The sequence below is a fragment of the Sorex fumeus genome, unplaced genomic scaffold, assembly GCF_029834395.1.
Source record: "Sorex fumeus unplaced genomic scaffold, SorFum_2.1 ptg000077l, whole genome shotgun sequence".
Taxonomy (NCBI): domain Eukaryota; kingdom Metazoa; phylum Chordata; class Mammalia; order Eulipotyphla; family Soricidae; genus Sorex; species Sorex fumeus.
Window position 1 is genome coordinate 1,846,154 of NW_026606134.1, and position 288,358 is coordinate 2,134,511.

Below are 288,358 nucleotides of genomic sequence, written 5' to 3' on the forward strand. Positions count from 1 at the left end.
ATTGAACTTGAGTCGGCCAAGTTGGCTGCGTGCAAGGCAAATGCCCTACTGCTGTGCTATCACTCCAGCCCCACATGAGCAAGTTATTTGGATATTTGTCCAATTCCACTATTACTTCCAGATGGTACTATTAGCCCAACCCTTAGTGGATCTTGAGCATTAGTTCACATACTCAAAACCCAGTGGTGTGACTCTCCCCTCACCTCAAGAACATGCACACCACGACATTGCTGTGTATGCTCAACTAACAAATTCTTTTGCATTCTATAAAACACTCCTTGGAGTTTTTTCTTGCTCTGTATGACAAAACTCCGGTGTCTGGTTTGACTGTTCACTTCCATCTCCAACACAAGATTAAAATCTTGTCCAACGGTGTTGAGTTCTGTGACTCAGTCCCTGGCTCCTGATGGCAGGGTCATGCAGGTATCAAGGGGCTCTGATGGCTGAGAATAAACGGAACCTGGGTTCTTTAGGTGTGTGTGTTGTGGGTGTTGGGGAAGAGAGAAAGAAGGCACACATGGCAGTGCTCAAGGCTGACTCCTGGCTCTGTGCATAGAAAATCACTTCTGGCAAGGCTTAGGGGACCATATGAGCTACTAAGGATTGAGCCCATAATGGCTGCATGCAAGGCAAGCACCCTAGCTGCTGTACTAATGCATACTTTATTTTTAAACACTCATTGTTCGATCAAAACTTTTATAGTGAGTGAAGAAATAAAAGGAATGCACAACTTAAGACTATGTAGCACTGTCCTTCTATTGTTCATCAATACTGCTTGAGCGGGCCCAGTGACGACTCCATTGTGAGACTTGTTACTGTGTTCGGCATATCGAATACATCATGGGTAGCTTGCCGGGCTTTCCAGAAAGAAAAAAAAAAAGAATACCAAGGTTTCTTTAAAGGTAATCTGAGAGACCTAAGGTTCTCTCTGGGGGGGAATAAAAACAAAATGGTATCATTTGCATAGACATAAATACCTTGGAATGACAGTAGCAACATTTTTTGAATCACAATTATATTAAATGTTGATACAATCACCTTGAATGCCATAAAGGTTGAAAAACAGCTTAATAGGTAACATGAGTATAGGACGTCTTGCATTGGCAGTTGTTTTCATCTTCCTGACTTAAAGAATGTTTTAGTGTTAACAAAAGTGTGAAACACAGGATTAAGGAGGATTTGCACCCATGAATAGAGAACTAAAGGTTCAGTTTATCCAGTACATAAAACATTTACCAACCAACTTGCAAAGTGCACTAGAGATTGCCTTTAGGATGAGACAGGAGGTGAATCCTGTAGCTTCTGGTCTTTTCCCCCTTTAGAGTTCAGAAGAAATAAAATGCTGCAAGTTACAAATAGAATTAAAGCTTTTTAATTCTCTTTATTACATAGCAAACTACTGTACACATAGTAGAAAGCCAAAAATACATCCCACTGAAGAAATGTTTTCACATCATATATTCAACAAGTAGTTAACGTATGAGAATAAAGAGTTTATACATTTCAAATAACCCAATCCAAAACTGGATAGAACTGAATAGATGTCTCCAAACATGCACAAATGACCAACAGGCACATGAAAAATATTTATCACCAATTATCAGGGAAATACAAATAAAAGACAATTAGATATCACCACACACCAGACTGGTTTAAATGTAAAAGACCAGAACAAGCTTTGGTGAAGATAAGGAGAAAAAGTGTGGGCAATATAAGAAGATGTGCAATTCTGAACTCTTAAAATGTGTACAATGTTTTAAATCAATTCTTGTTGGGAGGGCATTCTGTCAGAGGCCCCAGGAATTAAGTTGTGCACAAGCAACTACCTTGTGTTGGATTCACAGAGGCAACTGTCAAGTAGATTTGATCTTCATGACTGGAAGCTTCCACCCTTCCACCAGAAAACATGAACTTGATTTAGGATGCCTCCACTCTATTACACTGAGAGAGAGGAAAGGGAGAACTCTCAGTGCAAACGCCAAGTTGTCTTTGTCAGAGAATTGAGCTTAAATGGGAATCTAAAGAGAGCAAAAGAATCTTTGAATTCTGGGGCCACATGGTTTACTCCTGGTTCATTGCTTAGGGGCTCTCCTGGGGTGTGGAGATCAAACCTGGGTCAGCCTTGTACAAGGTAAGCATTGCTGTACTTACAGCTCCAGTCCTGTAAATGGATTTTTTAAAGCATAAACCTGAAACACAGGTGTGAAAATCTTAAACCCTGCTCCATCTCTCTGGCATCTAAATTGTAGTCTGGGTTTCTTCCTTGAGCGTGCACTGGTAACTGGCTGGAACTAGTTCTGAGCTGTAACTGCAAGAACAAGAATGCTGGCATTTCCATCCTTTAATTTTCTACCTCTCAGTAATTTTCTATACTGCTCTCCTACTTCAACATTATTTCAAGAAACCCCCACCCCCAAAATGTCAGTTGGAATAAGGATTCTTTAATGATGGCTCTATTTCATATTAAATTTGAAAGCTAAAATAATGGTGCTTAAAAACAACTACACAGAATCTTCATAGCCTTTAAGATGAGAAAGACTCATTAAAGCATTTAACCTTAAATAGTAAAATTAGAGATGGACAATAATCTGTTATGATAAAAAACAACTTTCATACATTTCAGTGGTGTATAAAATAATACAATAACTTTAAAAAGCATTTGACAGACATGTATCTATGACACAGTAATGACTCCTAGATGCACACCCAAGAGAAACAAACACCCTTAGCCACAAAAAATACATGTATGGGAATTTTTATTGGAGCTGGATAATATATGTATACAAGGACAAAGTGTAAAGAGAAAGAAATACATGCAAATGCCTGCATCAATCACAACACACGATAAAAGAAACCAAGTCTTAATATTGTTTATGTAATGCAATCTATAATCCCATTCACATATGAACCAGGTAAGCCCTATATTAGGTTCTTTTTCTGATACTAGGCGATCAGAAAAAAAAATTTGTATTTAAATCTGTGTAAATAGCTCTTTAAGTACATTTATGTGAAACACCAAGAAATAACAAGATACAAGATTAATGTATGGCTGGAGTAATACTCTAATGGACGGGGTATTTGGTTTGTATGTGACTTACCCGAGTCCCATCCCGGGCACAGAGCAAGTATGGTTCCCAAGTCCTTTCAGGAGCGATTCCTGAGTGCAGAACTAGAAGCAAGCCCCGAACACCATTAGGTATGGACCAAAACTCAAAAATAAACCAAAATATTGGCTGGGATAATTTTTTCAAGACATCTGGCGACAAGTGAAAAGACATCAGCATATGTAATCATTCGCAATTAAGTAAATTTATTCTGATTATGCAACATTGGTATAAACAAACTAATGTACAAAAAGCCTTCAACCTTAACCAAACTTGTCACGGATATAACCACATCTCAAGAGCAAAAAGCTTGAAGATAAAACCACATAAAACTTCAAAATGAAAAACTGAAAGTATAGCTGGAGCTATAGTACGGCAGGAAGGCTGTTTGCCGTACATGTGGCTGAGCTGGATTCAATCCCTGGCACTCCATATGGACCGTCCCCCTCCCCGCCTGCCAGGAGTAAACCCTAAGCACAGAGCCAGAAGTAACTCCTCAGCAACACCAGGTGTTGCCCCCCTGCAAACAAAACAAAAACAAAGAAAGTAAAAATTTTTTTTCTTCTTTTTGGGTCACACCCGGCGATGCACAGGGGTTACTCCTGGCCCTGCATTCAGAAATCTCTCCTGGCAGTGCTCAGGGGACCATATGGGATGCTGGGAATCGAACCTGGGTAGGCTGCGTGCAGGCAAATGCCCTACCCGCTGTGCTATCTCTCCAGCCCCGAAAGTAAAATTTTCAGTCCAAATGTAGAGGACAATTCCTTATGTTCGAGTCTAGGGAAATGAAAAGCTTGAAGTTAAATTATTAACTATAATTTCTGAAAACAAATTTTTGTCTCACTTTTCCAATCAAGGAAAAAAGTCCATTTTATTCCTGAATTATCTCCTCTTTAAAAAAATGTATAGGGGTTAGAGGGATAGCTAGTACAGATGTTAAGATGCTTGCACTGAATGTGGGAGGCACCAGATACTGTTCTCTGAACACTGGGTCAGGAGCAAGTCCTAAGCTGCTGGATGAACTACTCCCAATCTCCTCTGCCTGTCCTCCTTCTTCTCCACCCCTCCCCCTGCCATAATAACCTCTGCAGTACACATCTTACTTAAGTGTGCATCTACAGCAAGTGTCCACAGAATGATGGCTTAAGGAGCTGATACTACATCAACTTCTAAAATCTGAATGCTAAAATTGTCATCCCATATTAAGAGATAATTTCAAGTGTGAAATGAACCCCCAAAAATCTGTATTTGGGACCACATAATACAGAAGTTGAGAGGTAAGTCACGCAAATGGCCAACTCTGGCTCAAACCCTGGTTGGATCTTTGGCACCAACGCCCCGAACAATTATATCCTCAGGCCCTGTTATTGAAGCACAGGTCTGATTGGCCTAGAATTGCTGGGAGCTCCAACACCCCCATTCCACATGTGTATTTTATTTCTATTTGCCTCATTTCATCATTAGCTTCCCCCAATTAATATTCTGATACGTGTCACTCCTTACATTTCCCATGTACCCAACCTCTTTGTTCTAAATATCAGTGATAGCACAGTGGATAGGGGGTTTGCGTTGCACGAGACCGACATGGTCGATCCAAGTTTGATTCCTCCACCCCTCTTGGAGAGCCCGGCAAGCTACCCATGACGTACTCGATATGCCAAACACAGTAACAAGTCTCACAATGTTACTGGGCCTGCTTGAGCAAATCGATGAACAACGGGAGGACAATGATGGTGGCTGATCCTAGAGGCTTACTTCCTGAAGCCCCCACCATTCTACTCTGACATTGGTAGTCATCTTGCTACCACTGCTTCATTGCATTCCTCTGTGAAATCTCTTGCTTTCAGGATTTCAATACCATCTTACATAGATTATTCCTTTGTTTAGGTGAAGCACATCCTCCAGTAGCCTCGTGGTAAGACAAAATTTCAAGAAGCAGCTCTGAGTTTTATGTTGGTCTGGCCTTGGGAATGTCTCAATTCTAATTCTAGGCCGAAATAATTTTCCCTTAAATTTGAAGACCTTGCTTTCAGAGCCTTCCAGCATCCAGTGTTGCTACAGAGAAGTCCACATGCCATTCTGGAACCCCCCAACCCTGGTATTTCTCCTTTAAAATGGTTTAGACATTCTGAAATCTTGGTATTCTTGTGTTTCAAGAATTAGTATGTGAGAAACTAAGTTGGTCCTTTTACCTTAGGAGATTAAAATTTCATTAGAACGAAGACACTTGGTTTTCTCTCTTTCACTTCTTTCTCTGTCCTCTCATACTGGTTACTAATCAGGTGATGCAGCCCTTTGTGATCTCATTTTCTGGGTTTCTTTTTAATTTTCCATCTGGCCTTTTTGTTCTATTTTCTGATTTTTTTCCACCTTATCTTCTAGCACATCTATTGGCTAATTTTTAATTCTCCTGTTTTTTTTTTAATTTTTATTAGTGAGACACCATGAGATACAGTTGTAGACTTACAAATTTTTGTGCTTGGGTTTCAATTATACAATGATCAAATACCCATCCCTCCACCAGTGCCCATTTCCCACCAACATGGATCCCAGTATCCCTCACTCCCCCCCCCCCCCCCCGCCCCGCCTCGTGGCAGGGGATTTCCTTTTGTTCTCTCTCTCCTTTTGGGTCCTGTGGTTTGCAAGAAAGGCATTGAGAGGCAATCATGTTTGGTCTGTAGTCTACTTTCAGCATGCTTCTCCAATCCTGGGAGGATCCTCCCAACACCCTTTATTTGGTGCTCCCTTCTCTGAGCTCCCTTTCCCCCTAGCAAGTGTGGCTGGCCTCCAAGCCATGGAGCAAAATTCCTGGTACTAATCTCGGCCATTTTTGGTCTCCTACTGTTTTAAGACTCATTTTAAAAGCCATTTCAGGGGGTATGGTGCCGCCAGCAGGTCAATCTGTACCTGTGAGGAGAGTGCATCAGCAGCCTGATGGCACCGTCAGACTTTCAGATACCCCAAAATTGCTGCTGTGCCTTTGGCCAGATCCCAAAAACTTGGGGCAAAGTTTACCAACAAAGTAAACAGCCAAAAGTTAGGTATGTGGGAGACACACCCACAAACTACCTCCGGCTCAGCTATATAATTGGAGGCATGGCCTCTCTGGTTCCTGAACTGCTTAATGGCTTAATGGCCATGATCCCAGAGACTCAGAAACGAATCTCGGAACCCAAAGGCTTTCGGCAGAAATACATCATGTTCCTGCAGTAGGTTACTGGCGCTGAGTCACTCCAGGTGGGAATAGGTTTTGTGACATGGCCTGTTACCCTTGTTGGCCTAGTGACCACCATCCTCCAGAGGCCACTCGACAGTCAGGTTTGGGCCTCAGCAATGAGACACGCGGGGCCTCAACAGATGGCTCCAGAGGCAAAAGGACTTAATCCAGAGCCCGGCACCTTGTGGCAGAGAAGTGAATAGACCATGCGTTAAACTACGGCGCCATGCCTCCCCCGGGTGGGAAAGGGTGTTGCTCCCTTCTGCTTTTTTCCCGCCGGGCAGCAAGGTGACTGCCGCCTCATTGCTTATTGGAAAGCCAGGTATGAGCCAGTGGTGATGGGGCAACTGCAGTCTCATGGGAAGGGGGTGGTACCAGCTCGTCCTTCACACCCTACCAAGGTCACGAGTTCCCACCCACGAGCGGCTCTCCAGCATGGCCATGGCTCCAGAGGCAAAAGGACTTAACCCAGAGCCCGGCAGCTTGCAGCAGAAAAATGAATGAACTATGCGTCAAACTATGGTGCCATGCTTCCCCAGGAGGGAAAGGGTTTTGCTCCCTTCCGCCTCCCCCTCCCCCCAGCAGCAAGGTGGCTGCCGCCTCAGAGATTATAGGAAAGCCAGGCATGAGCTGGCGGTGACAGGGCTACTGCAGTCTCACGGGAAGGGGGACAGTACTGGCTCATCCTTCACGCCCTACCGAGGTCACCAGTTGCCCCCCACAAGTGGCTCTCTGGCACAGCCATAACACCAGACGCACAGAAACCAATCTCGTAATTATCTGCCTCTTTGCAGAAATCCAAAATCACGAGGCCGCTATTGTAGCCATGCGAGATTATATGATTCTCATAACCAGCTATAGAAACAAAGTATTTCACAATGCCTTTTCAGCAATTCTGATTGTTGGCGGGGGGGGGGGGGGGAATTCTAAACAATAATGGTGCATCTTTTGTTGAAATTATGAATGTAATCAATGTATAGAAGAGTTAAGTGGAAATTATCTCCCTCAACAGGCACTGGGAGGGGTGGGAGGGGGATATATTGGGGTTCTTGGTGGTGGAAAATGAGTACTGGTGAAGGGAGAGGTGTTTGATCATTATGTGACCCAATTCAATCAGCTAATCAGTGGCTGAATAAATAGCAGTACTCCTACATTAAAAAAAAAAGCCATTTCATAGTTATTTTCTTAAGTTCCTTCGGTTTCAGGAGTTCTAGTTCCCTGCTTTATTTCCAGTTTTTCTCCATTTTCTCTTGGTTTGGTCTTCATCTTTCATTACTGAAGTCTAATGATCTTTGGTTATCACTTTATCCTGATTTCAAGTGACTGAAAAGCCCTGTGGATTCGAATGACCAAGGTTTCACCGAAACAGTAACATAGAAGCTCCCCCCCCCCCGCCCCCGTTAATCTTTTTGTAGGTACAATCTTAGTGGCCAGATTAGGTTGCTGGGACTCACACTATTTAGAGAACTGACATTCTCTCCTGTCTTCAGAGCAGCAGGTACTACCCCAACAGTCACACTTACGTGGCTTGGAGAAAATTCTGAAATGTAAATTTTTCAAGGAAGCAGGTAGACAGACAAGACACAGAAGCACACACAGACATACACACACACACACAGCAACAGAACAAACTGCTAGTCTTTCACTAGAGATAAAAAAAAAGAGAGAGGAGTACAAAAATAAGCTCTTAAATAATCCTATTCAACTTCATTCCTTATGTCTAAACTTCAGGGCATCTTGTGCTTCAAATCCTTAAGGAAAAGACATGTATTCTATATTGAGTGACCTTTATTGTGATAATGAATGGTTACCAGACTGTTTTACCTATCAAATACCTTAAAAAAAAAAAAGGACCATTTCCCTTCATTGGGCAGGAAAGATGGAATAGGGCTTAAGGTACATGACTTGCATATGGCAGAACCCTGTCCGACCCCTGGCTCTGCCAGGCTGAGAGCAGCATCTTAGGGTCCCCTGGCAGCCTGAGAATCACTGAGGGGCTTGAATACTTCCCATTTTTATAGTCACACTATCAAAGGTTTTCAAGCATATAATCCCACTGCTGACACCAACTGAAAGCAAGAATTCGGAAAACTGTCTAAAAGGATCATACTTGCAAATGTAACCATTACATTTAAAAAGATTGGCAGGCATACACTGGTTTTTCCTTTTGTCAACATCAAGATGACACAGAAGACATGGTCAATTGGATGACCTCAATTTGCCTCTGATTTGCCTGTTGTTAGTTTATACACTGTCACTGTCCTCTCATTGTTCTTCGATTTGCTCGAGCGGGCCCAGTAACGTCTCCATTGTGAGACTTATTGTTACTGTGTTTGGCATATCAAATACGTCATGGGTAGCTTGCCAGACTTTGCCGTGTAGGTGAGATACTATTGGTAGCTTGCCGGGCTCTCTGAGATGTGGAGGAATCAAACTCTGGTTGGCCATGTCAGCCGTGTGCAAGGCAAACGCCCTACCGCTGTGCTATTGCTCCAGCCTGGCTTATATACAATTGTTTTAAAGTCTGAAAGTTGGGCATACGAGGTAGCAAAGGGGTTAACAAAGGCACTTGCCTTGCATGTAGCTTACAATGGCTCAATCCCCAGCTCTCTACACGCTCCCAAGCACCACTAGGAGTGATCTCTGAGCAGTCAGAAGCCCTGAGTACTGCTGATTGTAGTCACCAAACAGTAAAAACAAGAAAAAGAAACAAAACTTGAGAAGTTACCCAGACTTCCTGGACTAGACTTGTCAGCAAACTCCAGAAATACATGTAAAACATTTCTGGAAGTCACATACCAATCTTTATGTGTCATTCCTTAATTCAAACTACTTAAATATAATTTACCTGTTTTAGGTGTTTTACTGAGTATCTTTACTGACTTCCTCGGCAATTTCCACAGGTCTTAGGAACACCCTCCACCTTTTCCTTTTGTTGCTGATGACTGGGGTTTGCACACACTTGGCTAAATACTTGTTAGGAGCCATATACTTTATTTTTGGTGCATATGCGCTTGGTTATAGTGTGCCAGAAACTGTTGTCAGGAAACTGGAACTTCCAACCCCCGTGATAATGCTACAGGGATTCCACTTTGACGATATGTGGTGGAGGTGGTGATCTAACTCATGACATGATCTATCCCTTGGGATGAAATTAAGGATCAAATTGTGGGAGGGCTTCCCCCACATGAAATTCTACTACACTAAGCTACCCCATCACCTTCCTTTATGATTCATTATAAACCACTTTCAAATACTTAAGGATTAAGATTTAATACAATTTAATGTGACCTTAAAGAGCGAAGTTGTCAAAAACTTTGTAGTAATTCATATTGGTCAAATTATTTTAACACTATTCTTTATGTGTATTTGATTTTGTGTGGTCAGTGCCTGAACTACAATAACCATTCAATAATGTTATTGAATAAAGAGTTAAATTTTTAATAGCTAAATTTTAACGAGATATTAAAAATTAGTAGTCTGCCTCAAGGTGCATCTCTAACACTGGGGCCAAAAATAGATTAGGGATTTAAAAGAATCTATGGATTTAGGTATTAGTAAGAAAACTAACCTGAATGACCTTGAATGCTTTAACAATCTTTCCAATAACAAAACAGTCATCATCAATTTTTAGATGGATAGTTGTGCAGGGACCCTCAGGAGGATAATCCTCTAAAGGTAGCCTGATATTTACCCCCTTCTTACCATTATTTTCTCCTCTTAGAAAACAACTGAAATGTAATTATGGTCTTTTTGTGCTCAAAGAATCTGGGCTGCTTCAAAATAAGGGTTGCCTTTTAAACTAAACGGCACTATTGGTTTAGAAATTGTTTCCTTAACCCTTCAATCAATTTTTGTCCAGAAGATGGATTTGACTCTTTTCATCCTAATTATAGTGATGTGCTTAACCAAAAGCACATTAGGTAAAACAGGTAAAGTGTGGAAGTAGTAGATTCACTGGCCCATGATCTGTAACAAGTAAGCTTAAGGTTTTTCCAGGTTCCCTCTCTCCCCTGCTCTTTGGTTCGTGGGCAACAATCAGAGGTGCTCAGGGCTAAACTCTTGGTTCTATGCGCAAGGTCACTTTTAATAGGATTCAGGAAGATCAAATGGGGTGTCAGGCTGTTTGCAAGGCAAACGTGCTACCTGCTGTAAGGCCTACCTGCTGTATTACTAGTAGCTCTGGTTCCAAATTCCTTAGCATATGCAAACGAATGGGTTTAAATCTGGGCTGTGATCAAATGTTTGACACTTTCTTCAAGTATTTCCCTTTTAGGCTGCCAAGTCATCTCTATCAATAAACTATTGACACCACTATTCAGCACTTAGTGAATATGACTTAAGGAAAGCTGGATCTATTTTATTTGTTCAAAACAAATGAACCATACTCTGTTCAGCATGTATAAAGCTGTTGGTTTATTCAGCTGAAAAGCTGGGGAAGGCTTCTTTTCAGTGAGAATAGAAAAAATAAGTTTACTTTTTATACATGTTCTCTTTTGCACACAGGAACTTATATGGTCACAGAAACATTAAAATTTCAAAACATTTCAATTCCCGAATATCTGTACTTCCTCTCACCACTTCTGTAAAAAAAAAAAAAGCTTTTGTAAAACCATTTTTACTAAACATTACACGAGAAGTTTCTGATACAAGCAGTACATTAACAAAATGACAGGTTCCAATTCACAATTCTTTTTAGACAAGGCTCAGCAAAAATTCAACTCTCCTTTCTCTTTCAAGTTGCTACACATGAAAAGAATTTGTGACTCTTCTTTTCATGCTACATTGCACACAGCACTTTGATATGGCTAACAAGAAAAAAGCCAAACTAAAGTAGAAAAAAAAATGTCTTTAAAAACCCATTTTCTGATCACCTCAGATGTTCAATAATGTTTAGATTTCACTATTATCGGTGTTTGATAAGCTTTAATGATCCCATGTTTAAAAAAAATGTTGCTACGTTTTGGCTTATCTATCTATCTATCTACTTATGAATGACTCTTTCACATGGGCACATAACTCTTCCTTGTTTAGCTGAATAATCGAAATCCAACAGTAGAGAAATGCAGAGATGATAAAAATTCTTTAAGTCTTAGTATTAGGCTTAGGTTTTCTGGAGTAAGGTTATTTTAAGTTAGATTCCTAAGAAATTTACAGTGGGTAAAGTGCATAAAAATGCTGCTCCAGGAAACAAAAAAATACTTTAATCCATCAGGAGTCAATATCAAAAGCATAAATACACTAAGATAATCCTTTCCCATTAGTGTTTTGAAATGTTTTGTTTGCTCTTAACTGAAGCTTGGTTGTGCAAGATAAAGGAAACACATTCCCTACAGAGTAACTGTCAACTTAAAACAAATCTCAAGATATGATCTTATAGGTCAATTTAGCTAGAGATAAACTGGTGGGAGACGGATAGAAAATACTTACGCTGTAACTACAGATACTGAAATGATCTGTAGTGTAGGCCAGGTTTAAAGCTGCACTCCCCCTCCAAAAGAAAACGGAAACTATTAAATAAGGTGCAATATAAACACATATATTAAATAAGGTGCAATATAAACACATATATTAAATGCACAATATATACATTTATTTAGGAGATAAGTCCATAATATCTCTGTTATGGTGACTAGTCAAACTCATCTAAAATTTAATGTCTGTCAGGGATGCCCACTCTCTCCACTGCTGTTCAATATAGTACTGGAAGTACTTGCAACAGCGATTAGGCAGGAAAAAGATATTAAGGGCATTCAGGTAGGAAAGGAAGAAATCAAGCTCTCACTATTCGCAGATGATATGATACTCTACTTAGAGAACCCAATAACTTCCACCAAAAAACTCCTAGAAACAATAGACTCGTATAGTAAAGTTGCAGGTTATAAAATCAATACCCAAAAGTCCATGGCTTTTCTATACGCAAACAGTGAGAGAGAAGAAAGCAACATGAAAAAAACAATCCCGTTCACAACTGTGCCCCAGAAAATCAAGTACCTAGGAATCAGCTTAACTAAGGAAGTAAGCGACCTGTACAAAGAAAACTACAAAACGCTACTTCAGGAAATAAAAGAGGACATGAGGAAATGGAAAGATATCCCCTGCTCATGGGTCGGGAGACTTAACATTGTCAAAATGGCAATACTATCGAAAGCATTGTATAAATTCAATGCAATCCCTATAAGGATACCCATGACATTCTTCAAAGAAATGGAGCAAACACTCCTGAAATTTATATGGAACAATAAGCCCCCACGAATAGCTAAAGCAATTCTTGGGAAAAAGAAAATGGGAGGAATCAACCTCCCGAACTTCAAACTGTACTACAAAGCAGTAATAATTAAAACAGCATGGTACTGGAACAAAGGCAGAACTGCAGACCAATGGAACAGGGTTGAATACACTGACATCTCCCCTCAATCATATGCTCATCTAATCTTTGATAAAGGTGCAAGTAATGTGAAGTGGAGTAAGGAAAGCCTCTTTAATAAATTGTGTTGGCATCACTGGACGGCTACATGCAAAAAAATAGGCTCAGAACTCTGCCTAACACCATGTACAAAAGTAAGATCAAAATGGATTAAAGACCTCAACATCAGACCAGAAACCATAAGGTACATTGAAGATAAAGTTGGCAAAACCCTCCATGACATTGAAGCTAATGGTATCTTCAAAGATGCCACGCCACTGGCCGAGCAAGTGAAAACAGAGATAGATAAATGGGACTATCTTAAACTAAGAAGCTTCTGCATCTCCAAAGAAACAGTGACCAAAATACAAAGACAGTCTACAGAATGGGAAAGGATATTCACCGAATACACATCTGACAAGGGGTTGATATCCAGGATATACAAAATACTGGTTAAACTCCACAAGAAGAAAACATCCAACCCCATCCAAAAATGGGGCAATGAAATGAACAGAAACTTTCTCAAAGAAGAAATCCGAATGGCAAAAAAGCACATGAGAAAATGCTCTACATCATTAATCATCAGGGAGATGCAGATCAAAACCACAATGAGATACCATCTCACACCTCAGAGACTGGCCCACATTCAAAAGAACAAAAGCAACCGATGCTGGCGTGGATGTGGCGAGAAAGGGACATTCCTTCACTGTTGGTGGGAATGTCCACTGGTTCAGCCCTTCTGGAAAACAGTATGGACGATTCTCAAAAAATTAGAAATTGAGCTCCCATTTGACCCAGCAATACCACTCCTGGGAATATATCCCAGAGAGGCAAAAATGTATAGTCGAAGTGACATCTGCACTTGTTTGTTCATTGCAGCACTCTTTACAATAGCCAGAAACTGGAAGAAACCTGAATGCCCAAGAACAGATGACTGGTTAAAGAAACTTTGGTACATTTACACAATGGAGTACTATGTAGCTCTTAGAAAAGATGAAGTCATGAAATTTACATACAAGTGGTACAATATGGAAAGTATCATGCTAAGTGAAATGAGTCAGAAAGAGAGGGATAGACATAGAAAGATTGCATTCATCTGGGGGATATAAAGTAACAAAGTATGAGATTAATACCCAAGAATAGCTGAGATCAGCACCAGAACGATTACTCCATAACTTAGAGGCCAGCGGGTATCCTAGAGGAAAGGGCAGTTCAGATAGAGAAGGGAGTACCAAATAAAGGATGTTTGGAGGATCCTCCCAGGAGGGGAGATGCATGTTGAAAGTAGACTATGGACTGAACATGTTTGCCACTCAATGCCTCTTTTGCAGACCACAACACCCAAAAGGAGAGAGAGAACACAGGGGATTGCCCTGCCACAGAGACAGGGGGGATGGGGGGATGGGGGTGGGAGGGATATTATCCATGGTGGTGGAAAATGGGCACTGGTGGAGGGATGGGTATCTGATCATTGTATAATTGAAACCAAAGCACAAAAAATTGTAAATCTACAACTGTAAAAAAAATAAAATAAAATAAAATAAAGGGAAAAAAATAATAAAATTTAATGTCTGAGTGACTGGGAAGGTGTTACTGGGAGGATGGGTAGCAACCTGTTTAGGGGCAGTGGCCTACTTCTCCCTCTACAACAAACAAAATTAGGTTATTTTAGGACAGTCCACTTAAATAGAGTGGATGGGGTAGGGGCATAGAAGAGCTGAATGTGGAGAACACGAAACAGGAGTTCCTTATCCAGTACAGGAACTTTTGACTCATCCCCCATTTGAAGTCATCATCTTACTCATAGGGCCTATCAAAGTGAAATGTTCAAAATGCAAGTTTTCTATAGAGGGGGTATGTGATGGCTTATTTTTAATACTCAGTGGTACTTTGTGTTTTTTCTTTTTTCTTTCAGTGCTGGGAATTGAACATGGATGCTCACACATGCCAGTGCTCTACTGCCACCTAGATCTCTCCCCACCTGTCTTGCTAGTAATCCAGTTGGTTAGGATGGGGTATAGTTTGGCTGAGAAAAGCAATAGTTTCTTAACTGTAGACTTAATACTTCTTTCTAAATCAGGAACAGGAGAGGAACCAGAGCACTGGTGGATCTCTACAGTAATTTAGTAAGTAGTTTAACTGCCTCTTGGAAGTCAGTATGAGAGTAAGTAGTATTCATGGGTTCAATGCAAGTTGTTTCCTTAGCTGTTTTAGTTAACCAGTCACAGCAACAACCAGAAACACAATTACCTGGGATCTGTTTTAGAAATTCAGGTATGGGTCTTGCCCTGATCAATGTTTGACTTAACTGTCTGTGGCAAATTGTAGTGCAGTATTTAAAGATGCATGTACTCTAGAAAGCCCACTAGGACTGGTAAGGGGCTTTAGAAAAGGTGGGACACCACAAGAAGCCAAAGGGGGCCATTCTGGAGCTGATTCAAATTTGGGAAGACAACTGGAGCAATAGGAAAGTCTTAGACCTATCTCTCAAAGTATATGGACTGGTGTTCTTGGATCTAAGAGTTTACCATGATATAACCAAGAATTATGACTCAAAGGTCTCCATGTTGTAGAGTATTTTAAAAAAGCACTTAATTGCCAGGCAAGACTCTTAAGATGAATTAATAGCTCAGGCCCCCAAGGGTCCTCCTCTTCTTCAGAGGATTAACACCCTCGAAATTGGTAGAAATTTTCCTCTTCCTCACTATCTGATTCTGGCCAGGAGAGGAACCCATTATAACAAAAAAGAATAAACTACCAAAAAATGAACTAAGCTAGTAAAACACTGTTAAATAGAAACAAAAGAAAAAGCTTTATAAGATTAATTGCTCTGTTCCTTAGTTTCTAACACATGTAATATATGCCTTTGGCTCACATCACTGTTTGGTTCTTCAGATTATCATGCTGCTTCAGATTATCATGCTGCATATTCTTCACTCACAAAGAAAGCATTTCAGTTCAGTTCTTAGAACCAGCTCAGTGTGTTAAAGTGTTAAGTCAATTACCAGTGGTATAGATCGGTCTTTTCTTCAAATCCTGGCTATCCAAGAAGAGACTTTAGGAAGACAAGATGATTTTCTTGGCATGGTCTCAACTGGTCATGGTATTATGAAGAAACACTGTGTATTGTTTTACCAACAGGAAAATTTTACCTACTTGGTCACGAAAATAAACTCAGTGGCTGCTTTCATTGTCCACTGGGAGAACGGTGGGGTTGAGCTGTCAAGTATAGAGGAATCCAGTGTTCTCTGGAGGTTGTGCAGATATCTTGGAAGTCAGTGACTTAGTTGTCAGACTAATTGGAAAGGCAGCCTTAACCTGTGAATGAGTAGACTAAAGACATGATAATATGTCTTTAGGAAATGGGTAATAACACTGTCCAAGATACAGTACTCAAGAACACAGATGCTGAACAAGAAATCAAATGGGCTTTCTTAACTCTTTCTAATATCTTTAAGGCACATTTTTGTACTGGGAATGACTCTGACAATCACAAAATTGGAAAAAAGAGACTGGTAACATTTTATTTATTTATTTATTTTTATTAGTGAAACACCATGAGATACAGTTGTAGATTTACAAATTTTTGTGCTTGGGTTTCGATTATACAATGATCAAATACCCATCCCTCCACCAGTGCCCATTTTCCACCACCATGGATCCCAGTAACCCTCCACCCCCCTCCCCAACATCCCACCCTGCCTCTGTGGCAGGGCATTCCCTTTTGTTTTCTCTCTCCTTTTGGGTATTGTGGTCTGCAAACGAGGCACTGAGTGGCAATCATGTTGGGTCCATAGGCTACTTTCAACACGCATCTCCCATCCTGGGAGAATCCTCCAAACACCCTTTATTTGGCGCTCCCTTCTCTATCTGAGCTGCCCTTTCCCCTAGAATGCCCAGCTGGCCTCTAAGCCATGAAGTAATCCTCCTGGTACCGATCTCGGCTATTCTTGGGTATTAATCTTGAGCCTGGTAACATTTTAACATTTTAATCCTGCTCTTATACACCTGGGGAATTTTTGTTTGTTTGTTTTTGGTAAGCTGTTCTAGCCCAGGAAACTTCTAAAGTAAATCCCCTTTATAACCCAGAACTCTAGATAGAAATCTGTAAAAGAAAATCTTCTTACCTTTAGGTGATCACAGGGATTAGTTTTATGAGATAGGGGACCTGTCCTGATTGTAGAACTGCCAGATGCTAAAATTCTTGCTGGGTCACCAGTTTGTGGTCCTTTGACTACAGGGACAAAAAAAAAGTACTAATATGACAAGAATTATAATAAATCCAAGTAAATATAAAATTAAAAGCAAGCCTCATACTGGATTTTAAAAAAAGATTTAATAACATACTAAAAGGAAGGAGGGGCGGGGGAGAGAGAGAGAGAGAGAGAGAGAGAGAGAGAGAGAGAGAGAGAGAGAGAGAGAGAGAGAAAGTGCCTGCCATAAAGGCAGGCGGGAGGAGTGATGGGAGGGAACCTGGGGACACTGGTACTGGAAAATGTACACTGATGGAAGGTTGGGTGTTGGAATATCGTATGACTGAAATCCAATCATGAACAGTTTCGTAATCATCTATCTCACAGTGATTCAATAAAAAAGTTAAAAAAAAAAAGGACATAGGTGCAGAAGTGATAGTACAGCAGCTGGTAGGGTTCTTGCTTTCCAAGTGGGTTTGATCCTCGAGTACAGACAGCGCCAGAACTAAGCCCAGAGAAAAAACTGAGTGTGTCCCCAAAACAAGTAAAACAAAAACAAACCAAAAATGAGAAATAAAACAGTTTACTGGTGGCTCGGGGCCCACCATCTTCCAAAGGCCAATGGACAGCCAGGTAGGGGTCTGCAATGAGGAGACATGCGGGGCGTCTCATGGGATGGGGTGGGGCCGGCCCTTTCCTCCGGGCCCCAACGAGACCCCAAGTCACTGCCCACAAACGAGTCCTTTGGCTACTCAACAAGTGGCTTAAACCATGATCTCAGGGACTCAGAAATAAATCTCACAACCCAGCGACTTTTGGCAGAAATCCCTCCAGATTTAATCATTAAGATTTCAGAATTCCAAAATCTGCTGATAATGAATGACATTGTATACCATTCGTTATCAGCAATAGAAAACAAATTGTCTAATGTTGCCTTTACGGCAGATGTGAGTGTTGGGATAAAATCTCAAATAATAATGGTGGATCTGGTGTCAAAATATTGAATGTGATCAAAGTAGAGAGAATAATGTGCAAACCATCTCCCACACAGGTAGGGGAGGGGGGTGGGATGGGGGGGTATACTGGGGTTTTTGGTGGTGGGAAATGTGCACTGGTGAAGGGACGGGTGTTTCATCATTTTATGACCGAGAGTTAAACTGAAAGCTTTGTAACTGGTCTCACGGTGACTTAATAGATTTATAAAAACAAACAAACAAACAAACAAACAAAACAGTTTAAAAACAAAGGGCATATAAAGCTATGATAGCAATCTTAATATCCAATAAACAGTTTCTAGCCCACTCCCAAAGATGAATAATGGTAATACTGATAAAAGTAACAACACAATGGCATACTTACCATACACACGACTCTGAAAGCATTCTCACATTCTCAAAGTTTCTTAAAGAACACAACCAAGGAAAATATTTAAGTAAGCCTGAAAAGCAGTTAAAGGTCCATTTTATTTAGATTAAAGATCTGACCTTATTACAAACAAGTAAATTAAAAAACTAGTAAAAAGTAACCCTATGCTGAGAAACTAAACTACCCATGGGTTCAAAGAGAAATCATATAGTTATTAAATGTGGGACATGACTATACCAGTACTTAAGAGTTTTGAATATACTGATAAAGAACACCAAGAAAAACACTGGGGCCAGACAGTACTGCAGAGAATGTGCTTACCATGTAAACAGTTGACCGAGGTTGAATTCTGGGCAGCACATTACAACTCATATTTGTATTAAAGGTTAAAAATACTAGGTTCATATGATTTTGAGTTCCCCTAAATTTCCAAGGAACTGGCAGAATGTCCAGAATGTCCACGCCACGCTGTCTTCACTGGGGTACCGTGGAGCAGAGCGGGTTGAGCTTCCCTCCCCGCCCCAAGCAGAACCCCAGCAGCCAAAAAACTCCAGAAACCAACTGCCGCCATGCTCAAGGCCACTCTCCACACGCTCAGACGAGCCTCACCCAGGAAGGAACCGGCAGAGGAACCCAGATATGGGAACTCAAGACTGAGATCTCCAAGCCCGCTCGGATTGGGATGGGGCCTCCTCCCCATAGGTCCCCAGTTTTCCAGTAGCTTGGCAGCCCACCCACAAACTTCCCCTGGCCCCACGTAATCTCATCAAAGGCTAAGATCTAGAGACTATAACCCAAAGCTCCTGGAAGAGAGAGACACAGAATTTCCAGGAGCTTCTGGTGCATTCGAGGGTGGCTGTGCGACCTCTAGCCCACTTATGTACCAAAAGTAGCACACATTTGTTTGGTTTTTAACATACGTGCTTGTATTCTCTTATATAAGGGCTTAAATGGCTCCAGAATGAAATACAACAGCCTTCAAACACTTCCCTCTTATTGTGGTGGGAAGGTGCTCGGTGGTGGGATTGGTGTTGGAACATTATCTGCAATGAACTACTGAACTATTTTATGAAAATAAAATATAAAAAAAAATTCCAAGGAACTTAAGGCCTATTTTACTTACCTAAGTTGTATTAGGAAACACACACACACACACACACACACACACATACACACACACACACCAAATCATTACTTCTGTGAAAATGAAGTATTCATTAATTCCAAGTTCAGAGGCATACAAATTAGATAAGTAGGCTCTTTTAATACACCTAGGATAGTTGAAATTTCTTGCAAAAAATTTCAACTATCCTAGGTGTACTAAAAATAAGAAAATGTTAAATCATGTAGAACTGATTTTACAAAGAGATACGAGATACCTCAACCCCAGAAAATCTGTAAGTATATATCACCACACTGATCAAAAAATAGATCAGATTTTCATGTGGGGCAAAGGAAGTGTTTAAAAACTCAAGCAAACTGGGTGTCTGCCTTGTACCTTGTCAGAGGTAACAATGTTGGGGGAACACAACCCAACACCACAACAAAACTCTAAAAGAACAGGATGCTGATAGGCTGGAAACTCGGGTCTTTTCAGACTGGGGATAGGCAGAGACCCCTTCCTGCCCAAAGGCACAGCAGGCTAAAGCTGGACCCAGCACTCTCAGAACAGAAGCAGCCCAGCTCCTCAACTGAACTTCATTAAGTTGCCAAGTCACCAAATTGTGCCAGCTTCATTGTTCCTGCACAAAATGCTGCTGAATCTCCTCTGGTAGACACAGCTGGGCTGAAAACTTTGGGGTCTTTTCAGGCTAACCTTATAAAGTTCTCAGTCAATACCTATTTATGCTTACTTAAAAAAAAAATCCAGGCTGAATTCATTTCTCAGTTTGGTAGAAGTTGTGTGAGCCTCTAGGAGGACTGTGGTCTTTGGTGAGCTTCACATCTAAAAATGTGCAGTCATCAGAGTCAGACACATGTGCATCCCTTAAATGTGGCAATACCATCAATATTGGAACATAATGAGGGAAAGGAGAGGGAAGAAAAGCCACATATATTGCAAGTCTCAAATTGGATTAAAGACCTGAAACTGGTAAAAAATATCTTTGTGACTTAGAGATGAGAAAACTTAAGTTATGGAAATGTAATAAAAATGAATTCAGGCCCATCTCCCTTTTCCGCCATGTCGACTCATCCACCAGCCCTGCTCTACCAATTCCCAACTAAATCTTGGAGGAGATGCACATCAAGAGCTAAAATTAATGGAAACAATGGTCCCTGTGGCTAAGAACTCCCGGGTACCCTCAGGAGGCAGGCCAAGTAATTGCCCTACTGAAGCCCCGGCAGTCACAATATTCCCACTACTGCAGCCACGCCAAGAGCTAAAGCTTCAACACTTCATGAATATTTTCCGCAGAGATGCCAGAGATGCCAAACTTAAGACTAATTTCAGGTAGCCCAGTGCCCAGGCTGAGGACTCTGAAGTCTCCTGAAGTTGGGGTGGAAATCCTCTGGATTTCCAGAGGTCCCGGTAGCCACATACACATCCCACAGCCACTGCCACCTCTATTTACTGGTCCAGTTCTATAGATCCTGAAGTCTATGAACTACCAGTGAGACACTTCATAATTCCTCAATACTAAAAATAACAACAGAAGCACACCAAATTTGATGGAAAAGTAAAATAGAAGCCAATTAAACTCAACCAGTAACAAAGTTTAATAAATCTAGACAAGGACTTAACCCTCTGGTCAGAAATTACAATTTTCACATAAAAATAATTTTAAAAATATACTTCTGTCACTGTCGTCCCGTTGTTTATCGATTTTTTTTGAGCGGGCCCAGTAATGTCTCCATTGTGAGACTTGTTGGTACTGTATCTGGCATATTGAATACTTCACGGGTAGCTTGCCAGGCTTTGCCGTGTGGGCGAGATACTCTTCGGTAGCTTGCCAGGCTCTCCGAGAGGGGTGGAGGAATCGAACTTGGGTCAGTCATGTTGGCTGCATGCAAGGCAAACACCCTACCTGCTGTGCTATCGCTTACTGGAGTTTTGTTATCTAATCGATTTCAACTTTAGAACTGTATCAACAGCTGTGGCTTCTGTGTACTTAAAAAAAAAAATAGTGTCCAGAATGATAGTTCAGTGAGAGGGATGCTTTCCTTGCATGATGCCAACCCTAGATTTGATCTCTAGCATCCCATACAGTCTTCCAAACATCACCAAGAATAGTTTCTGATTGCAGAGCCAGAAGTGACCCCTGAGCATTGCCAAGTCTGACTGAAAAAAACCCCAAAACAAATAAAAAACAAAGATAAATGTAAAAAAAAAAATAATAAATTCACTTAATCACTTAACTTCCCGTTAGTCGTCGATTTGCTCGAGCGGGCGCCAGTAACGTCTCCATTTGTCCCTGTCGCGTGCTAGTGTAGCCCAATGGCATCTGTTCGCTCCGGGAACATGAAGAGCCTCAAACCGATCGTTCATGATCTTGACGCAGAAGTCTGACCATCTGGTAGGTGGGCGGCCACGCGGTCTTTTGACATCCCGTGGAATCCAGTTGGTAACAGCTCTAGTCCAGCGGTCGTCTTTAAATCTCATTACGTGACCAGCCCATCTGATTTTTGACACCTTGGCAAATGAGACAGCGTCCCTGATTCTTGATCGTCGACGGATGTCAGAACTCTGGATTCTTTCTCTCATTTGAGTGAAACGTGATATTCCAAGCATAGCTCTTTCTATTCTTCTTTGGGAGGCCTGAATAGCGTTCTCATCTTGTTTGCATAGGGTCCAGGTCTCTGAGGCATATGTTAATGCAGGAAGAACAGTGGAATCAAAGAGATGTGCCCAGAGCCGGAGGTTCTTCATCTTCTTAGCTATTTCTTCGACATTCTTGAAGGCGTTCCAAGCCGCTCTCATCCTCCTGCGCAGCTCGGGTGCCAGGTCATTTGTTATGTTGACCTCTCGACCTAGGTACACATAGCTGTTGCATTCGGAGATGGTCGTTCTGCTGAGAGCAAATGGGGCGTCAGGGACGAGGCTGTTTCTCATAAACATTGTCTTCGTAAGATTCAGCTGTAGTCCTACCTTTCCACACTCACGGTCAAAGTCGGTCAGCATTTGTGCAGCTTGGCTGATGTTTGGTGTTATTAAAACAATGTCATCAGCAAAGCGGAGGTGGTGTAGTTGCCGACCATCTATCTTCACTCCCATTCCTTCCCATTCCAGTCGTCGCATGATGTTCGAGGGTGGCACTGAAGAGTTTCGTTGAAATGGTATCACCCTGCCGCACCCCTCTCTTGACATCAACGATCACTTCTTTGTAGAATGGTGAGATCCTGGTAGTGAATCCGCAATACAGCTCATGGAGGATCCTGATGTATTGGGCTTGAATGCCCTGATTGGCTAGGGCTTCAATGACCGCTTCCATCTCAACAGAATCAAAGGCCTTCTTTAAATCAATGAACGTTAAACAGAGTGGCATCTTGAACTCCCGAGAAACATCAATGAGCTTGGTTACCGTGTGGATATGGTCGATGGTGCTGAATCCTTTGCGGAACCCGGCTTGCTCGCATGGTTGTCCTTCATCTAGTGTTCTGCCAATCCTATTTAGGATGACTCGAGTGAACAACTTGTAGATGACAGACAATAGGCAGATCGGGCGATAGTTGCCAATGTCATGGATGTCTTCCTTCTTGAACAGTAGTATGGTCCTGCTGGTTTTCCATTGGGACGGAACCTTGCATTCAGACAGGTAGCGAGTGAAGAGCCGAGCCAGTGTATTGGTGAGTACTGACGGCAGGTTCTTCAGGTGTTCAGGTCTGACCTTGTCTGGGCCGGGTGCTGTTTGTTTCTTTACTGACAAAATGGCGTGTCGGATTTCGGAAGGGAGAACATTGGGAACGACATATCCATCCTGTGGAATTTGGTATGTTGGCAAGTGGACATGGCTATCGAAGAGATTTGAGTAGAAGTCATGGATAATCTTCTCCATTGCCGTTCTGGAGGATGTGATGGATCCATCAGGACGTCGGAGGGCAGTCATCTTGGTCTTGTAGTTGGCGAAGGACAGGCGGGCATTACGAATACTTTTCCCGGCTTCTGCCGCATCTACCAGTACTTCTGCTCTTCTCTCTTTGAGGTCTTCCTTGATCGCATCTCTGCACTGCTTTGCGAGCTCGGACGTTAGCTTGCGGTTGCCTGAGGCATGTGCCAAACCACGCTGGCGAATTAGCTCAAGAGTTTTCGAAGACAGGCGTTTTTTTGTGGCTATCTCTCTCTTGGCGTTCCTCGCACATTCATGGAGGTGCTGAACCAGTCGATCGTATTCCTCGTCAATGTTGTCAACAATGGCATCTTCCCATGTTGCCGCAATAGTGCCAAAGAGTTCCCAGTTGGTGGTCGTTCTGGGAGTTCTCTTTTTGAACTTTGCAGCCCTTTCTCCCCGCTCTGTGAAGTAGAATTTTGCACGAAGGAGACGGTGGTCTGATCCCATTCGAAATTTTGGGACAACAGCGACATCAGTCAGGCAAAACCGTCGATTGAATATGATGTGGTCTATTTCACTGTGGAATCGTCCACCGGGAGACTCCCATGTCCATCGTTTAGATTCTGCCTTTTGGAACTGTGAGTTACCATGAATGGTCTTGGTCGACATGATGAACTCAGACAGTCTCTCACCCTGTTTGTTCCATTCTAGGCCATGGGTCCCGATGTGAAGTTCTTCAGCTGATCTTCTCGGTCCTATCTTGGCATTAAAATCACCCACAATGATCTTGTAGAAGGTGTGGTCTTCTTTATAGAACTTCTCTAGCTCCATGTAGAACTTCTCGATTTCTCTTTCATCATGAGATGTTGGTGCGTAGACAACGAAGATAGAAACTGCAGGCAGTGAGCCACATCTATTCAAATGTAAACGTCCGATTCGGGTTGTCAGGCATTCGAATGAATCAATGCTCTTGGCCAAGTTTGTGTTGACAAGGACACCGATGCCTCCGACACCTCTTTTATCGCATGTTCCGAGGAACAATTCTTCTCCAGTGTCGAAAACGGCATGGTGAGATTCGTGCCTTCTTGTCTCGGTCAGACCAATGATGTCGTACTTGATCATTCGTGCTTGTACCATCAGGTCCTCGATGGATGCATCTGATGCTAGCATACGTGCATTGAAAGTACAGACGATCATTTTTGTCTTCCTTCGTTGTGGCAGCCTAGGTTGGCCTTGAGATTTTGTCGGCCTCTCCTTTCTCATCCTTCTCAGTGCTGCCATGTCGGTGAAGCCTTCAGGGTCAGGTGAATGAGACCAGTTGTAGTTACTGGTTTTGGCATATCGAATACACAACGGATAGCTTGCCAGGCTCTTCTGTGCGGGCGGAATACTCTCGGTAGCTTGCCAGTCTTTCCGAGAGGGATAGAGGCTTTTGGGGCGACCTCTAATCACCCTTGTAGGTGTTACCATATTTGAACCCTATCAAATATGGTACGACAATTCCGGAAGATGGGTATTTAGTGTCTTATGATGTGTCTTCAGTCGTGCATGGGTCTCGGCCGGAGCTGCCGCGCGGGTCCAGAAAGCATCCTGGAGTGTGGCGACGGCTGGGTAGTGGAAGTAGTGTTGATAGTGGAAGTCTGCCAGTGGGGTATTTATCTGGGTAGGGTGGGTTTCCTGTGCGCAATTCGATCCCTGGGTGGTTGATGGAAGCAGACAGGGCAGGGTAGGGTGGGGCTCCTGATTAGAATCCCTTTGTCACCTGTGGTGGGTGGGAGCAAGCAGAGAAGCTCTGTCCCTGGGTCCGCCGAGCCTGGAGTCCAAGGTCTCAGAGAGTTCCGCTTATCTTGTTCTGTGGGGCTTCAGTTGTGCGTGGGTCTCGGCCGGACTCACCGAGACCCACCCTACCAAGATAAATACCCCACTGGCAGACTTCCACTATCAACACTACTTCCACTACCCAGCCGTCGCCACACTCCAGGACGCTTTCCGGACCTGCGTGGCAGCTCCGGCCGAGACTCACGCACGACTGAAGACCCACAGAACAATAAATTCAGGTTACATAAAAATTACTGACTTCTGGATTAAACTTCATTCCGCTGGAATGAAGCTAAGTGTTCTCTCTCTCTCTCTCTCTCTCTCTCTCTCACACACACACTCAAAGGGTAATAACCTCAATAAAGGGTTCCAAAGTAAAATATCCATTACAGAAGAAAAAAATCCATAGGCTATTAACCACAAGCTAAAGAGACATCCCATTGTTTTAATAATTTGGTAAATATTATAACGTTGGACATTGCTAAGTATTAGGAGACTGAAAACAGTTGTAGGCGTCAGCTCTACTGGTGGAACGAGGATCTAAAATAAACTTTCTGGAAGAACAATCTGGGATGGAACCCAGGTCAACTGCATGCAAGACAAAGGGACCTCCACTTCTTTTTATTTTTTTGGCAGTGCTAGGGATCAAGGGCTGGAGTGATAGCACAGCAGGTAGAGCATTTGCCTTGCCTGCAGCCGACCCAGGTTCAATTCCTCTAACCTGGGTTCAATTCCTTTGTCCTACTCGAGAGCCTGGCAAGCTCCCTATGGCGTATTTGATATGCCAAAAACAGTAAGAAGTCTCACAATGGGGACATTACTGGTGCCTGCTTGAGCAAATCGATGAACAACAGGAGGATAGTGCTACAGTGCTACCTACATAAACAACTACCATCCTTAAAAACACTTTGATGTATCTTGTAAAGGATGTCAAATGCATAGTACTGTGAACAAATTTTACTGAAACATTAGCCAGAAGCAATAAAATTCCGTATCATCTAGAAATATTTTATAGGATCACAGAGCGTTCAAAGGTAACTCTAGGTTTGATCATTGGTATAATCATTCAAGCACCAGTGGGAGTAAGAACCATGCTAGGAGTAACAGCTAACATTCTTGTGTACTGAGATATAGCAAACTTCCAGTATACATACTTATTCACTACACTGTAGCAACCATGTTGTATATAAGGTCCCCAGAACTTACAAACATATCACCATGTTCACCATCTACAGGGAACTACTGTACTCTTTGCAACTGAGCTTGACTCTTGGACTCCACATGTAAGTAAGATCACAAACATTTCTCTCTCTCTCTCTCTCTCTCTCTCTCTCTTTTTGCTTTTTGGGTCACACCTGGCAACACACAGGGGTTACTCCTGGCTTTGCACTCAGGAATTACTCCTGGCAGTGGTCAGGGGACCACATGGGATGCTGGGAATGGAACCTGGGTCTCCTTGTGCAAGGCAAATGTCCTACCTGCTGTACTATCGCTCCAGTCCCAGAGATAATAAACATTTCTATTTCTCTGAATGGCTTACTTCATTTGCAGAATTTCCTTCTTTCCATAAGACTGAATACTCAATCATATCCATATATGAGATACATACACACACCTTAATCTTTGACCCACACAGGCTTAGGTTGTTTCTCTATTGTGACTACCGTGAATTATGCTTGCAATAATCACAGAAGCACAACTATCAACTGTATCTTTGAAATAAAGTTTTAATTTTCTTTAAATATCTACCCCAAAATGGGATTGGTGGACCATACTTTAAGTTTACCTTCATTTTTTGTGGAACCTCCATACTTTTCACTATATAGTTCTATGAACTTAGTCTCATTAATACCTAAGACTTCCTTTCCTCTACATCTTTGCAAACACGTATCTTTTAACGTTTTTAACTCTTTGAATCAACTGAAAAATTTGATGAGTCATTTGAAAAACTGACTTATTTGCTAGTTTTGCTAATGTTGTCTAAGTTTCTTACGTATTTTGAACAATATCAACATTTTTGGTGTTCTGGTATTTGGCGTGCAACTATACCCTCCCATTCCAAAAAACTCTCCTTTAATTGGAAACTTTAACTTTAAAATTATTTGTAATAAAAAATATTTGTAATCTATTATCTTAAAATTTCCCCCAGTTTATTAAGTTTGGAAAAAAAATACTGAGCTAAACATACGATTAAGCCTAAACTAAGCTAATCAAAATAGTTATGGCGACCTCTGGTGGCCATATACAATTTCTTTCTGTATTTTATTTGGCTCAATTATTTATAAGATAAACCAGCCAAATAAAATACAAATAAATTCTTAGTAAAGGAAATAAAACAGACTTCACAATCCATCTAAGCAACAAAGGTAGCAAGCATTGAAAGCAAAGGGATGAGCAATTAATGTTTACAAAAGAGAACTTTGAAATATTAGCTAGCTTTATCTCTTAATTTAACATTTGACCAGCTGACATTACATGAAAACAAATGATATGTACAATGGCTTTCAAAAAACAATCGCTTTGCACTGTCCACACAAAGCTCATTGCTCGGCGTGTCACCCCAAAAGGCAAACACAGTTGAAACACAGTAGAAACACAGCTGAGTGCTACAGAGAAAGGGAAACGTCAGTGGGGGGAACAGGCTACTCAACCTGCGTGGCCAACAGGCATGGGGCGCCCCTTCATCTGCACACTCCACCCTACACCCTGGGAATGGTCTGCATCCTCCTGACTTCAGTCTTCTCCAGCTCTCGCCACGCTGACAGGGAAGCTTGTTCTGGCCACCAAGTCTGCGTGCCCCCGCACTTGTTTGCTTCAGACGTTTCTGGGGTCATACCCAGCTGTGCTCAGGGGGCTGTCTGTGGTGCTAGGGATTGGGAACCCAAACTTCATCTCCTGCTCCTGAAAGACGACGCCTCAGTTTATCCTTACCAGATGCTGTGAGCAGTCCGGTTTTTGTCTGGCCCATCTGGCAAATTCCTGCTTTTCTTTTCTTTCTTATAAACAGACTTAACAACTGTCCATCATGAAATCCTGCCCCAGCGCTCAGGCTCACAGGAAAACTAAGAAAACGGACAATACCTGAGGCCAATGAATAGCCAGAAAGACTCAGTTCAGCCAGACTACCAGGTAGATCCCCTGTAATACTTGTCAAAGGATAAGAAATGCAAAGGATCTTTACAAAGGCCTACACAAAACTGTCTTTTAACAGTCCTATACTAAGTTCCTCCCACATGGGGAGGTCCTTTTCTTTCTCTGATCCTTCCCAATAAACTTTTCTATTTTCCAGCTCGGAGTCTGAGCATCTTTATTAACTCAATATTTTCATTCTTAAAAAATACTGAAGAATTTGGACCAGAGTGATAATACAACGGGGAGGGCGTTTGCCTTGCACGTGGCCAAACACAGGTTTGATAACAGGCATCCCATATGGCCTCTGAGCAGCATCGCAAGGAGTAGCCCCGGAGCACTGCTGCGTATGACTCAAAAATGCAAAAAAGCAAAATAAACAAATAAAGCACTGAAGAACCTGGGAATGGGGAGAGAACAGAGAACCAACGCTGGCCTCTGTTCTGCATCTTCTGCATCACTCCACTTCCTGCCCCCCAGGCTCTCCCCAGCCTTCAAGCCGAGAGCTCCTCACCAGGGTCTCTGGGAGAGGCGGCAGAAGCTGGTGCCTGACTGAATCCCGGGCTCCACCACTTGAGCTTCACCCTTGGCGCCCCCCCCCACCTTTATTTTTCTTTTTGGGCCACAGCTGGCGATGCACAGGGGTTACTCCTGGCTCATGCACACAGGAACCAAATGGATGCTGGGGATCAAACCGGGGTCGGCTGTGTGCAAGGCAAACGCTCTACCCGCTGTGCTCTCGCCCCCCCCATTTCTTTTCTTTTTTTTTGCCCGCTGGGCAGAGTCTGGCAAGCTCCCTGTGTTGTATTCAATATGCCAAACACAGTAACAACAATTCTCACAATGGAGATGTTACTGGGCCCGCTCGAGCAAATCGATGAACTATGGGAGGACAGTGATACAGTGATAATTTTTATTAGTGAGACACCATGTGGTACAGTTGTAGACTTACACATTTTTGTGCTTGGGTTCGATTATACAATGATCAAACACCCATCCCTCCACCAGTGCCCATTTCCCCACCACCACAGATCCCAGTATCCCTCCCACCACCCATCCCCTCATCCCACACTGACTCGGTGGCAGGGCATTCCCTTTTGTTCTCTCTCTCCTTTTGGGTGTTGTGTTTTGCAAAAGAGGCAATGGGTGGCAATACTGTTTGGTCTATAGTCTACTTTCAGCATGCTTCTCCCACCCTGGGAGGGTCCTCCCAACACCCTTTATTTGGTGCTCTTTTCTCTATCTGAGCTTCCTTTTCACCGAGCACGTGTGGCTGGCCTTCAAGTCATGGAGCAAAATTCCTGGTACTAATCTCCGCCATTCCTGGGTGTTAGTCTCCCGTTTTGTTGCTTTATGTTCCCCACATGAATGCAATCTTTCTATGTCTGTACAGCTCTTTCTGACTCATTTCACTTAGCATGATACTCTCCATGTCTATCCATTTATAAGCAAAGTTTATGACTTCATCTCTCCTGACAGCTGCATAGTACTCCATTGTGTAGATGTACCAAAGTTTCTTCAACCGGTCATCTATTCTCGGGCACTCAGGGTTTTTCCAGACTCTGGTTATTGTGAAGAGTGCTGCAAGGAACAAACAAGTGCAGATGTCCCTTCGACTATACTTTTTTGCCTCTGGGATGTATTCCCAGGAGTGGGATTGCGGGGTCGCTTCATTTCTTAAACTCCACGCTGAACACTTTTGCAGGGGCCCCCAACAGTGCAGCCAAGAGCCTCACAGGGCTGATGCCGGCCTGACCCGTCATCACGTGGTGCCCCCACCCCCAGACTCCAGCGGGAACCAACCAAGCCCATCCGTTTCTTCTCCGCTCTCGCTTCTCTTTCGAGCAGTGGGGCTCGGTGGCAGCAGCAGGCGGAGATGGCGGAGACGGAGCCGCCGCTCTCCGCAGGGCCCCCCCACGTCTCCGACAGGAGGGACCCCCCACCAGCCCCCCCGTCGCCAGACGCGCAGACAACGCGCGCGAGAAACGCCCAGAACTGGGCACTCTGGCCCGTCCGGATCGACGCGCCGCCAGGCGGGCCCCCTGGAACAGGGCATTCTTCCCCTGGGCGGACACACAGGACTCACCGGACAGGAGGCGCCTCTGCTCGCGCGCGTGGGGCCCCCGCCAACGCCCCGGGCGTCCACGGGGCCCGGGGAGGCCATTCCGCGTCGCCGCGCCACACGCCTTTTCGCGCGCCTTTTCCGATGACCCCGCCCCTTCCGGTCGCGTCAAGGCCCGCCCCCACGCGGGGAACGCGCCTTCCGACCGGAAAACCGAGGGAGCTGCAGCGCGCATGCGCCGAGGTTGGGGGGGTGGGAAGAGCGGGGGGAGAGTGGGCGTTCCCTAGGCCCGCTCTCGCCTCGGGACGCGGTGGCGGCAGTCTCGCGGTGTTTGCTTTTCCCGCGGGAGTTTTTGAACGCGGCGGTGGTGGCGGTAGCCACGCCCCGAGCCAGCTCCACTCCGGGTTGCGGGGCGCTCGGCGGGGAACTGCGGAGACTTGGGCGCCGAGCGCTGACGGTCGCGGCCTCGCGGGCTCCCGGCGCCATGGGGGTGGAGAAGCGGCTGCTGACGATCCCCGAGGCCCTGCGGCTGGCGCAGCAGCCGCACCAGAACCAGGCGAAGCTGGTGGTGACGCTGAGCCGCACCTACGGCACGGTAAGCGCCGGCCCCCCAGGCGGCTCCTCCCGGGCTGCCCCCGGCTCCTCCTCGGCGCCCCTGCGAACCGTTCGAGCCTTCCGGACCCAGGTCGGAGAGCCCCAGGGACCCCCGCCTCACCCCGGGCTTGCCCGGCCTCCCCTCGCCCCAGGAGGTCGCGGGTGCGGACCGTTATCTGCGGTCGGCGGGGAGCCCGGGCGCGTCGGCTTCGCCAGGGGCCCCCCCGGCCCCGCCGCAACGGCCCTGCCCGCGCTCAGGTCGAAGCCGAACAACCCTTTCGAGGCTTGCTTGCAGCGCAGCTCGCCCAGGCACCCCCGAAGCGAGAGCTTGCCCCGAAGTCGATGCATGAACTTGGCCGTTCCGGAAGGCGTTGCCCTGAGGCGGGAGCTGGAGCAGGCGAGCTGCGGGGTCAGGTCAGGAGAAGACAAAAGGAGTCACGGTCGCTCTCCTGAAGGGGAGACTGACGAGGGACAATAAGAAGTTTCGCGTTTTTTTTTTTAGAAGGTTATTTTCCAGCTGGTTTTTCTGTCTGCATCCAAGCCCGCCGATAGGAACAACGGGCTGCGGTCCCAAAGGGGTGACTCGTTGCCTGCTCCAGGGGCTCCTGCTGTCCCCGCCCCCGCCCCCCCCTTCTGTGACAGTGCCACCTTCGCCGCACTTGCGAATTTGCCGAGCACCGGGATCGGGGCGCAGGTGGTGGAAACGGATTTTGCAGGTGCTTACGACAGTGCTTGGGGCATCAGGATGAGGTTGATCCTTAATGAGGGACCCGGGCGTCTGCTGTGAGGCGGTGCCTCTCGCCCAGCAGGACACCTGGCGGCAGCCAAGCCGCCTCCAAGTTCAGTGTTATTCTTTGTTTTGGTCTCCTGCGGTGAGTTGGTTGGGACCCCACAATAGTCTGGGTTTGTCAGAAAGAAGCTTGTTTTTAGCCACGCTGGTCCCAGGGGTCTTGGCAGTGACCGGAGCCCCTCTTCCACTCCCCAGACTGACTGTCGTGGAAGTGCGATTTCTCGTGCCCTTCGCTGCTGGGTGCTTTGCGCGAAAACGAGTTTGCTGCAGCCCGTTTGGGGTGATGACTTGCCAACGGCCGTCAGGTGTGGGGAAATCTGGACGCACATCTCGGACCGTGTGTTCGTGAAGGGTTTTTGTTTTTGTTGGCGTTTCAGGTGGAGAACAAGGCAGTGTTTCACGAGGAGTTCGTTCATTACCTGAAGTATGCCATGGTGGTCTATAGGCGGGAACCAGCTGTGGAGAGGGTGATGGATTTTGCAGCCAAGTTCGCTACTTCGTTTCACCAGGCTGGTGTGGAAGACGAGGAAGAGGAAGATGGAGACATTTTAAATTATTTGTTTAGCTTTCTCTTGAAGGTATTATGGAAACAAGAACTTTGTTCTGTTGTAGGAAATTTCACTGTGCACCAAGGGCCCTTGGAGTTTGTGTATTTTAGGGGAAAATATCGTTGAGAAAATTAGTGCATCAGTCTGCCTTTTAAAGGAGTTGCTACCACAGACATTTCTGGTTAAATTATTATTATTATTAATCTTAAATGTGTTTATTTACAAGTAATAAAGCATTGCATGTTAAATATTTTAAAAGCCAGTCTTTTAAAACGCATCTTTTAAAATATGTGAGTGATAGCACAGTGGTAGGGTGTTTGCCTGGCGCACAACTGGCCCAGCCGAGCCAGTTCGATTCCTCTGCTGCTCTCGGAAAGCCCAGCAAGCTACTGAGAGTATCTCATCCCCACGGCAGAGCCTGGCAAGCACCCTGTGGCATATTTGACATGCCAAACACAGTAACAAGTCTCACGAAGGAGACGTTACTGGGCCTGCTCGAGCAAATCGATGAATAACAGGAGGACAGTACTATTTTAAGTCACCTATGTAAAACATTTCTCATAGTTTTATTTATTTTTTTACTAAATTTCTTTATTAATGAATCACCGTGAGGTACAGTTACAGAATTACAATCTTTTGTGCTGCATTTCAGTCATACAATGGTCGAGTACCCATCCCTCCTCCAATGCTCATTTTCCACTACCAATGGACCCAGCATCCCTCCCAGATACATTTATTTTAAATGGATCTCTGTTTAGAATTCCTGCAAAGAGGAATATGTGTCTACAAATAATTATGTTTTGTTTTTTGGGGGCTATACCCTGTGATTCTCAGGCTCTGTACTCAGGAATCACTACTGGCACGGGGGCCACACCGGAAGCTGGGTATTGAACCTGGGTTGGCCTTGTGCAAGGCAAGCATCTTACCTGCTGTGCTATTGCTCCAGTCCCTGCACCTATAATTTAGTAATGTGTAGTTGTAGACTGTGATGTATGTTTAGTTTGTATATGGTCCAAGGTAGCATAGTTAAGTCGTGAGTTACTGTTAGAATCTCTTGAATCCTTTATTTTGGGGGGAGGGTGGCTGGTGATTTGGTCTATCCCTGGCAATGTTCAGGGCTTAATTCTGGTTCTGTGTCAGGGATCACTCCTGGTGAGGCTCTGGGCACCATATGTGGTATATTAGAGATCTAGACCACCCTACCCACAGTACTCAATCTCTTGAATCTTAAACAGAATAAATATTATCTGTGATTAGTTATTAATGGTATCTGCTGAATAAATTCTTATTTTGTTTCCTTATCAGTCACATGAAGCAAACAGCAATGCAGTTAGATTTAGAACGTGCCAGCTCATAAACAAGCTCTTGGGAAGTATGCCAGAAAATGCCCAGATTGATGATGACTTGTTTGATAAAATTAATGAAGCAATGCTTATTAGGCTGAAGGACAAAATTCCAAATGTGAGAATACAGGCAGTTCTGGCTCTTTCACGTCTTCAGGATCCCAAAGACGATGACTGCCCAGTGGCTAATGGTATGTGTAGCTTCCTAAATCTTTTTCAGTTTTGGTTATTTTGTTAAATTGTCATTAGACTAATATTTGGTTAGAAACCACATGCATTTGAAATTTTTCATGTAATTTTAAAGATATTCATTCAATTTAAAAAACAATACATTGTCAATACTTTTGAAGGCTTAGAGGGTTGTACTTTTTTTTCTTTTTTCATTTTTAGGCCACACCCAACTGAGTTCAGTGCTTACTCCTGGCTCTGTGCTAAGGCATCACTCTTGGCGGACTTGGGGAGCTACTTGGGGTGTTGGAAATTACACCTTGGTCGGCTGCCTACTAGCAAGTGCCCTACCCATTGCACTGTCTCTGGCTCCCATTTGAAGCCGTCTTATATCCCATATAACCCTCAAATTTATAATTATCCTGAATTAGGGGTTAATCTCTTGACTTTTTGTTTGCTTTTTGGGTATACCTGGTGCCCCTAGCAGTGTGCTGACCCCTTGTACAATGTTCAGGAGACCATGCAACGGCATTAGCAAAGGTCATTTGCATCCAGTGCATCTGCCAGTCCATTGAGCTGTGTCCCTTGGTCCTTTTGGAGGGATGTTGACGGAAAAAATGCTTTATTGTATTAGACTAAAAACATAGTGGCATCAGTTTAAAAGGTTTTATTTTTTTCTTTTTTTATGAATTTATTTATTGAATCACCATGAGAACAGTTACAAAGCTTTCAGGTTTAAGTCTTGGACATACAATGAAATACCTGTCCCTTCACCAGTGCCCGTTTTCCACCACCAAAAACCCCAGTATACCCCCATCACACAACCTCCCCCTACCTGTGGAACAGATGATTTCCACATTACTCTCTCTCTACTTCGATTACATTGAATATTTCAACACCAGACACACCATTATTATTTGGGATTTTACCCCAACACTCAGATCTGCCAAAAAGGTAACCGTATACAGTTTATTTTCTATTGCTGATTATGAATAACATGATGTCGTGTGGCCGCAGTAGTGGTTGCGTGATTTTGGAATTCCAAAATTTTAACAATTAAATCTGGAGGGATTCTGCCAAAACCTGCTGAGTTCCGAGCTTTGTTCCTGACTCTCTTGGATCATGGCCATTAAGCAGCTTGGTCAGGAGCCAGAGAGGCCATTTGTGGGCGGCGACTCAGAATCTCATAGGAGTGGGGAGAAAAGGGCCAGCTCCACCCCCATCCCGTGAGGCCCCTTGTGTCTTGTCACTGTGGACCCAATTCTGACTGTCCAATGACCTCAGGAGGATGGCGGCCACCGAGCCACCAAGGGGGAGCAGGTGGAGGGACAGCACCCCTTTCCCCCTGGGGTGGCCCAGTGCTGGTAACCTACTGCGGGGACCATACGCATTTCTGCCAAAAGCTGCTGGGTTCCAAGATTTGTTTGAGTCCCTGGGATCATGGCCTTTAAGCAGCTTGATCAGCAGCCAGAGAGGCCCTTTTTGGGCAGCGACTTGGGGTCTCGTTGGGGTGGGAAGGAAAACATAAAAGTATTTTAGAGTATCAAAATGTGTGCTCTCATGTGGCTTACTATATGTACATATATATATATTTATTTTTTTAAATTTTGGGCCATACCAGCTGTGCTCATGGCTTGGGGACCATATAGGAATCAGCCGTTAGTAAGGCAAGCACCCTACCTGCTGTATTACCACTTTAGTCCCTAAGAAGTGTTTCTTTAGTGTATTGATGTATTACTTTATTTTTAGCATATGCAGCTTTGATCGAAAATGATTTTAATCCAGAAGTTAGGCGGGCAGTATTATCATGTATTGCACCATCAGCAAAGACGTTGCAAAAAATTGTCGAACGCACCAAGGATGTGAAAGAGGCTGTGAGAAAGCTGGCTTACCAGGTAAATAAATAAATCTTTTAGGTAAATTTTTAAAAGATAACTCATATTTCGGACTAAGTGTATGGCTCAGTTGCCTTTGAAGCCCTGGACTTGATTCCCAGGACTGAAATAAAAAGGAAACAATGCAACAGAAGCCATATTCTTTAAAAAGCTTTTTACTTTTTGGTGGAGATGGAGGGGGAGCACCCAACTGTACTCAGGGTCACTCCTGAATCTGCACTAGGAATTAACTCCTGGTGGTGCTGGGGGACTCTATGGGATGCAAGTCAAGGCATGTTGTACTATCTTTCCAGGCCCTCCTTAAAATACCTTTTTTTTTTCTTTTTGGGTCACACCTGGCAATGCACAGGGGTTTCTCCTGGCTCTGCACTCAGGAATTACTCCTGGTGGTGCTCAGGGGACCATATGGGATGCCAGAGATTGAACCTGGGTCAGCCATGTGCAAGGCAAATGCCCTACTTGCTGTGCTATCGCTCCAGCCCCCCTCCTTAAAGCACTGTAGCAGTGTCTCCCGTTGCTCATTGATTTGCTCAGGCGGGCACCAGTAACGTCTCCATTGTGAGACTTGTTACTGTTTTTGGCATATTGAATACGTCATGGATAGCTTGCTAGGCTTTGCCATGCGGTTGGGATACTCTCAGTAGCTTGCCAGGCTCTCTGAGAGGGACAGAGGAATCGAACCTGGGTTGGCCATGTGCAAGGCAAACATCCTACCCACTGTGCTATTGCTTCAGCCCACCTTAAAATACTTACAAAAAGTTGATTTTTTTTTTTTTTAAATTTTTGGGTCACTCATGCTAGGATCAGGGACCATATGTGATGCTGGGATTGAACTCAGGCCGATTGTGTGCAAGGCAAGTGCCTTATCCACTGTACTATCACTCTGGCTGCTCTGAAAATACTTTTATTAACTTATTTAATTATAGATTTTTGTTGTTTTAGGGCCATACCTGGCAAATACTTTAAAGGTGCCAGAATGATAGTACAATGGGCCAGTCCAGGTTCAATCCCCAGTATCCATTATGGCTCCCCTGAGTCCTGCCAGGAGTGATTCCTGAGCATCACCAGGTGTGACCCAAACGCTTTAATAAAAAAAATCAAAACCCCAAAACCTTTTAAGAATACCTGGCACTAATATTTTCTTGAATTGGATCTTGTGGAGAGAATATAGGAAGTGTAAGTAAAGTCTTACTGCATTAAGTGTGCGGAGCTATTTGAGGGGCTTCTGGGTAATGATCTTCAGTGAAGGAGATACTATGAGTATGAACTGTATAGACTATGTTAAGTTTGATTACCGTCTTTATTTTTTCTTTTTAAGATTCTAGCTGAAAAGGTTCATATAAGAGCTCTGTCCATTGCTCAGAGAGTAATGCTTCTTCAGCAAGGTCTGAATGACAGATCAGGTAAAGGATGCATTTTTTAATTTTTTTAATAAGGGGCTAGCAGCAGTACTTGCTTAGGTCTCCAGCCCTGTGATGCTTGGAGCTGTACAATGAACTTGGCCTATGCAGAAGATTTTTTTGACTTTTCCTCTTTTATGGTTGGTTCTATAGCTTACGGTTATAGTTCTAATTTATGTCTAAAGTACAGTAGAATTTCTTTTTGGCCCTCTTTCCTCCATTAAATAAGATATTATGTGTTCTCTCTGAGTATATATTGATGTGGGTATGTTCTAGTCATCAGAAATAGCAGTTAGGAATGCTCAAACTAATATAATTTTTCTAGGGTCTGTTTTTATAAAAGAATATTTTTTTCCTTTTTTTTCCCTTTTTTTATAATTTAATTTATTGAATCACCATGAGAACAGTTACAAAACTTTCGGGTTTAAGTCTTGGACATACAATGAAACACCCGTCCCTTCACCAGTGCCCACCACCAAAACCCCCAGTATACCCCCCATCCCACAACCTCCCCCTACCTGTGGGACAGATGATTTCCACATTATTCTCGCTCTACTTTGATTACTGTCACTGGGCTGGAGCGATAGCACAGCGGGTAGGGCGCTCGCCTTACACGCGGCCAACATGGCCGACCCGAGTTCGATTCCTCCGCCCCTCTTGGAGAGCCCGGCAAGCTACCGAGAGTATTCGATATGCCAGACACAGTAACAACAAAGTCTCCGATGGAGACGTTACTGGGCCCGCTCGAGCAAATCGACGATCAACGGGAGGGCCTTTATCTTTATCTTTATTTACTTTGATTACATTGAATATTTCAACACCAGACCCACCATTATTTGGGATTTTACCCCAACACTCAGATCTGCCGAAAAGGCAACCATAGACAATTTGTTTTCTATTGCGGGTTATGAATAACATATGATGTCGTGTGGCTGCAGTAGTGGCCACCTGATTTTGGAATTCCGAAATTTTAACAATTAAATCTGGAGGGATTTTTGCCAAAACCTGCTGGGTTCCGAGATTTGTTCCTGACTCTCTTGGATCATGGCCATTAAGCAGCTTGGTCAGGAGCCAGAGAGGCCGTTCGTGGGCAGCGACTTGGGATCTCGTTGGGGTGGAGAGGGATGGGCCAGCTCCACCCCCATCCCATGAGGCCCCGCGTGTCTCGTCACTGTGGGCCCAATTCTGACTGTCCAATGACCTCAGGAGGATGGTGGCCACTAAGCCGCCAAGAGGGAGCAGATGGAGGGACGGCGCCCTTTACCCCTTGGTGTGGCCTGGTGACAGTAACCTACTTCAGGACCGGACGCATTTCTGCCAAAAGCTGCTGGGTTCCAAGATTTGTTTCTGAGTCTCTGGGATGATGGCCGTTAAGTAGCTTGATCAGCAGCCAGAGAGGCCGTTCGTGGGCGGCGACTCAGGATCTCGTTGGCGTGGGGAGGAAAGGGCCTTCTTCAGCCCCATTCGTAAAGTCCTGTGTGTCTCGTCACTGTGGGTCCAAACCTGACTGTCCAGTGGGCTCTGGAGGATGGCAGCCACCAAGCCACCAAGGGGGACCAGGTGGAGGGACAACCCCTTTCCCCCCTGGGGTGGTCCAGCACCAGTAACCCATTGCGGGGACCAGACACATCTCTGCCAAAAGCTGCTGGGTTCCGAGATTTGTCTCTGAGTCTCTGGGATCACAGCCATTAAGCAGTTCAATCAGGAAGCAGAGAGGCATTGCCTCCAGTTATATAGTTGAGCTGGAGGTGGTTTGTAGGTGTGTCTCCCACATACCTAACTTTTGGCCGTTTACTTTCTTGGTAAACTTTGCCCTAAGTTTTTGGGGTCTGGCCAAAGGCACAGCAGCAATTTTGGGGTATCTGGAAGTCTGATGGTGCCATCAGGCTGCTGATGCACTTGCCTCTCAGGTACAGATTGACTTGCTGGCAGCACCATAGCCCCATTAAAAGAATAATTTCTGTGATAAAATTAAAGAATGTACTTACTTGAATGATGAAGAGGTACATTCCACATTTTCAATTCTCATGAGAAGGCTAAGAAGAATCCATTTTGCTAGCATGAAAACTTGAGTTTAAAAACATTGTCAGGGGACTGGAGCAATAGCACAGCGGGTAGGGCATTTGCCTTGCACGTGGTCAACCTGGGTTTGATTCCCAGCATCTCATATGGTTCACTGAGCACCACCAGGGGTAATTCCTGAGTGCAGAGCCAGGAGTAACCCCTGGGTATCGCCAAGTGTGACCCCCCCCCAAAAAAAAATAAAAACATTGTCAGATGAGTACTCAGGATGACTTTAAGAACTAAAAATAAATTTGTTCACTGATAAAATTCACTGTTTGCAAATAGGAATCGTGTGTTATAGACAAACTCAGGAAACAAGTGCAATATTAAGTGTTATATAGTCTGGACTAGTACCTAAAGCCCATTAAACCTAAGGGAGAGGAGATGCAAAAATATTTTTGAAGTCCTGGATGGGTATTTAGTTCTTACCATTTACATTTTATTTGTAATTTGAGGATTACATTGACATTTGCAAAGTCATGATAATGTTTTTCTGCTTCTGCCCTTTAATCTCTTACCATATTTATATGGAAAATACAAAACTTTATGTTAACCTTGTTATGTTAGTGAAAAACAGATAAATTATAGGAAATGGAAGCTAGAGGGAGCCTCATGTTTCAAATGACTTACAGATACCGTGAAGCAAGCAACTCAAAAGCATCTTCTTCGAGGATGGCTAAATTTCACTGAAGGAAATATGTTGGAGTTGCTTCATCGGTTGGATGTAGAAAATTCTTCCGAAGTGGCAATTTCAGCTCTCCATGCATTATTTTCAGTGACGCCTCTTAATGAACTTGTAGAGATCTGTAAAAGTAATGATGGGAGGTATGTGAAAAGCATTTATAACAAATTTACTTTATATTGCTTATTCCAACAAAACTTTAAGAAAGGGCAAATAGAGTGATCAGAAAATATATCAGTAAGAGCTAATTTGTGATATGTTCAATATGTTTTTGGACCTATGTAAATAAAACTAAAACTACTTGATATAATAAGATGCGGATTCTCATTTACATATGTTTTCAACTCTGGAATCTAAAGTATATTACATTAAATTTTATACTTGAATTTCATTATGGTAATCATGTCTCACCTATCATTAATAAAACTTTTAAAGCAATTCTATATTGATAGAGAATTTTGGAATTTACATGGAATCGGTCACGGTCCTCCTGTTGTTCATCGATTTGCTCAAGCTGGCCCAGTAACGTCTCCTTCGTGAGACTTGTTACTGTGTTTGGCATATTGAATATGTCATGGGTAGCTTGCCAGGCTCTGCCGTGCGGGCGAGATACTCTCCGTAGCTTGCCGTGCTCTCCGAAAGGGATGGAATCGGTAAAAGTATGTAAATTTTTCCTGCACACTTTATATAAACGTTGTGGTTTATGAAGTTGTTCATGATGATTTGTAACAGGCTTTCAGTATTCCAACACCAATCCCACCACCATCACACCTTCCCTCCACCACTGATTCCGTTTTTCCCAATGGCACCTTAATCCTGCTCCCATAGCAGGCCCTCAGTAATTTATACCTAATAATTTTATACTGCTTGTTATCAATATTTTTTGCTAACAGAATGATCAAAAAATATTTACTTAGAAGAAAATTAGTGTAAGTTGTCTTCTATCTCACCATGGAGACATTAAATCCTTGTATTAGAGATTTTTAAGATGTTCTTACAGGTTAAGCCTTTTGTGTTTTTCTGTTTATGTTTTGTTAACTGAGACGGGTACTTTGTACGTTACATTCCATCTTATCTGCTGTGCTACTATTGGTTTATTAGTATTGTAGAGATTTAGATGTGGCACAGCAGCAGATGCAGTTGCATGCCCAGGAAGTCCAGAATTTTGAAGGGTGATATACCGATGGAGTTAAATTTGTAACTAGGTGGTGACTTTGGTGTGGGCGTAACTGTCAGGGCTTTCAGAGGTACTGGGAAGTTGGGGGTCAAGTAGCCCATCCCGACTCCGAGAAATACCTAGAGATTTCAGTCATAAAATCCGAATACCTGATTTTTTTTTCAACAGATTATTTTCTGGAGGGGGCTCAGTCCCCAAACAGTGGAGGGTGCCTAGGGGGCCAGGTTGGGATTGGGAGAGTAACTGGGGATGCTGGTAGAGGGAAGGTCACACTGGTGGTGTGGGAACACTGCTTGAAACAACTGCATAATGAATAACTTTTTTCACTAAATCACAGTGTTTTTAATAAAAATTAATTTTAAAAAAGGTATTTGTTTGTAATAGAATACCGTTGAATTGCTGCAATTATAATTAGTAGAGCCTTTGTTACTTCACTTCTCCTTTTGTCCGCCCCACCTTTGTTTTTCTTTAGTGGCTATCTTTTCACTTTCTCTGCTTTGTATAAGAATTCACAAATTTTCATCAACTCCTGTACCTGCAGTTGTTCTGTTTCATTTGTTTACTTTGATTTTTGCATTAGATTTGTGAAAATACATCTCATTTAACATGGATCCCTCATTTGACTATCTCAGTTTAAATATTTTCTTTTGTATGTGGATAAGTTAATGATTTTTGGTGTGGGGGGGGTCACACCCTGCAATGCTCAGGGGTTACTCCTGGCTCTGCACTCAGGAATTACTCCTGGTGCTACTCTGGGGACCATTTGGGATGCCGAGGATCGAACCTACGTTGACGCAAGCAAGGCAAACGCCCTACCTGCTGTACTATCACTCTGGCCCCAAGTTAATGATTTTTCAGTTGAAATTTGCTCAGTTGGAATTCCTGTGTATGCTAAGTTCGTACTTTCTCTTTTTCTCTCACATAAAAATGAAGGAAATTGATTTCACTGGAAGCATTAACTCCTGAAATTGCTTTGTATTGGCGTGTCCTATGTGAATATTTGAAATCAAAAGATGATGAAGGCGAAGAGTTTTTAGAGCAGATCTTGCCGGAGCCTGTTGTCTATGCGGAGTATTTGCTGAGGTAAAACTTTCTTTGCTCTGGACTACGCTCGCCTTGCTGCGTGTCCGCCCTTCAGCGCTCACCTTCTCCGTTAGACCTAACTGAGGTTAAGGAAAAAAACATTTGGGGGGACAGGTAGGATAAATGCACATCCGTTTTTAGTTTTTCTGAGGACTGCCCTGTGCTGGTTAGTATTCTGAGAGATCAAATGCCAGAGCATGTTTAAGGACAATTCCTTGAAGCTGTTAGGTAGGTGGAGGTGATGGCGATTTCTCCAGAAAGTTGACACTGGTAATGTGACGTTTGAAATGGAATTCAAACTCTCTGTAGGCCAGGAGAGATAGCCCGGGCTTCCGGCTCGGTGCCTCGGTCATGACTGATCCTGGTTTGATCCCCAATACCATGTGCATCATTGCCTCCCTGCATCACCGAATGCCACTCTGGAGGCCTTCGGCAGTGCCGGGGTGGTCTGGGACTCCCTGGCATTGCAGCGTCTGGCCAGGTCACCAGCGAGCTCACACAGGCTCCTGAGTGCCATCTGAGGCTCTTCTGTCCCACAGTAAATGTTTTCGTTTTGGGGCCATACTGTGTCAGAGTGGCTAATCTGCTGTGGCTGAACAAAAGCAGAGTCCATATATAATAACTGAAGTGTGACTGGTTTCTAATAAAATTTCATTGACTTTTATAAGTACTAAAATTTGACTTTTGATTTTTTTTTGACTTAATAAAGTTTTTTATTTTAAGGCAGCTCTGGCCAAGGACCCTCGAATCTTCAGCCTCTCAGACCCAACAGCAGGGGCGATGAGCTTACAGTTGGGGACTTCCTTGTGGAGCTTGTCGCAGATGGCTTTGTCAAACAAGACGAGGTTATTGAGCTTGTCCCGAACTTTGCCTTTGGACCACTTCTTCTTTTTCGCCTTGCCCCCACATTTGTTCACGGGGTCTTTGTCTTTCTTGGCCGACTTGCCGGCATCTTTCTTTTTCTTGTCGTCTTTGGGAGGCATTGTGAAGCTCGGAGGGCAGCAGCCGGTACCACAACCGCGCTACGATGTCGGACAAGAAGGATGACTTTTAATTTTTGAATTAAGTATGTTAACTAAGTTTTCAAATGTTCAAAACTTAGTTGTATAGCAACTGGCCGCAGACAGGAAATCATACACATGGACTCTTTTCCAATGGACTTGGTGGACTTCTGTGGCTAATTTTAGGGTTTTGTTTATTTTTATCTGGGGCCACACCCAGAGCTACCTAGCCTTACTCCCAGGTCTGCACTCAGGGATCACTCCTGGTGAGGATTGGCGGACCATATGGCAAGGTGCTGGTGATCGAATCAGGGTCGGCCATCCCCTATCTGCTATACTATCACTCTAGCTCTAATTTCAGTATTTTTAAAAATTGTTACTCTCTAGGTTTTTGCTTTAAAGAGTTAGTTTTTTAATATTTATTTTAATTAGAATGTTTATATAACTAATTTCTACTTAAAGTTAAATTAGACAAGTAAACATGAACATAGTTGTCATTTGAAATGTTTAAGTATATACTGAGGAGTGTATGAGACTTTCTTTTTGATGTCCTTGTTCCTCAATCCATTGGTTCCAGAATTCAAGTAAATTGTTTGGGGTGTAGACATTTAAACCTCTTTCTCTACAGTATACACACATCTACTAGTTAGAAAATGCAACTTCTTCTGGGGCCATAGAGATAGTATAGCAGGTAGGATGCTTGCCTTGCATGTGACTGACCCAGGTTTGATCCATGGCACCTCATGTGGTCCCCTGAGCCCACCAGGAGTGATTCTTGAATGTAGAAAGCATCACTAGCTGAGTCCACCAAACAAAAACAATCAAAAGGAAAATGTGACTCTTCAGTTACTGAAATTTGAGATAATTATGTTAGTGTATATAATTCTGGAACAGTATTAACAGCATGGCATTCCATGCTATCCTATACTGTTTGATTTATACCTCTGGATGAACATTTATTTCCCATCTTCACTGCTAATTATTTGTTAAATTCCTTGTACTCTTGAGATTTTATGGGATTTGCAAAAGTGGGGATTGTTAGGACAAAGGTTATATGTAGTTTAATAGATATCAGTGTTTAAATCTTTAATGTTACGCATTTGATACCTTTAAAAAATTCCATGTAATGTGGATTATGGGTTTAATTTTCTTTGAAAAATAAGAAGATCATTTGCTTCATAATAGACTCACATGTTAGGATGTAATGCTATGAGTGCATGTGAATTTTTCACACAAAATATTGAATGTAGGATTAAATATCTTAAGTGGCAATCAGTGTGAAAGTTATAATTTAGGTTTATAGTAAAACTATGAAAAACATGTTTATCTAACTAGTAATTGCTTTTTTAAAGTGGTGGTTCAGTGCAAGAGATTACACAGCCTATCTAGGTGGTACAGGGACCTCTAGACATGCATCTGGTGATGCTGGGAGAACCATGTGCCAGAGCTGGGCTCACCTGATCGGAGGTATGCTAGGACTGTGCGCTAACCACTGGACGTCCTGGCCCCTCTACTGTTTAAATAACATTTCATCCTTATTTGATTATTGATTTTAATGCTATTTAGACAATTGAGCTTGATGAACTATTTAATAATAGGTCATGGTCACGGTCCTCTGGTTATTCATTGATTTGCTCGAGCGGGCCCAGTAACGCCTCCATTGGAGACTTTTTTGTTACTGTGTCTGGCATATCGAATACGTCACGGGGAGCTTGCCAGGCTCTGCTGTGCGGGCGAGATACTCTCGGTAGCTTGCTGGGCTCTCCGAGAGGGGCGGAGGAATTGAACCCGGCTCGGCCGGGCCGGCTGCGCGCAAGGCAAACGCCCTACCACTGTGCTATCGCTCCATTAATACAAAAATAGTGCATTTTTATAAAAAGTAACCTACTGCAGTGGGTAGGGCATTTGCCTTATACACAGCAGACTTAGGTTTGATCCCTGGCACCACATGCGGCATGGTCCCTAGGAGCACAGAGCTAAGAGTAAACCCCAAGCACTCCCTGGTATGATCCAAACATTCTCCTCCACCTGTCCCCCCAAAAAAGATAAAAATTAAAATATGAGAAAATGTCAGGTTATTTTACAAAGAATGCATCTCCTCAACTACTGTTTCCTGGATTGGTAAATTCTTGGTTGCATCTAGAAGCTCATGATCTTTCTCTCCCGGGCAGTTCAGTGCTTGGGTTGGGTCCTTGCTGTGTGGGCCCGAGGCTGGGTTCTAGGCAGGCTTCCCTGGTGGTGCTTGGGGGAACAGGCAGTGCCTGGTGTTGAACTCTGCTAGCCTCATGGCCCTAAATAATTATGGAAGTAACAAATAGTAAATGACTTAAATCAGCATTTTTCCACTTATAAAGAGAAAAACTAAAAAATAAATCATAGTTACTGAAATAATGCAAGAGACAAGGTGATTTCTTCCCTTTTTTATGATATTTTGTTTCTTATCAGTTTCCACCCAGTGGTACTTTGCTAGTGTTGGTTTGTGCTGGGGGTCGCACGTGTTTCTCACGGACAGAGGTTGTGTACTTTGTCTCCCCAGCCCCTGATTTCCTCTTTGAAGCTGCATCAGTCAACAGAATTAGTTTGTTCAGGCCCAGAAACAAAATTAAATGGAAAAAAATATTTCCCGATGATTTCTGAACTACATTTTCAGACATTTTGTGGGAGAAAGAATTAGTGACCAGAAATCTGATATGAAACAATTCCTTGTCCACTGAGGTGTTCACATGAAGAGAGAAATAGACGATAAAAGAAACTTTTCAGATTTGAGTAAAAAAAAGGAACACCAACACAATTTGTAGAATACCTTATTATAAATTATTGGAAAAGGGCCAGCGATATATCGTGCAGGGGTTAAGACACTCGCCTTCCATCTTCTTCCTGGCTTTGAACCCCCTGCACTGCCTGTAGTCCCCTGAGCACCATCAGTGATCACTCCTGAACACAGAGCAGGAAGAGCCACTGAACACTGCAGGTCTCTCTTGACCCCAAACCAACAGAAACAAACAAGTTTTGGAGAGATTTTGTTTGATTTTCTTTTTGGCTTTCTGGATCACAGTTGGCGATGCTCAGGGGTTGCTCCTGGCTCTGCACTCAGGAATTACTCCTGGTGGTGCTCAGGGACCCAGGGATGGGATGCCAAGGGTCTAATCCCGGTTGGCCCCGTGCAAGGCAAATGCCCTCCCCTGTGCTATTGCTCTGGCCCCCTTTGGAGAGATGGAGAGACGAAAAGCTTTGTTAGAGGCTTTGATCATTATAATGAGCGTATATAAGTTATTGAAGATTAGCTGGTGTGAGGTTGTAGAAAACCTTAATTTGGGGAATAATAGAATAAAAGAGTAGTTGAGGGGCTAGAGTGATAGTACAGCAGGTAGGGCATTTGTCTTTCATGCAGCCCATCAGGTTCAATTCCTGGCATTCCAAATGGCCCCCCATTCCCCACCAGGACTAAGCCCTGAGCTGGGGTGGTCCCATAACAAACCCACCGGTCCACAAAAATAAAAAGTTGCAGTGCTTATGTTACTGTATGCATCTAAAGTAAAAACAGCACAAAAACTAATAGGGTCCCTAAGCAAGAATAATACAAATTTGTGAACCTGTTTATATTCTGATTTTTTAAAAAAGGTTTTTGTATTCATGGGTTACTTATGTAATTCTTATTCAATTTATTTGAAACAAAAGAATAGTGGGGAAGACTAGCTCTTTGAATAAATGGGTTTTGGATAAGGGGCTTACAACTTTGGTAATTGAAAATACCAGTGACTTGGAAATTAATCACTAATTGGAGGGGCATTAATATGTACATTTAAAATTTTTCCCTTAGGAAATTTGAATATTTAATGAAAAGACATTTTTTCAAATTCTTTTGATTCAATCCAATAAGTGAACTTCATTATAGTTGTAAGGGATTTGTTCTGTGTACCAAATTAGTATAACAGTGATAAACATCCATACATTTGGGCTACTACAAATTAAAAAGATTGTTGTCTGATTTAATAGGGAAACACTATGATATTACTTGGACAGATTTCACATTTAAAAAATTCTGCTTGTTTCAGTTATGTTCAGAGTATTCCGGTGGTTACTGATGAACAGAGAAGTGATTTTTCCTATATTGGAAATTTGATGACAAAAGAATTCATAGGTCAACAACTGATTCTAATTATCAAGTCTTTAGATACCAATGAGGAAGGAGGAAGGTATGTCTAAATATTCACTGTCACTGTCACTGTCCTTCGGTTGTTCATCAATTTGCTTGAGCGGGCCCAGTAACATTGTGAGACTTGTTACTGTGTTTGGCATATCGAATATGTCACGGGTAGCTTGCCAGGCTTTGCTGTGTGGGCGAGATACTCTCCGTAGCTTGTGGGGCTCTCCGAGAGGGGTGGAGGAATCAAACTCGGGTTGGCCATGTTGGCTGCGTGCAAGGCAGACGCCCTACCTGCTGTGCTATCGCTCCAACCCGTCTAAATATTAACTTTTTTAATTTACTTGTAGAATTTTCTGTATTGAAGTAATCTTGCTATAATATGATTAAAAGTTATATATTGTTGGTCAGTTTTCTAAAGTGCTGTAATTATTTTTCCTACATGTGTACAATATGCCTTTTGCATTTGTTTTTATAGTTTATATCTATATTACATAATATATGATTAGTCTTCAGAAGAGGTAAAATGATCAGATAACGTTTCTTTTTAAACTCACTAAATTTAAATTGAAATCATTCTTTTTGAATACAGAAAACGATTGCTGACTATTTTACAGGAGATTCTTACTCTACCCACAACCCCAATATCCCTGATTTCTTTTCTTGTTGAGAGGTTGCTCTGCATCGTTACAGATGATAGTAAGAGAACACAAATTGTAAGTAATTTTCCTTATCGTTGATAAATAGGAGGTTTTCATTACCGTGAGACTTTCTTTGGGGGACCTGTTTTTTAGTTGCCCTTTGTTTTAGTTTTGTGATTATCAAATCTTTGTTGTACCTTTCAACTCTCTCTTAGCACACTTACTGTGCTAAATCACATTGAAATGGAGTGGGTTTGGGAAAAGGTGATAGGTGGGCATTTGGGGTTAGGAACTGGCTCTAGTTTCAAACATACTTAGGCTTACATCTCCGCAGACATTTTATGGATTTTACTTTGGGTATGTCATTATTTTTCTTCGATGGCAGAATAAGAACAGTAAATAAGGCCCTCCCGTTGATTGTCGATTTGCTCGAGCGGGCCCAGTAACGTCTCCATTGGAGACTTTGTTGTTACTGTGTCTGGCATATCGAATACTCTCGGTAGCTTGCCGGGCTCTCCGAGAGGGGCGGAGGAATCGAACTCGGGTCGGCCATGTTGGCCGCTTGTAAGGCGAACGCCCTACCCGCTGTGCTATGTCATTCATAATTCAGTGAAGTAAATGTTTATAAAATGCTTGGCAATTGCTAAAATAAATGCTGTTATTAATATTATTTTAAATCTTGTTCTCAATAGTAGCCAAAAAAGGCAGGTTTTGTGTCATTACTTTTCATAAATTCTCAGAGTTACAAGTTAATTCAGACATTGCTTTGTTCAACTACTCTTTATATATCAATCTCTTCCCAGATTTTTAAAATCTTTACTAGGGTGCAACCTTTTCCGATATGCCCAACTCCAGTGTTCCAGCGGTCCTGAAGGAGTCTATTTCTGTTTTGTGTTTTGGGCCACACCTGGCGTACATAGAACTTACATCTAGCTCTGTGGTCAGGGATCGCTCCTGGCTGGTCTCAGGGAACCAAATGTGATGCCGGGGCTTATGCCTGAGTTAACTGTGGGCCCGACTTGAGCCCTACCGCTGTGCTTTCCCTCCAGCCTCTAATCTGTGTTTACTCTCTCATCATTTATTCATTCTGTTCCCAAAGGAAGAATAAAATTGTTATTTTCTTTTCTGCGCTTATTTTTTGTGGCAATCATGAGAGGGAATTGATGCTGCTAGTTTAGTGGTACCCAATCCCTACATTCAACTTCTCTGTTTTTAAGACATTCTAAGAGACGTCAGTTATCTTTTTTTCTGTTTTCCTGTTACCTTCCCGCAATTATATTAGTTAGATATGTTTTCTGGCCATTTTATTCTGATACTGTCTAGCGCAAAAAAAAAAAAAAGTGTTATTTTTCCTGGTAGATTTTTTTTTCAAGACATTTTGGAAACCTTGGAATTCTGTGTAGTAATTTGATGTCATTTTCTGATAAAGAACATATATTTTCTTGTACTCTGAAGTGTCTCTTCAATGATCTGAATAACTTCACTTACCAGATTACAGAAATTATCTCTGAGATTCGAGCTCCTATTGTTACTGTGGATGTGACTGATGTATGTGACACAAGAATGAATGAACTCAAGGTAAATATCTTGAATTAAATTCTCGTGTATGATGTTGTAGAAATCTGTTGCTACCTCTTGAGTAACATTTTCAAAACTCTTGTGAAGTAAAATCAGTAACTAGATATTAATTATATGTGTCTACTTATTGCTACCTACTTATGTCAGTCTGAAAGATTTGCCAGTTTTTGTTTTAGGAATACTAGTTTTATTTGCACAGTCATGCTTTGGTGAAATTGCAGGTTCATTTCTAGGCACTTCAGTGAAGATGGAATAAAATAAATCACACAAATTTTATAGTTTCCCAGTGCATATAAAAGTTCTCTCTGCAGTAAACTGCAGTTTAATGTGTCATAGTTATGTCTAAAGAAGCAATGTATATATCTTAATTAAAAGAATATTGCTGAAAGATGTCATCTTGGAACCTATAGCTGGTCATCATCTCTTTCTTTGCTTCCCTCCCTCCCTCCCTCCCTCCCTCCCTCCCTCCCTCCCTCCCTTCCTCTGCCCTTCCCTCCCTCCCTTCCTTCCTCTCTCCCTCCCTCCCTTCCTTCTTTCCTGAAGAGAGAGTAATGCATTTAAGAGAAAATGCAGATTTCCCTAGAGGGAGGAGAGCCATGGTCACAGTCTTTTCTGCCAAAAATCTTTCTAATTTATAAAAAAAAAAAGTGCTGTGAGTTTTAATAAAGCACAGTAAAAGGAGATATGCCTATATATTTTTTTTTTTATTAGTGAAACACCATGAGGTACAGTTGTAGATTTACAATTTTTTGTGCTTGGGTTTGATTATACAATGATCAGATACCCATCCCTCCACCAGTGCCCATTTTCCACCACCATGGATAATGTCCCCCCCCACCCCCATCCCCCCATCCCCCCCTGCCTCTGTGGCAGGGCAATCCCCTGTGTTCTCTCTCTCCTTTTGGGTGTTGTGGTCTGATATGCCTATATTTGTATGACTACATATTTACTGGTTGTTGAACTGTTAAGTCATGCTCATTAGTTAGCTACTGATACTAACATTTTTTTGGCTTGATATTTACATAATCATTTTGTAATTTTCCGTAGATGGCTGGACTAAAAGTTAAACTTATTGAGGCCAAAGAAGCTTTGGAAAGGTGTATCACCTTACAGGATTTTATTCGAGCATCAGAATTAAAAGAAGAAATAAAAGCTTTAGAAGATGCCAGAATAAATCTATTGAAAGAGACAGAGCAACCTGAAATTAAGGAAGTTCACATAGAGAAGGTCTATATAATTTTTTCATAATGTTTTAGCTGTTATTTTCTCACTTAAACCTTGTTTTCTTAACTCAGAAAGCTGCCAGATACGTTCCCTTTGGATAGAGTTATCAATAGTATCATGAATTAATAGGAAATGAAATTATTTACTCATTCTTTTCCTTTTGTTTTAGACTTTGAAAGTTTCACATTTTTTGGTTGCCAGGCATGGAACCTAGGGCATAATTAAGAGACACTTATGATCTATCACTGGGCTACATCTTACCTTCTTACTTAATTATGGTTAATGTGTTGACTTGAATTACTGTAATTAGAACTAGATTCGCTTTCTTGTTAGGCACATTCCTGGAATTGAAGTCTTTCTTCCTTGCCTTCCAGGGTATCTTTCGGGGGGCTGGTGTGTGTGTGCGCCTGTGGTGTGTTGTGTGTGTGTTTTTTTTTTCTTTTTTTCTTTTTTGGGGGCACATTCCTGGAATTGAAGTCTTTCTTCCTTGCCTTCCAGGGTTTCCTTAGGGTGTGTGTGTGTGTGTGTGTGTGTGTGTGTGTGTGTGTGTGTGTGTTTGTTTGTGTGTGTGGTGTGTTTAGTTTTGGTTTTTTGCTGTTTAATGATTTCAAAAAAGAAAATGCATCCTTTTTTTCTTATTTGTGAAAACTCTTCATCTTTCCACTATTAGGACAATAGTTTCTGTGGTAACCATATCATCACGCTTGTGTCTTTTAAAAGTTACTTTTGATTTTGGAAAACATGAACTAGCTTTGTTATTTGAAATACAATTTAGCAAATTTAAGCTTTGCTTCAGCATTCATCTTTAACTTAAATTTGGTGAACGTCTTATTTTAATGAAAGTGTTGTTAATTGGTCTAATCTTTAATTTAAGAGCTCTCTTACGAACTTGCTGTTTACAGTAAACCTTATTGTACTTTAGGTATGGTAAATGCTAAATTTGAACGTTGAGGGAATGTAGGAGCATTTTGTTGGTATGTCCTTGACATTTAGCTATTTACATTCCTACTCCTCGTCCCTCACATCTCATCGAGGATAGCTGAATTTTCTTTTCTTTTTTTGACAAAATCTATGCATTGTAGCTTATTTCTAGTAGTTTATTTCTTTTGTATCTGCTGTAGACTCTTGATTTAAAGTGGGCTGGAGCAATAGCATAGAGAGTAGGGCGTTTGCCTTGCACGCAGCCAACATGGCCGACCCGAGTTCGATTCCTCCGCCCCTCTTGGAGAGCCCGGCAAGCTACCGAGAGTATTCGATATGCCAAACACAGTAACAACAAAGTGAAAATACAAACTGAAAAGTGACAGTGGTTCTGAAATTGGGAAACTGGGGAAATATGAATACTGGTGGTATGTTATGATTAGTTTCTCTTTAACTTGTTTGACCATCTATATATTCATATTTTGTATTTTAGGGGTATGAATATATTGTAGTACAGTGTTAGCATAATGAGTGCTATAGTCAGGAAAATATAAGGGGCATAATAAAGCTACCTCTAGCTTTAGGAGGATTTTAATCTTCCCCAGACAAGAGAAATGTTTCAATTTGCAACTTAGCGTGGGGAGGGAGGCAGGAGGCTTAACTTCTAGTGGTTCCAATTTTGATGTCAGTGTCTTTTTTTTTATGGTAGTCATTGCTTCAAGTACTTCACAATCGTTATTTATTTTTTACTGTGACCCTATGAGGGTGGTGCTGTTAACCTTGTTTTTTTGTTGGCGCCCCCCCCCCCATCCCCCCAGCAGAGTTGAGGGCTTACTTCTGGCTTTTCACTCAGGGATCACTTCTGCCAGACTCGGGACCATATGTGGTGCTGGGGATCGAACCCAGGTTGACTGCATGCAAGGCATGTGCCCTACCTGCTATAATATCTCTTGCTCCTGTTGCCTTTGTTTTTTGAGGATAAACAACGTAACCGAAGTCAGACATATTTATATTTGAAACCTGCCTCTGTCATTGAAGGGGGCAGGTTTCACATTCAACTATCTTTACATTTATGCATTAAAGACTTCAATTCCATGAATTAATGATGCAGCTACATATGTGAAGGTCTAGAAGTTTGAGAGTGACTGGGTTTTTAAACATCAGGTTTATGGCCTGGAGAGAGCTCAGCAGATAATGTGCTTGTCTTGTCCTTGGTACCTGGATTTGATCCCTGGCCACCCCCAGATGGTCCTTAGAGCCCTGTCAGGAGTGATCCCTGAGTGAAGAGCGAGGAGTAAGCTTGGAGTACAGCTGGGTGTGGCCCCAAAATTAAAAAAGGAATCAGGTTCATGTTAGAGTTAGACTGGGGAGGTAGGAGGTACGTTAAGTATGAGGTTCTCTGAGGCCTTGTATTAGCATTTAAAATGTGTTCTGTACCCAGAAATCATGGTGAACTACTAAAGGGTTTTAAGTTGGAGGATCAGGTTCTTGTCATAGAACGATGACTATTAGGCGGGAAGTAGATGAACGCTCAGTCAGGTTTAGTTGTTAGAAGACTGTTAAAGTAATACAGGCCTAATGTGATGACAGCCCTGAGCAAGATGAAGGTGCCTGTGGGCATGGGAAGTGTTTGCAAACTAGCAACAAGGAGAAGTGGTGCCCTAGATCTTTATATTTGGCTACTAGGTAGATGGCAGATAAATTTCGATCACGATCACAACTATCCTGTTGTTCGTCGATTGCCTCGAGCAGGCCCCAGTAACGTCTCCTTCATCCGAGCCCTGAGATTTTTTAAAAAGTGCCACATTCAAGGCTCCTTCAGGGTTAGGAGAATGAGACCCATCATTGTTACTGGTATTTGGCATATTGGGTACGCCACGGGGAGTTTGCCAGACTCTGCCATGTGGGCAGGTTACATTCGGTAGCCTGCCAGGTTGTCCAAAGTAGGAATGAGATAATAGGATGTTGCACGGCCGCAAATGCGGCTGCATGCTTCTGGGAGCTAGGTTTTATAGTCTCTGAGTCTTGGCCATTGATGGGATTACATGGCGCCAGGGGGCCAGTTGGTAGGTGTGACCCCTGCTTATTGGAATTTGGAGGATCTGGGTGGAGGATGCTCAGCCCCAATCCGAGCAGGCTTGGCGATCTCAGCCCCAGGACCCGCATGCCTTTGTTCCTCTGCTGGTACCTTCATGCATGTGGAGAGTGGTCTCAGCATGGTGGTGGCTGGTTCTGGAGGTCTTCGGCTGCCAGAGCCCTGGTCGGGGCGGGAAGGGAAACTCAACCCGCTCCCCTCCAATGTATTGAGTTTGAACGCCCTGTTGGCTAGGACTTTGATGACCGCTTCAGTCTCAACAGAATCAAAGGCCTTCTTTAAATCAATGAACATTAGACAGAGCAGCATCTTGAACTCCCGAGAAACCTCAATGAGCTTGGTTATCGTGTGGATATGGTCGATGGTGCTGAATCCTTTGCGGAACCCGGCTTGCTCACATGGTTGTCCTTCATCTAGTGTTCTGCCAGTCCTATTCAGGATGACTCAAGGAAATAGCTTGTAGATGACAGACTACAGGCAGATCAGGTGATAGTTGCCAATGTCATGGATGTCTCCCTTCTTGAACAGTAGTACAGTCCTCCTGGTTTTCCATTTTGATGGAACCTTGCATTCAGACAGGTAGCGTGTGAAGAGCCGAGCCAGTGTATTGATGAGTATTGACGGCAGGTTCTTCAGGTGTTCGTGTCTGACCTTGTCTGGGCCGGTTGCTGTTTGCTTCTTTATCAACGAAATGGCATGTCGGATTTCAAAAGGTAGAACGTTGGGAACGACATATCCATCCTGTGCAATTTGGTATGTGGACAGGTGGAAGTGGCTATCGAAGAGATCTGAGTAGAAGTCACGCGTAATCTTCCCCATTGCCCTTCTGGAAGTTGTGATAGATCCATCAGGACGTCGGTTGGCAGTCATCTTGGTCTTGTAGTTGGCGAAGGACAGGCGGGTGTTGTGAATGCTTTTCCCGGCTTCTGCCACATCAGCCAGCACTGCTGCTCTTCTTTCTCTGAGGTCTTCCTTGATTGATTCTCTGCACTGTTTTGTGAGCTCGGAATTCGCTTTGCGGTTGCCTGAGACTCGCGCCAAGCCACGTTGGAGAATGAGCTCAAGAGTTTTTGAATCAGGCATCTTTTTGTGGCTATTTCTCGGCATTCCTTGCACAATCATGGAGGTGCTGAACCAGTCGATCATATTCTTCGTCAATGTTGTCAGCAATGGAATCTTCCCATTTTGCCGCAATAGTGCCAACAAGCTCCCAGTTGGTGGTGGTTCTAGGAGTTCTCTCCTAAACTTTGCAACCCTTTCTCCCTGCTCCGTGAAGTACAGTTTTGCACAAAGGAGATGGTGGTCCGATCTCGTTTGGAATTTTGGGACAACAGCGACATTGGTCAGGCAAAACCGTCGATTGAATATGATGAATTTTGTTGTGGAACCGTCCACTGGGAGACTCCCATGTCCAACGTTTATAATTATGTATAATAAATATGTTAAAATGTTATGCATTTAATATATATGGATGAATAGAACACATTTATAAATATATATGCTATCTATGAGTAAGGTCATCTGATTCTTGATTTTCTGCTTCTAAAATATGTGTTTTAGTATGAGACCTCCAATTTCTTACTCCTTGTAGCAAATAGACATCATCTTATAGTTGAGTAGTATTCTATCATTTTTATATACTACAACTCTATCTACTCATCTGTCGTTGGACTTCCATGGATTATTTCCATGTCTTGGGTATAGTAAACTGCTGCAGTGTACGTAGGTGTGTAATACTGAATATTTTGTGTTTGATTTTAGAATGATGCTGAAACACTACAGAAGTGCCTTATTTTGTGCTATGAACTCTTAAAGAAGATGTCTGCTTCAACAGGCATTGGTGCAACCATGAATGGCCTCATTGAATCTTTGGTATGCTGGTGACTTTGGAGCATTTATTTTTGCTCACTCCTTACTCCTTTGACTATGTTCTGTTCTGTAGGATTCAAAAGCATAAAAAGAAAATAATTTTTACATTTGCTAAATAAATGGCTAAAAAATATGTGTATGTAATACACATATAATGACTACATAGTATTGTGCGGACTAAATTAAGATAATGTACTTAAAAGGTAAAAGACTTGTTGGATATGATACTATGATTCCTTTAGAAAATTTTAAGATAATAAGCTGGGAAAAGATGGATTATTTTTAAGATGAATGTTTAGGTAATACAATTACAATAGTGTTTATGGGATTGTTATTGAAAACTTGCCCCTTTACCATCACCTAAGTGCTCAAAATCCTCCACCACTATCCTTTTGTCACTTCTAGCCTGCCTGAAAACATTTTTATTATGAGAATATTAAGAGAAAATACTAACGCACATCTGCTTTGTTTAATATAATAACACTAGTGCAGGTACCACCAGTGGCTCAACCTTGAATATGGGCTTAAAAAAAAAATACAGGCCAAATCAACGTGTTAAGGAATGTCCAGTAACCCTTCACATGCAGACACAATTGTACTGACCACAGGGGCATAAATATTGCAGAACTCTAGAGCAGTATTGTCTCATCCACAAGCCATATGTAATTTTGATATTGTGGTAGCTATGTTAAAAAATTTAAACGGAATTAATATAATTTTATTTTATTTTATTTAATAATTGATTGAATCACTGTGATTTACTCACAAATTTTTTAAATTTTATTTTCCTTTTTTTTATAATTTTTATTAGTGAAACACCATGAGGTACAGTTGTAGACTTACAAATTTTTGACTCAGAAAATTTTTAAGATTGATGTCCAAGGCTACAATGTTTGAGTACCAATTCTTCACTAGTGCCCACTTCCCTCCACTAGTGTTTCAGTTTCCTTCCTGTCCTCAGCCTACCTCTCTGGCAAGCACTTTTATTTTCCTTTTTTCCTTTTAGCACTGTGGTTTACAATACTGTTACTGAAAGTGTATCCTGCATTTCACTTTACCTCATTTCAGAATCCAGTCCTTCTCTAGAGTGGCCAGTTAGCTCTCTCATATCCCCCCACCCCACACAGTGCCAAACTTCCTACAAGGACCCATTTTCCTGTCCTTCATTTTTATTATCTTTGGGCATTAATTACGCCTTGTATTATGTTTCTTTATATCTTGCAGTTGAGCAAGATATTCTGTGTCTGTCTTTCTCCCTTTGACTCATTTTACTCAGCATGATACTTTATAGATCCATCCATTTAATAGCAAATTTCAAGATTTCATCTTGCTTAATGGCTGTGTAGTATTCCGTTGTATATGCACCATTGCTTCTTTATCCAGTCATCAGTTCTTGGGCACATGGTTTGCTTCCAGATTTTGGCTATTGTGAATAGTGTTGCAATAAACATAGGAGTGCAGATGTCTTTTCTACATTGTTTTTTTTGGGCCCATGGGATATATTTCCAGGAGTGCAATTGCTGGGTCCTATGGAAACTCAATTCCTAGTTCTTTGAGGAATGTCTTCCATAAAGGCTGTGTCAGTTGAAGTTCCCACTAGCTGTGTATGTGGGTCCCTTTTTTCCTGCATCCATGTAAACACTGCTTCTATTCTTTTTTGATAAGTGCTAGTCTCTGGTGTAAAGTTATATCTCATTGTTGTTTTGTTTTGCATTTCCTGTATTCTTGTTTTTTAAAAATTCAATTTTGTTATCCCCTTCACTTTATGTCAACACTATGATTTACAAAGTCGCTCATGATGATTTGTTATAGACATTCAATATGCCAACAGCAGTCCCACTACCACTGCACCTTCCCACCACCATTATCTCCAATTTTCCCAATCACCACTTACGCCCAGCCCTCATAGCAGGCTTCAATAATTTATACTACTTGTTACAAATAATTTGTTTAAAGAATGATCAAAAATGTTTCCTCAGAAGAAAGTTAGTGAAGATTGTTGTATCTCACTATGGAACCTTTAAGCCCTTATATTAGAGATTACTAAAATGTTGCTTCAGGTTAAGCCTTCTGTGTTTATGTTTTTTAATTGAGATTTGTTGCCTTCTACATTACATCCCATCCAATCTAGTGTGCTACTCCTGGTTTATCAGTGTTGTAGAGTTTGAGATGTTGCTCCAGGATATCCAAAAGTGTTTTTTCCTTTTGGGTCACACCCGGCAATGCACAGGGCCTACTCCTGGCTCATGCACTCAGGAATTACTCCTGGCGGCGCTCAGGGGACCATATGGGATGCTGGGGATTGAACCCAGGTCGGCCACATGCAAGGCTCTCCCCGCTGTGCTATTGCTCCAACCCCGATATCCAAAAGTTTTAAGGGGGTGATACAGCTGGAACTAAAATTTTAACTGGGTGGCGGCTTTGGGGCATGTGCATGACTGCCAGGGCTTCCAGAAGTACAGGGAGATGTGGGGAGGTAGTCCATTCCTGACTCCTTGAGAGTCCAGAGATTTCAGTCACAAGCCTGTATATCCGAGTTTTTCAACAGATGAATTTCTGCATCAGGCTTGTCTGAGCGGTGGAGCCGGGCCAGGAGCATTGTGGCGATTATGAAGTGTGGGAAGTTTTCAGGTGCCAGGGCTCTGGGCATACACTGGGCTCACAGCCCCCCGTCCTGGGTGCCTGGATGACTCAGCCTTGTGCAGGGTCCAAGAAGAAATTCTGCATCTTGTTGATCTCTTTTGAGATTTATTTATGAGTCTCTGCATCATGGCTGTTGAATGAGCTTACTTGGTGCAGAAAGTGGTTCCATTGTAATTCATTTTAATCTGTTTAACCCAATATGCCCCAAATTTTTAACCAGTAATTCATTACTCATTGGTCTTAGATTCCATCTTTTATGGGAAGTACTATAGTATAAGATAGATCAATCTGGACTATTTTCATTTCAAATGTTCAGTGATTACATGTAGTTGGTGGCTACCATATTATTGTGTCTTTTGGGTATTTTAATGGTCCCAGTCCTCCAAAGCAAGTTGTGAATGTATCCAAGCTCTTTCAGTTTTCTTCCAAAATTGTTTTTTCTTGGAATTAGTGAAAATCAACTGGTTAATGTAATCTAAAACCTAGTTCTTGGGGCCTGAGAGATATTACAGGGATTAAGGTGTTTGTCTTGAATGCACCAACCATGGCTTGGTGCCCAGCACTAGATATGAACCTGAGCACTATCAGGAATGATCCTTCAATATAGTCCTAGGAATAAGTCCTGAGCACTTCTAGGTGTGGTCCAAAAATCAGGGAGAAAAAACTAGTCTAGTCCTTGAATCATCAAAAGTTTCTACATATAGCAAAAGAGACCTATTTTGTTGACAATCTGGAACCGCCGACTAAACTATTTTCTAAACCACTAAAATTCAGTTTTATGGTAAGTTGGAAAGAGATTTTTAATAGATAATCTATTTATATACTTTATATTTGATCCTGTTGTAAGAGAATGGTAAATTATGATGTAATTATACAATTGTGTTAAATTTGAAGTATATATGTGTGTGTGTATGCATGTATATATATATATAGACAAAGATTGCCAGTGATTTTAACTATAAAAGGTAGTTTTTATCTAAAGATTGAGGTTATTGAGGAATTCAAATGAGTATTTGGATACAAGTATTAGAATATTTTTATGAAATTATGCTTGAGTAAAAATATTGAACAAATAATTTGGTGAACAAATATGGGATGCTAAGTGCCAGGAATAGATCGTAAAAATATATAAGTCCATAGGTCACCTTTAGGTCTGGCGAAGTGAGGATGTCAAGAAAATGAAAGCAAATGCCATTGGTTCTATGAAGAAGAGCTCTATGGTCATCTGTGAACCTGTAGTAGCAGGGTTTGCTATGTCAAAGGAGACCTGATATCGGATATCTGATATCAGGGATCTGATATCGGGGTAAACATTAGGTATGTGAAAAAGGGAGGGGACAGTGGTTGAACCCTGTCGTCTCCAGTGTGGCAGCTACCAGCCATACGTGACAGCTACAGACCAACCCTGAGGCTGGAAGCTCATGTGAGAGTTAACACACATGCTTGGCATGTGCAGGGTCCTAAGCTCTGTCCACAGGGTGGGGTCCCCGGAACACCCCCAGGCATGATTGAAACAAGACGAGTCCAGGCTGAGGTGTGCTTAACTCCCACCTGGGGGTTGACAAGTCAGTACAAACAACGGAATGCTAGTTGTCTCCAATTAGAAAAGACTGACTGCATGATGCAATGATATTTTGGTTATTGGGTAAAATGAAATCTATTGAAACGGTTTCACTAATTTAGTTACTAGAAAAATTTCACTTTTTTTTTCTGGGGCTTTTGCACATTTTCACTGGGGTCCCTGGCACAGATCTCTTTCCAGTTTACAGAGGTGAGATGCTCACAGATTCTTCAGCCACTCCAGGCTTTGGCCTTGAGGGTTCCGGGGGTGGCTGGACACTTCAGGCATGGGGTAGTTGTAGGGTGTGACTGGTTGATCATGGCAGCGTACTTGGTGGTAGGGCTGGGGAGGCCCGCTCTGGCGAAGGACACTGCCAGCACCGGCTTCTGGCCCATGCGTCCCCGAGGAAGGTGGAGCCCACGGCCTTCTTGGTGGCCACTGCTAGAAAATTGTCGGTGATCTATGTGGGTTGCCTGTGCTTTGAGCATTGAGGCAAGGTGTTGGAATAGAGCAGTGAACAGTGAGGGGGAGCGTGCGTTAGGAGCAGGCTGGGAAGGCTGTGCACTGAGGGTGTGCAGGGCGTGTGAAGGGTGCTAGCTTGCGTCTGTGAGCACTGGAAGCCTTCGGTCCGTTTCACTAGGCAGTCAAGTGTCTTGTGATTAGACCATGGGTCATGCTCTGCCTCTGTTCTACTGTCTCACTCAGCAGCCTGGTCTTCAGGCTTTTTTTTTTCCCCCAAATTGAAAATTGGCTTTTTGAGTAACTAGAAAATATGGAAATGAAGTAGATTTGCAAGTCACATAGACATGTTCACTTGACCTTATTTTTAAATATATTAATTGTCCTGCTCAAAATTATTTTAACTTCTAATTCATTTTAGATTCTTCCTGGGATAACAAATATTCATCCTGTCGTAAGAAATTTGGCTGTTTTATGTTTGGGATGCTGTGGACTACAGAACCAGGATTTTGCAAGTAAACACTTTGTATTACTATTACAGGTAGGTTTTACTTTATTTTATTTTTTAATTTTATTATTTTATTTTACTTTGTTTTTAACTTAAATAGACAAAAGATGAAATGTCAGTTATTTAAGTTACTTTACTATTTTCATTTTGAGGGGCCACACCTAGCTGTTTCAGTAGCTTCCTCCTGGCTCTGCTCATTGATAACCATGGGTCAGCAAACAGGGCTAGAAGGAACTTTCCTCACAGTACTCTGAGGTCAGACATGCAGCAAAGATGTTCACTTTCTTCACTACTATTCAAAAAAGCTTTCTATGAGACCATTACGTATTTCTTGCAGAGCTGATTTGGATTGGACAAATGTGTTAGATGATTCTTGTCTGGGAATATTTATATTCTTCCCTCAAATCTGAGGGAAAGTTCTCACCACAGGATCTAAACAAGGAAAAGAAATCAAAGGCATCGAAATAGGAAAATAAGTTCAACTGTCACTTATTTGCAGGTGACTTGATGTTCATAGGAGACCCTAAGAAGTAGAAACAAACCAATCATGTCAATCAGTGCATAAAAATTGCATTTCTAAATGGTGACCTAGAAGAGAAAGAATTAGAAAAGACAATCCCATATAAAAAAATGTTTTAGAACCTCAAATAACCTAGGAGTCAACTTAATAAAGACTTTGAGAAACGTTGTCATTAAAAGTTATATGTCACAGGGTTGGGATTATAGCACAGTGGGGAGAGTGTTTGCCTTGTACACAGCCAACCTGGGTTTGTTCCCCAGCATCCTGATCCCCCAAACACCACCAGGAATGACTCCTGAGCACAGATCCAGGAGTGACCCCTGAGCATTGCGGGGTGTGGCCCAGAAGCTTAAAAAAAAAAAGAAAGAAAATCATATGTCACGTTTGAAAGCAATGGGAGAAAATACCAGGAAATAATATTCTATGTGTACAAATTGGAGGAATTAATAAATCAAAGTGACCACACTACCCTAAAGCATTTTATCACTATCACAACCATCATCAACCGTTATTCATCGATTCGCTCAAGCGGGCGCCAGTAATGTCTCCATTCGTCCTAGCCCTGAGATTTTAGCAGCCTCTCTTTACTCATCCTTCCCAGTGGTGCCTCATTGGAAGCTCTTTTAGGATCAGGGGACTGAGACCCATTATTGTTACTGTATTTGGCATATCAAATATGCCACAGGGAGCTTGCCAGACTTTGTATAGTAGCATTGTATAGAAACAACGTAATTCGCATCAAAATTTTGATGAAATTCCTCAAGGACTTACATAAACGAATCAAATTTATATGGAATCATAATCCCCCCAAATTTCTAAAGGTATTCTGAGGGAAAATATGGGGTGGGAGGTATTGGATTTTCTGACTTTAAAATGTGCTGTGGCATTCAGTGATCAAAACAATATGGAACTGGAGTAAAAGAAAAGTTTATGATTGAACAGGACAATTTTTTTTAAAGGAATAAATAATACAGTTTAGTTTCCTATAGTTCTGGGGACATTTTTACTTTGGGGCCAGCCTGTTGTTCAGGGTCCTCAGGGGATCATAAACAGAACTGGGGTTGGCCATGTGCAGGACACTTAATGGGCTGTACACTTAAAGCTCAGGCTTTTTTTTTTTAACTCGGGAAATTTTTCTTTAAATGTTATGCTACAATTAAGTAAAAGTAATAACTTTAAAATGGGTGCTTTAATTATATTTCTGGAAAGTGTTTTATGTAGACTTGACAGTTGTTGACAATAGACAAAAAAATAGTGATTTTTTTTTTGTTTGTTTTTTTGTTTTTGGGCCATACTTGCCAGTACATAGGGTTTACTCTTGGCTCTGTGTTCAGAAATCACTCCTAGTGGTGCTTGGGGGATCATATGGGATGCCAGGGATCGAACCCTGGTCAGATGTGCACGGCAAATGCCCTAACTGCTGTACTATTGCTTTGTCCCCTAAAAAATTAACAATTTCATGTAACAAACAATTGAAAGTTTTGTTTGTTGGTTTTAGGTTTTGCAAATTGACGATGTGGCAGTGAAAATAAGTGCTTTAAAGGCAGTCTTTGACCAATTGATGACATATGGAATTGAACCGTTTAAAACTAAAAAAGTCAATACCCTTCAAAGTGAAGGTGAAGAAGTGAACAGTGACGAAGTAAAAGAATCAGAAGAAACCGAAGAAGAGAGTCTAACAGCCAAGAATGTGCTGAAGCTCCTTTGCGATTTCTTAGACAGTGAGGTAAGAAATTGCCTTTCATGAAATGTCATTTTCAGATTATATATGCTTATGCTTTTTATACTATCTACTTTAGTACTAAAGTTTAAGCTTGACCTTTTAAATATTTGCTTTTGAGTATCATAATTAAACTTTCACTTATGTGACTTTTTTCTTACCGAATTGCATATGAAGACAGCATAAAGAAATTAAAGGGGCTTAGCTGATGTTGCTGTTATTCTTCCATCGTTCTTGTTTTATGGATGTTCTTTCCCCAAAGGCGTTGCGAAGTAAAGAATAACTTTACGGTGGGTTGGCAAAACCCACTCATCTCATTCTTTTCATCTCATTCTTTTAAGGTGCCGTGGAACTACATATTTTGGAGGGAGGGACAGGGTGTGAGATCCAGCAGTGCTTAGGGCTTAACACCTGGCTCAGTGCTCAGAATCCGTCCTGGCAGAGCTCAGGGGACCATCCTGCGTGCCAGGGATTAAGCCGGGGTTGGCCACATGCAAGATAAATGCCCTGTCTGCTGTACTAATGCTCCAACTGCTGAACTACATTTTTATAGCATGTATAATTTACTTATAAGTGAATATTTTTTTCTTATGGGCCACACCCTCCTGTACACAGAGCTTATTCCTGCCTTTGCACTCCTGGTGGGCTTGGGGGACCATATGAGGTGCTGGGGACTGAACCTGAGTCAGCCGCATGCAAGGCAAGCACCCTACTATCGCTCCAGCCATGAGTATTTTTGGGTTTTTTTTTTGTTTTGTTTTTTTGCTTTTTCAGTATTTTGTTTATAGGTGATATCATGCAGTGTTAATCTTTTCTCTGGCTATTTCATTTAACATAATACCCTCAAGGTCTATCCATATTGCACTTCATAGCATTTACTTTTTTCTCATGAAAATATGTCTGCATGTCCATCATGTAGACATATATTTTACCCTTTCCTTGGGCTATATACTCACATTAAACTGCTAGATCATGCGGCACTTCTGTTACTTCCTTGCGCAGTCTTCATGCTGATTTGCATCGTGAATTTGCTTTCTGTGTACCGACTTACATTCTCTTCTCTCTCAGGACGCAAGGGTAGCCTTTCACTGCATCCTCACTAACCTTGTCTTTGTTGAAAGCCATTCTAGTAGAAATAGCGATGGTGGTTTTGATTTGCATCTCCCTGATGATTAGTGTATTGAGTACCTTTCATATCACTTGTCGGCCATTCGTATGTCTTTGGAAACAGTTACTTCCTCTTGTGCATTTTATTGTTGTTTGGGGGCCACACCTGGTGGTGCTGGTGCTCAGAATTTGCTCTCGGCTCTATGCTCTGGGATCACTTCTGGCTGTGATTGGGGAACTCCATGGGCTGCCAGAGATGGAAACCAATAGGCCACTTGCAAGGCAAGTTCCCTGCCCACGTTGCTGCCTCTCTAGCCCCTCACAGATCTTCTTTTACCTGCTGGCAGCCGGTTTTCTCTCAGACCATTACTTGGTACATTCATTTCCCATTGAATTATTCTGGTACCGTTCTCTGGATTTATTTCTGGACTCCCAGTTCTATACTGTTGTGCTTATCTGTTTGGCCCTAGGTGCTGCTGAGGTGCTGCGATGCAGGGTCACTTTGGTGGCGCTTGGGAGTCTCCAGGGATATACCCTATGTCCTATATTAGCCATTGAGTTGGGGTCAGTGCGTGCAAGGCCTGGCCCTTCACCTTTTCACAGTCTTCGGCAGACTGTTTTTGTTTGTGTAACTTTGTGTTAAATTTTGAAATTGGGGAACTGAGTTCTTCCATTTTATTTTTCATTTTCAGTATTATTTTGACTATTTGGAGCTACCTTGTAACTCTTCCTGATTTTGAGGATTTTTCCTCTCCCTTCTTTTCTCCCTTTCCTTTGTCTTGTTTTGGGCCACACCCAGTGGTGCTCAGGGATCACTCCTGAGAGCGGGTCTCAGGGCCACATGTGGTGCCAGCTATTGAACCTGGGTTGACTGCATGCAAGGCAAGTGCCCTACCCCCTGGATTCTCTCTAGCCTGGCTTTTCCATTTTTACCAAGAATACCCAAAGTAAATTGGAATGCTGATGAAAGATTGCTTTTCATATGTGTAGGAACAGGAGTTGCTTTATATGGCTTCAGCAGTCAGGTTGTGGATTGCATGTGTGGGCTCCTGAGTCTGACCCTTAGCACCTCATGCTCCACAGAATTCTGCTGGTGTAGCCCATCAAGTCCCAAACTTCAGAGCTTTCCTTTTTCGCCAGTAGGTGGGGCTGTGGCCTTATTCTTAGGTCCATAAGGGCAGGCTCATGGAGCAGCTGCCACTGTGTCTGTGGGGAGGACAGGGAGGGAGCGGCCAAAGGGGGTCAGCTGCCGTCCTGGACAGTTTTGAAGTCTGGGTGTCGTGCTCCTCCGTTACTTGGTCTCTGGCTGCCTAAATGTGTGCCTTGGCTGTCCACCTACCTTCATCGTATGTACAGGCCCCTGTGGTGGTGGCAGGAGCGGGGCCTGCAGTGGGAGGGCTTTCTCTCTTGCCCCTCTCACTGGACCCTCTCTTGTCTTTCTGCCCCACACCCCCATTGTTGTCAGGGTCAGACCCCAGTGATGGGGTGTGGGCGTGGTTGGTCCTCCGGGCTCTGGCTTGGAGTCCCTCTTGGCAGTGCTGACCTGATCTGACCAAGGCTGCCGGTGCTCAGCCCTTTGAGCCCTCCCTCTGGCTTAGAACTTAATTTGGGGACCACCTGGACCCCTGTCCCCCTACTGTCACTGCATTTCCCTCTCCCAAATCCTGGTTGGCCGACAGCTCTGCTGTGTTTGTACCCTCTCCCGCTTAGGGAGCCCCCACAACACCCACTTTCCAACATCCTTGAATCTCTCCACTGTCCTGGGAGTGATTAGCAGAGCAGTCTTTAATCTTTGCTTCTCTGTAGTTGAATTATTAGTTATCAGTTTATTCATTTATTTTGGTCTGGGGCCACAATCAGCAGTGCTCAGGGCTTACTTTTGAGTCTGAGCTCAGGATAACTCCTGTTGGTCAGCCATATGGGGTGCCAGAGATCAAACCCGGGTCACCTGCATGCAAGGCAAGCACCCTACCTGCTGTAGTAGCTGTCTGGCCCCATACTGGAATAAGTTTAACTGGAGAATTACCTTAACTTGACATGCTGAACTCAGTCATCCCTTAACAGTGACTCAATACATTTCTGTGCCCGAATGAAAGAAAGAAGCCTATTCTTATTAATATGTATATATATATGATAAATATTTAAAATCATTTATTTTTATAAAGTTGTTCGTGATGATTTGTTACATTAAATATTCCAACTCCAATCCCATCTCCATTACACCTTCCCACCACAATTATTCCCAATTTTCCAGACCACTACTCAAGCTTGCCCCAGTAGCAGGCCCTAAATGATTTATTTTATATTGCTTGTTATGAATAATTAGCTAAAAATGATCAAAAAAGTTTTCCTTAGAAGAAAATGTGTGAAAATTGTTGTTTCTCTCTGGAGCCTTAAGCCCTTGTATAAGAGATGACTAACATGTTGTTACCAGTTGAGCCTTGTGTGTTATTTTCTTAATCGAGCTTGGTTTCCTTCTGCTTTACATGCCATCCAATGTGGTGTGCTACTCCTTGTATAACAGTGGTGTGGTCTAGGAGATGTCACTCCAGGAATTCTGAAAATTCGAATGGGGTGATGCAGCTGGATTTAAATTTTTAATTGCATGGTGTCTTTGGGGTCCTGAGGCCTCTCTTGTTTGCTGATCTCTATCGAGATTTATTTATGAGTCTCTGGGTCATGGCTGGCTAGTGAGCTTCTTTGGCGCCAGCCAGAGGCAGTTTGTGGATGTGACTGCCAGGCTCCCAGAAAAACGGGGATGGAGGGAAGTAGCCCATCTCCCATTCCTGTGAGAGTTTGGAGATTTTGGCAACAAAACCCGCATACCCGAGTTTTTCAACAGATTCCTTCCTGGATGAAGCTTGTCCCCAGCCTGTGGAGTCTGGCCGAGAGTAAAAAAAAAAGGTAAAGGCCCTCCCGTTGTTCATCAATTTGCTCGAGCGGGCCCAGTAACGTCTCTATTGGAGACTTTGTTGTTACTGTGTCTGGCATATCGAATACGTCACGGGGAGCTTGCCAGGCTCTGCCGTGCGGGCGAGATACTCTCAGTAGCTTGCCAGGCTCTCTGAGAGGGGCGGAGGAATCGAACTCGGGTCGGCCATGTTGGCTGTGTGCAAGGCAAACGCCCTACCACTGTGCTATCGCTCCAGCCCCGTATGGCAGCAAGTGGAGTGTGGAGGTTTTTGGTTGCTGGGACTCTGTTTGGGCTGCTGGTGCGCTCACCCATGCCTTTCCGGGGTGCCCTGGATGAGACTCAGCTTGGTACAGGGTCCAGAAACATCTCTCCAGTTACATTTTTAAGTGTCAATGTGTTAAATTCCCTAATCCAAAAGGCAGAAAAATAGGATGGATTGATGAAAACTAGGTCACAGTCTGTCATATTTATAAGAAACTCACTTTTGATCCAAGGACATAATTTAGTAACCAAAAGAGTAGTTGTCTGTCCTAGCAGAGAGACATGTTGAGTTATTAGCGTAGATAACCTGTTTCTGTTCGGGCATTGTGCAGTGGTGTTGCTTATGCTGCATATGTAAGGGAACTATTGCATAGAAAAGCTGTTAGACATGACATGGATGAAATTTGTTTGGGACCTTTTTTTTAAATGTCAATAGTATGTTAATTTTTAGGACAGTAGAGAGAAGGGCCAGGAGGATGGCTCTGCCGTTTGGAAGGCTGCCTCATGTGCTGGGGGAGAAGGCAGTTGGGATGGGGAAGGGACCACTAAGTCAATGATGGTTGGAGGCATCGCTCAGGTTGGAAGGTGTGTGCTAAGTAGACTAAGGACCAAACATGATGACCTCTGAGTATCTGTACTGCAAACCGTGATGCCCCCAAGTACAGAGAGAGTAAGAAGGAAAGTGCTTTCCACAGAGGCAGGGGGTAGGATGGGGTGGGGGTGGCAGGAGGGATACTGGGGACACTGGTGGTGGAAAATGCACACTGGTGGAGGGATGGGTGTTGGATCATTGTTAATACTGAAACTCAATCACGAAAGCTCTGTAACTATAGCACACGGTGATTCAATTAACAAATTAAAATTAATAAAAAGTATGCTAATTTTTATATGTTAATTTTTAACTAAAGTAGATTCTGTTACTTGGATTTGATTTTTTAATTTTTCTTCTGGGCCCGCATCCCATGATGCCGAGGAGTTTACTCCTGGTTTTGCACTAAGGGATTACCCCTGGCATGCTTGGAGGACCACATGGGATGTCGGGGATCAAGCCCAGGTTGGCTCTGTGCTAGGCAAATGCCCGACCTGCTTCACTATCGCTCTAAGCCCAGACTTAATTTTTTAATGACCACAAAAACCAAAACTTTGGCCATCAGTAACAGTCGTTTACTAGCTTAAAAAAAAAAATTGCTCTTCGGTCCCCGCCGAAGTTCCCGCCATTCCACATTCAAAGGATCGCTCTGCATTGTGTGGCAGGTCGACAGGCTCTGAGGGAGGGTGGCTGCGCGGCCTAGGGACTTCTGGGGGGCTGTGCTCTGCTTGTGGGGCTTTGAAAGGTTTTCACTCTCTCTGGCTCGTCTCACTCTGGAAACGCGGCTGCTGATGGCCGGTTCGAGGGCCGGTTGGAGGGCTGGTTCTTTGGTTCAGTCATGACTTTGGGTCGAGGGCCGGTTATGTGCCAGTCACTGGAGTTCCGGAGCGGAAGTGCTGAGTTCACGAAGTCTGTCCCCACGGCTGTGTTGGTGTGTGCAAAGCACGTGCCCATGCGGGCCTCCACAGTTGTTTATCTTAGTACTTTGTTTTTTTTCTGGGGCTGGGAAATTTTTGGGAAATACTTTATTCATTTATCCACTGTTTTCACCTATCCCCTCGTTTATTTATTCATATTTAATTTTTTAATCACGATCACGATCATCCTGTTGTTCGTCGATTGCCTCGAGCAGGCACCGGTAACATCTCCTTTGTTCTAGCCCTGAAATTTTATAGTGCCATATTCAAGGCTCTTTCAGGGTTAGGAAAATGAGACCCATCATTGTTACTGGTGTTTGGCATATTGGGTACGCCACGGGGAGTTTGCCAGACTCTGCCATGCGGGCAGACTGCACTTGGTAGCCTGCCAGGTTGTTGAAAGCAGGAATGAGATAATAAGGTGTCCTGCTTCCAGGAGCTGGGTTTTATAGTCTCTGGGTCTTGGCCGTTGATAGGATTACACGGCGCTGGGGGTGGGGGGGGTGGGGGGGGTGTGACCCCTGCCTTTAATTTTTTAATAGCATTGTTTATTTTTTTGCTTTTTTGGGTCACACCCAGTGATGTTCAGGGGTTATTCCTGACTCTGCACTGAGGAATTACTCATGGCGATGCTTGGGGGACCATATGGGATGCTGGGGATCGAACCCAGGTCGGCTGCGTGCAAGGCAAACGCCCTACCCACTGTGCTGCTGCTCCGGCCCAGTCCCCCGCGTTTAGACTTACTTTTTATTCCTAGAATGACAAGCTGTTGCTTTTCTAGGTTTTTCATTAACACTCTCAAAAACTTATATTGGCTCCCTCTTCTGCGTCACTCTGTTGGAATTTCTGTACCTAATTGGCTTGGTCCATGCAGTCTGGTTGTAAGTAATATGTAGTCAGTGACTTGTGTCCAGTGTTTACCTGTGGCTAGCACTCCTCAGAGCCTTGCATGTGTTTTTCCATCTCTGATTCCTGTATAAGGATCTTCATTCTCCCCCACTCCCTCTCTTCTTAAATAAGAAAGTGAGGCACAAAGAAGCTAGGTGTAATATATGTTGCAGGTATGTACAGAGGCTTGATATAACTCAGACTCAGGAGCCACTGTTTTCACCTGTCTTTTTTTTTGTTGTTGTTAACTTCTGTCTGTTGGAAGACCACTGTATCCTTGGTCCATTTTCTTTTCTGGTTTTTTTGGTTATGCACTAGGAATTCTTTTTCACTCATCTACCTTAGGAGCAATAGCACAGCGTGTAGGGCGTTTGCCTTGCACGCGGCTGACCTGGGTTTGATTCCTCCGTCCCTCTCGGAGAGCCCGGCAAGCTACCAAAAGTATCCCGCCCGCACGGCAGAGCCTGGCAAGCTCCCCGTGGTGTATTCGGTATGCCAAAAACAGTAACAAGTTTCACAGTGGAGATGTTACTGGTACCCGCTCGAGCAAATCGATGAACAACGGGAGGACAGTGGTACAGTGATGCACCTTTTATTTATATTTACCTTTTATTCATTATACTTGTGTACTGTCATTTTCACTTTTGGAGCTTTCACTTATAGACACATTCATCTCATGGTAAGGTCTATTACTGAGCGTTTTCTGTGACAGCCTGTGTAGCATTTAATATGTATTGTCTTGATCTCTGAGTTCACGATAGTTAATAGGCATCTTGCATCTTGAATTGTAAGAGAATGGAAGAGTCATAGCTAGGTTCATGACTTCATTTAGTTGTAACCTATAAGGCAGCAGTTAGGTCTTTTTAAGTACCTTAAATTTATTAATGTAAGCGACTTTTGTATCGTTCGTATAAAAGTATTCCTAGGATTGGCTGCATTGTCCTGCTTAAAAGAGAAGTATAATGGAAAGCTTCTCCTAATGAAAGTCACTTTGCTTAGGTGTCTGAACTCAAGACAGGAGCTGCGGAAGGCCTCGCCAAGCTGATGTGCTCGGGACTCCTGGTCAGCAGCAGGATTCTTTCCAGTCTGATCTTGTTGTGGTACAACCCCATGACCGAAGAGGATGTGCAGCTTCGACACTGCCTGGGTGTCTTCTTCCCCGTGTTCGCTTACGCAAGCAGGTATTTCAGTCGCCAGCAAATCAGATGAAAGGCTCATAGGTTGGATCTGAAATATCGTTTTGACATTGAAGCTCTTTTTCTTCAGATCCTGTCGACCTGAGTTTGGTTCTTCTATAGATAACTAGTACTATGCCTTGAGGGAATGAATTTTGTACAGAAATATTTTAAGTCATGCTCTTCCCCATATGCTTTGGAATTATTTTTCATCAGGACAAATCAGGAGTGCTTTGAAGAAGCCTTTCTTCCAACTCTGCAGACATTGGCCAATGCCCCTGCATCTTCTCCTTTAGCCGAAATAGACATCACTAACGTTGCTGAATTGCTTGTAGACTTGACAAGACCAAGTGGGTTAAATCCCCAGGCTCAGAACTCGCAGGACTATCAGGTGGGTCGGTGTGGCAGGCACGGATAGGAAGCAAGTCACTCTTGTCTTTCTCCTTGATTTCTGCCCCTTTCCCCCTTCTCCTGCCCTCCCCTCTCCCCTCTCTCTCCCTCCCTTCTACTCCTCCTCTCCCTTTCTTCTGGTTACAAGAGACTGGAGAGAGGGAAGAAAAGGGAGTTGCTGTTTCTGTTCTGTGTGACCGTCTCTGAGGCGTCACTCACACTTGGGGTCCCCGGTGCCCTGTCATAGTCCTTGAAATGGAAGCTGTGTATTGGCTTGAGATTTCTGTTTTGCACAGTGACACAGAACACAAAGTGAAAATGGTATCTTTGGGCAAATGTGTAGATAATACATACAAGTGGAAGTCATAAGTGCTGTCATTAGAACCCTTTCTTTTGTTGCGAGTGCTGTGTCCAGGGCCACCCTGCCCAGCTGGTGGGCTGGATTGCAGAGCCTCATCTTCCCAGCCTCCTCCCACCTCACATTGTTGTTTTCTTTGATTCGGGGCCACACTCAGCTGTGCTCAGGGCTTACTCCTGGCTCTGCACTCAGGGATCAATCCTGGCAGTGCTGAGGAGGGAGTGGTGGTTACCATATGGGATGTTTGGGGATTGAACCCATGTCAGCTGTGTGCAAGGCACATGCCTTCCCCGCTGTTCCATTGCTCTGGCCTCATTGCTCACATCTTTGCTGTTGAAGTTACCCAACAATCATTACCACACCCCTCCTCCCCACTTGCACTACTGATTATTCTGAAGAATGATGTTCTGTGGGACTCACTGAGTCTTGAACTCTTTGCTTACCTGCTGTGTTCCATCATGATGCAAGGATGGAGAAACCAAAGATTGTAACTGGTGTCAAGCTTGTTTCATTTTTAAGCAAAGAAGATAAATTAACTAAAACTGTCCTATAGATTTGACTTGATAAAGAATTTTGAATATCTTGATAGACTTGATCACATTTCTCACCATATTAAATACTCATATATTACTAATTTCAGATGCCTGTTGAAAGTCTTTTTCTTCTACTTTGCATTTAGTGAATGCATGCTCCCATTCAAGTCACAGTATTCACATGTTATTGGAAAGAGAAGATCACAAAGGATGTTAAAGCAAAATATGCATTTCAATGATTATAATTGCTGAATGCTTTATAAATTTTTCTTTTTTTTTTCTTTTTTTTTTTTTTCTTTTTGGGTCACACCCGGCGATGCACAGGGGTTACTCCTGGCTCTGCACTCAGGAGTTACTCCTGGCGGTGCTCAGGGGACCATATGGGATGCTGGGAATCGAACCCGGGTTTGCCGCGTGCAAGGCAAACACCCTACCCGCTGTGCTATCTCTCCAGCCCCATGTTTTATGATTTTTGATAAGTTATACTGGAGACTTACGGAAAGATCATTCTAAGGAGACTGAATGGGACAACCCTAGCACAGGGAATGTGGAGTTGGCCCGCTCTGAAGTAAGACTGGGTAAATAGTTTAAGGGGGTTAGAAAAGCTAATAGGATGGGTGTCATTTATTAGGAAGAACAATTTGCGGGCCAGATGATGTGAACTCGGAGAGGAAAAGAGAGTATCAGTAAAAACAGTCGTTAAAAAAAAATCTGTGTCTGGGAGATGAAGCTTGTAGAAAAGAGTAGTGGAAAGTAATCATGGACAAGATCAGAAACTCCCTTGTAAGAATCCCGGGAGAGTGGCCGAGCGGCCTGTGCAGTGAGGGGCGGGGGAACAGGAGGCGCTGCTGCACTCTAGTTCCCTAGTCCTCTGCAGTTGTGATGGGCTGGGTCCTCAGACACGGGTGCGGGCCACTGCGTATGGAAGTGGTGTGGCTTGGGCCAGGGCCCGCTGTCTTCAGCCTGGGTCAGTTCCGCAACAGGAATCTCTTCGGCTGAAACCCAGCAGCAGAAGAGCCTCAGTCAGTAGCAGGGCGAAGGCATTCTGCATTTGGCTTCACAGCAAGATATTTGGAAATGTTTGTGACATTTGCATCAATGTCCCAGACTATACTGTAACTATACTGTTCTCTCAGTTTACAAAGAATTTCTCATCTCCCCCCCTCCCCCTTTTTTTTTCCAAGGCCTTAACAGTTCATGACAACTTGGCTATGAAAATTTGCAATGAGATCTTAACTTGTCCAGGTTCTCCAGAAATTCGGGTTTATTTGAAAGCCCTGAGTTCTTTGGAACTGAGCAGCAATGTCGCTAAAGATCTTTTGGTCCTGCTGGACGAGATTCTGGAGGTAAAGCTGTTCTGGTTGCTCTGTTTGCTTATTTTTGGGCTATACCACCGGTGCTCAGGGATCGCTCCTGATGTGCTCAGGAGACCGACCATACGGGGTGCCAGGGATTGAACCCGGGTTAGCTGCATGCGAGGCAAATGCCCTTGTGCTGGACTATCACTCTGGCCCCCTGATTACTCTTAGGGTACTTCAGTATATATGGGGGGACAACACCCATATATGGGAATAGGTCCACATCTTCATCCAAGTAGAATTTACAAAGCTGTATTAAATGATACATGTTAGTAGACTGCTCTGTTCATGTAATGTACATTTTTTTTTTCATCAAATCTTAGGTTTAGGATGTTTTTTAAAGCAGCTTGATATCAGTATATGACTTTCCTGGGGTATGAGAAAATGATTTTTAACAAAATATTAAAATTCCTTCTATTACAGCAAGTAAATGACAGGACATCTCTGAGAGCTTTGGAGAAAATCAAGAGTAAGTTAGAGAAAGGAAATAAAGAACCTGGTGACCAGACTGTCATAGCCCAGTCTGCCGACATGACTGTGCCCGTTTCTCAGGAAGGAGACGGTAAGAACACAGGACCTGAGAGTCTGTCCCTGCCATCTTGTTTTCTCTCCTGGTGTGGTGGGATTTCAGAAACTAAAGAGAAATGTAACTAGCAGTGCCTTGGGGAAGTGTCACTGAGCAGCGGGTCCACATTCAGAGTCCGTCTGTGCCTCTTCCCCACGGGATGGCCCTGCGCACTGTCTCGGCTTTTGTTTCCAGTCTTTGCATGGGCTTGGTTGTGATTTCTGTTTCATGAGAAATTGACTTGGGAAGATCTTTGAAATATCTGATGAGGCTTTTTTTATTTCTTCAGTAGACGAGAGCGAAGACGTGTATGTAACTCCGCTGAGGAGCACTCGGGCGGCCAGGACAGCACAGTCTGCTCAGCAGAAGACAAACCGAGGTAGGGGGGCTTGGCTGCCTTGACAGAATGTCAGCTTGCCTGCCCAGTGAAATACTTTGCTAATTTCTATGTTATCACAGTCAAGATTTTTAAATGTTTGGGTGTCTTTAACTTGGCAGCTAGCAGGTTTTGCTTTATGTCGGAAAGCATTGCTCCCGAGATAGTGCCAGTCACTTCCGGCAGAGCTCACATGCAAGATGGGGGCCGCTCGTGGTGGGCTTGGGTGTCAGGGCTACACCTGCGGGTGCTATGGGGAAGGGAGAAGGGGAAGAGGGATGGAACTTGGGGTGTCATGTGCTGCCTCTTCTACAATTTCCCTGGCCCCCAGTTGCTGTTGATTGAAAGAGACATGGTACAAAAGATCATTGCAAAGGAGGTTTTGGGTTAAATCAAGATACTCGTTTTCTGATGATCAATGGTGACTTTATGTTATCATGGTGTGTCCTGTCCTTTATGTGATAAATTATTTTTGTCCCATCCATTCCCCTAGTATTTTTCTTTTTTCCTACTTTATTTCCCCCAACATAATTTATTTCCTGGGCTGGAGCGATAGCACAGCGGGTAGGGCGTTTGCTTTGCACGCAGCCAACATGGCCGACCTGAGTTCGATTCCTTCGCCCAGGCGGCAAAGCCTGGCAAGCTCCCCGTGACGTATTTGATATGCCAAACACAGTAACAACAAAGTCTCAAAATGGAGCCGTTACTGGGCCCGCTTGAGAAAATCGATGAACAACGGGAGGACAGTGACAGTGACAGAATTTATTTCCCAAGGGATATCCAACAATAGAGGATTTGTTGGAATAAAGTAAATGTTCACTAATAAGGGATCACTTGGAAAAAAATTGAAATTCAGGATAGTTTCATTGTTTTATTATTTCCTCATTACAAAAGCAATGCATGCTTACTACAGAAGAATCAGAAAATACAGTCAAGCAAACTAATATAAAAAAGACTCATAAACCCACCCAGGAGCCAACCATTATTTTAATCCTTGAAAAATATTTTTGAGGTCCTTTTTATGCAAAGTTTCCTAAATGGAATTTGGCCTGTGCTTTGTAGCTAATCAATTATTTAAATGCTAATTACTGGGTATTGTTCCAAATTAGTCCCATATTGTTGGATGTTTTCTTGGGGATAACTGTATTAGAAGTTTAAAAACAAATAAGGTCAGAAAAAAACAAGTCTCATAAATAAGTAGGGTATATAATTTTTAACCAATAGTCATGCTGAATAATTTGGTTTCGATCATATTGTGCTTGGTCAGATAATCCATGGGAACGTCATGCTTTTAAAGAAAATACCTCAAAATGCACTTATATTTGCTACATATTAGAAGAGTATCAAGGGCCATGATTTTCATATAAATTTCTATCAAGAAGCTGTTTTACAACCCAGCATGTTGTTAGTGCCTTAATTCTCATACTGAAATTTATTTAGATCACATATTTAACTGGTCGTGTATATGCTTGACCCTTTTACAAGAAGCTATTACCTCACTGATTAAAGTTGTATTTCTTAAGCATCATCTGTTTATGGACTTAACCTGTATTTCTCCCTTAATTTTCATTGGACAAACACTCCTGTGCTATAGCTAAATAGAGGAACCCTAAATATTTGCAATGTGTTTTTGTACATGTTTCCTTCCCCCAAATATTGAAAATATGCCTTCTCATTAATGTTCTCTAGCTTATTATCAGAGCTCAGGTTCCCTTTCTCCAAGGGTTTGTATTTGGAACACCAGGGGCTGGGATCTAGGAAGGAAGAAATATGTCAAAGAAGGGAAATGGATTTGGGAAATTTTGAAGCCAGTAGCAGTTGATAATAAGTCACACTTTTTTAAGGACGCAGAAAAGCAACAGCTTCGGCCCGGACAAACAGGCGACGTCAGATTGCCGAGACCGACTCTGAGAGGTAGGCCAGGCATGCTTAGAGGAGTTAGTGGGTACCACCTGATGCCTGTTGAGGAGTGTCTTGAAAAGGGGAGAGAGTTGCACTTGAAAAGAGAGAAACTCTATAATAACTATAATCTAGAATTCTGTTACCAAGAGCATTTGACTTCCTATTGCTTGTGCGTTTTTCATGGCCTTCAGTTGCTGGTAGACATCATTAGGAGTTTTTTCAGATTGTTTCCTTTTGTTCTAAATTACATGATCTTGTGTGATTTTAAAGAAGCAAGATTCTTTGAGATTTAGATTTGAGTTCTCCACATTTACAGTGATAGAATGAGCCTATTTATAATCGGAACATATGAGGGGATATACAACGTTTATTTTTTCAATTAAGCCACTGTTGGAGCTGAACATTGGTAGCTAGATTGGTAAGAGCTTAGTGTGTATATGCTCACATAACTTTTAGTACATACCTTCAAGCTCGACTAATTTTAAAGTATTCTGGAGACATTTGCTACCTATAGTGCTTTAAGAACCTGTGACCTAAATCAGGAGAACATACTTGTTTTGCACTTCTTGAATTCCCAGAAACTGTTTTGGAAGTGTAACAGCTCCTGTTAATTACAAGCATCATTATAAAGACTTTGCTTTTGTTTTCCAGGTTTTATATGGACATCTAAAAAAGCTTTAAGCTACGCTTTCTATTTTGGTTTTTGTTTAGTTTTAGTTTTAAGCCTACTTAATAAAACCAGGATATTGTCATACAGATAGAATAATAGAAACCAAAAAGTTTTATTATAAATAAACTGTTTTTAAAGCTTGTTTTTAAATTGTTATTTTCAATGTCTGTTTAGTGATAATGAAGTTCCAGAACCGGAATCTAAAATGAAGATGAGATTACCAAGAAGAGCCAAATTAGCAGCACTAGAAAAAAGTAGGCTTGACTTTTCTTAACATCTCAAAGAAGATCTAAGTTAGGAGAAGAGATGATGGAGGTGGGGTCCTTTCAAAAATACCCTTCAACAATATGTTTATTCTTTTCTTTAATAAAGCTACCCTTATGTTAAAATCAAGTTTGGTTTTTATTTTTATTTTATTTTTTTGCTTTTTGTGTCACACCTGGCAATGCACAGGGGTTACTCCTGGCTCTGCACTCAGAAATCACTCCTGGCGGTGCTCAGGGGACCATATGGGATGCTGGGAATCGAACCTGGATCGGCTGTGTGCAAGGCAAACACCCTACCGGCTGTGCTATCTCTCCAGCCCTGTTAAAATCAAGTTTGATGTCGTATAGGATTTTCTGTCTTGCATGCATCCATGAGCCTTTGGTCTTCAGTGAAGCAATAGGAAGCTTGTGCCCTGTGGTCCACAGGTGGGAGCTGCACCTGACCCAGAGCTGAGAATCTGATTTCAGCAGGCTCCCGGTTCTGCTTGCTGGAGACCGTGGCGTCAGGGTCAGCTTTGAATAGGTAGTAGCTTGTATTTGAGACACTTAGGACCGACTTGGGGCAGACCCAAGGGAAATGAAAGTACCTCAGAACACCTTTGGAAAATGACATGCCAAGGCAAAAGAAGTACTGCCAACTGGATAGAAAGTTTACTTTTAGGGGAGGGGAAAAACTAGTCTACTGAACCAAAGTACCCAGTTTCCAAGTTCAGTTAAAACTTTTGAAAATTATTTTGTGTGTTGGGGAGATGTTCACCTACTCATACTAATCATGGAGTAGCTTCTTATGTTTTTGGTATAACCAAATATTTATTGTGAATGATAAAAATACTTAGTGGGGAAAGACTGACAAGGAAGTTCTCTATCTACTCTATCATAATTAACTTATGATTACTATTCACGGTTGTTTTCATTTATTTCTGTAACTGGCACTTGCCTGATATTTGAAACTTAAGAAAGCCAGCCTTCTTATTGTTTTGCTTTTTTGGCCACACCAGAAGTGCTCAGGGCTTATTCCTGCCTCTGAGCTCAGTGATCACTCCTGGTAAGACTCGGCCACCATACTGGACACTGGGGATTGAACCCAGGTCAGCTCCCTGCAAGGCAAGCACCCTACCTGCTGTACACGCTATCTCACCAGCCCAGAAATCATTCTATCCACCTGCAATACCCAAGAAAACAACACCTTTCTTATTTCTCTGATTATATCTTTTTTCCTTTTATTACTCAGAATAGGAGTACCCTAACATTGGATTATTTTAATAATTGTGCTTTGTTAGGTATATTTACCATATAGCTATAAGATGGAGCTAAAGTAACATTGTGCTTTTTAGAACCAAATTGCTATATTTCACACGTGTAAGTGCTTTAGAAGACTCAAAAGTACAAAAGGAGTCTGAAGTTTACAAATAATGCTTATTAAGCAAAAGGAACAGGCAAATATGGTTGTAATATAAAACAATATAAATAGATGATTGTTTCACATTTGTTGGCTCTGTGTCTTTTTCCTGTGCTTCAAATACCTTGTGGTTTTTTGTTTTTCTTTTTTTTAATTAAGTCCCTGTTCTTTAAAATTTGGGAGGAAAAAGGGGTAGGGAGAAATGAGGATTTTAAAAATACACCCAAACATGTGTTATTAGGAAAAGTCTTTAGAAAGAAATTAAATCTTATTTACCTCACAGCTAGGCTCTCCAAAGGAAGGAACGTGGTCTTACGTTCATATATGGACCCCAGTACCAAAGCTTCTTTTCTCTGGCATGGAAAAAAATAAATTTAAGCACCAAATCTTCCGGCATTCTTACTATTCAAGTGTTAGACACAAACACATAAGTTGTTGCTGACGCTATGTTTTGTCCTATTAAAGATAAGGAATATTACCCTCTTGATTTTAAGAGACATCCCTTGACACTTCAAAATAAATGGCTAAAATACAGTAAAACCAGTCGATGTGAATTCATTTCCCGTTTTTCATTTATATGGTAACTTAAACCAAACTGTTCGTGTCTGCCAGAGGCGCAGGTTTGCGGGACAGTAAACATGCAACGGTTGTGCCACTGCTCTTAATACCCACACACTTCAATGTTTAAAGGTACAGAAGAACTAACCAGCTCAGATTCTGAATGGAAACATGCTATTGATAGACTACGATCAGCATTTTCTATACATATATAACTTTGAAAGAGAAACTTTCAAGAGATACCTTTGCCTTTTGCCAAACTGCTTCGAGGTAGTTGGTATCCACCAATGTATACCTGTTTTTGGGTCAGGCCATCACCACAAATCTTTACAATTACTAGCCTTCTAAATCACAGGATGTGTTAATGTTAAAGCTGTGCACAGAAATAAAACTGGGGACAATTATGTATTTAAACTTGGGTCATAAAAATTCACAAACCATTAAAAAACATCAAAATGCGTTTGTACTGCAAAATTCCACAATGGTTGGATGCAAAATATTTTTTAAAAAAAGAATATAATTAATGCAAATGACTGGATATAAAGACAAATCACGGGACTAGAAATATTTCAAGGTCAAGCAAATGCTTATTGTTCAGAAAGAATATTGACGTCCAAAACAAGGGTAGTGCAAGAAGATCTGCGATCTATTTCTCTTCGCTTTTGAGATTTTGGTTATGAAGTGTACAGCTCGCTAGAGACGCTGCTGCCAGGCTCCATTCAATGGGACGGTTAAGGCACATCTTAATGGGGCTCAAAGGGCAACTTGCTGTGTTTCCATCAGCCAAATTCAGCTGCTCATCAGTTTTCATTTGTAGCACGCTGGAAAAAAAAAGTGTAAAGCACTTTAGTTTTATTTGAACTTCAAAGACATCAGCCTTGTAAAGACAAAGTTGAAGAATTTCTTGTTTGGCAACAAGAGCACCCCTCATCCTGTTTTCGCTGCTCTCTTACTGAACTGAGTATGTGGTAAGCCAGGTGCTTGTGGGATCACCACTGGGTAAAAACCTTCACTGCAGATACAGATTCCAACGGGATATGTCAGAAGTCAGCCCACTACACTTGGCAAGATTTAACCCCTTTATCCTTTAATTCGGTGTTTCTCGACCTTTGTCCGACTGTGGCCCCCTTCTGATTTTGTCTTCCTCTGGCTCCCCGTTCTACTGGTCAGGCCTCTTAGTCTTACGCTGTAGCCCCCCTGGGAACCTGGCTAAAAGATACAAACATGGCTTTAACTCACCAAAAGACAAGGATTAATCTTTTTCAATGCATTCACGTCCTAGGTATATTCATACACAGTCACTGAGATTTCATAACCAGGCAAAGTGGGTAGACTCCAAAAAGCATGAAAGCAAATTTGAACTGAGTATAAACAGGCCCAAAGTTGTTCATCTCCAACCTGAAATTAGCTTTTGCCCTTTCCCTTATATTTCCTTATAAGCTCTGTTGAAGCTGATAAGACCAGGAGAAACATTTGTCTTCGTGGACGTGCTAACGTATCTGTATTTCACATTGGCCATCCCATCAGAACACATGTGGCATCCCTTCCATAGTATTTTCACTATTCTGGTTGCCTATTTGGATTTTGTATTGATGGAAAAGTTTGACTGGGTTTGTATTAAATTGGTCAATCTTCTATTCAGTGTTACTCCTTTTGTTCTGGCTGGATGGCTAACGTGGGTTTCTAGAAGAGTCTCCCTGAGCATAGTCCCGGCTGCTCTTGAATTTTGCTCCTACCTAAGGAAACTGTTACCTCTGCTTTCTTCAGAGCCTGGTCCTAGGCCCATGGCATCTCTAAACACTTGTTTAGATTCTGGGTTCTTCACTATTGTTTCGGGTCTGATAGTTCCTTCAATAGTTGGAGGATGTTATTATTTTTTTTTTTATCTCCAGAGAGAAACAAAGTATACAGAATTGTTCAATAAATGTTATGAATATTTGCAAATGTGCAGAATTAGACTCTTGGGTTAGAGTGCTTTGTGAATCCCAAGAAGAACTAGAGTGCTACAGGCAATTCGAAGTCAAGTCATATCTTTATGTGAATCCTTAACTGGCAACTTGCTATACATAAGTTCACGTGACACTTAACCAAATAATTGAGATAGGTCCATTCTCCCTAAGCTTTCTCCAACAGATCTATGATTCTCAAAATGATGAAACAGCTGTCTAAATTTGGGGGGTGGGTGAAAGGACCCACAGTCTGCAGTGTTCAGGAGTGCTCCTTGGAGACCAATGCATGGGGGACCAATGTACTGCCAGGGATTGAACAGGCTTGGCTGTAGTCTTACCCCATGTGCTATCTTCTCTGCCCTAGCTAACATTTAAGTGACTTGTTAAGAGTCGTGGTAAGTGACAATAACATTCAGATTTAAGTATTATTCTGATCTCCCCACAACTTCAGCCAACAGACTCACACTATCCAGTAAGAGATTAACTTGTCACAGCAAGCTTTTAATAGTCAACACTGAGGTAAACATCCAACTGTATTAAATGGCAGGGTTTCAAATTTTATAGAACTAAAGAATCAAGGCCAGGAGAGAGAGCTTGAGGAAGCTGGAGCCCCTGCTTCAATCCTTGGTACAACATGGTCCCCAAAGCATTTGGCTCCAGTATCCCCCGAGGATACTGTTACAGGTGGCTCTAAGACCAGAGCAAAAACTGAAATACCAAACCACGGTAGTAGAAGACATCAAACGTTGTTAGTCACTTTGATTTAAAAAAAAGTTAAAATCCTCTCCACAGCCATCCCCAAATTTGATTGATTGGACTATAATTAAAGTCATGGCTTGACATATGACAAATAGACCCAACATGCAACATTCTCATCAGAAGTATCAACTGAATTAAAAAAAATTGCTTACTATTATTCGCCTCGTTTGTTTGACAAGGTTTTGTTTTGATTTTTTAAGCCAGCAAAGCTGAGATGAGGCTTTTTTTAAAGTTTGCTCCCTCCAAGGACTACTGGTGTTTGTATATTTAGTACTTGTATTTTGAGGTTGAGTTTCCCTCCCTGCCCTGACCAGGGCTCTGGCAGCCGAAGACCTCCAGAACCAGCCACCACCATGCTGAAACCACTCTCCACATGCATGAAGGTACCAGCAGAGGAACAAAGGCATGCGGGTCCTGGGGCTGAGATCGCCAAGCCTGCTCGGATCGGGGCTGAGCATCCTCCACCCAGATCCTCCACCTTCCAGTAGGCAGGGGTCACACCCACCAACTGGCCCCCTGGCGCCATGTAATCCCATCAATGGCCAAGATCCAGAGACTATAAAACCCAGCTCCCAGAAGCACACGGCTGCATTTGCGGCCGCGCGACATCTTATCTCATTCTTACTTTGTACAAACCCGGCAGGTTACCGAATGTAACCTGCCCACATGGCAGAGTCTGGCAAACTCCCCGTGGCGTACCCACTATGCCAAATACCAGTAACAATGATGGGTCTCGTTCTCCTAAGCCAGAAAGAGCCTTTAATATGGCACTTTTGAAAAATCTCAGGGCTAGGATGAAGGAGACGTTACTGGGGCCTGCTCGAGGCAATCGACGAACAACAGGATGGTCATGATCGTGATCATATTTTTGAAAGATCAAAGTTTTGATGACTACTCTTCTGAGAAACTCGAGGTGAACGGTAAAACTGAAGTAAGATGCAAAGGATTCTAGGTAAAGATGCTTGGTACATGGGGTATCAAGTATCATTCTCCAGATGGAGAGACAGGGCACACCAAATAGTCTTGTTTACTGTTTGACAAAGATGTATGCACCAGAGTATTTCAGTAACTAGATAGTTTTCTTCAATACTTCAAAGACAGTTTTTAAAATTACTTTTCTAGGGCCGTGAGATAGTACATATAGGGTGCCTAGCACACAACTACCCAGGCTCAATTCCTGGTATCACATGGCTCTCAGCATCATGGGGTGCAGCCCCGGGGCCTCCAGCCCTGAGCAGTATCCGAGCTTTGGGTCCTGTATTGAACTGTTGGCCCAATTGCGGAGAATCGCCTGTAGGGGCCTATGACGAGGGCGGGGGAAAACTATAGAATGTGTACTCCAAAGATGGATATATAAACCCCAGGGGCATACAAAATTATACATATGCATGCAAAGAAAGTACCAAATCGCTTTACAAAAAAACACTCAACAGTCTAGAACCAGAGAGACAGTACGGGATGGGGGGGCTTTCCTTGCATGCAGCTGATCCAGGTTTGATCCCTGGCATCCCGTATGGTCCCCTGAGCCCTTCTAGGAATGATCCCTGACCACAGAGCCAGGAAAAAGCCCCGAGCACAGCCAAGTGTGCCTGCACAACATCCTCCCCCGCCCCATCAAAGACCAAAAATACCCAATGTCCCCAAACAGTGATGGGGGCAGAGTGATCAGTGCAGCAGGTAGGCTCTTGCCTGGCACACAGCCGACCCAGATTTCGATCTGCACCCCAGACAGTCCCAGGACTGCCAGGAATGATCCCTGAGCACAGAGCCAGGAGTCAGCCCCGTGCACTTCATGATGTGGTTCCCAACAAACAAAACCCCTAAAGAGTAGCAATACAAAAGTGCTGAACATGATCAACTCATACAGTTAAGGAAGCTCACGGGTGTGGAAGTCTTGGGCGCTAGTGATGTTCTGCATACTAGGAACAAGACAGAAGAGCACCTTCCAAAGAGTCCACAGAAAGAGGGACTTGAAGGGACAGCGTGAAGGAAACAGAGGCAGAAACTGGAATATACCCATTTTCACAATGTCCTAACAAGATGGATGTGAGCAACTCTGAGAGATCTAGAACTTTCCAGGGCATTTGCATTCTCTTTTCTACACCACCAGTCAACTAGTTACCATTTTGTGGAGTACTCACTAGTAAGCACTTTTGGGATACAAAGATAAGGGAAACTGTTCACGCTTAAAAAAAAATTGTAGTCTAGGGGTTGGACGGACAGAACAGCAGGTAGGACACTTGCCTATGCATGGTGGATCTGGGTTCGATCCCCAGCATCATTTTTGGTTCCTAGAGCACCATCAGGCTTGATCTTTGAACACAAGGCCAGGAATAAGCCCTAAGCACTTATGGCCCGGCCAACACCTTCCCTTCTCCCTCCCCCATAAAACCCAACTAAAGTCTAGAGGAATTTTTAATAACTTCATATTTGGAAATTAAGATTTTGACAAAGCTGTTTAATGTCAAAAATTTGTGGTATAATCATTCTCATTTGTATCAAGTGGAAGATTAATACATGTCCCTATTTTTCATGATACACTTTTAAAACAATGCAAAAAATTGGTAATATACTTGCAGAATTAAAAAAAAAAACACTAAAATGTTTGTCTATGGAGTCTCCCAGGATCAGTTACTGATTTCCTGGGATCCCTCCGGCGCCTCTCCAGATTGACCTGAGATATCCGTGGTATAGCAATCTGTTATGTAGCTTGCTTTAAAAGTATATTTTGGAGGTTCATATCTATACAACAAATACTTTGATTCTTTAATAGTTTCATAGAATTTCATTTTATGGATTTAGTCCATCTTCAAATGATAGACTTTTGGGTTATTCTGAACTTTTAAAAATATCAACATATTAAAAATTCTTGGGGCCAAAGCGACAGTACAGCTGGCAAGTACCCTGCATGCGGCTGACTGGGTTTGATCCGGGGTACCCTGTATCCCCCAGCACTTCCAGGAATTAAGCCACAAGCACAACTGTGTGTGGCTCAAACACAAAACAAACAAAAAGACACACTGGGGCAGGGACTGACATGCTTTTGAAAGCTACCACAAGACTAATTTTTAGGTAAAGGGTTTCATAGAACACATGTACACCCTTTCAAAGGGGGAAGTCAGAGGTTGAATTTCAACAGAGAATTTAGAACTTAAACTATCTTGTACTTGAAATCATCAAACTTGATCGTCTCTAACCTAAATTCTGGATGCCTGGTTTATTTCCCTCTTGAATTGTTAATTCTGTTAATTCAGTAGTTCACTGACAACTATTAGGACCCAGCACTCACTCTCTGTGGGCTTGATGTCTTCATAAATCTCTCCAAATATGACAGGGCTGTGAAATGCAGAGAGATCAGAGTGCTTTCATGAAGCAGAATGGTGCTTCCTCCAAGACTGATGACAACAGCAACTGATAACAACCCTTGGCTACTAGAATACAGACCTGAGCGCGCCAGGCTAGTGGGTGGGAGGAAGGGCACAGGGGAATAATAGGTTGCCTGGAAGCAACACGGGGACGTAAGTCTTGAGTACACTGGGGTGTTAATGGACTAATGATATATGCCAAAACCAGAACCGTCAATCAACAAATAATGGGGCGGGGGGACAGATGGGGAGAAGGAATGCCGGATCTGTTCACTTTGGTGGTGAGGGTGGTGGGCGGTGACTTCTGTACATCAGTACCAGAAATTGAACACTCTTGTAATTCTATGACCTAAAATCACTGTCACTGTCCTCCCGTTGTTCATCGATTTGCTTGAGTGGGTCCAGTAACGTCTCCATTGGAGACTTTGTTGTTACTGTGTTTGGCATATCGAATATGTCACGGGGAGCTTGCCAGGCTCTGCCGTGCGGGCGAGATACTCTCGGTAGCTTGCCGGGCTCTCCGAGAGGGGCGAAGGAATCGAACTCGGGTCGGCCATGTTGGCTGCGTGCAAGGCAAACGCCCTACCACTGTGCTATCGCTCCACCCCATGACCTAAAACATTTAATAAAAATTCTTTAAAAGTGCTTTTTCATATGTTTGATGTAGTGAGAAGTTATAAAAATGAAGTCTCTGGTGCACTGGCCTCTGGCTTTGAGGAGTCCCAGTTCCCAGAAGGTTGTAGGAGATTGTGCCCTAGAATCAAATCTCTGGGTGCCAAGGAGCTGACAAAGGCTTTCTGGTGATGACAGGATCCACTCAGTCTTCCCTCAAACCTGCAACCAATCCTCACCCAGGAACAAGGGTAAGCATGTCTGTCTGCAGAAATTTTGCGGTTTATGGGGGCCAGAGCCAAGAGCGATGGGTAGGGCCTTTGCCTCACACGTAGCCAAGCCAGGTTCAACCCTGGGCCCCCCATCCGGTCTCCTGAGCACTGGCAGAAGTGATCCCTGAGTGCAGACCCGGGTGTGGCCCCAAAACAAAACCTAGTGTTTTGAAGTTTGATAGGGAGGCGAGGGAGCAGCAATGTTCATACACCCTCCAAATTATGGTGGGGGGTGAAGAGAGCGCAGGGCTTCCTTAAGGTGCGTGCCTGGCACCCTGCCCTCTCCATTCTGATCCCTGGCACCACATGGCCCCTTGAGCACTGCCAGATATAGCCCTGGAGGTCCCTGGGCACTGCAGGGGAGGCCCAGGCAATCCCTGGCACCACAGGGCACTGAGCAGCACTGCGTTCTCTGGCCCCTGCACTTAACCGCTGGCGCGATTGGCTGAGAACCGCCAGGAAGGTCTCCTGGCCCCGGGGCACTGCGGGGAGGCCCCACGGAGAAACGAAACAAGCAGCAGCTGCAAAACATCAGAAGTAAAAGGAGCAACTACGGACTAAGGGCTTAGTGACTAAGTTACTGTTCCTCTAAATCGCAGAGAGAAGTTCGATTTAGAATCTCGGGCTTCAAATGGTGCCCGGACAAAAGAGTCGTGTGACCCAGCAGCTAAGCCCGGGTTCCCTCTGAACCACGAGGCCAAGCATGAGTCCACGCTTTTTCAGTGGCAGACCGGGTGCGAGTCTTCGGTTTCTAAAGGCATAATGTATCCCAAGAGCAAAATTTCCCTTCGGCAGGACACTGATGGATTTATGGGCCTTGGTCGACTGGCAGGCAGGGGATTTGAAGTCAGACCTTTTCTGGTTTTGCCTCTGACCATGTGAGGGGCTCAGGAGCAGGAGCAGAAGTACGTGGGGGCGGGTCAGCGGGAGGACCTGATGTCTGCCAGTCTTTTTTTTTTTTCTCTTTTTGGGTCACACCCAGCGATGCTCACTCAGGGGTTACTCCTGGCTCTGCACTCAGGAATTACTTCTGATGGTGCTTGGGGGACCTTATGGGATGCCGGGGATTGAATCTGGGTGGGCCGCGTGCAAGGCGAACACCCTACCCACTGTGCTATGGCTCTGGCCCCATGTCTGCGAGTCTTGGGCTAGAATCCTAAACTTGCAGGTCACCGCAACCAGAGAGAAGTCCTCTTTTTAATAGAAAGAAGGGTCCACTGGTGTAGAGGATGTACCTGATCACTAACAGTGCCATTCATGATGATTAGAACAAGCCACAGTCACCAAGGTTGCAGGAAAATGCCTCTTCTATTGAGAAACAGAGTACCTGAATTTTCAGCTTAATGAAGGAAATTTTAGTTACATCCAGGCCACAAAGCCAACTCTCCTTAGAGAGCAACAAACCGTTTACACTGCTGTGATTCTGAAGTTAGCCTTGAGCATGGCAAATGAAAAAACTCCCTAGATTTAAAAATGAATTTGGTACTGATATGTTTGTACATATCATTAAGTTGTTGATCCCAAATAATACCAAACCGATTATAAGAGCCTGCTCAAACTGACAGGCTTCTGGATCCAATCCGAACTGCCTCTCAGGAACTGGTCAGTGACCACAGCTCAGGACTTTCCTTCCCCCTTTCCCAATGCCAGCTGGGTGATTCTTCACTCACCCCTACGTCTGCTGTGCCCAGTCTTTTTGCCGTGCCTCGAAGTCTCCTCCTCTGATTGACGGATTTTTTTCTGGTTGACAGAATTTTAGCAAATAGGATATAAACTGAGACTCACAGAATTGCTTGGGCTTTTATATCACCTGAAACCTTTGCTTTTTCCATACAAAAATGCCTACATTGACACGTTGGGTGTTTGAGTCACACAGATCGAGCCTAACGTCCCACTGAGCAGACAGATGACACCATGACATGTGAGCCCACCAAGATCAGAACTTTCAACCTCTACTTGTTTGCCAATTATAGTCAATGCTTATTTAAGCTGATGTGTTTTGGGGTAGTTGCTGTGTTGCAATCAGGCCAATAACAGACCATTTCTTCCAATCAATTGGTTCTCACCAATTTAAACTTTTCCAAGGTTTCATCCAATCATTTTTTTCCAGAAATAGTAGACGGCTAAGTGTTTCATGGTTGCTAGCATGATTTCCCTACCACTGATTCCTTAACTTGCTTCTTCAGATTTCTAGAATCTTCTATTCCATGAAAATGGCATGGTCTCCACTGCTATGTTAGTGATTGAGCTGAACTTTCATTTTTTTTTTTTAAGCCACTGAGCAATCCTGGGTGTGATAAACTCCCTCTATCCCCTTCCAAAAAATAAAAATTATTCCAAATCGATAAAAACTAAATTCAGGGGCTGGAGTAATAGCACAGCGGGTAGGGCGTTTGCCTTGCATGTGGCTGACCCGGGTTTGATTCCCAGCATCCCATATGGTCCCCCGAGCACCGCCAGGAGTCATTCCTGAGTGCAGAGCTGAGTAACCCCTGCACATCGCCGGGTGTAACCCAAAAAGCAAAAAACAAAAAAAAAAAACCCTAAATTCAGATACTCAGGTAATTAAACAATCCCAAAGGGCCCAGGCGAATGGCTGCATGGCTCTGCAAGCACACTGTCCCCAGGTGAACACCACCTGCAGCAGCTCTGCTGTCTGGGAACTCTGCTGTCACAGCTGGTTTCTGGTGGCACCATGGCCCCAGCAAGCGCCACAACTCAAAAATTCAAGAAGGGCGACCCCAAGGCCAGAAAGTGTGACTCTGGGAAGCATGGGCACAGGCACTGCACCAGGGCTGAGCGCGTTGAGCACTGCAACCACGTGGGAGTCCTCGCCACCCACCAATCCCAGTCACAGCGACGACAGCAACAGAGTCCAGGGAAAATGGAAGAGAACGGGTATTTGAAAAGGAAGGTAATGACGGCATTTATAAACACATCACTGATAACCGGTGAAGGGAAAATCTTTCAAGTATTCAGAGGGAAAGAAGGCACAGTTCCAGGAGAGGGAGGAGAGAGAGCGCAAGAATCCTCTCACGAACAACACCATCTTTTTCAGAGCACTAAGGAAAAAATCGGGCCAAGTCAGAGTTCCAGATGCAGCTACGAGCTTTCAAAAACAGGTACAAAAGACTTCCCGGCATCAGAAGGGCAAGGATAAGTTAGTCAGCAGCAAATTCCTCTGCCAGAAATGCTAAAGGAAGCTACTCTAGCAGAAAGAAAATGGTAAGAGGTATGTCTGGATCTGTGTAGAACAACGAAGACCATCACAAACGGTGCATTCACAATGAACATACTTCTCTAGTTCAAACTCCCCTGGAATTACAACTCTCTGTAAAACAGAAAAAAATCTTTGGGGGTACTACACAATTATAGAAGGAAAACACATACTAGTAAGAGCACTAAGATTTGAAAGGAGATGCAAGCAGACTGCTCTAGAAGTATTACTCGGGGGGGGGGGTAGAGAGACTGTACAGGGGTTAAAGTACATGTCTTGTATTAGACAGGCCCTGACTGATCTCCCGCACCACATACAGTCCTCTAAGCACCAACAGAAGGAGAACCAGAAGCCAGCCCTGAGCATGCGCAGGTGTGTTCCAAAAAAACAAAAAAAGTAACCTGGCGAGCTACCCGTGACATATTCATTATGCCAAAGTCTCACAATTTGTTGGAAGACGTTACTGGTGCCCGCTCGAGGAAACTGATGAACAACGGGAGGACAGTGACAGTGTTTGTGTGCACACATGTGGTGTGTGTGTGTGTGTGTGTGTGTTGTGTATATTGGTTTATGTCAAGCGGCAGTGCTCAAGTAACATTTCATGGCTGAGTGCTCAGGAATGACTCCTGCAGGTGTAGTGCCAGGGATGGAACCAGGGTCAAGCACTGCAAGGCAAGTGCCTTAATCCCTGTATTATCTCTAGGGTCCCCCAAACTTAAGCCTGTATATGGAGTGGTATAGTACTGGAAAGTAATCATTGATAAATTGATGATATACTGGGTAAACTTACAGAAAGTGACTTTTAAAAGTCAATTAGGACAGGCTGAGGATGTAACTCAGTTATAGAATGAGGGTTTTCCACTTGAGGCCCTGGACTCAAATATGCTCAACTGATCCAAAGAAGGCAGGAAAAACAAGGGGCGGGGGGAGTATGGAACAGAAGGGACACATGGAGAAGAGAGGTTGACCAAAATCCAACTGTTATAATCACATTAAATGGAAGACGGTATTAAAAGGCAGAGATCGTCAGACTGGATGAAAAAAAAGCAAGTCTCAAGTATATATATTGCCTAAAATCTACTTTGAATATATGGCTTCAAATAAGCTAGAAATAAAAGCATGAGAAAACATATACCATGCTAATACTAGTGAAAAACAAGCTAGAATGTAGAAAAATAAGCGAGAAAAATAAGTAGACTTTTTGACTCCCCAGAACAAGGACATTTCTAAGAATGAAGCAGCTCATTTCACAATGACAAAGGAGTAAATTCAGAAAGGATGCATAAAAATTCAAAATACACCAAAGGGTATTATCTACTCTCAGACCTTCAAAATGCAATAAATACCATCAGATGGAACTGAAAGGATAAAACTGAAAAAAATCTAGAATCATAGTTGCGGATTTCAACACCCCTTTCTCAAAGATAGAACAAGAACACTGGAAGTCAATGAGGATGTTTAGAACTGCTTATGAACTTGCTCACCTGACATTTAGAGAATATTCTACCCTACTGAAGCAGAATTTAATTTCCAAAAACACACAGACATCTTATTACAATGGATATGGACAGAGTCTGGATCATAAAAAAAGTCAGTAAATTAAAATGGATTCAAAGACTACACATACAATGATAGCAGCACCAAATCAGAAACCAGTAGCAGAAAGCTATCTGTAAAACTCTCAAGTGTGGAGGAGCAATAGTACAGTAGTTAGGGTGTTCGCCTTGCGTGCAGTCTACCCAGGCTGCATATAGTCCCCTGAGCAATGCCAGGAGTGATTCCTGAGTGCAGAGTCAGGAGTAACTCCTGAGCATTGCCGGGTGTGACTCAAAAAGCCAAAAACAAAACAGGAACAACAAAAAAAACCCTCAAGTGTTTGGAAATTAAACAACACACTTTAAATAACACAATGACTAAAGAAGAAAGAACAAGAAAAAAAAACCAGAAAATATTTCTAATTTAGTGAAAATGAAAATAGCAAAACATTGTGGTGTACAGATTATGTAGTACTTAGAGGGAAATTTGTAACTTCAGTGAATGATGAGTATTTTGATCACTGTAACACTGATGTTCTTCTCAAATTGTGATCCCTAAACTAGTAGCATCAGTACCACGGAAGCCCAACCCTGCCTCCTAAAGCAGACGCTGAACAATCTCTTCCTTAACGTGCATTCTTGGTACTTTGGATGCACAGTGATGTTTGTACATCCCTGTTTTCAAAGCACAGTTTAAATCTGAAGCATCACAGCAAAGGTCTACTGCTCCCTTCTTGCACTGTCTGGCTCATTTCCTAGAAGGAAGTCTGAGAGATCTTGCAGAAAGGAAACAGGTATCATAAATCGCTCCCGTCTCCCTCGATCTAAAAGCACTGGGGAGCACAGCAGGGCCATGAAGCTCACAGTGAGAACCCAGCGTCTCCCAGCATAGACTGCTTCACACCACTCAGGACTCACTAGAAAGTCCTATGCACTCCTGGCTCTCCGCTAGTTGGCAGAGTTCTTACTCCCTCACAGCCCAGCTCCATGACCCCTGCCTTAAGGAAATGTTTCCTTCCTTTGCTGGTTTTACCTAATCTCCCTTTAATTTTCTGTTTTTGCCACGCCTGGCGTTTGCTCAGGGCTTATCCTGGCGTGCAGTCTGGGATCACTCCTGGTGGTGCTTGGGTAGCATATGGGATTCCGTGCAAGGCAAGTGCCTTCCCCGCCATACCATTGCCTGTCCCCTGCAAAGTCTCCCTTTTGAAGATTTCTTATAGTACTAGATACCAATTAAAAACCTGTAAGATTTGTACAATTATTATCTCAGTATCTATCGTTCCAAATAAACTTTAACCATGACGGTAGAAATCCTATCTCGTATTACCCATATTTTATCCTGTATGTCTATGACACTGCCTTACACAGAGACAAACATTTCTGAGAGATTAACTTAACCGGGTATATGTAGATACAGGCTTTTTAAAGACATATTTGATGCTTATATAACACAGAACCAAAGTAACAAAGAAATTTCTCAGGTTGCCTGGAATTGGAATTGGTGGGAGAAAAAGAAACCGAGAGCTTTTATTTAAAATTGTTAAAATAAGCAAGAAAAAAATCTGATGGGACAAAATCCTTCAGACTTCTTGTGTTACTATGTTGAAAAAATCTGACACCTCAGCTCCATTACAAAGAAAACCGTTTACTACACAGGAAAATGGGGGGGTGGGGGGCAGAGGGGGAGAAGAGCCAGGGGCACCGATTTAAGAATTCTGAATTCCTAAGTAGAGAGTTCCTGAAGAAAGGCAGGTAGAAAATGGAGAGCACACCTGAAGAAACATAAGGTGTGATGAACGGAAACCAATCCTGTTCTAACAAGTGGTGCAGCTTTTTTCTTTTTTTGGGGGGGGGGGGGTGACTCTTGAACTTACCGCAGATAGAACTGGTCTGGAGGCTTCAGGGAGAGAATAAATGTACAGAAGAGAATAAAGCATGCCTCAGGGCTCTTCCATCAGTCTCTGCAAAGGCAGGTCTTGTCCCACAGAGGAGACAAGAGAAGCGCACAACAGAAATATATTTTGTGAGTGGAACAGGGAGGGGGCGGGTGGGGGGGTGAAGTGTATAGAATGACTCTCATCTACTGACTTTGTGTTCCAGCAACACTACCTCCAACTTTCTACTGCCATAAACAGCAGTTACCAGACTCTTCCTGAAAAGGCCCTGGCAATATTCAAGGCCCTAAGATCTCCACTGTCACTATCCGATTTGGCTTTTTGAGGTGCAAAAACAGACGATATGTAAATGAATGAGCAAGGCCCGTTGTCAGAAAAGTTTGCAGACCAGGAGGCAATGAATTTTCTCCCTCATTTGGAATTCAGGTGTATATGCTGCAGGTCTTCTAGTAGACAGAACAAACCAAATTCTCTTTTACTAATTATGTTGCCGAAGAGAAATTTACTTGAAATATATTTTTTTAAGTTCTCAGTTCAGTTGTGATTAAGTTTAACACAATGCATGGTGAGTATCAAGCATTTGTTGAGCGAACAACATTTTCTTTCCATGAAAGAGACACGATTGTAGTAAAGTGGAATATCCTGACAAATTGAATAGTGACTCACAAAGCAATTAATGTAAAACGTTGCAGAAAAATTCTAAGGACAAAACATGTCAAAGAATTTTATCAAAGTGACTTTCACATTTTAATAACACATTCTGGTTTTTAAAAGAAAGTCTTTAAAACCACAGGCAAGAGCTCAAGACCTAAAACTCTTTATTCAGTTCCTATAAAAATTTCAATGATAGGGGCAAAGATACCATTGAAAAAGATTTTTATTAAAACTTCCTGATGGATCAAAGGTGAGCTAAGGACCACGGTGGTGGTAGGGTGGAGTAAATTTGTACATCAGTACCATAAACTAATACGATTATAAATACCTTATGTAAACTATAATAAACTATAATAAGTTTTTTTTTTAAAGATTCTGATTTCCATGGAAATTAGACACAAAATAAAAAAGTTTTTCAATATAAAAAAAAAGATTCATTTAAAAGCGGAATCTCTGAATAAAAAAAAAAGAGTAAGCAATAAACAGCCAAAAACAACTGAACCGGAGAATTGGTCTACAGAAGTGAGGTCGACCCCGGGGATCTGGTGGGCACAGGCGGGGAAGCGGCAGGGCTTCTGCTGGCGGGTGTGAGGCTGGAGCTGGGTTTGCACGAGACTGTCGTGGTAGCAGTAGAAACCAGGATGCCTCGACACAGGCTAGAAGAGAAAGAACTCTGATCCCATTAAAACTTTGAGTGAAAGTTTGCACAGTGCGTAGGGCATTTGCCTTGCACACTGCCAACACCGCTGACCCGAATTCGATTCCTCTGCCCCTCTCGGAGAGAGGCAAGCTACCGAGAGTATCTCACCCGCATGGCAAAGCCTGGCAAGCTCCCCGTGACGTATTCGATATGCCAAACACAGTAACCACAAGTCTCACAATGGAGACGTTACTGGGTCCGCTTGAGCAAATCGATGAACAACGGGACAGTGACAGTGACTTATGCCACTGGCAAGAAGGAACAATGCTAATATGAAATTCCTATAAAATGTGTATGGGAGTGATTAAGTTTTGCATTAAATGATCTTCACTTCATTCTATTCTGATCAAATTAGGATTGTGGGTTACCTAAGATTTAAGGACACTGAGCTCGTTTTCCTAAATTCACAAATCTGTAATATAACTGAACTGAATTGATTTAAGACCACAGCTCTTCCTTAACTCAGTATGAAATTAAATCTAATATATAAAAAACAAAACTGGCCCCCAAATGTTGACCATTCTGTGATTATCTTTGAGTTACCAGCATTTAACACAGTGTGCTAACAATGGCAGATGTTTAGAAAGCACTTAAAATTTTTATTACTCTGAAATTATGTACAATAGAATAAACATAGCATTTGTGTACTTCCACACAGCAGTCACATTCTTTCTGGGAAAATCAGCAAATACTGGTCAACTGTAACAAGCAGTGTTTTCCAATAATGTGACTATAAAGAGGTGTATGTTGGCCAGAGAGGCAGCTCATGGTGGAGAGCACGTGTTACACGCGGGAGGCCCTGGTTTAATCCCCAGCACCACATGGTCCCCCAAGCGCCACCGGGCAACCTTTGAGCACAGAGCAAGGGGTGGCACAAAAACAAACAAGGCTTGAGAGGACAGCAGTTAAAGTGCTTGCTATGCATACGGCCAACCTGGGTTCGAGATTTGTGACACCATAAAAGGTCCTCTGAACACCAGGAGTGATGACTGAACACAGAACAGGAAGTAAGCCCTGAGAACAGCTGGTTGTGGTCCCCAATCAGAAACAAAGCAAACAAAAAAGAGCTGCAACATGTCTAAGTGTGGAAAATGCATTTTAATATGCTAATTGGGCAATATTATTACTCAAAAAGGCAAGAAAGAAAACTGAGAATTCCCTAGTCATGACATTTCACTACATAACCATTGTAGATTTTATGGCAATTGTTTGCCAAAAAACTGAGTGTGACCATTATATGAATTAAAAAAAAAATTGACAGTACTACTTAAAAACAGGGTACAATGATTTTGTGATGGAGGTGATTATGCAGTAAAATATAGTACATCAAGAATCTATTGTGCACAGTATTTCTTGAGCTGCATACTGAAATGCACCTGCAGCAGTTGATATTATGGTGTCAGTCAATCATCTGGAAATGTTGGTCAAAATAAAATTTAGAAAACTGACATCTCAGAGTTTTCTCATAATAAAAACACTTGAAGAAAACGCTAAAATTTATTAAACTAGATTATGGCAAGCTCCCCATGGTGTATTCGATTTGCCAAAAACAGTAACAATAACGGGTCTCATTCCCCTGACCCTAAAAGAGCCTCCAATATGGCACCGTTGGGAAGGACGAGTAAGGAGAGGCTGCTGAAACCTCAGGGCTGGGACGAATGGAGACTTTACTGGCACCTGCATGAGTGAATCGATGAACAACGGGATGACAGTGGCACAGTTACACAGGTTATGGAGAGTCTTTGCCAACTGACCACACAAATTTAAAGGACCATTTTGAATTAGGACTCAAAATCTGTCGTAAAGCAGTGCACCTGATGAAGATGCAAGGCCAGTCACGGTTTCAGAGATGAAGTACACTCAAGTGAAAATCACCCACCAATTATATGCCTTTTTATTTTTTTTTCTTTTTGGGTCACACCCGGCGATGCACAGGAGTTACTCCTGGTTCATGCACTCAGGAATTACTCCTGGCGGTGCTCGGGGGACCATATGGGATGCTGGGAATCGAACCTAGGTCCACTGCGTGCAAGGCAAACGCCCTACCCACGTGCTATTGCTCCAGCCCCTATATGCCTTTTTAAAACCAGAATTCTGAATAGGGAAAAAAAATACATTCATTACAGGAGTGGCAACAGAGATGACAAAATTTGTTGTTTTTTTTTTTCAGTTGTCTCAAAAATATCATTGAAGCGTCTACTTGAATTACATACTTTTATTGGGAAATGTAGTTTGGGTTCAGAATGAGAACTGAAATGGTCCAGCAGAGTCCTCTAAGTGATGCCTGACAAGCTGAGGCCATCCCCCTTAGCACAATCAGCTCTGCCAGGAGGCCCTAGAGGCAAACAAGCAAGGGATGGGAGGAGCTGCTTAAACAGGCCAGGGGGCTGAGCATCCAAGTGCAAAAGGATTTACCAGGGGAGGGAGATGGCGCAGACTGGAAAATAAGTTTAATAGAGAGAGTGCACAGGTCAGACTGATGGGGGGAGGCCTCCAGAAAGAGAGGCTGACCTGCTTAACACAATCCTGAGGAGGCTTTTACTGTTTGTTTCTGGGCTGCTTTTGTGGAAGCGTTGCTTTCTAGAGATTAGCTGAGGAGGTGGGTGAGCAGACGTGTACCCTCACCCCGGGAGGCAGGTGGGCAGAGTGTACCCCTCACCCTGAGAGCTGGGCAGCAGTACTAGACGGTGGGGCCCCTAGAGTCTCCTGAGCAGGACGCCCCAGCCGTCAGGCGTGTGGGAATGAAACGGGACGTCTTTTTAGGGGCTTTCGCTAGACCACTCCCAGCAGTCCAGGCGTAACGGCGTCAAATCCACATTAGCTTACTCTAATCCTAAAATTTCCTCGGAGGTGGGGGTCAGTTTATTTACATTTAGATACAAACCAATCCAGAAAAGGCCAACATGAGCTCAACAGAACTCAACAGACACGAAAAGGTCTATAATACAATTTTTATAGTCACACTCCATTTGAGGTCATGGTCACCTCAGTTACCTTTCAACAGCCCTTCACACACCACAGTGTGCCCCAGCCACAAGACTATGTAACCGTGTGCAACGGTGAGGAAAGATGTTAGGAAATTTTACTTTGTCATAGAACTAACTTCTCCCTCTTCGCAGAATGACTCTTTCCGCCCTATCCCACCAGTGTGCAGCTACTGTTTCACCCTCCTCCTTGACCGAATCATTTCCAAATCAGGTTCAGTACTGGCACACCATCCTTTGTATTACCTCTTGATTCAGAGAAATATGCTATTAATCGTCAACATTCTACCTAGGTGCTTATAAACGATGATCTCCAGATGTTTTCACCCCCCTGCCATTGTCAGAGAGAAGTGATTCTTCTGGACAAGCCCAACCTAATGACATCCTAGAATATCCAGTCATCAACTCGGGAAGTGTGGGTGAGGGGAGCGGGAGCACCTATCTTTCCCCACTCCTTTCATCTTGTTTTTGTCTCTTCAACCTTTCACTTACATGGTGGCTTCCAACTGGATGGCACCCAAACGTCAAACTCCCCAGCTCCTACGCAATCCCAGTTACTATTTCATTTCCTGTGCTAGTCTTCTTCATTTCCCTTTCCGACATTTCGTGGCATGTCAGTCCGCCAAAGCTCCTCTCTCCTGAATCACTTAAAATAGCACCGCGCTGTATTCATGAAAACACACATTTTATTCCTGAAATATTCAGTGGGACTGTTTCAAACGACTGACTTCTTTTCCAGAGTTGATGCCGCGGCTTGCACTGCTCTAAAGACACACTTCCCACCATGCCTGCTTGCTTTCCTGTCACCCTGGCTACGCTCTTCCAACCTCCTTCTGTGCACATCATTTCCCTGACTCTTTGGGACTCTGAGGTGCTAGGCTCTCCATCCCACAATGAGCCATCTCTTCTATTCTCAAAGAGTAGAATATAAGCTTATGATCAAATCTTTAGTTCCAGTTCAGGTAACTCCCTAGGCAATAAATTCCACTTTTGGTGGGGAGGGTAGCACCCAATAACGTTCAGGCTTGTCATGGCTCTGTACTCAGGGAACACCACGGGCAATGCTCATGGGACCACAGCAGCGCTGGGGGTCGAACTGGGAATCTCCGTATGCAAAGCAAGCACCTGAACCCCTTCGCTATGTCTCTGGCCCACCGCAAACCCATATTAACGAGTTTTCCCCCACCTAAGCATCTTATCTTGGGTTATCCCACTTTCTACCTTAAATCACTTGTGTCCAGAAGGGAACATTCGGGGCACTTTCTCACAATCAGATGTCAAGCAAAACATGTAGGCATTATTTTAATTACTTGACTTTTTGGGCTGGAGCGATAGCACAGCAGGTAAGGCATTTGCCTTGTACGCGGCCCACCCAGGTTCGATTCTTCCATCCCTTGGAGAGCCTGGAAAGCTAATGAGAGTATCCGGCCCATATGGCAGAGCCTGGCAAGCTCCCCGTGGTGTACTCGATATGCCAAAAACAGCAACAAGTCTCATAATGGAGATGTTACTGATGCCCGCTTGAGCAAATCGATGAACAGTGCTACAGTGCTACTTGACTTTTCAAAAATACACTGATTCAGCTTCACAGACCTTGTTCTCCCAAATACATCTATTATCGATATTCTACTACTGGGCTCAGAAATAAAAAAATATTTACATTTAACTGGTGACCACATTTGGGCTATACTTTCCTCAATATCCTTCTCTTTTGCCATTTTTCCACCCACCTTCCCACTTTATTATTATTTTTTTTTCTTTTTGGGTCACACCCAGCGATGCACAGGGCTTACTCCTGGCTCATGCACTCAGGAATTACTCATGGCGGCGCTTGAAGGACCATATGGGATGCTGGGAATCGAACCCGGGCTGTCCAAGTGCAAGGCAAATGCCCTCCCCACTGTGCTATGGCTCCAGCCCCAATTATTTCTTACTCTTATCCCATTTCTCATCTTTATGAATGAAATTATTCTATGTTTCAACAAGTCTTTTTTTTGCCTCCCCACCCCAATTTTCTACATGTGGTTTGTTCTGTCTGAAATACCCTTTTCTCTACTTTTAATACTTAGAAACCTTTCATAGCAGATCAAAGATCTTAGCTTAGATGTGGTACTCAGGAAGTCTAAGAATTCTGCTTCTAGAATCTGCTTCTTTCCCAGATCTTAGCATTTGCCCTTTGGAGAATTGCCTAGTCTCAATACCCCCATCCCTGCCCATAAATTTAACCAGGACCCTCACTATTCTAGAAGTCTTATTTCCTCACGAAGTAGAAAGGGAGCTTTGGAAATCTACACCAAGTGCAAACTGTGTGGATTTTTGAACTGAGACGGATGGGATCACATTTCTTTCTCCTTCCCACATTTGCAGTTGACTCGTATCAGTACAACGTAGTGAAGTGTGTAATCTGTAAACTCCTCTGTAGTAAAACTGTATCTGGACAGTAAAATTCAGAATGTACAAAACCAATACAATCATGGTAGGTGCAAAACTTTTCACCAACAAAAATATTTCACAATTCATTATATACAACGTCCTGGGAATTTTTCTATTGAAGTCTTATTAGAAGTTTCTAGTCAGTAATTATTTAATGAAGAAAAACACACACAGAACTAATAATAAATTTTAGTGTCATTCCAAAAAAGTAAAAAAGATATGGAATAGCAAGAATGAGAAAAAATAAATACCTTAAGAAACATTAAAAAAACACAGATAAATATAACAAATATTTTTTAAAATACAACTTTTATAAAAATAATTTATAGATTAAAAATGTTAAAAAATAAAGAAGGAAAGTTATCAGTAAAAGACAATAAAACTTTAAGCAGAACAGTAAATTGTACTAAAAATTTAACAAGTGAGAAAAGGTGAAAGCAACTTTACTATGATACCAAAATTTGTTTTAATCTAAGATTTTAAAAATTAATTTAAATATTAGGCTTTGTCCACCTTATTTTTCTAGAATGGTCTCATATTTAGTATGATGAAAAATTATATTAAATTATAATTTATATCTTAGAAATATACAACGGTTAGGAAGCTGGAAGGACAAACACGGATCTGTCGTAAAAGAAATTAATGCAGACTGCTTTGGTAAATTCTAACAATATGAAATGAAGACATATAATTAAAAATGAAGTACATTTTGTTCTCCATTCACAACAGTACATTAAAAAATATGCACAAATACAGTTAGGTGAATGATAAGGTTTGGGTCCCTTTCTCTTTCTACCTGACATACTATTTGTTATGTAATTTTTACTTATCTGGAGGACAAGAAACAAAGGGCATTATTTTAAAATCTGATTAATCTTTCATTGTGGACACTTTACGTTGACCATGTTTAAAGTTTTAACTCTTGTATGTTAATTAAAAATTTTATCCAGTTCATAATTATTATTGAAAATTTAGGATATTAAAAAAATTATTCTGAGATGTTACTGGTGCCCGAAAAAAATTATTCAGTTAAATAATTAAATCTGGTGAGCATTATAATCTGGCTACTTAGTAATAACTTCTTAGAGTTTAATGACTTTATTATCTAAAAACCTGAGACTGTGTAACTTAAAAAAATATTTAAAATTTTGGCAAAATACAAGATAAATTGCCTCCCAACTCCTACACCAACTCACCTAAAATATACAATGATGCAACCCATGATAAGTATCTTTAAATTTCCAACATAACTTGATACTTCTTCATGTTAGGGAAGTAACCATTAAACACTCTCACACTTTTAAATATGTTTCATTGTCTAGTACCCATCAGAGCTACTTTAGCTACTATGTTGGCAGCTAAGGAGTGTATATTTTACTTCTGCTAGGTCCTAAGGGTAATGGTCTCCTAGAGGCACCTGTCCAGTCAATATAACTGAGTGGGACAAATAATTTCGGTTTGTATTCTCAACTTAGCTTTCCCTTAAAGTTTTTTCCCTTTCAAGCTATGGATTACCTATGAAAAGAGATACTCATCTTTCTGTGGATATGATATGCTCCTATCAGTTCAATGTCTGATATGAAAAAATTCCATGTTTGCTTAGTTAAAAAAAATTGTTTCTTGACACTCTTTAAAACAAGCAGGTTTAAAATGGTTCTCAAAAATAGCACCAATGGAAAGAACTACTTAATGGTGAATGTGGCCTTGATATCCTAAGATTGTTATACTGTTTTTCAGTAGTATCAATTAGGCAATTGATATAGTAACTTTTCCAGGTAGTATCACATAGTGTCTTTTCTACACCCTCTAGAACTTATTAATTTATTGAGTTAATACAATATAGTCATGAGTGTAGTAGTTAATTTTCAGATAGTTGCTTGGGCCTATTTATCTGCCAAACTTTCAGTATTTTAAATATGTAAAAAAAAAAGCAAATAGTACAGTTCTACATTAGTGGAACGTTTAGAAAATTTTATGTCTCCACACCAAATATATTTTATTTTATTTTGCTTAAAATCCCGGAGACATTAAGTTGTGGGGAAGTGCACTGGTATGTTAAGCAGCCTCTAATTTAATGAGTTTCATACTAGGTGCCAAGAAATAAGTTTGTTCAAAGAATCTGGAATTAAATGAAAATTGAATTCATCAGTTTTAAGCAGAACAAAACAACAAAAAAATTTTCTCATACTGTATTCATGGCACCTACAATGAAACTTTAAGATTATGTAGAGAAAAACTTACCTAGCTGGGATTTTGAATAATAATTTGCCCTTTGTCCACTGTTGCAAGACTGCCGTTTATGTCTTTTTGTTGGCATTTCTGAGGTCTTCCATGGTGGCCTTTTTCTTTGGTTCAATTTGCTAAGCGTTTCAGAACTAGCGGAAGGGCTGTTGTCAGAGTCAGCACCCTTATTTGATTTATTATTTTCAAGTTGATCAATACATTTACTGGTTGAAGGACTACTTGCACTAGTATTTTTAATTTCTTTAGACGTTCTTTTAAGAGAACTCTGCCTACCAGCCTGGGATCTTAAGGTAAAGCATTTTGATGCTTCTACATCAGGCTGATGACTACTCCCACTGCCAGGAGATTCGGGAGAGTAAACAACCGTATTAAGCTTAAAAGTATTTCTGTGTTCAAGATAGTTGATCTTCCTCAAAAAGATTTTACAATCTTTTAAGGTTTTTGACCTCCAATTATTTGGACATGCACTTCCTAGTTTGGACCCCTTTTCAAAATCTTTTCCATTGGCATTTGTTCCATTCTCCTTTGCTTTTGACTCAACTTTATTTTCTAAGCTAGCATGTGTTTTGAGGTCAGACACTGCCAACCTCGGCTGCAAAAAGTCACCCCTGATCTCAGGGGGCAAACTAAATGAATTACTGCCTGTACCTTTTCCTTGGAATGGGATGTCAGCTTCTGTTGGCTCCCCAGTCTTAGTTAAAATTTTGTTCTGGCAGAAAAATCTTAAGTTCCTCCTTTTAGAGATCCAATCAGTGGTGCCATGCCTAAACTCTCCCACTCTTCTTCCCTTTTCATGGGTTAACCTCTTCAACCCAGTCCTTTGATATCTAGGTAGTGTTAAATTACTTTTCACACTTAAGAGTGGAGAGCTAGCCATCTTATGAAGTACATGCAACTTCCCTGATGATTTTGAAGGGGAAGATAGTGCAAATTTCTTTAAGTGCTTTTTGAAGGGGCTAGTATTAAAATCAGAATATTTGGTCCCTAATTTGACTCCTCTGGTACTTATTACTTCCAAAGGATTTCTAGCATTTGCTTTTCTAACTAGTGAGAGAGATTGTGTTTCTGTTGTTTGCATAAACCAGGTACAAAGCTCACTCAAATCATACTTTTTCTGAAAAAGCATTTTTACAGGGGAAGTTTCAAGTCCTAAGGGACAGGTTTCCAAAGCGTTAGCTATTGTGAGATTATCCTTTTCAGTATGTTCTCTTTTTTCATAAAAACAATTTTTAGCTTCATCCCTACTAACTTGTACCCAAGCACTCGTTATCTGTTCAAATCTATGATTTAACTCCTCTAATAAAGAATCATTTGAAGTAGAAGTGGCCCACCACCTGAGCAAAGGATTTGATGACATTACAGAGTCCAAGGAGACTTTAGAACTGGGTATTTCCCAGTTATTTTCCAAACACCTTTTTCTCTTTCTTGAATTTCTAGCTCCTGGAGAAACTTTGGGAACTGTTTTTATCCTTAACTGCCTATGTTTATCTCTCTGACTTGTGCCTTTCTGCACATGAAGTTTGTATGACTTATGGAGCAGATTATTTCTATATTTAAGTGAGTTAGACAATGTTAATGAATGTAAGAAATGCAGAGATGGCTTTCTACCCCTCTTAGAATGTCTCAAAAGCCTAGTAGCAACCATACTTTTTGGAGCATTCTTAAATATTTCAGCTTCAGTGTGTCTTATTTCCATCTTATGGCACTGCTCATGATCATACTTTTCTTCAAATTTTTTTTCTAATGTATTATCTTGTTGATAGGGAGGTAAGCAGCTGTTAATAGTTACTTCTCTTTTCTGAGGTGAAGTTCTATTAATAGTCACAGATATGCCAGAAATTTTGACTTTTGCAGGTCTTCCAGGCTTCCTAATTATGGCCAAAGGCTTCTGATTTGGCCAAATGACTTTCTTGGAGGGCTGAGATACTAAAGATGTGTTCTCAGCAGGGCCAGTGGAGTCAGAGTCAGATCCCAGGACCTCACAGTCAGGAGACAAACCTGAAATAGCACTGATTCTTTCACCTGAGTCAAATTTATATTCTCTAATATTTCTGCAGCTACTGTATTCAGTTAGAAATCCGGCATTATTGTTTAAAGACATTACCTTGCTCATGGTAACATTTCCTTCTGAAACCTGCCGTTTTGTTCTTCTTGATCTCCCATACATAACAGTTACTGTAATACTCTTTTTATAAATACTTTCTTCTACTTTGGATATAAGACATTCGGGACTTTTCTGGCCAGCATTTATAGACTCATTTTGGCAGATGGTAATGTCTCTTTGATCAGGTTGAAGTTTTGGTGGTCTTCCAACTGGTCTCTTAAATGGGTTCATGACCTTGGGACCCAATTTTTTAGGTCTACCTGGTTTTCTTTTAAAAGACGAATCAGTAGCACTGTTTGAATTCTCCTTAGGTTCTTCTTGTGGCTTATTACTATTCTTATCTATAAACATTTCAGAGGATTCTACAGTTTGTTCTGTACTGTTCAGACTGTGTCCTCTTTGAAGAGTGACACTAAGGTTAGAACTGCAATTCTTCACGTTAGCATTTAAAATATCTTCATTCATTTCCTCTTCTTTTTTGATTACATGATGGGGTGAATGTTTTTCAGAATGAAAATCAATATTTGATTCAGAAGTACTAACTGAAGTTAAGGTATATTTGATTCCCTCATTGCTTTTAACTTCAGATAAGAACATGAGTTTGACAGGACTAGAATAACTGGAAAAAGAGCTTACACTGGCACCACATTTGGTCGGTGTATTTCTCACACAAGGAAGTAAGCTATCTTTATCTAAAATAGATGACTTTTTTATATCGTCAATTCTTTCGTTATTAAAATCGATTGAAGGTGTATGACTGCTCTTGATGTTGCTGGATACTGACACGGATTTTGATCTCTGCTCTTTGAATGTCATTCTAGCCACAGTAAGATTTGTATTTCTATTAGGATTTTGATCTTTATCATCAACTTCTGCCAATTTCTTGGATGTTTTATAAACTTGTGGTAATGAATGAATATTCCAAGACTTTTTGCCCATATTTACTTTGTCTTCCAATCTCTCCACAACAACTTGTAAATTAGAACTCAATGCCATTTTGTTTAGCGCTACATTATGTGAGCTTTCAATATGAGTGTTTTTTACTACATCTTTCTTTTCTGTAAACTCAGTAACATTTTTGGCCTTAGACTTCTTCACATCACAATTATGTGTTACATATACAGAATACCACCCCGGAGGCACAATATTTCGTTTAATTCTGCTCACAACTCCAGGAACATCACTTTCTACAGGGGTTAGAATCTTCTCTAACTTTTTATCCTTTCTCTGATTTTGCAAACTTATTTTCCCAGTGGAAGCTTTTCCCTGTGATATTCCTATGCCCACTTTCTCAGAAGTTGCTTTAAAGCTTTCTGAAAAGTCATCAAAAGCTAAGTTAGTTTCTAAGCTAGGAAGTGGTGGTTGCAATGGCTGTGCTGCATAATCTGGTGAAAAAGATGTTTCTGCATGATTATTTTGAACACTTTCAGAATATTTTAAAGAAGGCTCTTGGTAGTAACAGAATTCTTTGTCCGTTGAGAATACCTTATCAGTGTGCATCAGTTTCCTTGAAATTTTTTCAGTGTGTTTTTTCCTTATAAAATGCTCATCAAAACTAGCAAGTTGTCTTTTAATCTGTAAAGACTGCCTTCTAAACATGGGTGAATCAGGAGAGCTGTGCATTGCAAATAAGGCTTCTTGACGCTTTCGAAATCTTGTCTGAATAATTTTATCATCTCCCTTTTTATCATGTTGACTTAGTAATTCCATAAAACTGTAATCACTGGCCGTTGCATTATGCAAGAGAGAGGCTATTAAATCTCTCAACTTTAAATCATTATCTGTATTACAATCACTGCTAGAGAACTTCACGTGGTTTTCCAGATCTACTGTAGTTTCTATTGATTTTAACTTTTCATTAATACGATCCATTAAATCTTGAAAAATTATAGAAGTCTCACCATCTTCCTGGTTTGTAGAATATTTATTATTATCCTCCAAGAGCAAAGAATCTGAGTTACTGGATTTGACTGTACTTCGTACTGTACCTTCCTGATCACACTTGTCACTGCTTGTTTCTGCTGGCGTGAGAGATGGAGGCTGGCTAATATTTGCTTCAGGTCTATTATTTTCGAAGGCTGAAAGTCCTGTGACATCTTTCAATTTTTCAAATCCTTCAGTCTGCACTGGTGATAATGGTGGGGGAGAGGGACTTCGAGATCTACAAACATCTTTAAGGCTAACTGAAACATCACATACTTCACTCCTCAAAAGAGGAGTATGAGTGGCTGATTTTGTAGAGGGAGCACTTGGTAAGAGTCCAGAACAGCACCTGTGGGAATCACAACTGCTAGCAATTCCTCCCTTTACAACGGTCTTAATGTTTTCAACAGTTACTGTCTGGCAAGAGAAACAATGTAAATCTTTAATACAGACTGGCAGAGGCACAAAACCAAGGCTTTGTCTTTCATTTCGTAAACACCCCCTTTCTGCCAGCCTATATTCACAATTACAGAATAGATCAGGCAAATCATCTTCAATTGGGGGCTTCTGAGATTCTGAAGTCACAGTAAATGAAGTATTATAACAGCAAAGAGAAGGAGCATTCTGCTCTTGGACTAGAAATTTCATCATAGTCAAAATTTGTTGCTGGTGATGAATGCACAAAGATTCCAAAACTTTGCTTAATGCTGATTTTTCTTTTTCCATTTTAGTAGCTTCCTCTGATTTTGCATCAACAGTTGAACTAAAAATAAAAATCAAACAAAAAATGAATTACAGCAAAAACACCAGTTAATATAAGGAGTTAAAATTTTAAGTGTCTGAACAAAAAATATTTTGGATTTGTTGGTTCCTCAGAATAAGAAACCTGCAATAAGGATATCTTGATTATTGTTTGCAAAAATATAATGAAGCTCTGGTAACTTCTGAGTTATAGAAGTATGAGGCTAAGCAAAGCTTTAGTTTTACAGTATAAAAGTTGATGATTATAGATATTATTTATATATTGATATACTGAGGTAATATTTATTAAACTGATATATTTACATACTGCTAAATGTTTAGTATCTGTATGTATTAAGAATATATAATGAAAGTTTCAGTAGTTACAATTTTTGTAGACATTTTAAAGTTATTTTAATAATACCAGCAGATTAGTAAAAATAAGGATAATAAGACGTAAGATTCTTCATTTAAAATACCTTTCAAGGTAATGAAGCAAATTATTAATAAAAGAGAGTTTTGTATAATCACAAGAAAACTGAGGGATTTAGATTTTATATAGATAGAAGAATGTCTTCTAAATATTAAACTATAGGCATTTTAACCTAATGATAAAAAAATTAAACTATTTAAAATCAAATCTATTTTAAACTGATTTTAAAAACTACAGTAATTACATTAAAAGCTAAAGGCATTACTTACCTAATTATTTAATTTCAAATTCTGGAAAATGTCCCATTGAAGTTATAATGATACCTAACTTTAACTAAGACCCTGGATTACTTAGCAACCAAAGTATACAAAAAACCTTTTAAAAGTTCAATACCAGTATCAAGAATAAAATGTATTAAAAGAATTCTGTTTCAGAAAAGTATCTATTTAAATTAAACAGATCACCAAACGCTGTACATGAAAATAGCCTCCCAGTCATCATTTATTTGTTGGTACTGTTAATAGCTCCTGATTTGCAGCAATTTTTTCAGGATTAGAATTGGGATGGACTGATTATGACTTGCTAAAGAAAATGTAATTTGTCTAAAAAGTTATTAACTAATTTGTATTAAAATGAAAAGATTTTTCTTTAAAAATTAAAAAGTGAAACATGTTTTGTTCTCCAGAGATGTCATTTCATAGTAATATGAAATATTTTATTTACACTTTGTAAAAAAACGTTTAGTAGTGAAACACCAAAGCAATTTTCACATCAGATCAAAATTTTTTAAGAAAACAACAGATTCAAACAGTTTCAATAACACGGGCATGTGGGTTGACGTGAAGCAGTAATCAGATGGAGAGGAGGGGAGGAATTACAATAAAACCTTTAACGTTCATAAGTCTAAACTTTAAATTTCTTAGACTTCTAAGTTTAAGAAGTTTAAAGTCTAAAGTCTAGACTGATAGAGATACGACATAACCCCACTACCCTGTCCTTTCTGAAAGTACTTTTAGTTCATAGTAAGTTTAATCATGGTTAAAGTATAAGAGTATAAAATAGTGGAGATGTCTCACAAAATTCACCATTAGAAAAGTTTTAAAACTATGGGGCAAACAACAGCAGGTGGGGGAGGGAAACATTAACTATAAAATATGAAGAAATGGCATTATTTATGCTCTTCCAGAAAATTAGTAATGTTCACATAAACAAAAGAAAGCCCCCTGCACCAAACTTTTAAAGACAGACACTTCAACAGATTCTTTAAACTACATAATGACCTATTTAACATCTGTTTCTGAATAATTAAAGAAAGGTTTTATATTTTTCAGATACATGAATACTGTATTTTAAAATTATGTTTCATAACTGTTTCTGAAATTCTCAAAGTCTTTTCTTTTCCAATAGGTAAAGTCAAATGTGTAAAAAAAAATAGCATTTAGTGTTAACTTTTCTAAAAACCGTTGCAAATTTTTAAGTTTCTTTTCTGATATTCTAAGTCTATACTTTAAATTTAGTATCTTATTCTTTTTTTTTTGCTTTAAACAATGAAATTAAAAAAATTAGTGCCCAGTGATTTTCTACTAGTCCTTTTAAGTTTCTCAATAAATTTAGTAGAGGTTCATTTATATGAGTACCTATGAGATGCATCAGATGTTGAATATTAATTTCATAGGTTATAAGACTACAAAACATGCTTATGGCTTCAAATTCTTTTCTTGCATGTTAGAACTCAAAGGAAAGTAGTCTAGTTTTTAAAAAGATAATTAAGTGCAAGTGTACAATCTAGAATTTATTCTCAAGTAAATATATAAAAATTCTAAAATTATGTCTTTCACAGTTCCCTCGTTTTGCTAAAAAAATTTATCACTCCTGTTTGCTTTATAAACCAAAGTGATTTAGTTTTTTTATATTAATTTTCACTTGCCCATTAGAAGTTCTGTTGTTGAAATATTTCTTGGGAGACAGTAAATTTCTAATATTAATAAAACAACTTCCTAGAGTGAACCAAAGAAGTCAGTATAGCCAGTTTTTTCTTATTTTTCTTTTTTCCTTTACTGAATGAGTAAATCAATCACACACCAACAGTGTTGTAAATTTAAGTGCAAAAGCATTGAAGTGCTTTACTACAAATTACAACCTAGAAACACGTTAACTGAACAATTAAAATTCATACAATCAGATTTAGATATATAACAACACAAAGTAGGAACAGAATTACAGTACATTTACAACACAAGACAGATACATGAATTCATTAGAAAATATTGTAATAAATAATTCATGAATTATAGTGCAATTGATTTATGCATAAATATAACTAATTGCCTAACAATCAGTTTATATTAACAAAATCTGTCAAAATCAAGGCAGCCACAGAGTTTTACTAAATTACTGCGACAATGGAAATACTGCAATTAAAAAACAAATACAAGTATTTGTACTGTAAACAACTAAAAAAAAAAATCAGTCTCACTAAGTTAGTATACAATTTAATATAAAATTGTCATTAGCTACCAGAAATGGTTTAAACAAGTTTACTGAGCAGTAGTTTTCTAAAAACAGAGGCACTGTTTTTTCTTTTCCTTCTTTTTTTTTTTTTTAAATATAAAATACTTGAGGAACATTCAAAAGTAGAAAGCACATATGGGATGCTTTCACCTTCATTAAAAGTCTGCTGAAACTGGATTTTCCAGAAAATGGTCAATGAATAAGTAGTAACTAGTAACTAAATTTATAAAGTACTTTGAAAGTTTAACATAAAGAACATCTTAATAGAATCACTGGGGAGAAGGGGAACCCACAAATTTCCCTGCCTTTCCTAGTCTGTATAATCAAAAGTTAACTCAATAATTAGAAACATTTTGTTTCTTTTAAAAGTTATGGGCTGGTTACCTATAAACTATCAAAAAATATTTTCATATACTATTTCTGACCAAAAAATAAATAATACAAGTACTAAAATGATGCAAATTAACTACAATACTACCTATAAAACTACTGATCACTGTGAAGTCAATAGCAAAATGATCCCTGATTTTATGAATCCTGTAAAGTTTTTGGTCAGGTCATCTTTTAAATGATATAAAAGTGTTCTGTAAGTATCCCTTTACTATAAACTTCTCAATCAATTTATTAATGTAAATATAGTGTGAGGAATAAAAAAGTTCAATACAATATAAATATTATGTAATGCATTCATGCCCCCCAATTTTTGTAAGTAAAGTTCTGTATAAAGAGGTCAATAAAATTGTGTTGAAACATTTATTTCTTATCTTTAACTTTGTTTTTTTTCAGTGGGGGAAAGGGGAATATATTAAATAATCCAAGTTCTGGCCCTCACAAAATATGGCTTAATTCTTTAAAAAGAAAGATGACCCTGACACCTGCTGTTTTGCAATCTATTGTGTATACTTTCTGGGGGAGGGGTGGGAGGAAAAAAAATGAGGATTCATATCCCAGTATGCAGGTAACAGTAGCAACTGAAGAGGGTTTAAGATCCATTAAGAGACCAAGCAACTACTTGGGTGTGTAGTTTCCCACTCTTCAGATTCTTTAAACATATGTAAGCAGTTTTTAAATTTAATAGCCGAAAGGTTTTTTTAGCATACATGTATAGTAATTATTAGTTACACACAAACACAAGTGTAAAAACACAAGTATTTGACAAGGTGCACTTACTTGAAAAATTCAGCCGTAAGTATTCCCATTGGACTTAAGAAAACCGGCATAGAAAATGATCAGAACTTGAATTTTAACGGGGGGGGGGGGGGGCACTCTCAGAATTTTGACAATTTGAAGCAAATCCCCACTTGTTACATGGAGGCACGTGCTCGATAACATTTTACCACGAAAACTGCATACTCCATAAATCCAACATGGATACTCTGAACCACATATTAAAAACTGCTATATAAAATTTTCTGGTCTCTTTATGAATTTAATGAAAGTTAAAATGCACTGCCCAGCTTCTAACTATCCAATTAGTAGAGTTTACATTTCAAAACAGCTTCAGTGTTAAATATCTGTAAATCTATTCAAGACCCTGAACAAACTGCAAATTTGGTTATTAGCAAAATGATAATGTATCGCCCACCAAAATGAAATCTGCAATTCATTTTGATAAACTGAAAATGTTTTGTAATGTCACAGCAGCAAATATATTAAAGTTACACTGAGGTTTTTCAATAGTAGGAGTGTGTCACGATCCTTAAAATTTAAAGTAGTCATAACATCAACTAACCAGCACATTTAAACCAAAATCATCATTCTCAAGCTTTTTCTGTGCACATTATAAACATGCTCTAAGTTGCATTCCAACTTTCTTTTCTAACGTTACACATTAGCTTATTTTTCAAATGAAATAAAATTAAATTATCTTAATAATTAAATTTAAATTACTTTTTGTTCTTAGTATTCCATCTTCTAGTAAAGAATTCTATAGCTGCTGGGGTTAAAACTGTGTGTCAGTTATTTTAAGTATAGATTTTATAACCCCAACTTTCTGCTAAATCAACTATTAAATGATAAATATTAAATTTCATTATACATATCATTTAAGGTTTTCTTTTCTATACCTGGTGGATGCACTTAAGTGCATTTCCTATTTCATAGAATGCATGGTAGTGTACTAATACTGTATATATTAATTTTTTAGTATGGAAAATCATGGTCCAAACTTTGACTGGGTGCTTGACATACTTACAAAAGCTGTAAGTATGATATATAAGAGGTTCATATTAATATCTGATTTCCACTAAGATGGTTCAACTGACTGGCTGGAGTGGCCTTTCACCAATGAAAATATTTCACTTAACAATTGTTTTCCCACAACGCTTTATGCTATTGACTACTAAAGAAAACCTGAATCTTTTTCACCTATTTATACAAGGATTAAATACAAACTATCAGAATTAAGTAACTATATAATTCTGTCCACAGTGAAAACCCTGAATAAAACTTTTTCAAAAGGCATGTAAGTGGTTTTTGAACTGTAAAATTTCATGTCTCCTGTCAGAGTGAGCATCTGTAATTCCCACATGTGTGCATACAGACACACAAATACACACCTGTGCACATACTCGCACACGCAAACACACACACGCACATACACACAGACATTTGCCTAACGAGTGATCTACACAGGCTTGCTGCTGTTCCTGCAGCCACCAGTCCCTGAATCTGCCATATTATATAACCCAGTGTCTGCTAAGCGGAGTTTCTTCTTCGGAGGAGTCTTCAGTGTTCCAGACCTTTCTTTTACCTTGTATTCTAAAGTGCTGTGAGGTACCCCATAAATTCCTTGTGCTTTGGAAACACTCATTTTCCCACTCATCACCATTGCAATGGCCTCTTCCATTATTTCATGATCGTACTGCCGATAACGGCCCCGCTTTTTCCTGGGCTGCTTATTATCTTTGCGATCCAACCCATCTTCAGTACTTTCAGAGGTTCCATCAACTGTTCCATTTTTAGAATTAAGACACAAAGGAGAGAGGTCCCCATGGAGAAAGTAAGAGTCGACACTTGAGTGAGTTACGGGCCCAGAACACTCTGTTTTGTTCTGTTTGGGGAGTATATTTTTCAGTTTTTGGAGCGCTGATCCTTCTAGGACTGGAGAGGTTTTGGAAACTTGATACATCACATCCAGCAGAGCAGGACCATCGGGCTGTGGTTTTGCGAGAGAACTTACTCGTAGCTGAGGGATTTTTAACTGCACAGTAGGCTGTGAAGCTTCATATTGTAGGCTTTCATTTTTTTCTTTAAACTGAGTAACCATTTTCTGTAGAGTTAACTGATGGAGGTAACTGGAAGCTGTTGGGAATTTTAATTCTGAGGTTTCAAGTAGATTGAGTTTACTTTTTTCTGTGCGCTCTGCTTGAGCTCTGGCCCACAAGGCTACTTTTTGCAGCACTGCACACGTTTCTTTACTGTCTTTATATGAGTAACTATCACTGATATCTCGAGTTTTGTTTTTAAGAGACGCAGGCTTCCCTGCTGGTAAGGCTTCTAAGTGGAGAAGTAAAGTTTTTTGAGGTATGCCATAAAGTATGCCTGCTTTACTTATGTCCAGTGCTCCAGACTGAATGTCTTTCAAAGCTTTTGAGAGCAAACCATCTGCAAACTCAGCACTTCTTTCCACATAGTCCTCTCTGTTTCTGTGTAGTCTCCTGGATGGATGGAATGAAACGATGGTAAACTGATGCATGAGAGACTCTCACACAGCTATGGAAGGGGAGGGTCCACTCCTTTATTATACTCCTTGCTTAGGTAACATCACTGCTTATGACTCCTTTAAGTCTGTGAGATGTAGTAGCTATTCCTTATCAAAGCAAACGTTACAGTCCTGGTAGGACAATGTGTCAATCGTACAGTGGCCTCAACGGGCAGACCTTCCAAGAACATAAAATCCTAACTCAGTATTTGTAAAAATATTCTCAGGATGTTGCTATTCCTCTGACAGATGCTTGCAGAGCAACACTTATAAATTTTTATTTGTACAATCAGAGTTCCATTATTTAAAAAAAATACCCAAATCCTAAAGGAGTTTTTGTTAGTAGAAACGTGACGTTACCGCTAAACAAGTAATAAAAGAGTCAACCCCTTTAAAGGAAATTTGTAGTAGCAAGAATATTTCCAAACACAAACATCCCATTTCCACAAGACCAACTTTTCTCTCGATAAAACTTAAAATTTGAAACAAAGTAGCTTGTTGTAGTTGGATAAAATAATTTTAGAGAGTACAAATGTTTCCTCTATCAAATGTATCACTATACTAATCAGTTTCTCAAATGGAAAGCTTACTAGGCCTACAACTTAAAGTCCACTGTCTTAGCTAAAACATATTGCACTGTATGCCTAAGAATTACACGTGACAAAAAGCTTCTGATGTAGTTTGTTAATGGGGAGATGTAAAGTTACCAAAAAAAAAATCCAATATAACAGTTTACTGCTAATCATTTATTAATTTAATCATAGCTTTCAAAAGCATGAAGGAATTTTTGTGGTGCTTTCTAGATGTACTAGTTTGCAACCACAGCTGAGGCACAATAAAAATGTAGACACTATACGCTAGCTTTAAAGTATTAGTAGGAAGTCCAGCACTTATAATGTTTGTTGATTGTTTGAAAATTAAAGTGTGAAGTTACATTTTACTTAAAACTGCTTCCTGTATATTAAATTTAAGTCTCTAACAGGTCCTGCTTCTTAGTTCGTATTCTATGATTAAGCTGGTAGTTCATTTTAGTAACATGAACTAAAGTTTGGTGATTGTTCTGATAACTTTTCTTTAACAGAAAGAATAAAAAAGAAAGAGAAAGGACAAATGAAAAGTATGAGAGACACACAGTTATGAATGACAAATCGGGAGGAAAACTATGTATGTTAATCTATTTGAGGTTGTATTAGGAGTTGTCTGCAGAGACACTTCATATTAATATTAATTTATGTTTCCTAGATATTGCTTACCCAGCCACTGAATTTTCAGAAGAAGGATCACATATGGATGACTCTTCAGATTTAATGATGGTTTTCTTTGTAGAGAGATCTAACACTCCATCCCCTATAATTTTTGCAAGAGAAAAAACTTTATATTTGTGAAATAATCCTTATACTTTAACATTTTATATTTCGTTGATCCACTCATTCATGACCTAAAAATGAACAATTGTGTTTGCCATGTGGCCACTGGCAAGTCATGGCTTGAACACTGATTATGACTGGGAAGGCACTACATAGGAAAAAAGAGCAGAGGTGCTGCTAGCTGCGGGAGACAGGAGGAACAGACGACAATACAGTTTGTTTCAAACCAAGCCCCAGTTACTCTTCCCACACCGTTTGGCATTCACCAGCTGTTTGACTGATCATACATCACTATTTCCTACTCAAGGCAGTCCAGATGATGCTTCGGTAAAGCACGAATGATTTAAGTTGCACAAAACAGAGCATAGAAAGTATGATGATGAGTTAAGAAAGCAATAATCAGTAGTGAATAATCAGTATTCACGAGTAAGTATGTGGAGCATATACTTCTGTAAACTGTGACTAAACATAAAACCAGTATTTTTAGAACTGCGTGAAGTTTTACCACTTGAAATAACTAAAACTGCCAAAGTGAATCATTGCCTCTGTGATATACTAAGATTCTATCTGTAACTGAAGTTATCATCTTCATTCCTATACAACAGTGAAATATATACAAGCCAAACTTTAATCATCTTACATGAAATCTTACAAAGGTTAGGATCAAAACGAATAAAATAATGAATTTTAAATATGGCAACGAACAATAACAATGTGAACATATCTTTACTAACAGCTGAAGTTTAAGCTGTAAGAAAGAACTTACAAGAAAATACATGTTTAAAAAATAATACTCAGAAATTCAAATTTTTACAAATTTTCAACTGGGTTTTATAAATTGGATTTCAACTGGATTTTTCAAATTTTCAACTGGGTTTTATACTTACTGAATTTACCTAACACTTAGATAACCTGTCAAGAGACAAATATGAAAAAGCAAAGCAAACGTCCCTTTCACATCCATTGTGCATAATTCTCATGGTCTCAGGACACGGTGAGTTAATTCAAACACAACTAGTACTACTATCACCACGGAAAAATATTTCTGGTTGCTGGAAAGTAAAACTTAGACACAGTAAGGCAGAGTAAAGTGACAGAGCAAGTGAAGCAGGGCTGAGAAGCCTGCAATTTTCCCAGGGGTGACCAGTCAGGCCTCTCTTCTACTTAAAGGAAACTCTGAACAAAGGGAGGATGTTCCCCAAGCATAAGAAACAGATTATACGAAGGTCGTGATCAGCAAAGGTGGCCAAGGAGGCTTAGACTAAGCAAGGATCAGAAGACAGAGGGGAAGACAGAGCACACTGCAGTCATGACAGACAGGGAACCATTGGAGGTTTCCGAGGTAAGACCGACACAATTGTCATGTCTTCGAAGAATCAACCTGTGGGGAGAACGGACCCTCCAGGACTGAAGGTCGGGCAGGGCAAGAATGTTCTGTGCTTATTTCTCATCTCTGGACTTTCGCACTTTGCTACTTTCCTCCACGTCGGAGACTCCTACATGTTTCCTTCTTCTGTTTCCACATTCACCCGTGTTCTCACCAAGACTTAAGCGTTATTCAATTATCCAGGAAACAATTCAAACTGGTTGACTGCCATGACCCTAGGTTCCTAAACCTTTGACACTTACCCAGGTTTTCTGCTTTTGCATTAGGCAAACTATATTGTAGGGGCCAACACACTCACCGGTGCCAGCCACCAGACTATTTGCTATGTGAAGGCAGGACTGTGCCAATTTTATTCACTGATGCATCTCTGCTGCCTAGAATAGTACCTGGCACACAGTAAGTATTTACTAAGCATTGCTGAATGAATTCTAAAGAAATTCAGTGTAGCTAGAGGTCAGAGTGCCAGAGATTGGACAGGTACACAGAGTATATGGCATGTCACACAAAACATCTTGCACTCCAGTTTTCCCTCCAGAACCATTCTAATCTTTACTCTCCAGCTCGTCTCAACTTTTCTACATGTTTCCTTTCATATCAAAACACTTGCAGTTCTTCAAACACATGGCTTCAGACATGTCCACTGTGAGACCTGGTTTTCTTTGCCTAGGATGTCCTTTGTTATCTCTTTAAAATGAAAAAACTTGGCACTTAGGCACACCCTGTAAACGAGGGCCAACGGCATCTCTGAGTGGCCCCGATGCCCTTCCCTGGACCCACAGGTGGGTGCTCAGTGGGGGCTGCATTGTGGGGACAATAGTGGGAGTCAGTGGCGGTGGGAGGGGAGTGAGAGGGACACAAGTTTATAGTAAAATAACAGAAAGACTATGGCTTTAAAAAAAAAAGGCTAGAAAGCACCTAAGCCTAAATAAACAAGACCTCCCAGGCAGGGAGGCCATGTTCTGCTGTCAAACAAGTACTTCTTTAAAAAAAAATCAATTTTTACGCAAAGGTAAAGTTTGTTGTCTCCCTGAGTCGGCAGTACCCTATAATACCAGTATCACTCTCATGTAATGACTGATTCATGTCACTTTTGCTTCTATGATATTGAATCATTTAAGGTCAAGGGATCTTGACATCATTTATATTAAATGCTATGACCTACTAAAAGAAGAAAAATTGTCTTCTCGTTTACTGCCTCATTTTTCCTTTTCAGAAAATAAAATTTTATTTTTTTATTTGCTTATCCATTTATTGTTTCCTTTCAGTAAAATGCGAAAATTTAGTTGATCAGGGGTTTTTCTTTATAGAAGAAATCTTAAGCTCTAATATATTGTTTTCCTTTATTTATTTTTATTGAAAAAAGTTTTATGATTTAAAGACCTTATAAGAATGTTTTTTCTTCTTTTTTTTTAAATTCTATTGAATCATTGTGAGATAGTTACAAGCTTTCATGTTTGGGTTACAATCACACAATGATCAGACACCATCCCTCCGCCAGTGCACATTCCCCGCCACCAATATCCCCAGTATACCCCCCTCCCAACCTCCCCCCGCCCATCCATGGCAGACAATATTCCCCATACTCTCTCATACTTTTGGGCATAATGGTTTGCAATACAGACACTGAGAGATCATCATGTTTGGTCCATTGTCTACTTTCGGCACACATCTCCCATCGCGACCGATTCTTCCAGCCATCTTTTCCTTGGTGATCCCTTCTCTATTCCAGCTGCCTTCTCCCCTTTGCTCAGGAGGCAGGCTTCCATCTATGGAGCAATCTATCTGTCCCGTGTATCTACTGTCCTTAGGTGTCAGCCTCATGTTATGCTGTTTCATACTCCACAAATTGAGTGCAGACCTTCTATGACTGTCCCTCTCTTTCTGACTCATTTCACTTAGCATGATACTCTCCAAGTCTATCCATTTATAAGCAAAGTTCATGACTTCATCTTTCCTGACAGTTGCATAGTATTTAATTGTGTAGATGTACCAAAATTATAAGAACGTTTTCAAAAAATTATTTGCAAACACAGATTTGCCACTAAATTCATTAGCTTTATTTTGCTTTAAGTGGTTTGTAGTATATGGAATAACTTCCCAAAACTCTGCTGTACTTGGTGAATAGAATAGAATGAATTAAAACCTTTTTCCAATTCTAAATTCTAGGAAAGTTTTGCTTTAGTTGATTTAAAATTAATTATTCTACAAATCAAAAAGAGAAAGAGGGTAGAAGGGAATTTCTTTCTTGCTCTACATTATGCAAACTAGGCTATAGCTCTCTAGTTAGAGTGAAAAAGGTAAAGGTAGTTTTCAAAATAAATTGTTGTGAGGATCACACCTGGAGTCAGACTGTGGTTGGTGCCAGGGATGAACCCAGGGCCTGGAACATTGGAAGATGTGTGCTCTGCCATTTCAGCCACACGCCTGGCCCTCGTGTGAGAAAGCTGCCCAATCAGATCTATGCTTCCGATTCCTCCGGCACACTATCCTCCTATTCCTCTTCTTAGGGAATTCTCAACAAGGCTTACATAATCCCCATCTTCCTCTTTAGAACATGATCTCTTCCCTATCTGAGCTGTTCATGTTCAATGTTTTATACTAATAGGATTGGCTAATTAAAACATTATAGTTTATATCTAATGAAAAAAAATCTCATTTTTGTCACAGTGAAATTCTTTAACCAATAAACATTTATGTATTAGATACATGATATATAAATATATAAGTAAACAATTTTTAGAAAAATTTCATTTATCCATAGGAAAAAAATTAATTTGTGAGGAGCACTATCTCTGATATTAAATTGCTATGTAGAAATGATTATTCCTTTCTTTTACCATAAAGGTCCAGGAACTAAAAATATTCAAACACTTACTTCTAGGATTGTCCAAATTAGAAAGTAATAGGAAGAGGAGAGATTGGAAAGAAGGAATGGGGGAAAAAGGGTGAAGTTTAGAAATGAGAATAAAAGGTATTTTCTTGCTCTTGCTTATTTTTATCTAGCTGATAAAACTGATCTCACCTTCACAATGGCTTTATCATTGTGTGTGTGCATATATTTCTAGGTCATTTCTTTTTGGTTTGTTTCTGGGCCACACCTGGCAGTGCTGAGGGCTTACTCCTGGCTCTGGGTGCAGGGATCCCTCTTGGGGGCTGGGGAAACCATCTGAGTGTCAGAGAGCAAACTCAGGTCAGCCACGTGCAAGGCAAATGTTCTACCTACTGGATCCGTATTCCTAGGTATCGACTAAAAAATTTGATAAAAAATTTGGTTGAAAAGCACTCACTACAGTAAGTGCTCTAGGGCCTAAGATCTTCTTTTTATAAAAACATTTAAGTATACAGCAGCACCGTAGTTTTTTTTTAATGTAGGAGTACTGCTATTTATTCAGCCACTAGATTAGCTGATAGTATTGGGCATAAACTCCACCTTAATTTTTTCCATTCTTTAATAATTTTATTTATTGAATCACCGTGAGAGCAGTTACAGAGCTTTCAGGTTTAAGTATTGGTCATACAATGAAATACCTGTACCTTCACCAGTGCCCATTCTCCACCCCCAAAAACCCCAGTATACCCCCATCCCACGCCCTCCCCCTACCTGTGGGGCAGATGATTTCCACATTACTCTCTCCCTACTTTGATCACATTCAATATTTTGACACCAGACCCACCATTATTATTTGGGATTTTACCCCAACACTCAGATCTGCTGAAAATGCAATAATAAACAGTTTGTTTTCTATTGCTGGTTATGAATAACATATAGTGTCACGTGGCTGCAGTAGCGGCCATGTGATTTTGGAATTCCGAAGTTTTAACAATTAAATCTGGAGGGATTTCTGCCAAAAAAGGGATTTCGGCCAAAAGTCTCTGGGATCATGGCTGTTAAGCAGCTTGATCAGGCGCCAGAGAGGTCATTCATGGGCGGCTACTCGGGGTCTCATTGGGACCGGGAGGAAAGGGCCAGCTCCACCCTCATCCCATGAGGCCTCACGTGTCTCATCACTGTGGGCCCAAACCTGATTGTCCAATAGCCTCTGGAGGATGGCAGCCACCGGGGCACCAGGGGGAACAGGCCAAGGCACGAAACCTATTCCCACCTGGGTTGGCTCAGCACTGGTAACCTACTGTAGGGACCGGATGCATTTCTGCCAAAAGCCGCTGGGTTTTGAGATTTGTTTCTGAGACTCTGGGATGATGGCCATTAAACAGCTTGTCAGAGAGGCCGTTCATGGGTGGCAACTCGGGTTCTCGCTGGGATGGGGAGGAAAGGGCCGGCTCCACCCCCATTCCGTGAGGCCCCGCGTGTCTCATCACTTGGGGCCCAAACCTCACCGTCCAATGGCATCTGGCGGATGGCGGCCACCGAGCTGCCAAGGAGGAGCAGGCGGAGGGAGAGCACCCTTTCCCCTCTCGGATGGCCCAGCAACAGTAACCTACTGCGGGATCTGGACGCATTTCTGCCAAAAGCCGCTGGGTTTTGAGATTTGTTTCTGAGTCTCTGGGATCATGGCCATTAAGCAGTTTGATCAGGAGCCAGAGAGGCCATTTGTGGGCGGCAGCTCAGGGTCTTGTTGGGACAGGGAGGAAAGGGCAGGCTCCACCCCCATCCCGTGAGGCCCCGAGTGTCTCATCACTGCGGGCCCAAACCTGACTGTCCAGTGGCCTCTGTTGGATGATGGCTACTGGGCCGCCAGGGAGAACAGGCCAAGGCACGAAATCAATTCTTACCTGGGACGGCCTGGTGCTGGTAACCTACTGCAGGGACCGGGCGCATTTCTGCCAAAAGCAAAATTTTGGGTTTCGAGATTTGTTTCCGAGTCTCTGGGATCATAGCCGTTAAGCAGTTCAAACAGGAACCAGAGAGGTCATGCCTCCAATTATATAGCTGAGCCAAAGGTGGTTTGTGGGTGTGTCTGTCACATACCTAACTTTTGGCCGTTTACTTTCTTGGTAAACTTTGCCCCAAGTTTTTGGGGTCTAGCTAAAGGCACAGCAGCGATTTTGGGGTATCCTGGAAGTCTGAAGGTGCCATCAGGCTGCTGATGGATGCACTTGCCTCACAGGTAGAGATCGACCTGCTGGCGGCACCATGCCCCCACATTACCGTATTGTTAATGATGGGTTTCAGGTCGTGACCCCACCTGGGGGAGGGTCACATACATTTAAAATATTTTGTTTTAAAATAAACTTTGCTATTACTTATTTTCATACAGATTCCAAGTTCCATCCCTGGAACTCAGTGGTCCCTGAGCACTGCACTGGTGCCCTCTGCACCATGAGGTTGATACCAAAGCCTCAGGCCTTGGCTGCTCGGTGCCCACACAGCAGCTGAGTGTCCCTGCAGGTGGTTCACAAAGTCTCTCATCACTCCTCAGGAGGCCCCCCTCCCTCCCACTTCCACCTGCCTCAGATAATGCTAAGTATAAGAAGGTTTAGTTTTTTACTATTACAAACAGTTCTGAAATAAAAAAATCTTAAAAAAATTTTTTTCCTTTCCTTCAAGAATGCACAGCGGGAGGCTATCTGCCTTGTGCGCGGCCAGCCCGGCCGAGCTGGTTTGATTCCTGGGTTTGGGACAATCAAAGGTTGATAGTTATTTGGGAGTGAGGGTTAGCGTCAAAAGAAAAACTCCACATTAGCTAAAAGAGGTCAAAGAATGGCTTTAAATGAGCAATTTCTTTGTAAGCTCTAATAATATTGATTTCAGAAATGTTGACTGATCATTATAAATAATCTATGAATATTAAGGTTATTAAAATACAGTGAACCACTGATACACAAGACAAATCATTAAGCACAGTCTGTTCTTGAGTATCAACGTAAGCTAACAGACCTTTGAAGCTACATATCAATACTAAATACACAGATGAAGTTCAGTACATGTGAATTCAGGCAAGCGAATTTCCAAATGAGAAGAATGTATTTATACTGTTTGACAAGGTGAAAATATTCTTATCAAACTTCATTACAAAGATAATCACTAGGGGCCAGAAAAAGGGTGCAGTGGGTAGGGCGCTTGTCTTGTGCTTGTGCTTGCCACACAGCCAGCCCGGGTTCGATTCTCAGCCTTTCGTATGGTCCTGTGAGCCCTGCAAGGAATGAGTCCCGAGTGAAGAGCCAGGAGTAACCTCTGAGCACTGTCAGGTGTGGTTCCAACACAAAACAGAAAGATAATCACCACTGGGCTGGAGCGATAGCACAGCGGGTAGGGCGTTCGCCTTACAAGCGGCCAACATGGCCGACCCGAGTTCGATTCCTCCGCCCCTCTCGGAGAGCCCGGCAAGCTACCGAGAGTATTCGATATGCCAGACACAGTAACAACAAAGTCTCCAATGGAGACGTTACTGGGCCCGCTCGAGCAAATCGACGATCAACGGGAGGGCCTTTACCTTTACCTTACCTTTATTAAAACTTATTGGCTATATATTACTAGGAGCACTGTAGCACTGTCTCCTGTTGTTCATGGATTTGCTCAAGCGGGCCCAGTAATGTCTCCATTGTGAGACTTGTTGTGACTGTTTTTGGCATACTGAATACGTCACGGGGACCTTGTCAGGCTCTGCCGTGAGGGCGGGATACTCTCAGTAGCTTGCCGGGCTCTCTGAGAGGAATGGAGGAATCGAGCCTGGCAAATGCCCTACCGCTGTGCTATCGCTCCAGCCCCTATTACTAGTATTATTAAGTAACTGAATCCTCTTTCTATCTTATACCTCTGATCAGACTTTTGGGACAGTGGAGGGGACCTCCTGAGCAGTGCTCAGAGCCAGGGACTAGTCTTGGCCATAACCAGCCCCAGAGGTGCAGACCTGAAGGGTTAGTGTTCAGGTCCTCAATGCAGTGCTGCGATTCCCTGCAAGAATTTCAGGGGCTCTAGGGCTTTCTGAATCATGCCTAACCTAAAGAACCATAAATACAAGCCTAAAGAATTTAGGCTTAAATTTATATTCAATTTTGTTAAGAATACTTCACAAGTGATGCAACCCACAACATCCATTTTATTTTCAATGGTGTTCAGATGATCCATATACTCTGATAATCCCTGACTTCACACCATTATCAAGTGCCCCAAACAACCCTCTGTCACAATCATCCTATTAGAAACTGCAGAAAATAGTATTTTAAGCATGTAAGTCTTCCACTGTAGATCACTGACTTTGAGGAACACATTTTCTAATTATCTAATGGATTTTAAAATACTCAATATTTTTCAGTAGCACTTGTTCTTCCTTTCGATGCTACAGTATTCCCATATTTAGCCAATAAAAACCTCTTGAACATCAGTCGCGTATCTGTTGACAAATTAGTGTCTGGAGCATCATTGGCTTCCTAGCCAAGTTTAGGTCATCTTGTACAGTTTTGATCCAGACTGAGAATCTAAGCAAGCCGGTTTCCTTTTAAAGGAAAAGATGAAGTTCTGTGCTTGCACTTGTATTTCCAATCGAAATGCAGTAGTAATGTCTTTGATTTTTCGTGTTTTTTTATTTCACCCAGAGAATTTGATTTCCTAATACTGCAAATGATTATATAATTAGACTCAACTAATCAAATTAAAAACATACTAACAAATTAACAATAGCAATATCACTAAAAAAAAAAGTTTAGAGTATCTTAGAATACATTCCACTAAGAATTTATGGTTAAAAATACTGGAATAAAATCATGTGACTTAATTCTCTTCTCAGTGTCAATAAGCTACTAACTTAATGCTTGTAGGCTCACTTGTTATATTCTTTTTAAATATTTTGGGATGCTTTATTTTAAAGAACTTTCTCATTCTTTGAATATATAAAACATTTACACCAAATATACAAAAACTCTGTTTCAAAGCACTTCTCATCCCATCATCCACTGCTTGTTAGTGGTTATCTATCCTACTCAGCTTGCACAAAAAATATATAATAAGCAATGGTCTGTGTCTTATTTGTATCACTTAACAAAAACCTTGAAATGCTATTTATAAAGAGATCTTTTTCATACCCCTTGCCCCTTATTTTCAGATGCGAAGTCATATAATAACTTCGTTAAGTCTCTGGGCTATTTCCAAATTCCTTGCTATTATTCCTAGCCAATTGGCATTGCCAGGGCTTTTCCTGGCTCTGTGCTCAAAGATCATTCTTGGTGGTACTCAGGGGACCATATATTCATTGTCAGGCATCAAGCTGGTGTTGAATTGAACTGATGTCAGCCACATGCATGGCAAGCACCAAACCCTTCCTTGAACTCTCTGGTCCCATCACCTCTTTAGTGGAAAACTATGAAAACTTACAAGTAAAATATAACTTAATGAACTGTTACTTAGAAACCATATGTGATGAAATACCCATATTTATATCAAACTATCAAATATTTGGGGGAAACTTGATGGCTATTGTGTTTCTCATTTTTCCTTTCTTGCCTTCTTTCATTTTAAAATTCATACAACAACTTAAACTGATGGTTTGTTTGCATGGTAACAATATGGAATTTCTGGCTTAAAAAAAGCAGGACTTTACTCGATCATTGTATAACTGAAACCCAAGCACAACAATCTGTAAGTCTACAACTGTACCTCATGGTGTTTCACTAATAAAAATTAAAAAGAAAAAGCATGACTTTTTGTTCATGATATTCGTTAGAAAATAAAAAAAGAGAGGATCAGGTTGTTTATTGCAAAAGTTAAATCAACTGACACTTTATAACCTAAGATTTTATGGAAAAGGCTTTGAACAATTTCACTGCTTAGTGACATAATAATCCTCATAAATTTCCTTATACATACCTGCTATTTTCCTCCTGCCTTTAGCTTTTATTGTCTTTGTATTTGATTATTTCTTCTGCAGAGAATATCCTGCCCTGAGTGGTACAGGGAGGACTACTTCTCAACTCTTTGTGCAAGCTCCCATCTTAAGGGAGGCTCTCCTGACCACCTACTGAAAGTAATCTTCCTAGACATTGTTTTGTAAAAGGACAGCTCACAGTATTTCAATAGTAACAACTACTTTCTAGAAATCAAAATTTAACAACAAATTAGAAACTTAAGATAGTGAAAATAATTAAATTAGCTCCCAAGAGAATTGATAGCGATTATAAAGATGGTTTTAAATACACTAATCAGAATGCAGCACACAGAGTTAAGAGGTGGAAGGTAGGAAAGACTTATGGGGGCAGAATTAGTAGAACTAAAACCATCTCAACAGATTCTGATAAGAGATAAAGTGAATGACAATATATGTGAAAAGACAATGACTGAAAACCATAATTGACAAAAATATTTATCCTGTTTTAGTAACCATGTATAATTTCCAAACAGAATAAAATACATCCACACCAGAACACACTGAAGATGACAAGCTGAGGAACACCAGAAACAAAACAGAATCAGATTGTCTGAAAAAGAGATGCTGAAAGTAGAGTGTGAATAATATTTCTACAAAAGACAGAGATAAAACATCTAGCTGGCAATCCTAATTCCACTCACTGTATCATTCAAAGAGCGCTTAGTTTTGTGTTGGTGTAATAGACAAATGTTTATAGATTACAATCACACTACTTCTATAGCTTCTCTTCTATGGTGGGAAGAAACAGGAAGCGAAGGGAGACTGGCGTTTGAATATTTTTTAAGAGTTGGTTACATCTTTACTTACTTTCTCACAGTAACAGGTTCAATGTCTCACATATGCCAGAAAAGTGATCTACATCTGTAAACTGATTACTTTTTATTTAATTTTCACATTGATCCAATAAGTCTATTATTATTATGATTAGACAACATGAGAAAAATCAAGCTCTGATGATAAGGTTCCTTTTAGGTAATTTACATTGTAGAACTTGGATTTCAACCATATCTGTGTCAGATAACCAAAGAAGAAATCCTAATCCCATTAGAACATTGAACTACCTCTCCCAAGAAGAGGTAAAGGATGTGAAACACAGAAAATCAATAGAAAAAAAATTACTAAAAATTCTGTGTATTAGTACATTTCCCCCTTCAATTGTATATCACAGTCTTCAACATTTCTTTCTTTCCTATGACTATTTTTCTCAGATTTCTTTACATGAACACATTCATACAATTGAACATTAGGAAAATAAAGAGAAAATTCTTCTTACTTCAGCTCTTCTGAATTTTAAACTGATTTAAGAGATAATTTTTTAAAAACAGCAATAACTGTATTTTTTGTCAGCATCCCAAATGTCACTCACTGCTTTGTGATCAAACTTAACACTAACATTTCTCTAGCATCAAAGACTGACAGCATTACCCCTAAGTTATTTAAAAGGCTACTTGTATCATTGTATGACTATAATGCAAACACGAAAGTTTGCAAGTTTGTAATTGTACCTCATAGTGATTCACTAATAAAAAATTAAAAAAAAAATAAAAGGCCACTTGTTCTCTCTTCTCCAGGTAAATTATCTGGCATGCTCCACAAGCACATAAAAAACCCTTTCTCTTTCCTCTGTGAAGTCATGGCTCCCTTTTTATTAATTATTACAGAAGTCTAACAATTTTTTTTTAATCTCTCAGGTTTCTTAAGAAAAATGCTTTTTCCTACGGGAGACAGAGCAGTAGCAGAGTGGGTAAGGCACTTGCCTTGCACACAGCAGACCAGGTTTTGATTTCTCACATCCCATATGGTCCCCTAAACCCTACCAGGAGTGATCCTTGTGTGCAGTGCCTTCACCCTCAAAAACTTTCTTTTTTCTAGAGCTAATTACATAATTTTCTTTTTCCCCTCATGTATCAGACTTTTCTTTCCCTAGTATGCCATATTTTTACATATTTAAAACAATAAACAGCATGTGCTTAATGTCCTCAGATGAACATTTCAAAATAATTTTTTCACCATAAACATCTCTCTAGTTATATGCTTGTTACTAGAATTCTCTTACCATACACTTTACTGTGGAAAAGAGACTGAGAGCAAGTCAAATTTCATTTTTGAAATCCAAGTCAAAGGCAGTACAAAAGCCCTAACTGAGCACTTCTCTGCAGTTCATATTATACAGTTAATTACAAGTCAGATAATTTTATAAGATTAGGATTTTAAGACAAAATTGTGTATTGTACACTAAAAACTCTTACCTTGCTGAGTACTTTGTTCTTGCATTCGATTCACAGTGAGGTCTAAGGGGCCTTCCTGCTCTTCCTGAAGAGAGTTTTCTGCTTGATTCATTTGGATACTTTTACATATTAGACTTGGTCCAATTGAACCATTTCTATTCTCTTGAATTTTACCACTTTTTGAAATATACTCAATTGCAAACTGACGTATCATCTTTTTCATTAATTCCTGAGCAACTAAGGGAATGTTAGGATCACAGTTCTGAGGAAGATCTAGGGAAGAAATAAACATACTGAGCATTAAAAAAGAGAAATGAAAAATAACATATTTTATTACAAGTTAATTAGTTGACAACTCTTAATCTCAATCTGCATTTACCACGGATTTCTTGGGACTTATCAAGAAAAATCTTATTTAACTAGTATGATAATATAACAAACTATACATTGCTAAAAATCACACAAAAATAAAAATTTTCAGCTGTAAACTAAAGTACAGATAAAGAATTAGATACAGAAGCAGGACTAATTGCTTATTTTCCAAGCAGAATCCAAATCTATTCAATTAGGTGTCAAAATTCATAGTAATAAGTTTTAAAGCATTTTAACACAAAGTACATGGAAAGCTAGTTAAGGCATCTAACATCACAACAGTTTTATTGCAAATGAATTCTACAATTCTGACAAGACTGCATAAATACAAATACATTCAAAGATCTTTCACGGCAACTTTTTTCTATTTTGTTTTTGGAACACACCTCACAGCGCTCAGGGCTTACAGACGTAAATCCTCGTATTTTGGGCCATGTGGGTGCCAGGGCTTGAAATGGATCGGCATGTGCAACGCGAGCACCTCACTTGCTGTGATATCTCCTTGGCCCCCATTTTGATTCTGGTTTTAAATTTTAGTGATTCACTGACAACTGTCACTAAATTGCCTTCGCATTCAAGAATTGTTAGTATTCTGCTAACTTCACTCTCTTTCAGTTTTTTGCAGAAACACTAGAAGTGAATTATGCAGAATCACATTTCTCCCTTAAATATTTCAGCATGCAATGAACGAGAATTCTCATTTCTCGAGCTATAGCCTTAAATATATATAGCCTTAAATATTTTAATCAGTCCTTAGTTCTGAAACAAGATTTTTATCTACAACTATAGTGAAATCAACACTTAACGATGCCTAAAATTGGTGTGAGATTAAAAGAGAATAATTTAGTCACAGGAATGGAAGAACACAGATCACTTCCAAACACGGAGTGTCAGAGTGACAATGAATGTTAGTACTGGGAGTGAATGGCGGTAGTGGCTGAACGTCTGCTCTCACTCCGACCCTTTAAATCGAGTGGCTGCTCTAGAGTCAGACTGGTTAATGAACAGAGTGGGTAAGGCTGACTGATAACAGTGGAAAGGGTAACAGAGCAAACTCAGGTCAGGCTACACACGAGTTTGTTGAGATTCTTGTCTTTCCCTCCTTGAACTTTCTGACGCCGACCCAAGCAGTGAGCAGGACCTCCCCTGATACTCAGCTGCAAGTGGGAGGTATCTCGTCCTGGCACCCGGTCTGAGCTAGAATACGCGTCTAAGGTAAGTGCGGGCAAGACCTCCAAGCAGCTTGCATCTTTCGGGCCCATGACTCTGCAGAATACATGAATGTTTGAAAATACAGCATTTGGAGGGAGAACAGCAAACTCCTTTGACACAAACTATCTTCTTCTCATCACAGGAGGTGAAAAGCAGGTCTGCTATTTCAGACCTGCCAGAGATACTATATAATAAACACCTCCATTATATTGCCTTTTTAGGAAAAATGGTCTGGAGGTCCTGAGGATATACGGCTCAGTGGTGGAGCTTATACTTCACGTGTGAGATTCTGGATCCCTGGTACCACAAAACAAAACAGGAAATTTGAATTCTGAAAAACATCTAATAGAAGGGACTACAAAGCCCATATAGAATGTAGAATTTCAGCCCCTTTGTTAACTCCATCAGTCCTCAACAGGAAGAGAGGCACTATTTGGTTTACTGGATACTGGAGTAAAGGGCTTAGTTACAGATCAACATTTCAGCTGTCCTTAGAAACGTAAACTATTTGTATATCCGTTCTAAATTTTTGTTTTCTTTTCGGGCCACACCCAGCAGTGCACATGGCTTACTCCTGGGTGCTCAGGGCTTATTCCTGGCTCTTGCACTCAGGGATAATTCTTGGCAGGCATTCCAAATTTTAATTTGTTTACAAATGTAGAAACAACAGGACTTTGAAAGTCAAAATAGGATTTGCTTACACACTAAGGTCAGAGAAGTCACGTTTATAAGCACTATGTGTTGTAATAAGAGTATTAAAGGGAAAAATGAACCAATTGCTTAAGCTGTAGAGATAATTTCTAGTTCAGAAAAAGAAGTATAACAAGTACCCAGCACGATTCACCAACACAACATTTCCACGATGCGCACAGAACTCTCAGGGCAGGGCATGAGCAGTGTCTGGGGGTAAGACTGTTGCCTAATGTGCAATCACGGCACAGGACCCCCCAGGACCATCCCCACACCCCAACAAAGGGGGGAACACCCTGAGTCACAGCAAGGTCTACTCCCCCACTCTCCAAAGCCGCAACAACCAAGAGAAATAGGTGCAAGAGTTGCGCTCTCTCTCTTTCTCTCTCTCTCTCTCTCTCTCTCTTAAAAAAGAATTCCTTTGGGGCTAGGCAGGGAGCTCAGCAGGCTGAGTGTGTGCCTGCCACGGCAGACACTGAGTGAAGCCCTGGTGGCCACGCACCAATACTGGACCCGGGGGAAGCCCCCTGCAAGGCCCCTACTGTGAGGCGCCCCCACAGGAGAGAGAGCATCTTGGGTCTGTTCCTCTCCCACCCTCCGACTTTGCTCAGCAGGAAGCTTCTGGTTCCATCCAACAGTGGCAAACTGCACGATTTCATCTTTTGTGCTTTCTTTCCTTCTACCCTAAAGTTCTTTATACCGGAGAGCATTTATATTGCAAATGGACGAGACTTGAAAAAAATATTTTGCCATCTTTTCTCTCTTCGTTGCATTATGATAACAAACTTTTTTGGTACGGTCTCGTGAAACTTCTTTTTAAGGGGACCAGGGAGGGCCCCTCATGATGTTCTGGAGGCAAGGGATGCCACACAGGACAGTAATTCAGTGGGAGGGTCTGCATGCCACAGTGCCACGCAGGTTCAGTGTAATAAGCCACATGCGGGGCATACACTTAACCTCTGTACTATTTCCCTGCCCTCCAGAACTTAGCAGGATTTCTTTTAATATTTTTATATTAAAAATAATAGGGCTCAAGCGATAGCACAGCGGGTAAGGCGTTTGTCTGTCTTGCACGCAGCCGACATCACCAATCCAGGTTCAATTCCTTCACCCCTCTCGGAGAGCCCGGCGAGCTACCGAGAGTATCTCGTCTGCACGGCAAAGCCTGGCTAGCTGCCCGTGACGTATTCGATACGCCCAAAACAGTAACAACAAGTCTCACAATTTGTTGTGAGACGTTACTGGTGCCTGCTAGAGCAAATCGATGAACAACGGCAGGACAGTGCTACAGTGCTAAAAAATAATGTTTTTGGTACATACTTGGATTTTACAAAGTCAAATATATTCTCAACTAACCACATAGCATGCTAAAAAGGAATAAAGAAAAAAAGACTACGAGAACATCTTTACAGTTATATGCAGGGAATCAAATTTCAACCCTGCTGATTATACATAGTGTAACTCCGGGCAAATCACTTTAATAAGCCATAATTTATCTGTAATGTGATCTTACATTACACTGGTCTACCAGAGTTCCAAACTTATTTGGCCTAATGCCCCATTTTCAGAAAAATAAAAACTCACCACTTCCCTTAATTATACCCCTTTTAGGGTGGGGAGGGGGCTGCACCAACAGCAGTGCTCAGAATTTCCTACGGGCCTGTCTTAGGAATTAGTTCTGGTGGGCTAGAGAGGCCACATGGGTTTCTGTGGTCAAACCTGGGTCAGCTGTGTGCAAGGCCTGACCTGCTGTGCTGTGTCCCCCAATCCTACCACTTTAAAGTCCTCGCAACTGTACTCAAAGCTGCTGCTGAGCTAGGATCAAAGCAGCATTCCCGGGACCAGCACTGCACACCTGGGCAGCACTGGGAGAATCGGACCACCGGAGACAGAATGCTCACCCGGTGCCTAGCACAGCCTATTAAAAAGTCTAATGAGTTATACACAACAATCATACACTTTCTAACAAGCTCTATCAAGAGAAAAAAATTCAAAGGCATGAATTTCAAAAACAATGAGCAAAACCTAGCACTCAATTCCTAGAAAAGGTTTAGAGGAGCATCTTGTGACATTCTCACTTAAACAGGGAAAAAAGAAAAACCCAGATCTTTTAACCTTGCATACCTATTTTTTAAAAAATCCAAGTTAGGTCCTTTGGTTCACAATGCTGTTAAAGGGAAGGGCTTCACGCGTAAGGCACTTCAGCACCACTCGCCCCCACCAGGGCGTGCTGCCCCTCTCTCCTACCTGCGCCCCCCACCCCACCCGGCCCCAGAGTCCCCCCACCCTATTCCCTTTCATCCCCCATAAGTTTCCAACTGAACACCAGTTCATGTTTCAATCTTTTGATTTCAGCAACTTATTGCTGATACTGTTTTGCCTTTTTCCTTATCTAGAACTGATTTTTTCTTTTTCTAAAGCATTTTTTACCATTTTTCAGGTAGCAAGGTTTACGATGCCATCGATTACACTCTTCACACAAACTTCCTTCTAGCACCGCACCCTCCGAGCGCCTGCTTCCCTCCTCCAGTCTAGCCCTGGCCCCACCCCTCCACTCGCAGAAGCTCAGTTCTAGAAACAAAAACCTCCAGTTCCGACACTCAGGGCCATTTGCTGTTCCCTTACTATGTTTCTTTATATTGCACACATGGGAAAGACCCTTTTTCAGAAAAAAAGTGGACTCACCACATACTACCAAGTTATCGGAGACAGCGTTCCCAGCATACAATATTTCGACACCAAACACCTTCGCCAGTGTCCGCTTCCCTCCACCGGTTGTCCTCCCTCTGCCCCACCCGAACCCTGTTACCTCCTCCAGAGTGACCTTCCTTCCACCACTGTCGTAGCTGTCCCTTCCCTGACCCGTCTCCCTGCTGCCAGTGTCGAGCTTCCTACTGAAGACCGGCTCTCATGCCCCTGGCTGTTACTGTCTTTGGGACTGGCTTATCCCCTCATCCTGTTTCTTTATGTCCCGCGCATGAGCGATTCTTCTGTCTCTGTCCCTCTCCCTCGGCCAAACTACAAAGACTCCCCCCAACACAGCAAGATGCCTACAAAACCAATGGGGAAAACATGCATATCACCAAGTTCAGTGAGTGAAATCAGTATCACTGGGGGCAAACAGCTCAGTAAATTTTCCGACAATGACTTTAGTGACAAACACAATGATGCACATATTTAACAAACTCAAAAAAAAGAAAAGAAAAGAAAAAAGAAGGCACAGATAGCCAGCAAGCCACTAGAAAGTGTGAGTAGAAATTAAGAAAACAAAACAAAACCTACTACCATCAGAAATAAAGGTACGGCAGGTAATGTGAAAAACTCCATAGAAGCTGTAGGGCACAGGATAACAGTGGAATAAGAGATTAAGGAGCGCCAGGGTGAGGAGAAAACCAGTGGGAAACAGTTGGAAAAGCAATGAACAGCATCAGAAGACGATGGAACGAGTTCAATGGGAACAGTAAAGGATCACTGGAGTTTCTAAAATACAGGAAGGCAAATGGGACAAAGAAACAACGCTTGAAGAAGTCATCCAAAAGAATTTCCTACAAATGAAGAGTATAACCACCAAGATCCAAGAGGCCCAAAGGGTCCAAGGGCAAAGAGACCCAACCAGGAAAATTGTAGGACCCATTATACTCAACATGACAAAATCAAAGATGAGAGACAGAATACTGGAATAAGCAAGACTGAAAAAGGAACGTACATACCAAGGAAAGACCATAAATTGCACAGCAGATGAAATGAGACTATGAGGCAGTTTCGGGAATTCATGACCTTGAGACTAATTTTTTCAAGAAGCTTTCAAAGTTCGTTATATGCCTGCCAACAGAGCAGGCTGGGCGGTGGAGGGAACCTAGCGACACTGGCGAAGGAAGGGGGCACTGCATGTCTTAAACAGCTCTATTGTGAACAACGCTGTAAATAATGGGGTTTAATAAAAATCAGGAAAAAAACTGAACTCAATTTGGTTACAATAAAAAAAATGCTGTGAAGGTGTTGATACACACACATAAATGAGCAAAGCGAGACTGAAACTCCATAGAACTGTAAAAAGAAGCTGATAATTCACCCCCAGAAACCATTATCTTTCTCATTCTAAGTATACATAGAAAAATTAATAGGGGGCTGGAGTGACAGCACAGCGGGTAGGGCGTTTTGCCTTGCACGCAGTCAACCCGGGTTCGATTCCCAGCATCCCATATGTTAGTCCCCTGAGCACTGCCAGGAGTAATTCCTGAGTGCGGAACAGGAGTTACCCCTGAGCATCACCGGGTATGACCCAAAAACAAACAAAAAAAAATTAATGGTATAAATAATTCTGTATGTATGAAAATTTTTTGTTATTGCTTCTGGAGACCCACAAAGATTCCTTTCTTTAATGATGCAAAATAGTTTTATCAATAGAGAAATATGAAGAGCAAGAGAGAGCGTGGGATTGTCCAAAGGGTACAGTCCCAGGAGTACATGTCCCAGGTTGCAGTGTGGGCAAATCTCCAGACAATGAACTTTGTTTGCTTGTTTTAACCTTAAAGTTGTTCCTCAAAAGATCTTTTATCAAACTAGAAACTTCCAAGTTGATTGCATTTTCTTTAGGATGGGTCCATTTTGCCTCACATTTTGTGCAGTCATTTATTTCTGCTTGTTTTTAAGCCTTTCTCCTTGCTCCTTTTCCAACCTGATCTTTCTTGTCATTCATCATGTGTGGCAACATGAGGCAACCCTCAATTCAACAACTCACACTTTTTATAAATCCTAGGCTCTATCTCTTCGAACAGTGACTCTAACTTCTTTTTTTTTTATGTAAGAGTACTGCTATTTATTCAGCCACTGATTAGCTGACTGAACTGGGCATGAACTCCACAGCGACTCTAACTTCCATTTATACTCTCTATCTAAAACTCTTGACAATATTTTTTGTGTATGACTTATTTCACTTAGTGTAAGATGTTACAAGTTTCTCTATGTAGCATAGTTCAGAATAGATCTCCTTCGAAAGGTTGAATGTTCCACAATATGCATATATCACACTTTTCTTATCCATTCATCTGTCCACTGACATTAGGTGACTTCCAATCCGAGATGATTTTAAATTCAAGTTCATATTTATGAGTTAGTATGAATTCAGATTCCTCAACCCTTTATAACAATGAACTACCAAGAAAAATGATCTCCCTTTGGATACAGATGTGTTCTTCATCTCTACAGTTTCACAGTTTTAAATTAGCATTTTAATTGTTTCATTTTTATAGGGACTTTCCCAGTGGTGCAGAGTTAGTCAGAAAGGTGAATCCCGAAGTGCTAGGCTGGGATGCATGAGGTAGGTGGGGACAGACTCAGGCCTGGAGAGGGAGGGCATGCATGGCTCCACCCCCACGTCAATCTACCTAGTCTGCACTGCTGCTTGAATCAAAGTCTCATACTTTTTGTCATATTTATAGAAAAAAAAAACAAATTTTCCATAGTTATAAATATTCCTGTTGTATACCAAAGAGCATTTGCAATTATACACATTTACAAAAATACTGTTTTTAATGATTCATTAAAAATTAAATTATTCAATGCCTTTATAAAAATTAAGAATGATCTTTATAGACACTCTAAACATACCAAAGTAACTCATGATATCTACTCTCAATAACTTCTGAAATTTAATGATACAGTGCCGCATTTCAATGTCCTAAGGGACCTTTTAAAGTAGCTTTAACCCCACGGAAATAATTGAGTTTAAATGTAGAATAAGAGTGAAGGCATTGTTTTTCAATCATGTTCTTATAATCTCATGATAATTCCTAGAGATTTAATATTAAATTGGTAAAGGAAAGTGCAGCAATGGCAAATGTCTGCAGTAAATATGACAGGGCAAATTGTTCATCTTGGAGAGGCGCGGAAGCACTTCTTTCTTTCTTTCTTTCTTTCTTTCTTTCTTTCTTTCTTTCTTTCCCTCTTTTCTTTTCTTTTCTTTTCTTTCCTCTTCTTTTCTTTTCTTAACCACTGTGAGATAGTTACAAGCTTTCATGTTTGAGTTTCAGTCACACAATGATCAGACACCCATCCCTCCACCAGTGCACATCCTCTACCACCAATATCCCCAGTATACCGCCCCCCCCCCCACCTCTTCCTGCCTCCATGGCAGACAATTTCCCCCATACTCTCTCTCTACTTTGGGGCATTATGGTTTGCAATATAGACACTAAGAGGTTATCATGTTTGTTCTTTATCTACTTTCAGCACATATCTCACATCCCAAATGATACCTCCAACCATCATTGACTTAGTGATCCCTATTCTATTCCAGCTGGATCTCTATTCCAGCTGCCTTGTCCCTCAGCTCGGGAAGCATTTCCTGTTACCATTTTGTCTATCTTTATGTTCCAACGCTAAAGGCAAAAATGCCTGTAGCTATTAAAAATAAATAACATAGTAAAAGTTTATGAGGTAACTTTCTAAGTTTTTCTTCCTTGAAAAAATTTTGTAAAGACCACTTTTAGCATAAGAAATTCAATTTTTAGTACAAACCGAAGTTTATATTCTAAGTATTTAAAAAAAAAGCACCTGCTGGTTGTCTGACGCTTATAAAATTGGTAATGCTTGCCAGGATACCTAGAAAAAGATGAAGACATAAAACACAAACAGAAATTTAGAAAACGGTCCTCACTATTGATCTCAGAAACATTAAAATAATTTAAGGAAATATTATGAACTTTATAACCACCAATGATCACTTTTCCGGAAGGGGCACAGTCAGTGAGTCGGTGGTATTCAGGAGTGAGCCCTGGCAGTTCAAACCAGCCTGGCTGCAAACAAGACAAGTGTCTTACCTCCTGTATTATACCCCTTTAATAACTTACAAGAAACACACAATTTATTATATTCCAAAATCAGTGGGAATACTTTTCTTAAATTTTTTTTTTTTGCCTTTTTGGGTCACACCCAGTGATGCCCAGGGGTCAGTCCTGGCTCTGCACTCAGGAATTACTCCTGGCGGTGCATGGGGGACCATATGGGATACCAGGGATCGAACCCGGGTCGGCCGTGTGCAAGGCAAACAAACGCCCTACCTGCTGTGCTATCACTCCAGCCCCTGGAAATACTGACTCTTTTATCTTTCCTAATCATAGATGGAAAAAATCTCCAACAAAATATTATAAATTGAATTCAGTGACGTATAAAAAGAAGTATATACCGTGAGCTTGAGGGTTTACTGCATGTGTGCAACGCTAATTCAACATCCCTCAATTAACACAATTAATTGACAGGCTAAGCAGAAAAATCATATGATCACCTCAACACACACACACACACACACACACACACACACACATTTAACAAAACCCCAAACCCAAAATCTATTTACTACAAAACTCCTGGTAAACTAGGAATAGAGAAGATTCCATTAATTTGAGAAAAAAGATATTTTAAAAAGTCTACAGTAAAGTAGAATGAAGTAAAATAGAGAGGATGCATCTCACATCTCTATTAAACATTTTAATGGAAGTGATAGGTGGTGTACTATAATAAGACACTGGGAAGGAAGACAAAAATATCTGTGTTCAAAGAACACATATTTCCCAAGCAGAAAACCTGATACAATCCTGTAACAAATAAGCTGTTACTATAGCAGGACACAAGATTAACACACTGAAGTCAATCATCTTCCTATATATACCCAATGCACACAGAGAATTTGAAATTGAAACATAGTATCATTTAATATTAACACCCTCAAAAATAAAGAATGTAGGAAGAAACCTAAAAAAAAAATTACAAGATCTGAGGAAAAATAGAGAACTCTGATAGGAAAAGAATAAAAAAAAATTGAGCAAAATGTTCTCTCAAATTGAAAAATGAGAAATTTGTTCACAGTTATAACTCAATACCGTTGAGCTATTTATTCATTATCCCAACTTTGATTTACAGACTGAACGAAATCCTACTCAAAATTGTAAGGCTGTCTTGATTTGTCCTGTGGATATTAAAAACCAGATTAACATAGAACGGAAATGATCTAAAGCAAAAATTAACAGCAAAAAAGAACCACATTGGGGAACTAATACTATGACTTAAAACTTACTGTAAACTGACAGCAATCTTGATCGTATTGTCCAGAACAACAACAGAGAAACATGGGAGCCGAGAGACTGTACAAGGGCCAGGGCACATGCGACAGCCTGGGTCTGCTGACTGGATTGTTAGACCCTGTTTTAACCCCTGGTGCCATGTGACCCCTCCAGTGTCCGGGTGTAGTTCAGAGGACCCTGAGCATCACTGGTGTGGCTGTGGGGGCACCTGAACACAGAGGGGGTGGCCCAGATAACTGCTGGTACTTTAGGGCACAAGCAACATGGCATCCTTGGGTGCCTGAATTGATCTTCTGGCCCAGGTAGCAGAGATTGCCAAAGGTGGCCCCATGGGCCCTCCTGAGCACTGTTTATGAGGCTAACCCCCCTCTTCCATCCGAAAAGAAAAGACAAACAGATCAAACAGAACAGAGCCCAGAAAAAGACCCAACAGATAGAGCAACTTTCTTTGATGAAAGAGCAAAGGTTTAGTAAAAAGATAATCTTTTCAACAAATGGTAGTAGAGTAATTGAACCACCAGAGGTAAACTCTAGAAACAACTTATGCCTGTCACAAAAATGAACACAAAACAAGGCATCTATGTTCATGCACACACAAAACTGTAAAACGACTAAAAGGTAACACGGCCCCTTTCCAGCTCCCCGCCAGCTCCGTGGTCTGGCTGTCACGCCCACAATCTGCCTCCAGGCGCCATCTGAGTGCACCAACAGCCCTGGCCCAGGGACACAGCAGCTAGTACCGAAGACACCACAGCACCTGAGATCTCTCCGGGCCCCATACTGAGTCAATTTCACTGGGGCACCCCAGATGGAGCAGGCGCAGTCTCCCCGCCTACTCCAGATGAAATCCCGTGACCAAGAGCTTCCACAAGCAAGGCCCAGGTATGCGGGTTCCAGGACCAAGTTTCTGGGTCACATGGTGGCAGAGGCACCGGGCTGTCCCGCCCCAGCACCCCCCCACCCCCGCCTGCTTGTCGGCCTGGCTGTCACACCCACAATTTACCTCTGGGTGCCATCTTAGCACACCAATAGTCCTGGTCCAGAGATGCCCAATTAAATCCCCAAATGGATTAGTGCCCCACAGAGATGTCTCTGAAACCCAACCACTTACAATCTAGAATTCCAGAAGCACATGACCGCAAAAGAGCTCTCATGATATTCAAAATGAACAACGGAAAATAAACTTTCTAATGTCTGCCCCCGGCTGGTAGGCTTTGAATGGTGGTGGGAAAATTCAAGCAAAACGTAATGCTCAAAAGTAGAGAGGTAGAGTATAGGGAAATTGTCTGCCACAGAGGCAGGGTGAAGACTGGGATGGGGTGGGGGGGTACTGGGGACATTAGTGGTGGAAAACGTGCACTGGTGGAGGGATGGGTGTTTGATCATTCTATGGCTGAACATCAAACATGAAAGCTTTATAACTCTACCTCACAGTGACTCAATTAAAAAAGAAAAGGTAACATGGAAAAAAAATTTGGTGACATAGGATTTAACAAAGATTTTTTAAAGATAAAACAACAAAGCATGATGCATAAAAAAGAATTAGATAGATTTCATAAAAATTATAAAGTTCTGGCTATGAAGGACTATTAAGAGAATGAAGAGGCAAGCTACAGACTGAGAAAATATCTGTACACTGTCACTGTCCTCCCTTTGTTCATCGATTTGCTCGAGCGGGCCCAGTAATGTCTCCATCGTGAGACTTGTTGTTACTGTGTTTGGCAATTCGAATACGTCACGGGGAGCTTGCCAGGCTCTGCCGTGCGGGCGAGATACTCTCGGTAGCTTGCCGGGCTCTCCGAGAGGGGTGGAGGAATCGAACTCGGGTCGGCCATGTTGGCTGCGTGCAAGGCAAACGCCCTACCGCTGTGCTATCACTCCAGCCCATCTGTACAATATTACCTAATAAAGAAGTCTTCGGTCTAAAATATGACTCAATAATAAACAAAATGAAAATCCAATTAAAAAATTCAAAACTGAATAGTTGAGCAAAAATATTGCGGTATCTCACACAACAAACATGAAAAGATGTTCAGTAATATGTCACTAAGGGACTGTAATTAACACAGTAATGATACCCCAACACACCTGCTGTCACTGATAACTGATCTGGTAGTTTCTTACAAAGCTAAACAATCTTGCCACAGGATTCAAGAATTGTACTACTAGGTACTTCACCTGTAAGAGTTGAACATGTACAATACATGTCCACACATATACATGCATATGTTTAAAGCAGCTTGATTTATAACTGCTAAAAGTTGGAAGCAAACAAGCAACCTCAAATAGGTGAACGGATATTCTTTGAAAGTTAGATGCACTGGTAGATAACTCATTTCTTTTTATTACTTAAAAATATGCATGCAATAGTGGAATATAATCCAATTATAAGCAAAGTTGAAATCTCAACTTTTGCCACAATTTGAATGGAACTCTAAAGTATCATGTTAGGTGAAGTCAGAGGGAGGACAAATTTATAGAGAAACCTTAAAACTCATGTTGCTAAGTGAAACATGCAAATCCCAAGAGGTTATATACTATTTGATCCAAATTACGTGACATTTGGAAAAAAGGGAACAACTACAGAAACAGTAGTTTCTGTGTCTGACTCAGGCTAGGGACATGAGATGGAGATGAATAGGTGGTGAAGAGATTTGTAAGCAAAACTATTTGGGAGATAAGAGTAACCTATATATTTTGCAAAACTCACAAAACTGTAAGAAAAAGAGTCTAATGAGGGGCTGGAGCGCTAGCACAGCGGGTAGGGCATTTGCCTTGCACGAGGCTAACCCGAGTTTGATTCCCAGCATTCCATATGGTTCCATGAGTACCACCAGGAGTAATACCTGAGCAATGAGCCAGGAGTAACCCCTGTGCATTGCCGTGTGTGTGTGTGTGTGTGTGTGACCCAAAAAGGGAAAAAAAAAAGAGTCGAGTCTTTGAGCCTATTTAACAAAAATGTATCAATACTGATTTATTGATCTTAACAAATGCAGTACAATGATGAAAGACATTATACATTTTTGCTCAATTATTCTGCAAACCTGAAACTACTCTAAACAATCTACTAAAAATCAGATAAAAGAAAATATTTATTTTATTTTCACATATTAAGTGTTCTTACTTGAAAAAACTTTTCAGCAGATGACACCAGAGAGATCTTTCAGTATAAGGAACTACAAAATAAATAGCACTGTTCATATGTTTGAACTTTGATGCTGATACATTCTCTGAAAATAAATTTATTCATTAATGAATAATATGACTGATGCTTCTGGCAAAAGCATCACAATGCTATCATTCCATAAGTAGGTAAATAATCATGAAAATCTAGGAATGCAACTATGGAACAACAGTAATTCTACATTAGGAGTAAATAAAAAGGTACCACATTAAGCTCTTTTAAAATAAAATCTAACTCACATTTTGACAACTGTGTACCTCTTTGACTACTAGAGAACAAGGATCACACTAGTAAACTATCTTTCTCCAAAGACTATAAACACAAGGCGTTAGACATTTAAAAAATCACTTAAAATGAAAAAAATCATTCTCTTCAAACTTGGACAGAAAAAAAGAATTATGTCCAATAACATATGAATACATGTTAATTACCTACCAGGTAACAATCACCTATTTACCCACTGGCATTCAAACTATTATACTTTAAAAGAAAACAAAGTAGCTTTGACTTAGGGAAAAAACAACCTCTTCCCCATTATCTTAATTTATACAGTTAAAAAAGTAACCCTACAAAGATTAGATCATATGTACTTGAACGGTAACAGAAAACAACTAGTTTAGATTAAGTTCAGAAAACTGCCCAGAAGCATGCACGGCTGCGCGACCTCTCATAATATTCATAATAAGCAATAGAAAATAAATGATCTAGCATCTACCCCTGGCAGGCAGGCTTGAATGGTGGTGGGAAAATTCAATACAATGGTGGTGAGAAGGTGTAATGGTGGTGGGAATTGGTGTTGAAATAGTGAATGTAATCAATCAGCGTGAACAATCTTATGAAAATAAAATTAAAAAAAAAAAGAAAAGAAAACTTTGCCCATAATGTGTCTCGAAAATAGTATGGAACAACTTGGAGAGAGTCTGTTGTCCATCTAAATAAAGGATAATTGCTGAAGTCAGAAGAGAGGATGAAATATGGGAGGAAGAGACATTCACATATGTGTATGTCTATACACAAACTTACATCTATACCAAGTACATATCAGCCTATGAAGGTGTGCTATCCGGGGGCTTGGTGTGACTATTAAATCACAGACTGTCAATAATCGCCTCCACTTTATTCTCCATGATACACTGCCTTTCCTTTTATTTCATTCCTGCCTCCTCCCAGCTACGGCACGGGCTATTAAGTAGTATGACCCTTTGACATGGCAACGCAGCTGTTCAGAGAACGCCTTATTCCTATGATTAGCCGCCTCCAACAGAGAAATCTCTCAGAGGCTGTTGTGGAGCAAGAATTAAGTCTAGGAGTGGGATAAGCGTTTCAGAATCTACTTGTTGCAACTAATGTGTCATTCAGAGATATCAAGATTCCAGACAAGCTTGAAGAGTGCCAAAAGCTAGGATATTCCTAAAACAAAAACAAAACAAAGTATCAAAAATAAGTAGACTTCCTAATGTTTTAACAATAGTAGAAAGCCAAAGGGGCTGGAGCGATAGAACAGTGGGTAGGGCGTTTGCCTTGCATGCAGCCAGCATGGCCGACCCGAGTTCGATTCCCCCCCTCCCCCCCCCCCCGCCCGGCAAGGGCAAAGCCTGGCAAGCTACCAGTGAGGTACTGGATATGCCAAACACAGTAACAAGTCCCACTATGTTACTGGCCCTGCTTGAGCAAATCCATGAACAACGGGAGGACAGTGATACAGTGATACAGAAAGCCAAATAAAGTTGCAAAAATTCTATCTTCATCATTTAAGTGTGAAAAGCACTATTATGGGATATTATAGATTTAAATGTATCATTCTCTGAAACTAACAAGATCATGGGAATATCTAACTGGAGGAACAGGAGTAACAGGAAGAAAAGGTAGATTGAGGCTTGAGGTTCAACACTTAAATAGCAAGATAATAAACCACAAGCAAATTAACACAGTGAGTAGGGCGTCTGCCTTGCACGCAGCCAACATGGCCGACCCGAGTTCGATTCCTCCGCCCCTCTCGGAGAACCCGGCAAGCTACCGAGAGTATCTCGCCCGCACACACGGCAGAGCCTGGCAAGCTCCCTGTGACGTATTCGATATGCCAAACACAGTAACAACAAAGTCTCCAATGGAGACATTACTGGGCCCACTCGAGCAAATCGATGATCAACGGGAGGGCCTTTACTTACTTACGATATTGTAAAACCCTTATGGGCACTGCTAAGAATAAATACAAAATCAAGGATGCTGGAAGTTGACAGGTTTCGTGAAGCTTCAAATCAGATTTGATGGTCTGAACTGTCCATGGAGAATGGGGACTCCACATGTCAGAGAAATGTACAGAACAAAGAACTGTAGACTCTCTGCTCTATAATATTGGAAGGTTATTCGGGAGGGGTGTAAGTGGGGATAAACTAAATATTACATAAATTCACACTATTATCATAAAAGCAAACTTTTGGTGCGCTTAGCTATACTTCCAAGTTTTATTTCTTATAATCTACCTGAGCTTTTAGTAGAATCCAAGGTGGGTACATACCTTCATTTACCTACTTAGGATATATACTGCCTTCCCTTTCCTATTGCCCAGGCGGCTGCCTCTGTAAAAGGCATGATATGACCAATGTAAACACAGAGCCCCGCTAAAGTAAAAGGCCAGTTCCATCTTCACTACAACTCCCCGACTAGCTCCTTTAGCAATGAAACAATCTCTATATAAATTGATTCACCAATTGTGGACTCTGTTCTGAAGATAACTCTTAAGAGACTGAGTTGGTCTTCGGAGTTCTTAACAATTTATTTTGGACTGACCTCACAAAATTTAGAATGCACATACACATATATGATTTATTGATTTGTAGTCAGAGCATTATGATGTGTCCGATATCTCAAGCTAGAGTGCAGATTATAGAATGAAAAGCCAACAGTGACACCATCATTTTTTGTTCTGTTTTGTTTTGGGATCACAGAGGTGCTCAGAGCTTGCTTTTCACTCTGTGCCCAATGGTCACTCCTAGAGGGGCTCAGGGGACTGTAGCTGGTACTGGGGAAAGAAATGGCCAGCCACATGCAAATCAAGACACTTACCCCTCCTGTGCTGTTTATAGAACCCTGTTTACTATCCAGAATAATAAAGACAAAAGCAGAGATCCCTTTAACTGGCACATAAAAACGTGACTGATCACCACTCTCAGACAGCAAACCAGTGTGAAGGTTCCATTATTTCTCTTTAAGAAACCAAACTCCAGTCTCACCCTCTTTACAAGACAAGACTTTTCTGATATAAAGTCTAAGAAAGTAAGAATGTCAGTGTCAATTCATACATCTAAGAATAGTATCACCTATTGTCCTGTTGTTCATCAATTTGCCCAAGTAGGCGCCAGTAATGTCTACACTGGTTCCAGCCCTGAGATTTTAGCAGCCTCTCCTGACTCGTCTTTCCCAACACTGCCGCATCGGAGGCGCTTTCAGGGTCAGGAGAATGAGACCTGTTATTGTTACTGTTTTTGGCTTATCGAGTACTCCACAGGGTGCTTGCCAGACTCTGCCATGTGGTGCGTGTGTGTGTGTGTGTGTGTGTGTGTGGGGGGGGGGGGTGATGCCTCGGTAGCTTGTCGGACTCTGATGGGGACAGAAAAACTGCCATCTAAGAACAACAAAGGCTTTTTTAATTAAGTGTTTAATTTAGAACTTTAGACCATAGTCTAGAATTTTAGATTTTCAAATTATAAAAGTTTGAAATGAAGTACATTTACTGCACATTCTTTCCCTAGATTTTTTTCCTTATCAAATTATCAAAGCTCAGAAATTAACAACGGTGGGATATCATTAACTGAGCAAAGACTTTATCTGGAATTCAGCTATTTTTCACCAATGTCGTTTTACTGTTTCGGAATCCAATTCAGAATCCCACACTTCTCTGGTCAGAGAAAAGTTCCTCACTCTTTTCTGGTCTACTGTAATCTCTGACATTTTGATATGTACTAGTCAGTTATTCACGAGAATTTCCCTCAATATACTTACCTGAGCCTTTCTCATATTAAAGATTATGTATTTGGGGCAAGAAAATCACAATAACGACGTTTCAATCAAGTCGCCAGTAATTCGTTGACTGTGACCGCTGGATCTCTATATTGCAAATTAATATTTTGTTTCTTTTTTAATTTATTATGGGGAATTCTTTCAGAATTTACAAATACTATTCGGAGAGCCCGGCAAGCTACCGAGAGTATTCGATATGCCAGACACAGTAACAACAAAGTCTCCAATGGAGACGTTACTGGGCCCGCTCGAGCAAATCGACGATCAACGGGAGGGCCTTTACCTTTACCTTTACCTATTCTATTTTTCAACAAACTTTCTCCACTGACTGTAGTTTTAATCTGTGGATGCAGCAACTAGAGTGACTGTGGTGTTCAAGTTGTTTTTCATTTTCCTTGTTTATATATATTTTTGGGGGGGTGGGGTTTAGTGGTTTGCATGTGGGGCATACCAGCAATGCGCTCAGCAGTGACCCCTAGAGGTACCTGAGTGCACACATGGTGTTGCATATCTGAAGCGGGTTCAGTAGGAATCAATGAATGACCTCTGTACTATCTTTCCTTTCAAAATGGAATTCTCCTAGAGGTCTCTGAGTACAGAGGTTAAGGGGCATCCTACACATGCAGCTCTCCCCGGGTCCAATCCCAGTATCACTTGGTGCCCTAAGCCTCGAAGGGGGCAACATAGGCCAAGAAGCACTGCATCCTAAGGTCCTGCTTTGAACCACTGGCCCGGCTGATTGAAAATCACCATAAGGAGTTCCCAGGCTTCCTGGACACTGCTCAGGAGACCCCAAAATAAAAAAGTGCAATGGCATTCTTAATGAGTTCTTCCACTTTTGCCTCCTTCCTTTCTTTCAGCATGAAAGTATGGGTGTCAGTTTGGCTTATCAAGTTGCAGTGTTCCTTATTTTTGTGACTCAAACTGTTTCAGCTCTGATCACAGGGAGTTTTGCCATTTGCTTCCTACCAACCACTTCCCACTGGTCTAAGCACTAGCGGCACCAGTGCTGAGACAGAAGGTATCTATCTAATGTATTGAAGGCTTAGATACAATGCTTTAAGGGGATTCTCTCCTGCTGTGCCTGGGCTCCCTTAAGTGGAGAAGTCTTGTCGTAAAGATATGTATCAACATAAATAAAAATCTCTGCACTTCAGTCACCTCTGTATTTAACAAGGACACCTGATTTTGGAAAGCACCATACAGTATAGCACTACTCTATGACAATCTTTTACTCTGAGAACACTCAAAAAGAATGAAGATTCCATACTGGCAATCTAAAATGTTTCCAAGGTTAACGAGGATTAATTAAATAAAAGGATAGAATGGGAAGAATCAGACATCATTATTTTCCATAGTTTTGCTGCTCTATCTCTTAGGCCTGAGTCTGTTACTCATCTAGATCCTCAGTCTGTTACTAAGGATCACCCATAACTCCAACAAATGGCAATAAACATAGCATCATCTAAGTAGCACTGACCATTATTTCACCAAGGAGTTTTTTCTTTTCTGTTTTAGTTAAAAATCCTTTTTTTTTTTTTTTTGCTTTTTGGGTCACACCCAGCGATGCTCAGGGGTTACTCCTGCATTCAGGAATTGCTCCTGGCAGTGCTCGGGGGACCATATGGGATGCTGGGAATCGAACCTGTGTCGGCCATCTTGGCTGCGTGCAAGGCAAACACCTATCGCTCCAGCCCCAGTTAAAAACCTTTTAATTGAATCACTATGAGATACACAGTTACAAAGTTGCTCATGATTGGGTTTCAGTCATATAACGTTCCAACACCAGTCCCTTCAACAGTGTATATTTCCCATCACCAATGTCCCCAGTTTCCCTCCTGCCACTGCCCCCCAGCCCCCCGGGCCCCCACCAGCCTGCCTCTATGTCAGGTATTTTTCTTTTCTCTCTTTCCTCCTCTCTCCTCTCCCTCTCCCCATCCCGCCCTCCCCCTTCTGAGCATTATGGTTTGCAACACAGGTACTGACAAGTTATGCATATCCCTTTAGCTACTTTCAGGACCCAGTTCTTGTCCAGAGTGATCATTTCCAACTATCGCTGCCACTGTGGTCCCTTCTCTATCCTAACTGCCGTCCCCCACACCCACTTGTGGCAAGCTCCCACAGGTGGCAAGCTTCCTCCTGGCCCTTGTTTCTATGTCCTTGGGTAGAGAGTTCTTTACTTTTACATGCAACCTCAACAGAATGAATAAGCATGCTTTTTAAGAAAAACGAAGATGGGCAAGTGTCCATAAAAAAACAGATAGCATTTTTTTTTTTTTTGGCTTTTTGCGTCACACCCGGCGATGCTCAGGGGTTACTCCTGGCTCATGCACTGGGGAATCACTCCTGGCGGTGCTCGGGGGACCATATGGGATGCTGGGAATCGAACCTGTATCGGCCATCTTGGCTGCGTGCAAGGCCAACGCCCTACCCGCTGTGCTATCGCTCCAGCCCCAACAGATAGCATTTCATGAAGGTTCACAGATGGTTTTGTAGAACTAACAATCAAAAGAATGAGATACAAGCAAAGAAAATCACGAGTCACATAGCCACTGCTCACCTAAGGGGCTCTGAGGGTTATATTTAAGTAATTAGCATTATTCTCTAATGCTAAGTAACTAGAGAATATGATCTCACTAGTAGATCTGGCTAACACTATGTTTCCAGTCACTTACCAGAATTACTGATTTAGTGTGTTTAAGGGAGAAGCAACCCTGAAGCAGCTCACCTTAATACCTTGCTGGCATTAAAAAAAAAAGTTTCAAAAACTAGTCATGTGAGCACTTTTAATTACTATAAATTATACTATTAATAATAACTCAGAGATGAAAGGCAATCTATGACAATGAAGTCTTCAATTATACCCTGCTTTACAAAATGTGACCTTTCATAATGCGAATATATTCATGTAAGATTTTCAGACATGTTGATACTTGTTATTGCTTCTCCAAGCATCCAGAATATAAACAGCATTTTTAAAAAATGGCTAGCACACCCACATTCCACCCCTGCTGCCATGTAAGTTCCTTTACTGGCTCAGCTTCAGAGGAAAATGAATATATCTAGAAAGATCAACCAGCTACAAAAATGTCTTGGGTACACCGTTCCTCAGCTGAGACCTCCGGGCATCCTGGGGGTGGAGTGGGGGCAGGGATGGGCCAAATCTCCACCTTGCCAAAGTTCCAGCTGCCATACTCACCCTCCACGGCTGCCGCCACGGCCATGCCTACAGGGGGACTATACTGTCTCAAGACTGAGATCCAGAGAGCTGCCAAACTGCTGAAAATTTCCAGTACACTTTTTCTTTGGGGTTGGGGGGTCTGAGAACTCCGGCCTTCCTGGAGTGGTGGTGGGTGACTCCCAACCCCCATATTCAAGAATCCTTGGTAGCCACAACCCCATTCCACCACCGCTGCTATGTAAACTCACTGACCAGTTAATTATTCTAGAGTTTTTGGAGCATGTGGTCACATTTGCGGCCATGCAACAGCTCCAAAATCTACTCTACAAGGGTACACCGGATTGGATGGGGATGTAACATACAAGCCAGCCAAGTTTGATTTAAAAAAAAAAACACACAACATTAACACAAATGGCTCAACTAGCAACAACAGCTCAGTAAACCCTCACACAAGGACAAAATGTCCCCAGGGTGAGATACAATAATCTTCACAAATTTTCTTTTAGTGAAGCTTTTTTTTTTGGTTTGTTTTTGATAATTCCATTAGCCATTTAGAGGTAACACACATAATAAAATAAATTGTGGGAAAATGAGATAGTAGTGGAAAGAAGGTGACGGTGGTGGGATTAGGGCTGGAATATTGAATGCCTGTAACAAATGCATCACTAACAACTTTGGAAACCACGGTGTTTAAAACTGCCTAAGCAAGACTGGTCATTGATGTTGAAATTTTGCTTCAAAGCTCACATATCCTCAAAAGAGACTTGACAGGGAAGAATGCAAGACTTATAGGTGTGAATTATCAAGTTTGATTCCTGACACCATATGGCACCCCGAGGCACATGTAGCCCTGTTCGGGTGTTCCTGGTAGTCACCAGCATCAACTCTTGACCAGATTCAAGGACCATACCACCCAGCAAGTATCAGTGGAGCACCACTGGGGAGGCACCCCCCAAACGAAAATAAGCTATAATGTATCGGGTATAATGTACAACTCTGATTAAAAAAAAATTTGCAGTATAGTTTAAAAGTATATGGAAGCTCATAATGGTGGGGGGGGGGGATCTAGAAAACAAATGTATTTCACAGGATAGCAGCTGGCCAAACACTGTTAGAATTCTGAACTCCTTAGAGCTTTTTTGGTGGTGGGGTGGGAGCAGCGATGCTCAGGGTCACCCCTGGCTCTAAGGAAATACTCCTGACAATGCTCAAGGGACCAAATAGGATGCTGGGGATTAAACCAGGTTGGCAGTGTTACTATCAATTTTTGCATTAAAAAAAAACCCAAAACCCATGGTAATTTTTTTTTCAGAGCAAACTTTTAAGACATCTGAATACATAATAATTGAGAAAATAAATGCTGATAGAGAATGTGCTTTTATACCAGCTTCTGAGTAGGATCTTCCTTATTTGTTGGCCAGTAGACAATACCCTGCACTATGGTATGGTATCCTAATACATGTTAGACATGTCTGCTATTTAAAAGTTGCACATGTATGTAATGTGTACGAATGTGCGTATTTAAAAGATTCAATTTTCCATTATTTAACCTAATATGCACAACTTAACTGCACAAGTTGAGAGTAAAATATGCATGCTGAAAAATGTCTTTTGTTTTATATTATTGTCCAAAACTCCCCAAAATACAAATAAATGTTTTTAAAGAACAGAAAACACAAAAATTAAGATATTCTTCATATCCAAGGAATTTAAAATCTTCTAAAATCAATATTTTTGAGGAGATATAAGATATTTCAAATGGCAAGGGAAGGTAAAAAAGTAATATTGTATGCAAAATTAACCTTAAATATCTTAAATAGTCCATGAGAACAGTATACACTATTTAAGGTATACAACCTCAAGCCATCCATTAAAAACACATCTTTAAGGTGAAAGGTGATGCTTAATTGAAAGCATCATCTTTGAAAAGATGCTTTAAGAAAACATTAGAAAATATGAGCTATTAAAAGAGCGGTCAGGGGGCTGGAGCAATAGCATAGCGCATAGGGCATTTGCCTTGCACGCGTGGCTGACCCGGGTTCTATTCCCAGCATCCTATATGGTCCTCCGAGCACTGCCAGGAGTAATTTCTGCGTGCAAAAGCCAGAAGTAACCCCTGTGCATCGCTGGGTGTGACCCTAAAAGCCTCCCCCCAAAAAAATTTTTTGAAAAGTGGTCAGCTTACTTTTCTCCCATTTCATAGTCCTTCCGTGGTATATTTTGACCAAGTTAAATAGTATGTAGAGGTCTAGCTGACAAAGATCTCTATGTCACACTGCATACTGCTGAGGAAACATCTGAATTGAGGTGCTGTACATTTGATAATTCCTCAAATACCAGACACCAAAATCTTTAACACTGAAACTCGGGCAGATAGATAGTACAATAAGTAAGGCAAGCGCCCTACCCTCAGCCAACCTGGGTCCATCCCCAGCACTGCATATGGTTCCCTGCGCACTGCCAGGATTGATCCCTGGGCACAGAAGAGAAAGCCCTAAACACAGCCGAGCATGGTCAAAATAAAAAATAAAACAAAAAATCTAGTATCAATCATGTTAATAAAAGATTTGTTGCTGCAAATGAGTTTGCTCATATGAGAAGAATCTTCACACTGAAAAATAAAACTACAGGGGTTGTGGCAGAAAATATATGGAGCATACACAAGGTTCTGGGATTGTTCCAGCACTGCCAAGTGTCCTCCAACCTCCCACAGTTAAAAAAAAAATGAAAGAAATAAAAGTATAAGCAAAATTCTTAGTAACAGGCGCTGAAACACTGAGCAAATGTAATAGTTCACCTCATTTTAATTATTATTTTTAAATCCTACTGTGTTTTCTATGGCTGCAGCAGGTGGATCAATTAGAGGCAGTTCCATTAATAAGACTTGGATATGGATCGACCACAGGCATTTAATTTACCTGTTCACTACTTCACCAGCTTATTCTGATTTAACATTACTCCCCAGCACACACAGCAGGAACTAAAGCCTCCATCTGTTCTCTAGCCATCACACTTCACTCTTGTTAACACTCTATTCTATTAATCAAGCGTTTTAAAAACGCTTTATTTATTTTACTGCTACTGGAAATCACTAATTATCTCACGTTATTTCATCATTATTTACATTGTATGTTCCTTGCTTTAGTTATTAAAGCATTATTTCTTTATAATCTCCAAATCTCCTGCTTTAAAATGCTATGGATTTATGTGTGCAAGTATGAGTGTGGTGTCAGGAACTGAAACTCGGAACCTGAAAATGAGACATGTGCTCTACCACTCAGCCTCATCCCTGCCCTAGATTGCTCATAAAAGGAAAATAATCTGCAAAAATGAGGAATGGGGTAGTGCTAACTTACCACATGACTAACCTGTGATTTTTCCAAACTGTTATCCTTTAATTCTTAAAATGCATTTCCATAAGAACTCTATGGCTACTAGAGCCTTTCATAAAAATTGTCATCTAGGTGCAGGAGCAATAGAGAGCAGGAAAGGCATTTGCCTTGCATGCAGCCAACCCAGGTTCAATTCCTAGCACCTCATATGGTCCCTAAGGCCTGTCAAGAGTGATCCTTGAGCACAGAGCCAGGAATAAGCCTTGAATACCACAACAGCACAATGGGTAGGGTGTCTGCCTTGCACGAGGCTGACCAGTCTGACCTGAGTTCGATTCCTCCTCCCCTCTCGGAGAGCCTGGCAAGCTACCGAGAGTATCTCGCCCGCGTGGCAATGCCTGGCAAGCTACCCGTGACGTACTCAATATGCCAACAACAAGTCTCACAATAGAGACGTTACTGGGCCCGCTTGAGCAAACTGACGAACGATGGGAGGACAGTGTGACAGCGCTACTACCAGGTGTGGCCCATAAACAATGACAACAAGAACTGTCCTCATTACTTCTGAGCATTGCATACTTCTCTGTCCATGCTGCCCACAATACTTAAGTGTGCGCACGTAAAAGATAATTCAGGAAATATACCTTATTTGATGAAGCAATGTTTCAGTTACACACTTAGCAGTTTGATTCTTTCAACTACTGTATGCACACTATGTGGTAGTTGCATACTAAGTTCAATTTAGTATGTGCACGCTAAGTCCAACTTAGTTAAAGCCTTTAATTTTAAAACAAAGGATGATATTTCTTCCTGAATTAGAAGCCAGTGACTTAACAGCTTCTGGGGAAAAGAATATGAAGCTACACATCAAAATTATTTCATGTGTATACCTATGTTTATCCACATTTCAAATCAAACTGATATGCAAACTATAAACAGCAATAACCCCAAATACAGAATAGGGAAAGACAAATCATATTCATATGATGAGTAATTTCCTTCTTCAAAGAGAACAAATACAGCATTAATACTACTGATGTGTATAGAAACCGAAATGTACTTTTTGTTTTGTTTGCTTTGTGGGCCACACCCGGCAGTGCTCAGGGCTTACTTCTCAGTTCTGTACTCAGGGATCACTACTGGCAGAGCCCAGGGGACCACATGGTGTGCTGCAGATCAAACCCAGGTCAGGCGCATGCAGCAAGCACCCTCCCCGCTGTGCCATCTCTCCAGTTCCGAAAACACACTTTTATAATTTAAGTGCCTATTCATTCATTTATTCATGAAATATTCACTGAAATATTTACTGGAAGTGGCAAGGGGAAGAACTTTTAGCAATACTAATGATTCTGCAACAAATAAACAAACTGCTATATGGAGCACTTACTCTACTTTGGCATCTAGACACCAGAAGGAATTAAATCTTGAAAAATTTCTAAGGAATATACAAAACTAGCTATAAGTTCACCTCCTACTAAATTATCCCTTTCAGTTTGACTGTATTTATTCAACCCTGAGAGACTATTCTTTGACTATTTTTTAATTTTAAGATATCACTCGCACTGTAGTTTAATAAGCATTACACCAAATAACTATTACAAAATACAAGGGAACAAATTACTTCAAGCCACTCACAGTTCAAATAAAGGAAAAATAAAAACCTACTGAAATTGAGCTAGAAATCTCTACATAACATTTCTTACATATCTTCTCTGGTCTGGTTAACTAATTAAAGTCATTCTAATTCCAGGCTGCTGAGAGTGAGAATAGGTAGGTTTTTCCTACTCGTATGTAGTTAAGAAAGTTTAGGTGTTTCTTAAACAGAACACCTTTACTATATTTTGCCTGTTTCTTCTTGAGGATTCAAAATATAGTACAAAAGTATGTACTCATGGTATACACCTTAACTTCTCTCTGTTAAAAATGATATCTGGGAGTAAACAGGAAAAAGTGTGAGAAGAATCTATTAGGGGGCCGAAGAGAGTCCAGCGGCTACGGTACTGCTCTCTGCAGCCGACGCAGTTCAACCCCGAGCATCCCCATGCGCCCCCAGGGATGGCCCAGGGAAACCTAGCCCTGCAGTGTCTAAGCAGCACCATATTCCTGGGTCTGCACATGAAACCCTAGGTTAGCTGAGAGTTCAAAGAGGGCTCAGTGGTCTGGAAAGACGGTTCAAGGGGCTGGAGTTGACCCTTGAGAGGGCCCCCCTGAGAAGGCCTTCCAAAAGCTGGGGCTGGAATGCTGAATCACTACTGATCAAGTGACTCAGCACCACTGCTCCTCAGAGGCGAGTTCTCAATCATAAAGGCTTACATGTAGATCTCTAAACCCTTTGTGAAGATTTTCTTATCTTTTGATAAGATTTGTATTCCTCAAACTATGAAATACATAGAAAACACCAGCAACACTAATGTTACTAATACCCAGAACTCTTTTTTCAGTAATCAAATACAAGATTTTCAAGGTGCTTTAGCAACACATTATTAGAAACTTAAAAAAGAATAACATCTTTAAAAAGTATACCCCTCCAACCATTTAAAGAGTTAGTAGCAGAACTCAATAAGAACATTCAGAAGACATCATTTAATATCTTCTAGTTACATCCTAGTCAGATCATGTTAGAAATCTCTACAATCGTTTTATTCAAAAAATTTAAAAATAAACCTAAATATAAGGGCAAAAAGTTCTTAGGTTTAATTAAATCTTGAAAGTGAGGATGAAGTGCAGTGAAGGAATTAACAAAGATAAGACGTGAGATAAAGTAAACTTCTACAGCTAAGAATATTTCATTTAAAAACTGAGCTTCTTCAAAGATTGCAAAGAATACCAAGAAATCCCCAAATGAAGAGGTCACTAAATCCATGAACACTCACCCAACCATTGGTAGGAGATCTCTTGGAGACCCAGATGCTTGAATCAGCTGAAATAGTACCAAGTTTTTACTGATTACTCTTATAGGGCAATGGAGCACAGGTTAACTCCATACTATCAAAAGTTAAAATTTAAGTTATAACTATTATTGACAGTGCTAATTCTAAAAATAATTACTCAAAGAAAAAGGAAACTGTAATGAGTTCCAAGATGAGTGAAACTTATTGAATGTATATATTATTATAAGTAGATTTCTTTACTTGTTAGTGATATAAGGCCTTATAATAAAATTCTTCTCTACGTATAAAAGCACTGACAGGAAAAAAACTGAAATTAATATTCTACCAAGTATTTAAGAATGTAAGTTATATTTTGAGACTGACTCAGACTGAAAAATTTGGAAAAGAAGTAGAATTTGTTTCTGAAAGACAATGTTGAGTTTTCAATATTCGGTATTTTAGTTAATAAACAGGAAAAGACTTTCAGTCCCTCCAATTAAAAATATGTATAGTTCTCAAGTTTAGACCTTTTATAATAATGCTAATTCTTGCTTTTTGGGAGGGAGAGGAGAGCCACATCTGGAGGTGGTTTACTCCTGGCTCTGAACTCAGCAATCATTCTGGCAGTACCCCGGGGAGATTATGTGGTGTTGGAGACTGAACCGAGGTTGGCTGCATGCAAGGCAGCCTTTGTTGCCCGTACTATCTCCAGTCTCAATCGATAATCAGAGGATTCTTATATTTCAGCACATAAAAAAATTCATGAACATAAGACTAAACAAACAGCTTCTATTTTTGGTTTTGTGGGTGGGGATGCTCAGGGTTATTCCTGCCTCTGCACTCAGGAATTATTCCTGGCAGTGTTTGGGGAAGCAGATGGGAAGACAAGGATCAAACCTGGGGTGGGGTGGCTGCATGAATGCCTTACCCACTGCATTATTGCTCCAGTCCCAGAGATTCCATTTTTGAAGTTGGGAACTACTTCCAACATTACTGTTAATCCTGCAAGTAATTCACGGAACAAAAAATATTTGATGCTACTTAACTGCAATGAGGATTATAGCAGGGTCAGTACCTGGATGAAATTACAGTAATAAATTTTACAATCTCTGGAACTCACAGGAAGGATGCTCTCCCTTTCCAATCTCCCTCTCTTCCTCACACCATTTATCCTCGAGTTCTTTGTGGTAAAAATTAAAATACTCAACTATTCCTGAGATGACCAAGAACAAAATCAGGATGGTTCCTATTCCTATTTCCCCTGAATAAACTAGATATATAAAAAGTACTTTTGCCTGACACATCTGTATCAAGGGAACAAGTGAAATAAATCTGGTTTAATTTATTTAGATAGCATGCAAAAACAAACAAAACAACCTGACAGTTTAATGTAAAGTAAGCAGATTCAAAGTGTCAACAAAATGCTAAAACTGCAAGCCAGCAAACAGACCTCAACTTGGCTGGTAATTTAACAGTTTTGCAAAGTGACATACCTACATTTATTGAACATGAAAGAATTTTTGAGATCTTTGATAATAGTAACAATATATGGAAGACCAGACTATAAAAAATGTTTCCTGTCTGTGCATGGTAGACAAAAAAATCCCATGATAAGGTCAAAGATTTCAGGATAGAATAGTGAAAAGAACATCTAGTGCAAGAGTTGGAATGTCTGGCCCTGGTTCACGACGAGACAAGCACACATGCTCCTCGCCAGCTACCCAAGGCCGTCTGCCCACGCTGTGTGGCCCACAGAGGAGGTTCTAAACATCCCCATGGACCTGGCCAGAAATAAGGCTCCCCTCCCCTGAAACAGAAGACCAAGACTACAGTGACTGGCAACCCTAATGTCCCTAAAACTACAAAGAAAAACTAAAAAGGAACAGAGGATGACATTATGAAAAAGCTTATGTGTGAGAAAACAGTAAAAGCAATTTCAGGTCTTTTGCAGATTTTAAACGATAAAGCATCTAATATTACCTTTCTTTCGAAAGAGTGCGTTAAGGTAATTTTCTGCTTGGCATTCAATCTTTTCAGCGTTGGGCTGGCCCTGAGATGCGAGCTCCTCCGTCGGGGTGGACTGTGCGGAGTCAAGAGACGGTAGGCAGTCCTAAAAGCAAAGGAACACGGAAGGACTTACAACTTTGATGAGATTTTATTATACACAGCAAAAATAAAAAAAAAAATCATTCCCTAGATGCTCATTTGTTCCACTTTTACCTCTGGCAAAGCCAAATTAGCCTTAATCCTTAGCAAAACTGTACTCTAAAAAGGGAAAAAAAGCATTTAAGATTTATGTCACTGAATAAAACTCACTATAGTAGCATGCCAGTAATGCAATATTTTCCAAGAGTTTTGCCAACAAATCAGGTGTTTTTCCCTGAAAGGTTGAGTTCTCAAATCCTCTCAAGTCCTTTATCACAGTATCTAAGTTGTTAGAACCATGTAAGATGCTGTTTGCAAAGTTTAATTGTTGTTCAGATTCAACACCAATATTTAATTATGTAAGATGATTATCGTATCCAAAAGAGTGCAAGAGAAAGTAAAAGACTAAACCAACACAAAACAAAAAAAAAAAAGCAGTACCACATTATCTTCTAACTACTGCTTCCTAAAGGGTAGTCTGAGCCCAAGCGAGGCTACCCTTGACCACCCAAACACTGAACAGCTCTGAACTGAGTTCATGAGTTAAGGTGCTACAAGAAAGTCAAGTGGAGTAAGCAAAAAAGATGAGTATCCTAAATTTTGATCTGCAAGATAAGCTAAACGTTAGACTTTTAACATAAGCCTTTAAAATGCCCTTTTTATACCAAAATCATGTATTTCAATTTCCACTTGTAAGTCACAAATTTCGAGAACAAATTAAGTTTAAAAATTGTTACGATTAGTTTAGAAATAGTTTCATAGCACTAAAACTTACACTGACTGCTTCTCTCTGTAGGTTACAAAATGAACATTTTTCATCCATAGACCAGTCAGTCAGCTCTTCTGGTTCACAGTCTTTAAAAGAGGGAAAAATATTCATTAAATATACTAACTTTAGTAAAACAAATAAAGTTACGACTCTCCACAGCAATGGCTCATATTAAAAAACAAGAACAAAAAACTCTATTAACAGAAGGAGGCAAGTGCCTAACTCTCAAATTGATGACATCCAGGAAGAAACAGAAATGGCTGTGAGGAGAGTATTCTGCACTGTAATGGAACCAAAGTAGCAAGAAAAATGAATGGTTGTACATTAATTTTAAATAACAGGGTTTTAAGTAACATCTGACCTTTGAAAAGATTTGATTATATTATCATATGATTTTTTTTGCAGCTGTGAAAACAGATTTATTTATTTTTTAATTTTTATTAGTGAAACGCCATGAGGTACAGTTGTAGACTTACAAATTTTTGTGCTTGGGTTTCAGTGATACAATGATCACGTATCCATCCCTCCACCAGTGCCCATTCACCACCATCAATGATCCGAGTATCCTTCCCACTATCCATCCCCCCCATCGCACCCTGCCTCTGTGGCAGGGCATTCCCTTTTGTTCTCTCTCTCTCCTTTTGGGTGCTGTGGTTTGCAAAAGAGGCACTGAGTGGCAATCATGTTTGGTCTATAGTCTACTTTCAGCATGCATCTCCCATTGTGGGAAGATCCTCCCAACACCCTTTACTTGGTGCTCCCTTCTCTATCTGAGCTGCCTTTTCCCCTAGCATGTGCGGCTGGCCTCCAAGCCATAAAGTGAACCTCCTGGTATTTATCTCGGCTATTCTTAGGTGTTAGTCTCCTATTTTGTTACTTTATACTCCCCAGATGAATGCAATCTTTCTATGTCTGTCCCTCCCTTTCTGACTCATTTCATTTAGCATGATGCTGTCCATGTAGTACCATTTGTATGTAAATTTCATGACTTCATTTTTTCTAACAGCTACATAGTACTCCATTGTGTAGAATGTACCAAAGGTTCTTTAACCAATCATCTGTTCTCGGGCACTCGGGTTTTTTTCTCAGACTTTGGCTATTGTGAACGGTGCAGCAATGAACATAGAAGTGCAGATGTCATTTCGACTGTACTTTTTTACCTGTCTGGGATGTATTTCCAGTAGTGGTATTGCTGGGTCAAATGGGAGCTCAATTTCTAATTTTTTGAGAATCATCTATATGGTTTTCCAAAAGAGCTAAACCACGTGACATTCCCACCAGCAATGAAGGAGGGACCCTTTCTCGCCACATCCGTGCCAACACCGGTTTCTTTTGTTCTCTTGGATGTGGGCCAGTCTCTGTGGTGTGAAATGATATCTCATTGCTGTTTTGATCTGCATCTCCCTGATGATTAATGATGTAGAGCATTTTCTCATGTGCCTTTTAGCCATTCCGATTTCTTCTTTGAGAAAGTTTCTGTTCACTTCATCACCCCATTTTTTGATGGGGTTGGATATTTTCTTGTGGAGTTCAAGCAGTACTTTGTATATCCTTGGTATCAACCCCTTGTCAGATGGGTATTGGGCAAATATCCTTTCCCATTCTGCAGACTGTGTTTGTACTTCAGTCACTGTTTCTTTTGAGGTGCAGAAGCTTCTTAGTTTAAGATAATCCCATTTTTCTACCTCTGTTTGAACTTGCATGGCCAGTGGTGTGACATCTTTGAAGATACCGTTAGCTTCAATGTCGTGGAGGGTTTTGCAAACCTTGTCTTCAATGTATCTTATGGACTCCGATCTAAAGTTAAGGTCTTTAATCCACTTTGATCTTACTTTTGTACATGGTGTTAGGCAGAGATCTGAGCCCATTTTTTTTTTTGCATGTAGCTGTCCAGTTTTGCCAGCATAATTTGTTAAAGAGGCTTTCCTTGCTCCACTTCACATTTCTTGCTCTCGTATCAAAGATTAGATGATCATATGTTTGGGGGGGGGGCGGAGATGTCAGTATATTCATCCCTGTTCCATTGGTTTACAGCTCTGCCTTTGTTCCAGTACCATGCTGTTTTAATTGTTACTGGTTTGTAGTACAGTTTGAAGTTAGGGAGGTTGATTCCTCCCATTTTCTTTTTCCCAAGGATTGCTTTAGCTATTCGTGGGGGCTTACTGTTCCATATAAATTTCAGGAGTGTTTGCTCCATTTCTTTGAAGAATGTCATGGGTATCACTATAGGGATCACATTGAATTTGTACAATGCTTTGGGGAGTATTGCCATTTTAACAATGTTAATTCTCCTGATCCATCATGAGCAAGGGATATCTTTCCATTTTATTGTGTCCTCTTTTATTTCCTGAAGTAGTGTTTTGTAGTTTTCTTTGCACAGATCTTTCACATCCTTAGTTAAGCTGATTCCTAGGAACTTGATTTTCTGGGGCACCATTGTGAACGGGATTTTTTTTCATGTCACTTTCTTCTCTCTCACTATTTGCATATAGGAAAGCCATGGACTTTTGGGTATGATTTTATAGCCTGCAACTTTGCTATACAATTCTATTGTTTCTAGGAGTTTCTTAGTAGTGGTTTTAGGGTTCTCTAAGTATAGTATCATATCATCTGAGAATAGTGAGAGCTTGATTTCTTCCTTTCCTACCTGGATGCCCTTAATATCTTTTTCTTGCCTGACCGCTATTGCAAGTACTTCCAGTACTTTACTGAACAGCAGTGGAGAGAGTGGGTATCCTTGTCTCATCCCTGAACTTAGAGGGAAGGCTCTCAGTTTTTCCCCATTGAGGATAATGCGTGCTGTAGGCTTGTCGTAGATGGATTTATCTCTCTATACCCATTTGGGAGGGTTTTCACCATAAATGTGTGCTGGACCTTGTCAAATGCTTTCTCTGCATCTACTGATATAATCATATGGTTTTTATCTGTTCTTTTGTTGATATTATGGATTATGTTGATTGATTTCTGAATGTTAAACCATCCTTGTATCCCCAGGATGAATCCCACTTGGACATGGTGTATGATTCCTTTTTTTTTTTTTTTTTGCTCTTTGGGTCACACCTGGCAATGCACAGGGATAACTCCTGGCTCTGCACTTAGGAATTACTCCTGGTGGTGCTCAGGGGACCATATGTGATGCTAGGAATCAAACCCGGGTCGGCCACGTGCAAGGCAAACATCCTACCCGCTGTGCTATCTCTCCAGCCCATGTATGATCTTTTTGATGAGTTGTTGAATTCTATTTCTTAGTATTTTGTTGAGAATCTTTGCATCCGTGTTCATCAAGGATATCAGCCTGTAGTTTTCTTTTCTTGTGGTCTCTTTGTTTCCTTTTGATATTAGAGAGATATGGGCTTCATAGAAACTGTTTGGGAGTTTCTGTTTCTTCAATTTCCTGGAAAAGCTTGAGAAGACTGGTGATAGGTCCTCTTTTATTGTTTGGAAAAATTCTCTCGTGGATCATCTGGACCTGGGCTTTTGTTTTTGAGAAGACTTTTGATTACAGTTTCAATTTCCTTGACATTAATAGGACTATTCAGGTACTCTAGATCTACTTGATTCAGCCTCGGGAGATTATAGGAATCCAGGAATTTATCCATTTCTTCTAAGTTCTCTTGTTCCGTGGCATACAGACTTTCAAAGTAGCCTCTCATGATGTTTTGAATTTCTTTGGTTTCTGTTGTGATATCCCTCTTCTCATTTCTGAGTCGGTTTATTAGGGTTCTCTCTCTCTTTCTCTGTGAGTCTTGCTAGTGGTTTATCTATCTTATTTTCTCAAAGAACCAGCTCTTGGTTTCACTGATCTTCCAGATTGTTTTTTGGGTTTCCATGTCTTTGATTTCCGCTCTAAGTTTTATGATCTCTTTTCTTCTGCCTGGTTTGGGCTCCTTTTGTTGGTCCTTTTCTAAGATCTTGAGCTGTAAAGTCAAGTTGTTTATGTGGGCCTTTTCTTCCTTCCTGAGAAATGCCTGCAGAGCTGTAAATTTTCCCCTTAATATGGCTTTAGCTGCGTCCCATAGGTTCTGGTAGCTGCTGTCTTCATTTTCATTTCTTTCCAATTATCTCTTGATTTCATCCTTGACTTTCCTCCTGACCCACTCGTTGTTCAACATTGAGTTGTTTAATTTCCAGGTGTTTGATTTGATTCTCCATGTCTGTGTGTGATTCACTTTTCTCTTCAGTGCATCGTGGTCTGAAAAGATTGTTGTTGATACTATTTCTATCTTCCTGATTCTATTGAAGTATGTTTTGTGTCCTAGCACATGGTCTATTTTGGAAAATATTCCGTGTGCACTGGAGAAGAATGTGTGTTCTTTCTTTTGGGGGTGTAAAAGCCCTGTATAGGTCTATAAGCCCTCTCTCTTCTATTTTTTCCTTCAAAGCCAGTATTTCCTTGCTAAGTTTTGTTCTTGTTGATCTATCCAGAGGTGATAAGGCGATATTGAAGTCTCCGGCTACTATTGTGTTGCTAGCAGTGTCCTTCTTAAAATCTGTTAGCAGTTGTTTTAAATATTTAGCTGTTCCCTCATTAGGTGCGTATACATTTAAGAGTGTGATTTCCTCCTGTTGTATGTATCCCTTGATAAATAGAAAATGGCCTTTGCTGTCCCTTCCAATCTTTTTCAACCTGAAATGTATGTTGTTGGATATTAGTATGGACACCGCAGCTTTTTTGAGAGAGCTGTTTGCTTGCAGGATTGTTTTCTGTCCTTTAACTTTGAGCCTTCGTTTGCTCTGACTGTTCAGGTGAGTTTCTTGGAGGCAGCAGAATGTTGGGTTCTGTCTTTGAATCTATTTTGCCACTCTGTGTCCTTCATAATCAGGATTATCCTGTTGTTCGTCAATTGCCTCGAGCAGGCACCAGTAATGTCACCTTCTTCCTAGCCCTGAGATTTTAAAAGAACCATATTCAATGCTCTTTCAGGGCTAGGAGAATGAGATCTATCATTGTCACTGATATTTGGCATATTGAGTATGTCATGGGAAGTTTGCCAGATTCTGCCATGCGGGCAGGATACTTTCGGTAGCCTGCCAGGTTCTCCAAAGTAAAAAACAAGATAAGATGATGTCGTGCAGCCGCAAATGTGTCCGTGCGCTTCCAGGAGCTGGGTTTTATAGTCTCTGGGTCTTGGCCATTGACGGGAACCACCTGGTGCTGGCAGCAGCTGGTGGGTGTGACGCCTACCTACTGGAAGGTGGGGGATCTGGGTGGAGAAGGCTCAGTTCCGATCCTAGCAGGCTTGGAGATCTCAACCCCGGGACCTGCATGCCTGGTCCTCTGCCAGTTCCTTCATGCATGAGGCTTGTCCGTATGTGTGGAGAGTGGTCTCGGCATGGCTGTGGATGGTTATGGAGGTCTTGGGCTGCCGGAGCTCTGCTCGGGGCAGGGAGGGAAACTCAACCCGCCCCCATCCAAGGGGCCCCGGTGAGGATAGCCAGGAGTGGGGGCAGGAGACTCTGCTCTGTTCTCTTCCGCGAGCTGGGTTTTATAGTCTCTGGGTCTTGGCCATTGATGGGAACCACCCGGTGCCGGCAGCAGCTGGTGAGTATAATGCCTACCTACTGCAAGATGGGGGATCTGGGTGGAGAAGGCCCAGTTCTGATCTGAGCAGGCCTGGAGATCTCAGCCCCGGGACCCGCATGTCAGGGTTCCTCTGCCAGTTCCTTCATGCATGAGGCTTGTCCGGACGTGTGGAAAGTGGTCTCAGCATGGCTGTGGCTGGTTCTAGAGATCTTCAGCTGCTGGGACTTCTGTGTCCTTAATTGGTGAATTTAGACCATTGATGTTGAGAAATTATTATGGAGTTTTGTGGCATCTTTCTGTAAGGGTCTGTTGTGCTTGTAGGGTTTGTCTTGTCTTATATAGTGGCCCCTTTTACCCTTTTTTTACATTTGGTTTTGAGTCTATGAAGTTCCTCAGCTATGTTTATCCAGAAAATAGTGTACCGTTCCTTTGAGTTTCAGTGCGAGTTTAGCCGGATAGAGTATTCTTGGTGAAGCGTTTATTTTACTGAGTTTTTTTCACTATATCCCACCATTGCCGTTAGGCTTGGAGGGTTTCCTCTGATAGTTCTGCAGTGAGTCTAAGGGGTGCTCCTTTGTATGTGATTTCCTTCTTTCACCTTGCTGCTTGCAGTATTGTTTCTCTATTTGTGGCATCCATCATTCTAACTATGAAATGTCTTGGAATGTTTTTGTTAGGGTCTCTTTTAGCTGGCACCCTTCAGGCTCCTTGAATCTGAATGGCTGCTTTGTCCAGCTCTGGGAACTTTTCAGTAATCATTTGTTGAACCGTGCCTTTTTCCTTGGGATTGTTTCCCTGACCATGTGGTACTCCAATGATTCTAATGTTGTTCCTCTTGGAATCATCTCCTAGGGCTCTGATTCGCTCTAGGGCTATTTTGAGGACTCTTGCCATGGTTTGTTGTTGCCTGTTGGTTTGCTGCAGCTGATCTTCCAGCTCACTGATTCTGTCTTCAGCTGTGGCCACTCTACTGTTAAGAGAACTGACTGAGTTTTTTATTTCATCTACAGAATCTTTTATTCATGACATTTCTGTGTATAGCTTTCGAATTTCTGCTCTCATTTCTTCCCGTATTTTCTCAATTGTTTCTTTCATGTCCTCCTTTAATATACCGGATATCTGTCTCACTGTTTCATTGAGTTCATTGAACATCTTCATTACTTCATATCTGAATTCTTTCTCAGAGAGGTCCTTTAGGTGAGTAGCACCTACTGAGGCTTCTGGACTCTTTTCATCGTCCTACCCTCATAGTGGGGATTTACGTTGTTTTTTCATGTTGGTGTGGAGGTATGGAGATTGAGATGTTACACGAGATTGCTGGGTATGAGTAAATTACTTGAGGCCCCAAATTAGGCCATGCCCACTTCTAAAGAAGCGACTCCCATTTCTGAAGAGGTCACGCTCCCTATGCGTACCTGGTGTGTGTGTGTGTGGGGGGGGGGGGGATAACCTGGGGGTGGAAGAAGACCCAGCACAGAGTTGGGGATGAATAGGAAGAGACTCACTATATTTTATTTTCACTATGAAAGAAAAAAATGGACATATGGGAAAGATGGAAATTTTTCACATGAAAGATGACATAAGAGAAATAAAAGAACCGGAAAAGCCAGAGTTTTGAGAAACAGGATGCTGTATAAGAAAAATGTAGAACTTAAAACCTCAGATTAGCTTTTCATCAATTTAAAGTTTCTGTTGAAAGAGATAGTAAAAAGCTGGGTAACAAAATTACATTGTCTAACAAATTTTTTTTTCTTCCACAGCAATTTTTCTTAAAATTTAATTTTAGAATATAGTAGAAAGCTTCTTGAAAATATTCTCTCAAGGAGAGAGGGAAATGCCCTGCCACAGAGGCAGGGTGGGATAGGGGCTGGGGGGGGAGGGGATGCTGGGATCCGTGGTGGTGGGAAACGTGCACTGGTGGAGGGATGGGTGTTTGATCATTGTATAATCGAAACCCAAGCACAAAAATGTGTAAGTCTACAACTGTACCTCATGGTGCCTCACTATTAAAAAATAAATAAATATAAAAAAAAAATTCTCTCAAGGAATTCATCCAAAGTATAGTTTGTGACCTTTTAATTCCTTTTTTTTTTTTTGGTTTGATTTGGTTTGGGGTCATACCTAGCTGTGCTCTGGATTTATTCCTGGTGGGTTTGGGGGACCATATGGGGTGCTGGGGACAGAATCCGGGTCAGCCACATACAAGGAAAACATCTTATTGCTGTTCTATCTCTCTGAACCAGTCAGTGATTTTCTTAAACTTAGATTTTGTCTGTTTTAATTTGGGTGCCTACCAAGGTATGCTCAGGGCTTACTCCGGGACCACTCCTGAAGTAGTTTGAGGGACCATATGGGGAGGAAGGGCATGGTACTGTCTGTCCCCTAAACTTTGTCCTTGCAGCAGAAATTCCCTATTCTTTATTCTTAATATATTCATAAAAAGAAACTAAAATAAATATATAAAATACTACCATGTGAGGTAGCTATACTGGAACTGATGGGAAAGCAAGAGAAGGAACTACAGCATCCCCCACCCCCTTGTCACCCATAACATATGTCTAGACTTCAAAGAAAATATGCTTCTTGTTTTCCACATAGAAGGTAATAATGATAGGATCATCCCCTAAAATACTCTAATATTAAAATACTCTATATAAAATGAGAAAAGAAGATACTATAATTTATTGGAGCAAGAAGCTCAATGATACTTCCTTTTGGTTTTGTAAGAGATTCAGAAATAATACTAATTTACCTAACCTTAGAATAGTATGAAGTTGGAACATAAAGTAACATATAGTAATAGAAAGATAATTTGAAGTCTCCAAAGCACTGATGGAACTTACTAACTGTAATGTCAAGTAACTATTTTTGATTTCCCATCTTTAGGATTTCTATCACCCAGCTAACTCGTGGATTGATTTTTAAAAAAAATAAAATTTCTTAATAAACTACAAGAGATCAAACTGGTTAATTATCAACAAGATAGAATCATCAATAAACAAACAAAACACTGTCCTCTCGTTGTTCATCAATCTGCTCGAGCGGGCCCAGTAAGGTCTCCATTGAGAGACTTCTTGTTAATGTGTTTGGCATACTGAATACTCTCGGTAGCTTGCCAGGCTCTCTAAGAAGGGTGGAGGAATCGAACCTGGCTCGGCCAGGCTGGTTGTGCGCAAGGCAACTGCCCTACCACTGTGCTATTAGTTTTGAAATCCCACACCAACATCCATGCATCACAAAGTTAGTTTGCCAAAGAAATATAAATACTGAAGAAAAGTTTACATAATCTATACAATTAAAAAACTCATAACTGGTCAACTCAACCCCCCCCCACAGACGCCCCCCCCATCCCAGTAACACTGTAGCCCTGGAGGGCCCTGCGTGGCCCTAGTGGCCTCTGACCACTACTGGGGTGACGTTGCTAACACCCCCAGCACCACAGTACCCGAGAGGAACGGCACCACCAGGCCTGAGCACTGAACCATCCAGCCTGGCTGGTGAGTGCTGCTGGGAATGGCCCCAGGGCTTTGTCACTCTCATCCCCCAACCACGGAAAGAACTGTGGCTATGAGGATTTCCCTTTCAGCCTTTCACCTCACCCAAAGAACAGAATCATTCATCCAGAATCTGCAATGTTTGACTCTTACTAGGGTGGCAGAGTACTGTGACCAACAGATTAAGTGTGGAGAAGATTGCCCCATGAAGCCATTACTCTTCATCTGCATCCTGGGGACTGGAAACACTATCCAATGCCCCAAGTCCAGTGTATGAGCCCTTTAGCCAGGCAACAGAACTGGAGCCGTTATGCAGCATCATCGTATGGAAAGCTCCCCTCATTTGGGAAGCCAAGCAGAATTCTGACTGGACAAGGAAATCCTACTGATTTTATATTACAGCCCATAAATAAGGAATATGCAAAGAATTTCATACTGGAATTCTTGAAATAACAACTGTAGGCTTAGAGAACAGCATTTTGGAAAAATGGTTGTAAGGTTTCACGAAGTTTTTGTGATGAATTTGTTAGCTCAAGAAATAGCTACTTAATTTATTAAAAAAATTATTACAGTTTAGTTAATGGGTCACAACAGCATTCAGAGTCACAACACATCTCCTCTCCGCCAAAGTGCCCATGACCTTTCTCCTAGCCCATCCTTATGTCACCTCCAGTACACTGTTCCTTCACCCTCACAGACACTCCCCCCATCCCAATACTATCTGCAACTAATGACCTTTCCATCAGTTGGGATTTCTAAGTAGCACTGTAACACTGTCCTCCCGCTGATCATCAATTTGCTCGAGCGGGCCCAGTAACGTCTCCATTGGAGACTTTGTTGTTACTGTTTTTGGCATATCGAGTATGCCACAGGGAGCTTGCCAGGCTCTGCCGTGCGGGCGGGATACTCTCAGTAGCTTGCCGGGCTCTCCGAGAGGGATGAAGAAATCAAACCCGGGTTGGCGGCGTGCAAGGCAAACGACTACCCGCTGTGCTATCACTCCAGCCCAAGTATTAAGATTAAAAGGGTCAAATTAAAATTATACAGAAACAGCCTCATTAATCAAAAAAGGGTGTCTGGAGTTGGGAAATACTTGAGGAGCTAGTCCATCAGGCAAGGAAAATATTAGATTTTGGGAATCACATGACTTCTCGCTTATCACTGGGCATGGTCTGAGAGAGGGTGTGCAGGGCCCTTGGTCTCAGCCCTAGCACTGACCCACAGCCAGTATCACCAGGGTCACTCCGGGGCCTCTGAGGACCACTTGGGAGACACCACCCTCTTCCCCACAAAGAGAATGTCAGAGTGAAACTGAAAAGATCATTTTCTGCCATGGATAGAATAGCACTGATTAAAAAAAAAAAAAAAAGGCCTGGTTCTGATCTGATCATTTTACCTAATGATTCAGCCCTGGTGCAGAACCAATACTAGAAAACCTTGGGTAAATTAACTTCTCTGAGTACAAATTTCCTCATCTGTACAATAAAAAGAACAAGGCTGTATCTTAAAGCAGCAGTGAAAATTAAACAAAAACCATGAAAAAAATCTAGGAAACACAACAGATGCTTTTCCATTTCATTTTTTAGAATATTTTTTTTTTGTCTTCTGTATCTTAACCATAAGAAATGAATTTGGAGTGCCCAATTATAAAGCCGAGTGAAAAGTCAAAAGAGAATACTGTCCTTCCGCTCATCGATCTGCTTGAACGGGCCCAGTAATGTCTCCATTTTTTTGAGACTTGTTACTGTTTTTGGCATGTTGAATATGTCGCGGGTAGCTTGCCAAGCTTTGCCGCTCGGGCGAGATACTCTTGGTAGCTTCCTGGGTTCTCCGAGAGGGGTGGAGGAATTGAACCCTGTAAAATCTTAGCACGCTGAAAGTTGTGTGTTCACGGGCTCTCTGGACAGCTCTATCTCACTGCCTGCGTTCGGTGCTCTTGAGCCGTTGTGTGCGACCTGGATCAGGACAGCTGTTGGCCAAAGGCAGAGGAAGGAAGAAGCGTGGGCCAGGCTGGTCGATATCAATTGTAGTTTATTCCAATCCTCTTCACTCCTGTCTTTCCTCTGCCTCCTTCTCTCCTGGGTCCCAATCTAGAACCCTCTCTCCTTCTGACTCTGACTCTGGATCTCTGGAGCCTGAGTTCTCTTACTTCTGACTCTGCTCCCTTGGAGCTTATATTCTTAGTTTCTATAGCAATCATTAAGGTGGTGACACAAAGGTGGGTTGAACATTAACAAATCAACAAAGAGGTAAGACCACTCCTCCAGGAGATTAACTCAAGGATAAGATCTCATCTAAAGAGATTACTCCAGATTACTAGGAGATCCACTCAAGGGGGATCTCCCCCCCCCAAGGGGATCTTAACAAGCATGTGTTCTTTCCCCAACTAGTAATCTACTAAATAGCTGTAGTAAATCTACTTCTAATATTTCCAGCAATGTCATTCTTTGTGAGCACAGTAAGAGATATAAATTTAAGGTTCCGTTCTTCCTGAGAATATCCTCACTATACATTCTGCAGTCCTCAGGCCAGGTTAGTCTTCCTAGCACCAGCAGGTCCTAGTCTCGTTGTTACTTACTTTTGGCATCTGTCCATGATCATGCCCTCAACTTATAGTTGAGTATCTTAGTGCTTTGGCCTGGCCCATTTCGATGCCAGGGTAGCTCAGACCTGGGTCCATTCAGTCCCTCGTTGGGAACCTGCTTTTGGGGTGCTAGGAACTAAGGGCAACTGAGTCAAGAAAGCAGATGCCCAGGAGTAAATATTATTCGGAGTCAATCAACTCCCAATTTACAAAGCATAATATTAACTGTGTTCCTGTGTCTATACAGAAAGGATATTGCTTTAAGGTAAACTATTCAAAAGACATAACTTACAATACAAGTTCAGTGTCCTTAGATGGATCTGACCTTACAAATGAACAGAATTAGGGGAATAAGTTGATTAACTGTTTGGGGAAGACAGCATAGAGAAGTAGTTACAAATAAACAAAAGGATGGAGTGACTCGGGAGCACTGGGATGGGTGTGACCCAATAAACCTAAGCTACCCGAGGAAGGACAAAACAGTGTTATCCTACAGAACCGGGCTTGGTCGGCTGGGCTGGCTGCATGCAAGGCAAACGCCCTACTGCTGTGCTATCACTACAGCCCCCAAAGAAGAGAATACCGTTGATTTTTAGAAGTTACTAAATACTGTACAATTCAATCAAAAATAATTAATTATAAAAATATAATACATTAAAAAGTTCAAAGAAAACTATTTTATCCCATTATCTAAAGATAATGAGTAGCATTTTGCAATTCAGCTTTCCAATAGTCTATGCTTTATTAAAAAATAAGAATTGGATGGGGGGGATGGGGGTGGGAGGGATATTATCCATGGTGGTGGAAAATGGGCACTGGTGGAGGGATGGGTATTTGATCATTGTATAATCGAAACTCAAGCACAAAAAATTGTAAATCTACAACTGTACCTCATGGTGTTTCACTAATAATAAATTTTCACTAATAAAAAAATAAGAATTAGCTAATTCTTGGAAAAGATCAACAAAATGGTTGTCTTGAGCTAACTGAGAACAAAAATCAAGAAAATGTAATTTTTAGTATCAGAAAAGAAAGATGGCACATCATTATTGCGTCTAAAAGGTCCTATCATTAAAAGAATAATGAAAAAATATTACAAACAGCAATAGTGACTCAAAAATTTGGTAACCTTAAATGAAATGGACAAATTTGCAAAACACAACCTACTAAATTACACACAAAAATACAGGTTTGATAGGACTAAATCTACTAATTAAGTCAATAATAATCTTGCACCACAAGAACAACCAACTCAGAAAATGTAGGTTGAGGAAATACTTTCTCGCTCATTTCTTGTTACCATCATTATCTAAATACCAAACACTTGTATGAATACACAGAGCTCATCCAAGAATATATGCAGAGAAAGTAAGCATATGGAAATATGTTAATATCATGTCATTTGGAAATGGCAAATTATAATGATATTAATCTCATAATCACTGTAGCACTGTCCTCCCGTTGTTCATTGATTTGCTCAAGTGGGAAGCAGTAACGTCTCCACTGTGAAACCTGTTATAGTTTTTGGCATATCGAATATGTCATGGGGAACTTGCCAGGCTCTGCGATTTGGGCAGGATACTCTCAGTAGCTTGCCAGGCTCTCTGAGAGGGGCAGAGGAATCGAAATCGGGTCGGCCGCGTGCAAGGCAAACACTCTACCCACTATTTTCTATCAGTAGTCACTTGTTCACAAGTGACTTTCTTACAAAGCTGAACACTGCCTTTCCATATGATGAAGCAAAGTATGTATTTACCCTAGTGAGTTAAAAACTATGTACAGGAAAAAGCCTGCACACAAATGGTTTATAGCATACAAATATTCATTTGTAATTGCCAAAACATGAAAGTGATCAAGTAGCCTTCAAATAGGCAAATATACAAACAAGACATACAGCATTAATCAATAACCCAAAAAAACTATAAATCATGAAAATAACAGAAGAACTTAAATGCATATTTGCTCGAGTGGGCCCAGTAATGTTTCCACTGTGAGACTTGTAGCTTGCCAGGCTCTTCGAGAGGGGCAGAGGAATCGAACCCAGCTTGGCCAGGCTGGCAGCTTGCAAAGCAAACGCCCTACCACTGTGCTAGTGAGTCTGAAAAGCCTACACATGGCATCATTCTAATCATACAATGATGAAGAAAAACTATAAAGGCAGTAAAAATATGATAATTATGACACAGATTGGGGATAGAAGTCTAGATGAGGGCTGAAAAGAACAGAATTATTAGGGCAGAGAAGCTGTACTGACAAATCCATGACAGTATGTAAATAGGCAAATCCATGTAACTGTGCACACAGACTAACCCTAATGTAACTACGGGCTTGAACTAATAATCATGTACTGACTCATCACTGCAATAAATGGACCACATCATTGCAAGATGGAATTACAGGGGAATCCAAAAGGGGGCACGGGAGCGTATACAGGAACTCTGTACTTTCTACTTACACTTTCTGGAAATTTAAAACCTCTCTAAAAATAGCATTAAAAATTGATGGTCAGATTCTTACATAGTCATTTGCCAAAAATATATACTGTGCTCAAATAACATACAATATATCCTAGTAAGTATGGTCTATCATAGAAATGTCTCAATATTTAATATTTTACTGCTTTGGTTTTAGTTTGTTTCTTCAACCTTGGTGTTATAAAATCACCATGGTTGAAATACCCGGATAAATCTATGTATACACACTGATCAGAGATAAGTAATTTATATGACTAACTATAAAATAGTATCAGATTATCTGATTTATATATAAGTAACTCTCAGTTCACATTAAAAAGTTACTGACTTTTGATTTCATCAGATCATGAAGTACTTGTAGGAAGAAATCCCACCTGTTCATTTTTCTTTCACCCTGCTAGTGTACTTAAAATAAAGGTTCTAAGTATTTTATGGATCAAAATTTATTTTAAAAGTTTTATTGTCTCCATCCCCATATAATGGAGAAAAACAAGAATATTAAACCAAAAGGATTACATTTGGTGTAAGTCAGGGCAGGTAATCGTTCATATAAATATCCAGAGAGTAAATATTTTAAATTCTATAGACCAAATACGGTCACCACTATTAAATAATGCAAGTATAGTACCAAAGTAGTCATACGTGATGTCACTGAGAATGGGCTGTTTACAATAAAAATTTCTTTAAAGAATTTTTTTTTGCTATGGGCCATACTCTGAAGTGGTGAGGGCTTGGAGTCACTCCCAAGTGTAACCCTGGTCAGGGGCCACCAGGGTTACACTGGTGGTACTTGAGATAGAATCTAGGACTTGAACCAAATCCCTGCTCCCATTTTAAATGTTTGTTTTTGGGCCACACCTGGGTGTGCTAAGAGCTTACTCCCGGTTCTGTACTAAGGTATCCCTCCTGGCAGGCTCAGGGAACTATATGGAGTGTCAGGGATCAAACCTGGACCTGCTGCATGCAAGACAATCACATTACCTGCTGTACCCTCTCTTTGGCAACTGACGTGGTATTTGGACAGACTGGCTGGCTCACTGATAGGATATGAAAGAGGGTTTACGAAAGTACAGGGAACCCCCCAAGACTTTTCATATAAGTCACGTGGATTTGGGGCAGATGAAGGAAGAATGAGAGAAACACAAATTATGGGGGACTTGATTGTCAGTGGGTAAAAAGCTCAAAGTTTAATACACTCGGAGCTTTTTGGAAGATTCATTTCAAACTGAAATAGTTATGTTTTCTTCAAAAGAACAGAAAGTGAGGAGAACAGATCAAAGACAGAAGGCTAAAACTCGTTTTATTTCAACAAGTTAAAAATAAACAGCATTTCAAAAGCTTCTTTCAGTTACTCAACCTGGAGATGGCTCTGAATCAAATTTAAGCATTAAAATACAAATCTTCTAAAAAGCTCTGATACAAAACCTTGTCAACTTAAAACACTTTGTGTCAGAGGTGATTTTTAAGGTATGGCATTCAGAATATATTTTCCACATAAAGAATAGGCTTTCAAAATGAACTTAATCTGCATAAACATAGCCAAAATATTATGTGTAATTTTATAATAAAAACGAGACATGAATAATACACCCTGCTCATCTCTTTTCTGCTCTTGAGTTTCAGACAGTGAGTCACTGCAGTTCATATTTCCAAGAATTTACCTGAAAACACATCCTAATCTATGATTTCTACCTGCAGAATTTTGGGGGTAGAGAGAAATGGGGGGGTTTCCAAGTGGTATTCTGGCGGCCTGGGGTCCCCTCAGGGCCATTCTCTGTGCACACGACCTGTGGTCCAATAAGAGGGCCTGGAAATGCAGTGCTGCTTGGGCCTTGTGGGACCAGGGCTCACCTGGCCCTCGGGAGGCAGCAGGTCCTCCAGGGCTGCACCCTGAGCAACCATGTGGTGCCGGCATTAAACGGGGGAGGGCGACATTCGCAGCATCTGCCTTCATTCCTGGGCTCCCTCCCCAGCCCCGACATGCACATTCCTACAGTAAGAGACACGATTTGTATTACTTTGGGGGAGGAGTTGATGGAGCAACAGCTGGCAGCGCTTAGGGCTTATTCATGGCTCTGCGGGATCATACCTGGACGGCTTGGGGGACGATACGAGGTACCAGGGATCAAACCTGAGTCAGCTGTGTACAAGGCAAGCACCCTATCCTCAGTGCCACCAAAAATTTTTTAATAATGATAAGAAAAACGCTATTACGAGTAGCTTATATATAATCTTTCTTTTTCTTTCCTTCCTTCTTTCTTTTTTCTTTCTTTTTCTTTTTCTTTCTTCTTCCTTCTCCCTCCCTCCCTCCCTCCCTCCCTCCCTCCCTCCCTCCCTCCCTCCTGAGCAGTTGTCAGGGAGGTTGCCTAATAGATTCCAGATAAATCTATTAGAGAATAGATTTAATTAGATCTAAAAGATTTAATAGGAATGTCTTAGGACTATAATATTCCTTGACTTCTTATGTGTCCTATCTGGTTTTTCTGTGATGTACTTTTTTTTTTCCTTTTTTTGGGCTGGAGCGATAGCACAGCGGGTAGGCGTTCGCCTTACAAGCGGCCAAACATGGCCGACCCGAGTTCGATTCCTCCGCCCCTCTCGGAGAGCCCGGCAAGCTACCAAGAGTATTCGATATGCCAGACACAGTAACAACAAAGTCTCCAATGGAGACGTTACTGGGCCCACTGGAGCAAATCGACGATCAACGGGAGGGCCTTTACCTTTACCTTTACCTTTTTTTCCTTTTTGGGTCACACCAGGCAATGCTCAGGGGTTACTCCTGGCTCTGCACTCACGAATTACTCCTGGAGGTGCTCAGGGGACCAGATGGGATGCTGGGAATCCAACCCTGGTTGGCCGCGTGCAAGGCAAATGCCCTATCCGCTGGACTATTGCTCCAGTCCCTGTGATGTACTTTTTAAAATTGCAGTTTAGGTAACAAATTTACAATCATGTTAGCAGCTATAGTTTCCACGTACAGTTATTGCACCAAAGCGCTGAAGACTCTCCATCAACATGCTTCTATCATTTCTACCCTCCTCTTCATTCCCCCTAATTCCACTTCTTGGTAATTCCAGTTTTGTAACCGAAGGTCAAGGTTTTATCCTTATTTGATTATGCCAATTCCCTCATTTTGTTGCCCTGTGTACTACAGATCAGTGAGGCCAGTTAAATATTTGTCGATCTCCCTGTGACTAATTTCACGCAACAGAATACCCCCATTTCCATCCAAGTTTCAGTGAACTGCAAGGTTTCTTCTTTTGTCATAGCTGCATAGTATTCCACTGTGTCTATATGCCATAGATGCCACAAAATATCTTTGTTTGTTGTTGGGTGGCTATTTTCATATTCAGCTATTGCTGCAATTAACATAGGTGTATATAAATCATTTTGAGCAATATTTTTAGTTTTGGGGGGTCGGGGGTGGTATATGCCTCAGAGGGGGATTTCCTAGATATATAGGTGCTCTAGTCTTATTCTTTTGAGAAATACCCATATTATAAAAGGCTCTATAATGTGACTATACAGTTTTAACTTTTTTTTTAAATTTTGTTTTCAGGCTATACTTGGCAGTGTTCAGGAGTTACCCCTAGTTCTGAACTCAGGAATTACTCCTGGAAGCTTGGGAAGCCATAGGATGGGTGCCAGGAATTGAAACTGGTGCGGCTGCCTGCAAGGCGAGTGCCCTACCTGCTGTACGACTTCTCTGGGCCTCAGTTTTAATTTTGTTAAATGTACAGCTATCTCCATCCCTGCAGATAGGAATTTACCAGTATAACAACCATCATTTTTAAGGGTAAAACACTGATTAGAAAAGCTTCTGGAAAAAGTTCAAAAAAGCAAGGAAGAAGAGGACAAATTACTAGGAAAACTAAAGAAAAATAAGAAAACGTGGAATGTAAAGGAGCAGTGAGCAAATATGTGCCTATGTCTGGAAAAAACCCTGAGCTGAAAAACGTAGCAGATTTTATAGCTCACCCTCCCTCCCCCACCAAGAGAAGAACAAATGGAGACACAAAGTATGAGAGTAACAGAAGCGGTGAAAATATTAACTTTATTAAACTATAACAAATTCACAATATTTTGCTGTCATTAGGAATGATGGTCCAGAACTTTTATGTATTACCGATAAAAATGAACAGACGATAGCCACAAAACAATTTATATTATGCATAAGTAAAATAATATGCACAGATATAATTTACACGTATATAAAATGTTAACAGGCTATCTATGGTTGTAGAAATAGTAGTGTTTTTGTTTTTTCTTTTTCTTTTTTGGCTTTGGGCCACAGCCAGCAGTGTTCATGGCTTCCTCCTGGCTCTGTGCTGAGGAATCACTCCTGGCAGGAGTAGGAGGACCATATGGGGTGCTGGGGATCAAGCTTCAAACTCGGGTCAGCCATGGACCAGACAAATGCCCAACCCACCGTATTGTTGCTCCTGCCCCAAGAAGTAATTCTTTTTTCTGGGTTATTTGTATTTTTTAATTTCCTAAAACAAATGTTATTTGTATGCTTAGAAAATACTAACCTAAAAATATAAACATTTCCTTCTTTAGAACATGCCATCTCTCATTTCATAAAACTAATTTCCTAAGAGACATAAATATGAAAGTAACTATAAAAAGTTGGAGGAAAGGAAGAGACTAGGATTCACAGCTGAAATTCGAGTTATACAGAAGCAGTTATGTTTAGGCTGACTGATGATATGAATGTGGACAGCAATTTAAGAAAGAAAGGCACAAGAAAAATGAAGATAGGTAAAAATTCTAGTTTCTTTAGATTTTTTTCCTTTGTTCAGTTGTTAAGCTCAGAAAAACAGGTGAGGGCTAAGGATGCTGTTCAGTGGCAAAGCATCACTTGCACTGCACTGTGAGGCCCTGGGTTGAATCTCCAGGATGGGGTGAAAAAGCAAGCAGGGCTGGAAGGGAGGGGGTGTGGGAGAGAAACAGGAAACGGGTGGAACTCTAAGTCAAGACTGCTTGTAAATGTATCACGTAATTTAAAAGAAATTCAGACTACAATAAAATGAGAAATGATTGGAGGCGAGATATAAGAAGAAAACCTTGACAATAATGGACAGACATATTTTGGACTTCCTATCCTTAAAGTAAAGTTTTGCATGCACATCATTCGATGAACTGAATATGGGCAATCAGGATTTTATAGCAAACCAGCTTTCAGAGATACTTTGAACTCCATGGTTCATAATTCAATTATCTATATCAAAATTAGTAGAAAAGGTAAGTAGAAAACTTTGAACTACTCTCCTGTCCCTACCACTCCCTCAACATACAAGATGCTTTTGTACAGGGCATACTGACCTTTAGGGACACGTGGATCTTAGCTGAATGAAGGAACCAGAAGAGAAGGCAGCAGATTTGGTACATTAAAGTTAACCAGAAACAAGATTACAAAGTAGAAAATCAGTACTAGCACCATGTATTTGGTAAACAAATTGTATTGTAAAATTACAGATATCTACAAAACAATTACATCACAATAAACATTTCTTTAGATATTCATTTATTCTAGAGCATTTGGAAGAACAAAATCATATACGAAACTTTGGAAAGCTTTGTGGGGTTTTTCAGAATGACAATCTAAGTTCCAGGCTATTTTGTTACCATTTGTTACAGCAGGGGCCAGGGAGAGAGAGTGAGTTGCAGAGCACATGCTTCACAAGTGTGAGACTCTGAGCTGATGTCCTGTACCACATGGCAGCCCAAGGAAGTAGAGTAACCTCCACTGAAGTAGAGTAACCTCCACTGAACAGTCTTGTTGCCCCCAGCAAACAACAAGCTGGAATAATACAATATCATGCCTACAAGCCCAGGTTGAGTGCACTGGTCCTTGGAAGCTGAGGCTGTTAAAAATCATTATAGGGGCCCTGAGAGATAGGACAGGGGAATAAGGCACTTGTGTTGTTGTATGCAGCCAACCCTGGTTCTAATCCCTAACATAGCCCAAGGTGCCTGTAGCACCACCACCCTGGATAACAACTCCTGACCACAGAGCCAGGGATGGCCCAAAGCCAACCCTTCCCCCATTATATTAGACAATAACAGGATTACTGTTGAGTGATTTCCTTTAATTATTTAAATATGTTTTCTAATTTAAAAAATCACAAATTTATACTTAATATTTATTACAACTTTTTTTATTTGCTAAATTTAAATTGGAAAGTTAAAAATTTTAAGGTAAAATTTTAAAAAAATTACCTTCAAATAAACTGAGGTCTCTTCGTAGCCGTGGTCCATAGAGCCCTTCTAAAATACTCTCAAAACCTGTATTATTAAAGAGAGAAGAATTTATTAATACTGGAAAATTTAAATTCTATAATAATCAAAATTACTATAATTATAATAATCAAAATACTATGAATCATAAAATTTCAAATTTACCATACTATGACTTTTTGGCTTCAGTTTATTGAGTTGACCTAGGTGATATGTAACAGACTATCACAAAGAGTCATACAGTGAGCATCAGGAAATGACATGAGGGGGTATGGTGCCACCAGCAGGTCAATCTGTACCTGTGAGGAGAGTGCATCAGCAGCCTGATGTGCCTTCAGACTTCCAAATACCCCCAAATTGCTGCTGTGCCTTTGGCCAGACCCCAAAAACTTGGGGCAAAGTTTACCAAGAAAGTAAACGCCCAAAAGTTAGGTATGTGGGAGACACACCCACAAACCACCTCCGGCTCAGCTATATAATTGGAGACATGACGTCTCTGGTTCCTGATCAAACTGCTTAACGACCATGATCCCAGAGACTCAGAAATGAATCTCGGAACCCAAAGGTTTTTGGCAGAAATGCATCCTGTTCCTGCAGTAGGTTACTGGCACTGGGCCACTCCAAGGTGGGAATATGTTTCGTGCCTTGGCCTGTTCCCCCTGGGGGCCAGGTGGCTGCCATCCTCCAGAGGCCACTGGACAGTCAGGTTTGGGCCCTCAGTGACGAGACATGCAGGGCCTCATGGGATGGGGGTAGAGCTGGCCCTTTCCTCCCCATCCCAACGAGACCCCGAGTCGCTGCCCATGAACTGCCTTTCTGGCTCCTGATCAAGCTGCTTAACGGCCATGATCCTAGAGACTCAGAAACAAATCTCGAATCCCAGCAGCTTTTGGCAGAAATGCGACCAGTCCCTGCAGTGGGTAACCGGCGTTGTGCCAACCCAGGTGGGAATAAGTTTCATGCCTTAGCCTGTTCCCCCTGGTGGCCTGGTGGCTGCCATCCTCCAGAGGCTACTGGACAGTCTGGGCCTGCAGCAATGAGACACGGGGGGCCTCCCAGGATGGGGGTGGTGCTGGCCCTTTCCTTCCCACTCCAACGAGACACCAAGTCATCACCCACGAATGGCCTCTCTGGCTCCTGATCAAGCTGCTTAATGGCCATGATCTAGGAGACTCAGAAACAAATCTCAGAACCCAGTGGCTTTTGGCAGAAATGCGTCTGGACCCCACAGTAGGTTACTGTCGCCAGGCCACCCCAGGGGGGGAAAGGGTGTTGTCCCTCTGCCTGCTCCCCCTAGGTGGCTCGGTGGCCACCATCCTCCAGAGGTCACTGGACAGTCAGGTTTGGGCCCTCAGTGACGAGACAAGCAGGGCCTCATGGGATGGGGGTGGAGCCGGCCCTTTCCTCCCCGTCCCAACGAGACCCCGAGTCGCCGCCCATGAACTGCATTTCTGGCTCCTGATCATGCTTAACAGCCATGATTTCAGAGACTCGGGAACAAATCTTGGAACCCAGCAGGATTTGGCAGAAATCCCTCCAGATTTAAGTGTTAAAATTTCAAAATTTCAAAACTGCGTGGCCACTACTGCAGCCATGCAACATCATATGTTATTCATAACCAGCAGTAGAAAACAAATTGTCTACTGTTGCCTTTTCAGCAGATCTGAGTGTTGGGGTAAAATCTCAAATAATAATGGTGGGTCTGGTGTCAAAATACTGAATGTGATCAAAGTAGAGAGAGAGTAATGTGGAAATATTGGGGCTGTTGGGGGTGGAGAATGGACACTGGTGAAGGTACGGGTGTTTCATTGTATTACCAAGACTTAAAACCAAAAGCTTTGTAACTGCTCTCATGGTGATTCAATAAATAAAATTATAAAAAATGAAAAAAAAGTAAGGTGGAGTTCATGCCCAATAAGTAGCTGAATAAATAGCAGTACTCCTGCATAAAAAAAAAATGACATGATTGCATTATGGGCAGATTTCTTGTGTGCTAAGTTTTGTGTAGAGAGAAAAAAGAAGCCTGATCTTATTTGATATTTGTTATTAAAAAAAAATAATTAACCTGGAATTTTTTTTTTTTTGCCCTTGGGCCACAGCTGGTGGTAATCAGGACTTCCTGCTGGCTCTGTGCTCAGGGAGCGCCCCTGTCCAGATTTGAGAGACCCCATATGGATCTGAGAGACCATATGGGGTCTCAAATTAAACCAGGGGTGGCCTCATGAAAGCAGAATTTTAAATTTTGATTATAAGAATGAATATCATGTACAGAATCTTTTTTTTTTTTTTGTGGCGCCAAGAATTAAATAAGGGTCTCATGCATTTAAGTACTCTATCACTGATCTACATCCTTGGCTACTGAGGACAATTTTTTTTTTTTTTTTTTTTTTTTTGCTTTTTGGGTCACACCTGGCGTTGCACAGAGGTTACTCCTGGCTCATGAACTCAGGAATTATTCTTGGCGGTGCTTGGGAGACCATATGGGATGCTGGGAATTGAACCTGGGTCTGCTGCATGCAAGGCAAACGCCCTACCTGCTCCAGCCCCTGAGAACAAATTCTTGCTGTGGAACATCTCATGCATGAAGTTTATATTTCAAAATTAAAATGTAATGATTTGTTCATCATGATGGATTGCTTCATGAGAAAAGGCCCTCCCGTTGATCATCGATTTGCTCGAGCGGGCCCAGTAACGTCTCCATTGGAGACTTTGTTGTTACTGTGTCTGGCATATCGAATACTCGCGGTAGCTTGCCGGGCTCTCCGAGAGGGGCAGAGGAATCGAACTCGGGTCGGCCATGTTGGCTGCGTGCAAGGCAGACGCCCTACCCGCTGTACTATCGCTCCAGCCCAATTACAAAAAATGTCAGATTAGCAATACCAAGTCCATAAACTTAACATGTATTCTATTCTTTAGAAATCCTCGTCTTTTGTCCTGCGTTTTAATAGGAGCACTACAATCACAAGCAATGTCATGGGGCCCAGGGATGACTTCTGATGGCAGGCAGAAGAAAAATTCTGAAAATGTCCTAACAGATCTAAAAAAAGCAAAGATCTAGAATGTTTCTCAGGTGCTAGGGTGGAACACCTCAAGCAGTAGAACCTTGGAATGTTCTGGGCACTGAATCACGTTCCGGGCTCTGAGTCCTCCCACTCCCTTCCCCAGCAGTCAGCTGTAGCTCTGCTGGCCTTGGTATACCGAGCACCGGCGGCCAGGCATGGCACTGCTGGCAAAGCACTGTGACAGCACTGAGCTCCAATCCCCTCAGCGAGCATGAATAGGAAATATGTCAGGTGTATCATTAACAAAACTTTCACAGGAAAGATGAGTATTACTGTCAACTGAAATCAATGATGTGCTAGTCAAAGTGTAGCAATATTTTAACCGAATGTAAACAGATACACTTTAAAATTGGTGATGCCTCTGACTTTACAAAATAAATTATCATCATGGTATTTGGTAAAAATGGCTAAATAATTTAGTATTAGTTCTCAGACTACAAAAGGGCAAGAATGTCGTAGAAAATATTTTGTAGTAGGTAAAACCTGACTGAATGAACCCAAAGTTTATTAGAAAGATATTCTACTTTATGTGATCGTATGTTAAAAAAAATTGTAAACATTTATTTTAGGACACTGTCCTATGATATATTGGGCAAGCTGAATTGTCACCTCACATAAACCTAATGCAAGTCATGCATAAGTCTAAGATTTGAATCAGAAAAGAACATAAACAAGAACTTTGTTCCAGTAGGTTTCTCAAATCATATATTATGTAAAATCAGGGTCTTACATATATCCTATTAAGCTTTATTAATCTTGTTGATTTATTTACACTGCACCATGTTGGTGCAACAGTAAATGGCAACTTTGTTCTAAAAGTATATTTTTGTAGGTTTACAAAAATACAACTGGGGGTTGTATACTGGCTTTCTACCTAGCAACACTAAGCTCTAATTTTAGTACGTAGCCTATGAGTCTCTACTTATGCATAATTATTATCTACAGATAACCGTAACTTGTTTTTTCTCTCTGTACTCCTTAATGCTTTTGTGGTGGGATGCCTTGGCTAGAACTTCAAATATGATGCTGAAACTTTGGGCTGATAGCACTCTTCCTAGGCTTATTCCCATAAGAGTAAAGTATCCAAAAGTACCATCATTAAACACAATACTTGCTATATATTTTAAAAATTAGTAACACAATCACATTTAGGAAATTCCTTTTATGTCTACCTTGTTAGAAGTCTTTCTACCATGAACTGGTTGCTGATACCAAAATTATTTTGAGCCTATTACAATGATCATTAAACATTTTTCTTTTTTTTTTTTTTTTTTTTGCTTTTTGGGTCACACCCGGCGATGCTCAGGGGTTACTCCTGGCTCATGCACTCAGGAATTACTCCCGGCGGTGCTCGGGGGACCATATGGGATGCTGGGAATCGAACCTGGGTCGGCCATGTTGGCTGCGTGCAAGGCAAACGCCCTACCCACTGTGCTATCGCTCCAGCCCCACATTTTTCTTTCTTAATTTTAATATATGATGGTTCACACTGAAAATAAAACCAGCCCTTTCTGGGAACTCCAATATTTCTGTGAAATATTTCTGAAATGTCTGATTCTGCATTCCCATTGAAACTAGTTTATGTATTTCTTCTGTACTTTTCAAGTTTTGATATCACCGTAATGTTCATAACTGTGTCATTGTCCTTTCTTCCTCTACTCTCCTGGAGAAAAAAAGAGAAAACGCAGAGTATTCTGTCTAAATGTTTAGTGGAACAAGTCAAGGATACAAACAGGAGAGAGTCTTTGTGAAGTGTTTGTTGCTGTTCAAATTTTAACTTCAATTATTACTTCCTTGGTTTTAGGGTCACTCCCAGTTGTGCTCAGGGATTACTCCCAGCTGAGTGCTCCAGGGTCCATTCTCAACATACTTAGGAGATTCCTAAGCAACCTAGGACTCCTGCCTGCAAAACATGTTTTCTAACACTGAGCTTTATCCCCAGTTAAATTTTTTCTTATGTTATGTTTTGGGAAGCCAACGGTAACCAATTTCAACTACGTTCCAGGATATCTACATAAAATGTTTCTCTACATATTTTTATTTAATATTGACATCAGCCTTAATGATTTCATTCCTTGCTTTGGTTATGCATTCTATCTCTTTCAATCAAGTTCAGGAAACGTTTCTCAGTATCTTTTATGACTTAAAAGTTTTTATTTCTGATCATCTATTTGCATATTTCTTTTTTTGGAAAAATTTCTAAGTGCCTATATTAGTATTCATGTTTCCCGCTTTAACTTCATGTTGTCTGACTTTTTGGTTGCTTATTTCTTCTTGAAATGTATGTTTTGTATGTTTGGCTATTCATATTTTTCCTTCTTTTCTAATGCATTTTTTAAAAAACTTTTATTAGTGAAACACCGTGAGGTACAGTTGTCGACTTACAAATGCTTGTGTTTGGGTTTCAGTTATACAATGATCGAGTACCCATCCCTCCACCAGTGCCCATTCCCTACCTCCAATGCTCCCAGCATCCCTCCAACCCCCCCAGCCCCCATCCCACTCCGCCCCTGTGGCAGGGCATTCCCTTTTGTTCTCTCTCTCCTTTTGGGTGCTGTGGTTTTCAAAAGAGGTATTGAGTGGCAATCATATTTGGTCTATAGTCTACTTTCAGCATCTAATTCATTAATTTTAAAGGTTTTCATTTTTTTCTCCATCAGGATTTCATCTTAAAATTAAAAAATTTTAATCACCATGAATTACAGAGTTACAAAGTTACTCATTAAAAATAAATTTCAGAAATACAATGTTTCATGTTGTTCCATGTGAAATTCTGGAGTGCTTGATTTATTTCTTTGAAAAAGATCATGGGTATCCTTATAGGTCTCCAATGAATCGGTATAATTCTTTAAGGAGTACTGCCATTTTGATGATGCTTATCCTCCCAACCCATGAGCAGGGGATGTGTTTTCATTTCCTTGTATCTTCTTTTATTTAAGAAGTAGTTTTCTTTGTATAAGACTTTCACCTCTCTAAGTTGATTCGTAGGTACTTAAAGTTTAGAGGTGCAATTATGAACAGGATTTTTAAATATCTCTTCTATTTCATTATTTGTGTATAGGAAACCATAGACTTTTGTGATAATTTTGTAGCCTTATTTGACACCTGACTGTACAAATCTACCTTTTTAGGAGTTATTTGTAGGATCTTCAAAGTTTTCAAAATATAGTAGTATTTCATCCACAAATAATGAAAGCTTGATTTTGACTTCTTCCTTTCCTATCTGGATGCCCTTGTATCTTTTTCTTGCCTAAGTGCTATGGCAAGTATTTCCAGCTTCATATTGGATATGAGTGGTGAGAATGAGCAAACCTGTCCTGTGCCTGAACTTGGAAGCAAAAAGGCTTTTAGTTTTTCCCCAACGGCAATGTCTGCTGTGAGCAACGGCTCAGGCTGTTTTGGAAAGGCCCTTCAATTCCCCTTTTATTGAGAATTTTTATCAAGAATGTGTGCTACAACATGGAAAGTATCAGGCTAAGTGAAATGAGTCAGAAAGAGAGAGACAGAAAAATTGCACTCATTAGTGCAAAAAAAACCAAGATGAGAGCAATGCACTCGATTAGTTTCATTGCACTCATCTGGGGAATATAAAGTAACAGAATGGGAGACTTACAATATCTCAGAACATTCATCTAGGATTACTTTCCCCTCTGTCTGAAGTACCCCCCGCCCCACACCCACCAAGGGTTATATAACCCTTCAAAAGTTTGTTTTTCACACTATTTCATGCCACTTTCACTTCTGTGTATCTTTTTTTACTGCATTTTGATTAATTTCTATTACTACACACACACACACACACACACACACACACACATATCTCACCTCACAAATTCAATTGTGCAATCATCTAATATTCTGGTATTTCTGAAACCCAATTTTTTAGCTAGAACTTTCATATAATACAATACATAATTTGTTTCAAAGCTTAAATTTTTTCCAAGGATTAAATTAAAAAACTTTGACATATACATAACTTATGATTTTGAATATTCTTTTGAGAGAATATCTATGGTAACAGTAATGCTAGTTTTATAAAGAAGCTTTATTGAAAAGGTGAATCATCTTCTATTTTCTGAGTTGTAAAATGTGATATGTGTAAACCGCAAAAGAGTTAATTATTGAAGAGCTTTAATGTGTAAGCTCGTGGGACCCTATGTGGTGCTGGGAATCAAACCTGGGTTGACAATGTGAAAAGTAGTAATTTGGGAATACAAAGAGGAAATACACTAAGCACCCTACCTAAAAATCCAGAAATTTTTTTTTTTAATTTATTTATTGAATCACCATGGGAAAGGTTACAAAGCTTTCAGGTTTAGGTCTCAGTCATGCAAATATCAAACACATTTCCCTTTACCAATACTTATTTTTTACCATGAAGAACCCCAATAAAACCCCACCCCCCACCCCTCCCAGTCCCTGTGGAGCAGATGAATTCTAGTTAACACTCTATCTGCTTTGATTAGATTCATTGTTTCAATAAAAGATTCACCACTATTATTTAGAGTTTACCCCCCCCCCCCCCAATCAGACATGCTGAAAAAGCATTGTGAAGTGATTTGCTTTCTACAGCTGGGTTCAAGAATTAAATGTTGGTTTTGGATTTCTGCTATTTTACTTATTGACCCGGGAAGTATTTCTACTGAAAGTCAGATAGTTAAGAAATTGGTTTCTGTGCTCTGGAGTCATGGCCGTGATGGAGAGCCGCTAGTGGGGGGCAACTGGTGGCCTCAGTAGGGCATGAAGGGTGGACTGAAATGCCCCCTTCACATGAGGTTTTAGTCGCCCCCACTCCCCCGGCTCATACTGCTGTCCACAAGGCTCCCATGCGGCCGCCATCTTTCTTTCCAGAGAGGAGAAGGCGACTGGGGCAACACCCTTTCCCCTCCGGACAGACATGATGGCCTGAAATCCAGAAATTTTAAATCAGCAGTAAACAACTCGTATTATCTATTTCTTGAGTTAGTTTTGGCAATTTGTATACTGTAAAGTTATAACACATGTATTTCTAAAAATTGTTTAAAAAGATCTTATTATCTTTCAAATGTCTGTAGAATCTTCAGTACTTAATTTTCTTTTATTCCCAATATCTTTCTAATATTTTGCTTCACAGAGATAACATATGTCAACATTTTAACCAACTCATTGATCTTACCGAATTACTGTGGTTTCAATGATTCCATTTTCTGTATCTTTGATTTCTACTTTTATTTTCCCTTCCTATTATTTTTGTTTCATTTGCTTCTTTTTCTATATTAAGTGAAAGCTTGGGTAACTGAGTTGTGACCTTGATCATTTTATAATAAAAACACTAAGGGACCTGAGAGACAGTATAGGAGGAATATGCTTGCCTTGCATGTGGCCTTCTCTGGTTCAGTGCCCATTACCGCATATGATCCTCTGGGCACTGCCAGGAATGAACTTTGAGCACAGAGGCAGGAGTAACTCCTGAGCACAGCTAGATGTGGGCCTTTCTTTTGGGAAAAAACAAAGCAAAACAAAAACAACCATTTAAAATGCTTTCCCTCCATTTGCTGCTTTTTTTTTTTTCATTTGAAGGGTCACACCTGGGAGTGCTTGGAAATTCAGAGGTCACTAATTGGTGCTCAAGGGACTATGTGGTACTGGGATCAAACTTCAGTCTCCTGCAAGCACGAGTGCCTAATAGCCTCCTGAACTATCTCTGTGGCTCCTCCATTTGCTTCTTTAGTTCTACGCCCTCAATTCTGATAAACTAATCTTTTTTACTTTCAGTTGAAACTGTTTGTAATTTCCCTATGACTCATTTAAAACAAAGGTTATAAATGTGTTGTTTAATTTACAGTTTCCAAAAAACCTTTGTTATGAACTGATTTGAATTCCTTGTGATCAGGGACTACAATCATTAAAAATTTAGATCTGATATGGTAATAGCATATGATCTAACATGTTGGCGAATACTGCAAGCATACCTTGGTGGAAGGAAACGTGTATCTATGGCTAATGGGTGGGAGTTAATAAAAAATGTTAGCCCTAGTTTTCGATAATATTCTTTAAGTCTTTTCCATTTCTATTTAATTTTAGTCCTAACTCCTCCCCCACCAAGTTCTATTAGTTTTTACTTAATGTATTTTAAAGCTCTGCTATTAAATTCAAATTATATTGTAGATCTGTTTCATTCATTTTTCAGTTGATTTCATCACCATTAAAAAATGTTCCTCTTAACAAGGAAAGCCTCTTCAACAAATGGTGTTGGCAAAACTGGACAACCACATGCAAAAAAATGGGCTTAGACCTCAACCTAACACCATGCACAAAAGTCAGATCAAAATGGATTAAAGATCTCAACATCAGGCCAAAATCCATAAAATACATTGAAGACAAGGTCAGCAAAACCTTCCAGAATGTTGAGGCTAATGGCATCTTCAAAGAAGACACTCCACTGACCAACCAAGTGGAAACAGAGATAAACAAATAGGACTATCTTAAATTAAGAAGCTTTTGCAATAGCACAGCGGGTAGGGCGTTCGCCTTACAAGCGGCCAACATGGCCGACCCGAGTTCAATTCCTCCGCCCCTCTCGGAGAGCCCGGCAAGCTACCGAGAGTATTCGATATGCCAGACACAGTAACAACAAAGTCTCCAATGGAGACGTTACTGGGCCCGCTCGAGCAAATCGACGATCAACGGGAGGGCCTTTACCTTTACCTTTACCTTGCACCATAAAAGATACAATAACCAGAATACAAAGACAATCTACAGAATGGGAAAGGATATTTACTCTATACCCATCTGATAAAGCGTTGATATCAAGGATATACAAAGCACTGGTTGAACTCTACAAGAAGAAAACATCTAACCCCATCAAAAAATGGGGTAATGAAATGAACAGAAAGAAGAAATCTGAATGGCTAAAAGACACATGAGAAAATGCTCTACATCACTAATTATCAGGGAGATGCAGATCAAAACAACAATGAGTTATCCTCTCACACCACAGAGACTGGCCCACACCCAAAAGAACAAAAGCAACCAGTGTTGGTGTGGATGTGGCGAAAAAGGGACCCTCAATCACTGCTGGTGGGAATGCCGACTGGTTCAGCCCTTTTGGAAAACAGTATGAATGATTCTCAAAAAATTAGAAACTGAGCTCACATTTGACCCAGCAATACTACTACTGGGAATATATCCCGGCGAGGCAAAAAAGTACAGTCAAAATGACATCTGCACTTCTATGTTCACTGCTGCACTATTCACAATAGCCAAAATCTGGAAAAAAACCCGAGTGCCCGAGAACAGATGATTGGTTAAAGAAACTTTGGTACATCTACACAATGCAATACTATGCAGCTTTTAGAAAAAATAAAGTCATGAAATTTACATACAAGTGGTACTACATGGAAAGTATCATGCTAAACGAAATGAGTCAGAAAGAGAGGGACAGACATAGAAAGATTGCATTCACCTGGGGAACATAAAGTAACAAAATGGGAGACTAACACCCAAGAATAGCTGAGATAAGTACCAGGAGGTTCACTCCATGGCTTGGAGGCCAGCCGCACATGCTGAGGGAGAAGGCAGCTCAGATAGCGAAGGGAGCATCAAATAAAGGGTGTTGGGAGGATCCTCCCAGGATGGGAGAAGCATGCTGAAAATAGACTATAGACCGAAAATGATTGCCACTCAATGCCTCTTTTGAAAACCACAGCACCCAAAAGGAGAGAGAGAACAAAAGGGAATGCCCTGCCACAGAGGCGGGGTGGGATGGGGGTGGGGGTGGGGGGTTGGAGGGATGCTGGGATCATTGGTGGTGGAGAATGGGCACTGGTGGAGGGATGGGTACTCGATCATTGTATAACTGAAACCCAAGCACTAAAATTTGTAAGTCTACAACTGTACCTCATGGTGTTTCACTAATAAAATTAAAAAAAAAATGTTCCTCTTTATTCTTGTTCTGGGTTGGAGCGATAGCTCAGCAGGTAGGGCATTTGACTTGCACATGGCTGACCCGTGTTCGATTCCTCTGCCCCTCTTGGAGAGCCCGGCAAGCTACAGAGAGTATCTCGCCCACACAGCAAAGCCTGGCAAGCTCCCCATGACGTATTCGATATGCCAAACACAGTAACAAGTCTCGCAATGGAGAAGTTACTGGGCCCACCTGAGCAAATTGATGAACAACAGGAGGACAGTGCTACAGTGCTATTCTTGTTCTAATGTTCGATTCTTTGGTCTAAAGTTTTATCAGCCATATCAACTTATGGCTAGCACTTGATCATAAATCTTTTTCTACATGTTAACTTTATTTTTTCCCAATTTTTGGGTCACACCCAGAGATGCTCAGGGGTCACTCTTGGTGCTGTACTCAAGAACACCTCCTGTCAAGCTAGGGGGGCCATATAAGATGCTGGGGATCAAACCCAGGTTGTCCACATGCAAGGCAAGCACCCTACCCACTGTACAACTGCTTCAGCCCCTGGTAAGTGTTTTTTCTAGTAAAGTTTTCCACCAGAACCTGGTGAACTTTCACCAGAAAAATTACATTAATTACATTCATATACATTAACATGCCCACATTTATTAAAGTATTTTGATTTCCCTAGAAAAGTATCAGATTAGATCATGCTTTTCAAAGTCTCATTTTCAAAAGAAAAACCATTCTAAACTAAAAATGTCTAGATTTTAAAATTCAGTAAATATGAATGTAACATTTTTTAGCTTTTGTTTGCTTTTTGTTTTGGGGCTACAACTGGCAGTGCTCAGGGAACCATATATGGTCCCATGGATCAAACCTGGGCAGTATTATCACTCTGGCCTGATATTCGTTAGCTTTAAACCTGTTAATCTTTTCACTGAGTTTCCAGTAGATAATATATAGCTGAATTGTTCAACCTTATTTAGTCAGTCAATGTTTTTAAATTAAATTGTTTGGACTGGTGCTTCTCCATGGTGTCCATATCGCTCCCATGGGCCCCAGGATATCCCAAGGGGATCCCAAGTGAAACTCATGTAAATGAGGGCACTGTAGGAACAGCGCAAGGACCAGCAGTCAAGGGCCACAGGAAGGAAACAGGTCTAGAAGGGGCCAAGGCAGAAAATGGCCCTAAAATCACAGGCTTCATCATTAGTGTTTTATGTGATCATCAATACTGTTTGGGTTGACAGCTATCATTCAGTGATTTGTTTTCTAACTGTCCCATCATTTTTACTTTTAAAAATTCTTTTGTGCCTTTATTAATATTTTGCCTAGACATCTTTATTTTGTCAAAGGGTTCACATTAACTTCTCAATCTACCTTCAAATATTAATAGTAAGACTTTACAAAGTTAGAAGCATGTTTATCCTTATTCTTTTCCTACCCTCTGTGCCATGGTTACACATTTTATATCCATGTTATAAATTCTACAATACATTGGTTTTACTTTAAAATGTTAAAGAAACTAAGAAAGTCTTATATATGCCCATATATTTATAATTTCACATAAAAATCCTTTGGTAGGTTTTATGCCTAAAGAACTCCTTTGTATTCTTATGTAGAAATGTTTCTTATATTTAAAATCTGCTTACAATGAATCCTTTAAGCTATTTTTTTAATTGGGGGGGAAATCATTCTATTTTCATTTTAAAAAGCCATTGGGTACACATTCTAAGACACATTCTAGGATCCTAACCCTTTCTAGATGTTATTTTACTGGTTTGTAAGTTGTGGATATGTCTGCAATATTTATTTCTGTTCCTTTGTATATGTGTCTTTTCTTTGGCTGTCCCTAAGATGCTTTTTTTAATCACTGACTTTCAGCAATTATTACATGGCTTGAGTAGATTTTGGCATGTATTTTACTAGAACAAGTTAAGCTATCTGGATTAAGTGTAAGAATATAGTTTCAACAAAATTTGGAAAACAAATGGCCATTATTTACTCAAATATTTTCCTGTAGTCTTTGCTTTATTTATAATTATATATTGCTGCAACACTTGGTCACAAAGATTACAAAGGCTATGTTCACATATTCACCATTTTTCCGTTTATTCTTTATTTTATGCTACTATTTTGCAATTGGTAAATCAGATATGTAAATAATATACAATTTGAAGTCTTGATATTTGCATGCTTACTTTATCCAACAAAGAGAACTTTCAATGTTCCCCAAAATATCCTGATGCTTGTTTCTAATCCTTTCTCCCTATCATAACCTAGGAAAATTTAAGCTTGTATTTCTCAGAATTGCATAAAATCAGATTGTCCCCTTAGAGCCTTTTATTTTGCCACACTTTTTTTCTAAGCAGAATGATTCTGGTATTTGTCCACTATTGCCGAAATCATTATTTTAGATGTGGGGTTATGTATGTTTATTCTTCTTAGTAGTAAAACAGTGGTTATATGGTAGATTTATATTCAGATTAAGAAATGAAACTATTTCAAAGAGAGTTTTTTTAAATCATTTTATGCTCTCAGTCATACCTGAAACTTAGTGATTTCATATCAACAGCAACTCTAGATATGATCAGCTGCTTTCCCTTTGTTTACTCTTCCTCTCTAGCCATCTTAATAGTTAAAATGTTTTTCTAGTGCGATTATATAGTATGGTTTTAATCTGCATTTCCCTTGGATGATTACTGATGACAACCATCCTTTCATGTAATCCATCATTCATCTAACCCTATTAAACTTTTGCTCAATTTAAAACGAGTTCATCACTATCATCACATTGAGTTTTAAGAGTTTGGGGCTTTGCTTTTACACAATAATACCTTGTATACAATTCATTCCTTTAACATGTTTGTGAATATTTCCTCCATGACAATCTCCTTTTGTCCCATGAGGCTCATTTTGGACTTCTGACCCCCAGAACTCTATGCTAATAAAATTATGTTCTCCTAAGTCATTAAACCCATTAGAACAGCGATAGGGAACATACATTTGTTTTAAGTCATTCCTTCTACTTATAAGAAAATACCAGAGACTGGGTGGTTTACAAAGCATAAATAATTCTTTTTTGGGGGGGGGGGGCTTTTGGGCCGATGCTCAAGGGACCATATGGGATCCTGGGGATCAAATCTGGGTTGACTAAGTGCAAGGCAAACACCTTACCTGCTGTACTATTTGTGGGGCTCTGGCCTCACAAATAATTCTTGTCACAGTTCTAGAGACTGAAAACTAGATTCTGGTGATGGCTGCTTGTAGAACCCTAACTTTTTCCTGAATCTTAACTAGTAAAAGATAAAAACTAGTTTACTGGGGCCTCTTTCACAAGAGCACTAAGCCTTCTCATGAGCATCAACCCTTTTGTCCTAATCACCAACTGAAAAGCCCCATTTTATAAAGACAATTACACTCGGGTATTAGAAATTGTATAGATGAATTTTGAAGGGGCACAAACATTCAGACCATAGCATTACTTCACACCAATTTCAGAGCTTGAAATTCCTTCACTGACTGACTCAGGGCACATGTCTGCTAACTTTGATCAAGAGCAGTCTCTACAAGTCAGATATAACATAAGCCAGTCTTCCTTTAAGTTTCCAATTCCTGCTCTTATCACCAAGCAACCTTGCAGGTCTAGAGAGAAAATATCATTTAGGTCTGGATGCTTTTATCCTTGTAGACGCTTAGAAGTTCCAGCTCAATTTGGAGAAGATCTCCAACAAGAGTAAGTGCTTTAGATGCGCCCCAGGGCATGGATTTGATCCTCTTAGTCAACCAGAAAAGAACGAATGTGTGGTATTAAACAAATAGCTTCAAAGGTAAATATGTGAGTTTTGGGGGGGGTACATAATCGTTTACATACATTCATATGTTCAAGAAAGACCATTTTCCTGATGGTATTATTTGAAGCACAAGTCTGCTACTTAAGTCCAACATAACTACTTCCTTTTAGTAGATTTGTTTTCAGGCTCTTCGATCAAGTTCTCTAGAACTTCTGAGTGAGTGCTACAACAAGCATTACTATTTTTTAATTAAATATTTTTCTGACTAGCATTTAATCATTTTCTTAATGAAGATATGACATATTTATTCAAGTTATTCCTGCCTTATAGTTCTTTACGGTCACCAAAAAATGTGGCTCACATATCCAGTATACCTGCTCTGGATGTGCATCTACCAGATCTAATAACATCAATGCTCTTACAATTCACTAAATACTTGTGAGTAAACAACTGTAAGCCCTCCTTCAAATTACTATACTTTACCCTGCCTTAATTTTGCCATTTGGCTGAAGTCTCCATTCAATATTGAACAAAACTGTAAATATACTAAATTATGCACTAAAACAAAGGAAAAAATTAAAGCATGTTTTACATTCAAAACTACACATCAGTCAGAAGATAATAGAGGAAATCTTAAAGTGCTGAAAAACTATCAACAAAATTCTCTACCCAACGAGAACTTTTTAAAAAATAAAGATATTTTTAGAAAATACAAAACCCGAGTATTGATTAGCAAAAAACAAGGACTATAATAAATTTTTTTTAAAAAAAGAAATATTAAAGTAATTTTTCATGCAGGAAAAGTTATACATATAGGTTGATCTATACAAACAGCTTAAGGTTGCCAAATATGATTAGAAAATACATACAAAAATATTTTCCCATTTTAATTTCTCTAAAAGAAAACTGAAGAAAAATTAGCAACAATGGTCAACAGTGTTAAATTTTTGCAATCATGTCTGATAAATTCCTTTTTTTTTCTTTTCTTTTGGCTCATACCCAGTGATGTGCAGGGCTTATTATCTTATTTGCACTCAAGGATCATTTCTGGCAGGCTTAGGGGGTCATATGCGTGCCAGAGATCCAACACAGGTCCGCCTCATGCAAGGCAAATGTCCTACCCATTGTACTGTCACTCAGGCCCCAAGAACTTGAATTCTTTAGTAACCAAATGAAAAGTCTTGGGTCAGAAGAGATGTACAGCAGGTAAGGCACTAACCTTGCATGCACCAACCCAGTTTGATGCTTAGTACTGCGTACAGTTCCTTAAACACCATGAGGAGTGATACCTGAGCACAAAGCCAAGGGTAAACCCTGAATACCATCAGTTAAAGGTAAAAGGTAAAGGGCCCTCCCATTGATCATCGATTTGCTCGAGCGAGCCCAGTAACGTCTCCATTGGAGACTTTGTTGTTACTGTGTTTGGCATATCGAATACGTCACGAGGAGCTTGCCAGGCTCTGCCTTGCGGGCGAGATACTCTTGATAGCTTGCCGGGCTCATCAGTTGTCATACAAAAATAAAAGAACAACAACAACAAAAAGAATAAAAGAACAAAACTATGAAGTTTAAAGAAATATAATTTGAAATGACATAGCACCAAAGAAAGTACATAAGGCAAATAAGTACATGAATGGATGCTCAACATTGTCCGTGATATTGAAATGACAACCCCAATAAAATATGCCCACTCATTGATTTCAATGACTTAAAAAAACTGCTTGAACAAAGTATATGCTTGCTGTGTGAAAGAGTTAAATCCCGGGTACCACATGAACCCGCGCAAAAAGAGGTGTGGCCCCAGAAGTCCAGGCACTTCCAGGCTTGGGCCTCTACAGAAAAGACTAAAACAAAGACTGCTAAGACCACTTGCTGATGCACAGCAAATGGATTTCTTAATTTCTGTAGAACATAAGAAGGTCTAACTAACTTAGGAAAACAGTTTGAGAATTTCTGAAAAGTTAAATATACACTGATCCAATGATCTCATTCTAAACATTTAGCAATACAAACGAAAAAAGTTTACACAAAAACCTATGCAGAAGCATTCATAGATTTTCATTCACAATTACCCAAAATTGGTAATTCACAATTCCCTTCAAATTCTGGACATAAAAACTGTAGTACAATTGAATACTACTAACAAACAACAGCTGATCTTTGAACAATGCGGGCTTGAACAACTGTGTCAAAAATTCACGCAGTCAGGGCTGGAGCAATAGCACAGCGGGTAGGGCATTTGCCTTGCATGCGGCCAACCCAGGTTCGATTCCCAGCATCCCATATGGTCCCCTGAACACCGCCAGGGGTAATTCCTGAGCGCAGAGCCAGGAGTGACCCCTGTGCATCGCCGGGTGTGACCCAAAAACCAAAAAAAAAAAATTCACACAGTCAAAATTCACCCCAAACTTATCTACTAATAGTTGACTACTGGTCACAAGAACTAAATTAACATTTTTAAATATGTGTGTATAAAGTAAAGTAAAGGCCCTCCCGTTGATCATCGATTTGCTCGAGCGGGCTCAGTAACATCTCCATTGGAGACTTTGTTGTTACTGTGTCTGGCATATCGAATACTCTCGGTAGCTTGCCGGGCTCTCCGATGTGTAAGGAAACATTTATAGCACTATATAGCATTTGTCAATGTGGTAAATTTGCATCATGTGTTTTCAAAATATGTATAAGTGGGTTCAAAGTGCAATTTAAATTTGTATTGTTCAAAGGTCAATTGTATTGATACATGAAATATCATGGATATATCTTAAATGCTTATTAAATGAAGGAAGCCAAACCTAAAAGTGTAAAGTACTTTGTTACTAGTGTAAAGTTATGAAACATAAGGTATATGAATAATGATTCCATTAACATGATACTCTAGAAAAATCAAAACCAGCGATGCAAAGGGTTGTCAGTTTCTGGGTTTAGGTAATAAAATGACCAATATGAAGTATAAATAAACTTTGGGAATGATGGAACTGTTCAATATTTTGATTATTGAGGAGCTGGTTATTCAACTGTTTGTGTGTCAAAACAACAGTACTCTGTAAATTATACCTAATAATACTTGTCAAAAAATTTAATGTGAAATAATGATGACTTTTGAAGCAAAGAAAAGTGAAGATAATTACTGAGAATTAGATGAACTGTGAAGTTAAAGTGATCTGATGGGTTTATTGTTAAGAGCAATAGTCAACCAGGAATGACGTCAGGGGTTAAAGATGAAAGACTGCTTAATAGGCATCCAAGTCACGGTGAAAAAGAAAAGGTAACAGCTTTCTGCATGATCATGGCTACTATAAATCCCATGACCCTTTAAAAGTGAATAGTCCAGTAGTGATAGAACAATGATGCAGAGGCAAAAGTACACTTCTGAGTACACATAGAAAGATGACCTTCCCTGGGTTGGAGAGACAGCACAGTGGGTAGGTAGGGCGTTTGCCTTGCACAAAGCCTACCCAGGGTTGATCCCGAAGTGCAGAGTCTGGAGTAAGACCTAAGCACAATTGGTTGTTGCCCAAATCTGACCCTCTTTCCAACCAAAAAAGAAAAGCTGTTTGAGACTAAAAGGACGAAAAAGCAAGTGTGATATATTCATTTGAGTTTGAAATTTTTTTTTCTATTTTACAGATTTATTTATTGAATCACTGTGAGAGCAGCTATAAAGCTTTTGGGTTTAAGTCTCGGTCATACAATGATGAAACACCTGTCCCTTCACCAGTGCCCATTTTCTACCACCAAAAACCCCAGCTTACCCCCCATCCCACACCCTCCCCCTACCTGTGAGGCATCTGATTTCCACGTTACTCTCTCTCTCTACTTTGATTACATTCAATATTCTGACACTAGACCCACCATTATTATTTGGAATTTTACCCCAACACTCAGATCTGCCAAAAAGGCAACCACAGACAATATGTTTTCTAGTGCTGGTCATGAATAGCATATGATGTCGTGCGGCCACAGTAGTGGCCACGCAATTTCGGGATTGCGAAATTTTAACAATTAAATTTGGAGGGATTTTGCCAAAACCTGCTGGGTTCCAAGATTTGTTCCTGAGTCTCTGGAATCATGGTCGTTAAGCAGCTTGATCAGGAGCCAGAAAGGCAGTTCATGGGTGGCGACTTGGGGTCTCATTGGGACGGGAAGGAAAAGCCTGGCTCCACCCTCATCCCATGAGGCCCCATGTGTCTCGTCACTGCGGGCCCAAACCTGACTGTCCAATGGCCTCTGGAGGATACCCGCCACTGAGCCACCAAGGGGGAGCAGGCAGAGGAACAGCACCTTTTCCCCCCTGGGATGATCCAGCACTGGTAACCTACTGTGGGGACTGGGCACATTCCTGCCAAAAGCCTCTGGGATCCGAGATTTGATTCTGAGTCTCTGAGATCATGGCCATTAAGCAACTTGATCAGGAACCAAAGAGGCCACTTGTAGGCAGTGACTCAGTTCTCATTGGGGAGGGGAGGACAGGCCCGGCTCCACACTCATCCCATGAGGCCCCACGTGTCTCATCACTGCGGGCCCAAACCTGACTGTCCAATGGCCTCTGGAGGATGATGGCCACCGAGCTGCCAGGGGAAACAGGTCAAGGCACAAAACCTATTCCCACCTAGGTTGGCAAGCTACCAAGAGTATCCCGCCCATTGGGCAGAGCCTGGAAAGCTACCCGTGGCATACTCGATATGCCAAAAACAGTAACAATGATGGTTCTCATTCCCCTGTGCCTGAAAGAGTCCCCAATATGCCATTGGGCTACACTAGCACATGACAGAAGTGAATGGAGGCGCTACTGGTGCCCGCTCGAGCAAACTGATGAACAATGGGGTGATAGTGATAGTGATCTCTGGGATCATGGCCATTAAGCAGTTTGATCAGGAACCAGAGAGGCCTTGCCTCCAATTATATAGCTGAGCCAGAGGTGGTTTGTGGGTGTGTCTCCCACATACCAAACTTTTGACCATTTACTTTCTTGGTAAACTTGGCCCCAACTTGTTGGGGTCTGGCCAAAAGCACAGCAGCAATTTTGCGGTATCTAGAAGTCTGAAGGTACCATTAGGCTGCTGAAAATTATGAAGAACTTAAGTGACTTTACCTTAAGTGACTAACCAAAATAATTCTTCACAAGCCAACCCTCCACTGCAGCCAGGTATTCTTATCCAGTTTCAATGGTCTTCTTAAATCTTTTTCTTTCTTTCTCTTTCCTAGGCTCTACAGTTCGGCCATTCCTTAACACTATGCTTCTAAAGAATGCCTTCTGTGCTTAGTCTAGTGTAAAATTAAAGTATTTAAGTAAATATCCAATAGGGCCTTTCCAATCCCAAGGTTTGGGAAATGTGATTAAAAATTTGGATATCTGAAATCATAAATGTCTTGGGAGATTTACTCCTTCCTTGAAAAACAAAGTTGCATTAACATATCTGACATCAGAACATGCTATGATAGGCTTACAATGCTAGAGATATTGACAAACCAAAACCACACTAAAACAATAACCAAAAACAGCCCACTTCCTTTTGTCAGTTTGGGGGCCTAATCAGGTGTCCAGGATTTATTCCCGTCTCTGCCCTCAGGGATCACTCCTGGTGGGCTTGGAGAACTACCTGGGGTGCTAACGACCAAACCTGGCTCAGACTCAGCTGTGAGCAAGTCAAGTACTGAAACTGTACTTTCTGGTCCTCAAACTTACTTACTTATCTTAAAACTTGCACTCAGACCTTTGATTTGTAAAATAATGCCATTAAGTCTATTACATATATGCAAGAAGAAAAATGCAGGGTTTTTTTTTGGGGGGGGGAACTTTCCTACACACAGAAAGCCAAATGGGGGAAATTTTTATCTTTCAAAACAACGAAAGGTCAGACTTATTCTTCATAATCTTTGAACCACTAAAACCACTTCTAAAGGCCTATATCTATGCTGAATCCACTATTTCCTCAACTTGGTCAATCAGAGGCCTGATAAAGGCTTATCTGAATTTATGATTAGAGATGTGAAACCTATTAAAGGATCATTAACATGCATGAAGCAATGGATAATTAAAGCAGAGAAAAGATAATACTATAAACCTGTGGGTAGACATCATGCTGATATATTTTGCATTACCCACTCTGCTTACTTTATTCCTGAATATTAAAACTGATCTGATGGCTACAATTTTTTTAATTAAATACTTAATTTTTACAATAAAATACATTAGCTATAAAGTTTTTATACCTGCAAATTTGCCTTCAGATTCTTGAGTTACTAAATTTAATTGTATGCCTAAAATGTGATAAAAAAAGTACGATGGAAACCAAGCAATTATGCAAGTATCAATTCTAGAAGTTTTGCATAATACAAACTGTCTTTTTCCAAGATTACAATTACTTCAGTGCTTCTCAATCAGTACTTACAGAGAAATCCATGAAAGTGTATCTTTCCTCCCATATGCCCTAAAAATATACTGAGTAAAAAACAATTTATATAAAATTCATCTATGCATCTATTAACCACTAACTTAAGGTTTTCCTGTGTAAGAGGCATGAAGGAAAAAGGCATGAACACAGACTCTGGTTGGAGATTCCCAACTAAAGACCATCATCATCAGGGGCAGTTTTCTAAACAGGATGATGATACCTAAACTAAGTTTTCATGGAAGAATGACAGTTAGCTAGGCACCCCCAAAAAGCATGCGCTACACACTGAGAAGAGAACGGCACATCTAATGACAAAGGGGAAACAACTTAATGTGCTCCAGAGTAACAGCAATATCCTATAGATGTTTATGTCATGCTAGAATGTTCCTTATCAGTGACTTCCAATATAAGAGCCAAAATTTAACTTAAATTTAATCGACATATCTAGATAAAAAAATAAACCAGGATACCAAAAATATAGAATGCCATTGATGGGAATGAAGGGTACTAATAAAAGACTGGGGAACGTGCACGTCACAGACCCTGCGGGTCCAGACCACACTGGGTCATGTTCTTCCTATCCTGAAAACGGGAAAAAATTGGCTCCCTTCATGTAGCTAGAAAGCAGTTAAGGCAAGAGCACTCAAGCAGCAAAAGGCTTGAAAAACTTGCAGAAATACAGCTGAGGAAGAAAAAAGAACATAAATACAGAGAGTAAACGTTTATTTGTAAAGGATGGCTCATACAATTAAATGGTAGTAACTTGATGACATGGTTTACTTGAATGTAAGAGTAGAAGATAACAATTTCTGGTTTGAAAAATGAAGTGGACAGACAGTCACAGGGACAGAAAAATTCATGGAACAGTTCTGTTTTATATATTTGGTAGATATGAAACTTTTTTTTAATCTGAAGGAGAGATAGTACAATGGGTATATATACACACACACATCCACACACAGCACTTCTTTTTTTAAGCCTATTCCTAGTACTTGATGATTTTTTTTTTGAAAATTGTATCTCAGTGAGATACAGTTACGAAGGTTTCATGATGGGGTTTCAGTCATACAATGTTCCAACACACATCCCTTCCCCAGTGTGCATTTCCCAGCAACAGTGTCCCTCCTGCCACCCCCAACCACTCCGAGGCAAGCACTTTCCCCTCCCTCCCTCTTCTTCCTCCCTCCTTCCTCTTCCTTCCTTTCCCTCCCTCTTCCTCTTCTTCCTCTTCTTCCCACTCCCCCCCTGCCCAACCCTCCTCTCCCTCCCTCCCTCTTCACTCTTCTCTCTTCCCATCTCACTTTTTGGGCATGCTGGTTTGTTGCAAGCGTCAATTGGGTTTTGATCCCCAGCCCCCATGCATTCCTTTGAGCAAACCAGGAGAGAAGCCTTACTAAGAGCCAGGAGTAAGCCCTGAGCACAATCAGGCATGGCTCCTAAACAAAAATAAAATCTCAAGGCAGCAACGGACTTGGGCATCATCATGTAGAAAACTAAATCTCATCTTCTGAGAAACAGAACCAAACTGCTACTTTTTTTCTATCTTAGTTTCTAATACTGCGATTTTTATTAACATTCAGTATTTCAGTACACAGTAGGAAAGAAACAAAAGAAGGCATTTGGCATTATGCTTACCCCGCCCCCCCTTGCCTACACTAAACCCTAAGAAATGCCACTGCAGGCATTTATTTCCAAATCAGATATGAATACAAAACTGCTCCCTTCAGCCTACGATGCATTCCGACCACCACTCCTACCCCTAAAACACGCCTGGGTAACGACAATTCATTCATAAAATCTGGTTTTTAAAATCGCTCAAACCATTAGACTAGACTTCTAGGAGACAACACAAGAAAGATCCTTATTAATAATAATTTCAGAAAGTCAAAAGCACAGGCAACAAAAGTAAAAATGTAGGTCACTACATTAAATTAAAAAGCTTTTGCATGAATAGCAAACAACTATTAATAAAAAAAAGTTATGGAAAACTTTTGGAAATATCTAACAGTGAGTTATCACTATCTAAAATGTATAAATGAGTCACATAACCCGATAGAAAAAAAACATAACAAATAATCCGAAGAAAAAATGTAGGAAAACATAATAGTTTTCAAAAATGATAGACTAATAGTCAAATGGCACATGAAAAAGAGCTCAATTCTTCATTAATTGGGGAAACAGAAATAAAATCACAGTAAAATATTACCTACTGGATGGGCTGTCATCAAAAAGGCAAGAGAGAGGAAGTACTGAAACGAATGTGGAGAAAAGGAAACCTGTGTATTGCTAGTGGAACCAGAATGGGGCTTAACCAAAAAGAGCAATATGTAAGATACAAGGGGATACAAGGGGAGGACTTAAATGACCGTGTTAAAGAGGTCCATGCGGTCCATGCTCATTGCAGCATTTTTCATAATGGCAAAGATACGGAACAACAGAATAAGGATGTAGTACACACAGACGACGGATTATTATTTAGAAGTGAGAAGGAAGGAAAGGTTGAGATTGGCAACAATATGGATGATACTAGATGAAATTATAGGAGCTGAAATTATACAAAGATAAATATTTTATCAGTTTTCTATACAATATATAAAAAAATTGCACTCAGAAATAGATGGGAAGACGACAGTCAAAGAGACTCAAGCACACCAGCCTTCAGTTTTAAGGTGAGTGGACTTCAGGATCTACATTCAAACAGACGACTATATGACCATATTGCGTACTTAAAATTTGACTATTAGTACACATTAAACTTTACATATTACAAGCAACAAAAGAAAACTACATGAAGTGAAGGATATGCTTATTAATCTAACTGTGGTAATCACAGCACAAAATGTATGTTAAATACTGCACAGCATACTTTAAATTTTTCTCATTTATACTTTACTAAAGCTGAGAAAAAGAATGACTACCCCAATTCAAAGTTTCATCTGTAGATTAGATTAGCTCCATTTCTGAATGCTTTATATTATATAATATATTGCATTATTACTTTTGAAGAAATGAACCCAATTCTAATTAATCATGTATAGTTCTTAAAAACCTCTTTCCAACTACTCTCTTATTCACTTAATAAATATTTGTTAGTCTATCAGGTGCTCTAGAAGCAGAGTGATTAAGACACAAGTATTCTATCCTTAACTCAACATGCAAATGGGGAAATGATATGCAGAAGGGGGAAAAATCATATAAATCAGTCCTTGATATTTTTACATAAAATAGACAAAATCTGTTGTTTGCTCCACTCTCTGGTCCAATCATAGACTCAAATGTTAGTTTAATAAATAAGGCAATACTTTCAAGCTGCAACATAGGAATTATTCTAGAACGACGTTTAGCATACAATCTAATTTGACATTAAAAACTGCACGTTTTTAAGTAACATCTTTCCTCACATCAAATAATTTATAAAATCACAGCCTTCCTTATTTACAACATACCTCACGGCAAGAACAAACTGTATTGTGCCTTGCTTAGTTTAGTCCCTTTTCTATTTCTCAGAATCCGAAACACTTCAGTTTCAGTGTAATTCACTGAAGTAGTTTCTTCCTTTTCTGTTCAGTCTGTTCTTTCTATTCAGCACATGTCAAATATATTTTCTACTGTGACTTAAGGGTTGCAGAGGTTCTAATAAAAGTTCTAATAAAAGTGACTTAAGGGTTGTAATTCCTCTATTAATAAAGGTGTCTCTATTATAAGGTTCTAAAGTGGTCATGATGCCCCAACATAAGCATATAATTGGAACCACTGGGTATCTACAAGTATCACACATGCTAAACAGCCTCCAACACACAGGACAATTCCCAGCAACAAAGAACTGCGTGGCTCAAAGCTCAAAATGTGAATGGTGCCAACACTGGTTCAAAACTCAGCAATAAAGTGGCTGGGTCATCATGTTTAAACGGATATTAAAAGAGGAAAAAATCAAATAATACCTGAATCATTCATCTCTTTTTCTAACATACACTTATACAACATGCCAAACTATCCATACAAAGTAACTTATACCAGTTTCACAAAATAGGTGACACCACACCCACGCTGGGATCTTAAGATCTACTGGGGGCAATGGTAGCCTTGGGTGCAAGTGGGGAACTGTTTCTGCTTGTTTATTTAAAGAAGATACATTTCCTGGGGGCACTGAATGACTTCTTTCCCTGAAAAGGGGGCAAGTGGCCAAATGAAGATGGAAAATCTTTCACATTAACCCATTCAAAACATGAACAGAGAAGACTAATATGACAGCAATGATTTCACTGTATAAATGTTTTTTAGGTACTCTGAGAAAATTGGTTTCATTGTAGAGACATTAGCACGATCTGATTTTTATATATAATCTTAAATCTGTCTTAAATATGCCTTCTCATAAAATATAGGTTAACAACAGGTAGGGAGTTAAGATTTAGACTGGAGTTTCAGATTTTCTGTTATACTAACTATAAGATCTTGAAAACTAAAATTACTTCTCTGACTCCTAATTCCTTAGTAAGCTTTGGAATAATATTGGCACTTCTGAACTGCAGTCAAATAGTGAATAAAATGCATATACTTCAGAGGCAGAATTAAGTTTTGTGAAATTTCTTAGAAAAATACAAGCAATAAAAACTCTAAAACGTTTTCTCTACCAGTGCTTCTCTACCAGGTGCCCTATGGCCCTCCAGAATATTCCAAGGGGTCAAGGTGAAAACTGTGAAATTGGGGGACCACCACAGAGACTAGTGGGTCAACTGGTAGGGGTTCAAGGAAGTACACAAGGTCAGAACCAAGTTCAGAGAAAGACAAACGTCGATCCATAAGTGACGACCAGATTTTACTCCCACTTAAATACACAGGCACAAATTCAGAAAATACAGTCTGACCACTTCCCCTTACCTTTACTGTTTGCAGGCTACCTATAAAGAAATAAGTCAAAAATAATCAATCTTATAGCCTGGATACTATCTAGTTTAAACTTTTGGACTGTATTTATATGCAAACGAGAAGACAAAGTCTGGAGTAAAACGATGTTCTCCTGGATGAAAACTGTAAAAATTTGTATAGCTAATTTTTAAACTTTTTTCAAATTGAGAAACCATGATTTACAAAGTTATCCATGTAGCTGAACTTCAGGCACACAACTTTTCAACACCAGACTCATCACCAGGGTCAACTTCCTTCCACCAACATCCCCGGTTACCCCCCACCTCTCATGCCAACATCTGCCTCCCTGACAAGCACATTTTAAAAGTCTGTTTGTGTAGTTTGGATTACATACTTTGTTTCTGAGGTTATATCTCTCTATATACACATTCCAGCTCTACGCCGTCAATGTGTCCAAGGCTCCCATCCCCTCCAACTGTTGCCTCTTCTTTCTGCACCCCCTATTACTTCCCTATCCCTCTCAGTTCTGTACCCTAGGGACCAAGGTAATCTATATATCCCCCACACCTTGATACCTTGCATTCCCATATCCTGTTATTTTATAGCTATAGAATAAGTGAGAATAACCCAAATTTACTTTCTTCTTCTGACTCATTCACTTAACATCAGATCCTCCAGTTCCATCCAAGTTGCAGTGAATGGCACATCCTCCCTTGCACATGCACAGCATTTCACTGTGTATACACTGCAACTTATTCACTCATCTGTCACTGGACATCTTTGTTGATTCCATATCCTAGTTATTGTGCTGTGCTACGATGAGTAAAGATGTGTATATGCTTTTCGGATGAAAGTTTCTGTGTCCCGGAGGTAGATACCAAGAAGTGGAATTGCTGGGTCATATGGAAACTATTCTCACTTTTCTGAGAACTCTCCATACTGTTTTTCATAGGGGTTGAACTAGACGACATTCTCACGAGCAGTGGAAGAGTTTCTTTTTGTCACCACATTCCTTTCAACACAAATTGTTCTAGCTTTGTCTTGTTTTGTTATTATATGTGCCATTCTCACTGCTGTGCTATGTAATCTTATCGTTGTTCTGATTTGGATTTCCCTGACAGTGATGATGAGCACTTTATCATGTGCCTATTTGCCATTCATCTGTGTTCTTCAGAGCAGTGTCTATTCATTTCCTCTCCCCATTTTTTCATAGATTTCGAAGATTTTTTAGTTGTTAATCTTTGAGAGTTCTTTATCAATTTTGGACATTAAGCCTTTATCTGATGTGTTGAACAAAGATATTTCCTCCTAATCAGTAGCTATCTTTTGTCATGCAGAAACTCTTTAATCTAATTCCATTTGCTTATTTCAGCATCTGATCCCTTTGCCATGCAAACATCATCACTGAAAATACTCTTTGAAGTCCAAATCTTGGAGTGTTCTGCAAATGTTTTCCTCAACGTACTTTATGAATCCTGGTCTAATCTCAAGATCTTTGATCCACTCTGAGTTGACTTCTGTGTAAGGTGTGAGATATGGATCCAGCTTCTTTATTTTACATGTGGTTATCCAACAAAACTGTAACAATCCAAATGCTGCGACACATGGAGATGGGGCCAAAATGACAGAGAAGAGTGTCCTGTGAGTTGCACGGGGTCCAAAATGCCACAAAACACAGAAGCTACCAAAGATTCCGAGAGTAGCTTCTGCGAGGAAATGCTCAGACGTGACTGGCAAGCATTTGTCTGGGACTTTTTGCTCAAGGATATACCAAACAGTAAGGCAATCCAGTGACATGGCCCCAGGGTTGGAGGAGCAGTGAAACAGTGACCTTGAAATCACCCATTGCCTTATGACTCTCCACCCATGAGAGGCCGAGTGGGAGGCTGGCTGGGGCTTGGCAGGGTTCCAGGCTGGCATTTGAAGTGGCATGTGTATGCAGACGGAACCAATTTGCTGGCAGTCTAGGCTGAGACGGTGGTTTACAAAGTCTCCAGTGGCATCAGGTGAAGATGAATGCCATACCCCCCTGAAGCCCATTCGAGTGCAGGCATTCACCTAGACTCAGCAGGAAGTCTGACCTGAGGAACAAGGAAGGCTGGGCCTGGTGTGTTAGCAGCTCACACTCAAGGCTAAGGCAATGCAGCCAGAGTTAGGCACTGGGTATTGTAAAAGAGGGAGGCAGTACTGATGCACACTGCAAAGCTCCAGCAGTGCCTGAATGCAGAGCAAACACTGTACTGGAACTGTGTGTGGAACTGATGAATGTGACACTTTGGTCTGCAGAAAACCAGGCCCTCATCCCTAATTCTCAGAACCATAGACAAAAAAGAAGCCTACAAAAATTAAAGTGTGAAGATAAAAACCTGTAAAGGTACTGAGGTGCTATGTAATTTCTTAGATAACAACATTCTAGTGACTACAGTCAGGCTATTCAATAAACTTTAGGAAATGAATGAACAGACCTCCAAGGAAAGCAAATTAGGAGAGGGTATGGTAAAACAGCAACCAGACGTCAGTAAACTGAAGAAAGTGGTAGGTGAGCTATGAAAGTTGATGGACTCAGCAGTAGAGTGACAGAAACAGAAGAATAAAACACTGTCCTGGAAATCATTAATAAAGGACAGAAAAAGAGAAAAAGAATGAAAGTAACAGATAGTGTTAGAGAATTGGGATATTTTAAAGAGGAATGGTAGTATCTGAATTATAGGAGTCTCAAACTTAAAATGACAAAGTCAAAGAGACAGAATCCTTTTCTTGTGACAGCAAGATCAAAGAAAACACACATAATGTAAACCCTTAAGACTCACAACAGATCTATCAAATGAAACCCTACTGGTCAGAGGAGAATGGTTTGGCATAGAATGAAAAAGACATTCCAATAAGAATACACTACCCATTAGGTTATATTCAAATTCAAAGAAGTTACTTAGGAGTTACACAGTTTTAAGGAAAAGCAACAGCTGAAGAAGGTAAAGTCATTTGAACAAGCTTTTTTGTAAGAAGTCAACAATGATGTCCTTTAAAATGCAAATAAACTAATTGGTTTAAGACACTCAGAAAGTGGGGAAAGGAGGAGAGAGAGAGGAACAGTTTTGTACAACACATATGAGGCTCACTTGCTTTGTGAACCTTAGAGTGGATATAGATTCAGAAATTCAGAAGTGATCTTTATGGTAATGTCAGGCATATATATTTAAAGAAGACACAACTGGAACATGAGCACTTCATAAAAGGAAGATATATATATTTTGGATTAAGAAAATTTAAAAAAAAGGGCAAAGAAGCAAAGGAAACTTCATAAGCAATCAGAATTCATGCCAAATAATGGCAATGAATTCCTTCATTTAAATTGCTTAACATCAATGGGCCTGAAATCACCAACCAAAAGGCCCAGAGCTCCTTAACATATATGCAGGAAAAGAAAGGTCATAAAAAATCAGAAATATATCAATAACAACACAGAAGTTGTGGGAAATTATAGATAAACTAGGCAGATAGTCAATAATCAATAAGGAAACACTGAACCTCAAGAAATGGAGAGATGTACTTTTTAGGCACGTACATAGTGCTACAGAGTCAAGTACACATTCTTTCCTTGTACACACGGAACATTCCCAAGATAAACCACATGTTGGGACACAAAACAAGTCTTTATAAGAGCAAGATGAGGAAAATCATATAATTTTATTTGCTTAAACCACAATGCTTCGAAATGAGGAATTAGATGCTTGGAAACTAACAACTTACTACCAAACAAGTGGGTCAAGGAGGAAATTAAGATATTAAAAGACTCCAGAAAGTAGGACACAGAAAGAACCTAAATATCCACTGACAGGATGAGCAGATAAGGAAGTTGTGGCATATATGCACAATGCGATTTTGTGCAGTCAAAAAGAGGGGTGAAATTATTAGGTTCACAGCAACTTGGATGGAACTGCAGGGGGTATCATGTTAAGTGAAGTAAGTCAGAGAGAGAGAAGGATAAATATTGAATGACACAAGAAGGAGGCTATCAATGTAGGCAAACCCTTAAAGTTGGATTATAGAAATTAGACTGCAACACTCTGAAGGTCAACAGGAACTGTATACAGCAAAATTTTAAGAGCCAACTCTATTGGAAACATGTGTCCCAAACTCAGAAGAATTAAAGAATTCAATTTTAAAAAAGAGTTTGATAAGGAGATGAGGGGGAGGGGAAGCCAGATCACAACATTGGTGGTGGGTTTGAAGCTGGAACATTACATGCTTGAAACTCTTTATTAATGGCATCGCAAATCACAGTGTCTAAAATACCATTTTTCACAGAAGATTACTGGAAACAAATGAGAATAATGACAAGTTGCAAGAGCAAAGGGTACACAGCAAAGTAAATATTCATCAGAAAACAAGAAAAGGCCCAAATAACCTTAACTGCACATCTTCTGTTACTAGAAAAGGCACAACAAAAGGAACCCAAAGCAAGCAGGAGATGGAAAATAATAAATTTCAAGAGTAAATATCAACAAAAGGGAAACACCACCACAAAGACCAGTGAAACCAAGAATAATGAACTTTCTGAAATAACAAGTTCCTGGTGAACTCTTAGCTAGATTCACAAAGAAAAAAAAGAGAAAACTGATAGATTAGATGTGAAAGGAGTGAAATTAAAAGAAACCATAGAAATCAAAAGGGTCATCTGAAATTACTATGGAAAATTTTTATGCCACAAAATTGAAGAGTCTAAAAGAAATCGGTGTATTTTTGGACTCCTACTACCTCCCAAGACTGAGTCAGGATGGAAAAGAATACCTGAACTCATGAATCACTACCATGGAAATTGAAACAGCAATCAAAAGTGTACCTCAAAAGAAAAGCCCTGGCCCAGATGGATTCACTACTGAATTCCTCTAACTCTTCAAAGAAGGTTCATTTCCTATCCTTCTCAAACTCTTCTTGAAACTCAAGGAAACAGAAATCCTCTCAAACAGCTTCTACGAGGCCATATTACCATGATACCAAAAGAAGACAGAGATACCGTGAAAAAAAAAAAAAAAACTTAGACCAATATTCCTCATGAACATGGATACAAAGATCCTCAATAAAATTTTAGTGAAGCAAAATTTTGGTTTTGGTTCAATAACAGAATAAAACAAGCATATATCATGATCCAATGGCATTTATTACAGAAACACAAAGATGATTTTATATTCATAAGTCAACTAGTGGTATATACTTTATTAATACAAGGAAAGATAAAAATCATGAGATTCATAGATGCAAAAAAAAGCATTCAGTAAGATACAACACAGACTTATCGGAAAAAATGGAAACAGAAGGAACATTTCTCAACATTATGAAGACTACGTATCACAAATCCACAGCTAACATCATACTCAGTGGCAAAAACCTGAATGCCTTTCCTCTGAAATCAGACACAAGATAAGGACGTCCACTCTTGCCACTTATTCGCTGTAACATTGAATGTCCTTGGCACAGCAATTAAGCGTAAAATATTAAAAGGATTCACACTGACAAAGAAGTCAAAATATCACAATTCACTGATGACATACTATGCATAAAATAAAAAATCGAACCTTAAAGACTCCACCAAACAAACTAGAAACAATAAACCTATACTGTAAAGTGGTAGGATACAAAACCCATGCACAGACCAAGCTGTTAAATTTCTAGATGCAACAATGAGGTCAAAGAGGGGGAAAAAGACCCAACTGTGCCCCTCCCAGCCAAATCAAATACCTGGAAATCAACACAGGAGGTAAAAGAAAGAAAGAAAGCGAATACTACAAATCACGGCTTGAAAGAAACAGCACAAGAAAATGGAATCAAACCCCTATTACCGCATTGGAAGAATTAAGGTCACTACAATGACCATCATACTCAAAGCATTATGCAAATATTCAATGTAGTTCCCATTAAAACCCCCATGGCAATTTTTAGAGACAAAGGGGCTGATACTACTAAAATTTACAGGAAATAATAAATCACCCTGTATATTCAAAAAATATTTGTACTCCTATGTTCATTCCAACACTACTCAAAACAGCCAAGATATGGAAACAACCCAAGTGCCCAATATAACTGATGAGTGGATAAAGAAACTGTGTTATGTACACACAATGTAGCATTATTCAGTCATAAGAAAAGATATCCTGCAGTTTGCCACAACTTGGATGGAAGAGGAGGGCATCATGTTTAACAAAGTGAATTAATGGGAGAAGGACAATGATCTTTCTCATAAGTGGAACATAAAGAAACATAGTAAGGAAGAAATAATGGCTTGTGATAACAGACAAAGTAGTTCTAGAGGAGTGATGATATTCTGGTGGTGAGTGTGATATAGCAACATTGTATTCCTGAAATGGTACTTAGAATATTGTAAATCATGGTACCTAGATTTAAAATTACTATTTAAAGGTAGGAAAAACTATCAAAACACATATAACTTGAATATGCAACTTTTGTGAAAGACAGTATATAAGGGATATCCAACTTTCATACCGAAAATAACTTAAGAGAATATCCACTATGAATGCTTTATAGATAACTACCAGCAAGAGAAAAAATGTACTCCCCCAGGCAGTGGAATATGCAAATCTTCGGGAAGAATTTTAATTTCATCTGCGATATTTTATTTCTTAAAATGATAGAGCTTGCAAATAAAGGTGTTGGGAGGATCCTCCCAGGATGGGAGAAGCATGCGGAAAGTAGACTATAGACTAAACATGATTGTCACCCATTGCCTCTTTTGCAAACCACAACACCCAAAAGGAGAGAGAGAACAGAGGGGAATGCCCTGCCACAGAGGCAGGGTGGGATGGGAGGATTGGGGGGTGGGAGGGATACTGGGATCCGTGGTGGTGGGGAAATGGGCACTGGTGGAGGGATGGGTGTTTGATCATTGTATAATCGAACCCAAGCACAAAAATTTGTAAGTCTACAGCTGTACCTCATGGTGTCTCACTATTAAAATTTTTTTAAAAAAATGATGGTGCTTGCATATACAATGCCTGATAAATTTTGTAGGAGCCTTCTATAGTTTACAAACAGAAAAAAAGATTTTTTAATTCTAAATGAAAAATGGTTTACCTTAAAGATTCACCTGTATCAAACATTTTTTCTCAGCAGTGCAGAAAAGTTTGTTTTTTAGTCTTTTTGCCTTAAAAATTCTTAAAAGTTCATGTTTTTAGTTTTTTCTCTGATTACTAAAGTTCTTAAAATGGGCATCAGGTTCATTCTAATCTACTTTCACCATTTGAAAGAGCAGAAGATTTAGAAAAATACTGAATTTTTTAAAAACTCTTCAGAGAGTCTCTGCTGCATATAGGAGTAACCATCATATTAAATTGCTTAAGTAGTATATATGGACTTCCCTGAAAGAACTAGGCCATTATACTGTTTATAAATTTGAGCTTTTGTACATGTTGTTTATCTGATATGCCTTAACCAACATTGCTCACCTCTTAAGCATTTTGTTTTCTAAATTATTCTAAACCGTTTTCTTACAGGTGTACAATGGTTGCAACATAACATACTATATTAAACATCCATGAGTTTACACGTCAAATATACAGACCTGGTACACAAGCTGTACTAAGTACTCTTCAAAGGTTATCAGAAAGACTTCCATTGTGTGCCAGAATCCAGCAACTACATTCATAAATCTAATTTAATATTGTTTTCTTTCTTCTCCTGTGGGGATGGCGATCAAATACAAAAATTCTAGATGACCTCACTACCTAACTACACCAGAAGTACCCCGATTTTATGAAAAGAAATAGTTTCTAAAGTCACAAAGGTGCAGAGGAGAAAGTACATGTTCCTTCAAAACTCAATTATTTCTGACACAATTTATCTTTCATAACATTTCCATCTTGACTGTCTTTTGGCACCTTTCCAAATCTCAAGATTACCTCTACCCTCGAGGTAAGATATTACTTTCCACAAATAAAATAATTAACAATACCACGAGTTGTAAAGAAAATTTCCAAAAATATTTTATACTACAAAAAATGACACAAATTGTAAAAACTGTGAAACAAACACTATAAATATCTAACAAATTAAAAAAATTCTAAAAACTTGTTAATTTGTTTTAACATAATTGAATATCTAACTGAAAAGGAAAAACTAGGAAAAGAATAATTTAGTATCCATTAGATTTGTGTCTTTGTTATATGTTTAGAAATGAAAGGGTAAATGTATTGAAAACAATTCACACTCAACAATTATTTAAATATTCAAGTATATATCAAGAAAGGAAGGAAGGAGAAAATGTGGTACCATATGGCATTTCCTTTACAAATTACACACACACACACAGTGAAATATTGAAATAATGTTTATAATAGAGGATAAAGACAGTGATATCAATGCATTGTGAAGAATACCAAATCCAATAGAAGGATACCATTTGAAAAGACTGAACCAAAATTTTAAACGCATACTGTATTACAAATACTATTGTGAAGCTCAATAAAAAGGGTTCAAGGGTTCAGTGTGGTGATTCCTCTCCAAAATGCTAACTACAATATCTATAGCTCAAGAGTCCTTTGAGATCTAAAACTAGAACACATGGAAAGCACATATCTGTGTAAGAATTAACAGGTATTCAATAAATACTGGTCATTGTTCCCATGCTAATATTTATTATTACTACAGGTACAGCTATGTAATGGTACTGCTCAGGTAGAAGAACAGAAAGGTTAAGGTAGTACCAATGCTGTAGGTTATGCAGGCTTGTTTTTTAACCATATTATAATTCAGATCTTATTTTGAGGTTGGTAGCACTGTAGCCCTATACTCCCATTGTTCATGGTTTTGCTCGAGTGGGTACCAGTAACGTCTCACAACAAATTGTGAGACTTGTTGCTACTGTTTTTGGCATATCCAATACGACACGGGTAGCTTGCCAGGCTTTAGCGTGCAGGCGAGATATTCTCGGTAGCTTGCCAGGCTCTCCAAGAGGGGCGAGGAATCAACCTGTGGCTGCATAATGCAATCTGGCGTCTCAAAACAGCAGCTGAGTGTTAGTTAGTCTCCTATTTTGTTACTTTATGTTCCCCAGATGAATGCAATCTTTCTATGTCCATCCCTCTCTTTCTGACTCATTTCGCTTAACATGATACTTTCCATGTAGTACCACTTGTATGTAAACCTCATGGTGTCTCACTAATAAAAATTAAATAAATAAAATTAAAACAACAACAACAACAACAACAAAACAGCAGTTGCATTCCCCAACTCAGAAGCGACTTCACCCAAACTGCAAGCACCGAGCTGGGCCTCCTGGTCATCTCAGAACCGGCTGACCCACCTCAACCCACCTCCAACTCCTTCCAACCACCACAAACTACACACAAGCACGGCGCTTGGTCCACCCTTACTCTGGAGTGGTTTTTCGCGCGCACACACACACACACACACACACACACACACGCACCCCACACCACACAAAATTTATCTCTGCAGAATTCTATTGTCTGTGTACTTTCGGTGTTTAGCTCCGCCGTATTTTTAATGAAGCTCAGTTTCAGTTAACCCTGTCATACGTTCTTAGCTAACAGACACAGCTCCAATGCCAGACAAATAAATACCCTGACACAAACTTCCATAGCCCTTCAGAGAGGCTCGGCCAAAAGCAGAACCAGAGTTCACAGCAAGAGACACTCAATGGTTTCCTCGGAGCCTCGGGGTTTAAACTCAGGCCCAGGGTGTCAGTCTCCATTAAGAATACGCAGGGCTATTTAGGAGTTCACCCCTGTCGGGGCCAGGGAGTCTGGTGTGGACTTTTAATAAATACTCACGACATTAGTACCAAACTGTTATGATTGTTGACAAATTTATAACATTAATGAGAAGACAGTTTTTTTTTAAATACTTTTGCTAGAGGGTAGGGATCACTCCTGACAGTGCTCAGTGTCGTGGAGAAGGCCTTACAGGTCAGGCTCCAGATAGGACACTCTGGACCACACCCGCCAGTTTGCAGGGATCCCCAAAGTCAAATCTGGCACTACACTAGGAGCTATGCGGTGCTCGGGATTGAATTCTAGATCTAGAACATGCTAGGCATATGCTCTACCACTTAGCTACCTCCCTGTAAAACATTTTAAAGAAATTATTTCCATGACAACAAAATAAGATGAATGCCGAAGGATTTTGACACAATTAGCTCTATTACTATCAATTCAGAAGTAGCTTCTTTAGCATATGTAATGAGTCTATTAATATGCAGCACTTTCTTTGGTTTGCTTGATGAATACAAAATGTCAGATCCAAGACCTCAGGAGTAATGGTTTCTTACTGGTTACAAAACTATTGAAAACGCAGAATACATTGAGGGTGGGGCAAAATGGAGAGAGAGAAAGAGAGAAGAGAAAAAGAGCAAGTTCGTGGGGTCAAGAACGTAACTATTTTTGATGTACAATAAAAACTGTCACTGTCACTGTCCTCCCATAGTTCATTGAGTTGCTCGAGTGGGCCCAGTAACATCTCCATTGTGAGACTTGTTACTGTGTTTGTAATATTGAATATGTCACAGGGAGCTTGCCAGGCTTTGCCATGCGGGCAAGATACTCTCGGTAGCTTGCTGGGTTCTCCGAGAGGGGCGGAGGAATTGAACCCGGCTCGGCCGGGCCGGCTGCGTGCAAGGCAAACGCCCTACTATTGTGTTATCGCTTTAGCCCATAATAAAAACAGAACCAAAAAATTTATATTAAGAACGAAATCTAGAAGTAAGATGTCATGAAGGTAATGATAAAACTTTTCACAACTCTGGCACTAATACACAGCTAGTGCAACAAAATGTGTCATCTAGATATACTTATATTAGAACATAAAATCGATTTCAGTATTCTAATGATCATCAAATACAATATTTTGCTCTGACTTAAAGTTTTTATATTACGATTGAAATCTGTAATGTTGTTAACACTGGGTTATAGTAATATGGGAAGTTCATTATATTTTGCTCTTGGTATGTATCTGAAATTTCCCATAATGATTTTTGTAAATTATACTCAATTTTTGAACATTATTTTTAGAACATGATTTTCATTTCCCTCAGTAATAGAATCAGTAATAGAACTGTAATAGTAAGCCCCTTGACCAGAATGTAGAACAGGTATCATGCATCTGAACTTAAAAACAAGCTGCCAAGAAAAGTCAATGAAATCTTACTCAAATATCAGATAAAGGCTAAGTCTGTTAGAACAATATAAAAAAAATATTCAATTTGGTCAAAAGCCTATTTTTATACTCTGATTGTTTCCACTACATACCTTTAAAGGATGATATCACAGTCACGGTCACGGTCCTCCCGTTGTTCATCGAATTGCTCGAGCGGGCCCAGTAACGTCTCCATCGTGAGACTTGTTGTTACTGTGTTTGGCATATCGAATACGTCACGTGTAGCTTGCCAGGCTCTGCCGTGCGGGTGAGATACTCTCGGTAGCTTGCCGGGCTCTCCGAGAGGGGCGGAGGAATCGAACTCGGGTCGGCCATGTTGGCTGCGTGCAAGGCAAACGCCCTACCACTGTGCCAGGCAGAAAACTCAAAAGGTGCATGCAGTGACCCAAAAACCAATTAACAATAATAGGGGGTCACACCTGGCAGTGCACTATACCACGATAGCACTGTCCTCCCATTGTTCATCAACTTGCTCGAACGGGCCCAGTAACGTCTCCATTGTGAGACTTGTTGTTCCAGTGTTTGGCATATTGAATACTTCAAGGGTAGCTAGCCAGGCTTTGCTGTGCGGGCGAGATACTCTCAGTAGCTTGCTGGGTTCTCTGAGAGGGGCGGAGGAATCAAACCCAGGTTCGCCAGGTTGGCTGCATGCAAGGCAAACGCCCTACCCGCTAAAGTACCTACAAAATAAAACTGAGCAAATCTTATTTGTTTCTTATTAAAAGGAAGTCATTGTTGGGTTCAGAGAAAACACTGCATGAGATATTAATGTGCCATAGAAATAAACCAAAAAAAGGAAAGGGAGAACAATTAATGAAACTCTGTACAAGTAGGAGGCGACAAAGTACTAAGAATGACTTAGACTGGAGGAAAAAAAATCAAGATATATTTGGAAGCATAAAGAATAATAATTGGTGGAGAGGGTCTAGAAGAAGAGAAGAAGAAGAAGCGCAAAATAACTTCTAGGTCTTCAGCTGTGGAAGTGGGAATACCAAGAATGAATACCAGGGATAGATTTGGTGATTGGTAAAGAAAAATCACGAGTTTAATTTCAACATGTTATAATTAGTATACCTGAAAAACACAAAGTAGAGAGAGATCAAGTAAATCAAATATTGAGACAGATGAACAACTTAAAGGAAACAGAGAAAATGAAGGTGTCAAGAAGCATTTTTAAGTTTTAAAGATAAAATCATTATATGTCAAAGCTATGGGGGTGTATAACTACAGCAAATCATGCTTTTTTCATTCTCCCTATTTCAACACAGTGAAACTGACTTGAGGCAGTCAATCCAAATTGTGTACACTTATTATAGAAGTATTCATATATAAAATAACAAAAATAGTAACTTAAAAGTTCTCAGCCTATCTATGCTAAATTTAACTGGTAGTAAGGTTAATATTTTACCAGGGTGAAACAAAGAAACAAAATACATATACAAGTTATAATCAAAGTTCACATGTGTTGTGTACCTTCATATGTTGAGAATGTAAGAATGCATCTTTATGCCACATCATTCTTGCAGATGAGCCTTGAACCATTGAAACTTAGAATTAATATGAGTAAAGGTAATTTCATTTTATGATCAGTATCTTTGGAGGTCTCAATAACACACTCTGTAACTGGCTTTAAAGCAACTTGCAGACCCTAATACTGACTCGACTCCCCAGATACTCAAATATGTTCTATGTATCCCAACTACGGTAATGGTTCTTCAACCCAACTAGACCTTCTGAACAGAAACCTGGAAGTATCTTTCTTGATTCTTCCTCTCTTTTCTATACTCCCAAAGCTGATGACTAAAATCTTTAACAATAATACCTGACATCTTTTAAATTTTCTCCTCTCTCTTCTATTTTTACTACTCCTCCTATATTTCAGACTCTTAAATTTTTCTGGCTGGGTTATGCTCACATCCATGACTGATCTGCCTATACTATTTTCTATTACTCTATTGGCAGAGTAAACTAATAAAGCCACAAATTAAACTATCACTACTATGCCTAAAGCCCTTTGATGATTCCTATTTATGAGTTACTTAACCTATACCACAACTTTAATAATGTACTTGCTTCTATTACATCATTAATCATGCTCAATAGAGGAGGCTTGTTTTCCCAATAAGACTGAATCCTTTAAAGATAATCGACATACCCAAGTTCCCTTGCACAATGGCTGGCCCATAAGTACTGCCTGAAAAAATAATTTTTAAAGAGGCACAAGAGAATAGTAGCAAACGACAAATCTCCAATGCTGAAAATCCTATTATTATTATTATTATTTTAAATACAAAACAGACAGATTCAGAATGAACCTCGTGAATGGAAGATCAGTAAAAACTGTGACCACAGGTGAAAGAATCAGACTGAAGAGAAGAGTGAAGATAACTTAGTTAAATTAATGTGTACTAAGTGGTACTACATGGAAAGTATCATGTTAAGCGAAATGACTCAGAAAGAAAGGGATAGACATAGAAAGATTGCATTCATCGGTGGAACATAAAATAACAAAATAGGAAACTAACACCCAAGAAAGGCCAAGATTAGCACTAGGAATTTTACTCCATGACTTGGAGGCCAACCACACATGCTAGGGGAAAAGGGAGCTCAGATAAAGAGGGGAACACCAAATGAAGGTGTTGGGAGGATCCTCCCAGGAGGGAGAAGCATGCTGAAAGTAGACTATAGACCAAACATGATTGCCACGCAATGTTTCTTTTGCAAACCACAACACCCAAAAGGAGAGAGAGAACAGAGGGGAATGCCCTGCCACAGAGGCAGGGTGGGATGGGGGGGTGGGGGGTGGGAGGGATACTGGGATCCGTGGTGGTGGGAAATGGGCACCGGTGGAGGGATGGGTATTTGATCATTGTATAATTGAAACCCAAGCACAAAAATGTGTAAGTCTGCAACTGTACCTCATGATGTCTCACTATTAAAAAAATTTTTAATAAAAAAACATTAATGTGTACTGACAGAAAAATTCTACTCCTTTTAAAGGTATTCCAATGCCAAAATAGAAGTATCAAGGCACTGGCAGGGATAAGAAGATAACGAACAGCACAATGTCATAAAACTGCTGTGTTAAAAACTTGTAATAATATAAACTTTTCCAGAACTTTCATATACTCTAAATGGATTGAGAGGAGCAGTTTCAAAGGAAATTTTAAAAAAAGGAAATTAAAACTGATTTGATCAATCACTGTATTCTATGTGGCTATGTGTCTTTGTTGGGGAGAAGAGATGCAAATGTGATTTCACCATTCTTGGACTTTACGTAGAATCGACTTTTAAATCCAAACAGAAACTCAATATGGACAATCTATCTTAGAAAAAAACATCTTCCCTTACTCCTTGCTCTCATCATCCCTCATTTCCAACTAGAAAAGAAAGATACTTGGATTTTGGGCTATACTCAGAAATGCTCTGGTTTACTCCTGACTCTCTGCTCAGGGATCATACCTGGTAAGCTTGAGGGGACCATACGTGGTACTGGGGATCAAACCAGGTTTGGCTGCATGCGAGACAAGTGCCTTATCAATTGTACTATCACCATGGCCCCCAAACCTATAATGTTTCTATACTACTATGAGGCTTTAAGGGCTAAAGTGATAAATTCAAGGGCATATAAAATAAAAGCATTGCTTTTAAGTATTTTTAAACAAACTTATCTAAAAAAAGTATGGCAAAAATGTTTATTTTTTTTCTAAAAATTACAAATAAATGGTCTAAATAATGCTCCATTATCCTTGGGTATCCTTCAGTATTTCCTACAAGAGCACTCCACTTAAAAACAAACAAACAAACATTAAACTTTACAATACTTGATGCTCATTGTTATTGGGTCATTGCTATCCTAGCTCATCCTTCCTAGGCATAAGAAGGTATAAGGCATACAAACACATACACATTATTCTGAGCCGGCTACAGAGGACAACCATGTGCTTATGGAATTTCTCATTTCCAATCCACTACCACAGAAAGCATTTCAGTTTTCTCACTTTCGTATTGTAACTTACTTCTCAAATAGTGAGGGGCCTGGCTCCTATTACCTGTAATGTACTGACTGGACATCTATGGAGCTTCTTCCATAGCAGTACCTTCCTTTCTCAATAATCTCCTTCCTTTACCCCTCTCTGTCCCAATAGCCCTAATACTCTTCCAACTGTAGAACCACTGAACCTTGTTCGGGTTCCTTTTTGGAGCACCTCTCCTCCAAAGATCTTCAAGAATATCCTCTACACCCTCCTCAGGCTGATCTGACACGTTGGTCCCGCCCCTCCTCTCACCCTTGGCTCACACATTTTACAGGAGGATGCCTCCACTTGAATCCCAACCTCACCCCATAGGCACTTCAGCACACCTACACCAAGATACCCTCTCTTTCATGGCAGCCCTTCCCTCCACCTGTGAGCAGATACTCTTCTCCTCTTTGCTGTTCAGACTTGAATTTTTTTAGTGAGACCAGCTGCTCCCTCTCCCCGGCTCAGGCAACCCTCCAAACTCTCAGATACCATACTGACTGCTAGCGCTCCTGACACCTTGCACCCTGCCTGCTGCGTTTCTCGGTCCCTGTAACTCCATGACTCACAAGAGCCTCCTTCCCTCCCCAGGCCCTGCAGTCCCTCCTCCCACAGCACACAGTGCCCCTTCCCTCAAACTCCATCCGGCCTGGACACTTACCCTGGTTTGTTCCCACCTATGGACCAAGTTGGTACTGGACTGTTCAAAAGGGGAAGGAGAAGGAAACAAGGGGGAATGAGCGATATTTTTTTTATTAGTGAAACACCATGAGGTACAGTTATAGGCTTATAAATTTTTGTGCTTCGGTTTCAGTTATACAATGATTAAGTACCCATCCCTCCACCAGTGCCCATCCTCCACCACCACGGGTCCCAGTATCCCTCCCACCCCCCTATTCCCCCCCCCCAAGTCCCACCCTGCCTCTGTGGCAGGGCATTCCCCCTTGTTCTCTCTCTCTTCTTTTGGGTACTATGTTTTGCAAGAGAGGCATTGAGTGGCAATCATGTTTGGTCTATAGACTACTTTTAGCATGCTTCTCCCACCCTGGGAGGGTCCTCACAACACCCTTTATTTGGTGCTCTCTTCTCTAGCTGAGCTTCCTTTTCACCAAGCACGAGTGGCTGGCCTTCAAGTCATGGAGCAAAATTCCTGGTACTAATCTCAGCCATTCCTGGGTGTTAGTCTCCCGTTTTGTTGCTTTATGTTCTCCAGATGAATGCAATCTTTCTGTGTCTATCCCGCTCTTTCTGACTCATTTCGCTTAACATGATACTTTCCATGTAGTACCACTTGCATGTAAATTTCGTGACTTCGTCTTTTCTAACAGCTACATAGTACTCCATTGTGTAAATATACCAGAGTTTCTTTAACCAGTCATCTGTTCTCGGGCACTCAGGTTTTTTCCAGTTTCTGGCTATTGTAAAGAGTGCTGCGATGAACAAACAATTGCAGATGTCACTTCGACTATACCTTTTTGCCTCTCTGGAATATATTCCCAGGAGTGCTATAGCTGGGTCAAATGGGAGATCAAATTCTAATTTTTTGAGAGTCGTCCATACTGTTTTCCAAAAGGGTTTGGACCAGCCGGCATTCCCACCAGCAGTGAAGGAGGGTTCCTTTTCGGAATGAGCAATATTTTAAAGACTAAACTGCACCTATAACCAGAGGCAATTGAAAGGATAGTCAACTTGTCTAAGTATCTACTTTTTTCATTTCAAGAACTACTGCTGTTCTCATATTAATTTCTTGAAATTTAAAAAAAGCACTTGAAAATTAATAAAGAAAGAAGTCGTGACTTTCTTTTCCAGCCAAACATCATTTAAGTATATACAGAGGTCTACAAAAAATTTAGCTCATTTGAAAAAAAAGAAAAATCAGCAACTCCTTTTTGAAAAGTTTAAGAAATGTTTCAAAGGGGCCAGAGAGACAGTAGAGGAACGGGTAAGTCATTTGCTTTGCACAGACCCTGCGCTTTCAGAATAGTAACGGTTCTATACTTATCCTCAGAAACTGCAAAAATGAGTCTTGATTTTGGAATGATGCCATTTCCTTGCTTCTGGTTTTCTATGAGAATGTTTCATAAGGACAATCTGAGCCTCTCTCTGTACTAGGAAAGCAAAGCAACTGGTATAACTTGTGACTCTAGAAAGCGAAACTGGCCAGAGCTCAATTCTGTTTCTTCTCCCTTAGAAGTGAGCGATCAGGAGAATATACCTTGTAAGAGAGCTCGGATTCTGCCCTACTTTCCCAATACCTAGAAACGAGCAGATAAATTAAACTGGTCTATGTCAGATGACCTGGTCCACCATAATCCTCTCATCTCTCTTCCATCAGATGCAGAAGTACTATTTGGTTTCTATATTCCTTCTTGTTTTAATTTTGAAGGTGTTCAGGAATACAGGATTAACTCCAAAAATACTTTATCATTCCAACATCTTAATATATTAGAGTGAAGACTACTCATTTTTCCAAATTTGATTTAAAAGATCTATTTCAATTTGAGGGGCCGGAGCGACAGCATAGCGGGTAGGGCATTTGCCTTGCACGCGGCAGACCTGGGTTCGATTCCTCCACCCTTCTCGGGGAGCCCAGCAAGCTGCCGAGAGTATTCCACCCACACGGCAAAGCCTGGCAAGCTACCTGCGACGTATTTGATATGCCAAACACAGTAACAACAAATCTCACAATGGAGACGTTACTGGTTTCCGCTCAAGAAAATCAATGAACAACGGGAGGACAGTGCTACAGTGCTACTTCAATTTGAGCTTAAAATTATTATTAAAAACAACAACAAAAGTCCTCCAACAACATAAGCAGACTTATCTGGTCATGTCTAATATCCATCAAATACACACGCACACACAACACACACAGACACAGACACAAAACTTAAAAGACTTGCAACTTCCTCTTTACAGAGGTCCTAACTTATACTTCTGGTCCATGATTTGAAATATTTCTTAAATTCCCAATGATACAGGTAAAGGTAAAGGTAAAGGCCCTCCCGTTGATCGTCGATTTGCTCGAGCGGGCCCAGTAACGTCTCCATTGGAGACTTTGTTGTTACTGTGTCTGGCATATCGAATACGTCACGGGGAGCTTGCCAGGCTCTGCCATGCGGGCGAGATACTCTCGGTAGCTTTCGGGGCTCGCCGAGAGGGGCGGAGGAATCGAACTCGGGTCGGCCATGTTGGTCGCTTGTAAGGCGAACGCCCTACCCGCTGTGCTATTGCTCCAGCCCAATGATACAAGAGTGATGAATATTTTTTTCAGAATGATTATCATTTCAACTCCTATACATTTGCTTTACTATGCCTTCTGTTTACTGCCCCCAACTATCATCACATGTTGGGTCATTTAACTTAGTACTCCTGTTGACCAAGTCTGTCTCTTCTTGTAAGTACATGCTTTCATTGGAACATGGCTATCTCATTAACATATTGCTTTAGCATTACAACTGCAGACCTGACTAGCTACAACAATCCAGTAAAATCTAAAACATTTACTATCCTGTTTGCCAGCCCCAGCTCTCACCTGTTAGGTTCTAGTCATTTCGAATCCTTCAAATCAAAACTAATTGCTTCCTCCTCTTTTCATTATATTACACCAATCCTTAACATCCTGTAATAGTGAGATCCTTTAAAAGCAAAGTTGAAGCCCTACTCCTAGCACATACTGCCTCCCCTACACATTCACACTGAAGAGAAATAATTTGGAAAAGGATTTTTGTCTTTCTTTCTACCTTTATTCGATTCTCCCAAAGGAAAGAGGTATGACTAATACTGAAAGCATCTTGTTAGTTATTCCTAGCTGGATGGACTAATGTTTTAAAGGTCATTTTCCATGCGTGGCCAAGCCTCCTCCTCACTCTGCCTATATGGTCATCCACCAATAAACAAATCACTCGCTAAACTCACTGTTGCTCAACCATCTTAGTTGGTAAGTTCAATTCAGAAAGTTAGTGGATAAGGAAATCTGACGTCCAGTATTTGTCTCCATTTCAAGCCAAGTTCTTCAACACAAGTTTACCACCTAAAAAGCTAATGTTCTGATCCCTGATTCTTAAATTTCTAGTTGAGAAACTGGCAGAAATATCCAATTACATCCCAATCAACTAGCACCCAAAAGGACTAAAGATACTGATGACTGACAATACTAAATTGGAGAAAAAGCATGTAAAAATGCATAAACAACTATAACACACGACATTATCTTAGTGATTAACTTATTAGGAAAATACTTTTTGTTGGAAAATAATAGCTCACAGCTCACTGTCCACGGTGATTCAAACCAAATCCTTCTTATTTATTTCATTTGCTGCTATTGTCACAACTTAACACATCAAGTAATTGTAGCTATTACAGATCCAAGAATGTATTCCCTATCTCACAGCATTGTTCATGGCAAATCCATCTGAAAAACAATCATCCTTCAATCCTATGTACTTTCAAATACTGTTACATTCATCTGTTCTTCCTTAAAAGCACTTCTCAAATGAGAACTGGACTACAAATATTATTTCCACTTACTACTACTGTATGGAATTACTTTCTAACCTATTTACAATGTGGATTCTTCCCCCACCACTTGCTAAAATGTCAAGGCCACTGAGACTAAGGTCAAAGCACTGTCTCTCTTCCCTGTCCCATTGTACTCGGCAACTCTTCAACAAGCAAAAATCCTTCCTAACTGTTAATTCATTTCTCCACAGATTCTGTTATACTACTTTTTCCTGTTTTTCCTATTTTAGTCAAAGGTCTTACCTTTCATGGCAAAAGTTCCGTGGCTCTACTTCCCTCTCCTAAAGAAAATTAAAATTTCTTAATGTGTGGTACTAAATACTTTACTACTCTATTGTTATACCTTTCCTTACCCATTTTCATGAATTTAAACCAACAATTTCCTGATATATATCTTAAGCTCCTAAACCATTACTACATATTAGATATAGTACCTTTTACACAACAACAACAACAAAGTGAATATGAGGAGAGATAGACTAGATTTCCATATGTTAAAAAGTGAAAAAGAGGGGGCACCAAGCACTGTTAGAGCTGACTCAAAAATAAAAAAAGAACTGGGCAATTAGAAGAGTTTCCAACTTGTTTTTCAATAAATTCTTTTTGTTTGTTTCATTTTTTGGCTCTATCTGACGATGCTCAGGGTTTAGTCTGGCGGCTTGAGGGACCACACAGGATACCCCTGATGGAATCTGGGCTGGCGGCATACAAGGAAAGCGTCCTACCCTCTGTCCTATTGCTCTAGCCCTCAATAAATTATTTTGGAAATCTCAAGGTTTTTTTCTTAATCGCGACTGAATTTGAAACATCATTGAGGATGCAAAACAGAAGTGACTAAAGGGATATTCAAAAATTTGAAATAATGTGTACAGAAGTAAAAGCAAATGAAATGGTTGGGTTATATAAAGAAAAATATTCTGGGAGGCTGACTAAATATGATTAAGAGTCTTTGTTGATGAAAAAGGGCAAATGGAAGACAATACTGCTTTGTAAACAATGAAATGGTTTACATTTGATCGCATTTGATTTAATGTGAGTTATAAATTGGACTAAAACCAGCAATGTAAATACTGCTGTATAATCCAAATTATGATCTTGAATCTTCATTGCTTGTCTCATTAGAAAAACAGCCTATGAGATACTATAAAAAGGGAATCATACTTGGTAACAGATCTGAAAAAGATAGGTTTTAGTAGGTAGGCCTAGTCTTTTCACATTCCGTGGTAAATACAACATTTGCAAGAACTACTTGGTTGCTTGCTGCCCCTCTGGGAGAGCCCAGCAAGCTACCTAGAGTATCTTGCCCAACGGCAAAGCCTGGCAAGCTCCCTGTGATGTATTCCATACGCCAAACATAGTAACAAGTCTCACAATGGAGACGTTACTGGGCCCGCTCGAGCAAATCCATGAACAATGGGAGGACAGTGACAGTGACAGTCATTATCGGCTCAGGCCTTAATAAAGTCAAACAGTCACACAGATGAACTTGGGGCTCTAAGTCAGTGTTTCTCAAGGTTTTTTTCCAATCACGGCCTCTCTGACCTTCTTTCCTTCTGTCCATGCCTCCTCCCCCACCCCCACCCCCAGTGCTATCAGTTGGCTGCTTATCTCCTGCCAAGATCCCAACTTCACACAGTTTCACCAGAATTTCACAAGTGGCCCCTACGAATATCCTAGCAGCCCATAGGGGCCATATGGCTCTTTGTTGAGAAACCCTTTCCTAACCCATGAACACTGGCCATAACATACTAAAAAGAAGTATTATGAAAAGAGAAAAAGAACTACACATGCCCCCCAAAGTTGGATATTGCAGCTGAAAGACTGGAATGACTAATAAGGAATAATAATTGCATATCCAGTATCTGCAAGCCTTTGTGTCTGCTGTCATGACTACACTGGAATGAAGAACTGAAGCCCAAGTCTGAAAGTCAAGCGGGTCAGGAAAACATGGGGGATGTCTAACTGCAACTTCATCACTGCACAGTCCAGATAGTCAGCCAAAAGGCAGCACAAATGTGAAAAGACACACTGTACTAAGAAGGTTCCAATATGCTCAGACCAGCCTCTGTCCAGTGATTGGCAACTGGGAGCCATACGGTCCTCATGAGCCCCAGGATATTTCAAGGGGACCACAGGTGAAAATTATATAAAGGGGGATGTGATGGTATGAGACTCTAGAGAGGAGGGGGCCAGAGTGAAGCAAGTTCAAAGGCTGATAGTCAGAAAAAGGCTGGGAAACACTACAGTCAGCCATACTGAGCAGCTGACTGTAGGTTCTCATCCTGCTAGGTTCCCAAGGGCATATATTTTCACTCTTCCCAGTATAAAATAATCCAGAAAAACCAGAAGTACACGGATTTTTTTTCATTCTGCATGTAAAAGTCATCAGTATATGTATTTTACAGAAAAATCTGGATATAGATTACTATTAACCAACAGTGTAGTACATATACTAGCTACTCCATTTTCATGTACATTTTATGGATGACATTATGAACTAGCTCTGCTTCACTTGTGGCTGCATTTAACACATGTACAATAAACTACCCTTTTGTTGTCCTAGCTGAAGAAAAAAATAATAGATAGCTACAAAAGAGATTTAAAAATCTGAAATTTGATAAAAGCTATATAGCCAAGAACATTCTACATCAGTTCTCTGGATTTCTTTTTCTTCTTTTTTTATTTATTTAAAACTGTGGTTTACAAAGCTGTTCATAGCAGTTATTACAGGCAATGTTCCAACACCAATGCCACCACTAGAGTGACCTTCCCTCCATCATTGTCCCCATCTTCTCAACAATCCCCAAAGCCTTCACCCTTGGCAAGCACAAAAAAGAGGGCCCAGTAGCGGCTCCATTTTGAGACTTGTTGTTACTGTGTTTGGCATATTGAATACGTCACACTGTGCGGGCGAGATACTCTCAGTAGCTTGCTGGGCTCTCCGAGGGGCGCAGGAATTGAACCTGGCTCAGCCGGGCTGGCTGCGTGCAAGGCAAACGTCCTACTGCTGTGCTATCACTCCAGCCCTATGGGCTGGAGCAATGAAAAGATAAATAGCAAGAAATAGCCAGAAAGAAGTGTCAAGTTAATGAGCTAGAATTTTATTGTCTGGGTTATCCCACCTTTAAATGTTCCCAAAACATCTTCAGAAGCTAAAACTGTAGAGAGATTACAGGAAGAAGACACTTATTTACTAGCCTTACATATGTGCTGCCTTTGAGTTTCTGATCTTGGCTTGAATCAGGTAAGAATAGTGACGGGAGGGATACTGGGAACATTGGTGGTGGAGAGCGGGCACTGGTGGAGGGATGGGTACTCAATCATTTTATGACTGAAGCCTGTAAGTTTGTAAGTCTGTAACTGTGTCTCAAAAAAAAAAAAAAAAAAAGAAAGAAAAAGAAAAAAAGAATAAGGTCCCCGAGGCACCACCAGGGGTCATTCCTGAGCACAGAGCCTGGGATGGCCCCTTAGTACCACTAGGTGTGCATTTTCTGTCTCCCCAGCCCTGGCTGAAAGGTAACAGGGAAAAGAAGAAAACTAAAGGTAGAGAATAACCTCTTGGACTGACTCTGCTCATTATAAACGGAGCAAGAAGTTCGGAAGAAAGTACATGGCACTTGCAGGATGCAAAGCTTCAAAACAGTGCATAGGCTTCAAAGGATGGCTTCAAGATGATCTTAGAAGTGGTTTTTTTTTTTTTTTTTTTTTTTGGCTCACACCAGGAGATACTCAGGGGCTCTGCACTCAGGAATTACTCCTGGCAGTGCTCATACCATATGGGATGCTAACTCAGGTTGGCAGTGTGCAAGGTAAACACCCTACCTGCTGTACTATCGTTCTGGCTGCAAGACAACATTTTTCATTAAAATTTAAACTAATTTCTTGTATACAGTTACTACAGAGCCAAAAGATTCCTATGAATACAGGAATGCAACAAATATCTTTTGATCTCCTCATATAAAAATAGGATTATACTAAGCCATATACTATGATTCTAAAACTGTATTCTAAGGCTTTAGAAAACAGATTATTTGTGGCTTTACTAGTTTCTCCTCTTATATACTTCAAAATGTTTTTATTGTTCCTTCAATATTTCCACCAAAAAGGATCTATTTGTAAAGTTATAAAGCTCAAAGGTGCTAGGAACTTGTGTAAACAGTAATAGTAGCTAATGTTTTCGGCATGTTTTCTATGTGACAGTAACATATAGCAAAACAATTCACAAACTTCCTAATATTTGTGCTCACACTCTTAAGCTGAAACACTGGGATTCAAAGGTAGGTGACTTAGCTCCAGAGTCCATACTCTTATTCATGACATGTTACCTAAATAAATGATCTGGGAATGATCAAACTGTAGATGAGGTTACTATGAACAGATCTGAATTAAGTAGCAATTGAGTAATCAAGGCTTCGCTGGACACTTAACTGTTCAAAGGTGCAATCTGTCACATGCAGCCGTTTAGACACACGAAACGTAGCTAAGACACACTGAAATGTAGTGCATATATAAAGTGCCAGATTTAGGAGAAATATTTAAAATAAACTAACTTGTATGTAGTATACCATGTTTAAAAAATTAAGATACACTGAGTTAAAAGTATTTTTAAAAGTAGGATTATATGCATTTTTTAATTACACACTAACTCCATATATAATTCTACTAGACATACTGTCACTGTCACTGTCCTCCCATTGTTCATCAATTTGCTTGAGCAGGCCCAGTAACGTCCCCATTGTGAGACTTTATTGTTAGTGTGTTTGACATATGGAATACATCACAGGTAGCTCGCCAGGCTTTGCCGTGCTCTCCGAGAGGGCTGGAGGAATTGAACTCGGGTTGGCCAGGTCGGCAAGGCAAACGCCCTACCCGTTGTGCTATCGCTCCAGCCCAAGTCTAGGGGTTTAGACATACTAGTCACTGTCACTGTTACTGTCCTCCTGTTGTTTACCACCCAGTGGGCCTAGTGGGCCCAGCAACGTCTCCATTGTGAGACTTGTTGTTACCATGTTTGGCATATCGAATATGTCATGGGGAGCTTGCCAGGCTTTGCCGTGCAGGCGAGATACTCTGAGAGGAGTGGAGGAATCGAACTCGGATCAGCCAGGTCGGCTGCGTGCAAGGCAAACGCCCTAGTATACAGAAAAAAGTGATGTATACAGAGATTTTAATCAAATTTATATAGCTGTTGCAATTTTAATTTTAGCAAATAAGTTACAAATTTTAATTTTAGCAAATAAGTTACACTGATTATTAGCTTCTATAACAAAATAATAGGATTTTAAAAAGCAGTCTTGAAACAGAGTAGTTGAATTTTGCTTTATTAAAAAGCAGTCCTAAAACAGAATACACAAATTTTGCTAGTCTCCACTTTTAAAAAACGGACAGGGTCCTTGGAGAAATGAATAATGCCAGAGCTAGGGCAGGTAGAGAACAACATGAAACTATAATATTGTTCTTGGCAGGAAGAAAGAGTTCAAAAAAAAAAAGACAATGGGCAGGAAGGATTCAGGAGAGGTATATTTGTCAAAAAAAAAAAAAGAGAGAGAACCAACTTGATGTGGCTCTCATTGGCCAGAAACTGGCACAAAAATAGATTTAACCCGTGAATAGAGAATCCATAAGTACATACTAATAAAAAAAATAGCTCAATCATGAAGATGGTAGCTATTACTCACGATAAAAATACTGATTTTTAATAATGAATGTAGAAAATCATAAACGTAAGTTAAAAGTTGTAGGTGAATTTTTAATGTAGATATCCTGTTCCCCAAATAATTCTCACAAATTTCATATCACAAAAGGATAAATATTAATTTTCACAAAGAAATATGGAGACTATCAAACACCTCAACTTCTTTTTCAAAGCTAACATCACCAACATTAAGACAACCCAACATCACAAAACTTCAAGATATGATGAAGTGAGGACAGGACATCTCTTCTGAGGTATCCTTGTCAAAACTGTATAACTAATCTAATCATGAGAAAGCAACAAATTCAAGCTGAGGGATATTCTACAAAATAACTGCCCTGTACTTCTAAAGAAATGTCAAGGTCAAGAAATACAAGAAAGGCTGAGGAAGAGTTCTAGAATAAAAAGGGACTAAAGACATAAGGAAGTGCAATGCATGACTCCAGACTGGTTGGAAGGTGTAAGGAGGTAACAGATGAATAGATACAATTTGGGTATGGATCATGAATATAATCTTATATCAATGTTAAATCTCCTAGTCTGAACTATGATACAGTAGCCTGGCTGTACTGTGATTAAATTCAGGAAATTTAACAGTGGTTAAACAAGAGCTATTTCAGTAGTTAACTAAACAATAGTTGGGTTTTATAAGCCATGACAGTATTCTTTGTTTTATACACATAAGCACCGTCTCCAAATTACCCTCAAGTGGTTTAAGATTCCCCTGTTAAGACACATTCATGAGCATGAGTGCGCACGCGCGCACACACACACACACACACACACGCATGCACACTGACATTAAACCAGGACAAGCAAGGAACTATGAGACCTGATACCTCCAGTTGTTGTGTCCCCTTCTGAAAACAAAAACAAAAACTTGGCCTACTTCCAGATCACATATCTTGATACAATCTTCATAAAGTTTCAGTATACATTAATATTCTTCTTTTGTCCTGGCTTTAAGTTATCAGATACTAATTAATTATACCATATACTCAAGATCCAGATCATCACTGAATATGAGTTTTAGGGTATTATTCACCAAAACCGATCAGCACCTGATCATCTGTTAGGTAAGCAGATTCAACATTACAACATTGTATAGAATGATTATAGAAAACTTAATTATAAAATGCACTATGCTCTAAAAAGAGCTATTAACTATATTAAGAAAAAAAAGACATTTTTTAAAAAAATACACAAATAACCAGAGTTGTTACAAATCTAATTTAATGAGATGTGTTCCACAAATACGGAAAATGTTTTCTGTATCGAGACATCACTGGTAACTAAACTACTTAAAACGTTTCTCTGTGAAATTAGAATAGTTAAGCATGAGTTGTTATTAAATGAATAATGAATGACAGACTAAAAACTGATATTGAAAATCTCACTGGTATCTCAACACTAATTTGCTCTACAACTCTTAAGATGCTACCTACAATTTCCATATCACTTAAAAATAAGACTTTTGGTTCATTTTCTTACCGACATCAAGAGGGTTAAAAGTTATTTTAAGCACTAAAGCACTAACTCTTAAAGATGCAGAAATATGTACCCATTTGCAGCCATGAAGTAGTAGAACTTAGGAAAAGAATATGGTTACTTGTAACTATGTTTACAAAGTATTTAATGTAACAAAACTAACACCAGCACAAGTAACTAAAATTACTAATCTCAATTCACACTAGGAATGAGTGCTTTTCATGTAAGATACCAAAACCCAAAAATCAACAGGTGCACATTCCATTTGGAAAGAGTTGTACTGCCGGGCTGAAGAAACAGCACAGTCCGTAAGGTGGTGATCTTGCACACAGTCAGCCTGGCTTCCGTGTCTGGCACCACTTGTGGTCCCTGAGTTCTGCCAGGAGTCATCCTCCAGCACAGAGCCAAGAGTAAGCCCTGAGCAGCACTGGGTGTGGCCCCAAAATAAAATAAAATTAAAAATAGATAAATAAAAAAATAAAAGTTCCATTTTAAAATAACAACAAAATCCAAGTATGATAGTATGACACAGGAGGTCTCCTGACTAGGAGGACTGAGTACTCTAGGAAAAAATTTCACGAATATAATTAGATCCCAAGGGGGGAAAAATTCCTTTCAAATATAGTACAATTACGTAGTACATAAAAACATGATACACAAACCGTCTATAAGATATTTAATATTAACCCAATTTTCAATGACTTGCATTGGTAAACCAAAGATACTCAGATTCTCCTTTCTATAAAATCTAATTGTCCTTAAAACTGACTATTTTTCAAAAGCTACGTTTGATACTTAAAGATCTTTTATATATTTAAAGTATCTAAATAAGCAAGAAAATGGGCAGAAAACACTAAACTGTTCTAAAAATACAAAAACTGACCAAGACCTGAAAAACAATAATAGGATGGGCGAGTGTTGTTACAAGGCTGTCAGTGAGAAATCTTTACACATAAGCAATCACGAAATGGAACCGTCTTCTATTCAAGAAGCACCACAACATTTCGCTAATAATTTTTAATTCAATAGATCTTTCGAGCAAGCTTATAACACAGAAGGTGTGCATCACTGAAAAACACGTGTGTACTGCATTCAACTCACCAGGAAACGTCCAAATCTATCCTTCGCCAATGGTCCCCTTTGTCCCGATTTTTTCACCCCAACTTTCATAATATAAAAAGTACGTGCGATTTTACATTTTTTTAAGAACTAAAATGATAATCCTCGACTAAAACTGTCTCATTCTTCCCTTTAAGACATGCCCCCCCCCATCCCCCAAACCACCGTGAAAAAACCCAACCCGTTGTCTAAGGATGAAGAGTCAGTGGATCCAACACACGGTCCAACACACGGAAGGGTCCCCAATCAGAGCGGTCCCCGCATCTGACGCGCTCCCCGACAGCCCGGGGATCCTGCACGGCCCCTTCCGAAGCGCAAGTCGCGCTCCATTCTGCCACCGGGAGCCAAAGTGCCCGCAGCAGGAAACAAGATCTTGGGGACGCAGCGAGCCGCCCACCCGAGGGGCAAGGGACGAAAGGGGCGCGAGGGGGCGCAGGGACCGCTGGAAACGGGGCGCTGCGAGAGTCGCCTTCTCGTGGTGCCGAGGAGCCTCCCCGAGTCCCCAAGCCGAACCCAAGCAAGGCGCCGCGGCCACCCTCCCCGCCACACCCGCACCCCCCAGACCCCTGGGGCTCCCTCCGAACCCACCTGCTGCCCGAGCAGCGCTCTGCTCCCGCGCGGCGCTCCCCGCGCGCGCACACGTACACACACACACACACACACACACACACACACACACACACACAAGCACCCACAGAAACCCCCCAGGGAAGGCGACAGCGGCCGGGAGGGGTGTCCCCTGCACCCCACTTCCCGGCGACCGGGGCTGCCCGCAGAGTGATAGTCCCGGGAGCCACGAAGTTTGCCGCCCGCCCGCCGAGAGGGACAAGGCGACTGGGCAGGCGAGAAAGGGATGCGGGATGCGGGATGCGGGATGCGGGATGCGGGATGCGGGATGCGGGATGCGGGATGCGGCGGGCGAGGTGCGCGAGGTGCGGAGGTGCGCGTTCGGCGCAGGGCTCGGACCCCGGGCACCGAGGCTGGAAGGTGGCGATGCAAGGGGGGGGAGCCCCAGACGGGGCGCGGGGCGGGGAGGAGACACCTGAGCCTCAGGGAGTCCGCGAGGCGAGCAGGGAAGGGAGGGGGCGCGGCTGGAGGGCAGGGTACCGTCGCCATGGCAACGCCCCCCCCTCCGTCCCGACTTCCAAAGAGGGAGGAAGAACTTCAAATCCCAACCGTCAGCGCACGAACGGCTCCTTCTTAAAGGGGCACACACCGCGCCGCGGCCGAGCGCGAGAGGGCAGAGCGGGGCGCCCCCCGCCCCTCGGGCGCCGCCCCCCGCGAACGCCCGCCCCGGGGGGCGCCCGGCCGGCTCCCGCTCCCCGGCGTCGCCGGCCCTCCCGCAGGTCGGGGCGCCCGGGACCGCCGAGCGTGCGTGCGTGTGTGTGTGGTCAGGGAGGGGGTGCGGCCGCGGGGGTGCGGACCCGCTCGCCGTCCTCCCCTCCGGCCCGGCCCCGCGTCCTCCCCGCCTGACAGGCACGGGGGTCGCCCGGCCGGGGGGGGTGGGGGGGCGGCGGCGGCGGAGTTGTCCGGCCGGCACGCGCAGGCGGTTTCCCTCGGGGCGCGGCAGGCGGGCGGGACCCGGGTCCGAACCGTCCCGGTTCCCGGGCCGCCCGGAGCGGGGCCGGGACGCCGAGGGGGAGCGGCGCGGCGCGGCGCCGGGCGGAGCGGCCCCCCGCCCCCGGCAGACAAAAGGCGGGCGCCGCCGCGGCCGGCCCGCTCGCCCCGCCACCCCGCCGGCTGCCCCGCACGGGCGCTCCAACTCCGGCCCGCCGCCCCCGAAACTCCGCGGGCTGCGGCGCCGCGGCCGCGCCGCGCCGGGCTCCCCGCGCCCGCCCGCCCGCCGCCCGCGCCGCTCGCTTACCTACACAGTGCATGAGGCGGTGGCGCCAGGAGTCGAGCTCCCGCCGGAATCCCCTCCTCTCCGCCGCGCACCGCGGGCTCCGGCACTGAGCGGCGGCGGCGGCGGCGGCAGCGGCGGCGGCGGCGGCAGCGGCCATTCTCTCTCTTCCCTTGTCCATCTGCGTCCCGCGTCACGCGCCCTCATTTACATACGAGCGGCGCAGGCACGAGGCAGGGGCGCGAGCCCTCGGCGCGAGCCCCGGAGCGCGCGCCCCCCGGAGGGGGTTGATTGACACGTGTCACTACCTTCCCGCCGCCCGGCCCCGCCCGCCCCGCCCCGCCCGCGCCCCCGCCGGGAGCCGCGGCGCGGGCCGGGCGCGGGGCGCGGGGGCGGCGACCGGCGCGGCCGCCGACCCCGCCTCCCCGCTCCCCACCCCGGAGCGGCCGCGGGCGAGCCCTGCCCGCCCGCGAACGCCCCGAGCGGGAGCGGGAGCGGGAGCGAGGGCGGCTCGGAGCCCGGCCGGGAAGCCGCGTGCTCGCGGGGCCGGACCGGCGACGCCTCCCTCCGGCGGCCCGCCGCGCCGCGGCCCGCCGCCCGGGAACTTCACTTCCCAGACTGCTCCGCGCCCGGGGCCCGAGCGGGGCCGGCCGCCGCGGCCGCGGGGCATGCTGGTCTTTGGAGTCCGGGCGGTCTCGGAGCCGGCGCGCCGCGCGACCGACCGGGAGCCTTGGGTCCGCTGCTCCTCGCGCCCAAGCCCCCGGCTTGCGCTCCCTGCCGGGTCCACCCAACGGCGGTCGTCGTATTCCATCCGACACCGGGATGGATGGACTGTGGAAACGGCCAGAACTGCAGCCCCATGAGCGTTCCAAACTGCCTTCGTGCTCTAAGTTCAGAAAAGTTTTGGTGGGGGGTGAGGGGGCGGGGCGGAGCGGTCACCGCTACCCCGCCCCCGCAGGCAGAGAGCAAGTGGACTACTTATTTGCATCCTGATCGTTGCCAAAACATCCCTAGATCTATCGGTGACTTTGCTTTCCAGGACTAAGAGATGGGAGAAAGCGAGAGGATTTGCAATGATTCGAGAAAAGCTCCAGGGCTTTCATCCAAATTGATTCCGGGAGGTTGGGTGTGGTTCACTGGAAACTCCCGAAGGGGGCCTTTTTATGCTCAGCAGAAGTTAAACTTGGGCTGGACAGCGACCCGCTGACACGTCTCTATCGCGACATCATCCACCTGCTTGACCCCAAACTGTGTGGCGTCCGTTTGAACACTCTGCAAGTATTGTGAAAAGAATTCGTAGCTGTGCTAGGGCAAAAAATCCTTTTCTTCTTCAGAAAGAGAAATCTTTTGAATTAACGTAACAACAATGACATTTTGAATTAATCATCAGGGTAATTGGTGCAAGTGTTTCTATATACAAACTGGGGACTTGAACCGATGCCAAGATACCAAAAGGTTTGTGGAGTACTGCACATTAGTGAACATTTATCCCAGTCTGGGAGAAACACATTCCAATTCTTGTTGGAAACGTCCATGAATTCTGAGTTTAGTTTCACCCTCGGTTTTGTTTTCTTTTAATTTATCTTTATCCTCTTTTTTTTTCTTTGCTCATACCTTACTAGTGAAGATGTAGTTTTGCATTTTCAGTTTTTAAAACTCCGTTTTCAGTTGCAGTTTTCATGATAACCTTTTTTAGCAAGGTCACAATGGAGAAAAGCCAAACTATTCACATAAAGGCGCTTTTGGAAATGTCGGTGGCTGGTTTCTGTCACTTAGTCCACTCATCCCACACTGCCACAAAGATCAGCCACTGAGGTTTCCTGATCACGGTTACAGTAATTGACATTAGTGAGAATGAACTAGGGGATGGTGCAAAAACAAAAACACGAGAGCTCAAACATTTTTAGTCCTTTAAAAAAACAACACAAACTGTTTCTTGCTTATCTTCATGTTCGTTCAAGGAGAAGTAGAGCTGCGAGCAGTTCACTTACAGGGTTCTTACCCAGCAAGAGAAAACTTGGGAGACTTGCACTTATGAGCTGTCATTCACTTGCTTAATAGGCAGAGACAAGAAGAGTGGCAAACTGGTTCTTCCCGAAACTGTTACAAGTTGATTCCATTCATGTTTCCTTGACAATAGTAAGTCATATGAGGATGTCTGTCTTCAAAAGAGCAAGGAAGTGTAATTCTACTGTTTGCCCAGAAGAAAGATAACCAGACTATACTGGTGAAGGCCACCAGTGATCACTGCAATCCATCCTTGCAGTCACCAATTTACATTTTCCCTCTCCTTACGCTACAACTACATTTAGTCTTATTACAAGTGAGACAGCCCAAATGTTCTGTGCAGTACTGGCATTAATCTCAAATTCCAGCATCTCCAGAAGATGTTTGGTTGTCCCTATACTAGGACCAAATAAAGCTTGTATTGTTACAACTGCTCGAAAAAGCAAAGAATCTATTCTCCCAGCCCCTAAAACACACACACACACACACACACACACACACACACACACACACACTATGGGACAGGGTCAGAATAACCAGGGTAAACATTCCTATTTAGGAAGGAAAATAATGGGAGTCACACATGAATAGTTTTAGCAAATATTTTACCATAACAGCATGGTTTGCCAACTTTTCAGCCTCTCACAACAGCTTCCTTGTCACCACCCACTGAGCTTCTAAGTCACAGTCACATATTTTAGGTTTTCTGTCAGAATTGTACTTTCTAGGCACTGAATTCTACATTAGTCAGAAAAGACTAGGTTAAACCTTGCAACAGAAATTCCAAATGTAAGGGATTTAATACAAAGGTTTTTTCCTGACTTTCATTTTTTTCACACTCCAAAAAGTCGGTGTGGGGAAGACTGGGAAAACTGTTGCATGTCAAATGGTTTAAGTCTCCCAACATCTGGAATCTTCCTAGCCATCATGATAAGCGTGAGAAGATACTAAACCACAATCATGTTCTTAAAGGCATCTGTCACATATGACTTTTTATCAGGTGAAGGAGATCGTATGGTCATGTTCAACTTTAAAGGAGAGATGTTGCAGACAACTTAGATACAATGAAAAGCCACTTCCAAAACGTAACAGCTTAAACCAGCAACTGTTTATTTAGTTCGTGGTTATATAGAATGGCAATCTGTGTTAGCCTCAGCAGGGAAGTTTTGCTAGAGTGGCCTGGTCCCACTCAGGTGGTTATGATCCACTGAGGCAGCTGTTTCTGAGGGGCAGCTGTTATACCACTGTAGCCAGATGAGTTATCCTTGGGGCAGTGACCTTTGGAGCAGTTAGCCCCAAATTTGAGGAAGAAATTTGAAGAAGAAATGGAAGATCAGAACTACATATAATAAAATATACAAAAAGTGTTAACTTTGGATTTAAAGGTTCAGAAATGTTTCTCTGAGTATCAAAAATTTTCTCTGAGTACCTACTTAGTACCAAAACTACTCTTTGATGGGAAGTATCACAGAGTATATTATATAAATAAAATCACTTAGTTTTAGTGTAAAGCTCTATGAATAATAGAGATAGGAGTCTTACGTCTTCTTTAGAAAGCTATTCTATTTTTTTGCAACAAAACCAAACTATAGTAGCACCGAAAAATACATATGTAATTATAACTTATTGGCCTATAGCACAAAAATAATATGCATAAGTATTTGTGAATTTGGTAGTTGTAATTATAAGACAGGACTATAAGATGCTTTGAAAATCATAAAATGATTAATAATGCATTATTAATTATTTTATAAAACCATTATTTGCTTCTTCAAAAGTATTGATCTTCACTATATTTTCTTTAGTTCTGAACTGTAAAGCACTGTATATACCAGAGATCCAAATGACAGGAATTGGGGCCAGGGACATGGCTCAAAGGTTGGAATGAATGCTTTCCATACAGGAAACCTGGGTTCTATCCCCAACACTGCAAGTTCCCCAACACCATCAGAAACAACACATGAGCACCAAGAAGGTGGTAGCTCTGAGCATCACTCCCAAACAAACAAAAACAAAAAATAATAAAATAACAAAGATAAATGTGTGCTACCAATTATTAAGGGTATGAAACATAGCCCCCTCCCAGGAAATTTCTCATTAGCCACATAATCATGCTAAATTTTACACCAATATCTAATTTAATTTATCTAAACTTATTTATTTAAATTAGATGAGTTAAAGATTTCTCAGTATTCTTTCTCATGAAATTGTAGACATTCAGTTCATCATTGTCTCAGATATTCATATTGAGTGATGTGTATCCTTTTGATACTCAGTTAATAATATCTAAAGCGATAGCATAGCAGGTAGGCGTTTGCCTTGCACACGGCCGACCTTGTGGGCCCAAGTTCGATTCCTCCACCCCTCTCGGAGAGCACGGCAAGCTACCGAGAGTATTTCGCCCGCACGGCAAAGCCTGGCAAGCTCCCCGTGACATATTCGATATGCCAAACACAGTAACAACAAGTCTCACAATGGAGACGTTACTGGGCCCACTTGAGCTATTTGATGAACAAGGGGAGGACAGTAACAGTGACAGTGATCTAAAAGTAGTTAAATGTCTTTGTCTTCCTGAAGTTCTTCTCAATATCACTAATACTGGTTTTGTATATTTTATAAGGAATAAAGAAGAAATTTCACAGAAAATATGAACTAAAAAAGTAAAGTGATGATGCATGCAATGCCTTGTCTTGCCATGCTTCTCTATTTACTGTTCCAAAACTGTCTTTTATTTTAAATGCCCTTAATAGAAGAATGAAAATAACAGTTTTTTCAGTTCTGTCACTCATTTCAGGGCAGAATCTCAGAATTTTGTTCTTTTTATTCTTTCTGTAATTCAACTCTTCGGTATTTAAAAAATATTGCTGTCACCCTCTTCATATTCAGTATTTTATAGGCGTACACAAGTTTTGGAGAATTAGAAAGACTAAGGTGTGGGAATCGTTAATACTGAAGTGAGGGTAAGCAAGTTTTCTGAGTTTCTTTTCATAAAAGGATACACTTTTGAGCGTGGCATCTGCATTTAATACCATTTACCATTTATTTTCTCATGCAGGCAGATGATAATGGGATCTGATCTACCACAACTCTTTTTTGTGCTCACTTGCAATCACTCACCCAGCCTAACTCATTATTATCACTTTCATTTTCACTCTTTTAATAAAATGTCAATGTATTATATGCTTAATGATGGCAATTTGATCCAATTTAGTCCAATTGCATAGTTCAGTATCAAAGTCAAATTAAAATGTGATCTTTAGCACCTACACTATTAAAGTTTAGAGAGAGTACAGAGCATTTATGTCCATCTTTTTTTGTGCAGATAGGTAAATTGAGGCCCTGAGAGGCAAGGCAATTTATGTAGGTCACACAGAGCTTATAGGAAAAAGTGCTAAAGATCAGGTTTCCTAATTCTTAGTCATGACTTTTTTTTTTTGCTATAAAAATACTTTTCATTTGTTAACCACTTATATACATTATTAATTCATTTAACCTTTATGACGACACTTTGCAATATTCTATTACTACCCCTATATTCCAAGGAGGGAAATATAAATTGGTTCAGAGAAGCTTATTGTGTAACATCACCAGCTTTGTAATGGTGGAACTGGAGTCTGAAACTCTAGTCTTTCTATACTTAGCATTATTTGAGGTAGGAAGCAGAAAGGGAGGTGGAAGCTGGCTGTTAAGAAGTCAGAGATGGAAGAATTTGGACTTTTTCTGATTGAGACAGGAGTTACAAACCAAAATTATGATTCAGTCTTTAGCCACTTCAGGGAGTTTGCAGCCCTCCCTCTGACACGCTATTCTATTCCCATAATGCTTGGTCAATAATTCCCAACTGAACAATGCTTACCTCTTTCTGTGCTCTCTTGTTCACATCATCACATCACATCACGGTCCTCCCGTTGTTCATCGATTTGCTCGAGCGGGCCCAGTAACGTCTCCATTGTGAGACTTGTTGTTATTGTGTTTGGCATATCGAATACGTCACAGGGAGCTTGCCAGGCTCTGCCATGCGGGCGAGATACTCTCAGTAGCTTGCAGGGCTCTCTGAGAGGGGCGGAGGAATCGAACTTGGGTCGGCCAGGTTGGCTGCGTGCAAGGCAGATGCCCTACCGCTGTTGTTCATGTGTCTTATATTTTTCCGTGTAGCATTGTAGCATTGTCCTCCCCTTGTTCATCAATTTGCTCGAGCGGACCCAGTAACATCTCCATTGTGAGACCTTTTGTTACTGTTTTTGGCATATCGAATATACCACCAGTAACAACAAGTCTCATGATGGAGATGTTACTGGGCCCGCTCGAGCAAATCGATGAACAACGGGAGGACCGTGACCGTGACCGCGAATATACCACAGGTAGCAAGCTGGCCAGGCTTTGCCATGCGGGCGAGATACTCTTGGTAGCTTGTCGGGCTCTCCAAAAGGGGCAGAGGAATCAAATCTGGGTTGGCTGGGATGGCAGTGTGTAAGGCAAACACCTTACCCACTGGGCTATCGCTCCAGCCCATGTATTAAAATTATTAGTGGCATGTATCATAATTATTAGTGAGGGTACTTTATCATTCTACTCTACTGCCTTGCATATTGTGAAGTTAGACCTGGCTATTCACAATTTTTTTTTAACTTGCATTCTACTCTTACAGGGTATTAGAAAGACTTTTGATTTAATTGAGATGAATGAGTAGAAAATTGAGGTTTTAAGAAAATATGAAAGATACAGGGCTTCTTTCAAACCTACTACCATCCCCAGCATCTAACTCACTTATAAATCCGAACTTTATTTTAATCCTTAGTGTTAAGACAATGATAAATGCAGTTGGCATGATTTCATTTTAGAGGGGTTTCTATTTCAAACTAAGGTATTAAAATTATTTGATCTTTTTGTATATCAAAACTCCTTATAAAATAAAACACAATGTTTTATATGAATTAAACATATCACGTCACTCACTAAAATGCCATAAATTGTTGTTGCTTGTTGAGACTTCTCTGTTATTGTTTTTGGTTATTGAGTTCAGCTGGCTGCTGTGGTACTTTTCCATCTAATCTTGTGTGCTCCTCCCGAGGTGTCAGTACTGTGGAATTTGCAGGTGCAGTGTGGTCCTAAAACTTCAGAACTGGACTGATGAGCTGCCTGCTCCCAGCCCAAGAAAACCCCAGAATTCTCAGCCTGAACACTGAAGTACCTGAGATTTTTGTGTTTTGATGTCTCTGCAGAGATTATCAATGATGCAGCTGAGTTGGGTCATTGGCGTGGCAGCAGCGGGCTGTGGATGTGGTTGTCAGGACTTCGGCAGAGCAGGGACTCAGCCTGCCCCTGCCCAACAACACCCCAGAGTTCTCAGCCAGGAGACCAGTGTGTCCATGAATTTGAGTGGAATGGCTTGAATGTCCTTGGAGAATTAATTACTAAATCTGAAGAGCTGGGCCTGTGGGTGAGTGGATGTGGTGGTGCTGTGGGGCGTGGGCCTGGATAATTTATACCTTTAAAGATTTTCCATTCTATTTGACAATGAGGAGACTTGGTTTTAACTTTCAACATAAAAAAACTTTATTTTTTTTACATGAAAATAGTACAAAATGCCAATTTTCACGATAGAAGCTAAAAAATGGAACTCAAAATAAAATTCTGTGAATTGAAGCTTAAGTTGTTGCCAAAAATGGCTTTTTAAAAAGTGATATATGATAGTAAACTACCCAACTAGTGAAGATATCTGAAATAGTGACAAAAAAGTAATGATGAAAAGAATGAAACAGTTAAATTATACTATGAGTTAACTCTGATTAAGAAGAGACACGAATTAAAATGTATAGTGGATATAGCCTCAGTGCATTTCAGCTTAGTAGTTAATAAGTCAAAATTATGTAATATTTGAAGATTTAAATTATAATAATGATTTAAGTCATAATTAATAATCACTTATACAACAATGAAGGTAGAGAATAGTCTAATATTATCCTATTATAGGCTTTCAAATTTAATAGGCACAATCTTCTGTTCTTACTCATATGCACTAATATCATTAAGCTCTAAAGCAGAAACTTGAAAGAAAAAGAAATCTAAATATAGAATTCAGCAACTATTTTGAGTATCATCCATCTCCTGCAATCTCTATTTCTCTATTTTTTCCTAGGAAACAGAATTGCTAGGCAGAAAGAAGAGGTGAGAAGTAGAGCTAAAAGCTTGGGATTGAAAGTTAAAAACTGTAAGAAACTGTGAGAACCACCTCCTCCATCATGCTCCTCAAGACTTTTTTTTACCCATCTTGCAAGAAACCAGTAGCTTATTCTTCGGAGGAAACAAACTGGAGAGATTATGAATTTGAGAATGCATAGTACAGAGGGGCTAAAGTTGCAGAATGAACACAGATTACGGAAAAGTTTGCTAAACTTATCCTACCTTACCTGTACACCACCTATATTAGGGTTATATAAATCCATTATATAAATCTCGACTTCTCTTTGAACACACTTTAGTAAATTCTACCTGTCATAAGGTCCACCAAGTACACAGAATATCCTAGAAGTTTAAGAGAACTACACAGAAGTATGCATTGATTGCTAAGAGTCCTTAGATATTTTTTAAAATCTGACCTGAAGAAGATATCATATCTTTCACACAGGTATTACTTTGAAACATGATGTTATGGAAACAGAGAACAATGATAAACCAAGAAAAAGCTCTGAAAGTTAAAAAAATATTAGGTAAAATAAGGTGAAGGTAAAATTCAGTATAAATATTGTAAGAAAAAGAAAATTTCTTCAACATCACAGCATTAAAAATATATGGAAATAGAAAATGGGAAATAAAATTTCAACATGAGTTCAAAAATCAATTCAGAAACATGACAGACATACATGTAAGAAAGAAAGTATAAATGAAAGAATATTATTATAAAATTAACAAAAATTCCCAGAAGGAAGGGAAATGTCTATTAGACAGTTCCAGTCTAAAAACAGATGATCATGAAATTTTAGCATCTCAGATATAATGAGAAAATTCTAAAAGTAGAACTTCCAGAGAGAAAAAAATCAGAGTATGTACAATGGTTAAGGAATATTATTTGATTTTTCAATCTATGACAATGACATTAATAGGTCACTATCTTCAAAATTGTATCTTAAAATTATCTCCAACTTCGAATTATAAAATCAAACTATCAGGTATGAGAGCTGATTAGAGATTCTTAGGTTTACAAAACCTTAGAAATTTTGTTTTCCATATAAATAATATTTTTCAAAATGTTATGGAAGTGGAGAGTATCCCGAGAGCCTGACAAGCTTCCTGTGGTGTATTCGATATGCCAAAAACAGTAACAAGTCTCACAATGGAGGCGTTACTAGTGCCCACTCGAGCAAATCGATGAACGACGGGAGGACAGTGCGACAGTGCTACCGTGGAAGTGTGTTTCCCTATCCAGAGAGAGAGAGAGAGAGAGAGAGAGAGAGAGAGAGAGAGAGAGAATAAAGGAATATTTTAGATAAGACTGAGCAGATAAAGAATTCCAAATCTGAATAGGATGATGGAGGGAAGGGGCAAGAGAGAATTTTCTAAGACAAAATGGAACAGAAATTCTGTAACAGATTTAACTAGGAAATCAGGATATTATTAAGAAGAATAAGAATGATTAATGATAAACACAGAAAGATCCTCAGCATCTGAAAGTTTGAATTTTGATCTTTCTTCTAGGTTGCTTCTAACCCCACAGCAGATCTTCCCACTGGTCTTTCTGCCGGGGTGATCCGGGTATCCTTGGGATTGCAGGATGAAGCAGCATCATATCCTCACACCCTTACACTGAACGTCCTGTCTTATGGATCGAGAATCTCCATGAACACTCCTTAGAGCATCCCAACCTACTCGAAAATGTCAATGTATTTTTATCCTGGTCTTTATTGGAGAGACAGATACTTCTCCAACTGTGCCTTTCAAGTCAGATATTAGCATTTGACAATAGCCTATATGTTAAAAGTGGCCACCTTCTTGTTTCATCTCTAATCACTCTATTCTCACTTTGGCTTGTAACTTGACAACCAACCCGACTCTATTTAATAGAAACATAATGTGAAACATAAATGCAAGATACATGAATGATTTTTTTCTTTTAGACTACACCCCATAGAGTCATTGCTTATTCTGGCTCTGTGGTTAGGGATCACTCTGGCAGACTCGGGGGACCAAATGGGTGCTGGAAATCAAACCTAGGCTGCCTGCACGCAAGGCAAGTGCCTTACCTACTGTATAATTTTAAAAAAATTGGTAGCTGCATTTAAGAAGCAAAAACGTAATTAATTTAAAATATTTATTTCTATGCCTATGAAATGTGTGTATATGTGTATGTATGTATATTTCATATGTCACTGTCACTGTCCTCCCATTGTTCATCGATTTTATCTAGCAGGCACCAGTAAGGTCTCCATTGTGAGACTTGTTGTTACTGTTTTTGGCATATCGAATACATCACGGGGAGCTTACCAGGCTTTGCCATAAGGGCAGAATACTCTCGGTAGCTTGCAGGGCTCCCTGAGAGGGGCGGAGGAACTGAACCCTGGTCGGCCGCGTGAAGGGAAAACGCCCTGCCCGCTATGTATAGAATTAAATGATATGTATCATGTCAACATATGTATCATTTCATACACATGAAATGTGCATGAATATGAGTATGTATATTTCATATCTATAGAATTAAATGAAATGTACCATTTCAACATATAATCAATGTGTTATTAGTGAAATACTTTACCATTTTTTTCTATTTCATCTTTGGGATTCTATGTATATTTTATTACAATTGAAGCACATTTCGATACAGATTAGCTACATTTCATAGTCTCATGGTAGATAGATGTTACCATATTGGACACAATGGTTCTGATAGTGATTATTTTCATAAATTATTATCTAGTTATCTATATCCTACAACCAATTCTCTCTTAAAAATATCTTTCCATACTAACTACCTTTCTTTCTCTAATTAAATAGTACAAAACAAAACAAGACACATTTCCTCACCACCTTATGTTTAGAAAGGGCAATAAGAACATGCCCTCGGTGCTCCCTGCTCTGAGCTTAGAGATCATGCATGATGGGAATTGGGGGGCCATGTGTGGAGTCAGGCGCGTGCAAGGCAAATGCCCTACCCTCTATACTGTCTCTCTGGCTCTATTTTCTACTTTTCAAGAACTGAAATAAAATGCCAAAGCCCACCAGTGCTTTCAATGAGCACGAATTGAAGCAATATGAAACAGACGATCACATCTAAATGACAATTATGGTACTACTTGGCAGGAAGAAGTGAAGAAAGGATTTGGCTTGTAGTGTTAAATAGCTGCCCAGATAGGTTCTATATGGAATATGGAGAGCGAGAAGAATCAAGTTACCCACAGGCAGCTAATGAAACAGTTGCATCACGCTGTTGGGGGAATCTCAATTGCTAAGAGAGAATGCCTGTTAGCACACCTTTATTCCTCAGAGAGGTCTGGTTTGCACAGACTCACTTTTGAACATAAATCTTCACATGTGCTTTTAAAGTTAAGTTTAAAAAGCTGGATCATTTTCTACTATAAATCTCTTGATCCAAAGATTTATTTTGGCACCTTGAGGATTATGTAAAACTTATTGCGAAGCAGCATTCTCTTTTAAAGCATTGGTTTCCAAGCACTCTTTAAGGAAGATAAAATAAAACAAAAAGCCCTCCAAAATGTCGACTGCATTGAAATGGATTTTTCAATGATTTTTTAACTTCAAACAAAGCTTCACTATATATATGTGTGTGTGTGTGTGTGTGTATACACAAAGCTGCTATATATATACATATATATATATATATATATATATATATATATATATATAGTCACTGTCACTGTCCTCCTGTTGTTCATCGATTTGTTCGAGCGGGCCCAGTAACATTGTGAGACTTGCTACTATGTTTTGGCATATCAAATACGTCACAGGTAGCTTGCCAGGCTTTGCCGTGCAGGAGAGATACTCTCGGTAGCTTGCCAGGCCCTCCGAGAGGGGCAGAGGAATCGAACTCAGGTCAGCCTTGTTGGCCGCGTGCAAGGCAAATGCACTACCCACTGTGCTAGTATATACATATGTACCTCCCCTGCCCCTGTGCCTGGCTGTCCTCACTGGGGCCCCTTGGAGGGGGGCGGGTTGAGTTTCCCTCTCCACTCCGAGCAGAGCCCCAGCAGCTGAAGACCTCTGGGACATAGCCACAGCCATGCTGAGACCACTCTCCACATGCTAGGACGAGCCCACACATGAAGGAACCGGCAGAGGAACCCAGGTGTGCTGGGCCCGGGGCTGAGATCTTCAAGCCTGCTTGGATTGGGACTGGGCCTCCTCCATCCAGATCCCCCATTTTCCAGTAGCTAGACAGTTACACCCACCAAATGCCATGTAACTCCATCAACGACCAAGATCCAGAAACTATAAAACCAAGCTCCAGGAAGCTTATAGACCTGTTATTGTCTAGTTCTCGCTCTCAGAGAACCCAGCAGGTTACCGAGAGTATCTTGCCTGCATATATGCCTGACTGGGAACACCTGTAAAGGTGATTAGAGGCTACCCCAAAAGCCTCCATCCGTCTTGGAGAGCCCGGCAAGCTACTGAGAGTATTCTGCCTGCACGGCAGAGCCTGGCAAGCTACCCATGGCATACTCAATATGCCAAAAATATTGACAATGATGGTCCTCACTCCCCTTACCCTGAAAGAGCCCCAATATACCATCGGGCTACACTAGCACATGGCAGGGAGGAATAGAGACGTTACTGGCACCCGCTCGAGAAAATTGATTAACAATGGGGTGATAGTGATATATATGTATATGTATGTGTTACAGAATTTTGTTTTCCAAATTTAGTATGATTAGAATTTATATATAACTATAACATCACTGTTTATTTCCCACAGAAATATCTTAAACAAATAGCATTGGTGTAAACTGGGAGATTTGATTTTTCAAGGGTCAATATTTAAGATGTATACCTTCATAAAGTAATATTTTAGTCAAGAGCAATACCCCACACATCATTTGATCACTTGACTTCCAGTTAATCTTCGATTTGCTCGAGCAGGCGCCAGTAATGTCTCCATTTGTCCCTGTCACGTGCTAGTTTAGCTCAATGGCGTCTGTTCATTGTAGGAACATGAAGAGCCCCAAACCGATCATTCAGGGTCTTGATGAAGAAGTCTGACCATCTGGTAGGTGGGCAGCCATGCGGTCTTTTGACATCCCGTGGAACCAGTCAGTAATGGTTCTAGTCCAGTGGTCATCTCTAAATCTCATTATGTAATCAGCCTATCTGATTTTTGACGCCTTGGCAAATGAGACAGCGTCCCTGATTCTTGATCATCGATGGAGGTCGGAACTCCGGATTCTTTCTCTCATTTGAGTGAAAGTGATATTCCAAGCATAGCTCTTCCAGTTCCTCTTTGGAAGACCCGAATAGCCTTCTCATCCTGTTCGCGTAGGGCCCAGGTTTCTGAGGCATATGTTAATGCAGGAAGAACAGTGGAATCAAAGAGATGTGCCCGGAGCCGGAGGATCTTCGTCCAGCAATTTCTTCAACGCTCTTGAAGGCATTCCAAGCTGCTCTCTTCCTCCTGCCCAACTCAGGTGCCAGGTCATTCATCATGTTGACTTCTCGACCTAGGTACACATAACTGTTGCATTCGGAGAAGGTCGTTCCATTGAGAGCGAATGGAGCGTCAGGAATGAGGCTGTTTCTCATAAACATTGTCTTCGTAAGATTCAGCTGTAGTCCTACCTTTCCACACTCACGGTTGAAGTCAGCCAGCATTTGTGCCGCTTGGCTAATGTTTGGTGTTATTAGAACAACGTCATCATCAAAGCAGAGGTGGTGTAGTTGCCAACCATCTATCTTCACTCCCATTCCTTCCCATTCCAGTTGTCGCATGATGTTCTCGAAGGTGGCACTGAAGAGTTTTGGTGAAATGTTATCACCCTGCCGAATCCCTCTCTTGACATCAATGATAACTTCTTTGTAGAATGGTGAGATCCTGGTAGTGAATCCGTAATAAGCTCACGGAGGATCCTGATGTATTGAGTTTGAATGCCCTGATTGGCTAGAAGGCCCCACACATAAAAATTTAATATTTTGGACATTCAACATTGGTTATATGTTACAATTACACTAGGTTTTGGATCTTCACAGATAAGCCATAAACCACAGGATCTACTCTTTTTTTTTTCAGTTTGATGGTATACTAATATATATGTTTTTTGATGATTTTTATTTATTTATTTTTTAAATTTTAATGAATCACAGTGAGCTGCAGTTACAGGAGATCTACTCTTGTGATTATGGTATATATTGGTAATGTTCGTTGCAGGATTTTCAGACTGTACTTTAGAAATTCTATTTGTTTTCCTGAACATTGTTGACTCCATCTCCCGATTGCACACTGGAGGAGGTAACTCAGAACTAGTCAGTAAGAACAATTTATTCCCCTGGCATTGTGACTGGGTCAAGGATCCGCACATGACCTAGTCAGGGCCAACGAGAAGCAAAAATTTTGGGAGAGTATTTTGGTCTTTCTCCCAAAATATACTACAACCCTTTATGCAAAGAACAGAAGGTTAAGGGGAGGACGCCAACACTAAGGAAGAGAATTCACAAAAAGATTGAGGGAAATCTGATCCTTTTATGATCTGGCAAAAGGTGACAGTCTGGATGGGAGAGTAAACCAAACGAAGGCAGTGAGTTGGGACATACAATGTTGCTGAAATTTAGAAAAGAGCACTCAACCAGATAAAAGTAAGCTCAAAACAGTTACCGCATAATGAATGGGGGAAATGTTAAGTGGTTTGGGGGAGAACATAAAATGGCAATAATCTAACAACCAGAACATGGACTGTAAAGATTGGGAAAAGAGTGACCATGGAAGATCTGACCTCTAAGGATCAGGAGTACTACTCGAAGGATGGAAGGATTTCTGAAATGTTTTCAACAGAGGAGTGACATGTTCATATTTTTTTGGTGTGGAACACTCTGGAGACATTGCAGGATGAGTTGAAGGGTCCTAGGTGTAAGGAAATAATTGAGAAGACTTTGTCTTAGCTTATTCAATGCTAATAGATTTTGGAAATAGGGCAGTTGTAGGGAGATGGCAATAAGAAACGAAATAATTATGTATTTTATCACATTAGAGTTGGTGTTTTTTAGTAGAAGTGGTCAGTACACATCATAAAGAAACAAACTAATACCAAGTTTTGTCTGACTGATGTCGCTGTTGTCCCAAAATTCCAAACGGGATCGGACCACCGTCTCCTTCATGCAAAATTCTACTTCACGGAGCAGGGAGAAAGAATTGCAAAGTTTAAGAAAAGAACTCCCAGAACCAACTGGGAGTTCTTTGGCACTATTGCAGCAACACAGGAAATGCCATCGTTGACAACATTGACAAAGAATATGATCGACTGGTTCAGCACCTCCATGATTGTGTGAGGAACACCGAGAGAGAGAGAGAGAGAGAGAGAGAGAGAGAGAGAGAGAGAGAGAGAAAGAGAGAGAGAGAGAGAGAGAGAGAGAGAGAGACAGCCACAAAAAGACGCTTGTATTCAAAAATTCTCAAGCTTATTTGCCAACCTGTCTTGGCACAAGCCTCAGGCAACCGCAAGAGAACATCCGAATTCACAAAGCAGTGCAGAGAAGTGATCAAGGAAGACCTCAAAGAGAGAAGAGCAGCGGTGCTGGTAGATGTGGCAGAAGCCCAGAAAAGCATTCGCAACGCCCGCCTGTCCTTCGCCAACTACAAGACCAAGATGACTGCCCTCCAACATCCTGATGGATCTATCACATCTTCCAGAAGGGCAGTGGAAAAGATTACCCATGACTTCTCCTCGAATATCTTCAATAGCCACGTCCCCCTGCCCACATACCAAATTCCACAGGATGGATATGTCTTTCCCAAAGTTCTCCCCTCCGAAATCCGACATGCCATTTCATTGGTAAAGAAGCGAATAGCACCCGGCCCAGACAAGGTCAGACCTGAACACCTGAAGAATGTGCCGTCAGTACTCATCAATGCACTGGCTTGGCTCTTCACATGCTACCTGTCTGAATGCAGGGTTCCGTCCTAGTGGAAAGCCAGCAGGTCTGTTCTACTGTACAAGAAGGGAGACATCCACGACATCGGCAACTATTGCCCTATCTGCCTGTTGTCTGTTGTCTGCAAGCTGTTCACTTGAGTCATCCTGAATGGGATTGGCAGAACACTAGATGAAGGACAACCATGTGAGCAACCGGGTTCCAAAAAAGATTCAACACAATTGAACATATCCCCAAGATAACCAAGCTCATTGAGGTTTCTTGGGATTTCAAGATGCCGCTGTGTCTAATGTTCATTGATTTAAAGAAGGCCTTTGATTCTGTTGAGACTGAAGCAATCATAGAAGTCCTAGCCAAACAGGGCATTCAAACTCAGTATATCAGGATACTCCATGAACTGTATTACGGATTCATAACCAGGATCTCACCATTCTACAAAGAAATGATCATCCATGTCAAGGGAGGGGTTTGGCAGGATGGCACTGAAGAGTTTCCATTTCATTGACACTCTTCAATGCCACCTTCGAGAATATCATGCAATGACTGGAATGGGAAGGAATGGGAGTGAAAATAGATGGTTGGCAACTCCACCACTTCCGCTTTGCTGATGACATCATTCTAATAACACCAAACATTAGCCAAGTGGCACAAATGCTGGCTGACTTCGATTGTGAGTGTGGAAAAGTTGGACTACAGCTGAATCTCATGAAGACAATGTTTAAGAGAAATAGACTCATTCCAGATGTTCCATTTACTTTCAACTGTATGAACATCTTTGAATGCAACAGTAATGTGTACCTAGGTCGAGAACTCAATATGACAAATGACCTGGCACCTGAGTTGTGCAGGAGGAAGAGAGCAGCTTGGAACACCTTCAAGAGCGTTTAAGAAATAGCTAAGAGGACGAAGAACCTCCAGTTCCGGGCACATCTCTCTGATTCCACTGTTCTTTCTGCATTAACATACGCCTCAGAGACCTGGGCCATATGAAAACAGGATGAGAACACTATTCGGGTCTCCCAAAGAGGAATCGAAAGAGCTATGCTTGGAGTATCATGCTTCACTCAAGTGAGAGAAAGAATCTGGAGTTCCAATTTCCATTGCCGGTTGAGAATCAGGAACACTATCTCATTTGCCAAGGCGTCGAAAATCAGATGGGCTGGACACGTAATGCGATTTGGAGACAACTGCTGGACTAGAGCCATTACTGACTGGATTCCATGGGACGTCAAAAGATTACATGACCGCCCACCTACGAGATGATCAGATTTCTTCATCAAGACCCTTAATGATGGGTTTGAGGTTCTTCGTGTTCCTGAAACAAGCAGATACCATTGGGCTACACTAGCACGTGACAGAGACAAATGCAGACGTTGCTGGTGCCCGCTCGAGAAAATTGATGAGTAACGAGATGTCAAGTGATCAAGTGATACCAAAATAAATGTCTGCAATACCCTTCCTCAACCCCACTCCAGTTGCTCAGAGCAAACTGCTATTTTCAACTGTTTAGCTCCTATTGTTCATTGTTATTCTCGAGCTCAGTCAGGACTGTTCTAACCCCTCCTTCCCTGAACAACTTTACAAGTGCACGCACGTGTCAATCCTCAATTTGCACAAACGTATGGAGCGATAGCACAGCGGGTAGGGCGTTTGCCTTACAAGCGGCCAACATGGCCGACCCGAGTTCGATTCCTCCGCCCCTCTCGGAGAGCCCGGCAAGCTACCGAGAGTATTCGATATGCCAGACACAGTAACAACAAAGTCTCCAATGGAGACGTTACTGGGCCCGCTCGAGCAAATCGACGATCAACGGGAGGGCCTTTACTTTTTACTTTTACTTTACCACTGTATACATTTTTTACTTAAACTTTAGGCATTATCAAGTGATTCATTTTTCCACCTTCTACATTTTCAATATAGTGATCACAAATCACAAATCATCCTGTTATTCGTCGATTGCCTCTAGCAGGCCCCAGTAACGTCTCCTTCATCCTAGCCCTGAGATTATATTCAAGGCTCTTTAGGAGAATGAAACCCATCATTGTTACTGGTATTTGGCATATTGGGTACGCCACGGGGAGTTTGCCAGACTCTGCCGTGTGGGCAGGCTACATTCGGTAGCCTGCCAGTTTGTCCAAAGTAGGAATGAGATAATAAGATGTCATAATAAGATGTCCCGCTGCCACGCGGTTCCGGGAGCTGGTTTTTATAGTCTCTGAGTCTTGGCCGTTGATGGGATTACACGGCGCCAGGGGGCCAGTTGGTGGATGTGACCCCCGCCTACTGGAATTTGGAGGATCTGGGTGGAGGATGCTTGGCCCAAATCCGAGTAGGCTTGGAGATCTCGGCCCCAGAACTGCGTGGCTTTGTCCCTCTGCCAGTACCTTCATGTGTGCGGAGAGTGGTCTCAGCATGGTGGTGACTGGTCCTGGAGGTGATAGTGATATCAAGAATTTAATGAATTTTAAAATACACTTATCATTGTTGTATTCTGAATTTAGCCTTCAAAACTCATGTACTGAAAATACAACTGCACTGCATCAGAATGTGACTCGATAGAAAGAGGTAATTTACTTAAAATGAGGCCATTAGGTCAGGCTTTAATCTAAACTGAGTGCTGTATAGATAAAAAGAGGGCATTTGGACCCATTAAAGCAGCAGAGATGCCCAGAAAACACCACAACAGGACACCCTAAGAGGGTTTAAGCTGGGTCCAGAGCGATAGTACAGCGGGTAGGGCATTTGCCTTGCATGAGGCAGACCGGGGTTCTATCCCCAGCATCCCATATGGTTCCCCCAGCACCACCAGGAATAATTTCTGAGTGCAGAGCCAGGAGTAACCCTTGAGCATTGCTGGGTGTGACCCAAAAAGCAATAAATAAATCAATAAATAAAGAGGGCTTAAGCTAGGGAGAGAACTCATATTCACATCAGTTCTGCCAATGATCAGCCTCAGATTTAAACCTCCATTACTAGAAGAAAGTATTTATCTGTTGCTTAAGTTGGTGTAATATTGTCATAGCAACTTGAGAAGACTCTTATTTATAGTCAATAATTGTTTTTTAAAAATATGCAATTTACATTATTCCTTATTTCACCATCATAGACAATGGATCTCTTTTTCCATTTCTCAATCTGAAGAGTTTAGCACCCTCACCTTTTCTGTTGGCTCCTTCCCCTTCCAATTTCCACTTTTCATCATCTGTATTTTTTCACCAGTTTGATGACATTTACAATCTATTCTGAATCATATTTAAATGTTCTTGGTCTGAGTTAGACTTACCCTAGGAAACCACAATCAATGGAATTTGTCTACGTGTTTTGACTATCTTTATTCAACAGCCAAGTTTTTTTTTGGGGGGGGGGTCACACCTACGATGCACAGGGGTTACTCCTGGCTTTGCACCCAGGAATTACTGCTGGCGGTGCTCAGGGGGACATGAGGGATGCTGGGAATGGAAACAGGGTCAGCCGCATGCAAGGCAAATGCCCTACCTGCTCTGCTATCACTCCAGCCCCAGCAGCCAAATTTTTTATTTTCCTAAGTTCTCATATCCTCCTCTTCTCTGCTCTCCTTCCCTCCCTCCCTCCCCCGCAACTCTCCAATCCAGTTCTCTCTCAACTTGAAGGACTCTTGGGTTTTTTGATTCATGGACCCTTGGTTCAAGGTTTCTGTATACTCTACAGGCTTCATTTGGGGAGTTGTGATGCTCTTAGAAACCTGTCCATATAAAGGTGTCATATCTGCACTAAAGCCGCTCCTTACTATCACATTTGTTAACATCCCATTGGTCAAATCAAGCCACAGAGCCAAGTATTAAGTCACAGTGATGGGAGACATATTCTGCCCTCAGTTTACAACAAAGGACCAGAGACTGTGGTGAGCTGCTAGTGTTCCTAGAATCTTATTTTTTTCTTTTTTCTTTTTTTCACTTGTGACAGATTCTATTTATTTATTTTTATTAGTGATACACCATGAGGTACAGTTGTAGACTTATAAACTTTTGTGCTTGCGTTTGAGTTATATAATCATTTAGTTATACAACCCTCCACCAGTGCCCATTCTCCACCACCAATGATCCCAATATCCATCCCGTCACCCCCAACCCCATCCACCCCCACTCCACACCGCCTCTGTGGCAGGGCATTCTCCTTTGATCTCTCTCTCCTTTTGGGTGTTGTGGTTTGCAATAGAGGTATTGAGTGGCCATCATGTTCGGTCTAGAGTCTACTTTCAGCACGCATCTCCCATCCTGAGTGGATCTTCCAAACACCCTTTACTTGGTATTCCCTTCTCTATCTGAGCTGCCTTTTCCCCCAGCATGTGCTGCCGGTTTCCAAGCCATGGAGCAGACCTCCTGGTCCTTATCTCTACTACACTTGGGTGTTCATAGATGAGTGCAATCTTTCTATGCCTGTCCCTCTCTTTCTGACTCATTACACTTAACATGATAGTTTCCATGTTGATCAACTTATATGCAAATTTCACGACTTCATCCTTTCTAACAGCTGTGTAGTATTCCATTGTGTAGATATACCAAAGTTTCTTTAACCAGTCATCTGTTCCTGGCACTCAGGTTTTTTTCCAGATTTTGGCTATTGTAAACAGTGCAGCAATGAACATACAAGTGCAGATGTCATTTAGACTATACTTTTTTGCCTCTCCAGAATATATTCCTAGGAGTAGTATTGCTGGGTCAAATGGGAGCTCAATTTCTAATATTTTGAAATTCGACCATACTGTTTTCCTAAAGGGCTGAACCAGTCGACATTCCAACCAGTAATGAAGGAGGGTCCCTTTCTCCCCACATTCGCGCCAACACCGGTTGCTTTTGTTCTTTTGGATGTGGGCAAGTTTCTGTGGTGGAAGATGATATCTCATTGTTGTTTTGATCTGCATCTCCCTGATGAAGAATCTTATTTTTTAAGTTCTCTAAAATATCCACCCCCGGGGAAAACTTCCGACTTTAAAAATATCTATTTAAGAAAAAAAGTCCACGTATGTAGAATAATAAAGCAATAGTTTCTAGTTCTTCCTTACAGGAGGAAAGGACTTAGTAAACAATTTAGTGAATACGTGAGTGAATAAAAAGAAACTGGCATATAAAAGACAGGGGTTCAGAAGTATCAGTAGTTTGAAACCTAGTTACCCTTTTTTTCTCCATATAATTGAGGCAGTTTTGGAATCATCCCTGAAAATGCGCCTTCTGTTTACAGAGTCAGTTTCTAATTATTTGACATTGTTCAATAAATATACGTAATTTTAATCTTTAAAGCACAGGAAGAGTATTTAACTTATTTATATCACTAAAAAGTGTTACAATGCAGGATAATTTGCTTGGAAATAGTATATATGCTTTGGGGTTTAAATGGAAACTAGATTCTAGGAGAATTTTTTAAAATCAAGCATCTTCCTTTAAAAGTTAATGGTCTGAGCTAAATGTGTAAACATTTTTAACTATAAAGGTGACTTTCTCTAACCTTTATAGGTTTTTATCTACAGGGTTTCCCTAAGCCTAGATTTCAAAGTGTTCTAGAATTAGAAGGCACTTGTACAATGATTGTTTCATCTAAAAAGTTTAAAACAATTATTATTTCAACATAATTTTTTTGGATTAAGTTCCTTGGCAAAGATGGAAATGTAAAAATCATTTGGATCAACACCATGGATTCCATTCATGAAATGAGGCCAACATGAATGACTGCTTTAATAACTTTCATTTGATTTTTTTCGGAAAGCTTTCTTATTATAAAAAGATAAACTTGGTAATTTCTGTGACATTAATGGAATTAATGTAATGGATAACATGAGTTTATATGATAGTGGTAGTGTACCCGTTCTAAACTATATGACTTGGTTTCACAATTTTGTATAATTTACTTAAAGTCTTTTCTCTGTCTCCCTGAGGGAGACTATTGCTGGAGAACCAGAAAGATCTCTATTCACATCTTAGTCTGAATATGCCTCGTGTCCCTTTGGCCATTAATATTTTTATATTTCACTTATTCTTTTCCTCCCCTAACTGCTTATGATACAATAAAAAATAAAACAGATGGGCAAAAAAGAGTTTTTACAGCTATAGATATTTTAGGCTTAGGAAACTTCTATTTTTGAGAGTTTAGATATCAGGAACAAGCATTGCTCCCCGAAGTGCATTTTTGAGACTCATTAGTATTTAATCTCTGAATTTATTTTGAAAGGAAGTATATAGTGTAGGTGCAAGTTTGCTTTGCACAAACTAGCATTATAAGTTTAATAAATCCAGTTTCAAATATACTTTATGTAAGCTCAGTTGCAAATTAGCTATCACTGGTTGTGTAAACACAATTAGCCACAATTTCTGCCCTAATGAGTTCTATCCTACTAAGGGTGAAAAAGGATGAAGCACCCAGTGGGGCTATTAATATTTTTTGGAGGGGGGGAGGTTCTTTACAACCTCATTTGATAAAGAGGACATTAGCCAAGTGTATTAATTCCCAGACCTGCTATAACAAAATTCCACAAACAGAATGACTTAAAACAATGTAAATACATTATCCCATTATTCTGAGACTAGAAGTCATAGATCAAGGCATTTGGCAGAATCAGTCTCCCTCTTAAACCTGTTGCAAATTCTTACTTTCCTCTTAGCTTCTGGAGGTTTGTTGGCAATCCTTCCTTTTCACTACCTCCCTCTGATCTCTGCCTTCATTGTGAGATGGCGTTCTTCCATCTTGTAACAACAGCAGTCATTTGGGATTAGAGACTCACTGCCACTTTTTTTTTTAACTAATCACTGTGAGGTACAGTTGCAGACTTACAAACTGTCATGCTTTCATTTCAGTCATACAATGATCAAGTACCCATCCCTCCATCAGTGCCCATCTCCACCACCAATGTTCCCAGTATCCCTCCCACCACCTCTCCCACCCCCCACCCCCACCTCTATGACAGGCACATTCCCACTCACTCTCTCTGTCTCTGTCTATGTCTCTGTCTCTGTCTCTGTCTCTCTTTCTCTCTCTCCTTTTTGGTGTTAAGGTTTGAAATAACAGTAGTAAGTGGCTATCATGTTTGGTCATAGTCCACTTTCAGCATGCTTCTCCCATCCTGAATGAGCATCATTCACTTAGTGGTCCCTTCTCTACCCCAGCTGCCTTTCCCCCCAGCATGTGAAGCTGGCTTCCAAGCCCTGGAGCAATCTTCCTGGCCCTTGTCTCTATTATCCTTGGGTGTTAGTCTCCCATTCTATTACTTTATATTCCACAAATGAGTTCACTGCTACTTTAAAGTGATCCTTTTTCCAAAAAACTTGCATTCTGGTGAGATCCTAGGAGATAGGACATTTATAAACCCTTACTTTGTTTTTAAGCATTGAGGTTTACGACTTTGCTAATAGTTGGGTTTCTTGCACATGTCATTCCAGCATCACACCCTCCTCCAGAGTGTTCAAGTCCCTTCATTGTCCCAGTGTCCTTCCCCGGTCCATTATATTACCATTCCCCACACAACCCTGTACACGGCTTCCTGTTGCAAAAGTTTCTCCCCCTGTTTTTGGAGGGGTGGAAGGGGACACAATTCAGATGTCTATTTTGGGGGGTTTTATTTGTTTTGGGGTCACACCAAAACAGTTCTCAGTACTTACTCCTGGCTCTGTGCTCAGCTCCTGGCAGAGCTCTAAACACCATATGGGGTACCAGGGGTGGAATCCAGGTCCGCTACATGAAAGACAAGAGCCCTATCCATTGTGCTATCACTCCAGCCCTGCGATTTCTATTTTCTATATAAATCTTCAGAGTTTATTATTTTTGCGAGGACATTCAGCGTACTCTTCCATTGAGTTTTTTTAAATAAATATAGCCCATTTAGCTTTACCAACTGATCAAAAATTTCTGCAGTGTGAACCACATGCTATATCCAAAGATTTTATTTCCTTAAGAAGCTGGAGCCATACAGGTTTCCAAGGAGGCTTTATTGTTCCAAACAGGAACCAATCCCCAAGATCTCTGGGAGAAAACCTGAAGATAAATATGGGCTTTATACTTAGCGCAAAATTCCCCCTATCCTGGGCATCCAGAACTTTTCTCAGGCCAGGATTCCTATTAAGAAGCAAATTAGTTAAAATAGGGTTCATGTTTTATGATCATTATTGCCTTTCAGTTTTGTATCTAGATGATAAGCTAAACAAATAAAAAAAATAAAACACTTAAAAAGTGTGGGGCCAGAAAAACTAAACAGGGTTTAATTCCCTGGCTGCATATATCCTGAGCTCCTCCAGAAATGACTTCTGAGCATCCTTTCAAAGATGGCTCTGAACATGGTTGGGTGTGGCCCCCAATTCCCTCAATCTTTCTTCCTGCCAAATAGTGATAATTACCTAAAGTTGGTGGGGTTTTTTTTTTGCATTAAAATGTTACTTTCTGTACTCAAACACTAACAAAAATATTGGATTTGAAGAATCTGAAATTGAAAATAATGACTGGAAAATGAACTTTGGACTGAATAAAGGAATTTCATGGCTGAGAGATGTGTACAGTAATCTGTCTTCTCACCATATGACCTCAGAGATATGCAGCTCAGTGAGTCATCAGAATCACAGACACTCTTCTATTTTCTTCACATAACTTTCAATAGTTAAAGTAATTACGTTGTTTATTTTTCATTGTCTGAGTTTATAAGTACAATTCAAGTTACACTCAGGCAGGATATTGCTTGTTTTCTTCATAGCTGTATGCTCAGTACTAAATACTAGTTCTACTACAACATAACATATAGCAAATGCTCAATAAATTTTCAAGAATGAGTGTAAGAAGAAATGGAGTCAGTATTAACAAACACTCCTAAAGAGAGATAAAATCTTATTTACTCAAATGTAGTAAAATGTTTTAAGCATTAGTGATTCTGAGAAAACTATTGTATTTCATAAGTAATTTTATTGAAATAATTCATCAAAATAATAGCATGTACAAATTAACACATTTATACCATTTAGGAAAACATTATTCTTTTCCTCTTGAGTTCAAATTATTAGAGATTATATATTCAGAAGAAAGATTTTTTTTAACATACAGCAGCATTTCTTTGTAGAGTATCACATTGCTTTGTACATTCTCATAGTAAGAAATAATAATGTCATTAGTACCGCTGCTAAAAATAGTTAACATTTTTTGAGTACTTAGTACATGACAGAAAGTGTTTTAAAGGTTATATTATGTACATCTCACAGTAATATCTTTTAAATTGCTTAAAGTAACTTAGTTAATAAGTGACAAAATTTGAACCAAGGATATATAATTTCTAAGTCTATTTCTCAAACTCAAAATGTTACCATAAATCTATTAAGTCATTCATTGAACATATAATGAGTATTCAGTGTGTTCTTCACATCCTCACTTTTGTAAGTTATGTCTTTGAAAGATTTTTGGTTATTAACATTTTAAAAAGGGATTAAGATATGTCATCCAATGAACCAAAACTCGAGCTCAGAAGGCAATTCCAGAGAAATTATCTCAAAAATGCCTTGCCCAGTGAAGGACTGATTAGAATGGGATATAGTTTCTTTACTTAGTTGGAGTGTTTTTGTTAGTAAGTCGCAGGAACCTGCACAACATAACCACTTATCACCAAGGGTGATTTATTTGAAAGAAACAAGCGTATCTTGAAAAAAGCCAAATAAAAGAAGCAGCACTGTGTTGTATAAATCTAAAGTAGAATTGACAAGGAATCAAAATCTACCCTTTCTCTGTCTTTTTCTCTCTCTCCCACAGTGTTGAGTATAATTTGCATATCTACATCATTAATTCACAGTTCTCCTCCCTCTTTATCTTTTTCTACTTTACCATGCTGATTGGGCTGGAATGATAGCACAGCAGTAGGGCATTTGCCTTGCACGCAGCCAGTCTGGCCGAGCAGGGTTCGATTCCTCCGTCCCTCTCGGAGAGCCCGGCAGGCTACCGAGAGTATCTTGCCCACACGGCAAAAGCCTGGCAAGCTACCCATGACGTATTTGATATGCCAAACACAATAACAAGAAGTCTCAAAATGGAGACGTTACTGGGTCCACTTGAGCAAATCGATGAACAACGGGAGGACAGTGACAGGACAGTGACCATGCTGAATGTGACAATGAGGAGGGGGAAGATGGCTGATCAAAAAATGGAGCTCTAGGGGCTGGAGCAATAGCACAGCTGGTAGGGTGTTTGCCTTGCATGCGGCTGACCTGAGTTCGATTCCCAGCATCCCATATGGTCCCCTGAGTGCTGCCAGGAGTAATTCCTGAGTGCAGAGCCAGGAATAACCCCTGTGCATTGCCGGATGTGACCCAAAAAGAAAAAAAATGGAGCTCTACCTTGAGGTATTATACCAATTAAGATATGTCTGATTGGAAGACAGAGCTTTCATTTAAGCTGGAATCTAACGAAACAGTGAGCAGACAAAACAAAGTCATAGATACAGAGAACAGAATGGATGCTGTCTAATGGGATGGCACAATGTGTGAAGTTCAAGTTGGTATCAGAGGTACAAATGCCTGGTTTGAAATGATTATTAGTCGTGGAGTTGCAATGACCAGAACAGTGTGTACTTGAAGTTGCCAAGAGAGAATATTTCATATGTTCTCACATCAGAAACCCACCCCCCCACCCCTGGCAGCTTTATGTGGAGCAGTACGGAAAGCAGACATACTGTAGTGACACGTTGGCCGTGGTATTTGTGTACAAATACCGAATCACTGTGTCTCTATTTGAAGTGAACATGATGTAGGTCAGTTATACCTCAACAGAAATGTTTTGGAATGGCTTCTTGGTCCTCAGTGTGGAAGTCAGCACCTGCTGCTAACGAATGCATTCACCTCAGGTTCCCAATTACAAATTCCTGGTAGGAAGAACTCATTAGTCTACCTTGTTTCTGTGTCAAACCTGCTCTAATTGATTGTGGTTGGGCAACAGAATTGACCTAGCTGAAGTCCTGTTACTTTGGATGAAGGGGCCTGGGTTTAGGTGGCTGGGTGGGGGAGCTGAGAAGGAGAGAAAAACTGGGCAAATGTCCCAGAAATGCTGACCACGATTTTCAAGGTGACAACCCAGGGGAAGGGAGAGGTAGTTAATCATTTAAAAGTATTAGTTCTTGAGAGTTTTCTTACAAGATCAGTTTGATTTATTTAGAGTCACCTCATTCAATTTGTGAGATGTTGACAAAGAATTTATGCAAAAACGAAATCCTGAGATTGTAAGAGGATAGGATAAATAAAGTAAAATTTGAAGAACTCTTACATAATGAGACGCAGAACCATTATTTTGTAACCTTAAACATGTAAATTTTTATTAAGGAATTTCATATAGGAGAGTTGAGGAAACAAAACTCAAAATAGATCCAAAATTAATTACTGCAATTTGCATAGTACAGCTACAGTGAGAGAGGAAGGGTAGAGGGCCAGGTCAGTGTAGAGGGTCACTTTATTTTATTTAATTTATTATTATTATTTTTTTGCTTTTTAGGTCACAGGCAATGCACAGGGGTTACTCCTGGCTTTGCACTCAGAAATTACTCCTGGCAGTGCTCAGGGGACCATAGGGGACCAGGTCGGCCGTGCGAGGCAAACACCCAACCTGCTGTGCTATCGTTCCAGCCCCGTAGTTGGTCACTTTAAATCTTGCCCATGGAACAGAAGGCCAATGAAAATTGATAATAAGGTGGCTGGGGGTGAGAGATGGTCACGGATAAAAGAAAGCTCCCCAACCAATCTCATTCTTTCACCTCTTCTTTCTCCCCTTCTGCCCTCGGCCTCCCTCTTGCTGTCCTGTGCCCAGACCGACTGCAGGAGCAGATGCGGGGAGGGGTGAGGAGAGGCAGAATGAGGTGAAGTTCATAGGCCCCAACACATGGTAGTGTCAGATCAGGGTCTTACTCTCAGATGGGAGGTTGGTGGCTTAAAGAAAACCCTGACATGACATTGGGAACCATTGAGGTAGAGTCCAAGAAAGGCCTGGGGACATAAGTTCGAACTGGGAATGTACACTGGGTAGAGAGTAGTGCAGGGGCAAGACCAGCTCATCATACACTAGAGGTGAGTAGATGGTGAGGGATGGGACAAGGGAGCATGCATGGGACTGGGCCAGCTCCAGGACACGGCGAGTCATGGGTAAAGGAGAGGCCTGAATATCTGGGGAGGGACCCAGACCCATTTACTTAAATCATACAATGAACTCACTTCTTAACCTTCAGAGTTTTGTATGCAAATCTTTCATACAATTCTCAAGAACCTACCAGAGCAGGAAAGTCCACATTCACACTAATAGAAGCAGCAACAATTACTGAAAGAAGGTGAAACAAAAATGCAACGCAGAAAAGAAATGAAAACAATAAGTCTAAGAATAATGTTAAGGAGTGAGTAGCATCTGGAAAATAAAATGTTGCTGAGTGGTAATAAAAATATGACAATAAATAGACAGGGATGCTCATGAATGAGATGCATGAGGCAGCCGAAGGCATGACTCACCTTGGAAAAGATGCACTACTTGCTTGCCTTCCTAGAGGTTCAAGAGCCAAGCGCTCAAACCAACTTTAGGGCATGTGTTTAATGTGAGAGACTGTGTTCAGAAGCCTTCCTGGGACCTTAAAATTGAACCTAAGAGAAGTAATCATCCCAGTCGCTTCCAGCTATTTAAACCGAGAGAAAAAAATTGGGAACTCTTTTTTTTGTTTGTTTGTCTGTTTTTGTTTTGCGGTCATAGTTGCAGATGCTCAGGGGTTACTCCTGGCTCTTCACTTGGGAATCACTTCTGGCAATGCTCAGGGGACCATCTGTGATGCCGGGGATTGAACGCAGATGGGCCACGTGCAAATCAAGTGTCTAACCAGTATACAATCGCACCGTCCCCAAATCTGGGACTCTTAGAGGCCATGTTTCTTACCATTTGGAGAAAACCCATCTTGGTAGCAAAGAATGAAGCCCAAAGCAGCAACATCCTGGAGAGCTCAAATGCTTTATTTTCTCATGGAGATCTCCAGACCTTACTTTACTCATTTTATTTTTTCATTCTATGACTATTTTAGTATTCATCCAGCAATTTCTCATCTGTTAATATTTTTTGCAATATTCATGGAATCTCAAAATATATGAAGAAGTATTCTTCAGATCTTGGATGTACATTCATTTTAGAACTGATAAGAGACCATAAGAAAACATAACCCAGTAAAATACTAGGAGAGTTAAGGGCTTCTATGAATATTAACAGAGATGGTGGATGGGAGAATAATTTGGGGGTGCAATGTCAGGTAAGGCCTCTCTGTTAAAATATCTTTGAGCTATGACCAAAATAGTACTTCATGTATACATTAAATGGATACTTTAGTCATATATCAGACTATTTAATATGATTTACAAATACTATCAATTTGTCCTGGATTTCTTTCATCAATAACTAGGAGCATCCAGATGAATACAAGTGCCAACTGTTTCCATATTCATTTTCAATCATGTTTCCAGTTTTGTCAATTTTGCCAAGTTTTGCCAAACATGTCTGAGACTATGGGTTCTGTTCTTTGGAACTTAGAACAAAAAGGAAAATTTAATGAGAATAAAGTTGCCATAAACATCCAAATTTCCAAAAATTTTCAAAAAGGAAAATTTAATGAGAATAAAGTTACCAGATATTAATATACATTACAAAAATATGTTAAATGGAAATACTAAAAGAATAGAGAAGCAGATTAATATTATAGTATAAAAAAGATTGGAGCAGAGTCTTGGTATGTACATAAATACATATAATATGTTGTAGCTGACAAAATGTTAAATGGTGACAGAAGGGGTTATAAAGAAATTAAGCTTGACAATTAGATGACTATGCTAAACAGAATTCCAAGATGACTGTCTATATACGTGATTCTTGTCATCAACATATACCTTCCCCAGTCATTCAGTTAAACATTAATAATGTCTGAGCTGCTTTGAGATTTAAAAACTATTCTAGATGTAATTTAGGTTCCAAATTGATTTACCTTAAAAATGGAAAGAAGATCTAGATGAACTGACCTAATAGGAAGCCATACAAGGGTATACGTTCTTTCTGGAAGTAGATTTGAAGTGAGAGGAATTCCAGTCCTTTGTTGATTCTAAGGATTCCAAGAGCTAAGAGTGGCCCTAGGCTGATAGTGGTATCTTAGTTCTACAAACATCAGGATTGAATTCTGCCAACAAACTGAATGAGTTTGGAAGTAGAGTCCTCTCCAGTGCCTCCAGGAAGAAAGTTCAGCCAGCACCTGAATTTAAAGGTCCTATCCAAAGAACACAATCACATCATAACTGGATTACTGACCTACTGAACTATGGGTAGCAATATTTTAGGCTGATAAGTTTAGTTACTGTGCCATATAGCAATAGGAAACTATCATTATAATTTTAGAACGATTATGGAACATGGTCACCTCTTTATGACACAGCAAAATCAGTCTCAAAGTCTAGTTCTTTCAATGCCAGGAAAGAGACTTTAAAATAACCTCTCTCATCTCAGAATGTAGATTTTTCTTAATTTTTAAATTATGCAATATTAGGTTCCCTGAAAGAATAGTTAGACTATGTACATTGTTGCATTATCATAGAATGAATAACTTCATGCTATCACAATATTTAAAAAAGAATATGAGCATGCTAATGAAATGTCTGTGTTCTCTTAGGAGCCTTTCTTTTATTTTATGTGCTTCCACCTCTCTATCCCATAACATATCCCAATGTTTATCCCAATGTTTATCCTTCCTTCATTTGTGTTTATCATACATTCCACCTGTGTATGTATCCTGTAAAATTTGCTTACTAAAGGACTTATCAAAGGTCATATTCAGTGTTGTCTCATGCGTCTTGCCTGTTTTCCACTCATGAATGTGCATTACAATTTACCCTTTTCATTTCTATTCTTGTGTATGGTTCTGAATCATTCAATTTACTACTACATAATGATCTAATGGGTTAATATATCATTTATCCGACCTTCCATCTTTGGCCATTGGATGATACACATTATTTTTGCCATTAGAAATACCACTTTTGTCAATACTTTTAATATGTTTTCTGGTTTTTCTAGGATGTTAAAGTTTCATGTCATTATCTGAAAGTAGGACATTCACATAAAAATCTTTGTATGTTGGAATTGTGCATAAGCAATTATATTAACTTATACGGAAAATTTTTGAGTGGTCCTGGAATTCCCAAATCATCTACAGGATCTATGTACTAAGAGAATAACAAATGCCCAAAGCAACAGAACCTAAGAACTGGTATCCAGAACTGAGTTGCCATGGTAGGGGAAACAGGGATGGAGGAGGGACCTCAGGGGATGACTCTGGGACAATCTGTAAAGTCTGTCCTCCCGTTGTTCATCGATTTGCTCGAGCAGGCCCAGTAACGTCTCCATTATGAGACTTCTTGTTACTGTATCTGGCATATTGAATACTCTCGGTAGCTTGCCAGGCTGTCCGAGAGGGGCGGAAGAATCGAACCTGGCTCAGACGGGCTGGCTGTGCGCAAGGCAAACGCCCTACCACTGTGCTATCACTCTGGGACAATAGTGGAGAGAAAAGGATATTCTGGGAATGTGTGGTGTTGGAACACTGTATGCATAAAACCCTATCATTAATAGTATTGTAAATCATGGTGACTTAAATAAAAAGACTTTGAACAAATCTACCAAATCACACAAATCAACACACAAAACCTAAAACAATATCATCCAGTACAAAGCAGAAAGGAAATAATAAGTGCATAGCTGTATAAAGCCATTCTAGGGAAGAAGAAATTTGGTGGGGCCACTCTTGCTTCTCAGGTTGCTGCTGTCTCCAGAACAACTGCTGTGAAGTGAATGCTGTGAATACGACTGCTTTTCTGTAATAAAAGCTGAAATCCGCTTTGAATTTCATTCAGTTGATGAAAACAAGAACTTAGTTCTTCAATAATAGTGATATAGACTAATATGAACTTTCCCAAACCAGCAATACGGTATTTGTGATAAAACTTGTGATTATATAAGAACTTTGTGCTGAAACTAGGCGAAGGAACAAACATGATAAACTCTCAGTATCTGTATTGCAAGCCATAATGCCCAAATTATGAGGGAGGGAGAGAGAGAGAGGGAGAGAGAGAGAGAAAGAGAGAGAGAGAGAGAGAGAGAGAGAGAGAGAGAGAGAGAGAGAGAGAGAGAGGAAAGTACCTGAGTCTCTATTTCTTACCCGCAAGAAAAAGTTGTAATAGTACTCCATTTATTGGGTTTCTCGGAAGACTTTGCATGTAAAAGATATGTTGGCTAGAACTAAGAATAGTGCCCAACATATCGTGAGTCCTTAAAAAATGTTAATTATCATTATTCCAGGTTATTCTAATCTCAAGTGGAAAAGAAAACAAGTGGAAAGAACTTGTTTACTAGTTTTAGCATGTCTTTGTTTAGAAACTTCTAGTGTCTAATACTATTTATCTTTTCTTTCCAATAGCTGCCTCCTCATGATTCTTAAATTTCATCAATATATGTATTCTTCGCTGCCATTCTGATTAGTGTATGAGCACTACCATTCCATTCAAGCGTTTTCTCAATTATAGCCAATTATTTCTCATCATTGTATCAATTTACAATTCCTGCGCACATCTCAAGTGTTCTCACAGTATTTCTTTTTCTTTCCTTCTTTTTTTTTGAAAATTGTTTTGAAAAGGGGAAAAGATAACTCAGCAATACTGTTGGGAAAAACAAGATATAATTTCTAATATTATACTGAATTAGTATGTGCTTTGGGAAAAATCCTGTCTTGGTCTCCTTTTTGATTTCTGAAAAGCAGGGTATAAATATAAACCCAGGCTTTAGAATTAGAATTTAAAAATTCTTTGGAACATCTTAGTTCTTTATTGCTTGCAGAGCTCTGTGAGCAACACTTGAGATTTTTGTTGTTTTTAGCCTCTCTGAAATTGGGATAAAAAATTAAAGTTTTATCTTTAAAAAATTAAAGTTTTATCTTTAAAGTTTCATCTTTAAAAAATCTGATAAAGATGGTATGAAAAAGAAACTGCAGAGAATTCAGAGTCAAAAAATTTCCCACTATTGTATGGTTAAATTTTCCCCAAATGTCTGAAAACTGAGCAAAATTTAAATTTTAATATCTTTACTTCCCTCTTGAATGCCCTTCTCTGATGGAAATGATTTAGACTACAGGATATTAGTATGAGCGCCTCCAGGGTGAGTGAAGATTATATTCAAACAAAATATTCTTTAACCTTTGAAGCAAAGTGACTTTCTTCTGATTGATTTACTTTGCCTATCAACATTTCCCAGAATATAATCCACAAGGAATTGAAAAATTCTCTGTTCATATATATATATACATATATGTATATATGTTATATGTATATATATGGGTATGGGTAACTCAGTGATATATACTGAAAAAAGTGTTAAATTGAGTACTTAGTACAGAAAAGGCATTTAAATTTTTGACCAACAAATGTTTGCTAAACACTTTCAGGGGTCAGGCACTACTGCGTCTGGGGAAGAACAGGACATCATTTTTTGCCCCCTCAGGGAAGTGGGAGCTGTTGACATTCTCTTGTCAATAAAAATATAAGGCATATAGTTTCTTTAACTACTTTTTTCTTTCTTGCTTCTCTTTTAGCCACTCCCTCCCTTCCTCCTTCCCCATTTCCTCTTTTTCCCCTTCTCCATCCTGGCCTTCTTTAATACCCAACGACCCCTCTTTTCATTTCCTTCCTCCTCTTTCTCCAAATTCTTTTTGTTGTTGTTGTTCTTTCTTTTTCTCTTGTTGGGTCACACCCGGCAATGCACAGGGATTACTCCTGGCTCTGCACTCAGGAGTTACTCCTGGCGGTGCTCAGGGGACCATATGGGATGCTGAGGGTCGAACCCGGGTTGGCCGCGTGCAAGGCAAACGCCCTACCCGCTGTGCTATCGCTTCAGGCTCTCTCCAAATTCTTACTCCCCTGTCCTCCCTTCCCCTCGCCTTCTTTTTCAAAAGTCTCCCCTGTTCTCTCTCCCCTATTTTCTTTCTGTTGCTTCCCTTCCCTTTTCCCTCTCCTTTCATCTCTTTCATTCCCTCTTTCCCTTGTTCTTTTTTCTTCCTTTCTCTCATCTTTTTCTTCCATCCTCCTTCCCTTCTTTCCTTGTTCTTCCCTCCCCCTTCCTGCCTTCCTCTGCTTTCTTTGCTTCCTCCCTTTGTTCTTCTTCCCTCTCTCCTTTCCCTTCTTCCCTCTCTCCTTTCTCTTCTTCCCTCCTTCCCTTCTTTCCTTCCCTCCTTCCCTCCTTCTCTCTTTTTGTTCAAACAACTCTGAAGACTTTATGAGGAACATGGTTACCAATACATTTCCTGGACATTACTTGTTTCACTGTTTTCCTTGAGAGGTTCAGATAATACAGAATAAGTAATAGGTGAGCAGACAAAACTGACGTCTTTGTACGCATGCTACAGCGAGTTCTGAAGAGAAGAAAGTGACATCGGAAACCTAGCACTTTTAAGTAGTGAAGTTTTTTAGTGTTTGAATGTATTAGGATGTTTTTAAAACATTAAAATTTAAATTCAGTATAATTGTTTCTTGGGCTGGAGAGATTGCTTTGCATGAGGCCTACCTGGCTGACCCGAGTTCGATTCCTCCGCCCCTCTCAGAGAGCTGGCAAGCTACCGAGAGTATCTTGCACACTGGGCAAAGCCTACCAAGCTACCCCTCACGTATTTGATATGCCAAACATAGTAACAAGGAGTCTCACCATGTGACTGGGCCCGCTCAAGCAAAGCAGTGAACAGCGGGAGGACAGTGACAGTGATAATTCTTTTTTAGGGGTTCTGTGGGTGCCGAGAAATGCCATCAGCTGATTGTTTTGTGCTCAGAGGGTTACAGGGCTCTGGTATTATCTTTTCTTTGTGTATAATCAGGCTTAAAGTGTTTTGATGATATTGTGGGAGAAGAACAACAGTTAAGAATACAACTTGAACACTTGAAATTACCTAAAATTTTACCTCTAAGTGTGAACCCTGTTGCGCAAAGAACCCTTAACGCTGTTTTACAAAATGAATGATTATTTTATGGTACTGGGATGGTTTCAGGAAAGGTCAAGGCTGTTTGATGCTAGATAGACCTGGATTGGAAATTAAGTTGCTTCATTTTTATTGGGTACCCTTGACAACAGTTAGGAATACAACTTGGACACTTGAAATTACCTAAAATTTCACCTGTAAGCGTGAACCCTGTTGCGCAAAGAATGCTTAATGCTGTTTTACAAAATGAATGATTAGTTTATGGTACTGGGATGGTTTCAGGAAAGGTCAAGGCTGTTTGATGCTAGATAGACCTGGATTGGAAATTAAGTTGCTTGATTTTTATTGGGTACCTTTGACTTATAATTATAACTTATAGCATGTCCAAAGATTCTGTGAAAGTTACAAAGATGGAGCAAACAGGAACTTTGTCCTTAAACAGTGCATGATTTCAAAGGGAGATAAGGCACGAACTTTTACCTATAATATAAGGTAGGAAATGAATAAAGATAAGAGTGTTATGAATGATTATTTAACCCTGTGTTTCCATTTACAATTTCAGTCACTTAAGTAATGTGGGCCTCTCATTAGCATCCGAAAACTATATCATAGTGAATCTAATTTAATTTGTTATTGCTTTTGTTTGGGGGGGGTCACACGAATAGGAACTACTTCTGCTGAGTGCTCAGATGGAGGCCCTCCCAACAGTATTATGGGAAACCAGGAGGTACCAGTGGGGTTCAAATTAGCAAATAAAGCATGTGCTCCAGCCTCTGTACTACCCCTCTAATACTTTAGACTGTAATTTTTAAAGAAAAAATAAAATATTCAAATGCATCAACATCATATCTATCTCTATTTTGACTTCATATCTAGCAAATTTTGCCTTTGTTTGTGAAAATGAGACAAAGTTGTACAACTAATGTGATTTCTACTAGTAAACAATTTGAATCACTTGACAGTACTTTCTACTTTTCAACTTACTTTCACTTCTATTTTCTCATTTATTTCTTGTAACAATTAATGTAGCAAGAAACTACTAGTACTTTGATTTGAACATGTGGAAACTGAGGGTCAAGGTCACTGAATGGTTTATCCAAGTGTAGAAAAGGAAACAGAATTGGAAATAAAATGACAGTCTATTGGTTTTAATTGTGCTGCATTTACTTATGGATTATGGTTTAGTCCCAGCTATTGTTAGAAAGATAGAAATTTATTACAAGAGATTAATTAATCCAAATACACATAAAAATTAATTTTAGACTAAAGAGCACATCTTTACATGTGTATTTACTACTATTTCTCCCTGTAGGTAAGATGGTATTGTGACAAATAAAACATATTCTTTCTTTTAAAAAATATTTTCTAAATTTTATTGTAGCTGAGGTGGCCTGATTACAATACTGTTAATGCTTATGGTTTATTTTTAAAATTTTTCCTTTATTAATTTTTTTAATTGAATCAGTGATATATACATCTACAAAGTTGTCTGTGGTTGGATTTCAGTTGTATAATGTTCCAGCACCAGTGTACCCTTCACCAGTGTACATTTTCCACCACCAATGGTTCTAGTTTCTCTTAAACCCCTCACCCCCATCCCATCTCCTACCACTATGGCAGGGAATTTTATTTTCTTTCTCTCTCTCTCTCTCTCTCTCTCTCTCTCTCTCTTCCCCTCTCTCTTTTTCTTCTCTCTCTCTCTCTCTTTTGGGAGATCTTGCCAAGCAATGCTCAAGGGGCTAAAGAAGCTACTCCCTTGATATTCAGCCAAAGGTTGAATAGATGAATTCATGCTTAACCTGGTGATGTGACACTCTTAAGTTTGAGATGTTCAGGAGCCATTGGGTCAGGGTGGAAGGGCAGCTGAGGGCCAGCATCTGCAGTGTTGGAGAGATTTGTACTCGGTTCTCAGGCATACTAAGCATGCCCTCCATCCATCTAAACTATTTCCCTGACTCCAAAGTAATCTTTTTAAAGAATGTAATGGAAAGACCAAAGAGAGCATAGGGATTAAGACTCATGCTTTGTGCTCTGCTCATCCCAGATACATCACTGGTACCATGTGGTGCCTCACACCATCCCTGACACTGCAGGGCCTAAGAAGCCTTGTCTTTTCAGGACTTCAAGGAGAACTCATAGCCTGATTTGCTGAGAATCATCCAGAGTGGCCCTGGGCCTCCTGAGCTTGGTTGACAGCCCCTGGTGCCGCCCTCTCTCAATAAATTTAATTCCTAGATGCATTTTCCTCAACCGTTATATGAAATATCTAGTATTATTACTGTTGCTATTATATATTTTTGTGAGAAAGATTATTTTTGTTGAAACTTATTTTAAAGGATGTAAGGTGAGAGAAATACATTCTTCTGTATGTGTTTTAGAGAAAACACAGGCTTCTCCAGAGTGGGAAGAATAAGCAAGCAAAAAAAAAAAAAACCACACAGAAAATCAAGCGAGATACATTTTCGAGAAAGAACACAGGCTTAAAGGGAAAGCCTAGTATTTATTATTCTAAATGTAGAAAAGAAATTCTTGCTGTTTGGTCTTCTGAAATGAAACTTATCCATCTCTTAAAATAAAATTCAAGTCAGTTGAAAATACATTTTTCACTATTTAAGAAAAAGTATTTTCTGCTGGTCAGAGTTTTGGAAAGCCTGTGTTTCCCTTTTAGGCCTAAGTAGTGCCATTTATCTGCACCCAACGACCTGAGGTTCTCATATTGGGACATATGACCAAAGTTTCCTTTGACAGAACAGTTGTTGATATAGGATACCGACATCTGTTTCTAGATCTATTTTTGCTATTGTTCTTAAAGTGATATATTTAGAATAGGATTAGGTGATCCAGAAACAAAAAATATATAAATTCTAAATTTACATCAGACTAAACTTAAAAGCTAGTTCTGCTACAGTTGCACCACATGGTACTATTAGTAAAGTAAGTAAAGTAAAGGCCCTCCCGTCGATCGTCGATTTGCTCGAGCGGGCCCAGTAACGTCTCCATTGGAGACTTTGTTGTTACTGTGTCTGGCATATCGAATACCCTCGGTAGCTTGCCAGGCTCTCCGAGAGGGGCGGAGGAATCGAACTCGGGTCGGCCATGTTGGCTGCGTGCAAGGCAAATGCCCTACCCGCTGTGCTATCGCTCCATGGTACTATTAGTTCCTTAAAAAGAAGCAGGTCTCATTCCAGACTGTAAACATACCTAGAGTTCACCTATGGTGTCATTCCACTACCTTGAAGATGAATAAGACAAAGAAGATGAAGATGAAGAAGCAGAAAGAAGGAGAAGGAGGAGGAGAGGAGGAGGAGGAGGAGGAAGAGGAGGAGGAGGAGAAGGAGGAGGAGGAGAAGAAGAAAAAAGAAGGAAGAAGAGGAAGAGGAAGAGGAGGAGGAGGAGGAGGAGGAGGAGGAGGAGAAGAAGAAGAAGAAGAAGAAGAAGAAGAAGAAGAAGAAGAAGAAGAAGAAGAAGAAGAAGAAGAGGAAGAGGAAGAGGAAGAGGAAGAGGAGGAAGAAGAGGAAGAAGAAGAAGAAGAAGAAGAAGAAGGAGGAGGAGGAGGAGGAGGAGGAGAAGTAGAAGAGGAAGAAGAGGAAGAAGAGGAAGAAGAGGAAGAAGAGGAAGAAGAAGATTTTTAAAATTAAGGTTAAAATGTATACCTTGAGTTCTCTTGGGCCAGAAAAAAACCAGTAAAAACATAGGGTGAGAAAGCCATATAAGAGAATGGTAAATCAGGAAAGAAAATCCAGTCATTCTCTTCCCCTTCTCTTCCTCACCTGTCCCTCATTGCAGGACACTTTTGGCAGTGGAATGAAAGACTAGTGAGGATAATGCTGCTAAATACTTGACAGTCAACTCCAAGCAAAATGAGATCATGGTCTCCTTGTCATAACAGTGACGCAAAGTTAGGAATCAGCTTCAGTGAGATACTTTTCAAACTGTCAAAAATATTTTAGAATTCCCTTTTAATTCTTCTATACCTGAACTTTAATTCTATTTTAGTAACAGAGTATGCAAGTTTGGTTGTTTAACTGTTCGAGACAGCAACAGGAACACCATTCTGTTCCTGGTAATTCTGTAGTAGTCGTGGGACAGTAATATATATTTTAAAGACACATTAAATTGTATCCCTAAAATATATGTAGAAATCTCAATAAAAGAGAAAAAAACTCAATAATACTGACCTTCAAAATATTTTAGAGAGTTGGTCCCATTAATCCTAAAACTCAGTTTGACAGATTGACAGAAGGATGTCCTGATAAAAATGCAGATTAAGGAGAATAATTCCAATAAAAGTCATTTGTACTTAAAAACTAATGCCTATTTTCTAAAGAAGGATATAAGAAATTCAGAGATTTTAAACCTATACATTATAATGTACATGAATATAGTATATTTTTCTCTGTCTCTCCTTAAGCTTACCTCTTCTGCTCTGCTTTCCCCCCAAATAATTTCATTTGTGTGTCGCCACTATTTACTTGTTAATTGATGGAATTTAATTTTTAAAACAATGAAAAGGAACCAGGGAGAATGGTTTGTATGAAATAGTCCGGAAACAGAGAGTGCTGTTGTGGAGAAAGAGAACTCTCATTCTGCTGGGGGTACTGTAGGCTCTTTGGAAAACAATTTGGAGACTCTTCAGAAAATTTAGAATAGTGCTTCCATATGATACTGCAATTTTACTCCTGGGCGTCTTCCCAAAGAATACTAAACGTTAATTTGAAAGGATGTGTGCACAGCTATGTTCATTGTAATTTTATTTACAATAGCAAAGATCTGGAACCAAGTCAAGTGCCCCATGAGAGATGATTTAGAAAAAGAAGCTCTGGTATATAGACTCAATGAATCACTACCAGCTACCAGAAAGATGAGAATTTTGCAGTTTGTTGCGTCTTGGTTGGAGGGTTGGATTGGAGTATTAAGTGAAGTGTGGCAGAAATAAAAAGACAAAGACCAGATGAAACAAAGCAAGGGACTTCACAATCAAGTCCTCAGTGGAAACAAACCCTGGCTGATGGTCAATAAAATTGGACACCAGAGATGTTAAGTGAGAGAGGGGGAGAAAGAATCTGAGCTGATGCTGGAGGGATCCTGGCACCCTGGGGTGGGTATGGTGCAAACAGCATAAAACTGCAATATTGGGCCAACTGGGAAAAATGTTTTAAAGATGCAAATGGTTGATTAATCTAGAGGCTGAATAAAAATTGCAGATTTATCTGTTTATAAATATTGAGACTCCAAAATCTAAATGCATTCAAGAAAGTAGTTTATAATGGGGGAGGGCTTTGGGTCACATTGGGTGGTTATACTTATTTTGTGTTTGAAATTTGTGTTTGCTCTGCACATGGCTGTGCTCAGGGTTTACTCTGGCTCTGTCCTTGGGGACCTCTCCTCCTGGCAATACCTAGAGGACCAGATGCAGTGCCAGGGATAGAAGCCAGATCTGTTGTGTGCAAGGCAAGCACCTTACCTGCTGTACTGTTCCTCTGGATCCTTGACATGTCAATCTTGTTGAAAATCGGACCACGGATTTTAGGCTTTCTTTTTGGACTCTCATATTTTTCCATTGATCTTACATCAGAATCACACTGTTTTGATTAGATTTGTACTAAATTTTAAACCAGGAAGTTCTACAGCTTTATTATCATTGTGTGTGTGTGTTTGTGTGTGTGTGTGTGTTTGTGTGTGTGTGTGTAGGGGTGTTGGGTCAGACCTAGCTGTGCTCAGGACTTACTCCTGGCTCTGCTGTCACAGCTGACTCTTTGCTTAGGGATCACTTCTGGTAGCCTCTGGGGACCACATGGGGTTCCAGAGATCAAATCTGAGTCATCCGGATGCAAGGCAAGTCCTCTACCCACATTTTTGTTGGTAGAATTAAGTACTATCTATGTGTTCATCAGGGAAGACAGCTGGAAACTTAAGTCTTGCCCCAAATACTTTTTTATATATGCTTTTTCAATATAAGTTATTAATCTGTGATTTTTCTTTGTGACAAAATCTAACATCTAATATGAAAGCTTTCTATGTCTTTGACTGAATTATGAATGTGGGTGGTTTTGTGTGACCCACAATATTAGAAAATCTATGTTTTTTTGTTTAGTAAGCTTAATGTTAATTTAGACTTCCACAGGGACAGATTACTAACTCTTCTCCTAGTATATGATTTTATGTTCCTGTTTTGTTTCATTTCTCAAAGTTTAGTTGAAAAGTAGATATTGTATTTTTTAAAAAAAACTACTTATTTTTTAATCAAAGAATTTTGATTTACAAAGCTATTGTTAGTTGAGTTTTAGGCATATAATATTTGAAAACTGGACATTTGAAATAATGTGCCTTCTCTGGAAATCATATTCTCCCCTTTCCCCATGATTTGCTGCTGTTTATATTTGCTATTGTTATACTTCGTTTATTTAGTGAGTTTCCTGAACTAGTTACACAAATTAAATTATTAAATTTTCATTTTATTTGAACTAATTTTTTTGATCCGGAGTCATTCCTGGCAGAGTATAGAGCTACTCCAGGCTTGGCGCTTGAGGGTCACTCCTAGTGGTGCTCTGTGATTATGTAATGTCAGGGTTGAAACAAAGCTCTTGGTCAGTCTCATGAGACAGCTCTTCAGCCCCCCAAGTCAGTGTTTTCAGTCATGTGTGGTCCCTGATGTCTCTGCTCAGTGGGCTGCACAGTTCGTTAAATCTTAGATAGGGATTTCCTTGTATTCTTTGAACCAAGAATTCCCTTTGCCTTTGCCAAAGGGACCTATGTACATGCGCTAGCAGTAGTTGAAACTCTGCCTTTGCCGTTACTTGCTGTCTGCAGCAGTCAGAGAAAGGGTCTTCTTGGGTGTTTGCTGGGTATAAGTTCAAGTCTATGCATGTGGTTCACCTTCTAGACACCTATCAACAGGCTGGGCCTTTCTCAATTCCTTCTTTGGCCATCTCATTACTTTCTCCAAAAAATGTTTTGGAAATCATTTTTTGTTTACTCCAGCTGATAATTAGTCCTAACCAGATAGCTGTGGTAAGTAATTATCACCGATTCCCTTTTCTGCCCACTCTTCAACAAATGTCCTGTGGAAAAAGCTTCGATTAATCTCTGTATCAAGTCAAAGACAAGACCATTGTGTGGAATTCTTATGTGCTTTTTAAATGATCCCCAGTATTTAATTAATAGAGATATGACTGAGTGATGCTGATGTTATGGATGTAATAACCTGTCAAACAAACACTGTCCTCCCATTGTTCATCGATTTGCTCGAGTGGTTTCAAAATTTGTTTTCATTTTGAGACTTGTTGTTACTGTGTTTGGCATATTGAACATGTCACGGGTAGCTTGCCAGGCTTTGCCCCGAGGGCGAGATACTCTCGGTAGCTTGCTGGGCTCTCCGAGAGAGGCGGAGGAATCGAACCAGGCTCAGCCGTGCTGGCTGCGCGCAAGGCAAACACCCTACCATTGTGCTATCGCTCCAACCTAATATACATTTATTTTGAAAAGGGGTTGTGTCACACCTTCCAGGTCCACAGGGAATATACTCAGCTTGATCAGTCTAGAATGAAGAAGAGGCCAAGGCCAGGGTATATTTTGGAGTTTTCAAGGCAAGTATAAGCAGGACAGCATAAGCAGTTCAGGATTGTTCGTTTGAATAAATCTGCAGATATGGGCCAAGAGGTAATCACTAGCTACCTGGCAAGTGGCTGACTCTAAGCCATTTTGAGTGGGGAAAATACTGAATTGATGAGTGAGAATGAGATAAAAAGTGACTGGGTCACACCTTGGACTTGCACAGGAAAGAAGAGTTAAGGCCTTGCTGACCTGCAGGAGAAGGATGTCTATGATGATTGGACCATATGATTAATGGGTGCTCATTAAAGATATATTTAGAATTTAAGAACACAGAGCACCAAGAAGCGAGGTAGGCCAAATAATACTTCATTTGTAATAAAGATTTTTTTGGGGGGGATTTCAAGCTTGCTCTGTTTCTTCCATAGGTTGTAGGTTTCTTCTTCTTCTTGTTTTTTTTTTTAAATTTTTATTATTATCATTTTTTAGCTAATTCAGGTAATTCTAAGGTTTATTTCTGCCTTTTGCTTAGAGGTCACTCCTCGAAGTGTTCAGGGGACCATATAGGGCGCTGGAGATCAAACCCAGGTTGGCTGTGTTCAAGGCAAACCTTCTGTCTGCTGTACCATCTCTCTGGACCCCGTGGATGTCTTTTTTCTAAAAATATTAGAATTTCAAAGCTGTTGGTTCCCAAAGCTTCCATGTACCAGAAAGAGGGGATAGGTAGAGGGGAAGTTAAAGCTCTATGAGGTTCTTAAGTAGAATCAGTCATTTTCTTCATTAATATCCCTTATTTCAAGCCTTTTATTAATTTCCAGAATTCTGAAATGTTGATTTAGATAATATTTGCCTGCATGTTTATTGTTATTATGGAGGAGTATATCTTCAGAGATCCATATTCTGTTATTTCCAGAACTGTTTTCCTGCCTCTTTTGAGGTGAGTGTGTGTGTGTGTGTGTGTGTGTGTGTGTGTGTGTGTGTGTGATATTTAGAGACTCTTCTTCAACCATTTCATCTTTGTGTTTGGGATTTCTTTTTGTTCCAGTGTAATGACTATTTCGACCACAAAATTTGGTGACTATGGTTGAAAGCCATGATGTGTATACTGAAAGGGTACAATAGACACATGGATATGAGGGTCTGTGATGGCACTAGCTCTGTGGCACATGACACACTCTCCATCACAAGCATATGCAAAGCCACCACTATCCGGCACCATTGTTCAGTGTGAAGAAGCACCAAAGAAGGGCTGACTCACATAGCATCTCTGACTGAAATTTTTCAACTCACCTCCATGTTGAGAATTAAAGGCCCGTTTCTGCACCAAATAGTAATTGTGTCTTATTTGGACTGTCAATCAAACATTCACGGCAATTTTTTCTTCCAAGTGCGTTCAGTTCTGTGATTCCCTCTGTTCATCTCATCCCTTTCTTTTTTATATTTCAGTGATTTTCAAAATTTCTGGTTTATGCTTACTTCTAGCCCACTAGCAACATGCTATTCTTCAGTTCTCTATTTTTCTACCCCCTTTCATTTCCCTTTATCACTCTGATCTTACATATTTCTTGTCTTATTTCTAGAGATTTGGGGCAGACAGGAGGGTAAGTTGATCATATTAATTCAAGTTTTATCATTATGAATAATAGTAAAATCTTAGAAAAACTAAAATGAAGACTATTTTAATTGCAGTACACCAACATATTGGTATATCATAGCACTGTAGCACTGTCCTACCGTTGTTAATCAATTTGTTCCAGCGGGCACCAGTAACGCCTCCATTGTGAGATTTGTTGTTACTGTTTTTGGCATATCGGATACGTCACGGGTAGCTTGCCAGGCTTTGCCTTGCGGATGGGATACTCTCAGTAGCTTGCTGGGCTCTCTGAGAGGGGAGGAGGAACCGAACCTGGGTCGGCTGTGTGCAAGGCAAACACCCTACCTGCTTTGCTATCGCTCCAGTCCTTGGTATCTCATACAGTCATTAAATGCATATCCAAACATGCATATGTCCATGCAAAATGTCTTTGATACATTAAGTATAATAAGCAAAACTTAAGGCAATATTTGTAAGATTCTCAGAATAATGTTTCAAGAGACCATTACTATATTCCTGAAAAGAGAACTACATGAATATTCCAACATGTTTATCAAACATTAGTCATCTAATTTGAAAGTATGAGTCTTGTCATTTGATGTATAATAGGTAATAGTTACTAATTAAACCACTCCCTATAACTCTTTACATGATCTGACATTTAGATAATCTGTCACTTCCTTTTGGACTGTTTTCCTTTTTGCTCACTCTGCTCCAGCCATATGGTGGTACGTACTTTTCTTCCTTCAGTGTATGACATTTCTACTTTTTCGGAGTACTTCCCTTTTCTATTCATGGCATGTTATTTCCAGGTATCCAATAATCCCTGACTTCATTCAGCCTTCTGGTCTCACTTCATCTTATCAGTTTATCCTGTGAAAAATATCATTCTTATCACCAGTTCCACTTTATGCTAAATACTGGTTTTCTTTTTAAGAAATTATTATCATAATACATTTATTCCCTCCACCCAGAAAGTACAATATGAATGCCATGAAAGCAAAGATGTTGATTTGTTCACATTGCTATCTCTATCTTTAGAGAACAGTTCTCTGTATAAAATAGGTACTTGAAAAATGTTTGCTAAAGAAATAATTTTACTAATGAGTAGCTTACATGAAATAAAGAACATTACTGTAGTGCATTATTTTAATTGACAAAGATATATTGAACTATAACTTCTTTTGGATTTTGAGGAGTTGGGCTGGAGCGATAGTACAGTGGATAAGGCGTTTACCTTGCATGCAGTCAACCTGGTCGGCCCAGGTTCGATTCCTCCACCCCTCTCAGAGAGCCTGGCAAGCTACCGAGACTATCTCGCTCGCACGGCAAAGCCTGGCAAGCTACCCATGACGTATTTGATATGCCAAACACAGTAACAACAAGTCTCATAATGGAGACGTTACTGGGCCCGCTCGAGTAAATTGATGAACAATGGGAGGACAGTGCTACAGTGCAGATATAAAGTTTGTAATAGTGATGCTTTAAAAACAGGTTTTTTTTTGGGGGGGGGACTATCTTTTTTTTTCTTTTTTTTTTTATTAGTGAAACACCATGTGGTACAGTTGTAGACTTACAATTTTTTTGTGCTTGGGTTTCAGTTATAAAATGATTGAGTACCCATCCCTCCACCGGTGCCCATTTTCCACCTCCAGTGCTCCCAGTATCCCTCCCATCCCCCCATCCCCCCATCCCACTCCACCCCTGTGGCAGGGCATTCTCGGAGACTATCTTTCAAGATGTTCTGAGGAAGCCTGGTTGCCACTCCGATAATTCAGCCATCTGGGCCAGAAGTTCAGTGCACTGAGGATGCAGTGCTGTTTATGTCCTGTGAGGCTAAGGATTATTTGGATCGCCCAGACAATGCTAGGGTGCTTCAGAACCACACTCAGCAGCACTCGTTGACCTACAGGGCTGCACCTGGCAATGCCTGGTGACTAATATGGTGCTGGAGATTGAACCTGGCTGACCACATGCAATGCAAGCACTTTAGCCATTGTATTATTCCTGCAATCCAGAAAATGCACACACAGGTACACACATATGAGTGTGTACAAGAAGCAAGTTAGTTTCTATTTAAACTTATTTATGCAGATGTAAGGGGAAAGGGAGAAGTACATGTTTGAGTGGAAATAAGCTAAGCAAAAAACCAGAGAGACTAGCAAATGAAATATGTATTCAAGGGAGAACACGGGATTGAAGGAAAAGCTAAAATACAGATTCTCAGGTTTGGATTTCAGAAATTGTATGTTGATTAAGAGCTGCCAGAATGAATGAAAATCTCATTCAATTTTAGGGTTGTCTTTTTGATTGCCAGAACAATTAAATAACGTCAATTGGTATACAATTGAACTGAGACCCACTAAATTGTTCTTTAATATGCAGTCCAAATTAATCTGTGCCATGTAGATGAGAAGTAGAAGCTATCATCTACAAATTTTAGATAAGAAAGCTGAGGTCAAAGAAGGTCAAAGAAGAGATTAAAAAAAAATTTTGACCAATGCTACTGAGAAATGAGTCAAAGTCTAGAATCACATGTGGGACTTCAGACTCTTAGAGTTGCCTCCCAAGATTGAGTCACAAAAATATTTATTAAGCACCTTCTATGAATCAGGTTTTGTTTTATTCAGTAGGGAAAAAGCAGAAGAAAATAGGAAAACATTTTCATGCGTTTTTACATTTGGGGTTTGGTGTCAAACAATTGAGACAGAAAAAACAACCAAATAAGTAACAGGTATCAGAAACGTCTAAAACTGATAGAGAGTGGAGCTGTGGAGAAAATGCAGTAGAAGAAGCAGATATTCTGGAAGGAATATCAGTGATATGAGCAGGAACATTTTAAGTTAGGCGATTAGAAACTACTTTGGTGAGGTGACTTCTGAGCTTTCTTCATCTGGGTAAAGACCATCTGAATGGCGGGCCTAGAAAGGGGAAGGTCCCTGAGGACCTTCTGGATGACGTGGGGCAAATAATAAGCCAGTGTGGATGCAGTAGACCCATGATGGGAAGAGCATCAATGTTGGATGCCAACATCAGGCAGGTGAACAGGAGGGATTATGTAGCTCAGACTTCACAGGAGATTTTGAAGGACTTTTACATGTTCTGAGAATGAAATAAAGAGTTTTGAGAGCAGGAGTAAGATCATATGACTTATGTCTTAAAAAATTCATGTGATTTATGTTTTCTGAACAGGGTTGACTTGAGAGATAAAAATATCAAAATTTTTCCCCTTCATAAATTTGAGATACTTAACATCTTTTTTTTTTTAATATTTTTATTTTTTTTAATTTTTTTATTAGTGAAAAACCATGAGGTACAGTTATAGGCTTACAAATTTTGTGCTTGGGTTTCAGTTATACAATGATCAAGTGCCCATCCCTCCACCAGTGCCCGTCATCCATCCCCATGGGTCCCAGCATCCCCCCCCACCCTCATCCCCACCCCCCCGTCCCATCCTGCCTCTGTGGCAGGGTATTCCCCCTTGTTCTCTCTCTCTTCTTTTGGGTACTGTGTTTTGCAAGAGAGGCTTTGAATGGCAATCATGTTTGGTCTATCGACTACTTTTAGCATGCTTCTCCCACCCTGGGAGGACCCTCACAACACCCTTCATTTGGTACTCTCTTCTCTATCTGAGCTTCCTTTTCACCTAGAGCCTGTGGCTGGCCTTCCTAAGGAGAAAGATTGAACAGGCAATTGGCTATTGAAATTGGAAGAACATGTCTGAGCTGGAGATGCAAAATTGAATTCTTTTTAGCATTGTCTTAATGGATTTAAAAATAAGTGTGTGGGGCCAGAGCAGTAGAACAGCAGGTGGGGTGTTTGTCTTGCATGTGACTGACCCGAATTTGATCTCCAGAATCCCAAATGGTTCCCTGAGCACCGCCAAAATGTAATTTCTGAGTGCAGAGTCAAGAGTAACCCCTGAAAATCACTAGTAATAAAGCCCCCAAATATAAAAAATATAATTAAAAAATAAGTTTTCATGAAAGCACTGAAAGTGTAGAGATGGAGGAAGAAGTCCTATCTGTGGATTAATGGATAATATTCATAAGGACCATCAAAGAAGACTAAGAAGAAGCATTCAGCCAGGCAGGAAGACATTCAGGAGAATGAGTGGCTCTAAAGTCAGGAGATGCAAATACTAAAGGGCCAAGGAATGATCGCCCCTTTAGAGTGAAACTGTTCTGTGTGAAAGGCAGAGAAAAGATAGACATTCATGGGTGATGTGTCCCTTTATTTCAGCTAAAAACGTTTCCTCCCTGCCCAAATTCTTGGTTAAGTTCAACAGTGTGTGACGTAGGGTGATAGGCTGGGTTGGATGCCATAGCTGACTTGTTTTTGGTATGTGCCATCCCTGTCCCTCCTCGACCCTGACTATTGATGATTCTGGCAGGAAATAGTTCCCTGGGGATGTGTGCGCTTGCTCTGTCTGGCCTATAGACGAGTAAGTACAAATACTGCTTTAGCAATTTACAGTATAATTGCTTGGAGGCCAAACTCAAGAGCTGGAAGTCTGCCTCCAGTTGCCTTCCCAATCGAGGCCAAAATCCTTAACGTGTCACAAGATGACTTTGTCTCTTGTCATCTTCAGCTCCTTCTCCTCCTGCCATATACCCAACTCCTCTTGCCCACACCCGTTGTTCATTCACACTAGACTTCTTACTTTCCCTCAGGCACCCTCTACTTCCTAAGCCTCTGCTTCTTATACCTGTTCTTCCTTCTCTTTGCGGTTTCCTTCCTCGCTTTCAACTCAAGAAAGTTGTGCTGGTATTGGAACTCCCAGTTCTTGTAGAGTTTCCACTGTGACATCTTCTTGATCTCCAAGTTAGAGTTTTTATTCCTCCTATTTTCATCTCTCATACTTGATATCCATTGCATTGAAATGGTATACACGTCTCATATTATTCATTTGTTTTTATGGTTCTCAAAGTCAAGTATCTGACTTATCTCAGTATCTTCTTTCTCTGGCATGTAGTAAGTATTTAATGACAATAGTAGTTAAATTTATTCTAATTGGGGCCCAGAGAGATAGTGCAGGAGTTAAGACACCTGCATTGGATGTGGTTGATTCTGGCTGGATCCCTGGCACCACAGGGTCCACCAAGCATCAGCAGGTGCTTCTCTGGAGGCCCCCGAGCACTGTCAGAGTGTCCTGGGTAATCCCTGGCACCACAAGACCCAACCAGTACTGCACTTTCAAGTCCAGAATGAACATAGGTAGCAGGGAACACAGGACCTCTGAACCTGGGCTGTGGAAAAACCTTAGGCCCCAATTCTTATTATAATATATTTTCTTTGTGCTTAGTGATTTTGCATGTATTTTTCATAATTTTTCACTTAAAATAATTTTATTATTATTTTTCATGTTATAGGTGAAGAAATAGGTTCACAGTGGCTATGAACTTGGTCAAAGTTATGCAACAAAGACCTTAAATTTGCTTGTTGGTAAGGTCTGAGTACTTCAGTTATGTTTATGTGTTGAAATAAAGGAGAAAGGAAGGATTAGAAATAGAAGTTCTTTTTTGTTTTTTCTGGGCTCAAACTACCATTATTTTTTTTCTCAGTAATTTCTGAACTAATGTGCCTTTCATTTATCTTGTGGGTTTGTTTTTGTTTTGGGGCATACCAGACAGTTCTCAGGACCACATGTGATAACAGGATAGAACTAAGATCAGCAGGAAGCAAGGCAAACACTTTAACCCCTGTTTAATCTTTATCTCCATCTTGGTTTTTAAATACTTATGTGACATCCTTTTCCTTTCACATGTATTGAAATCATTCCATTTATTAGCCAAAAAATGTATAAGCATTTGTGTATTGCACATGCCTGCCTAGACAGGACTTGGCCTTAGCAAGGATTCCATGTAGACAGAAGCAAAATCAGTGAAGAAGTAAGCCTCCATGATGACGAGTGAGGACCTCATCTCACTGCGATCTCGAGTGACTGGTGCACGAAGAGAAGATGATGTAGAAAGATATGGATGAAGCAGGGGTGTAAGATGGTCATCTATATAAGTCAGTTGTTAGACTACAGCCCCAAGATACCCATTACCATTCATTTGGGCATGTTTCCATAGGTATTTTGTAGATACAATTAGCAGCTACAGCTAGTTGATTCTATGTAAAAAAATAGCCTGAAAAATCTGGGTGAGCCTGATCCATTGTAAAGGTCTTTAAGAGCAGAATGATGTATGTCTCTCTTGTGTTAAAGATATATATTTCTATATGTATATACATACATGTGTGTATCTACACACATGTCAAGTAATCAACACACATATATCAAGTATAATATTACATATATCAAACAACGGGCTGGAGTGGTAGCACAGCAGGTAGAGCGTTTGCCTTGCACACAGCCAACATGGCAACCCGAGTTCGATTCCTCCACCCCTCTTGGAGAGCCTGGCAAGCTACCGAGAGTATCTCGTCCACATGGCAGAGCCTGGCAAGCCACCCGCGATGTATTTGATATGCCAAACACAGCAACAACAATTCTCACGATGGAGACGTTACTGGACCCGCTTGAGCAAATGGATGAACAACGGGAGGACAGGGACGATATCAAATAACAGTATAATTAGTGTAATGTCTAGTCTGTTATATTTAACTTGATATGTATCTAGTTCAGATAACTGACATATACATATAGGTACAAATATAAAAATAAATATTTAGTCTCCAAAGTGTGAAATGATGACTTACTGCCTTGGAAATGCACAGAAAGGAGGATGAGACTTCTTCCTTCCTTCTCTGCTTCTTTTGAACTTAGATTTTGTGCCTTTTGTTTTCTATTTGTTAAAAGCAAATGAAAACAAAAAGATCCTTGCTTATTTATTGATTAAGGAATGATAAAATTGATAAAAAGAAAGGATGACTGATTCTAGGGCAAGGGCAAGAGTTAAGACACAATGGAACTGCTATATCTTAGGTGCTCCAAAGTGAGGAAGTCCTGAAAAACAAACCAACAAATGAATAATTCCACATTGATGTGTGCTTATTTAAGGGGCACAGTAGTCAATGGGAGGAACCTCCAATAGCAAATCGAGTAATATTGGATTATAATCTTAAGTATGAAATAAATATTTATGAGTCTTTGCTGGTAAAAAAAAAGGTAAAGGCCCTCCCGTTGATCGTCAATTTGCTCGAGCGGGCCCAGTAACGTCTCGATTGGAGACTTTGTTGTTACTGTGTCTGGCATATGGAATACGTCACGGGGAGCTTGCCAGGCCCTGAGTCTTTGCTGGCTCTTAGATAAATGACTGAATAAGCAAATGGCAAAAAGAGACAAGTCTCCAATGCAAAAGTCCCAATAAATTGTGTACTCATCAACATTTAGGAAAAAAGTGCATACATAATATTGAAAAAGTATATAAAGGGGGAAATTGAGTAACTTACTAGTGGATAAACCCAACAAACGCTCCTGCATCCAGGTGATTAAAGTCAACATCTATAATGATGTTGCTCATATGTAGGTTTTAAATGATGTCTTACAATGCCCCTTTACTTCTTTGGTCTTCATACCTTAAACCCCTTAACCCACAATTTCTTTCTTTTTTTTATTGATTCACCATGAGGTAGAGTAACAAAGCCTTCCTATTTGAACTTTGATCATACAACCCTGAAACACACATCCCTTTACCAGTGCACATTTTCCACCACCAAAGTTCCCAGTATCTGCCCCCCACACCCCATTCCACATCTACCTCTGTCTGTGTGGCAGGCAATTTGCACAATACTCTTTCTTTACTTTGGTTACCTTCAATATTTGTGTCCAGTCCTGCTACCGCTCGTATGTGCTGAAAATGCAATACTAGACAATGCGTTTTGTATTGCTTGTTAAAGATACAATATAATGTCGTGTGGCCGCTAGGGTGGCTGCACGCTCCAGGAATTTTAATAATTAGGGTCTGGAGAGATGGCTGCAGCAAGTTGCTCGGGTCTGAGATTTGTGTGAGACTTCTCTGGACCATGGCTGTGGGGGAGCTTAAGTAGACAGTAGCCGGGTGTAAGTGTCATCTCAGAGTCCCATCAGGGCAGGGGAAAGGAGAAGGACCAACTCCTCTCCTGTCCCATGATGTTCAGTGTTTCCTGCCACCACCACCCATACCTGAAGCTTTTTTGCTGAGTTCTAGAAGATGGCAGCAGCCAGGGTTCCTAGAGGGCAGGTGAAGGGACAGCACCTGCCCCCAAATGGAGCAGCCCTGGGAAAAAGGCCTATTGCAAAGTTCAAAGCCATTTCTGCAGCAAGTTGCCCAGGTCCGAGATTTGTTTATGTGTCTCTGGATCATGGCTGTGTGGAAGCTTAAGTAGACGGTGGCTGTGTGTGGGCGTATTCTCAGAGTCCCATTGGGATAGGGGGAAGGAGAAAACCCACAATTTCTTACATGAGAGAAACACATTCCACCGAGGGTCATACTACAATTACTTGGTTAATATTCCTTACAAAGTGTTGGGCTGGAGTGATAGTACAGTGGGTAGGACGTTTGCTTTGCATGCAGCCAACCCGGGTTCGATTCCCAGCATCCCATATGGTCCTTTGAGCACCGCCAGGAGTAATTCCTGAGTGCAGAACCAGGAGTAACCCCTGTGCATTGTTGGGTGTGACCCCAAAAGAAAAACAAAGTGTCAAATTTTTAAAATTAAAGGGTATCTGGGGAATCATCACAACCAAGAAAATACAAAAGGGACATGATAATGAACTGTAAGGAATGTGGTGTCCTGGATAGAATTCTTCAGAAGAGCATTAGGTAAATGCTAAGTAAATCTTAATAAATGACACTTTTCTTAATTTAAGATTTCAATATTGGCTTATTATATAAAATGCATCACAATATAACTTGGAAATTGAAAATGATAGTATAGATGCATATATAGAATACATTCTTATATATAACACATAGAAATCAATGCTTAATTACTACCAGTTAAAATTTCATGGCACTTCATGGTAATTATGGTGTGTTATCTGCTTCTTACATCACACACACTTCTAGTAGTCTTTGACCACTGGAGCCTGGTTATTAATTTTCTATAGCCATAAATTCTTGGAATGAGAGAGAGTGAGGAGAGAAAGGAGGAGGTGGATACTATGGCTAGTTAGAATGCTTTTCATTTTCTTGAAGTCTACTTATGGTTTAAAGTTTTACTTATTATGGTTAAAATAGAATGAAGGAAGACAGATGTTCACAAGCTGAATGTTTAGCGTACCCTAACCCTCACTCTTTAATTTCACAGTATCTTGGATAAAAAGGACTCTTTTGAAGGAGAATATTATTTCATGTGAAGTTTGATATATTTCTTACTATATATATCCTATCCATTGTGACCTAGTATTGGTTCTAAACACTCAAACAGAAACATTGAAAATGACAAAATTTGTACAAATGATTTTTAAAGCAAAAATGGATTTTTTCTGGGAATTTTTTTTATTTTACCCTCTCGGAGAGCCCGGCAAGCTACCGAGAGTATTCGATATGCCAGACACAGTAACAACAAAGTCTCCAATGGAGACGTTACTGGGCCCGCTCGAGCAAATCGACGATCAACGGGAGGGCCTTTACTTTACTTACTTTTTATTTTTTTTAATAGTTTATTTCTTTATTGAATCACTGTGGGAAAAGTTACAGAGCTTTCGGGTTTAGGTCTCAGTCATGTAAGTATCAAACACATTTCCCTTTACCAATACTTATTTTTAACCGTGAACCCCAATAGAACCCCACCTCCCACCCCTCCCAATTCCTGTGAGGCAGATGAGTTCTAGTTAATACTCTATCTACTTTGACTACTACATTGTTTCGATAGAAGATGCAACAATTATTGTTTAGAGTTTACGACCCCCCCCAATCAGATATGCTGAAACAGTGTTGTGAAATGATTTGCTTTCTACAGCTTGGTTTAAGAATAAAATGATGCCGCGCGGTTTTGGATTTCTGCTGTTTCACTTATTAACCCTGGAAGAATTTCTATTAAAACTTAGATAGTTAAGAGATTGGTTTCTGTGCCCTGGAGTCGTGGCCGTGCCGGAGAGCCGCTCGTGGGGGGCAGCTGGTGACCTCGGTCGGGTGTGAAGGACGGCCCAGAACGCCCCCCTTCCCATGAGGCCCCCGCTGCCCCCCGCCCCCGGCTCAAACCTGTTGTCCACAAGGCTCCTGTGCAGCCGCCATCTTTCTTTCCAGAGAGCGAATTTTTGATTCAGAGTCAAAAGTATTCAAATTAAAAAGAAATTTAAAAGAAAAGAATTGTTGAAAAACATGCCACAAACAATACACACACACACACACACACACACACACACACACATATATATGGGCTGGAGCGATAGCACAGCGGGTAGGGCGTTTGCCTTACAAGCGGCCAACATGGCCGACCCGAGTTCGATTCCTCCGCCCCTCTCGGAGAGCCCGGCAAGCTACCGAGAGTATTCGATATGCCAGACACAGTAACAACAAAGTCTCCAATGGAGACGTTACTGGGCCCGCTCGAGCAAATCGACGATCAACGGGAGGGCCTTTACCTTTACCTATATAACCAAAGACATAGAATAAAGCAACTTTAGGGGAAGTAATAGGGACAAAGAGATAAATGCTTTTAACTGAGGCTGCTGTGGTAAATCTGAGTCACAAAGCCAAGGAAAAGTGAAGGCATTGGATGAAGGTGAAGACTGATGAGTATACAAGGGAAGATATGTTTATCTTAACAGTCTTGCTTATCTTTAATGATTGATGTGCAGAATCGCCAAACCAATACCTAGCCCTTTCTCCCCCCTACATAACTGAATCACTGTTTAATTGTGTGGTAATACGTTTAGCTACTCAATGCATTTCTCTGTCTCCATTTTAGCTTGGGATAGTCACAAGGTGTAGGATAACACTCTTTTGTCCTTCCTCAGGTAGCTTAGGTTTGTCAGGGCACACCCATCTAAGGACACTGAACTTGAATTGTAAGCAATGTCCTTTCTGTGTGGACACAGGAAGACAGTTAATATTATGCTTTGTAACTTGGGAGTTGATTGACTCCAAATAATATTTATTCCTGGGCATCTGATTTCTTGACTCAGTTACCCTTAGTTCCTAGCACCCCAGAAGCAGGGTTC

The 288,358-nt window shown here is 40.8% G+C and overlaps 3 protein-coding genes across 8 annotated transcripts; 1 reads left to right on the plus strand and 2 right to left on the minus strand.

The window, feature by feature from the left end:
• Window positions 1-14,840: 14,840 nt before the first annotated feature.
• Window positions 14,841-30,384, minus strand: DCAF16 (DDB1 and CUL4 associated factor 16). Its single transcript, XM_056130371.1, is given in 3 exon segments — window positions 14,841-15,043; window positions 15,046-15,337; window positions 30,307-30,384. Coding segments are annotated over 3 exon segments (573 nt in total).
• Window positions 30,385-30,744: 360 nt separating this feature from the next.
• On the plus strand, window positions 30,745-77,300 carry NCAPG (non-SMC condensin I complex subunit G). The gene is made up of 21 exons (XM_056130342.1): window positions 30,745-30,877; window positions 32,044-32,244; window positions 33,520-33,748; window positions 35,475-35,620; window positions 36,939-37,023; window positions 39,717-39,909; window positions 41,877-42,026; window positions 47,083-47,223; window positions 47,764-47,887; window positions 49,304-49,390; window positions 50,438-50,617; window positions 55,392-55,502; window positions 60,584-60,703; window positions 62,689-62,916; window positions 70,586-70,767; window positions 70,978-71,152; window positions 73,227-73,388; window positions 73,824-73,962; window positions 74,258-74,344; window positions 76,186-76,255; window positions 77,088-77,300. Exons 1-21 carry the CDS (start codon window positions 30,767-30,769, stop codon window positions 77,185-77,187), a joined length of 3,021 nt encoding a protein of 1,006 aa, XP_055986317.1. The 5' UTR covers window positions 30,745-30,766; the 3' UTR covers window positions 77,188-77,300.
• An 871-nt stretch (window positions 77,301-78,171) lies between these two features.
• Window positions 78,172-233,342, minus strand: LCORL (ligand dependent nuclear receptor corepressor like). 6 transcript variants are annotated; one of them, XM_056130338.1, is made up of 8 exons: window positions 233,051-233,342; window positions 177,129-177,194; window positions 156,837-156,916; window positions 155,897-156,026; window positions 126,996-127,247; window positions 114,424-114,517; window positions 112,220-113,126; window positions 106,396-106,545 (listed from the first exon to the last, which is right to left on the minus strand). In XM_056130338.1, exons 1-8 carry the CDS (start codon window positions 233,205-233,207, stop codon window positions 106,534-106,536), a joined length of 1,698 nt encoding a protein of 565 aa, XP_055986313.1. In that variant the 5' UTR covers window positions 233,208-233,342; the 3' UTR covers window positions 106,396-106,533. The 6 variants fall into 6 exon arrangements, with proteins under 6 accessions (XP_055986314.1, XP_055986315.1, XP_055986311.1 ...); XM_056130339.1 differs by lacking the exons at window positions 106,396-106,545; window positions 112,220-113,126 and adding an exon at window positions 78,172-79,957; XM_056130336.1 differs by lacking the exon at window positions 112,220-113,126 and having other exon boundaries at window positions 101,535-106,545.
• Window positions 233,343-288,358: the final 55,016 nt, after the last annotated feature.

Bases quoted from the DNA above. Each gene is read 5' to 3' on its own strand.
- NCAPG (XM_056130342.1), top strand. From the start codon at position 30,767: ATGGGGGTGGAGAAGCGGCTGCTGACGATCCCCGAGGCCCTGCGGCTG. The intron at 42,027-47,082 runs GTAAAACTTTCT...TGCTTGTTTCAG, and splicing joins TATGCGGAGTATTTGCTGAG to TTATGTTCAGAGTATTCCGG. The intron at 73,389-73,823 runs GTAAAGCTGTTC...CTTCTATTACAG, and splicing joins TGCTGGACGAGATTCTGGAG to CAAGTAAATGACAGGACATC.
- LCORL (XM_056130336.1), bottom strand. From the start codon at position 233,207: ATGGACAAGGGAAGAGAGAGAATGGCCGCTGCCGCCGCCGCCGCCGCT. The intron at 177,195-233,050 runs GTAAGCGAGCGG...TTAATAATACAG, and splicing joins CCGCCTCATGCACTGTGTAG to GTTTTGAGAGTATTTTAGAA. The intron at 156,027-156,836 runs GTAAGTTTTAGT...CTTTGCTTTTAG, and splicing joins TACAGAGAGAAGCAGTCAGT to GACTGCCTACCGTCTCTTGA.